We start from the raw sequence: 219525 nt of genomic DNA on the forward strand, positions 1-219525 counted from the left end.
CTGAGCAATCAAGGCTTTGGCACTCACAGACCAGAAAGATGGGCCAAAGTTAATACATTTTTGAAAAGAAAATAACTGGAGACACATGCAATACTGTAAGACCAAGACCTTTCAAATTAAACAACGAAGAGTTATTTTATTTGTTAGATCGTTTAACAAATTTCAATATAGTTAATGAATTATAAAACCAGATATATGTTCTTCACAAAGGGAGTAATTCTACTTATCTTATCTCCTTCTCTTTAAAGTTGTCCTCAGCTTGTGTGTAGCTATACCCACAGATATTTGACTGAATCTAATGTATGAGATGGTGGATGTGAACTTATGTTTTAACATTGCACACGATAAAGCCGTCAGAGACTTTCCTTTATAAGTTATGTTATTTTTGAAATTTACAAATCTCTTCAAATTACGTACAATTCGGAGATGACTTGCTGTCAGAATGCTCCTAGATCTTTATTGATCCAGCTGTTAAGAGATGTATGAGGCAAGCCCAGGGAAACTTATTCGATTTTCTTCTGAGGAAGTGATTAGTTTCCACTGACCTCTCCTCACAAGAGCCAGGCTGACACCTGGATTTTTTAAATATATAAATATTAAGTGATTATTTTAAATCACTTTAACCCACTCATAATACCCCCTAGTTGGGCAATAGACTTTCACATGCACAGACTTGAGCCCTCACTAGGTAGAGCAAAGGCACCAGGAACTCCTTGCGAGCCACACAACTCAGTATGAGATGTGTGAAAGCTTTGCCGTTATCCCTCTGCCCACAGCGTCGACATATATCCCTACCCATCAAGCGATGGTTCCACCAGTTGGAAATGTGGAGGTCGAACAAAAGCTGATTACCTTTCTGCATAGCAATCAAGGTGGATCCTAAGGTCTAAATCTATGACCTGGACTATTTTTACAGTTACCACAGAGTTATGAGAATGTTAGTCTTCGGATGTGTTGAACCGATGGAAAATCTGAATAATCATGCAAACTAAATAGCTTGACTGCTGGAAATGGACCACTTGACCTTGCTAACAAGGCTGGCTTAGTTTCCACTGGCATTAAGTCAAGAAAAACAGTACGCAAAATCTAATGTATTTGAAAACTGTATTTCAAAGAAAATGAATTTTAGACATTAGTAATTTATTTTTAAAAATAAGGTCCTTCACAAATCATTGGCTGACCATAGCCTTGTCTAAGAAACACCACAGAAATTAACAAGTACCAAAATTAACAAGAAGTTAAAGAATGTAAAAAATGTCTCTAACACCTTAAGCCAGTCTACAGAAAAGTCTCTGTAAAGAAAAGCTAAGAGTCGAAATTTACCAATGAAATGGTTAAGTGGTGAAGTAGAAAGCAGTTCATGTTCATGAGATCACCACTGTCCAAATACTTTTGTAACATTATAAGTTAAATCACAATTTTAATCACATGCGATGTAGGTTAACATAAAATGGATAGTAATATCGCTTTACTGTATACAGCGTATTGCAAAATATTCATCTTGTGTACAATTCTGAATATTTTAAAACCTAGAGTTTGGAGTGTCATTCTTCAGTGTTACAAATATTTTCTTCACATGAGGTAAAGTTCAAATGTATTTAATTTCTATATTCCTTTCTATATTTTGGAGATTTACTCATATCTTAAACTTAGTTGCGCCTTTGCACATTTGTTGTGTCTTAAAAAGAGGAAGCTAGCTCAGAAAGTATGGGGGCAGTTGGGATGAATCCTGCAGGCATCAAATTTCTGACGTTGATGGATAAACAAAACAAGAAAAAAATGAGTTTGTCATTTTAATCGCTCGATACTCCCAAGGCAGCCTTGGCAAGGCCACTTCAGAAAAACATTGAGAACATCTCACAACATCAATCAAACCAAATGGGACACAACGGTCATTGAGTCATAAATTGTTCTCTCAACACTCTTCCCACACCAGACTTTGGGACAGCATGATAAAAACATTGCTCTAAGACTTCGGGGACAGTATAACTGCTTGGATGCTGTTCATTACTTGAATAATAGCATTAAATCCTTGTTTAAGAAAGTAATACTTGGCTGGGCACAGTTAGCTAAACAGATTGTTTCTGACATCATTTATCTGATGATCTACAACACAATACCCCCTTACTAATGTCTCAAATCATAGCTACTTTAATAGTTATCATACCACGTCACTTAGTTTCTGTCTTCCCATATTTTACAACAAAGCATTTCTAAAGTTTTAAACTATTTTGATGTTTTTATTCTGTAAGAAAAGCCATTTTTTTAAAAAAAGAAGTATTGTATAGAGTGCTTTTCATCGCTTCTAAACCAAATCACTTTTCCCACAAATCTGGAAAATTAGTCCCTATTTTAATACAAACTCTAAAAACGTTGAGGCCTGCAGCTTAGTGAAACAATATAATTCTTGTACTGTCCTATTGTTGGGTTCTATTGAACACCTACTTACTTGAAAAGAAAATTGAGTTTCTCACGCTGCTCTTGGCCAACAATTCCTTACATAAAAATTGGTCTCTCACTTCATGCCTGTTCATGGAAATTAGCTGCTGCATTTGCCTCCAAATAGTCATTACACTCTACAGTAAAATCATGGAAAACCCTTTGAGACGTCCTCCCAATGTGAAAAGCATTCTATCAAATGGGAGGATTATTGTAGGTTTTCCCGTTACAACTGCACAGCATTGCTGTTCCAACCAACTGAATAGTATTCTAAATATGGAATTCAGGTTACAAGGGTGACTGAGAAATTGTAGCACACTGGCCATACATAAGGACTTGGACAAGTTTATGGTTCCAATGTATTACCAAGATGATTAAGAACGTAAAGCTGGATAGCTTATCGTGCAGCACTAATATGAATTTCAGATGAATCTGACTTGCCTTTGTTACCACAAATGAAGTTCATGTTATCATGTCCAGTGAAGCTTCTGGTTGTGAATTCATGGGTGATTTCGACTTTTGGTAGATAGAAGCATAATACGTGCTCTTTTGGTAAAAGTAACATATTTCTGGAGAATCTGGGAACCTCTGTGAGAGTAAGACTGAAGTTTGGATGCAGTTCTGGAGCACACTTTGTCCTTTCATGCCCCTTCAGTTCAGGTCGGGATGACCCAAACTAAATGTAATTTGTTTAGGGTTTATAATCAGTTCATGCACTGAGAGCGATTAAATTACCTGCCCAATATATTTGCTGACTTTTGAGTTTCACTTTAAATCTCCAGGAGATTCTCATCAGACGTTTATACTAGCCTAAGGCAACTCTCCTGCTTTGCAGCCACAAACTAATCCACAGGAAAGAAGTGGTAGTATTAACTCTGAAATCTAATAACAGTGAATACGTTTCCAACCTTTATACTAGGTTAGATGTAAATTTGCAATAAATGAAAATTCGTCTTACGGTATGAATGAATATAGCAGCAATGTGAAATTTGTTTTACATTTGACTTGGTTCAAAGACAGGACAATGTGAAATATTATGAACTTCTGCTTCTTTGAGAGCTTCGGAATAGTCAACCAGGCGGCAACCTTTGGTCACTCACTACGTGGCTGTTTATGAGTCATTTCTGTATGCAAATTGACTGCTGCGTTCCTCTGCGAAATAATAATAATATAATCCTTGCATTTGATATAGTGCCTTATCACGTCTTCGAGACGTCTCAAAACGCTTCACAGAATATACTGGAAAGTGAATTGACTGTATATTTTGTGAGCGAAACACGGCAGCAAATTGCGCACAGCAGTGTCCCACAAACAGTCGTGGATCGAGTGACCAATTTATTATTATTATTTTTTTTTGAAGGAATTATTACTCCCGGAAAAGCGATCCGACAATCGACTAACAACCGGGTTCCTACTTACTGCTTGGTAAACAGAGGCGTGTAGAATAAGGAAACTTGCTCAATGTTTCGCTCTGCCTGGGAATCAAATCCAAGTCTCATGCTTGCGAGGCGAGTGCTCTGACCGCTGAGCTACAGGACTCCATGAACACACAATCACTGCAATACCCTGTGAAGTGCTTTGAGATACCTTCCCGACATGAAAGGCGCCAGATCAAACGCAACGATTATCATTATTTATTATAATAATCCGGCAACCCTTTGAATCATAAACTGCACTACTGTAGTATGAGACATTATCTTCAAGAGAGGAGGGGAAAAATTGGGGAAAATATAATATTCAAAAATAAGAAATCATCTCACCTCACATAATTTGCTTCTTGGACCATATTGGGGTTATTTTGCATGGATTGGTACTTGCTATTTTTAGCAATCACTAAAATCAACCCCACTACCCCTTGCAGGACTCCCACAACTCTTACCCACCAGTAATACTACAGAATCTCTGCACAAGACATATCCAGAAACATAGCATTTGTTGGTATTACATTTTATGTAAAGAAATTGCATATTAGAAAAGCAGCTTCATATTTGCTTAAATATTGTGCCACTAACATAGAATTAGAGCCAACAAGGGCACGAATTATTACAGAAAAGGCATTATTAACCCATTCTAAGAAATTGAGTCACTGCACACAGGAACAAATCCCAAGTGAATCATATCTAATAGCATTTCATTTCCTGTACCCAAGGATCCAATTTTCAAGACTGAATTGGTCGAGCAACCAGGGAGACTGTGCATTTGATGTACCGTGTTGCAATCTTTCAAGGCGTATCTGCTTCTACAAATGAAAGAAGTGCATCCAAAGCCATTCAGCAATAGCACACAGCGATAAACTGGAATCACAGATTCTTACAATTTTATATGCAGAGGGAGGCAATTAGGCCCATCTCGCCTGTGCTGGCACTCTGATTCTCTCTCGCTATCTGTTTAGTTCCATTCCTCTGCCTCTCTCCGTCCACCCCAACCCCCCACTTACCATTTTATGTTTGTATTTTTACATATTTGTCGAAGTCTTTTTTAAAAGCCGTCATGGATTCTGTTTTAATCACCATTTTCGGTTGGGCATTCCATGTTCTACTAACTCTCTGCGCAAAGAAAATTCTCCTAATCTCTCGCTTTGTTTTTCTGCCAAACACCTTACATACATGGCCCTCTCATTACTAACACACAAATCAGTTAAATATTTCTCCAGCAGGGACATTGGTCCAAATAGCCTCTTTTCTTCATTAATGAAATACTATGATTTTATCCTATTTAGTCCTTAGTTTAGGACTGATCTTGGAAGGATAAAATGGGGAGTGGTGCATATTGTTGTATGTAGGCAAGGTCTTAAGGAATATTTAGCACCTACTCCAGCCACATTGCCTTTACACTTATGTATTAACATATTTGCAAGCTTAACCATTTAACTCCAAATAAAATTCTGCAGTATGTAATGAATCTTAGCGTTAATCGCTTGTTAACCTCTAAAAAATTGAAATATTTTTCATGCAGCTTTATTATAATAATGTATCTGTGACACAAATCTGATCAAAGTTTTTTTTCCAATACCAGTGCTCTGTACTTTAGTCATATCTCTTAAAACCTAAATGAAAATCAACTTACTCTAATCAACTTTCTACTGGCTGGTTGCACTCACCGCAGAGTGTAGACATTAGGGAAGATATGAGATTGCAACCCAACATGATTCTTACCCCAGTCAAATAATCTGCTGTCATTTATTGTTAGTTTCATAAGTGAAAGAAATAATGATTTGAATGACGTCCAATTTTCCTCAACAGATTATATCTTTGAGTAATGCCCAGCCAATAGAAGGAAGTACTTTAGTAAACTCAGAGTTCTTCTCACTTGAGTACCTCCAATTTATGTTGGATTGATTGAAGTGGGACTACCGTCCTTTTCTTATTCATCCTTCTAACATTGCCATTAATTGGTGATTCATTCATGTTATGTTGGCCAGGCAATTTGTAGTTGATCTCTTGTTTCGTTAAACACATTTAACCAGAGAATCTTATGCCATGGATTTTCTTCCGATGTCCTGACATCAGTACTCTAATTTATCTTGTCTGTTCCTATTTCTAAATGCGCGTGGAATATTTTGAACCTAGTCACAGCAATGGGCTATTTTATTCAGTCTGGAGCAATAATAGCAATGTTTATAGAGTCAGAAGTTGTGGAAATTGCACTTATACTGTACCATTGACTTTTGGTGTGACTGGTGAATGGGACTCTCATTATACGACACCACTTGTGGTAATGTGCTATTTGGCTGGTTTCCAAGTAGTGCATTACAACAAGGTTCCACTGTATCTGATGTATTTGTATAACCAATTCTCTCCATGTGCATGGTGGAGACTTTTAATTCCAGAGGTGTCAGTTTTTCAATAAGTCTAAAGATGGTAATGCCAGAAAATACCAAAAATTCCTCATGATTTGCAACTTGATTTCTTTATATAAAAGAAGTTTGCTTCAGTAACAACCACAGGATTGTAACTTGTCTATTTACATTTTCCTTCTTGTTTGCTGTGATTATTTTTAGCTTGCTAGATTTCACTGACAAGTGTAGGCATTGTGTTCCTCTGTTAAAAACTCTCTGTGGTTGTTCAGTGGAGCCCATTAGAACCATCAATATGAAGTGCCATAGAGTGGTGAGACATTAGGTCAATTACTCATTCCTCTAAGTTGCCAATCTTAGCGTCGAACAGAGAGGCCAATGAGCCCAAGCACAGAGAGAGGCAAAAATAAGATATTCATAAGCAGCTTTTGTGCATCTCTCAGCGACTGGCTTATAATAAGAATTTGGTAGAGTGTCTTTCATGTTGGGAGGACATCTCAAAGCACTTTGCAAGGTAAACTGTGAAGTGGAGGGCCTGTGTGTTTTATGGGTTACAGTGAAATTGACAGTCTTTTGGGAGCTCTCTCAGCGACAGGGAATGCGGTGCAGAGCGCTGCCTAGGTACAGCTGTCCCACCACCATTCACGTCGGCAATGACAAACGTTGCGACAAAAAGGATTGAGGCAGGGATATTAAGCGAGCAGACACGTTCGTTCTCAACATTGTTTCTTAAAAGTTGCCGCCACCCACTTTTCCACTTGTGGGCATTGACGAGCATCAGCAAAGTCTTTTATTTTATTTTCAAAAAATCTCCTTTCTTCTTCATTCCTCCCTTGAAAGTGCTGCTCCAAGCGTCCGTGATTCATGAGGACTAACAGCCCTCCAGTATCTTGTACCAAGTGGCTAATCTTGATGTACATTGTAAAGCTTAGACAGTGAGTGTCAGCAGTTTATTTGGCTTTGGACAGCAACACAACCGAGCTCGATGTGAGCTTGATCCGAGCTTGAAGACATACAGATGCAATTTACCAGCGGGTGTCAGAACAGCCATCTGGACTGGGATCCCTGCATGATATTTCCCCCTTTCAGTCCTAAGGAATGGCAGATGGATTTTCCTGTGGAAAATGTAAGGTTTATACACATTGGAATAGACAAACTAACCACGTGAACCTGATACCCAGTAAAGATCGAAAAGAATAGTATTTGTGGATGATAATTGACAATTCACTGAAAACTTAAACAGCTAATTGTGGAGCTATTATCAAGTCTCAATGATGAACCAGATAACCTGGATTATTTCAACCTTGCCTGGCTTTATCGGCTCTTTCCTCAGAGCTAGTTCAGCCCCAGGGATATCTCCATTGCTTCCCTCACCCCAAGGATATTTTTGACCATGATATTCATTTTATTGACCTTAAAAGGGTGAAGGGTTAAGTGAACCCACTGGGAATCAAACTCAGAACTTCTGGTTCTAAATCCAGTGCTTAACTGACTCAACTGCCTCTAACATTTGGGTATTACTGTAATTGTGAATGCAGAACTAAAGGTCATAAGTATAAAATTAACAAACTTCAAACCAGACCCCAAATTAGAAAAAACTTTCAGATAATGCAGTTAAAACGGTAGTGATTCATACCATTGAATAAAAAGAGCCGAATAAATGTCTGGTTAGAAATTAAACTGAGGGTTATAGGAAGTTCAGAGAGAAAAAACTAAATACTTTCCTAGATATGACGATTCCTAAGCTGATGGCACCATACAGATGCCATTGCAAGGAAAGCACGACAATTTTATGGTCTAAAATATAACATATGTTACTGTATTAGATTGGTATTCTGGGGGTTTGTTGGAGGAGAAATGGATTGGTATTTCGAGTTGTTTTTAGGAGTTTACAGTAAGCCTTCACATAAGTCATATCAGTTGGGACCATACATTTAATTTGACTTATGCAAAGTATGAGTTATGCCAAACTTGCGTATAAACTGCTGAATGGGACCTGGGCAGATGTATGACTTAGATGATTACACAATTTATACAGTAATATATCTGAGTGTTTTACTGTACTGCGATACCTAATTTGATCCTAGAATCATTTTGCATAAACCATCTCAAAGGAAGTGATACAGCTACTCACGGTCTTTTTGTGTTAGTGAAGTGTAGCACTCGTAAGAATATCATTTAGTTACGAAGAACCCAAAATGATAGAGATACTGTATTACTATCATCTGCTTTATTTAAATAAGGCAAGCAAGCATGATCCAATGGCCTATAATTACCATAAAAAAACAACAGTGCAATTGTATGGCATTAACTGGGTTCTATGTAATTTCATGTAGATCAGTTTCAACATTACAATTGCAGAACATTAAGTTAGTATAAATTCAACTTAGTATGGTAAACTGCATCTTCAAGATTACAGTACATGTTTGACAAAGTTGCCATTTGCAATCTCTTGAGCAAGATAGTAATCGTAAGCAGATTGTATATAATTAGTGCAAAACATACAGTTCAACTTGTTTGATGGCAAATGAATCTGAGTGAAGAAATGAGCTGGTTTTTCATTTTCTCTACGGAGACTGATTCAAGTAAACAAATCCTTCTTCAGAAAGTTATCCATTGTCTTCTTTTTTCCTAGTTCTTTAGGATTTTTCTTTCCCTAATTGTTGATAAACCTTTCGAAATACTTGTACTGCTGTTTCATACAAATTTATAATAATAATATTCCTTTTATTATAGCAACTTATTACGATGACAAGGCTTCTCAAAGCTTCTCACAGGATTTTACTGGGAAGTGTAGTGACTGTGTATTTGTAACTTTATTTAAGCTCTAGCTTAAACAATGAAGAAACTGACAAAACTGCCAGATTCTTTCAATAAATTGATTTAACTTTATGAACTTTACAAAAGACGCAGAGTTTCAAACAAATTGAAAATTTGTTGAATTGAAAGTTAACTAACTTTAATCTACCAAAGTAAAAAATTCTGGTATTTGAACAAAATGCTACAACTCAAGGTTTTAGTCATTTAAAAAATCACTTGAGAGAAAATCTTCACTGATCAATCACTCTTCATCAAGTTTCCAATTAAGACTGTGCAAACATACCTACCCTTTCGCCACTGATTAGGTTTATCTCTGTAAGGTTCTTCACATGTGCTTTCAATTAAATTGCAATGAACTGCGTGGTAGTGTTGTGCTAAAAACTGTGCTAAACCCAGGTATCCCTTCCTAATTAATGATTGGTGGAGCATAAACAAAGTGTTCTTGTCTGGTTTGAATCCTATCACTTATCACTTTCTCTCAGGTCAGCACAGTGTCAGTCAATTCTGAGTGCCAATGTCTGAGAGAGACATTAACCCTATATAGTGTTAGATTTGCTGTGTCTTTCACTGAAGCTGCTCCTGATACTTCAATGGAGCACTTGGATGCCACCCAGAATGTGTCACCCACTAACATGCAACAATTTTAATCTTATCGCTGGTACCTCCTGATAAATCAAGACACTTCATTCTGGAACACTTTGACTGTGGTATCAAAGAGGTGACGGTAGCTGGAAAGCATGATATGGAAAGGTCATGTGTGTAATTCCAGTCTTTGATGTGGTATAAATCTAACTTAATTATGTCAGAACAATGTGGAAGGAAGGCTAGGGATGGTGAATGTTGGAACCTGATAAGATATTCCTCCCTCCAACAAGTTAAACTTTGCTAAGAATGAGGTTTCAACTAACAAAACAACAGCTCTAAGAAAATTATGTTCTAATGCTATTGAATTTTGTTGAATCCATTGAATATCACAGAATCTTTAAGCCATAAATTATACACTAAATATTACCAGTGCAGAATCTTATTTTAATAAATTCATATTAATATGTTTAAAAAATAGCTACATTCCCACACTGTAAAGGCACAAAAGCTGCAAACTTTAAACAAAAACTTGGCTACTCCACATAGAGTTGGCAAATAACATGGAATATTTCCTAATACCATAAACAACTGGTTCCCATTACTCTGATAAACTCTGTGGAAAAAATCAAAGCCAACAAAAGCAAAAGGAAATCTTTTTGCAGTAAAACAAAGCATAAATTAACTTTACTCTGGGTGACCACATGTCTATTACAATCTTGTTATATTAAAAGGTAGTAGCAGCAGTAAATCTTTATTTAAGTACATAGTATTTTTGCACAGTAATCACGGCTCCATGAAAACAGATTTCTATACTTTACTTTAAGTGACAACTATTCCCCAACCTATTTACTTCAAGTGAACATTAATCCAGGGGTCAGTGCTAAATGAGAATTGTATGTTACAAGTGAACTAACCGAACCCTTGATTATTAATATTATTATTAAAATGATCATTATTAAAACTCTTGTTTCTTCCTAAAGTTCTTCCCAAATCACCAGCAAAGATAAGATCACTAATATAATTGAAAAGTCGACAGTGATAATCTTTACGAGTGATGTTAAAACTTGGGGATTCTTGGTAGGTTTTAATCAAAAAGAATACATTTCAAGTGAAGTCAAATTATACATACCATATCACGTCGACGATATTATGATTATTATTAAGAACATGTAACACTATGAAACATGTTTTACAGTAGATCTTTACCAGTGCCTGAGCAAGGTATTCTAGTGAAGGTTCGATGAACAATCTCTTTGAGCCCCGGTCTCTGATGAGTTTTAATCACTTGCCAGGTGAATTAATTGGGCTTGGCTACAATGCCACAAAGTTGGAAATCTGCTATCACTTACTCTCAGACTCTCAGACATGAATAATGTCTACTCGGGAGAAACTTCCTTCTCTTTTTGAATGGAATCACGGGATATTTAACACGCGCTTGAACATGCAGATGGGACCTCGGTTTAACGTCTCGACTGAAGGATGGATATAGCTTCATAGAAACAATATTTCTCAGAAATGGTCTCAGAGAATTTGATCTAAAATGGGTTTGAAGGTATTTAATTATTAAAAATATGAACCATATAGACCTGGAACATAACCAGTGCTTTTAGTAGTAAGAAGGGGAGAGGGAGAGTGGAAAATAAAAACATTTTAATTTCACGTTAGCTTTACTAATGAATTATTTATCTAACATAGTATAAACAGAATAGTTAGTAGGGAACTGTGGATATGATTTATGTCCTGCACATAGGAATTTACTGGAGCGTTTTAGAAATGATTTATCATGCATGGGATATAAATTGATTGAATTGAATCCCAAATTGTCCTCCACTTCACTGGTCTAGAAATTAGTCATAAACCAGTCCAAAAATTGTCATTTATCAAGATCTACGTTTTTCCTCACAAATAAACAACTCCAATGGCTCAAATAGTAAAGTGTTGGTCATAAATGTCAAGGGTGTGAGTTTAAATCCTGGTCTTGATTGACTGTCAAGTTTCATTTTTCCCAGTGGGTGAGTTTAACCATTCTACCAGGCTTCTAAATGGACTAGGTCAAAATAACAGAGACCCCTATCTCGTGGGAAGAAAAATATGTAGAGATAATCTATCCTGCCCTGTACACTGGGCCCCTTGCCAGTCATTATAAATAGTATTGAAAGTAGCCATGGATAAATCCATGACCTAGAGTCTTGTGCCCTCTTAGCTCCAAAGGAAAGTCTGTAGATAAATACATGCTTGCTTCACTGCTAATATATATTCTTCATATGTTTCATTCCAATACAGTCTTAAGATATATTTACAACAGTATAAAGAGCGTTTGTAAGCAGCACTAATCAGCAAAACTGGTTCATGCTTTTAATAATTAGATACCATCAACCTGAGAGACCTGAGTTCAATTCCAGGCAGGGCGAAACCTTGGGCAAGTTTCCTTACTCCACACGCCTAATAATAATCCCTCCAAAAAACCAAAAACAATAATTAAATTGGTCATTTTCAATCTACGACTGTTTGTGGGACATTGCTGTGCGCAATTGGCTGCCGCGTTCACCCACAAATATACAGTCAATTCACTTTACAGTGTGTTCTGTGAAGCGCTTTGGGACGTCCTCCTGACGTGAAAAGCGCTATATCAAATGCAAGGATTATTATTATTATTATTATTATTATCAAACCATCAAACCCATTTTGAAACAAATTCCCTGATAAGTTCCAATTTCTGAGACTCCGAGACCATTTTTGAGAAATATTGTTTCCGTGAAGCTGTACTTATCCTTCAATTAAGAGTTAAACCGAGGTCCCATCTACCTTTTCAGCTGCAGGTTAAATATCCATGACACCATTCCAAAAGAGAAAGAAGTTTCTCTCATCTTCTCAGCCAACAAACCCCCAAATAAAATTGGTTAATCACTTTACTGCTTTTGGGAGTCTGCTGTGCACAAACTGGCTGGCACATTTGCCTACAAATGTTCACTACACCTTACAATATATCCTGTGAAGCGCTTTGAGACATCCTCCATCTCACAAGGTGCTATATCAAATGTAAGGATATCAAACGTGTAAGAATTATTGCTCTGTTGTACTTTAAGCAGTTGAAATAGGTCCAACAACCATTTTTTTTAACATAGTGTACAGTTTTAACAGCATTATACAATAGGTTAATTTTTTCTTGAAATTTTGACGTTCTGTTGTCAGACAGATGCTGAAAACAGGTGCACAAAATAGAACCATTTGTTATTCTCTGAACTGACATCTCTTGTCTTGGTGATACCAATTATAACAAATGTAAGTGGATAACAAACATATGTGAGGTGTACCATGGTAGGGGATTCTGATTAGCGAGTGAGCCACACGCCTGTGTAATCATTCACAAAGAATACGAGGCAGTAGAGAAGCTAAGAGTGGCTCAGTTTGGTTCACTTCACTTCACCTTTCCATACTGTCTTTCCAACATACCATCAAGGTGCTTTTAAATGAGTTGAAACATGCACGATTGTATAAATGCAACATAATGAAGTTTTAGAAACGTACAAAATGTTGCAGATCTGCAAAGCAATCATTTAATGCTCCATTAGATGAATTTTCTGCTATTTTATTTTTTCAGTAGATTGCAAAATATCCTGCTGTCCAAGCCAAAACAAGCAAAAGATAATTGTTATAGAAAAGCTAACTTGTAATATCAGCTAATTTAATGGCTCAATTATTCTGAATTGGTCATAGGGTTTCTAGAAATTGCTATATATTATCCACTGCAATCTCTCAATTACTTACACATTGATGCGTAGAATAGGTGCAATACAGTATGAGTCATCAACTGTGAAAAAGTACCAATCTTGCAACGAGAGAGATAGTACCCAATCCAATGAAATACTTCAGATTTAATTTGAAATTGCGGAAACATTGACACAGTGGCAGAAATAATCCTTATTATCCCATGTTTTGAATACAGATAACTGGATATTTTTCAAAAATTAGCTTAATTTTCTTAAGCTAAACTAGAGGTACATCATTGGGCATATTTGCCCTTATTATTTTCCACTCTTTAGTGCAATAGTAATCCAGTATTGCAGACAGATCATTTTCCAATTCATAAACTAAGGAGCATAAATTTCTGAGAGTATAAATTCCTATCTAGTTTCTGCTGTCTAATGATGTTTTCAGTGAAGTTTATTCAGTGCCTACATTTGCTAACCCAAATGGTACATGTTAGCTCATGTAGAAATATTTGGACTGTTCAGCAGAACTATTTGAAGATTTTCTTCATTTAAAAATATCTTTAGCAAACCTTAAAAAGGCTGATTTCTGCTTGCTTGCAGAACATTGTTAGGAACATTACTAAATGGCTAGCAAATTTATCATGAGTTGTCCACAAATGGACTTAAACGATAAAACGTAAATCAAGAACTTATATTTTATTTAAATTTACGTTGGCATCATTAGCAAAGATCATATTAATCGGTTCATTGCTGAATGTCCTTTGCAAATTTCAATGTTGTGAAATAGCTCTGAATTAAAGAAGCACATGAAACTGCAAAATGATTCTTAATGCAAAGTCCCTTTTTGAACTGGACAAAAAGTGGATTCGCTGGAATCTTTATTTTGAGTTAGAACTACTACATGTCCCTTGAATGTAGACATTTACTCGACAAAACAGGTAACACATTATACACAATCCAACACCATGGTAAATTTCCTCTCCAGCATATTGTTTTTATTGACTACTTTCCATTCAATTTAGGTTTTGCTACTCCAAACTAATTACCGCTTGACAATACAGAATTAAAGTCAGTGTTCATTTATTAGTAGCTCAGTTGTTTCTAAAGCTTACCAGCTGTGCTTACTGAACCCTATAAAAAACAATTAAGAAAAAATCCTGGATATTTCTATAGCCAACTAAATCTAGTAGACAAAGGAGGTTAAAAATGCTAAAAGTCTTTTTGCAGTACCAACTGTGCTATTGTGTTTTTGACATTGTGTGGTCCAATTAAAGAAAATCACTTGACTAAATGTTAATTGTTCTGTTGTCTTTTTGCCTTAAATGATAAATGTCTTACTAAATGTCCCCCATTATGTGAGCAGCGGTTAAATCACTTGCCTTGCTCAAGACACCACAAAAGAATATGTTGCAAGGCAATATTTGCCTGTTCCCTTGGGCGTTATACTTCACAAATTCCTATTTACTTTTATTCTTGGTTCACAGTTGTTCATTTTCAGCATGTGTTATTCTTAGATCCAATTCCAATGAATAATTGAAATGAATGAGAAGTGATTTGTTACTTTGGAATTTCATGGTTGGTTCAGAATTATGCTTGGAACAGATATATGTTGATGAGGCAGACTGTGGTTGAAAACTGCATTGCATCACCACATTTTAACCTTAAAACGAACAGTTAAATATTTAGTGCCAGTTTTTCTAAAGTAAACCAGAGACTTAGTCTGTAACACTAAAGGCCTTCAGACTAGACAGCTGCAACCATTTAGTTTCCATCTCACCAAACACTTTGCAATCTGATGGGCAGTGGACTTAAGGATAGCACATTATTCAGGTACTTTCAGATATTGTATATTTAATGCCAGACTGTAATACTTATGGGGTGAGCAGGAATATCTAATTTTAAATTGATTGTTGGATCACACATTTATAATAATCCTTGCATTTGATAAGGCTCCTTATAATGTCGTCAATATGACTCAAAGTGTTTTGCAGGATTTACTGTAACGTTTAGTGACTGTGTATTTGTAGGCAAACCAGCAGCCTCCCACAAAGAGCAATGAAGTGAAAGATCATTCTCATAACAAATCAAATATGCTTCCCATCTTCAGTTTCGTAAAATACTTAAAGAAGTTTAATTCTTCTGTTTTGATGTTCTAATAATGTCCAAGAAATTTACAATAATATAAGTGTTGGGGATCTGCGGAGTAGCATTGATCATAGTATATTCTTAACTCAAAAGAATACAAGACGCTATAGGGGTTAAAGAACCTTGGTTTCATTGGAATAATCGTCTTTAACTACAGCCTCAGACTATTTTCAGATCGGATATGATCCAAGACCAACTCGGTTTCTTTTGATTACAATCTGCAAAACAGCACAGAACACTTCTTAACCTTCCCAGGACCTACGACTTAACTTTAAACAGCCACAAACAATCTGATTAACAAGAAGATGTGCAGAATTGCCCAGTGGGACACTTTACAATGGCAAGTATTTAAAGTTGCAGTATATCCATAAAGGAGCATGGTTAAAAAATCCATTTATGGATAAACACTTAGATTTAATCATTGTGTTGGCCCGAAGAGANTTTTTTTTAGGTGGGTTTGGAAATAGAGGAGAGAGCGAGACAGGAGGGAATTCAGAAGTCAAGGCAAAGTGGCTGCAAGGTTGTCTGCTATTGGTGGGGAGGAGAGAACACTGGGGCGGGGGTGTGGAGTGCAGGAGATGGACACTGGGGCGGGGGTGTGGAGTGCAAGAGATGGCCAGTATACAGTGGGGCAAAGCTATGAAGACATTTGAGGATATGAATCTTAGCGACGTAAGGTCGTTTTGTCTCCAAGTGGACTGTCTCAGCCTCGAGAAAGATTTTTATACATATATATATATATATATACTGCAGTTCACATGCTGTGGGTATTTGAGATTTCAGAGATTTTAAAAATGATTCATGACAGTTTCTTTGTGTATTCGTGAAGGGGAGGGAATAGAGGGGTATAGGTGAGGGGAATAGGAGGGAGGAGGCTGTTGTGGGGTATAAACACTGCCAAGGACTAGTGGGGCCAAATGGCCTGTTTTCTTGCCTTATCATTCCATGTAACTCTCTGACAAGTTATTTTTAATGTATATTAGGACCTAAAAATGGGTGGGATTGTGATGATATTGTGACATCCTTAAAATGGTATCAAGGCTTCTCCTTGCCAAAAAAAGGAGTTAAAAGGCGTTAACAAGAATGGTGAGGATGTCTTGAATAGAGAAGGATTCATGATTATGTATTATTTTACTTACACAAACCTTTTTCTTACAGTAATCGCCTTTACATCCAACCTTCCAATTAATAGGAATCTGGGATGAAATGCTTCTAAATACAAGGCTGAAACTTCCACTGATGGAATTTAAACTTCATCTGAACTACTTACTGCTCATTGTTGCATAAATGAAATTGTCGGATTGAGCTCCAACATTTTGAAAATGCAGTTTCCAAAATAATTTTGCAGCCAAGGTTAATCATTATAAACAACTTGATTAAATAATTACAGAAGAAAAATGATCACAGATGGTTTACGGAGTCCAGCTTACTTTCCCAAAGAACTGGTCGTTGAATCATTTATATGTGAGGAGAGCAAGCAGTCATGATACAGTGTCAAACAATAAGCACAAAAAGGCTTGTGTTACAGTAGTTTCAAAGTAATCTCTTACAGCCACAGTACGCACTTTCATTCAAACCCAATGTATGGTACTTTCCTCCTGTTTAGTGTACTTATATAAGGTCGAAGCTGACTTCACAGATATTTTCACTATGCAAAACACTTTACAATAAGTACTAAAGTTCATTGTGGTGTTTCAAAGTTTTTTTCTAAGTTAGTAGTTTTCTGCAAATATTTAGTACCGAAATTCCAACGTGTCCTAAAGTACATAAAAGTACGAGAGGACCAGAAAGGTACATAAGCAATTTATACTGATGAAATGGTCTCTGTTACTTCTTAACTAAGACTCTTTTTAGAGGAGAAAAGAAAAGGTCCAAAAAAAACAGGGCTGAGATGGTGTAACCAGCCCAGCAGAGTCAGTCATGCAAGTCAAATACTACCTGGGCTAATAGATCCAGTGATTGGATAATAAGTAGAGTCCGATGAGATTAGGATAACTTTTTTCACACGCAGAGTTGTTAGGATGTGGGTTGAGCAATGGTTGAGGCGGGATCCATTTGAGTAATCTACAGGGGTAAGGGGTAAAGTTAGATAGATTGGTCTGAAAATATTGCTCTTTAAAAAAAGCCAGCCCAGGCAAGGTGCGCCATATGGCCTTCTTCTGTGCTGTACATCTCTATGGTTCTGTGCTACCACTATGTACAACATGCTGCTGAATGGATCAGAGAAGACATTTGATTTGCTTTCTTCACCATCTAACTACACCTTGGGGTAGGCTCACATTCCTGTGAAGTACTTGGAAAATGCTGTTTTGGGTGTTTATATTGTATTCTATGTCCCTTCCTCAGTCATCTTAATAGACCAGCCTTATAACTGTTCATTTTTAATTGTGATGTGAGCTAATTCAATAAGCAGTCACCTTGTTAGGTCACCTCATTCATTCAGATTCCCAGCTCTTATGTAAAGCTCACTTTATACTTTCCTTTTTTTTGGTGAATGTTTTTGTGCATTTGGCTGCAACGTGTTTTAAAATGGCTTTAAATAGCTCCTGCTTTAATTTTTTAATCCGCATTTTTTAAGCATCTTCAAATGCTTTTAAGCATTCAACATTTTTTCAGCATGAATAAAATGTATTTATTCAAATTTTGGACAAATTTTGCATCCGAGAACGGATTTTTATTGAAATGATCCCTTTTGCAAATCAGACCGTTTAAAGTATTAAAAAAAAGCCACACCGCATCAGTTCATTTCATTTGTTCAACTTCAATGAGTTAACACTCATAGTGAAGTTAAATGATACCACTGAGTGATACTTTTCTGTTGACCGTATACAAATTCAGCGAAACGGTCCCAAAAGAATGTGAAAAGTTCAAGTTCAACAGAAGTTCACAGAAAAGTACCAGAATTTAATTAAAGGATACTTATTAGTGATGTTATTGACTCTGCCAGCTCCCCTGTTTTCTTACAAAATAAATGATATATAAAATAATATCTGCTCCCATTGAATCGCACATCTAAAATATTGAGCTCAAAATTATGTTGCATGACATGCAAGTGATTAGAAGTTACACTGGCAGTAACTAGCTTGATGCTCATTTTGAATAGGGCACATTAGTAACAGAATATTTATAGTATTTTTTAATTATTTGAAATTTGTAAAATCAGCTTCAAATACTCCTTTCCCTACAAAATAAGTCACTCCCAGTTTTGAGTAAATTCTGTGAAACAATTTGAGACATCCTCTTGGTGGAAAGGGCCTATGCAAAATACCAGCTTTATTCTTATTAAAATCGTCCAATTTGTCATCTTATAGTCTTTCAGAAAATACTGTAAAAGTTGCAAGTGCGTAGCACTGAATTAAAGACCCTATTTGTGTGTTTCACAAAATGCAACACGACCATTGAAGTAATTACTGAATGCTGTAAAATAAACTTTATACTGTATTGAGATGGTTTCTCCTTCACATTGTACATTCTGGTGTAGTGGTTGCACTCTTGCCTCTGAGCCAGAAGGTTTGAGATGACTCAATGACATGAGAAGGCGCTATATCAAACGCAAGGATTATAATTGCTATTTGAATCCGATATAACTTTTTAACTGAATCTAAACCGTATGAATTTACATTGTTAGAATCCAATATCTATTGCCTTTAAAATATCGCTGAATCAATTGTTTCTCTAGTCGCAGGAAAGTCTACCCATTTTAAAGCACGAACAAAGCTGTACTGCCATCTGCTGGTCTACTCTATTCTCAAACTAATCTATACACCAGAACAGGGTTCAACTGAGGTAACAATCAAGAACAGATGTCTCAGAAAGTTGACCCTGGTGTGAGCGAGGCTTAGAAAAATTAGGTATCTATGGTCAATTCTCAGCTTCCCTATAGGCTAATGCACACACACTCCACTAAAAATGCTGGTTAGTTCTGCGTCCCTCGATCTTTATGTAATACGCGTATAGACAGATCGACAGGTAATGGCAGTGTCTGGAAGAGAAGTGTATAAAGGCTTCAGTGTGTGTGAAACTTTGCTACCAATATTTCGTGCCAACTTTGAGGTTACAGCTGTCGAGTTTCTGTGTTCTTAGCACAAGTACTAGAAGTACTCTTGTAACAAGTTTTATAGTCTTACAGAGGACTGACAGCCTGATCGACCACGTCCGTGAAATTGTGAGAGGTTGTCGTGATAAGGCCATCTCATCACATTACGTTGCTATCAATTTGACCGTAGAGTCTGCTGCCTGCTGTTCCTACCACTAGACAGACAACCAATCCTCCCATAAATCTGCAGAGATTACCGAACCAAAGAACTCAATCTTAATTGGAGAGAAGGTTGAAATGGTGCGTATCACCATTTGTCCCTGCCCTTTCTCTTCTAGGTTTATCTGCTTGAAGTAATCTACAATCCTATCAGATGAGGTACTTTATTTTCCACTCTATAGAGGGTTGGGATCCCAGCTGGGATCCTGGATGAGAATGAACACATATGAACCCATTCACCAGCTTTAGATATCGAAAACACGACAGTCTACAAGCAAACAAAAAGTAAAACACGCCACACAACTAAGTACAATAACAAAATTACACTTATAGAGCGCCTTTCACGTCAGGAGGACGTCCCAAAGCGCTGAACAGTCAGGTGTCGGGGCCCGAGCATGGGGGAGGGGTGGTGTTGGGGTGAGGGAAGGCAGAGAGGTGGGAGGGAGACCAAAGGCACGGTCGAAGAGAAGGGTCTTGAGACCGGCCTAACTAACTAACTGACTAAATAAATAAATAGTTCTACCACAAAGCACATTCAATTAAATTGGACCATCATTTCAAGGGAGAGATGCGTGGAAAGGGAAATCCTGTGATTATTCATCTTTGCCCCAACATTGTCATTCAAAAGGAGCAGCATCTACAGATATCCTCTTGGGCAATTGGTTTCCTCCTACAACATGTGGAAGTTAAGGAAATAACAGCATTTTATCAGTTTGGATTTCAATTGACGTTTTTATTAAATTGCAACAGCTGGAGGAACCATTTCTAAAACCACAATTGCTATGTCAAATATAGTAAAAGCAGTTTGTTTTGTTCTGTTTGAACAGGTGGCAGTAAGAGAGTAAAAGGAGTGTTTGCTTTACGCAAAATAAAATTGTCACTGGAGTGACTGTTTGGACAACATTTTGCCCTTTGTAGCATTACTATTACATGAAAGACCAGCAAAACATCCACGAAGATTTAAAAGTTCAGGAAATTTTATTGCAATGTTTTAGACATTGATAAACATATTGGGTAAAAACCTTAAGAAACAGGGTTTAGGAAAGGTAAGCTATGAAACAAAAGGGCTATTCTTGCTCCATTTTATTATGACCAGTATCCATAACAGAAATTTGGACTAAGAAGGCATTTCATTCCAATTTGGTATCATCCTTTGATGCTCACCCTTCCCTCCTCCTATTGCAGCATTAAGGTTTTAGTCTCAAAGAAGCAGTGGCTTATTCCTGAAGTACAACTACAAAACAAATGCTGAATATTCTTCTTTAACTGCCTTTGCCATTAGTGCCTGAAAAAGGCTGACCAACTTGATTCTGAAGGTTGCAAGTGTACTAATGGACCCATTTCTCTAGCAGATATTACACAATTCAAGTTACTGCATAAACACCAAAGGGAATTGACAGTAAGAAGAATTTCCTGCACAGCAAGAGAAATAAAAGGGTCAACATGAATAACTCTCCTTTGTTTCAGTTAGACATGCCTTAACAAAAACATTCCACAATGTCTATCGAATACTGCATTAGATTTTTGTAAAAGGCACAATTGCAGTGAAAGTATACATTGTACGAGATAATGAAATCTAAGGTCAAGTTACAAAATAACCGAATGGATTGAGGATATGAAGTAAAAAATAATACACTGGCGTCTAATTGGAGATATGCAAAAACATTCTTTTGCAAAAGACTAAATCCTGGATACACTGTGACTGAACCTCAGGAATTGATTTCAAATTCCTTTAGCTCAGCATCTGATCTCAGTTGGTATTTCTGTGAGGTTGCAGAATGTGGGGCATAACGCATTCACAATTCACTCTTTACAAATCCTCTGGCGAATTTTGTAAATTTGATCCTTCCGTTACAACATCTTGCACATCGATTCTTATCTAAATGCCTATGAAAAATAAATGCCCTCATTTCAATTTACTCTTACATTGTTTTTCCCAGTGGAAGTTACATTTTAAAAGTCTGTGCACTTTGTCAATTCAGAGAGGAGTGTCTACTCAAGTTTTCCTTAAGCTTTGAAATAAAACAGCATTCTACGCAAACATTAAATAAGGATAAACACACAAGAATAGAACATAATTTAACCCCACAACAAATTAAAGTCTGCAGCATATCAAACAATAAGGAAACTGGTACAAGTTGAATTGGCTTTCACCAGCACTTATACACTGATGTGTAGTGCTAAAACTGCCCCATTTTATTAAAGCATTATGTATAAACCTTCAAGCAATGTTTATTTGTCGAAAAACTCAGTTCTCTCTAGAATGCTAGATTATATATTCAGGAGACTGAACCTTGTCAATGGCTTCTGAAAATCAGAATCCATTGTTCTTTTCATTTGAATTCATGCAAAAGTAAAGATTCATTTTCCCAAACAGCAACATTTGTCACACATTAGTGCATAATGGTATCAGTCTCAACGTCCTGTAAACTTGCTGATTGAAAATGGAGACAAATGCTTCACATAAATTATGCTTTCACTTTAACTCTCTTGTTCAAGAAACACCATCATATTATGAACACAAATACAAAAACCTAATACAACACTTCTAAAAATAAACATTTGTTTAAACTGTAAAACATTGCTATTTCCCAGTGCACCTACCAAATAACTGATTGGAATGGTACAGTATTTACTATTTACAGTGAGAAGAATTTTAGGGTGCCATTATTTAACTAATTGAAAGAATCCTAATGAAATGGGTTCTGAAGATTTAATGTCTGCAAATATTAATTGCATTTTCAAAGTTTCACTGAAATTCGGTTACAGAGGGTGAATAAACAGCAGTCAAAAATGTTTGCAAAGGATGCTCAGGCCCACAAAGTGAAGCAGAAAATACATGACCTGATGATGTGCATTAAGGAATCTTTGAATGAATATTGACAAAGCAGCAAATTCTAACTGAGAGCTATATTTGACTGAACTTCTGTTTCACCAAGTTATCAGTTTGTCTGATTAAGATACAGCAAAATAGTGGCAAACAAAATATTCGAAAAGGGTTAGTTCCACAGTTCAAAGATTGTCCTGAATATATAATTAACAGATCAGTAATTATGTTTGGATTACCGGGCCAATAACATGTACGTGTTAGAAACATGTTTTTTCACCGACAAGGTGCCAAGATATGGACTGTACTTCACTAAGTCAGACAGTTTTATTCTGTTTTTGTGCACAGCTTTCTCCTTTATGCAAGGCTGAATACTCTGGCAGGAGTATTAAAACTCACAATTCATATTTCACATCTTATTTTTCATTAAAAATAGAATTCAGTCCACTGAAAAGATTCAGTCATAATCTGCATCATCCATTCCAGCATTCCTCTTCTTTTGGATTTGATGTTTCTGTCGCTGTAAGTTGTCATCTAGTGTTACCTCGAGAAAATGTCACTTTCCATTTTATAGTTCATCCTGAAATGAAAAAAAAGCTTATTAAACCCAAACAAATAATGCACCCAATTACTGAACATTTTTTTAAATTGCCCAGGACACCACCTTTTAATTTTTATATACCTAGTTAATGGGTTTCTCATTTGAACCCAATGCTTGATTGCTTTCTGTTCTCTCTCTGCAAGAGAGGTGGAGCTTACCAATGGCTTCTTAAACTTAGCAAAAGTGCTCAGAATGCGTTTTTACACTTTTATTGATTCTGACAATGACAGTTCAGCATTGTACACGGTGCAGTTGCAGCTTTATTCAGTCTATTCACAGGTTATATATAACAGTCATGGAAGCCAATATATGTATGAATTTCAAGCAACTTTGCTCCAGGCCTTTTTTACCCCCACTCGTGTTCAGTAACCGTATTAAGGTAGTGGCAATGGTGAAATGAATGGTCTCAAAAGATCTTTAAATGCATGAAATCAACACAATGTCATCACATCATTTCCTTAAGGGCACATTATATTCCTGTCGCCACCTCTGAGCATTCAAGCTAACAAGAGCGACAGCAGCAACAACTGTGGTCAAAGAGACAACCTTGACGTAAAAGGCTAGGAGCATTATAAATGTTCGAAAAATAGCTTAAGTCAGAGAGCAGAGAGAGTGAGAAGGAATACTTAGCATCAAGCTGCCATACATTTGGGAGAGTGGTGGAGAACACAAAATACATTTTCTAAAAAAAATGGCTATGATGATATCACAGTAGTTGATTCCAGATGAACATACCTAGATACAAGCTCAAGGTAATTATAGGGATAATTGAAAGGATAATATCAGTTTATTTTTCTATCATCAAGATAGCCATCTGTTTGCAATAAAGTATTTTTGCACACTTACAATAAATACCAATTATGCTTGCACCAAATCTCTTCATCTGGAACCAACTAGGATTTAGGATACAAAGACGTAAAATATCTCCAATGCCCAAAGGTCTCACCGATGCTCTTACACTCGTCAATTTAAAGTGATTGCATTGAATGTTTACAACTTTAGGCAAAGTTGTTGTAGTGGATTCATTAACTTTGTTTAGATGAGTCATTGGAAAAATGCAACAAAAAATACGTTGATCACTAACAAAACCATGTGCTTGTATTTTCTACAACCTATCCATGGCCTCATTTAGTTTATTTTAAGTTCATTTTCCACTGTCGCTGGTGCGCGGAACACAAGATTCTGTGAAACATTATGGATGAAATCCTCTTGGGATGAAGGGAATGTCATGTATGGAATTCAACAGTAATCGGTTTGAACTAATGTAGATTGCAATGTTAAGACTGATAGCCTTGAGTGTTCGTTCAATTTCTTCCAGAGGTAAGGGATCAAATTCATACAACTTTAACCTCTTGAAAGTAATACCTGCAATTTCCCAATTTTCCTCAGAATAATGAATAAATTATAGAGTCCACAAAGTTTAATATTTTGTTAGGTATATGGATCAATGTTTTTTTCTCCTGTCACTCTGTGTCTGTTTTAAAGCACTGTATAATCAGATTTCATGCATACCCGTTTGCAAAGTAATTTTCCCCCCTCACAGTCTGATCCATTACATGGATATCCTGGATCCTGATCTACCTATCAGTGCAGATTAATGCAACCAACAGCAAATTGCCAGGAAAATACAACACAGGCATGTTCAAAAATACTAAAATGTTCTAAAATATAATGGGGCACGGGGGAAGAGAAGACATTTTCCCCACAGGGAATATATAAGATTGCTTGTTTTGCTATCATATAATGTGCAACAGTGATCTGTTATCTAGGTTATATTATATTTATTTAATTCATTACCTTAGTTTTAGTTTTAAATGTGTTTCGTAACTTTGGTTCCACTTCTTCTAACCGCTTGTTCATCAGCTGAGATAATACTTTGGCTTCTTTGCTGTTGAGATTTTCTCCAATAGGATTTTTCTGCAAGAAAGGGGGAAAATATTGTTTGCAAGAATAGCAACATACCCTGTACTAGGGTCCAAACAAATAAAAGCTCGTTACAAGGAGGTGGGAGTTCTAGCAGAATCAAAATGCTTTAATTTATTTTTTCTCTCTCCACTTTCTTCTTCCCTGAAGGCAGGTTCCATTTTCTAGAGAATGGAGATTGGAGCAGAGTGAATGCAATACTGAGCGAGCATTTCTCTGATGACCATTTCTATCTAGTCTAAGGGTTCTAATGGGACTAAGTATTGGAAAATAATAATAATCCTTGCATTTGATATAGCGCTTTTCACGTCGGGAGGACGTCCCAAAGCGCTTCACAGAACATACTGTAAAGTAAATTGACTGCATATTTGTGGGCGAATGCAGCAGCCAATTGCGCACAGCAATGTCCCATAAACAGTCGTAGATTGAAAATGACCAATTTATTATTGTTTTTGGTTTTTGGAGGTATTATTATTAGGCTCTGTGTGGAGTAAGGAAACTTGCCCAAGGTTTCGCCCTCTGCCTGGAATTGAACTCAGGTCTCTCGCTTGCAAAGTGAGTGCTCTAACCACTGAGCTACAGGACTCCAAAATATCAAAATACTCAAGGAGCAAGAAAACTAAAGGGAAATTAAGAGTATTATTAAGACCTTACTTAGTCAATTATTGAAATTTGCTAGATTGATTTTTTTTTTACCTTCTTTTCTCCTTGAAATGGATAGAATTTAACCGTAGGATATGCCCTGATGCCAGCAGTTTGACAGGTCTGGGGATAGCTCTGACAGTCCACCTTTCCTGCTTTCACTTTGTCTTTGACCGACTGCAAGACAATGAGTTAGACTTAGATTAGAATAACTTATTTATTTCATATTTCTAGGAATAGTGCTCCGTGGTTTGATATACAGTAAAAATAGATTTAAACATGCAAACAATCCAAAGAAAACCTTCTCCCTTTGGGGTACACTTCTTCCATGGAAAGAATTTTTGAGTTTGCAATTGTGCTTATTATACAATTTTTAAGAAGTCACTGAACACTTTAATCTTGAAGCCAGATCGAAAGGTACAATGCAGACTTAAGTCGCACCAAACTCACCTTTTTTTAAAAAAAAAACAGTTTAACTACTGAAGTTCAGAACTCAAAGTTATGAGTAATTGTAAAATGGATTCTGGCAGTGAGCAACATAACATCTAAGTCTATTTACTAATACCAATTTGTTTTTCAGCAGAACTCACAAAAGTCATCCTACTGTCAAGGGGGATAAACAGTTTCCAAAATTGAAAACATCCACAAGAGAGGCAGATATGAATGGAATATGCAAATCAATTGCAAACAAAAATAGTACTGTAGACCATTGTTCTAATTACCCTCATATTTATAAGGTTTTCACACACAAAGAACAAGAGACATAATTAGTTTAAGTTGCTTTTGCTTCAAAAGCACCATTTGATAGTCTATGGGTGTAAAATTCAGAGACTTACACAGACATTGAGAGGAACAGATAAAACGACTCTTCAAATTGATGCTGGAATATTTTTCAGGAAAGGATACACAATCAAGTTTAGTACTTTACGTTGGGGTCACAAAAGCAAAAGTTCTATCCTGAGATAGTGTTGTTAAATTTATTTTAAGATTCATTTGCTAACTATTGGAATGTAATAAAGTGGCAGCCAGTCCTCTCCTCTCTCCGACGGTTTGGGCAAAGTGAACAATGAAAAAAAAATCACCATCTGCGTCCACAACTGAATGCCTCAATAATCTGCAGAAAGTTTGGTAGCATTCCACATTGCAAATTTCACTCATTAATCTTGAAGGGACTAAAAATTAACTTACGTTTACAGATGTCAGACTCTTATGCATAAACATGCCTGTTCACTCTCAGATCTCCACTGCCAATGGAAATATATTCAGAATTCAGTCTCTAGATGGCTGAGTGCTGTGAGCTTAACTGCTAGTACATGGTGATAGTGAGAAAAGAAAGTTCCCTTGTACTGTATGGCTAGCTATACCTGCTTACTTTTCAAATTTGTTGAACTGGGTAAAGAAAACAAAATAAAATAAACCTGACATAGAAAAATACTGTATGGAAAAGGGTCTAGACTATGTTTTATTCAGTGCAAGCATTTTAATAGTGCTGTAAAATAAAATAGGAATTGGGAGTTGAAAATTTTAAGTGTTTGTTCAAATTACTGATTTACAAGGTTCTCATAGAAAGAGCGATGCAGTGCGCTAAGCAAGTCTATTTAAATAACGAACAGCAACAAACAATATGAAGATACCATTGTTGGTCTATCAGTCTGTCATCTGAAGGTTCTAACTTAATATTTAAAATATAACACCAATTTGATAAAAGATACTTTAAAGTTTCCTGATAATTCTACAAAGCAATTGATAGTTTACTTAAGTCTAGAATTTAATTTTCAGAACAGCCCGTTTTGTGTCAATCACTGCTACTATTTCACAGAATTTTACAGTACAGAAGGAGGCCATTCGGACCATCGTGCCTATGCCAGCTCTTTGAAAGAGCTATCCAACTAGTCCCACTCCCCCTCTATAGAATCATAGAGAATGATCAATTTGATTAAACTGTAGTTAAGATTTCATAGAGGACACCCCATCATTGACAATCAAGATTTGGAAACAATGACAACTATAGCATGGAACAAAAAAAAATCATCTTTTTAAAGTATTTACCCTGGCTAGAATTTCAAACTCAGGAGCAAAGTTCTGGCAAGGGCCACACCATGGTGCGTAGAAGTCAATCACCCAGTGGTCTTTGCCTTTTAAAACATGGTTTGTGAAATCTTCAGGTGCAAGGTCCACAGCAACCGCAGGAAGAAATCTGGATGAAGATTAAAGAATTAAAAAAAAGGCAACTGTTTAATACTCACTTCATTTAATCCTTATAATAAAAATAACAATTCTTGTATTTGATACAGTGCCTTTCATGTCAGGAGGACGTCTCAAATCGCCTTACAAGATTTACTTGTACAATGACTGTGTTATATCTCTTTGGGAGTTGTCAACACATGCAATGCTATATTACTACAATTCCTGCATTATTTCAGTGTCACAGCTCAAAAGATGAAAACACACACAGAAGTCATCCCTAGATCCCCTTCGCCTTTTTACAAAAAACTAACTCAGTCATCTATGAATTGGAATGATATTACTGCCACTAACCAAATCCCAATCTGCTTCTGTGCTAAACTCTCACTGAGCAAACTGTAGATTAAAACTGAAATGTTATTTTTACTACACTCTTGGTGAGTGGTGCATTTACACTTTAGGAAATCACTGTACCTCTCTCTTAGCATTTAACCACAGTAAGTGCGGAGACTTACCCGAGCGCCCAGGACCTAAGTGATTGTGCATTTCTGAACCAACCATTGTAGCTACTGTGGAAGAGATAAAGAAATGTTAGAAACTGAATTAAATATGCAATGTGTTTACTTTGGTTTGCAGTCTTCCAATATTAGAAAAGTTGCATTTTTAAGATACTGGATAATTGGGATCCATGAAACTTGAAAATTCTTGGGTCATCTCTTGATGACCCATTGTAAAGGGATGGTTTAGGGGAGTGGAAGAAGAAGAATCATATCCACTGTACTTGTATTAAAAAGGAGCAAAACACCCAAATCAACTGAAACCACATTGAAATGACTATCACCATCAATGGTTACATGTATAGCAAAAGGTATGTTATACGATTAGACAGTCCCAAATTACTTATTTTGACTAAAGTCACAACAATTTAACGTTAAACACTTAGTCTGAATGAATACTTGCAAAAAAAATGATTTTGGAAATTATGGGTACAATGTAAAACAATGTATTATTCATTAATAAAGTTACCATTGGTGCTCTTTACATGGCTATTACACAAAGGTCTCCAGAATACATACTGGTATTTGTAAACATCCCTCGTGTTCTGTGGGTATAGGCGGATCTCTGGATAAGCCTGAACATTTTCTTTTTGACATTGAGAATAGTACTTCTGACAGTTCACACTACCGACTTTGATCGTTCCACTCAGCATCTAGAAGAAAAGCCGTTACTGCTGATAGCCGAAAGAGTTGGGAAAACTTTGTAGTATTTCACTTTGTTTTTAGTAATGTTATCAAATAGAATTACACTATAAAGTGTTGTTAATACGTGTGGTGTCGATCAACCAATTAATATTTTAATTGAATTATTCTAGTAGCTGGGTGGGATGGTAAAGAACAAATTGTATGTGTAACCATTCTCCAAATCAGTTCACTTCGTCAAATCCAGATGAAAATATATTTAAACAGGAAACATTTGGGTTCTATTATGAACCTGTATTTATACCATCCCACAAACGAATTAAATAATCAGGATGTCATTTAAATATTTCTAGAAAAAGAACCCGCAACCTCCTCTGTATGACAATCAACTTATTATGTTTTTTTGATTTACCTTTTTTTTTGGTATAGCATTATAGCGTTTCACCCACAAAATATACAGTCAATTCACTTTACGGTATATTCTGTGAAGCTCTTTGAAACGTCTCAAAGATGTGATAAGGTTCTATATCAAATGCAAAGATTATCATAAGAGCATCTACTGAAAATAGTGCTTTAAACAGTTTAGGTCAGAATAGGGAATTTAAAAAGTTTTTGTTTTACCCGGGCCAGCTTCTTCCATTCTGGCAGCAAAGCCTGACATGGACCACACCACGGAGCATAGAAATCCACCATCCAAATTTCATCTTGTTCTCTGCTGAACACCAAGTCTTCAAAGTTTGCCGCTGTCAGAGTGACTACTGAGGGATTCATGAGATCCTGCGCAAATAATGACAAACGTACCAAGTTAAATTAATGTCGAAACCGAAATAGTTAGTAAAAATAATTTCAATGTTTACATATGGCAAACCTGAATAAACTCCAAGAGCTCATCCGCAGTGTGAAGGCCTTCATATTCGTGGATGTTAGACTGGTTGAATATTAGTGTCGTTGGATAAGCTCGAACACCATGCTGAACAGAAATACAAAAATAAATCAACAATCTTGAATGTGAAAGCATTTTGAGCCTGTGGTTAACTGATGCGAAGATTTCATACTCACTGTGTTGCACAAATCGTCATGGATTGTACAATCCACTGTCCCAAACTTGAGCTGGCCAATCAATTGCTTCGAAGCTTTTCGCACTTCGGGCAACAGAGCTCGGCAAGGAGGACACCACTGAAAAGAATAAATATATTCTACGTTTTGATCACATGGAAAGGTCTTGTGTGCTTTCTAGACGTTGGCTATAGAGCCTCAGTCACAAGCTCAAGTATTGGGGGAGGGGAGAAGGAAAGAGTAGATTACCTGTGAAAAACAGGAATTATTATGTGGCATCAGTGCTAATTATATTAAATAGAAAGGAAAAATAAACCTAAGAACAATTGTCTGATCAGGAGAATATTGCTCCAAAGCGGACATTTTAAACATTTGTATTCATGCTCTTAATTATAATTTATTTCAATGGAGGTTTGCAGCAAAATTTGACTTGCAACACCAGCTCATTCTGATTTGCAATTATAAACACCCAATGTGTGCTGAGTTATCTGATCTCCAATGGGGTAGCATTACTTGACTTCAGTTGGGTTAGGGTAGAGAGAGGAAAAAAATACAGGGTTACCCATCCTGATTGCTTTCTCATGACCCCTGCTGGAGATGTGTACAGGGTTCTGCTGTCACAATGTCCCTTGCATCAAATGGCCTGCCACGACTAAATGTTAAGGCTCACACACGAGCAATGACCACATGGGCAAGGCACTGTAGGAACACCTGTGCCATGGAATATTACACCCAATAGGGGAAAAGAAGGACCAACATTTTCAGGAGAGGGTGGCATGCTGAGGAAAAAATAAATGCACGATTATGTAAAGGAAAACACAAGGGAGAACTCACAAAACCTTCTCTGTGAATCGTGTAACAGTCACCACTAAGTTCTTCAAAGTTCCCACTCTTCTTGCACCCAATGTATATTAAAATATTCTGCGCTATGCAGGCATTAGGTGTGTTAAAAGTATTAAGCCTTAGTATTAATTTTTAAAAAATGTGGTCGCTCAATCCGAGACTGTTTGTGGGACACTGCTGTGCACAATTGGTTGCCATGTTTCGCCCACAAAACATACAGTGAATTCACTTTATAGTATATTCTGTGACGCATTTTTAGACGTCTCGAAGACGTGATGGGGCGCTATATCAAATGTAAGGATTATTATTATTTATTATAAGCTTGGCATTACCAGAACACTAGTATATTTCAGTCAATTAAATCAATTGAGAGTTAAGCATCACCGAGGGAAGTTTATTTTCTACACTGAGACAAATTTTCAAAAAGCAGCTTACTGGTGCAAAAAAATCCACCAGCCAAGGTTCTTCCTCTTTCTTCGGAAAATTCTTCGGATTGAGTGTGATGACGTGCGAATTGATGCTCTCTCTGGCAAAAGCTACTATGTCATACAGAACCTTTTTGCCTTTTAAAATAAAACACAACGTGAAATGGTACTTAATATTTGTTTAAATATAGATAAATCCTAAAATAATTACAAGGAATTTTCATCTTTTCCCCAAAACAATTCTTGTAGCATTAACATAAAAAAGGGTATCATTTTGTGCGTTTCGCCCACAAAATATAGTTAATTTACTTTACAGTATATTCTGTGAAGTGCTTTGAGACGTGAAAAGGTGCTATATCAAATGCAAGGATTATTATTATTATTTTAAAGAGGCACTAATGGACTCTTCAATGGCTCAGTGAGGTTTCTTAGTGAATAGCTGAGCCATGAATATTGGAAACGTCCCAGGCTCAATTTCCTGGTCTTTGTTCAGCAGGTGGATCTCAGCCAATTGGCACTACATTCGACTTCAATACCTTGTGTTCCCCATTCCCGATTGCTTTCCAGCAACCTGGAGGTGCATTGGCTTCAGGGTCCAGTTTAAATGCCAGGATCCAGCTTGATGCAATGCCTTTTATGGTCAAATAGCCTGCTAACATCACACGATCTGTGCACACGCATAATAACGGCCATTTGGATGCAATTCCAAAGGATTACCAGCATCATTGAATTATACCTCGATGGGGTGTGGGAGTGGGGAGGAGAGAAAGAATTTAAATCCTTTTGCTAGACTTCTTGTTCTTGGTCAAGGTCACTTCATGAATAAATGAGGACGGAAGGGGAAAGAGAGAGAAACAAATCAAGTTTACATCAACCGCAAAGTATTTTTCACTGTCTAGCCAGGAAGGAGAAGTCAGGGAGCAGATGAAATGAAAATGCAAATGTTATTCCAATTAACGAGGCAAGATAAAAATGGAGTCCTACCATGATGTATTTCATAGGCACGGATTCCATTGCCTTTGAAGACTACAACACATGGCTGTTTGATATAAAGGCTTTTGCACACCTGTGCTCCCGACTCACAGTTAAATGTTCCAACCTATAAATAATTACCACAGCGGGGCTCAGAAAGGATTAATTTTTTTGAAAGATACATTTGTGAACATTCCAACAATCATTTATAAACTATAGCGAAAATGGATTAACATATATAGTTAAAATGGATTATAAGTAACATAAGATATATCTTTCATAGTTCAAATGTTTTGATGCTATTCAGAAGCGCATATAGACGATGAGGCAAGCCTCCACCGATAAGAAAGTATTAGGCGCATTTTAGAGTTAACAGTTGGATTAAGTGCGGTGCATCACTTTACAGGTGGAAAAAATTATTTACTATCAGATAAAGCAACAGTGTAACTAGGTCTGTGTAACAAATCAATTACAATATATATTGTGATGACAGGAAAGCAAAATTTTAACAGCAAAACAGAATATCCTGTCTGACTTCAAAATCATCTCCAAACTCACTTAAAATCAACAACAACAAAATTACATTTGTAGAGCGCCTTTCAAGTCGGGAGGATGTCCCAAGGCGCTGGACAGTCAGGGGTCAGGACCCGAGCATGGGTGAGGCCTGGGGTAGGGGTGAGGGAAGGCAGAGAGGTGGGAGGGCGACTAAAGGCATAATCGAAGAAGAGGGTCTTGAGACCGGCCTTGAAGGAGGAAACGAGGCGAAGGGACCGTGGGATGGAGTTCCTGAATGTGGGGGCAGAGAGGCTGAAAGCCCAGCCACTGATGGTAGGGTGGGTCAGACGGGAGATACGGAGCAGGCCAGAGCCCGCTGAACGGAGGGAACGGGCAAGCTGGTAGGGAGTCAGCAGGTCAGAGAGGTAGGAGGGGGCAAGGCCATGGATGGCCTTGAAAGTGAGGACGAGGATCTTCATTAATCCAAAATATTGGTTTAATGAATATTTAGCAGAACTAGACGTTAGCCATACCTGGACGTTATCACTTTTCAGAAGAACGTCTATCTTTTTGAACTCATAATCATCGGATTCCGTTCTCTTACCGAATGCAAAAAACACCAACCAGCGATGGTGGGCTAACTTGGTCTGGAAAGAGAAACGAGAAGGTGTTTCTTTCTTTGTTGGAACATATACCTTTCAAAATCTGTATTATTCCAATTTCCCTTTGGGAATCCATACCAGGATTGAGTGTTCAGACAGCTGCTCCAGGTCAGGCAAATGCTGCATTACTTCAATGTAAATTTCTCTGGCTTCAAGGCTACTCAGAAACTGGAGAAAAAAATAAACGTTTGCTCAATTATAAACAACTTGCTTAGGAGTTTTTTTTAGAAAAAAAGGGTTAACATGAATAGGAAATATGAAAAAGTATATTCAATTACACATAGAGGGAAAATAGACCAACTGAAATTTTAACAAAGTCAGATTTATAATATGACTTTAGTAGAATGAAACAAATGTTTGGATACAAAACAGTAAGTAAATTATTCAGCTGTATTTTTTGTATTGTCAGTTTTATATTATATTTAGATTTAGCTGTACTATCTTTGCAGAAGTTTCTATAACTATAAGAGGCTGCAGTTAAACCACACTTCAGCCCTAAAATAAATACATACCAAGACCCCATCTTTCTGTTTTATGGTCGAACCGGGTGGGAAATAAATTGTCGTACTAGAACTGATCTCAATATCGGCACAGAGTTGGCCCTGGGTTGTGCAATCTGTCCAGCCCACATTCACAAGTCCTTCCTAAATAGAAAATAAACTAAATCATCTTTAAAAACAAAATGTTATCGACAAACAGGTGACAGGAACAGCCATTCAAAGGATCCCACTTTATCCCTACTTTTGGATTGTTAGGTATCGTTAAATAAAATGGTAGCTTTTGGAGAAATCGTGATCAGTGTAAAACACAGGAAAGTAATACAATTGAAAGCCTTACAGATCCCACCACCCCCCATGCGATTCACAACTGCACAATATTGTAATCAGTCTCTGTAAATACAGCTTAAAGAGTTAGTCATATGCCACCATATGAAAAAGTATTGAAATATTGCAAAGTGGGAGTAAGCGTATTATCACATTTTAAACCTAATAGAGATTACAAACACTGCACTTACCAGCATTCCAGCCAATTTAAGTTGTGTGTGTGCAGTCAAGCAATCTGTGAAACAAAAAATAAGCCAATGACTTGTTTGCGTGTTTCAAGATAAGCATTCATGTCAAATACACTCATCCTAAGGTTTTGCTTGGAGGGAAAACAAAAGTAATGAAATGGCACTAAGTTTTCTAGTATTTTGTTTCCCACTACTCATTGTTGCATTTCTATCTGATACTGTAATTATACGCAACTTGCATTCATACAGCAACCTTCACGTGGGATAGCATCTCAGAGCGTTTAGTTATGGTTATTCCAATTTTGCTGCTCAGCTGCAGTACTTCCGATGATCTGACTTATTTTTTTGCTTCCTCTGCTCTCCTTTTCCCTCACCCAGAATGCTTTTCCATCCAGTTTCCACTTTCTATGCCTGACCAATCTTTTGTGTCAAATCAATCTCTCTCTTTAATAACACAGCCATCTCAATTAAGCTGGAATGGATTGTATTTTTTAATTGCATTAAAATAGTTCCCCTACATACTTCCTATTGTAATATTCGCTTTTAACAGATTGCTGCTTGTGCTTCAAAGCATTGTAAACATCTGGACTGTTCTCAACCCACTGTTTGTCAAAGGAGTGATACCACTTAACCTTGTTATCAGGAGTTGCTTTCCTAACAAAAAGGGAGCACAACAAGAAAGGAATAAAACAGAATGGCTATTATATATTAGCAATTCACATACTTGGGGTTAGCATATTCACTAAACAAACATATAAGAATAAAATTATTTATTTATTACCTCCAATTTCAGCACAGAAGGTGACCAACCATCCAGTTCCCAAGGAATGTGCTCGATTGAAAGCGCTCGCAAAATTTCCTACCAATAGAAAATCATGGTGAAGAGTTATGCAATGTGTAACTTTTCTATATAGTTACCCTACAAGGTTAGCATTATTTTAAAGTTATTCAATTAAATTAAGTTGTTCAGTTTCAAACATTGTGAATTATTCCATATAAAGAGGCACAATAATACCTGTCCACAGTTCAGTCACCTGGCTCGTGACATAACTCAGAGCAAAACTGACGAGTTGTTCCTTTGTTCGCTCGCCAACAAACTTCACTCCCTTCTACAAAACAAAGTTTTAAATAAGCATTTAATTTTTTTTCACTTCTTATCAATAATATAATCCTTGCATTCAATATTGTTCCTTACAATACAATGCTAAATAACATTTATATAGCGCCTTTCATGTCAGAAGGACATCCCAAGGCGCTGGACAGTCAGGGACTTGTACCTGAGCTGTGGGTCGGGATTGGGGAGGGTGGCTGACAGGGAGCGTAGGAGGGTGGCCAAAGGCTCAGTTGAAGAGGAGAGTTTTGAGACGTGTGCCTTGAAGATGCAAGGGAAGGAGTGAGGCGAAGGGAATGTGGGATGGAGTTCCATAGGGTGGGGGCAGAAAGGCTGAAATGGCTTATCATGTCATTGAAATGTCTAATATCGAGAGCAAGGATTTATTAGTAGAATGTGGCAAAGTGTGAATCCGTAAAAAAATACTAGAGCACACGCTAATGTGCTACAGAATATAAATGACTACTAATAATCATTTCTTGAAAGGTCACTAGTGCTACCGAAAAAGGTGAAATATTCTGAATGACATTAATTGTCAATCTAGTACAGTTTGTATGGGTCACCATTAGATTAATTGGGGAGAGGGAAAAGATGGTTCAATTATCATGGTGTTCACAAATACTGTTGAGGGCACGTTATCAAGGGTGTCTAGAACCCAAGTTCATCTTCTAAATTTGGTGCCTACCATTCCCATTTTATAGATGTAGAGACTTGGGTAACTGTTGATTCCTTTTGAACGGCACAACATCCTATTGTCTCCACAGTTAACAGCTCCAATACGGATTACTCCATCCATCTCTTTGGCAAATTCTCTCCACTGTGGAGCAAAAAGTCAAGGCAGACGTTAGTGGCAACACATTTATCCTCAAGCAGGTGCACTGGACTATGTTAAGATAACGTAAAAGTACTACGAGTCATGTAATGTTTTGCATTAAAACATACCGTGGGAGCCAGGTCATGGCAGTGTGAGCATCGAGGGAAGTAGAAGTTTACAAACCACAATTCCCCAGAGTTAATTGCAGCATCTATTAATGAAAATAAAGCAACGAACAGGTGCAATTAACCAGTAATGTTGACAGCAGATTTAACAGTTACTAAATGCATGTTCTTAAAAAATCTTAAAAGTATCAGAAAGGTGCAATCTTTACAGTGGTAAATATCCTCCTGGGAGGGGAGGGTGGGGTGAACGAGGGAGTAAGCGGCATCTCCTTGCGCCTGAAATGGCCCCAAGGTGACAGGTCTGGTAACGGAATACTGGAATTGACCCAGCCCTCTGTGGCGGTCTCGGTAGACCTGGTACCTGAGCCTGTTGGGTGCCCAGTACCCAAGGGCACTGTTGATGACAGCATAGCTATACTGGCCTCATCGTCGGGACTTGGGAGAGTCAGACCAGTTGCTAGGGGCAGGGAATGCTCCCGCACAGCTCCTTTAAACTCTGCAAGCCAAAGCCCTCATGGGTAGGGTGGCCCTCACTGGACACGTAGCAAAGAGATAACCTACAGTTAGTTGTGAAGCTCAATGTTTTACATTACCCTGACTCTTCATTTGGTTTCAGAAAGCAAAAATAAGAATCAATCTCTTCAGAAGAAATATCTCAAAAACACCACAGCTGTTTTTAAGAAGGGCACAAACTTCTATGCATCTGGGTATTGTTAGCCACACCACACACACACAAAAAAAGCGAGGCTGAACAATCTCAAAGTTCATTAAGGTGTGTAAAAAAAATCAAAACATTTGTGGGGTTTAAATAAAAAGCTTTAAATGAATAAGCTAGATGCTCCCTCACTTTGAGACTTTGTCATTCTGGCTGTCCAAGGGAACCGCCGAGTGAGTAGTCAAAGAATAGTAATAGCAGAGGAACTGGCAACACATTAGCTGCAGGTTGGTGCAGGGCACGGTGAAGAAGTTTAATGGGAGGACGTGGAGGCCACAAATATAACTATTTAGTGACAACTGTACAAAGAATGATTTCATGATAATTATTTGTTTTCATTATTACTTCTGCTTCAGACCAGTTGTACAACATTCTGCAAAACCACTCAGCCCCTGTTGTTTGGATTGGGATCAAGTTTGTGCATTGTGTTCAGTCTCTTGACAAGCTTCTAAACACATGATCAAATGCCTTATGTAGATTCACAAAAGAATGGCAAAGGTCTCAAAACTTACAATGGCTGGATACAAAATAAAGTGCACAATTTAGTGTCAAGTAGTTTGTCTTGGAAGCAATGTTTGCAGTGCGCTACACAAATTTAATGTAATTCACACCACAACCAGGCAGGAGAAGTTACCTGTGGTTATAGTAGATACTTAGAACAAACTTAATTCCGCCCATAGGTGGTTAATGTACTGTAATCTTATGCTTTGTATTTTCTATAAATCTAAAATGAAACTTACCAAAATCTGCTCTATCCAATGTTATTATTTCCGCATCGTCATCATAAATGCCTAAAAAATAAAAATATGAATTAAGAATGTAATCTCCCTCCTACAAAGTGATTCTGCAATAGCCATACTATTTACAGTTTACTCTGGCTGTAGTCAATTCAAGTAATATTTTCAAGTAAAATGAATCAGAAAGTTTGTTGGAAGATATGGGTTGAAAGATGCACAGGAAGGAAGATTAATATTACTTACTTGCAAATTACTTAATTGCATGAGTAGTGGCTAAAAAAACTCATTTAAAGAAAAACAAACTTGTGAAATGTTAAAAACATTTAAAAATGACAGTAGTTGAAAATCATAATTCTATAAATTGCACATTAAAAAAATCCCAGCTAATCTTAAACAGGAATTGTCAGGTTTTTTTTTAAGCATTTCATCCATCCAAAAGATTTTCACTTTGCCTCACTCACCACCCTGATCAGTGCTGAAATCTTAGGAAGCAGAGGAAAGGAAATTGGAAACTTTCCCCAATGAAGCCAACAGTCAATAACAATGGTTCAGTGCTGGGATGGAATTACCACAAGTAGGAAGAGAACAGGATACAACCTGAGCTCTTTCCTCAGTGCAAATGAGAGACATTTCAATAACTCCTTGTGATACCTTGACGTGTAGTATCACACTAAAAATGGACTATATCAGATTGTGGTGGTTATACAGCACGATACATGATTCAGCCTTATTTACAGTACTTTTACTGTTGTAGTCTTGACAAGAAACTATCATCATAAAATAAAGTTGCACTATAATGTTACCTAGTGCTTCTGTAGCATAAGATTATGAACAAAAAATAGCCCCTCTGAAATAAATAGTGTATAAAAACTTTCCAACAAAGATCCCCAACTGTCCTTCCAACTGCACATCCAGTCTCGATCCACCCCTCACCCTGGCTCAAGTGTCGAGCTCCCAGACACCCTTTCACCCAGAAAATACAGTCACTACACTTTGCAGTATATACAGTGAAGCACTTTGAGACGTCTCAATGACGTGATAAGGCTTTATATCAAATGCAAGGATTATATTATTACTGTTAAGTGCTCTAAGATGCTACAACGCGTGAAGGGCACTATATAAATACAATTTGTTGTTGTTGGATATGGGGGTGGGGGGAGGGAGGACAGGAAAAGATAAACATTTTGCAGTTGATACACCAGCTGCAAAATGACATCTGCAAATTTACAAATCTAAAGCTCTTATTTTATTATATTAAAATAAGTGCAACAAAGTACAGCAAAATAAGAATTTGGTGCCATCATGTGGTTAAAATTTGTACTTCTTACTTTTGGAAGGCAAAAGCGGATTAATTGAGTAGAGGAACAATACTGTACTTGCAACATCATCGAGATTGCTGTACCTGTTCTGTGTCTATCTGTATTCTTCATATATTGCATGAAGCCATGAATTATGCACAACATTTTCCAGTGCATCTAAAAAATGCACGTCAATGCTCATGAAATAAATATTGGGTCTAAGCTCGGAGGATGTTCGAGCCTCTGATTTTTATTTCAATCAAATACTACAGATGTCCTTGGTATTATTATACACTGCAAACTCAGGTTCAATTTCAGTTCACTGAAAGGCAAAAGTACAATATCTCTTTCCTTAATTTTTGAGCTCTAATTTTCATCAGAGTATGAGTAAATCACTCAATATAAGGGAATCCTGTAGGCACACGATATATTGCTATAACACACTGGACCGCTAATCATGAATTGAGTACTCTGTCACACGACACTGTGTGCATAATGAACGTGATAAATGTACATTTGACTTGAAATAAGTTCACAACGGCTTAGCAATGTGAGGCATAGCACAGGACTTACCAAAATCGTAACGATAGAAATTCCAGCTTTCATATTGCCCACCCTCCTGGTGATCCCGAAGGCCTTTTTCACCGTACTTATCATACTTTTTTCGAAGCTCCTCGTCTTTTAGAACTTCATAAGCTCTATTGATTTTCAGAAATCTGTCATGTGCGCTTGGATCATTCTAGGAAGACAAGACAGCAACAAAGTCTTAAAATATCCAACAATATTTGGTCACTTTTAAGTTTGACATCTAGATTACAGTAATCCTGGAAGAAATTGACCATTGCAATGCTTGTCAAATTTATTAATTTGGTGCATAAATACTACAACTGGGTGAGACGTCTAAATTAAAACTTGCAAGGATTAAAAGGAATGACAAAATGCTGCTGGAGTTCCATGAGCAATGTATGTTCGCAATATAGTCATTCATTAATATCTTTAGACCCACAGCATGCTATAATCCGAAGCATGCATAAGCAAAGAAATATCAGACTTCAGACAAGGGAGTACATTTTCAAGTTAAGAACATATTGGTAGCTAAACACAAAACATTTAAATTGGCATACAGTAGCATGCGGCTGAGCAGTAACCCAGGCCTCCTTTCATGTTGTCTGGCAGAAATACAATTACAAATGAAAGTTGTTAGCCTTGAGAGGTGTAACGTGTTTGAGCTGCTAGTTTTGTTTGCATTACGGAAATTAGCATTGTAATGAGATACTGGGTTGAAACACTTGTTGCTCAAGATTTCACCAATGACTCAGAGGATAAATGCACCACTGCTGGCTGCAACAACATGCCATACAACCCAGAAAGATGTAGTGTTGAATACCGTTCTGGGCAGAGTTAGCAGTTGGAGAGTCTTGTCCAGAAAACACTGCTGGATGTTGCAAGTGTATGGAGGGGGACAACAGGATCAAGCTCAGTTGTGAGGCCCCTCAATATATATCTACCAAACAGGCAATTTAAAAAAAAAAGGCATCTCATTATATTTCAGCACAAAGGCCACCTCAAGGTCTGATACAGTATAATAGATGCACGTCGGATCTTTTTGAATACTTACTGGATTTTTGTCAGGATGCATTTTGAGAGCAAGTTTCTTGAAGGCTTGCCTTATTTCCCGATTACTTGCACTTTTCAATAATCCAAGCAATTGATAATAGTCATCGTCAGTGTAAACTACAACTGATAAACAGATCAGCATAAAAAGACATAAAACTGTTTTGTTTGAAAAAAAATTACAGTTCTTTGAAGCAGGTAAGCTGGACGTTGAAGATTTCATTTTTGCAGAATGAACTCTCATATGCTGTACGTAAAGTCAATCACTGAATATCCAGTTAAATCATTCAGTTGGCTCTTGACCCTGGGTTTACAAAGTTAAACTTCATTCCAGAGATGAAATCCGCATTAGATTTTCATGTTGTATTTCCAAAAGCCAAATCCTATAGATAAAAGCAAAGTATAGTATCACGTATCTGTTTTACTCAATACAATTATAAATATATAGTTGCAACAATACAAATCTTGCCCCGAAAATCTATTTCTCCTTTCCCATCCTCTAAAGTCTGCAATCGAACACGTTAACCCGCTGTAATAAATGACTGATTAAGAAACATTTTGTTCAAAGAATGTTTCTTTTAATCTTTTACCAATGCCTTTCAAAAATTGTGCCCAGATTACTCTCAAAATGTGCAGAGTAGCTTTATGTATTACTGACGTGAAATAAAGGAATTGATGTAATTGACTTACTTGGTCAGTCTATAATTATGTGGTGGGGTTGAGGGGTGAAGAGAAATGGAGGAAGAATGGGGGGAGGAGGGATGTTGAAATAGTATAAGAGGTCTCACATCTTAATCCACTTAAAATGTAAAAAAGACAAAAGCACAATATAATCACCATCACTTCAAATTAATCTAATAATGTACCTGAATTGCTCAAAACTATGGGCATTTCGATAATAGCCCAGAGTGTATGTACATCTTTTTTTTTGCATCTTATATTGAGTAACAAATACAGTTGTGCTGTCATTATAAACCATGAAATCTATATTAAGAGTACAACACAAAGTATTTCAGAGCTCGTGAATTTTCAAATAGTGCATCTTATACATCCATCTAATAAGGAATTTACTGTGAGGCAAGTAAGACTCTTCACACAGGATTATTTGTAAAACAACATAAAAGATAACTGATAAACAAAAGACAATTCGGGACATGTAAAATGCATCAAGAGAGATTATTTACATAGATAAATTCAGTGCATTAGGAAACATATGTTAACGTCTTAACCACAATTACTGTTTCATCCCCCTAGCCATTATTCGTATCTATATCCTACCAACACTTCTGCTTTCAATAAATGTTCTGGGGGTGGGGAAGGGGGTCTCCTTGCGCTTGTCAACAGAATGTTAAAATTGAGTCAACTCTCAGACATGGTCTCAATAGTCTGAGCCGGGCAGATTTGTAGTACTAGTAATGACAGGCGAGCCAACCTGGATCATCAGCAAAGCTCAGAAGGGAACACCAATACATTGGGAGCAGGGATTCTTCCCACTTGGCCACTATTGTGGAATCTTGTTGTTGTTGTTGTTATTATATTAGCCAAAGTCTAAACAGGTAGGGCAGACCAGCTGGCCAAGAACAACAAATTACATTTGTATAACGCCTTTCACATCGGGGGGAGGACGTCCCAAGGCACTGAGCATTCAGGGTTTTGAGCCGAGCTGGGGGTTGGGATCAGGAGGGCCAGAGAGCAGGGAAGCTTGCCACACACTTATTTCAATAAGCTATGCATTTTTAGCTGGTTAACGTCCAACCGTACCCCAACATAGACTCTTGGGGGTCCTCAAGTTTTCATTCCTGGCAATCTGTATCTAATATAAGGCAAGCAGGGTGTGTTGCTCCAGGAAGTGAGTGTGCATTCCCTTTCAGGCCCAGGAATGTTTCCATGTGCAGGTGGCATACATACATGGAACTGGTTTGGGTAGTGTTAAGCATTGGGATAGGTTTCCATATGCGTCAGGCATCCAGCAGATAAAAGATTTTCAGTAAACTGTGTGCAGATAAACACAGAGTTATAATAAATCCAGGGAACATTGGTACCTGGAAACACTGATTGTCCAGCACCTTGGGACGTCCTCCTGATGTGAAAGGCGCTTTACAAATGTAGTTTTGCTGTTGTTGTTGGTGTGCAAGTGAGTGACCACCTACTGTACCGTTGAAATAATCGAGTGACCCGGCCTGCTCTGAGCAAGTCCAAAAAAACCTGATTGTCCAGTGCCCTGGAACGTCTTTCTGACGTGAAGGGCGCTATACAAGTGTAATTTGTTGTTGCTGTTGTGAGTGAGGAAAGGTGAGAGTGGGGTGGAGTGAGTGGGAGATGGTGTGCGTGAAGAAAAGGGAAGAGGGAGAGGTTGGTGAACAAGTAAGTGTGAGAGAGTGGAATGAGTCAGAAATGGAATGAGTGAAGAAGAGGGGAGAGGCAGGTGGGAGAGATGGTGTGAGTGAGGAAAAGGGCGGAGAGGTGGTGTGAGTGAGGAAATGGGGAGAGAGCGGTAGGAGAGATTGCGTGAGCGAGGCAAAGGGCAGAGAGAGTTGGGGAGAAATGGAGCGAGTGTGAGAGAGATGGAATGAATGAGGAAAAGGGGGGAGAAAGAGGTGGGAGAGATAGAGTGAGTGAGGAAAAGAGGAGAAAGAGAAGTGGTGATGAGAGATGGGTATGAGTAAAGAAAAGGGGAGAGAGAGGTGGCGAGTGATGGAATGAGTGAGAGATGGAGACGTGAGGAAAAGGGGATGCGGAGGTGGGAGTTCGGGCACCTCCACCTCTCTCTCTCCCGCCCTTTCTTCACTCACTCCATCACTCCCTTACTCACTTCAAACATCTCTCTCAACCCCACTCATTCACTCCTTCAAAACTCTCTCCCCTTTTCTCATTCACACCATCTCTCTCTCTCTCTCTCTCTGAGTCTCACTCATTCCATCTCTGCCGACCTCTCTCTCTCTCTCCCTCCCCTGTTCTTCACTCACTCCATCACTCAATCATCTCTCTCAACCCCACTCATTCACTCACTCATTCAAATCTCTCCGTTCTTCACTCACGCCATCTCTCTCTCTCTCTTCCTCTCTCTGTCTCACACTCACTCTCTGCCAAGCTTCTCTTTCTCTCTGTCCCCTCTTCTTCACTCACTCACGACATCACTCACTCACTCCTTCACTCACTTCAATCATCCCTCTCAGCTCCACTCCCTCCCTCCCTCCCTCAAATCTCTCTCCTTTCCTCACTCACACCATCTCTCTCTCTCTCTCTCTCTCTCTGGGTCTCTTTCTATCACTCCATCTCTGCCAACCTCCCTCTCTTCCCCTCCCCTTTTCTTCACTCACTCCCTCACTCAAAAATCTCTCTCCTTTCCTCACTCACACTCTCTCTCTCTCTCTCTCCCCTCTCACCCACTCACTCACTCCCTCTCTCTTTCCTCATTCACACCTTCTCTCTCTCTCTCTCTCCCTTCTCACTCACTCACTCTCTTTCCTCACTCACACACCTTCTCTCTCTCTCCCCTCTCACTCACTCACTCACTCACTCTCTCTTTCCTCACTCACACACCTTCTCTCTCTCTCCCCTCTCACTCACTCACTCACTCTCTCTTTCCTCATTCACACACCTTCTCTCTCTCTCTCTCTCCCCTCTCACTCACTCCCTTTCTCCCTCTTTCCTCATTCACACCTTCTCTCTCTCTCCCCTCTCACTCACTCCCTTTCTCCCTCTTTCCTCATTCACACCTTCTCTCTCCCCTCTCACTCACTCCCTCTCTCCCTCTCTTTCCTCATTCACACCATCTCTCTCTCTCTCCCCTCCCTCTCTCTCTCTCTCTCCCCTCTCATTTTCTCTCTCTGTCTGTCTGCCTGTCATACCTTCACTCACTCACTCAGTCCCATCCTCACCTGCGACGGGGGTGGGGGGGGGGGGAATCCTCTTCAAAAAACAACCGTCGCTCACCCGGCAACAGCCGACACTTCACTCCGGACACATCTGCAGGTTGCACCGCTTCCCCCCTCTCTCCCTCTCTCCGGCTCAGTCTCGGTCTGTCGCCGGCCCGGACGGGTTTCCGGGGGACACAGACAATGGGAGCGCTGACGTCAAGACGCGGAGCAGCGCCGGGCTGAGCGCCACGTGGCCACCTCTGGGGGTTAAGGGCGGGGGCGGGGCTCAGGGCCGGCGGGGGGCGGGGCTAAGGGCTGGCGGGGCTGCACGCGGATGGGGAGCAGGATCTGCTGCACTGGAGCTCCCAACCCGGACTGCAACCGCTGTTGTTGTTGTTGTTGTTGTTGGGGGCGGAGTCGGGGGAGGAGGGGGCGGGGTCGGGGGAGGAGGGGGCGGGGTCGGCGCCATTGGTCTTTTCTGGTCTCGATACTTTGTTTCAATGCGTTGTACCCAGGACTGGCCCTGAGTGGTCTGCTGGAGGGGGGGGGGGGTAGGGCGGCTGGTGGTTGGTTAGGCGGTTGGTGGTTGGGTACGGCTGGTGGTTGGGTTAGTTGGGTTAGGGCGGGTTGGTGGTTGGGTTAGGGCGGGCTGGTGGTTGGGTTAGGGCGGGTTGGTGGTTGGGTTAGGGCGGGTTGGTGGTTGGGTTAGGGCGGGCTGGTGGTTGGGTTAGGGCGGGTTGGTGGTTGGGTTAGGGCGGGTTGGTGGTTGGGTTAGGGCGGGCTGGTGGTTGGGTTAGTTGGGTTAGGGCGGGCTGGTGGTTGGGTTAGGGCGGGGGGCTGGTGGTTGGGTTAGGGCGGGCTGGTGGTTGGGTTAGGGCGGGCTGGTGGTTGGGTTAGGGCGGGCTGGTGGTTGGGTTAGGGCGGGTTGGTGGTTGGGTTAGGGCGGGCTGGTGGTTGGGTTAGGGCGGGTTGGTGGTTGGGTTAGTTGGGTTAGGGCGGGCTGGTGGTTGGGTTAGGGCGGGCTGGTGGTTGGGTTAGGGCGGGTTGGTGGTTGGGTTAGGGCGGGCTGGTGGTTGGGTTAGGGCGGGCTGGTGGTTGGGTTAGGGCGGGTTGGTGGTTGCACAGGTTCAGGGCTGGAGGAGGATTAGTACAATTGTTGCATATGCTATTAAAGTGCACAACACTTTTCAGACCCCCACCCCATCTCCCCTCCCCCCACATCACCCTTCACAACCAGCAGTTGGGTGTGTTCCCCCCCCCCCCCTTGTTAAGACATTCTGCATAATCTTCCCTGGTGGAAAGTTTCCTTTGCTGCTTCCCATTCACCCCCCCCCCCACTTCTCCCACACACACACATTACAACAAAACTTATTTACCACTACCATTAGTGGTGACGGCTTAAAAGACACAAGTCTCCCCTGACCTCTTCCACACGACACAACGCTTTCGCCCACAAAATACACACTCAACTCCACTTTACGTTACAGTATCTCTCTGTGAAGCCCTTTAAAACCTTTCAACGCTATGTCAAATGCTAGGATTATTATTACACTCCTGACCCCCAACAAGGGAGGGATTATCTGTATTCAGAATTGTACAGTATATTCTTTTATATACATTCATTGTGCGTGGATATTGTACACAGCAATTGTCGTAAGTCAAATATAACTTTGAATTTGACAGGCACTTAATAATAATAGTTTCATTTGCTATAGGCTTATCACATTGTAAAGTGTATAACTGTATATTTTGTGGGAAAACGTGGCAGCCAATTTGCAAATAACAATGCCTTACAAATAGCTATGAATTGAATGACCCAATTTTTATCTGGGGAATTGCTGGCCGCAATACTGGGAGAAACTCCCTTCTCTTTTTGATTAGTGCCATGGGATCTTTAATATCAATCTGAACAGGCAGACAAGACCTCAGGTTAACATCTCATCTGAAGGCTGGTACTCCCGACAATGCAGTAATACTCCAGCGCTGTATGGAACCTACGGCCTTCTGACTTGGAAGTGAGACTGTGACCAACTGAGCCAGTCTGACACATGCAATTAACAATCTTCAAAGAGCTTTAGATTACGGTGTAACTCACACAAACATTCAATTAACTATCTTACAACAAGGTTCCTATAATATTTGTATTTCAAACAGGTTTCCTTTTTACCAAGTTGCCCTCGCCTGATATAATGAGGAAGTTTGTACATTGAACAGAATACTATGAAGTTGGGTGTGAGACTCCTCAAAGGAGTCATAATTACTTTTCTTGTGATGTCAGGAGAAGTCAGCAAATTGTCACTTTTCAACTATTAAGGCCAATTCCATCATTTAAAAAAAAATACATCTGTTGCACCTCGAAGACATACATTGATAAAACGCTGCTACACCTTCTGATTCCTTTCATGGATCGACTATTCAATAATATTATGTTAGCATCCTGAATAATGGTTGATTTTGTAAAACAAAATAAACTGCATAAACACTTTTCAAAAGGAATCAATTCAATGAATAAACAAATAGAAAGTAGCATTTTTCAGTTTCTATACACCTAGTCTAATTCTAAAACAAATATTCATGTATTGGTTGCTGCAGTGCAATTTGTGTACTGAATCTTTTTAAGTAACAAGGTGGCAACTATTTAATATTATACTTGATTCAAAGCATCCTATTAAATTTGAAGCTAGGCTTCTCTATACTTCAGTCTTACTTTGGAATATTCAACACCAATTCATTTGCAGCAAATTATTTTCAAAGATCTGTGATGTAAAGGTTATATAATTATTTTAACACTTCAAAGGATTCCAAGGGATGGTGCTTTGAGCATAGTATTTCCACAGAATTTTAAAGGCTACCTCTTTACTTAATAGGCAAAGCCTTAAAAGAGCACCTAATTGTATGGTTGAAACTTAGTTTCCAAATTTTCCCAAATATCTTAAAACTAATATTTTTTCTTCTTTTATTTCATTTCCAACACCATACTTTTGGACTAGAGGTAGCAGGTGATGGGTCTAACTCAGGCCCCTCAGCAAATACTTTATTGTTATTGTCCACAGAGAGCTATATTTACCCCTCCTCCAGACTGCTTCATAAGATTCTTGCAGCGTCAAATATTTTTCAGTTTATTTATTTAAAAACTGCAACTGAAAAAAACCCACCAGTAAACTGACAACTCCTTGCCAGGCTTCTGTCAATACAACGACAACAACAAAGTTACATTTATAGAGCGCCTTTCACGTCGGGCGGATATCTCAAGGCGCTGAAATAACTCATAATAAATAGTATTTCACCGATATGAATTTAGGTGCTGTACATAAACTGTAAAAAAAAATGCGAGCTGCACAGTGGGACTTTCAGGAGACCTTGCGATGTGCTACTTCCTATCACTGAATGATAAGAGCAGAGAATAAATTATTCTTCACTCCCATCTAATCCTTTTACCTTATAGCATTATTTTAGCAGCCAAAAAAAATCAATCAATCAATCAATCAATCAATCAATCAATCAATCAATCAGTATGGATTATTTAGTTCATGGAATAAGAGAGGAGGGTTTGGTGTGATTTGATTTCTCAGTTTGCAGAGAGAGAGAGCGAGCACCGTGTGTTGGAGGAGATGGGTTGCAGCTGCCTTGGGCACACATGTTGCTGTGGAGGGCGAGAGAGAGCGAGAGAGAGAGGAGCTGGAGAGAGTCAAAGTCTCTGACTCCCTGCAGCTCCACATGGGCACCGGCTCGTCGGTCCAGTCCACGCGCAAGGTCCTCGTCCTTCCAGGGGAAGGGAAGCCCAGCTGGTGGAGGAACAGGAGACCCCACTTTCACCGGCTGCAGACTCGGGGTCCGGCGGCCAGCGGACAGGGCAGCCCAGGGAGCAGCCAGCGGTGCTGTGAGAGGGGCACCAGGAGTCAGCCTCCCAGCGGTGGTACTGCGGATGCTCAGGAGGCAGGTAGGGAAGTGGAGCAAAGGAAAGTGTTACTGTTTGAGGGATGGTTGTGTGTGTCTGGGAGGGGGGGTTCTCAAGAGCGATGGAGAAGGAAGGGCTTGAGGGTGGGGAGCTTGTCGTTTGCATGCATCCTCCTGGGGATAGACAGAGTGGACACGTTGAGCTTTTTTGGGGGGGGGCGTGGGTGGGGGAATTAATTGAATGGATGAAGCTGTTTGTCCACAGCAACAGATGCACCAGGTTGCTCATCCTGGATGCTGAACATGCACTGTCCCCTGACAAGTGCAGCACCAGAGTACACCCCCTAACATTGTTTGAGGCTTCTGTTATAAACCCCCATCGCATTTCTGTCACTTTTCCGTAAGCTGAATTTTATTTAAACCTATGGGTATTTTTTTTTAAAAAAAACATTTTTTTAAAAAAATGTAATTTAATTTTAATTTTTTTTTGGATTTGATGAACATCAGCCCTTTCAATTTTTCAGCCGCACTTTTCTTCCGAGAGGCTTTTGACGTTGTTGAAATATTGAATGTTGGCCACGCATCCCATCTCGTTCAATTTTGTGCATTCAATGAAATTGAGGAAATGAGGTGGAGGGGGGGGGAAGATCATTGACTCAAGAAATTGCAGTAATTACAAAGGCAAGACAAGACCGCAAGCACAACTCAAGATGAATTGACTCTCTTTTGCGATGGCTTATTAAGAGCATGTAAAATTCATGAAAGAAAATAAATTTTAGCCCCGTAGGTTCCAGCCAAATACATGAAAATAAGACCCAATGGCATTAATTATAGCTCGCAATGAGCTATAAATTGTCAGCTTAATAATGCCTATACTAGGGGTATGCACATTGAGGCTTGCGTTTTGGGATGTCTACTACTAGGTGAGCGCTTTGGGACGTCCTCCCGACGAGCCCGGACCCTCTGGAACTCCACCCCTCAGTCCCTCCGCCTTGCCCCCTGCCCTGCCTCCTTCAAGACCTATCTCAAGACCCTCCTCTTCGACTGTGCTTTCGGCCACCCTCCGATCCCTCTCCACCCTTCCTGATATCAACCACCAGCTTGGTTGCGGATCCCTGACTGTCCAACTCCTTGGGACGTCCTCCTGACGTGAAAGGCGCTTTGCAACTGGAATTTGTTATTGTTGTTATATGCGTTTAGAAGGACATTCTCTTAGTTTTTCTCCTTTTCTCTCTGATGTTACTGCTAGGGTAGGGGGTCCAAGTGCGTAGCTCACACTACGTCACTTAAGTGGCCATTCTCCTGAGTGAACCTGGAGAGTGAATGTAAGAGACTATTAACCGTCGCCTAAGCTTGTTACTGCTTTTTCTACATGCACGTACGTCCCAGTAGGGCTCACAGGACAGCGATAATGAGCGAAACCTCTTTGGCACATGTGAGGGGAGGGTGGGGAGGGGGAGTGAGGGGGGAGAGAGAGGGCTAAGTCCAATTGTAGGAACTCAACTCTGGTCTGAGTGAACAGTGCAACATCTGGCAGTACCTTTACTTACTAAGCAGTCAAGGCAAGTAAAGTTTTTGCCTCATTTACTTTGGCATCACATTTGACAGAAAGTTCAGTGATCTGTGAAATCACTTTTGGAAAATTGGACTGGACAAGCTGTCACTGTATTTTCTAAATGGCCAAAGGCAAAATCAAATCGAAAGCACAAAGGAATTCTGGTATCTACATTTACAAATGAAAAATCTAATTAGACCAGTATTTTCACGACTTACCTGTCCGTACCCTCCATTCCTCTGGCTCCGATCTGCTCCACATACCGCACCCTTACCGCCCTACCATTGGTGGCCGGGCTTTCAGCCTCTCAGCACCTAGGCTCTGGAACTCCATCAAGGCCGGTCTCAAGACCTTTCTCTTCAGCCATGCTTCAGCTCCCCTCTCGACTCTCTACCCCCTCCTCGCTCCCTCGCCTCACCCTGACCATTTCCCCCTGCTCGGGTCCTGATCCAACTGTCCACGCCTTGGGATGTCCTCCCGACGTGAAAGGCGCTCTATAAATACAATCTTGTTGTTGTTGTTCACACATCCTAGGAAAGTACCGATTTTAGTGCATTAATAACAAATTGCATTTATATAGACCTTTCATGGTGGGAGGACAACACAAGGTGCTGGACAGTCAAGGTTTGAACCCAAGCTGAGGGTTGGAATCTAGAGGGATGGAGGGAAAGCGGGGTCGGGGGTGGAAGGATCACCGAAGAAATGGAACATAAAATGGAAGGAGATTGATTTAAACATTTCTACCACTATTGTCTGATAATAGATTTTAAATCAATGCAGCACATGAACTTAATTGTAATGTTGCAAATCAAATTTTCATACATCAATGAATTTACATCTGAATTTCTCATTTTCTCATTCTATATTATATTAGGTTTTTATGTTCTTACTTCTTCAGGAAGTCTGTTCCAGACAACTACCATCCTTCTAGGGAAAACAATCTATTCTGTTTTAGTGAATTTTTTTAATGTATATATATGTTATCTGAGCTACCTTTTCTCAAGTTACATTTACATTGACCTTATCTATATTCTAAAATATTGAATCCTATCTCCAGTCTTTTCTCCAGTGAAATTATCCGGTTTGCCACAGCTTTCTTTAATAACTAGGTCACTAAAGGCCTTCAGTCATTTTCATTCCTCTGATTTGAACATTTTTGAAAGTTTCATATCCTTTGTGCATTAGGATAATCAGAACCAAAGGCAAATTGCTTTGGAACTTGGCTCCTGAGTTAAATGCAGGGGCTGCAAATCAATGTGGCTCCACTTAGAAATGGTCCCTTGAAATGGTCTATGCGCAGAAGATGTCATACCAACTTTAGGGGAGAAATTGCACCTGGATCTGGATTTAATCCTCAGTTCTATGCCATCCAGAATTGTCAGGCAATTTAAGTCGCCCTCCCGATGTGAAAGGCGTTATATAAGTGTAAATTGTATTGTAATCTATCTGTGTAATATTTCAGCACGTCTACAATTTAGCAAATTCTTAAATATAGTCTTAATTTTGTTTCTCAGAAATTTACTTTGAGCATTTGTGTTGCTTGATTTCTTCAAAAAAGTTATGGTATCTGAATTTAGAGCCAACAATATGATTTGTGACCATAAAACGTGAAAATAGTGAGATCTGATTTATTTATTTTAGAATAATTACTTGGAATTAACCTATCGTTTAAATATATTTTTTCAGGGAATACAGCTTACAAGCAACTAGAAAATGCTTCAATCAAATATTCTAAAAATAGTAAATATTGGTAGGATTTAAATTTGTACTTGTGATTGAGTCTCATTGTAAAAGAGAAAGATGAAAAGCATAGTACAAGTGGTAAGTGCTTCATCCCTCTTGCAATATTCATTAGCCTACTCATTAGATGAGCTGTTGCCATGTGCAATTGACAGTTCACCTGTAATTTACTGCTTTTGCATGCAAACCCTACAACTGGAACTCATTTTGAACTCTCAAGGAAACCATATACAGCACTTAATAAATTGGAATCTGATAGAAAAAAATGTGGGATACGGACAAAAATGGTAACACACTAAAATTAATGAATTACTATTCGCCCACAAATAAATGGTCGATTCACTTTACAGCATATTCCGCGAAGCGCTTTGAGATGTCTCAAGCACGTGACAAGGCGCTGTATCAAATGCAAAGATTATTATGATTATTATTAATTATTAAACAAGTTTCAGAGAACAAAACATAGATTGGATTTATTGACCGTTACCTTAACAGTGTTGCTAGTTTGCTGTCAGGCAGAAATGCCATAGCTTCTTTGACATTGGTATGATGCAAACTGATAGCCACAACACAACAGACAGAGGTCTGGGAGGAGGTGGCTGGTTCCAGTCAATGTGGAGATCACTTGAAGGACCTGGGTAAGTGGTCTGCAAGAAGTTCTATCCTGTATTTTGAAGAAAAATAGACAGGTTAATTTTACAGTTTATTTTATCACACGGGTCTGCGTGAATATTAAAGGCAGACAGCACATGTGACTTTTGCAGAATATGATCTGATGTGATAGTCACCATGAAATATTTAGATGAGCAAGTTGTGTCAGACAGTACAGAGCAGATGAAATGCTGGGTGTCTTCTTTTCCAATTCTCCTTGGCCTTGTGGGGGAGTATGCAGAGGTTTTCTATGATGTTCTAGTGCTGGAAAGACATCTAAGCCTTTGGTAGTTAACAGGAGAATATCAGTACCTGTACCCAGGTGGTCTGCTGGTGGGTGTGTATCTGAGTCACCAATCTCTTCATAATTCTCAGTCTGCAGCATGGATAATAATAATAATCCTTGCATTTGATATAGTGCTTTTCACGTCGGGAGGACGTCCCAAAGCGCTTCACAGAACACACTGTAAAGTGAATTGACTGTATGTTTGTGGGCGAACGCGGCAGCCAATTGCGCACAGCAATGTCCCACAAACAGTCGTAGATTGAAAACGACCAAGTTATTATTGTTTTTTGGTTTTGGAGGGATTATTATTAGGTGTGTGGAGTAAGGAAACTTGCCCAAGATTTCGCCCTCTGCCTGGAATTGAACTCCGATCTCTAGCTTGCAAAGCGAGTGCTCTAACCCCTGAGCTACAGGACTCCACAATATGTTGTGTTAGCAAGTTTCTTAACCATAGTAATTTGTCCCACTTCCAATGTTATTTTGCACTTCATGTCTTTATATGATGGGCTCTTTCTTAATTATGTTTTACTTCTTAAAGGGATGTCCAAAATCTTCCCGTCTGCAGTGTTTTTGCTTTTCTCTGGTTTTGTCCCACTACTATTTCTGGTTTGGTTTATTTCCATATTAATTTCATCTTCTTTAAACTCGTTCCGTTTCTCTTTTCATTTCAAGATCCATTGCTCTTTTCTGTTTTTTTCTTATTCCTTTTCTACATTGTTCCTTCTGATAATTTTCCCCCATTTTTTTCGAACTTGAATCTTTATTCTTCACTTGATAGACGCAATCCGTTTCAGCTTCATGAACTCTTCATACTGTGAACTCAGAACTTTAGGACTCTCATTGACCTCATCCTCACTCATATCCTGTCATTTTTGTTTCAAATTCTTGCTTTTACATTTCCAGCTTTTGTCCTCTTTCCTCTTCGGTCTACCTCTTCTTTTCTTCATCCTGCCTCCATTCCTTTTCCTTCAGCTTCTTCGGAACTTTCTTCTGCTGTTTGTTTCTCTCCTCCAGCTACTTCTTCCACTTATTGTCATGTTTCTTCCAGTCACTGATCTTGTTTTTTTTCCCATTGATGTTCCTTTCTACTGATCATATTGTCTTTCTTTGGTCAGCTGAGTATCTAATCCATACAGAAATTGTAGTCCTCTCCTCGGTCACCAGCTTTGTGCTTCCAGGCAGTTTCTTCGTAGACACGGAGTCTGATTATTCTCCTCCCCCTCTCCCCCCCACCTCTCCCTTAGAACTTGAACGCCCACAAAATCAGTCTCAGTCATCAATTCTATTATCACTCAAATTATTGGCATCTATACCAAGTTTATCTAGATTGAGTGTAGGTCATAGACAGTAATCAATACATAAAGTACCTATGAACTGAGTTATTGTTTTAAAAACATTCCATGTTTTCTTAGTGTTGCTAAACTACATCTGAAATACAGTCAAACCTGTTCAAGTGACACCACCTCCTCGAACAGCCCAGATGGACACAGATAGAAAACACACCATGAATCAGAGGCTATCTTTATATAAAGGCCACTTTGGTTCAGTCCTCTGAGTATATTTTGAAGATAGGTTTGACTGTAGTAAATTGCTAAAATTACATTGATTACGGTGTGTGAAGTTTTGTGAAATTAAGTGGCATCATTTGTGAATAGGCATGTTGGCTTGGTTTCATGCATTTCCAAGGTGGCAAAATAAAGCAGTACTGGGAGATGCAATACAAAATAACATTTGTAAAGCGCCTTTCACATTGGGAGGACATCCCAAGGTGCTGGACAGTCAGGGATTAAGACCCGGGTGGGGTGGAGGGCAGAGAGGGTGGAGGGCAGAGAGGGTGGAGGGCAGAGAGGGTTGGGGGGCAGAGAGGGTTGGGGGCAGAGAGGGTTGGGGGGCAGAGAGGGTTGGGGGGCAGAGAGGGTTGGGGGGCAGAGAGGGTTGGGGGGCAGAGAGGGTTGGGGGGCAGAGAGGGTTGGGGGGCAGAGAGGGTTGGGGGGCAGAGAGGGTTGGGGGGCAGAGAGGGTTGGGGGGCAGAGAGGGTTGGGGGGCAGAGAGGGTTGGGGGGCAGAGAGGGTTGGGGGGCAGAGAGGGTTGGGGGCAGAGAGGGTTGGGGGGCAGAGAGGGTTGGGGGGCAGAGAGGGTTGGGGGGCAGAGAGGGTTGGGGGGGCAGAGAGGGTTGGGGGGCAGAGAGGGTTGGGGGGCAGAGAGGGTTGGGGGCAGAGAGGGTTGGGGGGCAGAGAGGGTTGGGGGGCAGAGAGGGTTGGGGGGCAGAGAGGGTTGGGGGGCAGAGAGGGTTGGGGGGCAGAGAGGGTTGGGGGGCAGAGAGGGTTGGGGGGCAGAGAGGGTAGGAGGATGGCTGGTGGCACAGTCAAAGAGGAGGGTCTTGAGGCATGCCTTGAAGGAGGCAGGGGAGGGAACGAGGTGAAGGGAATGTGGGATGAATTTCCAGAGAGTGGAGGCAGAGAGGCTGAAGGCTCGATCGCCAATGGTGGGGTGGGCCGGGCGGGGACATGGAGCAGGCCAGAGCCTGATAAGCGGAGAGAGCGGTCAGGTTGATAAGGAGTTAACAGGTTGTAGAGGAAGGAGGGGGCAAGGCCATGGAGGGCCTTGAAGGTGTGGACGAGAATTTTGAACTCAGTCCTCTGAGGGATGGGGAGTCAGTGGAGCCGGGCGAGGGTGGGGTGATGGGGTCACGGAGCCTGGTGTGGGAGAGGACACGAGCTGCAGATATCCGGATGATCTGTAGCTTGTCGAGGGAAGAGATAGGAAGGCCGACAAACAGGACGTTGGCACAGTGGAGCCTGGTTGTAATGAAGGCATGTATGCGGATCTCGGCAGCCTGAGGGGTGAGGCAGTGGCGGAGTCGGCCAACGTTCCGGAAGTGGGGGAAGGCAGAACAGGTCATGGCATGTATTTGGGGGAGAAAGGACATTTGAGGGTCGAACAAGATGCCTAGGTTCCTGACTAGCTTGGTGGAGTGCGGAGCTGGAAGATATCTACATTTACTACACTAGGTGGCAGTTCATTCCATGTTTCAGCAGTGCTCTGTAATAGGAACGTTAGCTGAATCTCTCGTTCAGGCATAGAATCTTTTTCACTGCTATGAGATTCATGGAAATGCAAAGTTTTTATATATATATAAAAAAATTCTTCTACATTTGTCCCATATTTGGAAAGACTATATCTCCAGCGCCTTGGGACATCCTCCCAACTTGAAAGGCACTATACAAATGTAATTTTGTATTGTATTTATCTTGTTACAGTGGAACCTAGTTCTAACGCTTCCTGGTATTATGTGGCCTCGCTTATAGTGCTGGTCAAACTTCCTTCCCCGATGCTTTTCCCGACACTCCCCACTTTCGAACCCCAGCTCGGGACCGAAACACCGATTGTCCGGCGCATTGGGATGTCCTCCTGACGTGAAAGGCGCTATACCATTGTAATTTTTTGTTGTTGGTGCCTCATGATAATTGGAGTCGAGGTCCATTCAGCTGCCGGTGCCTGCTAGCTGGCTTCCTACTTTTAAATACGGACGACTTCCGGGACATCAGTTTGCTGCTTTCGTCACTTCAACCATGCTACGCGCAGAAAGTGTCACACGCTGATGTCATTTACTGTACACAGCACATGTATGACATGCACCGGAATTGTCACTTCTTGTCGTGTTTGTCACTACTACGCAGGAAGTGGTGTTACCAGCGATCACTGCGCAGAGAGCACAAGGTGGGCCACGCAGGAAGTGATTTCTATGGCAACTTTACAACCTGGAAGTTAGTCATCCTTGTAGCTGAAAGGTTTACTGGAAGAAAGAAAAGATCAACAGCAAAAAAAAATAATCCGAAGGTTGATATCCATCAAGATGGAAAAACAATTGAAATCACGCAAATCTACCGATATTACAATCTTTAGTGTAAAACCAAATAAAAAACCAAAGAAAGCTTGGATGTAATGCTTTGTTGTCAGACAGCTTGCTGACACTTGCTGGCTTTGCTCACACATAAATAATGGTTACTTAGGTGAGGTATTACAATTTTGCTGGCAACCGTGGAATAGAATCCATCAACAGAAGTCTTCTGGAAGAGCGATTTTAAAAAAAAAAAAATATATAGAGATCACGGCTGTATTTTCAACAGTAAAATGAGGTTAGGTATAGAATTTTGCATTTTCTCCTGTCCTGTTTGTGAAGAATGAGAGAATGTGGTTGTTAGCAACATGCAGCAAAAATGACCTGGCATTAAAATGACATTTGCAGACAGTTGACTCAATTCTCTCTGTAAATCCTTGATGTAAGCATATGGCTTCATCATGGTTTTCATTCTCCGCCAGTTAATTCATTCGAGGGGGGGGGGGGGTGGGGGTAATTACATTTTGTTTGGTTGTTGGGGCTGGGGCGGTGTTTAGCTACCATCAAATTCAGTATCTGCATTTCCACAAGTACATTGTCTAGAGCTGCTCACATTTGTAATCCAATAACTCAGGCCCCCAAAATCTACCTACAGTCCTGGAGCTCAGTGGCTAGAGCACTCGCCTCGCAAGTGAGAGGACCTGTGTTCGATTCCAGGCAGGGCGAAACGTTGAGCAAGTTTCCTCACTCCACTCGCCTCTGTTTACCTAGCTGTAAATAGGAACCCAGTTGTCAGTTGCTTGGCGGATCGCTTTTCTGGGGTTAATAATTCCTTCAAAATAATAATAATTATAATAATGCTTTGGTCACTTAATCCACGACTGTTGGTGGGACACCGCTGTGCGCAATTGTCTGCCTCAATTTGCCCACAAAACATACAGTCAATTCAATTTATAGTATATTCTGTGAAGCACTTTGGGACATCCAGAAGACGTGATAAGGCACTATATCAAATGCAAGGATGATTATTATTACAGCTCACCTATTTAAGGGGAGCTGGGAGAGGAAAGACCTGAACCCTGAGGAGGACCACAGCTAATCCTCTGAGCAGCCCCAACCTGTGGCACTCATGGGCCCCCTCTTGTCCTTCTCCCAACTTGTAGGTGGTGCCTTCCCACTGCTGGTCCTGTAAGTGTTCATCAGGGTATCTGTCCTCACCTCTGATTGTCCATTGGCTTGCCTGTTTTAAGGAGGCCGACCTTTTAACTAAGTTTTTCTTAGACCCCCCCCCTCCCTCCCCCCACAAAGAATATTTTCATCTGCCAGCTATGGTTGCACCAGATTGACTCTTCAGATCAACCAAGTAGACATTGAGGATGTAGGATTCTTGATACAGGACCGTTTTACAAAGGTTATAGGCGATTGGAAAGCAGCTGAGTTCATGGATGGCTCCCATGGGAATTGGGATATGTAACAGAAATAAGGCACGCTACTCAATTTCTTGCGCAAAGTGTTGTAAATGCACTGTTTCATTCTATTCTGCATAATCCCATCTCTGGTAGATTGAGGAATCCTTAACAAATTTTATTTAAGTATGTTGCTTAAATTTGATACACCTGTCATCCAGGTCAGGCGATATTTGCACTTCTTTTGTGACACAATATAGTAGTCTTATAATGCATTTAGGATACTGAGATAGATAGATCGCAAAAAAAATGAGTCAGTAATGAAAGCAGTACTTTTTCCTATCCTTGAGGGTTTATTTTTTGCCATGCAGCACAATGTTCATTGTTTAATCAGCAAAATTAAAATCTGGCTATTTATTCACGTGTGTGTGTGTCAAAAAAAGGACAAAAATTAAGGTGAGAAAATCGACATAAAATTAGGACTACAGCTTACGGTAAATCACCAACAAAAAAATTATATTTATATAGTGCCTTTCACGTCAGGAGGACATCCCAAAACGTTGCAATCATTTGAAGCCTTTGAGACACGTTGACAATGTGTGGTAAGGCATTACATCAAATGCAATGATTGCCATCCGTGCAATGTTAATACATTTGATAAAACGCTTCTAATTCAAAACGTGTCAAAGTAATTCACATAGAGTTGCTGTCAAATCTAGTGACTGTGTATTTGTATCAATCATTGACCTTTAACATCTTATCCGATATACCCCCCACAATGTAGTATTCCCCCAAGTCCTGTAATCGGGTATCAGTCTAAGCATTGAACTGCACCCCTTTGACCCAGAGACAAGAGTGCTATCCACTGCGTGAATTAACCCCTATTCATTGTAAATCAAAGTGGACTCACAAGCATATTTCATCTCGTGGATCTATATAAACTGAATGTTACAGGAAGGTCTTTTGTAGATTTTTTAAAAAAATCAATAAGTGGATGAAATCAATAGTTGCATTTTCAGCGCCACGTCATTCATTACAAGGACAATGGCTTGAAGCGTAGACCATTTTAACTCTTTCAGTCTAAACTGTGCTGCCAAATGAAACTAATGATACAATTGACAAAAATCATGACACATTCTGAGAGCAAAGCAGCCATGCTGCAATTGGTTGACAAGCTGTGAGATGCACGTCCTGTTATGTTAAATACGGAGTACAGGCAATGGTGCAGTATCCTAGCCAGAAGAACTGTGGTTAGGTTTGAAAGCTGTATTCCAGTACATCCGTATCGATACTGTACTTGTTGCCAAGCTTAAACCAGGATTACACAGGCATACGTTATCACAGGCATTGGGATGAAGAAGAGTGGATTCAGTAAATGTCCTGAGGCCAAATTTAACATCAAAGAATTAAAGAACACACTGGGTAAGGGAATTTCCTCTTTGTATCCATCTATTTCTTATTTGGAGTTGAACATTTGTTATCTAAGTACTGCTTGGTATTTATACTTGAAATGTATAATTAGGCAACCTAGTTTTGACCTGCAAAGAGTTGTACAAGAGATGCATTTATTATATCTATAGTGAAAATATGCTTCCATTCATTTTTGTTTTACTTTCTGAAATAAGCCTGTATTTGCCTCGTTGTAGAAAATAGAAATCATGGCAAAATTATTTTCCAAAGCGGTGATTAAAACAATGGGATGGATTTCCTTACCCTAATCTGGTAAACACATTATTGTACTGAAATGTATCGTCACCCTTGAAGAATAAAATTAGTTATGTTAGACTTGTGAACCAGCAATCTGTCTAGGATTCCTAATTGAATAATCTTATCAGTTTTAGGTCTGAAATATTTCAATTGAAATAATCTATTTTGTTTTTAGTAAAAAAAAGGCTTTTCGTTACAGTGGGGTGAACTGCTATGAACAGGTGGACACATTATATAAGCAATCTGGTTCAGTCTCTAACCATGGATGAGCATATGTTCTAGTTGTATCCTCAGGTCACACAAACAATCACTGCACATGTTACTGAACTATCTGGGTCATTTATAGCTCCAGTATTGTACATTAACATTTTATTTCATTGTGCTTTGTAAATATGTCTCCGAGAAACCCAAGTCTAGATGCATATGAAACTTTTTTTGTTTTGCCCTAGGTTAGTTATGGAGTGCTGTCATGGATGATAAAAAATAACTGTTATTATGGTAAATACATTCTATGAACTTGAGTTAAAAATAACCAGTTTGCAATTGTTTTTTACAATCCGGGAAGTTCTTCATTCAGTAATGTAATTCAAATAAGAACATTGGAAAACACTTTAGGAACTGATGAAATGTAAATTTGGTTGGCTTATAAAATGCCTGCAGACTCGAGCTGAAATTTAGCAATGTATAGGCTCTATGAAGGGTTATAAGCAATAACTTTAGAAGATACAGTTTTTCAATGTTTTCTTAAGAGCAAAAACTATACAATGGAAGTGAACAAAACAAGATTTGGTGCATTGAAAATCAATGCATAGATTACGTATAGATGGCAATGGCAAAAAACACTGTACTGGCAAAATAACAGTCTATCAATAAAACTATCTTTTACAAATAAGATTTAAAAATTGTTAAAACCCAATTTCTTAACATATAAATGAAAATGACACACAGACGCTCTTCAGACCCCTTTTTATCAACGGAGGGAAAGGTTACATTGTGCAGTGTGGAAATAAGCCTATAGACAGTTACATAATTTAATCTTTTAACCTAAATTTAGCATTTGCTGGATAAAACATCATTTGTATTTTTATAAAAGATCAGTTGCCAGGCAACAAAAGACAGGTGCTTTCCTGGGATTCAAATTGCTAACAATAGACTGTCATGTAGTGGGAGTTATTAGGAGAACCTAATAGTGTAATGTGGTTAGTCCTCATCAATGTGGTTCGTGCTGAAGTTTTGATCGAATACAATTATTTGTACACCGTGTTGCTGAGACTAACTTACAAAGAATTCTGAAGGTTTTTTCCATTGCTTTGATAAGTTTTTAACATTTTAAAGCTTTTGCTTCAAAAATGATAAAAACGTACTTGACTATTGTGATTCAATACAATCGTTTCTTTCAATAGTTTGACAGCAATTGTGTTTTTGAATTGTTGATTTTTAAAGTAGCTGTGGGATTCAGTGTATAGATCAAATAATCTTGAAGGTAGTGAGTTTTATTATGTTTTCAGATGGAAGTTGAAGATGTAATTGAAGGCTTATGGCAACACATTTGTCTTTAATATGTCTTCCCCAAAACAGTTTATAATGTAAGTGATGTTAGCTAGAATCTTCCATGTGTATATAGAAAAAGAAGAAATGAGAAAATATGAATCGGCTGATTGAATGCACTTCTTCTGCAGACCAACACAACCTATTGATTGTGATCTACCCACTCTTATCTCTTGTGGAAACTTATACGTAGTTACTACTTGATGCCCAAAGGATATCCGGAAACACTCGAGAATATTTATCCATCTCCACCATTACGTGATGATGTCTGAATTTTTTTTCAGGAACAGATCAAGATTCAAAAAAAAAACAGAATTTAGTTTAGAGTAGTTTCTCGATGCAGTCTGTACCTAACCGAGTAATCGTTTCCCTGCCGGATGCTGTAGTTTTCTAGTTATTGTATGTAGTTAATCCAAAACCATTTCTCTGTGGGGAGAGGAATTCTTCTGTTCTCTATTGCTTGGATAGCCAGCTCCATTGGCTCCCTATCATCGAATGGATCGATTTCAAGCTCATTACACTCGTCTTCAGATCCTTTCAATCTGTGGCATCTCCCTACCTCTCCGACCTGCTTATTCCCCAATCCACCACCCGTCGCCTCCGCTCAACTGGCCCCGGCCTCCTGCTTGTCCTTTGGGACCTCTCAGTATCAGCGGCCATGCTCTCAGCTACTACTTCCTGAAATCTGCAGCACCCTACCTCAATCCCTCTGCCTTGCTCCCTCTTTCCCCATCTTCAAGTTGTGCCTGAAGACCTTTCTCACCAACCGTGTTAACAGTCTCACACCCCACCCCCTGGCTCGGCGCCAGGCTCCGCCACTGTCAAGTGCTCTGAGTCACTACCTGAAGGGTGGGGAGGGGAGCGCTATATAAATGCATGTTACTGTTATTTGAACTTGGGGTAAAGAAATATTTCCTGGTGTCTGTCTTGAAATTGACCTTTGCAGCTCTAAACCTATGTCCTCTTTTCTATTCTCTTGGTGCATCCTTAAAGTATTATCCTGGATTTACTCTTTGAATTTGATTTTACGTCTATAATACAATTTTGTTGAGATGTCTGCTCTCGGGATTGAAGAGCCCGAGCCTGAATAACCATAGCTCGCTAATTTGTGCTCATGTAGACCTGTGTGTATGCTTTGCTGTGTGTATGATTGTTGGTTAGATTCATTAGTTGCCATAGAAACTGTAGCACAATGCAAGATTGTGTGCGGGAACTCATCAAGCGCTATTTTTTTGTTCTCGGCACAAGGATTTAGCCTTTGCTGTTGATGTGTTTTTCTGTGCTTTGTATGAGGAACGTTAGAATTGGACGGCTGGAAAATAAGCCATTGATGATAAAATATCCTCTGTTTGGGCTCGAAACAATTTAGCAAAAAACTTTTTTTGTCTTCGGTTTGGCTTAATCCTTTACCTTCTCCTCTATCACATATTTCCCAGGCATTTTTTGTTTATTTCCGCTTGTAACATAGAAAACATTAATTATTGAAATCCACGAAGTATGACTGCTCCTTTGATATTATGTACTTAGCCCAATGTTTGTTGTCAGCTAGGAGTCTGACACATGGGTCTCCAGTTCCAGCTGCTGAGAATTTACAAAAACAGATTCCGTTTGCCAATTTGGGAATAATTATAATAATAATCCTTGCATTTGATATGGCACCTTATCACCTCTTTGAGACGTCTCAAAGCGCTTCACAGAATATACTGTACAGTGAATTGACTGTATTTTGTGGGCAAAACGCGGCAGCCAATTGTGCGTTCAAATTCTCCCACTAGGATGGGGCCAAGAGAGAGAACTGCCCTTTTGTCTATACCCAGATAACGTAAATGCAGATTATAATAAAAATAATAATCTTTGCATTCAGTTCAGCCCATGTCATACTAAAACATCTTTGGCTAGTACCGTTCAGGTGGATGTTAAAGATCCCACAGCACAATTCCCCAAATAAAATCGGTCATTCACTTCATCCCTGTTTGTGGGACAATGTTGTGCGCAAATTGATTGCAGCGTTCATCCACAAAATATACAGTTTTGTGGATAAACACTTTACAGTATTAGTCTTTACTCTTCGCAGTATGTAATGCAAAGCGCATTGAGATGTCCTCCTGACATGAAAGGAATCATGTCAAATGTAAGGCTTATTATTATTAGTAGCATCTGTCTTACTCTACTGACCTGTGCTGTCGTGATCAGGTGATGCCAAATATCTAGTTCAAGTACAACTTTTGAAATATGATAAAAAAGCATTAGCTGACATCCTCGCTCTGCAGCATTTGAGATTTACCTGCCTTCAAACCCCCTGAAGTGATGTGCTGTGATAATTTTGCGAGGCTGCTAATGAGAGATTAGAATCTAATGCTGCACTGCAATACTTTCAGTCCAGTAGATCATGATTCCAATTTAATTTAATGAAGAGTGCAACGATAATGTGATGTGCATGGGAGGATTAATCAGTTGGTATTCATTATTTTACTTATTTACTTGATTTAATTAGGCAAACGTGGATATTAAAATGTGCGCACATTGGAAATTTTATGCACGTGAGGATTCTTTAGACACAAGGCAAAATCAAATGTTAAAACTGGTCCTGGCCATTAAAAGCTTCATATATGCAGATCTTGATGTTCATTGTTGTTATTAGATCCCAGGTTCATTGTGTGTTGCTGTGAAACATATTGCTGATTGCATTGAATTCGAAGAAATACTGAAAGAACAACACAGCTTGCAAGAATCACTAGAATCTAACCTTTGGTGTTTTGCATGCAAATATGTTTGTCATTTTAATGTTAATAAAAGCCAGCCATACGATAAGCTCCTTACTGACATTATAAATGCTCAAATCAGAATTTATAAGGGGTCTGAAAGGGGAAGGGTGTGGGGGGTAACTGTGCAATTCACGCCTGCTGTGGAGGTATGAATTGAATAGCTTCTGTAACTAACCCGTTTGATCAATTTGAGGCTCAACTTATAGTGCAAGTTAGCAGCAGATCACTATCATTCACTGCCAGCCACCCAGCTTAGACTCAACAAGAAGAACACCAATTTACATTTATATAGCATTTTTCAAGTCAGGAGGACATCTGAAAGCACTTCTCACAACTGATTGGGAGTCTGAAAGGTCAAGGAAAGCAGCAGAAGGTGTATGGAGTGAGGGGAAGTAGCAGAGGGGAGGGGAAGGGAAAGGTGGCCCAAAGTGGTAAGTTTTGAAAGTGGCGAGGGAGGAGTTAAGGCTGGGGGACTCCAGGATGGAGTTCCAGGAGTGGGGGAGAATGACTAATGGCTTGTCTACCATTGATGGCACAACCGGCTAGCGTTTGCTGAGCGCTGGGAACAGCTGGGTCAACAACAACAACAACAACAACAGCTTGAGGGTCAGTAGGAACACAGGAGGTCATCAAGGCAGGGTAGGCAAGATCATGTCCAAGTGAGGACAGGAATCTTGAATTTGATCTGCTAGAAAGAACCCTTCGAGAACTTAATGTCTTACAGGCAATTAGTCGGAATAGAAGCCATCATAGGATCGAAGGGTAGAGACAGAGCGATAGAATTGAAGCACAACAGCAACTCGCATCTATATAGCGCCCCAGAACGCTTAGTAAATGTGGAAATGGACCCCACGTCTAAAGATGAAGTCACCAAAGGGGAGCCTATAGATAGAGGAGAGGATCAAGCAACACTGCAAAAGGACCATTATACAGTTCTACTCTATCTTTTCATTAGTTGAGGTTGAATGTGCACCCATTCTTAAACAAATTGAATAGTTTAGGAAATTTAAACCAAATTGCTGTTTGTTGTCATACACTGAGTTTATTGCAAAATCAAGTAGATGGACACTTTCCACTTAGGCTTATGAGATAACGTTAAAGTTTAGTCATGCTCAAAATCCCAATGATTAATGTACCTTCAATTGAAGCACACGAATAACACTGAAACATTTTGATAGTGACACATTTTAAAAGCTTTCTTTGTTTGACTTTGCAATGATATTTGCACATCTGTGTGTGCTTTTTGTCTCATTGCTTTTTGAAAGAATTCTGAACCTTATGAAACAGCCAAAGGATGATAAGTACTACATTGGGCTAATGGCAGTGCTTAACAAAGCTGGTGGCAGCATTTTCAAAGCATCACATTTTGCACTCTGTTTCTTTGCACAGTTACAGACCAGTAAAAGAAAATGACATCAGTAAGCAGTGAGCAGAAGACTGCAGCAATAAATCAACATTAATGCTCCGATGGTACAGGTCTTGCAAAAGACTTATTGAGGAATCAAATGGCCATACAGTTTAAATTATAAAAACAAATATGAAATGAATGGCATTAATTCTCTCTGTGAAGCTGACCTTGTCATTTGATCCATTGATTTATTTGGATTATTAAAAAAAAAGAATACAACTTGCATTTATATAAGGGCCCACATGCAGGGCAGATTTCCAGAGCACCTGGACTACAAGAATGTGTTGGGAAGTGTGTGAAACAACATCAAGAATAGCAAACTGGATGCGGGATTGGGTTATATTGCCAGATCCCTGAGATTAAGATCCACTCTCAAACTGTACAGTAGGCATCCGGAGAAATTCTTCTCACACATGTTTTTTTTGGTGGCCTCAGTGTGTGTCCACCAACACTAACTGGGTGTCATAGTGATAATTTTTCCTAAAAATATTTAGTTAAATCAGATCAAAAAAGAAGATAATATAATAATAATCCTTGTATTTGATATACGCCTTATCTTGTCTTTGAGACATCTCAAAGCGCTTTACAAAATATACTGTAAAGTGAATTGACTGTATTTTCTGTGGGTGAAACACGGCAGACCTATGTACATCTCAAATGGTTTTCATTTACTTGAGAAAACAGACCTTAACAAGATTAGAACAGACCATAAATGAAAACCATTAAAAATATGCATAAAAATTGTTATTATTATTAGCGACCAGAATTCTGGTACAGTTTAAATTGTCTCAGTGGTTAAGAAAGATTACGTGAACAAACTTGCTCAGCAAACTTGTGGGGCCAGTGTTGGTAAGGTAATGATTTGGTCACTAGATTCAGTGACGTTTTAGGTTTGTTGGAAATTTTTTAAGCTTGGCAAAACTACGACTTTTAATGGAATCTGGTGACCTTCAGGCGACTATTCAAAATCTGTGTCACTCTCGCCCCCACTTCCCCCCCTCCCCCCCACCCACCCCACCCCTGCCCTTGAACCAGCTGGCGTGCGGGGAGAAGAGACGGAGAGAGAAAGAGACAGCACTGCCAACTGCCACTTAGTGAAAGTCACCAGATGGACCTTGAGAAGATGCTAGACGAAGCAAAAAATCACTGAGCTCCAGAGAGCTTGTATACTGTGTGTGTGTGTGTGGTGTGTGTGTGTGTGTGTGCGCGCGCGCGCGTCTCTGGGAAGCTACCCTGTGTGAGAGGCTCTATATAAATGCAAGTTGTTGTTGTTGGCAGCAGGGGGAGGGAAAGTGCTTGTCCTTGTGTGGAGGGCTGGTCTTTGTAATTTGAGCATACACCTCTCAGGCAGAGTCGCGAAGGCGGACGGCCAGGCAATCGGGTGCTCTTTGGTCACACAACATCACGAGGTGGCAGCTTGCGACCACGATGGCGCAGTTTAGAAACTCCGATCTAGAGTAACGCATACAGTTCCGGTCACCGTGACATACAGGGCTGTTCAGACCCCGAAGGCAGTGTAGAGAAGAGCAGCAAAGCTGATTTTCAGTGGCAGATTGGGACCAGCCAGATGGACTGTAACAATGTGGTCTTTTTTTGGTCTTTGCCACATTTCTACGTTACGACACACTGAAGAAAATGGGCCATAAAATGAAGCATTGCTGAACATATCGCAAATTGGGTGATCTTGGGTTGGAAACGCATTAGAAATAGACTTGATAAAGTTATCCTGTCATGGAATATTAATTGGTGTAAGAAAATCAGCCCCATTTGTTTGTGTCTACTGCGAACATTATGTAGAAATGTATATTTTATGTTTGGGTCCATTAACTGACAATAATTGTAACGGTCAAATTCGAATGTAAAACAGAAATTCCAAATATTATTATTATTATATCTTATTTTTAATATAACATTTATCAAGTATGTGGTTGAAATGACTCAAGTGCTTCACAGGATTAAATATAAAGTGCAGTGACTGCGAAGTGTGGTGAAGATGCATACAGCAATGTCACTTAAACAACTGTGAAATGAATGACCAATGTTATCTGGGGAACAACAACAACTATTACTTACATTTATATAGCTCCCTTCACGCAGGGTAGGGTCCCAAAACTTTTTCCCGGTTCCTCAGTCTAACATTTCATCCGAAGTACGGTACCTTCGACAATGCAGCATTACCGATTAACTATTTAAAAGCTTAAAAGTCCGATTTTAGCAATCCTAACCATTTCAATCTTTTCATGTGAGCAATGCACATAGCACAGAGAGAGAAACCCTGTGAACGATTGATGGGGGGATGCTTCTGAAGCAATCAAAGTGCACAATGTATAAAGCAACATTTTTCATGCAGTAATTATATTTAGGAATTCTTGTTAAGAATTCCTTAACAAGAATTCCTTGGGTCTACTGCAAACATTATGTAGAAATATATATTTTATGTTTGGGTCCATTAACTGACAATAATTGTTTAGATATGGATATTCGCCACTGTAGAATTCCTTTCTACATGTGCTACTAATGTGACATATTCCTTTGCTCCACATCTTTTGACAGATAACTATGTTCAAAGACAGAACCTTCGAGCCTTTGAGAAGTATCTTGGGAATGCTTGGATACATTTTGGATTTGCTTCATAAATTTTTTTCTATGTTGTGGGTTATTCATACTGAGCATTTGATCTTTAACACAGATGAAGGTTCTTTTAGTCATGAAAAATAACTTTAAAAATAACCTTAGGAGGCATTTCTTTTCCGTTTATGATTGATGTGGGTCAGACAACAATTTAACAACTCCCATTTTCATTTCCCTCACAATTGCTTGCAAATAATAACGTTTAAAGCTTGGCTTTGTATCGGCTTTATTCATTAGTAAGGATAAATTAAAATTACTGGATAGTGTTAGGAATTTCAGGTTTATTTTAGTACTTGCGTAAATGCTGGAAAATAGTGAATTGCCATATTGTTTTTCTGATCTTCTCCACCATTGGCAGCAACTGCTAACTGCCAAGTGCAAACACTGGTCAATTTCAGTTCACATATTTTAGAATCCAACAGTTCTTTCTGATAGGGCAGAATACTGTATTTCTCCTAGTTTAGTCATCTAATGCAGCGTGTAAAAAAACAGATATAATACCAATGATGGTTTTTCCCTGGTTCTTTAAAACTGAGGGATACTAATTGTAAGTCTTCTAAGTTCTGTCTCGCTGTCTGACTTGCTACGTAAGATGAAAACTTCTGTGCTTTTCTCTTAGGACAGAAGCAGGGGAAGGTGACCAAATAAAACTGCGAGAAGAAATAATAACATTTATATCCTTGGCTTGGTAAACACAGGCAATAGATACTGGGAGAAATGTGGTTTATGGTGGTAAGAGTTTGAATCCTGAAGAGAGCCCCTTTTGACATTTTTAATATTCTATCAAGCAGATATCTACCCAGTTATGAAATATTGTTTAGGTGGAATTCCCAGTACTAGTCTAGCTAGAACTGTCATACTTGTTAAGATATTTTGCTCCTAGGAATAAGGACATGTCTACATTAGCAAATCTCAAACGTACCCTCGTAACACAATAAAAAAAAAGATGGTGTTTTTTTAAATGTGTTAAGTAGTTTGCTAAGAAAAGGGACTTTCAATTGTTCCTTAATTTCGTGGTTAGACAAATTTTTGTTTTTACAAAAAAAAATCTAATGTACCATTGGTTATAGTTTTGGAGTTTATTATTCATTATTTTCAATTTCTGCTTAAGAATGTACTGTACTTGTGAATATCCTACCAAACATTCAGGCCCAAGAATTATTACACTTATTTACATTGCAAAATTACTGTTCCATTGTGAATTATCATTCAGTAATATAGTGATTGTCTTGTGGGAGGGTGATTCAAATGCAATTGAAAGTTCTTTTACAACTGACTTCCTGTATCTCTTACACAGACAAAATGTATTTTGCAACCACGATTAGTAATGTGTCACATATGCTCAGTCTTTAAGTAATTGCGACATCCTGACATGCATAATCCTTTTACTGAACGCTTTCCAAATCCAGTTTGTACCATTATTTTTAGAGTATAATTTCTCCTCCAACAATCACTGAACTGATCCGATAAGTGAACATGTATTTCCGTACAATGGAGACGGACCATTGTACAGTATCTTTATCCTGAGTTGCTGATTGCTTGTGACCCAGGTGAAACAAACCAGAAATATATGTACTTTCTATACCTGACACCAGCAGATGTCTCATAAGGAAGAGCTATCATAGCACATATTAGTAGATAGAATGAATATTGCAAAAAAAAAGTAAAGGCTGATTGAATATTGCAGCTCATATTAAAGTTTTCTAAACTCTTTACTCTTTTTTCATCTTTTACCATGGTATGAAATGGATAATTCAATTGGGATAAACTGTTTAGCAGCCAGTTCTTGAAGGTGCAAACCTCAAATCCAAACACATCCTGTCAGTAGGTTTCCTTGACTCTCATCTGTGTGATAAGCCATCAGATTTATCATGCTTGGTCATAGATCACAAGATTTACTCAACTTTGAGCCACTAAAATCAATTGCAACAAAGGTTCAAGCAGCTACCAAGAGGAGTTAGTTATATCATGTACTGCCTCTCCCTGAGGGCAGTTGTTAAAGACCATGACTTGCCAAAAGGCACAGATACAATCAATAGCAGTTACACTGTTGACGGCCACTCCATTGATTCACTGTTAGAAATAGTTCCATTGCGTGTCACTTAAACCAAGTGGGTTTTAATGGAAATGTAATCTAATGTTTCAGGGGTTTTAGCCTCTAGATTTCTTCATCTGATTGAATACGATTTGGTTATTTGTAAAGTTATCAAGCAACTTATTTACTTTAGACTTTTAGCTTTTCAGGTCCAGCTCCAGTAACTAACTCAAAGTCAGATGCTGTGAACGTCATTGGCAGGGGTTTAATAGAATGTATATAGTTTGAAATTAATAATAATAATCCTTGCATTTGATTATAGCATCTCAAAGTGCTTCCACAGAATATAATGTTAAGTGAATTGACTGTATTTTTGGGGGGCAAAACTCAGCAGCCAATTGCACACAGCAGTGTCCCACAAACAGTCGTAGATTGAAGTGACCAATTTATTATTTTTTTGAAGGAATTATTACCCTCGGAAAAGCGATCCACCAATCGACCAACAACCAGCTTCCTACTTACTGATAGGTAAACAGAGGCGCGTGGAGTAAGGAAACTTATACAACGTTTCGTCCTGCCGAGGAATCAAACACAGTTCTTTAGCTTCGGAGACGAGTGCTCCAATGCGAATGTGTCAAAAGCTACACAGCTGCTCATTTTTTTTTCTAATTTCAATGGATAAATGATGCGTAACTTTCATTTAGAGTGAAATTAACATCTAACCATTGAATTGATGTCACGTCTGCTTGACTTGAAGGTTAAGCAGACACAAATCTAGCTTATACAGTGCGGGTTTACTGTGTTTGGCAGGAAAGAAAGTCAAGATCTGAAATGGTTTTTTAAAAAAAACTTGCCAGGTCTAAAATCTCAAATCTTTAACATGTTTATTCTTTCAATCAGTTGTTTTTTGACACTTTCCATGTAATAGTCTTGCCCGGATTGGGGTGTTATGATCCATTGTCACTGGTGGACCTTATTTGACAGTGGGAGTGAATTATTTTCAATGGGATGCACAATGCCTATTAGTATAAGATTTGAGTTAGTTGTGGTTCTTGTGGCAGTAGATATTGGCTTTACTGGGTTCTTAGTTCTTTTCAGTTGTGGAGGCCTGAACAGGAATCTAGCATTGCGTGGGATTGAGGATGCACAAATTCTAATTGCAGCACAACTATAATAATAATCCTTGCATTTATATATACATACATATATATATAACATTTATATATTATATAAGCTATACATACAGAGTTAGATTGTGATATTGCAATCACCTGCCATTTGATTAAAAGAACCAAACCTATTAACAGATTGCATTTTAAATATTAATAAACATGAAATGATCTCCGCCTGAGGGCGTTGTAGAAATATTGTCGGTAAGTTTCTATTTGGATATACGGTACAGTAGTATGTCTTCAATTTAGGCCAGTTCCCCCTTGTTTTTATCTTTCCTGGATGTGTGTTATACATCAGGGATGATCCCACCTGCCTTTGTACAAGTTGCAGCTGGAATCGAGCTGCAATTAGAGTGGGAATGTACAGCTGGAGCTCTCATGTATGCAGCTACGTCAACGGCAAACCTGGAAGAAATCCAGGACCAGCTACATTAAGTTTACTTTTTATTATAATATGTAATATTTAAAGTTATTAATAATAATAATCCTTGCATTTGATATAGCGCCTTATCACGTCGTTGTGATGTCTCAAAGCGCGTCACAGAATATACTGTAAAGCTAATTGACTGTATTTTATGGACAAAACGCAGCAGCCAATTGCGCATAGCAGCGTCCCACAAACAGTCATGGGTTGAGTGATCATATTATTATTATTATTTCATTTATTTATTTTTGGAAACTATTATTACCACCAGAAGTTGATACGCCATTTGTCTAACAACCAGGTCCCCACTTACTGCTAGGAAAACAGAGGTATGTTTGCATAAGAAAATTTGCCTAAGGTTTCGCCCCGCCCAGGAATTGAGCTTGGGTCCTTTTTGCTTTCAAGGTTAACTTGCTAACCACTACACTAAGGACTCCAAGTTCTAGATATTAGCAACAGAATTAGCTTGATGTACTTGTAAATCACACCTACGTATTTTTACTGTAAGTGCAGGTAGATAAAATACAAAGAAAAAAAAATGTCTATTCGGTGTTATTTCACTCTCGATTTATTTCTAAAGAGCTTGAAAATTGATAGTCCCAATACTTATGGAACAGGGAAAGATGGCCCTGGTCTGCACAAATGTATACATCAAGCACTCTTTTGATTTAAACTGTGAAGTAGCATTTATTTGGTATCACAGCAAACTCGTCTGCAGTGTTTCTCATCTTGCTCTCGTTTGTGTGAATTGCTATTCCATTATGGTTGCGTGTTTGAATGGTGCTCAGCAACTCGAAACAACTCTTGATTTCTCTGGGAAATTTCTTGCAAATTTCTCAAAATGTTATTCCCCCTCTCAGTCATTTGGAGTGTCAGTTTATACTGCGTGATTCCAAGTCCCAACATGGGGCTTGAACCCACAACCTTCTGACTCAGAGGCAAGAGAGCTACCTCTACGCCCAGCTAACACAGGTAACTATTTTCCTTAAGGAGGAGGTAGGCAGAGGGCCTCTCTGGCAACTAGCTGGTTTCATGGTGACCTGGTAATGGGAAGAAGGAACTGACTTTAATCTTGGTGATGGATTTGGAGATTCACTAGTTAAACCAGGTAGGTTCACAGTACTCTTTAAAAAGGCTGATGATTAACCAGCCTGCCTGGTTCATGAAAGGAACTTGGAACAATAGACAAATTCATCCCAGTCATCTCCTGATCACCCGCGAAGGTCAGTTTCTTAGACTGTAGGATGACCCTAACTGACAAGCAATGGAGCGTGGCAGGCACTAGTAATGGTTAGCTGCCTCATTTTTTGCTGGTTAAATTCCAGACAAATTGGAATCCCAAATGTTTTGACTCCTGCGGAGCAATGCTTGTGCTCTCCAGGGAGGATTGTGTACTCTAGAATTGTCAAACAAAAACCATGCTTCTATGAATTCTCAGTAGCTGGAACTGGAAACCACGTGGTCATAGGTTTCTAAGAGTGCCACGAGCCTGACTGACAAGACCTTTATTACCGACAGGTGCATTACTTTGTCTATTGTGATGAAAAAGCATTGTTTTATGAAGATGTTGCACCCTGTGTCTGATACCCATCCATCTAGAAATTTTACTTCTTGATTGGCTCCAACACAAAGAATATCTATTTGGCAATATCTAGTGTCTAGATGTTGTGACAGCGATAAAAGCCTTAGAAGATTATCGCTCACTTCCTCACACGTAGGACTGACTGAAGGGATATTGCACTGTGGTTGGTGTCAAAATAATACGATTTTCAACTTCGACAATGTGAACATTTCTCTCTCTCTCGCCCTGTCTGGTTTGCAACTGCTTGAGATGGAGTGCTGAACTCTCTTTATTCCAATTATTTTTTCACTTCGATTTTATTAAAGCAAAAATTCCCACCCTGCTAAAGTTCTGTTATGACGAATGGAGCAGCTGAAACATTGATAAGATGAGAACTAATTTGCTGGCTCCATATGTTTTAATCATATGGTAAGTACTGTATTTTGTAGATGACTGCTTTTTAAATTTGAGTAGCTTTTCTACCAACTCCTGCATTATTTAGCAGTGTAGAAAATTGGAAGAAATATTTATTTTGAAAATAAACAGGTTTGTATTTGCAATTTCAATCAATGAATGGTTAGTCTAAGTTGATAGCTAATAGCCTGCAGAATGAAAGACTGCCATGTTAGCCCTTCTACATCTCACTGAAGCATGTTTACACCAGCTCTTGACAGCCAGAAGTCAACCCTGGTCTTAAAGCAGGGTAAACAACGTAATTCAGAGGAAACAAACACTAGCCTTTCTCCGTGTGAAAAGTACTTTATTAAGTATAGATATGTATTTTATTGCAGCTGATCTGTTAATGATTGCAAATATTACAAAGCATGAGGTCCAATTAAAGTTTTTCAAAGGGGCTAATGTGAAATGTTGACCTATCTGGAATTTTTCCCTCCCATGTTGTGTTCTGCTTGATTTTCCTCTTTAAACTTTTTATATCTGCCTCATTTTCTTTCTCAGGTTCCGACTCCCATGCAGCATTTGCTGCGCACTGCAAGCTCAACAAAGAGAAACAACATGGGCTGCTGGACGAGAACAGTAATCTGGGTGGAAGATTTTCCAAGGCCTTTGGAACTAGGGTTAAAAATAACACAGCTGGACAATCCGCAGTCAGGTTAGGAATGTGATACGAAAGATATATTTAAAAAGAAACACTTTTTATCATGGCTTGTGGATGATGTTTTCTTAAATGCAGTAGGTAGCTTTGTGTTACTTAGCTAAACTTTGCTTGGTTATATAGTAATATTCCTTGCATTTGATATAGCGCCTTATCACATCGTCAAGACATCTCAAAGCACTTCACAGGTTATACTGTAAAGTGAATTGTCCGTATATTTTGTGGGCGAAACCCGGCAGCCAATTGCGCACAGCAGTTGTGGATTGAGTGACCAAATTATTACTTTTTAAAAAAAATTGGATTGTTCCTTGTTGCCAATAAAGAAGGCAACGGGGCTAGAATATTGTCACAACATATTGGTTGTGTTCGTATTCCCAGAAATCGTAATCAAGCGATAGAGTGCTCTAGTAAAACCACACAATAGAGTACTGCCTAGAGCTCTGCTTGCTGTGACATAAGGTGGGCGCCCAGGCCAATGAAGCAGTGCAGAGGAGAGCAACTAATGAATGAACGAAAGAAATATAACCTCAGTCTACTGAGCCGCTCATAATAGTTAAGACCCTTCAGCCCAGGAATTAATAGAGTAAACCGTTGCAGAGCCCCTTCAAGGCTGGTGCATTCTTCTTAAGATTGAGTGCCAAAACTACACACATTATTCCAAATGAGGTCCAAATGAAGTCCAAATGTGTGATGTATAGCCGGAAAAGTAACTCTTTACTTTTATATTCCAGAGCTTTCATGATCAATGCCAACAGGCCATTTGCCGTCATGATTCCTTGCTGTACTTGCGAATTAGACTGTAATGATCTTTGAACATGAACTCTAGCTCTCTCTGCTAAACTATCTGGCGACCTTCAAAAGTAGATTTGAGCACATTACAAAAACCACCATTTATGACAAGCCTGCTTTGTTGAGCTCTCTTTTGTTGAAGCTCAACTTGTATAGTGGTGGCATGCGAATTATACATCTGTTCTCCTTGCTTTCTTTCACCTGAGTGCCTGAATACGCTAGCTTTTATTCAGTTTTTTTGGGTTTGAGCTCCACATTGACTCTTGCCAAGGTCAGACTTCACAGCAGCCAGATTGCATGAAAGAAACAGTGACATAAATTGCATTGAAATGAATAGAAGTGAGAATTTTTTTTCAGACAGAATGTTCCTTCGTTTACTGAATTAGCGAGGCAATAAAGGTAAGTGACAATTGAGTGTTCTGCACCTTTGTAAATACAGAGCTTCATTCATACTTGCATCAGGCCAAGGCTAGTGATGAATCTATTCCAAAGCCACATACACAGGCTGTTTCAATAAGGCTGCCCTCAAAAAAACATTACCACCCAGTCTGTTATTCCTCGAAATGTACCTTCAGAAGCAATGTGTTCTTCTCAGATACCCTGTGGAAAAATTTATCATTCTGCACTGTTCTGGTCAGTGTTACTTGCAATACAACCATCGTCAAACCTGAAATTGCACCCGGTCTTAGCCTGGAAGACAATTTTGTCTTAAACATTTAAGATTGCGCAGAATTATGGCAAATTCTTAAATTCAGTCTTAATTTGAAAGCTATTTCTTTCAAAGCCAGTTTTGAGATTAAAATAGAATTTAAGAACATGTCTGCACCACCTTAAACTTTTAAGGCAAGTTGATCTTAGAGGCTGAGATAAGATGGAATATCAGGCCTGTCATCTTTTAATAAAAGAAACCTCTGGCTTGCAACACCGGGAGAGTAGATGGATTAAGAGGATAAAAAGATTTGGGATTTTACTTTGTGCTTGGCTTAAATATCTCTATAGTAATATGATGGAAATATTTTTTATTTGTGCTGGAATGCAATGCAAGCTGTATTCGAATGTGACTTCTGGTGCATTGTTGTGTTGAAATCATTATTTTCCTGCAGAACATGTGCGGCAATCATCACCGTCTCTACAGTTTTATTAGCAAATGCAGCGAAAGGTCGTAACAGCACTTGTCAAGTCCATTTAACATTGGGAGAAAAGGCCTAGATTTTTTAAGACCACTGTGTTCTTTCACTCTCCCAGTTAATTGAGCTGGAATTTTTCTCTCCCGTGTTGTGGTTTACTTCATTTTCCTCTTTAATTGTTTTATATCTGTTTCATTTTCCCGCTTGGGTTCTGACTCCCATGTAACACTTGCTTCACATTCATCTTATTCTCAATTGAAAGTTGTAATAATTTTTTTTAACCGGCTTTTGTTTTACATTATTTGTTCTTCAGCTGATGGCAATTAACAATTCAAAGAGGAAAGCTTCTGGACTATCCATTCTGGAGGTTTAGATTTACATTCATTATTTGAACCAGTCCGGATAAGACAGACACATTTTGAATATAGGGCTGTCTGTTTCAAAAGATAGATTTCGTTCAATTCTCGTGATTAAAAACTTTACATCAGCAATGAATTATATTGAGTTTCATATCAGGTTGCGATGTCAGTGGGCTGATAACAGTGACCTCTGCATTAAACTGAAAAGTACAAGTACACTTTGTACCCAAAGGTTGATTTGGAGTCTGATTGTAATTTTCTTTTCTATCGACTCTCTTTGAAAGACAAATTGTTCTTTTACTTGTTTAAATCAAATGCAATTTGCAATACGATTTACGGTTATATAACACCAAATCACATCACTGAATGTCTGTCTCATAGAACTTCACAGAATTTACTAAAATGTACTGTATGCTGTAGGCAAATGCAGCAGCCAATTTGCTCACAGCAATTTCACACAAACGGCCAGAAAGTGAATAATCAATTTTATCTGGAGGACTGTTGGCTAGGTTAGCCCTTCTCTTTTCGAATAATACCATGGGAACTTTAATGTCCACCTGAACAAGTAAAGGGGATCTCAGTTTCCTTTTTTTCATCTGAAAGACAGCACCTCGGTGAGTCAGTGTCTAGAGGACATCAATTTAGGATAGCGAGCAAATGCGGGGATTATATATTTTTTCGTGCACAGAGGAATTATGATATGGAATGTCCTGCTGGGACAGAATCCATTTTAGCTTTCAAAAGGAAACTAGATGCAATACAAATTTACAGTTATAAATAAAGCCTTTCAGGTCGGGAGGATGTCCCATGGCTTTTGACAGTCCTGGCTTGGATAGATAGCTTTTTTTAAAAAAAGAGTAAACTACAGGGGTAATGTTAGGGCTTCTGATTTTTTATTTTAACCAAACATAGACCTGATAAAACACTCCCAACACAAAATAACTAAATCAATGTTTATTCAATAAACCGGAAAACACCGGAAATACTTGACGCTGATGTAACTCTGAGGTGAGGTTCCCTCTCTCTCTCTCTCGCTCGCTCTCGGTGGTTTCCTGGTGTACCAACTGTGTATGCATTGCTCTCCACCTCCCTCTCCTGGGTACGTGCCTGTGCACACGAAGGGGAGACAGGCTCCCTCACTCATCAGCAAAGCCTCCTTTTTCTTCAGTGTGTGCGCAGGTTCATCTTCGCCCCGGGACGTTACCCCTCGTGAAAAGCGCTATATAAATGCAAGTTGGTTGTCCTCTCAGTACACTAACGAAAGCTTCGAAAAGCCCTGGTTTCTGAACGCTCTAAAATCGCTGAAACTAAACACCGAAAAATCTAATGGAAAAAAAACCCCGAATATCAGAAGCCCCAGGAATGGGGAAATGACAGGTAAATGGAACTGAAAGGATTGCTCTTAAAAGAGCCAGCAAAGACACAATGAGCACGTGGCTGTCTACTGTGTTTTTAATTTCTACGGTTCTAAACAACGCAGCATTGTATTGGAGCGTCAGCCTAGATTGTAAGTTCAAAGTCCCAACGTGAGGCTTGAATCAACAAGCTGAGAGGCAAGAGTGCTACCAACTGAACCTTTATTAAATTCTGATATTGCCATATTCTGGTATTTGCCATTGACTTGTGCCTAACTTTTTCGCTCAGTGACTTTGGATTTCAAAGCCAATGTTAACAAGCTGAAAAGAGCCTCGTCATCATTCTTAACACATCTACTTGTGTGAAGGCGAGTGGAAAATGGTAATGAACATGTTAGAAATTCTGAAATACAATTCTGATGGTTGTTTAATCTTCGGATATCCCTCATTAACTTGATTGGTGACCCTAAAATCATTTCCCCAAGGAGAGTGCATTGCTCTGAATGCGCTATTGATGCTACTCTGGTAAAAATGCTGCATAATTATGACTAAAAGCGTATGAAAAGCTCAACTATTGAATCCTTTGCTTTAACAGTAGTCTGAAGTGGCATCCAGGAAAATTACTGATGTGTTGTGGCACTTAACTGTCCTGTCAATCAGGACTATGATTAAAGAAGCTGTCTGCTTCAATACAGGAGCTGCTAATGGGAAATGTAATGACGTTGAACATGTTTATGTTGCTGTTCAGTCAGCCCAACAGTTGCACAATTATATTAGGTCTTTTGCATCACAGTGTGGACAAGGCACCTGTTCAGACATCATCGATCTGATCACTTTATTGTTCTGCAACTATCTTTAATAATATACAACAATAATCCTTGCATTTGATATAGTACCTTATCATGTCTTTGAGATTTCTCAAAGCGCTTCACAGAATATACTGTGAAGTGAAATGACTGTATATTTTGTTGGCGAAAAAGAGGAATCTATGCTCTTCCTTACAGCTCCAGGGTATTGCCAGTAAGTCCTCTTGAAAGATGTCCAAAGCAATTTGGGAAAATACTGTGTATACCAGTCAGGCTAATGCGCAACTTCATTCAGCCAGTGATCCAATGAAATTATCTCTCATTAAAACCGATCATCCCGATCGTACATCTAGTACTGCTTCATTTATAAATTGGGGCTGATGTTAATAATGGCTTTTTACTGTATTTAAAACTAACAAAGCAATTTGTTTTAACTTTTATGTTTGATTTGTTCGGTAAAACTGACGATATCTGTCATTTTTCTCTGCAGTTTGATTTCCCTCAAAGTTGATTTGGGTTCCAGTATTTTCAGTCTATTAATTTTTTTAGCACATCTGACTCTTTACTTCAAAGCCTCTGCAATCTGAATTGCTTAATACGTAGGTGTAAAACATGAATTCACTTTTGACAATGAACTTGTTAAACCATAGCACAGCATGACGTTTCAAGAGCTCTTAAAATTGATAATGCCTGTGGTTTGGTAATATTAGCTTATAACATCATTATTACCTTGTGCAACTTGTGTCACGGTTTCTATTGAAGGTTAATGAGTTGCAAAAGTTTTGATAGATTTCTATTCAATGATAAAAATGTGGAATTTTATTAAGAATTGAGGTAACAGAGTGAGAAGTATCAATCACTGTATCAGTCACTGTCACTGCATTAAAGCTGTCTTGCTTCTTATTCACTCAAACATACACAGGGGATACATCTGTATTATCTTAAGTAGATCGACCCCTAATTCATGGCTAAATTGGAATGATAACTGGCTATGTGTTCCAATATAGTTTGATCAAATATTATGTCAAATTCAAGATAATGGTAATTGCAACAAAGGTTGGATTATGATCAGCGATAATACTGTACAGTCACAATTAGGAGTAAATGTGCTGTCCCATCGCAAGAGTAGTTGGATATAAAGAAGCTCTGTATTCGTTCTTCCAAAATACCCACCCCTACGATTCCCCCCCATCACGATATCAAGCTGTTTTTTTAAATGAGTCCAGTTTCCTGGCCTTAACAACCCTTCCTGTCAATCTATTCCAGATGTTAATCACCCCCTGGGTAAATCTACAGAATATTTCTTGATTAAATAGTTAACAACTATTGTTGAGGGCTACATTGAATATACTACATTGTGTTATTTGGGAATTTGCTGGCTATTGCTTACCCTTAATTAGATAAAATAAATTGGTTGTCTCACAAAGGTTACAATATACATCCAGTATCCGCCTATAATTTCTCTGAAAACCTGCAGGTATTAATGAAATCACTTATTTTTTATTTCCTATTTGTGCAGTATATGGATATTGATCTATTTGTTTAATGCTTATTCAGTTGATAAATCGTGATTCATGATTTTTGAAGCTGTCATTCAAATGAGGCGTGGATAATTCCTAAAACACAGTCGAGGGTTTTACCATTATTTTGCAATGTAAAATATCTTTCAAAATGTCAACCGCCTAGTTAGTTTTGTTTGACTGTCCTTAAAATGTCTTTTCCAAGATTCTCAGAAAACATCATTTCGTTATCCGAGTGTTATAATAGAAAGGGCAAGGATTTTCAAATTGCCCTTGTCCTTCCTCTATCCCTACCTCCACCACCCGCCCTCAGGAACTTGATCAGATATTCCAAAACAAAACCTTATCACAAGGAAATTCTAGCTATCAGCCTGGCTCAGTTGGTCGCACTCTCACCTCTGAGTCAGAAGATTGTGGGTTTCAATCCCTCAGTGGGACTTTGAGATCATAGCCTAGGCTGACACTTCAATGCAGTGCTGTGGGTGAGCTGCGTGGTTAGAAGTGCTATCCTTAAACCGAGGGTGGTTGAGGTGAATGGTAAAGATCCTAAAGAGAACGGAGCTTCTCCTAGTGAATTTTAAAATAGACCCAGATACAATTAGCTGTTCACTTCATGGCCATATGTGAGGCAGTATGTGTGCAAATTTGCTGCCGAGTTTGCCTACAAAATAGTTATTGCTCTATTAAATCCTGTGAAGTACTTTGAAATGTCCTCGCAAGGTGAAAGGTGCTGTATCAAATACAAGGATTTTTATTACTGCAATTTACACTCCTCCAATGCCACTCTGGAAACAGAACTTTAGTTCCAGCAGTGATGCAATGTAATCCCCTCATAGATGGAACAATTGACTTCTCTGTCAATCATACTTATTTTATTGAATATTTTATGTTTTAAGAATAATGCACACTACATTTAACGACATCAGATCAAGCGTGTTATATATAATACAGCTAATTTTGTACTGCGTTTAATGAAGTTTTTTCTCCCGTCTTTTAAAATGCTTTTGTTCTGATGGTTAGACTTCATTGGAATTGTCCAATCATTTTTTTTTCTAAATATGAAAACAGTGTAATTACATGGTTTCTTGAATAGGTTAAGAATTTTAGAGTTCTGACAGCAAAAGTTTAAGGCAAAACGAGAGAGAAATACTGATGTATAGAAGACTTAAGTATCTCATTAATTTCACAGCTTGAGATTATGGTAGGCACAGTAGGGACTAGAAAGATTCTGAATAATTTTAGTCAAATACGATTGAACTGTGGAAGTAATAAGAATCCTATACTGTTTACTGCAATACAGAATAAATTGTAACTTAAAGCATCAGCTGACTTCTTATAAATAATGCCATATTTTACGCTGAGTTGCTTGATCCCCTATTGGTAATGAATATTATTCTGTGAGCTGAATAAATAGGCCGAGACGTTTAGCATAATTCTTTTACGAAAGACCCGAAGGAGTGGCTGATGAAAAGTTCTGGTGACTTGTTTTCTCTACTTTAAACTGGCGAACCTTGAAACTGCAGCCCTTACAGCTTGAGACTGCAGATGAAAGCGCTGACTGCAGATTGTCAGTAACCGCTGAATAAATTGTACAGTAACCTTGCAACTGTGATTATGTATTGTGATTTGATTTGAACGCTTTGGGAAAGAAGAAAAAATGTTGTACAGTATTTGTTAAACCTAACACTGAGAATTTAACATCATGCTCGAGCAATTGCAGTGCAGTGGGTAAACATGTGCCCTAAATGAAAATCTGAATAAGACAAGTTCACTGTTTGCTGATGTCTATGGTGACAAACCATGTAAACAAGGAAGCGCATAAGTCATGCACAACAGAGAGACCAAGGTACCGGATTCTCCCATCTCCTACATTGCTGTCACCTTTATTAATCCTTTCATCTATATTATCACTTACATCACACGTCGAGGCTAAATTGACTGGTGTATTATCAAGTGGTTACTAAGAGATGTTTTACCTGGGGAGCCTAAGTAGCACTTAGTAGCAATTGTATCACTTTTTACCATTGCACATGTGAGATCAATTCATTTTGCATGGATAATGGAGCAGTTCCAATAGTACCTTGAAGATTGAAGCTCCCTATAGCATTTCTGCAGCATAACTGCACGACTCGAGTTGCTGCGAATGGAGTTGCACCGTCTTTAATTTAATGATTAAAAAAAAAGTTTAACAATCAACAGATACCATACCTGCATTGATTGCCAATTAATATACCCACCTTTACAATAATGCTCACCAGATGCTAACTGTGTTTGACTTAATAGTTGAGTGCTTAACAATAAATATCGAGGCTTAATTCGGTGTTTTTTGACAAACACAGTTGCTTTACATACTCACCCGGCAATAAACTACTATCACTTAAGTACAGCACTTCAATAGGGTACCGATTTCCATCAGCGTTGCTCAAGAGCTGAGCAAAAAAGCTGTCATGGCAACAAATAGCACAGCAATCTAAGAAACCCAGGGGTTTTGTGCCCACAATCCCCTAAACACTGAGCTCCACACTGCAGTCATTTAAAGGGAATGAGGAGGCGAGATGCTTTAATCCAGGAATGGAGGGAAAACAATCTGAAGGTAGATAATTCACTTAATATCTTGCTTTTAAAGAATCTGCTTTGCAACTATAACTCGAAATTCAGTAGGAAGGTACTTGAAGTGAATCATTTAAGCAACTGAGTCTGTTTAATGTTTAATTTTGAATGGATAAATATTAAATTGCATATTGACTGAATCATTTAGGTAGCTGTTCCAAACTGAAATACAAGGACTGTAGAATACACAATACAAACATTTGATACACCAAGAACATAATGGGTAAAATACAAATGAGCAGCTTTCTGTGGCAACAGTCACTTTATAAGCTTAATGATGGGATTGAGCAACACTACACCGTCTATTTTTCTGAATGTTTTCTACAAAATAGAGGAAAAATAAAGGAATGCATGTCTATAAATATTAATTCACAAAAAAACATCACCAGTCATAGTTATCGCTGGCCCTATAGTTTTAAAAAAAACATCTTTTTTTTATTATACCTGTGTCAGATAAGGTATTGCATAGGAGGCTTGTTGGAAAAGTAAGTTGTATTTAGCGGAGGCCCACAGCCCAGAAACAGCCCTGGTCAAAGTGACAAATGCCATTCTGTCCATCTGCGACCAGGGCTCCCTCTGCCTCCTTGTCCTCCTTGACCTCTCTGCTGTCTTCGACACGGTTGACCACTGTATCCTCATCCACCGCCTCTCCTCTCACCTCAACCTTCACGGTTCTGTCCTTAACTGATTCAGATCGTACCTCTCACCCCGTCTCCACTTCATTTCTATTCTTACCTTTTAAATAACAGTGAAACAAATAATCTTACTATTTTATTCCTATCATGACAAGACCATAAAGACTATAACTGTAATGTCCTTGATTTACTCTAGGTGAGCGACTGACATATCTTGGATTAAGATTTTAATACTTAATGCTATTTGAACTCCCTTGAATTTTTTTTTCCATTTGCACACAGCTGAGGTGTGGGATTTACAAGACTATTCCCAGAGGATGTCGTGCACTGATGGTGTTTGCAGCTGCAAAATTTGTTGGTTAAATTGACAGTTACCTACCAGGCAGAGTTGCTAGGAGAGAGAGTGAATAATCGTGACTTCATGATCAGCTGATACGTGCATTTCTTAAATAACAACCTGTGGTGCACCGCAATTTCTACAATATCTAGATTTCTGTTACTCAAGGGTGATGTGGCTCTCTATTTATTGTGTCCGATCTATCTCCTTATTTGTTCTAATGTGTCGAGACAATTTGGTTCCTTTGTTGCTGCATGTTGTAGTAGGTATTTCTGTCTTAAGGGGGTAAAGGTAATGACTTCTATATATTTATAGAAATAATGACTTCTAGTCGCAACCTTCCAGTGAGTGGGTTAATTCAGAGAGTGGACTTTAGGGGAGTTTTTGAGACTTCCAGATTCATTCTGAGAGGACAGGATCTTTGATGGTGAATGGATAGTTTGAATGCTTTTCCAGCTTCCTGAGAGAGAGGTGCATGGATTCCACGTTTAACATCCAACTATTTTTGGTGATTGTATTCAGATTAACTTGTTAAACTCCAGCAGGGTCATACGTTAAACAAAATCTGCCTGGACCATTATTTGATGCAAGTGGCTCAGTGGAACAGCGTGAAAATTTAAAGAGTAGCACAGCCGAAAGCATTTTGATCCTTTTATTAAGCTTGAGTGTTTTGATAGCAGAATGCTGTGCAGTATGTCTGTCTGCTGAGATTTGTGGTTCAATGAAGAATGTTCAAAGATGCTGAAATGAGTCTGACTATAACTGTATTACCTTAGGTCTTTCACTATGGATTCCTCACCTACAGAGATGAAGGAATTTGACAGCAGTACTGTCAAGTACCTAAAACCGGACCATCCTGAGAAAATATGGATACGAGTGCAGGGATTGTAAGTATTTTCTTTATATTGTACTCTTGCACTTTGAATACATGACGTATTATTTAGCTCGATTCATTTGACTCTCAAACCTTGCAGTCATAAAGCTTTGCATTGTCCATAAAAAAAAGCTGTATGTGTGAGGTTCTCTTTTGGAACTAGTAAATCTGAAGCAATAATCTGCCGTGCTTTGTTATTTGTCTCCTGCAAGGCTTTCCTTCGTACTGTAGTTTTAAAACTATTTCATCAATATTGGAATATGTACTGGGTGTGCATTTATAGAACTATGGGCTTGTTTAAATGTTGAATTTGGAAAGAATGCTTGTGTTCGTATATCTGGTAACTTCCAAGCCTCTTGAGATTGACACACAATTTTTTGCCTCAAATAGTTCCATTATGTCTTATGACTTATCGCACGTCCCTTTTTTCAGGTAACGGTTCTGGTTGTTATTAATATTTATTTTTTGGTACAGACCAACGAATATGGTCTTACATTGCAAACTTACATACTTCCCCAGCATTTGCAGTCCTGGTTAGAGCGCTCGCATTGCAAGCGAGAGGACCTGGGTTCGATTCTCGGGCCGGTCGAAACCTTACTCCACTGTTTACCTAGCAGTTAGTAGGAACCTGGTTGTTAGTTGATTGACCGAGTGCTTTTCCAGAGGTAATAATTTGGTCACTCAATCCACGACTGTTTGTGGGACACTGCTGTGCACAATTGGCTGCCACGTTTCGCCCACAAAATATACAGTCACTACACTTTACAGTATATTCTGTGAAGTGCTTTGAGACGTCTCAAAGAAGTGCTAAATCAAATGCAATTATATACCTATATATATATTATTATTTGGTATATTAGATTTTCGTAACACATATGGACGATATTCCATTTAGCTAATCTTTCTCTCTGTCTCTCTCGCTTTCTGTCTCTCTGCTTTTTTCTTATTACACATTATAAGGTGGTGTCAATCCAGACAGTGGTGCCATCTAAGAGGAATTACTGTGGTGTCATTCAAGAGCGATTCTTTGAAAGCACAATGTATCTTTTTTGTTCTCCCTTTTTTTTCCTACGCCCCTCGGTATAATTTAAAGCTGTGATTGTTTTAATTAAAAATGTGATTTTGTTTAAATTATCCCTGGAGGAAAATGGATCTCTGTGAGGTTCATTTGAAGTTTGAAAAACAATCTTGTATCCCTCCTAATCAAATAAATTGTTTATCTTGTCAGAGCAAATGAGTCAACTGTCTCCTCAAATAATAAATCTTTAATGAATGACATTTAGGACTTAGAATTGTTACAATAGCTTCACTTTCTTTTCCAGCTGGGATAAACAGAAAAGCATTAGTGCTGGGGTAAACTGGACTGTCGGTTGCAAATTGAAATAAATAAAAAAAGCGAAATGAGTTTTGAAAAAAAAATAGGAATAAGGCATTTGGTTATTTCACTTCAGCTTTCAGTGAATCGTACATTAACACTGCGTCACAGTCCAAACCCAATTTGCAAGGACATCTGGACATCTCCACAGTAACCTTCAAGTTGAAAAGAACATATAACATTTAGATAAGATAGTTAATGGACAGTGGGCTTTATATTTAATTAATTTTTTTGTAATAATGGCGTTTGGTTAATAATGCTAAAGGTTAAGTGGCTGTTTTCTCACTCATGTCAACTTTCTAAGAAAAACGTTGCTATTTTGTGTTTGGTTTGCTTCTAACTTATAAAAACAATGAAAGTGTCATGATGTACTCTTTGATCAAAACAGACTTTGACAAAGATGCATTTTTACATATCTGATAAATTCCTTCAATTGCACTCATGTTCTTAGAGTATTTTAAAGTTATTTAGTCATGTTGTTCGAATTTGTTTTGAAACATTCAAATAACTATTTGTTGAGAGCAAAATGACAGCTAATCTAATATTTTTCTTTTGCAGACAGAAGTACAAAAACACGTCTCAAAGGTAAGGCTGCACTGCTGGAAGTTTTTGTTTAACAAAGTTAACATATTACTTATTTTAATTTGTAAAACCCATTCTAAATTGGGTCTTGTATGAACCATGTGGAAAAAGTAAAAGTATAATATGTTCATTGCAAGGCACAAAGGACATTGTAGAAATGCATTGTAGAAAGTGCTTTTGGAAAATATATCAAATGTGCTTAAGGTGGAAGACGTTATATTATAAGAGTCTCACATTGGCGAATTATGCAGTTAAAGATTTATTGAAGATATAAAGCCTTCCAGATGATCAAAAACTCTTTTCATTGTTTCATTTAATGGTATCGTACCCAGAATTTTAGGTTCCTTTTTGCAGTGTGCATCATTGCATATTGAACTGGGACAGCATTGCTCACCACATTGCAGACATTTAAGAAACAACTAGATTCTATGATAGAAAGATAGTAAGGTCATGATTCTGGGTGAATGAGATTGCACTGGCATTTTCAGCTGAACACCTCTTGTCATTTTGGGGTAATGAGTTGGAAGTAAAATAGAGGACAGTTTCAAATTTTGCGATGTTCTTCACATAAATGTAAAATTTAAATATATTAATAAATGTAAAATATATTAATAAATGTAAAAGAACATTGCTCAAGTCATTGTTGAAGTTGCAAAGAGTAGAAGCAATCAAGAGTGCAACTATGTAAGTTAAGTGTTCATCATCATTATTATTCAAAGAAATCTTAGAAGGTTTACCGGCAAATGTCCACCTTTTTCAAACTAATGTGAATGTGAGTTATTTTTAATTCTTAGCATCAATGAAATGCTGCTTTATCTATCTTAAGTTGTAGTCAGCAATTAACACTATTGATTTGAAGTGTCTTACTGCACAGCACAGCTGAGTGCTTGACAGATAATATAAAGTTCAGGTTTTAATTGTAGGTTGAATCACCTTTGAAACTCATAACCATTTTGTAAGGAATAATGAAATTATTTGTACAGCAAGAGCAGATGCATGGAATAAATGATTAAATGTACAAAGTGCTATTACAACACATGCTATTGTTGTAAGGAACACTTCAGATTTTGGCAATCTGTCCCCACAGAGCACAACATCTGTGCTTCTATACAGAGTTCATTGCTTTAATTAACTTCTCACTCTCAATGCCTGGAATGACACAAGTACAGTACTTGTGTATCTGTACTGCTGCAGAAAAATAACTTGCTGGACTGCAATCGCTGAATGTTCATTTCACTTAGAATGCATCTTACCCTAGTTTATGGAGGTAAAATAGTGCATTAATCTAATGGATAACCATTCGTTTTATCTATGTACAATATTATGTTTTTTTTACCACAATCACAGATTCCAGAGCAAAAGGAGTTCTGTATATAGTTTGCTTACACACGGGCAAAAAAAAAAGTATTATTGTAGCACTTTCAAGAGGACTTCACTATCACCTTAATGGCTTTACAATTTTCCTCTCATTAATATTCGGAGTTCAGTTCGTATCTAATCCCCTCTTTTTCCCTATTTTCGAAGCAGCAAATCGGGAAGTCCAACTTTGGGCAAGAGATTCTACATGATAGATTGTTAGACTGATAACTCGGTTGGAAAAATTCAGAGAGAGAATAATAGAATGCAGATGTACACGCGCTTCGGGGAAAACTAAATCTCTTATTGACTTTGCAGCTACAAGTTTGTAACTTAATCAAAATAATTGGCAAGGGATTGCCATATAGATTGTTAATTAAACCAAAACATATGTAACACGATTTCCGAATGATTGAAGTCGATCATTAACCCAAGGGTAATGTTTCATCCTTTCAACATATTATTCCTAGTTTAAGAACTTGGTTTCATACCCAGCCGTGCTGTTGCCAGGTTACCACGCTCATTCGTATTTCTCCAACAAAAGCATTGTTAACTCTGGAGCACTACCGTTCACCTAGAGCGGGAACCTCAGTTCTGATATTTTTCCCATCTGTTTCACTCAAGCGGTTTTCAATGCATCTTTCCATCTGATGTATCTGATGTATGTTTTTTTTATGGAAATGCTACAATTTTGAGTGCTAAAATCATAGGACGTAATGAAGCACACAATACACATCAAACAATAATAAATTGGTCATTTTCAATCCGCGACTGTTTGTGGGACATTGCTGTGCGCAATTGGCTGCCGCGTTCGCCCACAAATATACAGTCAGTTCACTTCACAGTGTGTTCTGTGAAGCGCTTTGGGACGTCCTCCCGACGTGAAAAGCGCTATATCAAATGCAAGGATTATTATTATTATTATTATTATCAACACACATCCTCCCAGCGTGAAAGGCTATACCAAATGTAAGACGTATTGTTAGTTAACTGGCTCTTTGCTAATGTTAAAACCCTACTTGCAGTTTTGGAGTTCTGGGCATAAATAAACTTCACATCAGGTGTCAGATCCTTTTAATAGTCACAATATGTTGTTGAATGGGAATTGTCAATAATTGCTTGAAGCAAAGTGACTTGACTTCCAGCACCATCAACACTCACCACATTTTCCAGATGACACCACTAGGTAGCACTCTAACTGCTGAGATAAGCATTTGTCAGATGTGCTCTGGGCAGACACATTGCCAAAATTTGGGAAAGTAATCCCAAATTATTTATACTCGTGTGGAGTCCTGTAGCTCAGTGGTTAGAGCACTTGCTTTGCAAGTGAGAGACCTGAGTTCAATTCCAGGCAGAGGGCGAAACCTTGGGCAAGTTTCCTTACTCCACACAGAGCCTAATAATAATCCCTCCAAAACCAAAAACAATAATAAATTGGTCATTTTCAATCTACAACTGCTTGTGGGACATTGCTGTGCGCAATTGGCTGCCGCGTTCGCCCACAAATATACAGTCAATTCACTTTACAGTGTGTGTTCTGTGAAGCGCTTTGGGACGTCCTCCCGACGTGAAAAGCGCTATATCAAATGCAAGGATTATTATTATTATTACTTAGCCCCCAGACTGTGTTAGGTTAATTATTCTACTGATTGTTTGCTATCATTAAAAGATGAGGACACAAAGTCAAACTTATTGTCAAATCAGGTGTCTGTCTTACACATACTACAAGATTGCTTTGACACCTTATTTTTCTGTTCGTTACTATGTTTGTACAAACCGGTCAGCTTCCTTTAGTGAAATTGATTTATCGTCACTTCATTAAAATACAGACCGTGTAACGATGTTCAATCAAACAATTAATGCTTCATTTGAGTTTAAGGGAAAGAAGGCTCCATCAAAATTGTTTTATTTGGTATTGACCTACGCATTGAGAGGCATAAAACCCATTGCTGCTTTCTGTTTATTTGGATCAATATTTTTATTTCCTTCTTCCTCTGTTGAGCAGCAGAAGATTTACAGTAAATAAAGATTCCTTTGAATCTTTCAATCTTTGGGACCTTTTTTGGTTTGCTCTATGCTTTGCCGTCTTGGTGAATTAACTTGTCAGTTAATGGTGACTACTGGCTTTGAAGAAATATTAAATTATAACAACTATTCCTAACTAGTTATTAACATTCCAAACTTTTTAACGTTCACTCTGTCAAATTTGTGATACTTTAAAGTTAGTGCTTTCTATTTTTAAGACAACTGGAGTCTAGATTATTGAATTTAGAGCCCTTTGGTTATTTTTGATAAGCTGCTGAACTGAGAATCATTGATCTAGATTTCATTTTACTACGTTGCATTTTTCAATTTCAAGACACTATTGGACACATTGCACATCAGATAAATCTGAGTTCTTAGATACCGTAGTGATTACTTTCCATAGACGTTTACTTTATGAGCAACACATAAATATTGAGTAACTGGATGTGTGCATAACCAAATCGTAAGGTTGTTCTGTCACTCTCGGTCGATCTGTGAATCTCTGATTTCTCTCACTTTGGAGATTGATGCTTTGTGAGCTAGTAGGTGTCTTTGGTCCATATTTTAACCTTAGTCAGTTCAACTGTTAAAGACTATCTGTCTTATGTAAAACTGAGCCGTACAGACATAGAAGCTTACTTGTTCGATCACTGCTGGTGTGCGCTTAATTAGCTGCGGTTGCTCAAAGGCATTATAATTGCCCTCGACGCCCTTGGACTGAGAAGAGGTGAAGTCAGATAAAAGGTGACTATTCCGCATTGATAGTCAGTGACCCCTTGCGAAAAATACAAACTCTGTGTGCGTCTGAGCATGGCTTAGCAAGTGCTACAACTACAACAACTAGCATTGATATAGCGCCCCTCACCCAGAGTGCTAGTCAGGGACACTTGAGCAGAAGCTTGCCGATCCACACTGTCTGGGTTCACACATCAACATCTTTGTGGTCTAGTAAACAAGTTGGCTTGCAGGCTGGCAATCTAATGGTGGGTTTGTGTGTGTTTGGCCTTCAGTGGCCCAGACTGTCTGGCGTGAGGATAGTAATTAGGCATCGGAACCTTGGCAATCCAGCTTGGAGGGAAATATCTATTTTCTGTGCACAATGTGGGTCTGTATTCCCAAGCAATTTAGTAAAAGGAATTTCCTCCTTATTTGCAGGAGACTTGTATATTTTATCATCTTTATTTTATTAGGATAGGTCCTATATTCCTTCAGCATTTCCGGGGATAATAATTTGGTTACTCAATCCACAACTGTTTGTAAGACACTGCTGTGCGCAATTCGCTGCTGCATTTCGCCCACAAAACATCCAGCCACTTCACAATGTATTCTGTGAAGCGCTTTCAGATGTCTCGAAGATGTGATAAGGCGCTATATCAAATGCAAGGATTATTATTATTAGTTCACACTTTCTTTTCTCACTTGGGGTAGGCTTCAATATAAAAAAGAATAAGAATAATTTATCCATTGCAACTAGTACAGGGAGTGCCATCACCATTTATTTTAGAATATTTGGAGAACTGAAGTAGCTTATAATCGGTGCAATANTTTTTTGATCAATGGGAGCGCCTGACATATTTGGAAGCCCAAGTTAACAGTTTCCAAACCAGACTGAGAGTTGCACATTTTATTTGCCACATGTATGCCCCTACACTCGGAAATTTGCGTGTCTGGAATGGAATGTGCACTCTCTCCCTGGAGGTGCATCCTACTTACCTAATTCCATAAAGTATTTAGAAGAAGGTTGGCAAGAGCTGAGGCTTGAGAGTGTGTTGGGAGTTACTGCAAGAGGTTAACTGGCTAAAACCACGTAGCTTGCCATTGAGAGGACTGCCTGACAAGTTTCCTGTAACTTAAAAATTGAGCTAAATGTCAAAGTTATTGTAGAAAGAGTTACTGTTCTTACCCATCTTAATATATGCTGTAGAACTGCATGGGCACAGAGTTGAAGATTTATCAATTATTTACCCTTTGCTGAGCATGCTTAATTTTCACAATTTTTTATGTTCAGCCTTTGCCTCATAAACATAATGGTATTCATTTTATGCTAAGAGTTTTTATATGGCCATTGAAAAAATTTACTGCCAAAGAGTTTTAGCATATGAATTGAGATATTATCATGTTAATGGTGACTTTTCATTTTACACTCGGATAGACCGAGCTCCTGCTTCCCTTTAGAAATACTGCTGTTCGCAGGAGCCTAGAGTAAATTTATCAGCACATTTTCTGGGTGATGACTGCCCAGTGAATATCATTTTCTTTGCTTTTCAGAAAGCATTGGAGATCACCAATCATTAGTTGGATTTTCAGAAAGCATTGCACAAATTAAAGGATATATAGCATTTGAGATGACCTGTATAATTCAACAACTAGAACTGAAAGAGAACTAGCCAGAGTTAGGTCCTTCCTCCTCTGTGTTTTACTTCCCGCTCTGTTAGTGTAGTGTCTATCTCCTTGTTATCTCTCCACAAGGCACAACTGAAGCCAAGAATTTATCAGACAACAATACAGTACAAATTTACATTTATATATTGCCTTTCATGTTGGGAGGACATACGAAGGCACCTAATAGTTATGGGCTGGCACCTGAGCTGGGAGTGGGAGCTGAGGGGATTGGATCATGTGGCAAACACGGACTGAATACCAGAGAATATGTTTCTTTTAAAGAAAACATAGATACCAAACCGGACAAAGGGTCCCATTTAATTGGCCTCACTGCCTCTTAAGAAAAATTGCAAACGAGGTGCCAGTTTGCTCATGAGATGAAATGCCACACTTTGTCACATTAAGAGAGGGGTCTACTCATCGCCCACGCATATTGCTCCTACGACCTTGGTCATAGAGTAGAATTACTAGTATTTGTGGCTGTGGAGATGTGTACAGCTCTGAGTGCCTAACCTTCCCAACGGATTAACGGAACATGTCAGAGGTAGATGATGTGTGGTGAAAGAAAGGGAGATAACGCAGATAAAGTTGTTTTTTCCCCTTGAATTTGTGTCTTTTTATTTCTATACTGTCGACAAATATACTGTTGATGGTTCGGGAAATATAATTTACGTTTTTTTTTAAAAGGGATGTTAAATATGAGCCAGAGAATTTATACTGCCTGACAAGTAAGAAATATAATGTTCCAATAAATCAAAATGATCAGAATATCAGCTAATCACTTCAGATCTCGTAACTGTTCCTCTGTTATTATAGTTGTTTGAAAAGAAGTGATGGAAAAAATAATCATTGCATTTGATATAGCACCTTATCATGTCAATGACTCAAAGCCCTTTGCAGTTTTCCATCCAGCATTGTAAATTCTATCGGCAATCTGCCTGTTTCGTGCTTTCAATTAAATGATTCTCGCTTGCTTTAATAATGTGCCCGACATAAAGGATATTATTGTATAATTGCCAAACTGTTCTTATCGAAAATGGTAATACATACAAATGAAGCTGACAGGGCAATAACAGAATCTTAACTGGAAATCTTTTATCTGCTCACATGACAGCTCGGTTTGATTAATGCATTGTATTCCAAGCCGCATTCGAAATCATCAGCATTTATGTGTGGGTCCCCAGATCAATTGTCCCGTGGGAATAACCCTTCGTTTTTTTGTGTGCTAATTCACCAGAGCAAAATAATTCTGATTTCCAAAAGATTGATATTAATAATTGCAATTTATTATCATTATCTCTACAGCTGATGTAGGGTCTAAGATGTGATAATGCCTCAAAACGCTTCACAAGTAATTGCCGTCATGTGTAATGACTGTGTGTTTGTGGGTGTAGAATAACTAAGACTGATTGTTACCTTAACTTTAGTTTTAATCTGTGTGTGTGTGTGTGTGTGTGACCTCCTTCAGTTCTCCACGTTTAGTACTTGCACCACAGCAGCATTATGTTTATTTTCTCCCTTTTCTGAAGGTGTTTGACTGTTTTTTTTTCCTTCCCTGGTGTATGACTCCAGGCACCCTCTTGCACTTTGTCTGAGTTCCCATTACTCATGAGTGATGCTTGACAGTGTTGACAGCCTATTCAACTGCAGAGAGGTCCTCCTAGCCCGATCTTAGCAGTGGTCTCACCCAATGTCTCCGCACATACACCTTCAGCAGGGGCCAATCGATTGCTATAAGGAGTAAGAACACTGTCTTATTTTCTCCTTTCTAACCCAGAGCATGAGGCAGTTGAGATCACCTAATTCAGCACTGTATGGGAAACCTGGAACTTTCCTGGACTGTTAAGCGCTCTGGGACACCACCCCGCATGAGGGGCATTATATAAACGCAAGTTATTGCTGCTTCTCACTAGAAAAATTGCAGACCCACTTTGTTCCATAATTAATGCATTTTTTGCATTTTGGCCACAAAATATAAAGTCAATTCACTTTACAGTATATTTCTTGAAGTGCTTTGAGACGTCTCGAAAACCTGATAAGGTGCTATATCAAATGCAAGGGGTTATTTTTGTTATTATAGCTATTATTTTTGTGGTTCAAAAAGGATTCTGGTCATATTGCAAATATTGCAAACATCTTGTATTTTACATCATAAGTCTGTAATGAAAACACTTGTCTGTGGGGATAGTGAGCTATATTTTAATTTTGTTTTTAGACCGCTCCGCAGTTCTTTTTTTTAACAGAAACTATGTTTAGTCTCTTTGTATGAACAGTGTGATTTACAACCCGCTGGATTTTTACTTTTGCTTTCATGTGTTTTTGCTAAGAGGTCAGTGTATTTCTACAACGTCTCTCTTTTTATTGTTTTGGTAGGATTTACTAATGTTGTTTGGACAGGTTTAGAGCAGTACAGTTTACATTCCTTTGTCCCATCCAGCAAGCTTTTAGATCCATTTTCCTGAGAGGAACAGCGCTTCTTCATTTATATTTAACAATCTGAATGTAATGGTGCTCTGCGCGTACTTGTATTTTTTGGTTTTGTTTTGATTGAAACTGTCTAATCCTCCAAGGGGGTCAGGATCAGTGATGAATGTGATAGGTAGTGAGCCTCTCACAAACTTCCTTGCTTCTCACAAGATCACAAGGGTTAGTTTGGTTGAAGAAGGCTATTTGGTTTATCCAAACTCCATCGCAGCATCAAGCTTATTTAAATGAGCCTTGTGTACTGGACTCAACCATCTTTCCTGGCAACCTGTTCCAGTTCTCAAAGGAATTGATACAGGTTTGTGCCTTTGGTGACCGTGAGCCGCAGCTATCCTTTCATGTGCGCGAGAGCACAAGAACCATAACTCACAAGTCCTTTGTTTGTGTGAAAGGATGCCTGAAGCTCACCATCAGTTTATTCCACTGTGTATAGTTGTTGCTCCTGGGGATATTGCAGTTGAGACTAATGCATGCATCCTGCACAAATTATCATTTTTAAAAAAATGTTTTACCTTACAAAATAGCACCGCAAAAATTACCGGTCACTGTAACAAAATAATCATGCGTTTGCTGCATTTTTTTTAAAAGAAAGTATAAAGGTGCTGGTGAATAGAAGTACTGCTGCAGCCTCAATGATTTATTGCCACAGTAACAGATTGCCACTCTCTTTTGTTAATCTGTATTAAACTACATGGGCAAGAAATTCCCCTTTGCTGTTAAGTGTAGCACCTTTCGCGATGCGCTTGTAACATGGACGTCTGAGTATAATTGCGCATTGAGCATTGTTAGTTTTTTTAAAAAAATATACCAGTCAGTGAATTACTAGCATTAGAAATTGTAGTGTTGATCATCACGAGGCAGGGTTCCAGCTGTAGGTTCCAGCTGTAGGTGCATGTGAGATGGAAAATGAAACAAAGAAATTGCCCCCATGGGATCCCTGTCCACATTTAAAGCTTGGTAATTTTTTTGTCCTTTACATCTCACCAGCAGTAATTGAATAAAATGTCTGCTTATTACCACCAGAATCACTGGGTGGTTGAATTTGGCAGATATATGCCAGAGCTGTGTAACATTTCCACCAGTAGAGAAGTTGATAGTTAAGACATTAGTGTTGGCCAAGAGAAATATCCGGACTGATAATAATAATAATATTTGCATTTGATATAAGAGCATTATATCGTTCAGATGTCTCAAAGCGCTTCACAAGATACACTGTAAAGTGGATTGACTGTATTTTGTGGGTGAAATGCAGCAGCCAATTGCGCACAGCAATGTCCCACAAACAGTTCTGGATTGACTGACCAAATTATTATTTGTTGGGAGGGTGGGGGGATTATTACCCCCGGAAAGCAATCTGCCAATCGACTAACAACTGGGTTCCTACTTACTGCTAGGTAAACGGAGGCGTGTGGAGTAAGGAAACTTACCTAAAGATTTCGCCCTGCACCGACTTGTATCTTTTTAACAGTGCTCAATATAGTACGTTGTGCAAGTATGCTCAGACGTCCACAAATACAACTTGCATTTGATATAGCGTCTTTCAAGATGGGAGGATATCTCAAAGCACTTCACAGGATTCACTGAAAAGTGTAGTGACTCTGTGTTTTTGAAGACGAACACGAGTGACAATGCAAATAAGAATGAGCCTCTGAAAATATCCCCAGTGATGTCTGTAAAATTGTTTTCATTTTGGCTAGTTGCAAACATTGGTAAATATAGTGTCTCAACAACTGCAGGAACAAGAAATATCGCACTACATAAGTTATTGGCTTTCTTCAAAACAACTGAGCACTGTAGTTAGAAAGAGTAATCTTGTCTTAGTTATATAGTCAGAAATAATGAAGTCTCATAAGGTCAGTAACTTCAAAGTTTTGATTATCAATGCACTTTTGTTTTAGCCACTGTAATTTAAAGTAAAGTATGGGAGGGGTGAAATTGTATGAAATGGAACGATCAATTGGTTTTTGTATGTCAAATCAATCTTCCATGAAAGAAATTTTTGTAATCCATGAATGTGAACAATAATTTTAACAACATTTGATTGCCAGAGCTACTTAAAAGTTCTAATTAAATCAGCCCTTAGTAAACCGAATATCCTGAATCGGCTTACAAAGATCTCCCATTACATTACATCAGTCTTGTCAGAATATAACCTAATTATAGAGGTTCCAGAGAGCTAAGGGGTTTGATTCCAAAATATTTCTGCAACATCTGCCAGCACAGCATTCCCTCCTTTTAGTTATAATAAAACAGGGATGGAATATCTCAGCATTTGTCAAGCACCTTCCAGTATTCTTAACAAAAAAAGAAATATTTTTGCACTTTGCCACTGTTGCTCCAGGTGTTTAGTTGTTGAGAATCAGTTTAAAACTGTATTTCCCAATTAGGCTTTTAATTGTACTCTTAGAAGGTGCTTCAGCTACATAACCTGTCTCCGAGCAGCTTTATAAAGAATCAAAGACGTTTTGCACCCTTTCCACTGTGTGCTCATTCAGTGCTCACTCTGTGCTCGTTTCCCAGCTCGCACATTTCCTGGTTAGTGTCCGGGTTTGTAAAGAAATTATCCATTGGCACTCAAGCGAGAGAGCTGGGTTCGATTCCCGGGCAGGGTGAAACATTGGGCAAGTTTCCTTACTCCACACACTTCTGTGTAGTTGGCAGTAATGAGGAACCCAGTTGTTAATTGATTGGCAGATTTCCAGGGGTAATAATTCCTTCAAAATAATAATAATAAATTGGTCACTCAATCCAGGACTGTTTGTGGGACACTGCTATGCACAATTGGTTGCCGTGTTTCACCCACAAAATATAGGAGTCAATTTACTACACTATATTCTGTGAAGCGCTTTGAGACATCTCGAAGATGTGACAAGGCACTGTATCAAATGCAAGGATTATTATTATTATTATCAGTATTATAATAATAATAATAATCTGAGGGTAAGCTGAGTGAACCTGAAAACCTCTTCTACTGTGGAGGAAAATTACTATACATTTAAACTTCCTACCACATACAATTTTTCCAAAGTATAATTTTTAATTCATCTGGATGCAAAGGATGCTTTCCAATACAAGCGCTTCCCCTAAATGTACACCAAACACCAGATGCGCAGCAATTAAAACAGTCAGGGTAACCCATAAGCAGTGCCTTCTGTGGATCACGTTTTCCTTTCCCTATAGATTGAGTAAACCAGAGCAATGTGTTCCTTCTCCAACTACAGAAAGCTTTGAGTGGTGGATGATAGGTGAAGCAGCTCTAGAGATCGTCAAATTTCTAAGACGGATCGTGAGAAGGATCTTGAGAATTGCTCTAGCTGCCCCTTGGTATTTTGTATCAGTCCAAAATTTCCAGACAGACTCCCAAGCGCTGAACATCACGCACTGCTTGTCCTGACAGACATTTTCACCAGGTGGTCTGCACCATGTAGACGTAAATTGAATAGAGATTTGCCCTGCTCAGCAAAGGTTGTTGGAGGCTGCGTAGAGCCAACAAAACAACAAGCTCTGTTTTACTCCTTGGCATTCGAGCACAAATTCTCTAGGTCTCCTTGTGGCTTTTGCAAGCACTTGTGTCAATTTCACAAACATCTGCCCTTATTACTGTTGTTTCCAGCTGCACTTTTTGGTTCTGTCATTTCGTGCACAGCACAAATAAAATGCAGCGTTTTGTTGCTTAACAATAACGAGCACAAAAGATCTCTATTGCAACTTGATGAAGATGTGGAAAAACATAGGCATTGTAGAGTTGTTAAGGAGAAACAAAATCTTTAGCTGAAACCATGGAGGAAACCAAATTTCCTGGAGGCTGCTTTGGCAATGGAGGTGATCTTTAGCTCGGAGGAAATAGTGACACCCAAGATGTTATCAGAATAACAAACATTTGTAGGTATGTATACAGACAGTGTCAGCAAAGGTCTATTGGGAGTGGTTGAGAGCCTGATAAGGGAAAGTGCTCCTTTTTAAGAGAGAGATTGTCTACTACCAGTTGAAAATCAAAGTAAGTTGATGGTTAAACTGACAAGATAGCTGAAGTTTTTAAACAACTGTTATTACCTCACCAAATGAGATGAATGGGATCGAGGTTTAATGATTATTCTAATAATAATAATCCTTCCATTTGGTATAGCATCTCATTAAGTTGTTGAGATGTCTGAAAACACTGCACAGAATATGCTGTTGAGTACTGCGAGCAATTTAAGCTGTGAGCATGCGATCGAAAGGAAGTTTGTGCAACTCCTTTGCTCAGTTAATGAATTAACGATGCCCATGTGTTTCTAGTTCCTATGCATTTAAAGACATAAATGTTATACCAAAACACTTACGTAGTATTTACTTAACAAGCAGCATGCTTGGTTATTTCTAAGAGCCTACTAATGGCTTTGGCATAAATATAGGTGGTTTAAAACCAATCTATATAAAATCACCTGTTGCAGTTATAAATTTTTCATTGCTATTTCGCCCGTGAATTGCATTATCGTTTCTAGCAAGTCATAATTCTCTTCACAATTTTATTCAAAACCTAAATTGAGACAAACTGTGCCAGGTTTAAAAATTGCTTGATTTTTAAAAGTAAAATGGAGAACAGAAGAGCGATGTGTATTTTTTAAAAAAAGTAAAATGTGGTAGTTGCTATTATTTTCAAATTTTACACAAGAAATGTGCACGTCTGATCCAAGAGAATTAAACTCTTATTCTGGTGTTTTATCAAAATGATTGCAGATGTGCCACAGATCCATAGAACTCTCCCTGTAATTTTCAAAAGCATACAGACAAACATATGGTAAAGCAATTACAATCCCATGCTGTTCAAATGTAGACGGCAGCAGATCCATCCACTGAGACATGACGCATGGGTAAAAATGGACCAAGAAAAATTCCACACGCTGAATAAAGAAAACTGAGGCATAACTATGACGTGACAACTTCTGAGAATTTTCTTCCCTTATCCTTAGTTGTCTGCCGTGGCTGTTATATTAAAACCTTGCTTTTAATCTGAATTTATAGAGACGATCTTTGTGGTTTGTGACATTGAAGCAAAACAATTTTACTTTGAAGATGGAACCGACTCAATAGTTCATAAGACGATTAATGGTTTTTAATAGGATTCTGTATTCAGGAAATCAGAAGTAGATATTGCTGGCTCTGGGAACTCCATTCCGACCTAATCTACTTTCAGAGCAGAGTTCCTTCAGGTCAACATGTCATTCTATTGGTTATAGAATGCAGTGTCCAACTTGATTACTAGTTAAAAAATACTGTTTAGAAATCCCTGCCTATTTTACACCACTATTAAACTGTGTGGTAAACCGATGACTATGATATTAAAAACTCCTCATTAATTTTAGTACTAAACTCCTCCATACTCTGTGTTAATGAGTCCCAGTGAAGGACAGAATGGTGGCAGATTGAGAGCTCCATGGGCAAATGGAGTAAATAACCAAAAGATTGGAGAACAGAATTAATTCACTGTAAGAAAAAGATTAGGGTAAATATAAAATATGCGCCAGTGTTTAAGGTTCTGCTAAATTGATCAAACTAGCTGAACTTTAGTCAAGTTCATGTTCTTAATGAGTGAGTTCATATAGTGTTTCACTGGTTTATATAGGAGAAGACACATTAGCTCAAGTCCGGTGACTTTACATGAGAAAGTCAAATCAGATCAAGAAATTTCATATGCACCAAGACAACAGAACAAGAAGACATGGGGTTAAGTTGCAAAGGCCAATTTCAGAACAGACCAGAAAGTATGACTTTATTTAGAAGGTAATTAATTACTGGAGCAGGAAGGCTGTTTGAGACCAGAATGCTGGACCCATTTCTTTAAAAAAAAAGCTTGATGGAAGAACAATGGATGGATGTTCTTGAAGGATGAAATGGGACAAAGGAACATTTTCACCCGAACTGATCTTGTAAAGGTTTAATTCAGTTCACAATGATAATTTTTGGAGGAATAGGTTAAAATGAATCAATTCTCAAGAGCTTGTTTTGCAGCTACTATTTTTGGGACAACAAAGGAAAGAAAATAGGTTTCCTTCTCGTTGTCATCTTTCTTCAAAAACTCTTGCAATCACCACAAGCTATGACTTTTGAATACGCTCCAGACACGATACAAGCCACAAATGTGAATAACTGTTGTGTTACTAAGAATATGCATGACTTTAAGCTAACCCTGTGCTCGGCTAACCATGTGGTTGTTGGTGATAGATTGCAATATACACCGTCAAAATGTTTAGCTCCGACTGGCAGCAGGAAGTTTTTAATACACTTGGAAATCTAGTTGCTTTGCGTCTATTTCTAATGGTTGAAGTTCAAGAACTTGCAAATTGTTGTCCATTTTTAAACTATGTGCTTGTAACAGCCTTTCATGTGTGTTTATATTACGCTGAATGTAATTCATCAAACTTTAAATATACCAGTTCCTGGAAATGCAGCTGTTTTTCCACCGTTGCCTGACTGATGTTCAATATGCGCTTATCCGACTTAATGCAAAATTGGGGTGAAGCTATTAAAGTGAAGTTTTTCCATTCTTCTGATGTGGAAACTAGGGACGAAAGACCAACGTGCCACGTATTTATTTGGGATTGACGTTGATTCCTGTTTACTTAACATCTGTAGCTTATGGCAAGAATGTGATTTTAAGCTATTACAGAAATCTGTGTTGAGAGCGGCACCGTGATTGATTTTAAGTCAAAGTAAAGTAGTCGGGAAGGAAAATTAGGGTAACAGCATTTATCAAAAGAGTTTCCATGAAAGAAAGTGCTGCTCCAGTTATATGGAGTCCTGATCAGACCTCATTTGATCAAAAAGTATTTCTTCACAAAGTATTCAGGAATATGGCAAAAAAGGTGAGGCATTGGGAATAAAAGATCTTCCACTACCTAATAAACTGATGGAACAGGCTCAATGGATTGAATAGATTCTTCCTATTCCTACCTTCCTATGTTCTTTCGAGACATGCTAATGTGATGGCTACATGAAACTACAATCATTTGATAGAAACAGAGCCCTGACTGCCTGTTCAAGTGGACCTCAGAGGTCTTGGGGCACTATTCCACAAAGAGACGAACATTTTCCTTGGTCCCCTGGCTGGATAAGCAAACCCCCAGATAAAATTCTTCATTGACTTCATGGCTCAAATTAAATGCCAAACTAAATTGGCTGCTGCGTTTCACTCTCAAATACAATTACCAAATGTCGTCGTAATTCCTGTAAAGCGCATTCCGAGGTGAAAGGTGCTTGATCAACTGTAAGGATCATTATTATTTTATTAGATTCTCGTGTAGGAATAGCTATGGTGCTCTTTAATTCTCTCTCCACCCAACCTCATCCCCTCAACAACCAGTGCCAAGGATAAACTCGAATGAATGACAGCTGCAGTGTAGAATACCGCCAAACCCAGCCCATTCTTCAAACACTGGTTCGTTGGAGGTGGTGGTTAGGAGCTGAAAGGGGAAATTAATGTCGGAGGCTAAATTAAATAGATTCAGCTTCCACACCCAATGCACTTCATAATGGCAAAACAATTGTAACAATTTCTGCCTTGTTGCGTTCCACTTAACATAATACAGTATAACTCCAAATCTCTTTCAGGGGTATACTTAGTATATTTCAAATCAGTTTCTGGCAAGTTTTAGTTGGCCAAAGGATTGTACTGTATGTGCTTTTAATTTGGAGTGTTACATCTACATATCATCTGTGATGAATAAGAGCCAGATTGCAAAATAATTGCATCTCCTAAATTGCTGTTCTTGTCGGGAAGTCAGCCAGACAGCCGTGGAGAACTTTTCATCTTCATCAGGCTGTATATAGTCCTTGGGTTTTATAAGATAAACTTCCTTACAGTCACAGCACGCATTATTAAAACATTCCATTGAGCACTAATTTAGCACAAAAAAAAAGAAGTTATCCAGACCAGTTTTGCAAAAAAATTTATGCCGCTTCAAATACTTTTCTCAATGATTCTGGGATTAATTTGGTCCTACAGTTGAGCTAAAATATGCAGGAAAGTGTTTGTATGGTTGCGATAATCTGTTACATCTTGTACCTGGATGACACTTGGCAAAATGACAGACTTTGCTTATATTTTACTTGCAAGCCCTTTCTCTTGCCTCAACATGCCTCCTCCTGCTTTGTAGAGACTGCGCAATTTGGTAGTGCACAGACTTGCCTGTGTGATGTGGCCTCTATGGCCTTTTTGCTCAGCTGTCAGAGAGGGAGGCTTCCCCAGCACAAAAGACCAATCTCTGTACTCTCTACAGTGGGTTAGTTGAGAACAACTCTCCAGATTCTTCCCGAGCTGTTCCGGAGCTACTTCCTGTGAGGAGTATAATTTTCTCCTTTAAATGGATGATTGTATTACCATCAAGAAAAAGCACCTACAAAAACCCATATTTAGGTAAGAAATAGCATTTGTTTCGCCCACCTTGGGTTGCAAAAAAGAATGCTTTCTGTTTAGAAGTTTTCTGGCAGAGAAGTTGTGCAAGTATTTTTTATTGCACTTATGCAATGTTAATCTTTTGACTGTCAACATCCTGACAAATAATGTAATGCCCCTGCAATGAAACTGCTTTCTACTTTTAAGATTGTTACATATCGTTATATTAAGTGACATTTTGTACTTTGATCACGTTTTTAAAAACACAATTCCTGGACTCTTATACAATATTGTTCATGTGTTTACCATGCCCTTTGGTATTAAAACCATTAGTTGCAGAACGTTACATCTGAATTCACTAGACCAGCTGTTTTTTAATCAAGAAGTGTTAAACTTCTCTTTTTTAAAAAAATAAGAGCCGTCTTTGCTTCTTACCTTTAAACGCAGTTATCAAAGTAACTTTTTTTATACGTTATATAGACAACTTCTCCAGTGATGACCTTTCTAGCAGACCTTTCATATAACTTTTGGAAATAAGAAGTGTTTTGAATAAGCATAGTCGCAGTACAGAATTGTTTTAGTTCAGCAACACATTTGTTCCAAATACAAAATGTGTGGGGGTAGTAGGGGAAGGCAGAAGGTTGGAAGGATGAAAACTTGTTTAAAAACAAGGGGGCCATTTTTCTCATATGTGTCTGTGTGTGTTTAAAAAAAAAGTTTGTTTTCCGTCTGTCCAAGTGCCTTAATCTTTCCCTGTCCCCAAGCTACCGACTGACTTTAAAGGCAGTCTGCTGGTAGCTCAGCATGGGAATGACTTTTCCTGGCAGTCGTAACGGAGCTCTGTGGTTGCAAAAGAAAATAGTGTCCGTAGTGTTTACAGCAAGTGACATCTCAAGACTCACTTATATATCTCCACCGGACTAAAGTTGCTGACATCTGCAGTATATCATCGCTGCGAACTTGATAGCATCAATAAACAGAATTTGTGTATAAAATATGAATGGCCAGACTCCTCCAAGTTTGATTTTCTAAGTTCAAATGGATATACAGTAAACCTCACATAAGTCCTATTAGTTGGGACCATACATTTAAAATGACTTATGCAAAGCATGAGTTATGTCAAACTTGGAGAGAATATAAACTCTTGAACAGGACTTTGGCAGATGTATGTCTTGGGCAATTATACAATTTATACAGAGCAGACGTGTGCGAGTTTTACTATAATGGTATATGGAAGATGTAAAAAAAAAATCTGAAGACATTTACACCGCTGATAAAGATATGAAGTGATATCAAGAGTTCTGAATCATGACAGAACTGTGCAGTGTGAGGTTACCTTAAATGTTACGGAAGCTCAATTGATGGCTCAGCAAGTTTGTCCAGTGAGCAAATCAGCCGCACCAACTAGGAAGGTCTCATGTTTAATCTCTGGTGTGTCCTGATTTAGTTCACTCCTGTTAGACTACCATAGAGGGCTGCAGCTGGTCACAGTGCACACTTCAGGGAGAGAAAAATTGGACAAGACGTCTGCCGACTGTACAGTAATTCCTGCTCGTGTTGCGAATGTGTGGATATTGTTAAGGGCAAGGTTGTCCTCTGCCTTCCTTTCCCCCGCTCTTCACCCCTGTGGTAAAATAGCCTGCAGACACACAGTATCAAGTCTCCCAGATGAACGGTCGTTTGATCGAAGTACCAGAGAGTAACCATCACTCAAAGAACCATACCCTGGTAGGAGTGAACATGAGTGAAATGCCTTTAGGAGAAACCTACCAAGGGAAAAACAAACTGGAATCGAGCTACATTGTCTTTGAAGTTGTTAATAATGCAACAGTTGTAAACTGCCTGTCATAAACATTGTAAAGAAAGGGAGCATAATTCAAAACAATATCTCAATAGTTCCTTTTGTTCTATGCATGTTTCAAATTTAGTAGCGAGTCACGCAAATCTGTTATTTACACATGGAAGATTGTTATTCCCAGTCTTGCTCTCCACCCCCCACACTGCTCATGTGAATATTTTGTGTAGCACAATCCAGCACCATGATAGTCTGTCATGGTAGGCTCACGTGGAGCATAAATCCCGGCATAGATCAGTTGGGCCGAATGGGCTGTTTCTGTGCAGTATATTCTATGTAATTCTACCTAATTCTGTGCATCCAATACTCCAAATAGGAGGATTACACCTTGTGGTCAATCAGTTTTCTGATGCATCTGCGTGTCCAGGTACTGAACACCACAACATCTATTTATTTATTTATTTATTTATTTATTTTCGAAACACCACAATGATTGGACGAGTTCCAGTGGGCTTTTTTTTACAAAAAAATCAGGTTCGAAAAGAGTCCTGTATCGAGGTGAGATCTGCTTTAACTAGGAATTTATCTGCGTTAAATTAATATAAATTAAATCAGCATTAACTTAAAAAAGAGGATGCCATAATACTACATTTGAAGCAACCAAAAGTTCAGAACAATTCCAGCTTCTTTACTGTGTTAAGGCCTGGAGTTAATCTATGGATTATATGTGCTGGGGATACATGATAACTCAACACATGTAAATATTGGTATGGTGTAATGCTTATACTTATCAGTGCAGTATTCTATTATAGCATTAGACAGTTATAATAATTATTGGCAGACTATGCAGCCTGTGTCATTGATGAGTGATGGCATTTACTCTACAAGATTAGTGGCTGTGATATAATTGTAGCAAAACTCCTGAATGATAATGCTAGTTATTGAGAAATGATATGGGCAGCATGTATAACGTGATATATAAATTGTGAAACCATTTCCACCAGTAATCAATTCTTCATTGGATAACTGTTAATGCACATAAATCTTCTATGAGATCATCCATTCTGCCAGATCTGCTCTCAACTGTGTTTAGATTGAATGATTTTTCTCAACATATATTAAAGATACTGGAATGAGCTGTGGGCAATGTATCATTGCTAAGTGGTCAACAATTACAAATGCTTAGCTTTCAAAATAATTACTTTTGCAATTTTGTAGTTATGCTTAACGATGCATATGCATTTTTTTATTGGTACATTATTACTTTCTTGCTGTATGTGTGTTTTGTGCATTTGTGAGATTTATGTCTTACGATTTGTATCTGTAAATAATGTAACTTAGTTTTCAATTTCTGTGTGCCCTGGGTTATAATTGCTTACAAATGTGTGAGTAATTCAGGCCCAATGGATTTTGAAGTGGTGAAAATTCTTACACTCCACATTCCTACACCCTTACTGCTGCACCAACTCAACACAATAACAACAACAACTTGCATTTATATAGCGCCCTTTACACCGGATGGCGTCTCGGAACGCTTGGGTTTGTTCCCAATAACATGGGTTGAAGTCAAAGCCCAAACCGCGCAGGAAGGAGTTGAACATTGTTCCTTTATCCTCCTCTGTTCCTGACTCCTCCCAATTGTGTATCACACACGACTGTTTGATGCCGCAACCTTGATTTTACGACAACAAAATGTGACAATACTGATGCATTCTAGTAAGAAAATTAATTCCGTATTCCAGTTGCTGTGTACACATAAAGATAATCATCCTTGCATTATGTAGTGCCTTAATCGTGTCTTTGAAGTGTTTCGAAGTGGTTCACGGGTTTTATAGCAAAGTGCAGTGACTGTTCATTTGTGACTGAATGCACCAGTCAATTTTCACACAGCAAAGTCTCATAAACAGCTGTGAAATGAGTGACCAACTTTAGTTGTGGGTTTGTTTGCCAGGACACCAGGAGAAACTCCCTACTCGTTTCAAATAGTGTCATATGGGATCTTTAATGTCCAGTTGACCAGGACGAAGGAACCTCAGTTTAAGGTCTCATCCTCTGAAATAATTTATTGGTGGATCTAATACAATGTATTACTAAGTACTCCTTCAAAGATTTCGGAGGCTTTTGCATATTTTTCCTGTACCAAATGCAAATGTAATAACATTTATAGAGCTCCTCCTGAAGGTTTAAATCCCATGCTACATTTGGCCTCTGTGTTGGCTGGGTTTGGAAGAAACATTAACCAAAGTTCCCACTTTTAGTTGTCCAATATCCCCCATTTGAGCATGCGTGTGTGGATTTCAAGGGGAGATGGCTTGAGCTCAGCTGTGGAACTATAAGTGGCCAATAACCTGTTGAGTCTCCTTTTCTAGACTTGCATAACAAAGCAACATTAATGAACTAAAACAGGTTAAAGCAGTGAATTTGTGTTAAGGTGGAGAGAGGGAGCAGGTTCAAATATCTAGTCGGGGTGATTAAATTTATAACCGAGTGAAGGACTAAATACTTTAAGGCAAATAGTTTCTATCAGCAGCCGTTACCCTCCTCTCAGATGAGAAATTCTAGGCAGTGATCAAAAGATGAGATATAATTGACCTGGATTGTGTTTAGATAACGTCAGCCTCAGAAACGCTGGGTGGAGAGCAAATAAAGGAAATGGACTATTATACAATTTAAGGATCTAATATCATGTACCATTCTACATGTTTGCTGTTAATATGTTCTTTTTAATATTTATTTTACTGTACTGACAATACCAAAAATACCAAATAATGTTGCCAAATTGTCAGAGTTGTACATGTGGAAGAGTATAACTGACTTTAAAGCTTTATAACTGATGGACAAAAGCAGCTCCCCTTCGATTGATAACGATTTTTGCTTCAATCAGTTCACACGCTGTGCAGTACTACATTGTTTGCAAAATCCACTGAAAGGTTTGCATTCGGAGTTTAAACCAGCCTAATCTGGATTGCATGCCTCACTACACAGACATCGCCAAGGTTAAATGTTTTTCACTCTAAAATCTGTTAACTGTTTGTACTTGACCAGTTTAATGTCAGTGTTTTTAGTTAAAACCACAACTCTGCCCCTTGTTGGCCATCAATCTAATGCCTGCAAGGGTTACTTTATATTGGGAGTTTACTAGTGTGCAAATCTTCAAAGGAGATAAAGTTTCAAGTGCAAGTTCTTTATTAACGTCATCGAAAAAAAAAATGACAACCTGAGTATATGTAAATGAGCTACTTCTTAGAGAAGGAATCTTTTACTATTAGTTCATAAACTGGATGTCTAGAGTTTAGTTTATCGCAATTGTACATTTTTCCTGCCAAATTTCTTCCATTACTCCTCAGCCTCTTGCTCTGATTTCCTAACAAAGTTAATTAACTTGCGTTGCCATGGTTCCCGGAAACTAAGAGCTAAATACTAGCACATTTACAACAGCCATATATAACATAATGGCCCTCTACACTCAAGGACAATGTTTAATATACTGTTAGCATCCCAGTGTTATAAATTGTGAACTTTTAAATATTTTCTTCTTTGTTATTGCACTATTCTGAGACATATTCTGCGGCCTGCATAACTTTTTGAAAACTTCATAACACAGGTATTGAGTATCTAAAATGCACATAATTGGCATTTTGCTTTAAAAAGAAACACTACAAAAATATCCAAGCACTTTACGGATTTAACAGCTATGTCAGGAAATCATAATAAACAGATTTAAAACTGAAATAGAACTGGAATGGCAGATTAAATGTGGCTGCACATCTAAACAAAAATGGCAATTGTGGTCACAAACGAAAGTTTGTATGCATTAAATCTTTTTTTTAAATGATTTAGATCAATGCCTTTCAACTAATGCCATTGCTGGTCCAGGTTTCATCACCCAAAGTAAGAAGTTAGCTTCACCATCAGAAAACAAAAGCAATGAACGGAAACAGGCACATGAATTTAACTCGTTTGTTTAACTTGCTTTTCTGCTGAGAGTAGAAGGAAAATTTATAGCATAGATTGAATAGTTGAATGCTCAAACACTCCTTGTTCTTTCACTTTCAATCAGAATGTACCATCTTATCCCATTATGTATATACAGTATATTCATAGCCAACTTGATTTCTTAACTGCAGAATTCAGTATTGTGCAATCTTGGAATGCGACAAACAGCTGCCTGCATGTATTGATGGGGCTTTTCAGCCTTGTGATTGAATTTCTGACCATATTTCTCTGGAAAACAAATGGGGAAAATTCCTCACAAAGTAGAGACCGCCCCCTCTCCCCCAGGAACATCTCGTATGATTCTCTTGTGGGGTGATTCAGAGTAGCATTGCTCCAGCGCTGGGATAATACTGATAACTTCCTTCATGGCTGTAATTGGTACATGAATGAAAGTCAGAGGAAAATCAGAGGAGTTGTATTCAAACCAAAAATAAGGGTTCAGGATTTGCAATAGCTTGGTTCAAAAGCTAGTTGCAGAGTTTTCTCATTTTTTTTCTGGGTTTAGCTCTGGAGGTAGCGCATTTGAAAGTAAATGTGTAGATACTGTTCTCGCTGCTTTTCAGTTCATAAGGCATTGGATGTAGTTCTACAAGTGAGACTTTTAAAGGAAGGTAAAGCTCATTTAGAATTAATAACAAATTTGTTCGTGTTTCACTTGTGTTTCGCCTATCTTTCCAGTATTGAGAGAAGACAAGTCAGAGAAAACCTCATAGAGGTGTACAACATTTTAAATGGGATTGAAAACGTAAGCCCAGATCAATACTTTAGGATGTATCATGATAGTAGAACAAGAGGACATAGGTTTATGCCTGTAAAGGACAATTTCAGGACACGCATCATAACGTTTTCCTTTACGCAGCATGTAATCAATGACTGGAACAGGTTGTCAGGAGAGTTGGTTGAGGGAAGTACACTAGACTCATTTAAAAAGCAGCTTGATGGAGTAAAAGAGGGACGATAGGATGGGTGTTCTGGAAGGATGAGATCTGATGAACCGATGAGACTTCTTCATCCCGACCAATCTTGTAAACTTGTCTTCCAACTCCTTCTGTCCATTTTGGAAGGTGAGAGAATCTTTCTTTGTGATGAGCAAGTTTAGCTGTGAAAAAAAAGTTAAAGCACTGGAATATGACAGGCCACTTAATCAATGCATTTTTCAAGTTGTAATCAGAAGCAGAACAACTCACGGGTGTGTATATATAATGTATATGTGCATCAGTTGGTCATTAAAGAGGTCAGGCCCTGACATGTGTATAAAATTATTTCACTATTTTCTAGAACGCTTCCAAACTTTAAAATCTATCACTAACCTTTCTTCTTCTGTTTCCTATCTTACCTTCTTTTTATAGAAGTGGGTGAAAAACTGGTTTTGCACGTGGGTTAACAATGTAAAGTTGTCAGCGCTACTTCATAGTTGTGACTAAGTCAATCTCTTGACTTGAACATTTTGCTCATGGCCTACTGAGGGCTAACAGAGAAACCATAGAATTAAATATAACAGTTTCCTTAATAGAACATGATATGTGTATGGTTCCCAAAGCCAGTTTGATGGGAAGCTGCACTGTACCATATGTTTTTGTAGGTAGGTTAGCATTGAATTTATCCTGTGCCCACATCAATTTTTTTTTAAAAATCCCTTAACGCTGACACAACTGACTGTAGGTGCAATGTATTTTATGTTAAGAAGATACAATATATTCATTTTTTGTGAAGTGGCATTCATTTTAAAATATAGAAATGCGCAGTTCACTGCCAAAGAGAAAACCACCCACTTATCTCTGTGAAATCTTAAATCAATAAAGGAGAGTAGTTTAAGGAAATAAGCTATGCATTTAATTTTGCCTCAAAAAGAAAGCAAGCAGAACAAAATTTTCTTTTCAAAAAGATTTCCATATAGGTTTATAAAAGCTTTTTGGCTCACAAAACTTTACATTACTTTAATGACGGAATGAAAGGCAGGCGATCTCTATTGCATTTGTTTCCTTTTCCATTGACTCCAACTCTCGGTAATGAAACTGAATAAATCATATTGTCAGTTGCCAAGTTGTTTTTGGAAATGCTCTTTAAGCTGCAAGTAAGTCTGTAAAGACGATGAGGATTAAAAACATGTCTGACTGACCTAAAGATATATGTTTGATTTAAAAAAAATGGAGTAAAGTTTGAGGCAAAACATATGGTGTCCAAATATCTTTGCTCAACTCTTTGCAGCAGTTATAAAATGCATTAGATACTGTGTCTAAACCTACAAGAAAAAACCTAGCAAATTTCTGGTTCTCAAACTTTGTCTTCTTCACATAACTCGCACCAAGTTGAATGATGTAGTGTTCTTTGCCCCCATCTCTCTCTCCCCCACCCCTGCCCCCCACATCCTATTTGTGCTTTGCAGTTTAATTATGAGTCATGAGCTACGACCAAAACACTTCAAGCATAAACAGCGTACATTGATGTCTGTACAGGAAATCAGGGCCTGTGGGTTAGAAACCCTAAACAGAGGGACAAGACAGACTCACAATACCAAATGTAAATCAGTCCTGTGTGGAGCTATAAATCTCGCAGTGAAAAGCAGCAGTTTCTGAAAGGTGTAAATGTGATATTTGAAGAGGGCAGAATACATAAGTGACCAAACTGCACCTTCCTGATGAGGGAAAATGACTGAATTTTAACACATAGACATTTTTTAATTAAGGGCAATTTGCAGCTTTGCCAAAAAAAATCTTTATGCCCACATTCCTCCTCGTTTATCATAGCAATGTTGGTCCATTTTTTTTTAGTTTTATGCATGTTCCCACACTATATTTGCTATTATAGTACTCTCTTTAGCTGATAGGATGATACTGACCTGAGTATTGGATTACAAAATCTCTCTTAATTGTCAGCAAGTGTAGTTGGAGAGAGAGGCAACCATATCGGTTCTTCTCCTCTGTGATCATGGAGATCTTGAGAGAAGCTCAATGATGGGCAGTGTCAGATAATTCAAGGAGGAAACCCTGTGATTCAAATGTGTTGGGTAGCTGCTGAACTTACTGTGCCATCTTATTGTGCCTGAGTTTACACTTGGCCGTAGCCTTAAGACTATTGCCTTAACACGTAATTCCTCTTGTTTTAAGTAAGTTTGAAGGCCCAATTCTCACAAGTCTTTGATAGAGCATTGCTACACAAACATGTTTTGCCAACAGACTATTGATTGTGCAGTTATAAGCAAATCTTTTATTTGGTCGCTTCTTGTTCTCAAAAAAAGCCTCTATTTGAACTTTCAGCTTTCAGGCCTTGGGATGTCCTCCCAACGTGAAAGGCGCTATACAAATGTAATTTGTTGTTGAACTTAGCAATTTACAATGTCACCAAATGATAATATGCCAATGTGACAACTGACATTAAGTCTTAGCTTACCTTTACGAAGAGGATGGTGGCAGCTTAGCTTAGTTATCCAGAGCAAAAACTGGCTCAGTAAGACAATCAATGAGTCAGGAGTTTTTCCATCTGAATGTTCATCATTCTGCATATTTGCTTTGAAAAATTGCATCCAATGATTTTCTATACTTTTGCTTCTGTTGTCAAGCCCTTGCCCTCTGATAAAGATGGTGACCGAAAAACTGTAGCACTAAAATGTAAGATTGAATCCTATGAATACTCAGTTGAAAAACTATCTTGACTGTTTGCATTCAGCTTTTCTCAAGGAATGGTCACCATTGTTTGAATTATCTTCGGATGAAGGGAAAACTAATGGGAAGGGGAAACATATCCCAACACCTAAGCACACTGACTCAGATCAGCCTGAACTTCATTGAAGGAGCAATTTGTGGGCACTTTCCTAATCAAGAAGGATAACATTGATCCACAGAGCTCACTCACAGAAGAAGGAAAGTTGGGGCAAAGTTCTAAAATTCCGAGCCACATCTCTGGGTAATTGTATGCTAATCATGAAATAACGATCTTCACTTAACTCAAAATATTTTCCTAAACTGCTAAACAAATAAACCTCAGGAGAACAAATCTACACCGTGTTCAAGTTGTGTATAAATTGGAATTACAGGAGTTTGTAGCCAGGGACATGCAGTACAGTGTTTGATGTGTTTAAGTTGAGTAGCCAAATCGCCTCTAATTTTAATTGATGTAACTGTTAAATTAAATCAGATAAGGTAGTCTTACTGAGTCTTATCGTTGTGCAGCCACTTTTAAAGTGCTACGAAATCTCAAACTTTTGGAATAACTTACTTTATGTTCATTAAGAATGCTAGGCAGCTACCTCCATCAATACCAATAGATTGAAAATGTTTTTAGAAGCAAACTTTATTAATGTCCACTCAATTAATTACATTTTTATCTTTGTGTATTGGGTCAGAGTTACAAATACAGTACAGAGTACTGCATTACGCTCCTGATACCTATAAAGTTCTTGTACTCATTTCTACATGAATAATCCAGGATGTTAGTATCAGCATTTCACGAGGGCATTGTACAATTCACATGAGTAACAATCAGCTTGAGATATTTATTGCTAAATCAAGATTTTTTAAAAAATAAATAACATATCCAGTATGCTTTGAAAATTAATAGTGCACTTATTAGATTATTTATAATGCAGGTAAGTACCCAATTGTTTTGATTAGATTTACGAATATATTTCTAACACTTTAATTTTTTTTAATAAAAAGAATTGCTAAAACCATGTTATTGAATTTGTAGACACTGGCAAATTATTTATCCAGGGTAACATTATTGAAGGTTAAATAACTTCTCAAGTATAATAGTTTTGCTGACACCAGGGGCAATGCTTGTTGCAATAAGAAGCTTGCAGTAATTGATTGAGGTTGTGAGGTTATATCAAATGCAAGAATTCGTATTGTTATTATGCATGATCTTTCAAGACTCATAATTTTTGGATAGTGGAGTATGATGTATTCCAAGCTAATATTCCAACGAGGCAGTGAGGGAGAGCTACATTTGTTGGGATTGCTGTCCTACCTGTGAGATGTTGTATCGGTCGGATTGTCTCACATGGATGTTAAACATCCCATAACATTATTTGAAGAACAGGCAATTTTTTCTAATTTCCCGACCAAATTCATATATAACAACACTTGGCATTGCTTTTTGCAGGAGGCTTGATACAGATCAGCTCCCGCCTTCACCTGCTGAAAAATCACCCAACTTCAAAAAATTACCCATTGGAATCTCTCATGTGCAAATCACTAAAAGTATCCCTCGTTACTCATTAACAGTCGGATCCCGATAGACCCCATTGTGTTGAAGCAGCCGGAGGTGTTTCAATGCGAGAGGGAATTTCAAAATTACATTAATTGGATTAACCCGGAATTCTACTGTTTTCATCAAATGCGAAGAAATGCGGGACTGTTTCTTTCTGTAAATCATTTGTACTACTTTCTGCACATTGAAGAATTGCATTAAAAAATCCAACATATTACAAAATGTTAACTTCAGGTCTGATAATAAGGAATAACCTTCAGGCTGCTTGTGGGCTATCACTGCGAGCACATTGGCAGCATTGTTTGCCTCAATCCGATATGCTACCCCACGTGAAGGGTGCTATATAAATGCAAGTTGTTGTTGTTGCCAACAAATGCTATATCAAACGCAAGGTTCTTCTTACATTCAAATGAGATGTTAAAGTGAGGTTCCATCTCCCTGAACTTAACATCCAGTGACACTATCCAAAAGGAGAATAGAGTTTTTTCCCGGAGGCAATTGATCCTCCAGATTAATTAATCATTTGTCTCGTGGCTGTTTGCCTGTATTTACTGCAGGCAATAACTGCTGTGTTTGCTACAGAAACAGTTGTTACACGTGTCGTCAATTACCTTTGAAGCGCTTAAGAACTTTCTGCATGAAAAGCTACCAAAAAGTTCTTCCTTAATTGAATCAGAAAGGATGCTGCTTGCTGGGACAAGATGTGATCTTATCTGAAATATTCAAATTGCCGTTTTTTTCCTCAAGCCTTTGACATCTGGAACCTGTTGTGTTAAATTAGATTGAAATTCAGCTGTTTAAATCCGAAACTAATTTGCCACAATTATTTTTTCCAAAAACGCAAATTGAATTCACCTGCTCTTGTTAACTTGGATTAGAAAAAAAATCCTAATTTTTTTTAGTGGCAAACAATTGATATAAGTAAAGACCGGGGAACATTGAATGTGTGCTGTGGTTGAAAGTACAGCTACAGGATATTTAGAGGGTAAGATGATCTATGAGTAACTGGACTGGATACAGTGTAGTTTGATGCAGAGCAGAATCTCCTGTGTTGTTTATTTACGCTGTGTAGAACTGAAATATTATTTCCTTATTAAATTAAGATAAACAAAGTTCTTTTCTGCCCTGGTTAGATTTATTCTCTTTAACGTCACTGTATTGTAATAACTACGGCAGTTTATTTTAATAATCATGAAGCTAGACGAGAATTATTCTTCTTGTGCTAGAAGTAGACGCTGCTATTCTACTGTACCATGGAAATATTTGCTGAGATTGTCACAGGGGCAACAAAAATATTAATGCCATATAAATGAAAACAAATAAGCTCATTAACAGAACCGTGGCAGGAAAGAGAACTATTCCAACCTCTATTATAGAAAGGATAAATCTGTCGAACTTTACCATTATTAAAATAAACCTCTCTAGTTATTAAAATATTATTATTGAAAAGGAAACTCAATATAGTTCAGATCCAAACTAATTTTGCTCATATAGGTTTAACACAGCGGGAAAGCTGAGGAAATTCTGTGCGTGCAGAATTTTGGGTCTAAGACCTTGACTGTCCAGCATCTTGGGACGTCATCCTGACGTGAAAGGCGCTATACAATTATAATTTGTTGCTGTGTGAGATGGAAAACTGGCTCTCAGAGCTGCACAAGCTGTGATATTGTTCATCTGGGTAAGCCGCCACCCGCCAGGGCAAAGCTGTCTGATGGCATTTTAAACCCGAAAGTAACATTCCACTTTTCAGCATGATTTATGTCACGTGATCCAAATCACTGGCATAGTCCCACTGTGATTTGCTCTTGACAGAAACAGTGTGTTCCTTTCAAGGTTAAAATATATCTTTATTATAAATAGGGTGGAGTAAAATTAAAATATCAATGTGCTTTAGTTGAAATGGTACACGTTACTGAATTGCAATCATGACTGCTTTCAATTTATTATTTTGCTGCCGACTGCTTCAAATTCTCGGTGTGTCAACTGTGTTGATTTTATTTGAAGAATCCATTGAGTGGAAATACCACTTGGATTTATATTAATTTGTCAAATTCTTATAGTCTCTCTAAAGTCTTTTTTTTGTAATATTTTTAAAGAAATTTACTGAAATTGGGCTTCCAAGTCGAAAGTGAATTTACTGCTTTGCCAAACTCCGCACATTCTGAAATGATGTGTTAATATAATGAATCTAAATCCAGGTCAAAGACTTTTTCACCCACATATTGCTACAGAAACCTTACTTTCGTGAACAGAGATATACAAAGTTGCCGTGAATTGTATTTTTAAGATTTGATTTCAAAACTGATCTGTGGCCACTTGGATCTGTTTAGTTGAAGTATTGCTGCCTGTGGTATTGGGGTTATTTACTAGATGTTGCATTCTTTAATCCTTTCGCAATGTCATGCTGTAATTCTTCAAAACCTCGTGACAAGCTTGGAAAGATGGACAAAATAATTCTGTTTATCAGGGGTTCAAGGTTACATCTCCTCCACAAGTACATAGAGGCTATTAGTGAATTACATGCCAACACATTCATTGAATTTAGTTGGAGAAGATTATTGTTCCAAATCTGCTGACAGGCATTCAATATTATTTATTACATGAGAGGATAATCTTAGTCCAACAGCACTGATGGTCTTTCATTTCTTTGATGTTTCCGAGGCACTCACTATAGTAGTTCCGCTTCATGTAATGGTATTTGATCTCACAACATACTGTACCAGTTTATTTTCACGGGGAGAAGCACAAAAGAATTGCAGTCACATAAACTTTACAGAATGAACCTGACAGAAATCAAGTTGTTGTGATGAGATCCTCTTAGTCATAGAAACTGATTATAACATAATGATCTGGATTTCTATCCTGATGTCTGATGCTTGGTATATAACTTGCTATTGAGGAACACAATTTATATTTACGACTCCTAACTATTCTTTCTCATACCTGAGGTTATCTCTGTACATACACACCTAACTGCATGATGCTCTGCTAACTAATAATATTTGGTATAGCGCCTTTCATGAAGATGTCTCAAAGTAACTCACAGATTCACTGTAAAACGTAGTGACTGTGTATTTGAGGTGAAGCCCTGCCCACAACACAGAGGCAGCGCTTGTCAAAGTAACAAACGAGGTCCTTTCTATCTGTGACCAGGGCTCCCTCTGTCCCCTCGTCCTCCTAGATCCCTCTGCCGCGTTTGACACAGTCGACCACCTCCTCCACTGCCTCTCCTATCTCATCTACCTTAGTGGGACCGCACTCACATGGTTCAAGTGCTACTTAACCAACCGCCTCCACTTCATCTCAGCAAATGATTTCTCCTTCCGCCCCCGCCCGGTCACCTGAGGGGTACTCCAGGGCTCCATCTTTGGCCCTCTTCTTTTCCTTATCTATATGCTCCCTCTGGGTGATGTCATCTGCTGACACAGGGTAAACTTCCACATGTATGCGGATGACACACAAATCTACTTTGCCTCCTCCCGCACCAACTCCAGATCCACCAATGTTCTATCAGTTTGTCTGGCAGACATCAGAGCCTGGTGAGAAAGCAAACTTCCTGCTGAATGTGGACAAGATTCAAGCCATGCTCCTTGGCTCGCATCAACGTCTTCACTCCTGTGGACCTGAACTCCTCAACCTCCCTGGGTTCTCCCTCAGACTCACCAAACCAGTGCGCAATCTAGACGTGTGGTTCGACCCCCCGCTGTCCTTCCGCCCCCGCATCTTAGAATATGCAGGTTTAAATACACAACAAAGCTGCTCCTTAAATGTCCCTGACCAAGACTGCCTTCTTCTACCTCCGCCACACTGCCAGCCTCCGACCGTACCTTACCCCAAATGCAGGCAAAACCCTCGTGCATGCATTTGTCACCTCCCACTTGGATTACTCGAACACACTCCTCGCCGGTCTCCCCAGCTCCACTATTCAAAACATCCAGCTCATTCAGAACTCTGCCGCATGCGTACTTACTCGGACCAAACTCCGTACCAACATCTCACCAGTTCTGGCCAGGCTCCACTGGCTCCCCATCACCGAACAGATTGACTTGAAGATCCTCACACTCGTGTTCAAATCCCTTCACTCTCTGCGGATCTAAGCTCCTCAACCTCCCTGGCCTCTCTGACTTCCTTACTCCCCACCCAGCTCCTCCGCTCGACTGGCACCGGCCTCCTGCTCATCACTCGCAACCTCCGCCCCACTATCGGAGGTCTCACTTTCAGCGACTGCTCCCTGAATCTCTGGAATACTCTCCCTCAATCCCTCCACCTTGCCCCCTCTCTCCTCTTTTTCAAGTCCCGCCAGAAAACCTTCCTCTTCCACCGTGCTTATGGACACCAACCCCCTTTCCCTGGCTCTGAATCAGGCTCCGCCACTGTTAAACGCTCTGAGACCCTGAGTGGAGGGCGCTATATAAGTGCAAGTTGTTGTTGTTGAACACAGAAGCCAATTTGAACAAAGCAATGTGCTACAAACAGCCATGAAATGCACGACCAATTTGGGGGATTGTTGGGCAGGACTTATTAACTGTTTATTAAAGAACCATCTGTATAACAGTACAATTGGATTGAATGGATTAACTGTGTATTTTGGGGGCGAAATGCGGCAGCCAAATGTGCACAGCAGTGTCCCAGAAGCAGTCGTGGATTGAGTGACCGCATTTTTTTGGAAGGGACTACCACCCCCGGAAAGCAATCCGCCAATCGACAAACCATGTCTAGTATCACTATGCATCGAACATCTGGAACTCAATGCCTCAATCCCTGTGCCTTGCCCTCTCTTTGCTCGTCTTCAGATCACACCTGAAGACTTTCCTCTTTGGCTTTGACTGTGGTCGCTTGCCCTGTCTCTGTGGCTCAGAGTCAAACTATGCTATTGTTCATTGTGCTGAGATTCTAATCCGCAAGTTTGTGTTGGGAGCCAGATTCCAGCATAGATTGGGTGATTCAGCCCAAGTTATGCCAACCAGCAGGATTGGCAATAACTGTGATTATTAACTGGGATAAATCAACGTTCAATATTCAGTGTGGGCTAGAATCGAATCATACTATACTGCTTTTATTGCCTGCAATGTCGTCCCTATATAAAAAAAAGTGAATGACGTAATCTGCTTTCATAAAGTTATTTGTGATCTGAACAGCACTGACTGGCATGCATACACATCAAATTGGGTCATTATAGTATTATTATAACCACATGTGAAAACAAAGTTGGTTCTGAGAAAAAATGTAAGTGTTTAAGATGTACTGAAAACAGATTTGAGTTTTTCTTGAGATGCTTTGTGATTGCAGTTACCCAGAGGAACAGTGAGATTCTTATAAGGAAGGAAATGTGTCAAAATGTTTGCACGGGTTCCCTGAATGGCTCGGGGTGTAAATAAGACAACGGGGTCTGGCACTTGACCGTAAAGCCCGGTAGTTAGTCTGATTCCAGCTGCAGTGCCAGTGGGATGGTACCCTTCAGCTCCCAGTGATTGTTTTGATCAGTGACCCCAGCAGGTCGGGTGCAGACATTGGGTGAGAATACGATTGTGCCCAGCTGTAATATTATCCTCACTCGCTGACATTTGCTGTGTGTGGGTTCAGAAGGATGAGGTGCCAATCTATTTGGAAATGTACCCGAGCAGGAATCACAAGCTCCCAGATCAGAGCGGATGGAGAAGCAGAAATCTAGAAACTTGGATTGTGCGGTCATAATGAGCACGTCTGTCTTATGACAGATTCTTGAAGAGAGTCACTGAAGTACGTGATGATACCTTAATGATGTCAAGACTGCAAACCCTAAGTTTTCAACAGCAACAACAAATTACATTTGTAAAGCATCTTGAATGTCAGGAGGACATCCCATAGCATTGGGTTTCAATTGCTGTTCAATTGAAGTTGATGAACTCGGAAACCATTTTTGTATTTCTGTAAGAAAAGTAATCATATGACTATTTGTGAATTTTTTTTTCGATTATTGGAAATGGAACAGAATAGAAAATTAAAAGCTGCAGTACCCATGACAAGAACATTAAATTCAAATGCAGTTAAATTGAATAATGATCATTTATTTGATTTACAACCTCTTAGTAACATTTCCTGACCTATCTATATCCTGACAAGTAATGCATATTTCAAATAGATGCTTTTCTGTTACAGCCGGGCAGAGATTTTTCTCTACAATTGCTTTGACATAAAAGAGAATTGATTAAGAATCAAAATGAAGTATTAATAGAAAATTTCACAAAGTCACATGAGAACATAATGAATATCAACAGCACAAACAATTAAGAGTTTCCCATTCATTCTTTCCTTCATGTATTGATGGTATGAATGATTCAAATAAGCTTTTATCAAAGAATCTTAAAGATCAGAATGATCCTTTAAGAGATGATATGCTTGGGTGAATCTAGTACAGGGAGCGCAAAGATGTCAGATCAATCTTCATGAATGATTCAAACTACCATGGGAATCTATGAACACACGTACAGGTCAGTAAGATTTGCTTTGTGAGAGCAAATCAAGCAATTAAGGAGTAATTTCTTCCCTGACAGTATTATTTTCAACAGTACCAATTTACTAACCGAAAGTGTCAATCCAGATGTCAAACTTATTTTGAACAGTGATTGCCATCAATATTACAGCACTGAAGAAAATGCACAAAGAGGGAGACATCTCAGTATAGTTAACTGATAATTGACGGTGGAAAGTTTTTTTTTCTATCTGATGAACTGTTTGACATTGCCAGAGAAAAGCATAAATTGTTATTTGCAATCGCTTTAACATGGAGAGGAATTGATTAGGAGTCACAAATAAGTATTGATTGAACGTTTTACACAGAGGGCAGCTTCCTTGCATGTTTGTGTGCCATTATTTAAATCCACTGGGAGACTAAGTAAAGTGTGCAGCCTATGAAAATTGTACTGTAATAAAGGAGCCCAGCTTGATCAGCCAGATGGCCTTTGCCCATTTTCTACTTTGTTTTCATGCCTTTCAAAGAAAGACTATTATCTCGTCAAAATTGCAGTAGACTCTTTGATGTCTAATGCGCAGCATTATTTAATGGCAGGAATGTTTTATTTATACGTCAGAAAAAAGGAATTGTGGCAACGAAGGAGCATTACAGCTTTTTTCCTCCAAATTTTCCCCTCCACTTTTCTTCTCTCTTGAAGGCATTTTAAATCGAGCTGAGTCTGTGTGCTCATACATGTGGCATAAATCAGACAAGTGGTGTCTTAGAATACACAAGTTTAAATCCATAGCAAATCTGCTCCTTAAATGTCCAGTTATTTAGCTGTGACGTGCTATAGGCATCACCTCCGTTTGGTACCATTTTGAAGAGACATTGCTTGTGTTCAGCACTGTTTTATTCTTTTCGTATCGCACTATTAGTAAGAGCTGGTAATGTTCTTGGGAGGATGTGGCTATTTGAGATTTCTCAGATGAGAAACTAGATCGTCATGCGAGGGTAAAGGGCTCCAGAAACCCCTGGGAAAATACTTCTCATAACCTTTGCTTGATATCTTTTCAGGCTGTTTGGAGTCTGTTGCTTTACTGCACGTTGCATCAATTCAAAAAGAGAAAAAAAAATGACGTCCTTATAATTTTACGAATGTGGGTTTTATTTGTGCCAGAATGCAGTGATTAAGCAGATTAATACTTTATTTATACTGCAAATGGGAACCCAATGACCCTCAAAAAGGGGTGACTTTTGGTTTTGAATCCAACTAGAAGCATTCCATGGGTAACTAACAAAACTGCGTTTTCCCTTTATTTCTAATACTGAGCTCCCACTCGTACAAAAAGGTCTCAAAAAAACATTACAGCACTCCCGTCTCCTGTAGTCCCAATTCTGCTACAGACGTTTTGGAAGCTTCAATGGGATTTGCCCTCATTCTGACTTTATTTTGCATTGTTGCGGAATGGGCTTGATTGTAGCAGCAAAATGTTTGTATGTGTGTATTCAAGGTGCTGCCACACAATATGGTTCATCCACCTCCCTCTTACACACTCCCTCACCCACAAATATACGGTCAATTCACTTTACAGTCTATTCTGTGAAGCTCTTTGAGACGTCGAGAAGACGTGAAAAGCGCTATATCAAATGCATGGATTATTATTATATTATAATATGGGCTGTAACCCTTTGCAGGTCAATTGTATTTTGTCCTGTTGGTGAAACTAATAATAATGATCTCTACATTTGATAACGGTGCCTCAAAGCACTTTACTAGGTTTTACTGGTGTTCTGACTGTGTTAGTAGACAAATGTGGCTGGCAGTTTGGGCACTGCAATGTCGTGAAGTGAATGGCTAATTTTATTTGAAGGATTGTTTATTGTATTTGAGGGATTGTTAGTTATTGGGTTCATTCTGGATATTCAGCTGCATTTTGCTTTGGCTATTAGAATAAGTAAAATACAGTATATCAAAAGGCAGCTTTGAAAAATAAAATCTAAATTGTGCACTGTTATTACTATTTTATTGCTGTGTTTATTTGTGGACAATGAATATTATTTTAAACGTCAATATTATCACTTGGAAATCGTGAGCTGTGCAGTGTCCCAGCACGTCAAGGCTTGTTGCTCCCGCAACATGCAGTGCGTTGGATAAACAGAATGCGTCCATTGGCTGTGTGCGTTCCAGGAGTTCTTTTATTCATGACCTGCTTTGGAATTTCAGAAGTGACAAGGATATTACAGGGTTGATGGGAAACTTGGAAATTTATAAGAACAGATCCTCATTTGTATTTTGACTATTAACAAGCTGTTTTTTAAGAGGCAAAGTTAAGGATTTAAGAGGACATTCGTATCTCAAATCACCACGGTTTAAAAAATATTATCTCAAAATGTTTGACTTTGAATCCAGTGCCTTACAGACCAGTAAAACATAAAATTTAGTTTATTCTTCTCTTTCTTCCTTTGCTGAACGAGCCTGTAACATGGCAGTGAAAAGTGTATATCTGCATAAAACCTGTGGAGTCCTGTAGCTCAGTGGTTTGAGCACTCGCTTGGCAAGCGGGAGACCTGAGTTCAATTCCAGGCACAGTGCGAAACCTTGGGCAAGATTCCTTACTCCACACGCCTAATAATAATCCAACCAAAAACAATAATAAATTGGTCATTTTCAATCTACGACTGTTTGTGGGACATTCCTGTGTGCAATTGGCTGCTACATTGATTTAATTCCTACAACAATAACTGGTTAAGTAACTGCTCGGAAACAACATTGTTATGTTCTATTGATTACCTCTTGTTCTATGATTCAGTGCACATGCCTGGTATTTAGAAAAAGGTTAGTAATCTGTTATATATTCTGGATGGTACACAATGTTTTGCTTCATTGATCCACACATAGACTTTTCCCTGCGTTCTATGAACCTGAAATTCGATTGTGTTGGCAAAGAATTTTAATGGGATTAATGGCATCTGAGAACAGAATGTTTTGACATCTTAAGTGTAAACTTGGCTTCTTCCAGTTCGACTTTTATCTGTACCTACCAGATTATTATTTTTGCCACACAAGGTAGTGCACATTTACATAGACACTCTGCAACCCCTGTGAAATTACTGCTTCTCGTATTAAATTGCAAGTCAAATTAAACTGACATGAAATATTTATTCAATGTGGTCAGATGCTCTAAAAACAGATGTTCAAAAAGAAACAGGATAGATGTGTGCAGGACACATAGACATGTCTCATGATGGCTGGGCAACAGATATGGTCTTCATGTTTATGATTGTCATTTAATGGTTCGATGATGACAATGTGGTTTGCTCTTTAGTGTACTGTATTCCATGTGTTTTAAAGGCAATGTGGAGCAATTTATAATGTTTTGACCACTCACTGTGCCAGCAATTAGCTTGGCAAATGTACTGTTCAAATAAGTCCCTTTTAACCCTTGCCTTGGCTTGTAGTTTAATTTTATTCTAAATACACACTGCGTTTAAAGAGACCTCGCTAGCACCTTGTAAATTCTTAGAGATTTGAAAATTGTTCATTTCTAATTTAAGGTAGTTTGCGTTTGGTATGCCTCCTCGTCTGCTCCGCAATTTAAACGCTGGTGGTAGGGGTGGCTTGGAAAAGATGAAAGCAATTGGAGCTGTGGGATTTCACAGACTCAGAATTCGTAGCGGTCAAATTGTATGAACAATAAGCAGCAACTGAATCGTATCATTGCAGTTTTAATACAAAGTAATTGTGTTCACAACAACAATGTTCTTAATATTGGTGATGTAACTGATGTAGCTCAACAAAAACAAATCATACTCAACTGTAATAGTCATAATAATATAAATAATTATCCCTTGCATTTATTGTAACATCTTTCATGCTGGGTAGGCATCTCACAGCACTTCTGGAATTCACTCTAAAGTGTAGAGATCACGTATTTTGTAGTGAATGTGGCAACAGATTTGCGTACATCAGTGTCCCACAAAGAGCCATGAAGTGGATGACTAATTTTATCCAGGTAATGGTGGCTGAGAAACCGGATAAACTCCCTTTTCTGTTTGAATTAGTGCCATGGGATCTATAGCAATAGTGAACAGGCAAGTGGGACCTCACCTCCAAAGAGTGGCATCTCCAACAATACATTGCACCCCCAGCACTGGATTGGAGTAACTGTCTAGAGTTCAAAGTCCTTGAATCCACAATGTTCTGGCTCAAAGGCAAGCCGAGACCGCTACCAACTGAGCCAGGCTAACATCTATAAAGTATGCAAGCCCATGGATGAATGTTTCCATTCTATCAGTTTGGATGGATTAGAATTCGCACCATTAAGATTAATTGAATTCAGACTTGGAATGACACATGCTGGCTAATTTCAGCAACTGCAGTTATAGATTGTATTAGGTAAGAACTCGAGAACAAATTTAAATGAGGATTGATAATTTGGCCCATCTACTGAACTTCCACAGACCAATGCTTAATGTTCCCTTTTGTAGACTTAGCTCTATTGATATTTGTGAGTAAGTTCTTTATCATTTCTCCTTGACACCCTCCATTTTCCCCACCCTCCCTGGCAATCAAGTAAAATCTTTCAATACTTTTCGCTCTAAACTTTTCAGACCAGTCAGTTGCTTTCAATGGTTGATATTTCCACTGTTGTGTTCCATGTTTCCCATTCCCAACTGGATATATATTCAGTTAATTCTGGAAAATTAAGTTAACTACTTCTTCTAGGAGTCTGTTCCGTGTGTGTTAATTAATTGCTATTGTTTCTTGAGAACTCTTAGTTTTGTATTTCTGACCTTTTTGGATCCATAGCCCAAGCCAAATAAACCTGCTTACATTTTGTTTTACACAGAGAGTTGTTACAGTCTGGAATGCACTGCCTGAAAGGGTGGTGGAAATAACGATTTTCAAAATGGAATTGGATCGGTACTTGAAGAGGAAAAATTTGCAAGGATATGAGGAAAGAGTGGAGGAGTGGGACTGATTGGTTAGCTCTTCCAAAGACCTGGCACAGGCACAGTGGGCCGAATGGCCTCCTTCTGTGCTGCAATATTCTATGAATCTACATCATGTATATATTTCATGGTGCCCAGCTATTTAAAGCATTGCTATAATGCCCCCAAATAATAACTCATGTGTGTAGCATCGCTGGTTCTTTTGTACCATATTCTGGAGCTATGAAAAATTGTAAGCAACAGAGATCTTGCATTTCCCATGTCCTTCAGCAGACTTTCCTTTGAATCAATTATAGTTCTCTGTTTCCCTTGGGGTAAATCGAATGGATGTTGACAACAACAACAAAATTATATTTGTGTAACGCCTTTCACATCAGGAGGATGTCTCAAGGTGCTGGACAATCAGTGTTTCAGACTCAAGCTGGGGGTCAGGATCGGGGAGGGTGGAGGGCAGGGGGGGGAGGAAGGTGACCGAAGGCATGGTTGAAGAGGAGGATCTTGAGATGGGTCTTCCAGGAGGCAAGGGAGGGGGCGATAAGGCACATGGCATTGACAGACTATCGTTCTGCATATTTTTCCATATTAAAAAGCAAATGGGCTGTGAGCAGACTCTGCGATGCCAATAACCACTCACTCCAATGCAGTTTATGCTCACAGGCAATTTAAAAAAAGCTTTGCCATCTCACAAGCAGTTGCCGATGGTTATTGTCAAAACAAATCAGACGGGAATGCAAATCTACATCAGCATTAGTCATTTTAGTGTTTATGTTGAACACAAAGACCAGGTGCACACCTTTAATGCCTCATGTTAAGGTTTGGGAGGCTGTGTACAGGACAATAATTGGGACGATTGAGATGCTGGTAGAGTTGCAGTTGTGGTGTAACTTGACTCCATGAAACTTCACTCCAATCTGCAAAAGCTTCTCTGGAAACCAAGATATTACATTATGAGGCAGTTCAGTTTGCCATTTACGTTGAGCTAGATTTCTTTTTGAACACATTGTCTTCGGAGTTAGCAGTGATCTCGCTGAAATCTTTCCTCCTCAATAGTAACAATAGGCAACAGTCAAAATAGTACCCATGATCAAAGTAAGTGTGATGATGGAACAGCATAGACAGCAATGTGGCAAACTCAGGGTCTACAAGACAATCGCTTGTTTCCAGAAGCCACGTATAATATATACCATATATAATGATAGTCCTTGCGTTTGATATAGTGCATTATCACGTCTTCGAGACGTCTCAAAGCGCTTCACAGAATATACTGCAAAGTGAATTGACTGTATATTTTGTGGGCGAAACTACAGAAGATGCCTGTTAAAACACACCTTGTTACAGTGCACGTTCAGTTATAATATTGATACTGTGGACCACTCAATCCTCCACCACCGTCTCTCTTCCCACCTCAACCTTCAAGGTTCTGTCCTTGACTGGTTCAGATCCTACCTTTCACAGCGCCTCCACTTCATCTCTGCAAACGGCTTCTCCTCCAGCCCCCGCACCGTCTCGTGAGGCATTCCTCAGGGCTCTGTCCTCAGTCCCCTCCTCTTCACCCAATACATGCTCCCCCTTGGTGACATCATCCGCAGACGTGGGATAAATTTCCACATGTATGCGGATGACGCCCAACTCTATCTCTCTGCCTCCACCCTCAACTCCAGGATTCCTGGCGTCCTGACTGATTGCCTGTCCGACATCAAGTCCTGGATGAGGGATAACTTTCTCCAACTGAACGTCAACAAGACCGAGGCCTCCTAATTGGCTCGCGCCAGTGCCTCCGCACCTCGGGGCTGGCAGCATCAGCCTCCACGGCTGCACAGTCAACCTCCCTAAGCCAGTCAGGAACCTGGGTGTCTTGTTTGACCCCTCAGCTGTCCTCTCTCCCCCACATTCGCACCATGACCGGCACTGCCTACCACCACCTCCGCAATATTGCCAGACTCCGCCACTGCCTCATCCCTCAGGCTGCCGAAACCCTCACTCACGCGTTCGTCACATCAAGGCTCAATTATGGAAACTCCCTCCTCATCGGCCTTCCCAACTCTTCCTTTCACAAGCTGCAGATCATCTAACTCCCTGCAGCTCATGTGCTCTCACGCAGCAGGCTCCGTGACCCCATCACTCCCACCCTCGCCCGACTCCACTGGCTCCCCATCCCTCAGAGAATCGAATTCCATCCATGGCCTTGCCCCCTCCTACCTCTCTGACCTGCTGACTCCCTACCAACCTGCCCGTACCCTCCATTCAGCGGGCTCTGGCCTGCTCCATGTCTCCCACCCGACCCGCCCTACCATCGGTGGCCGGGCTTTCAGCCTCTCTGCCCTCACAATCAGGAACTCCATCCCACGGTCCCTTCGCCTCGCTTCCTCCCTTGCCTCCTTCAAGGCCGGTCTTAAGACCCTCCTCTTCGATCGTACCTTCAGTCGCCCTTCCACCTCCCTGCCTTCCCTCCCCCCTACCCCACCCCTCCCCCATGCTCGGGTCCTGACCCCTCACTGTCCAGCGCCTTGGGACGTCCTCCCGACATGAAAGGTGCTCTACAAATGTAATTTTGCTGTTGCTGTAATACGATAGGGATGTGGACTCCGATGTTTACAACATGATTAAATATTTGGTAGCAAAACTGGAAGCTCCAAACTCGCATTACTCCCTTTCCATTGTGAAATAACACATCTGCCTGACATCTGGATGAACTTACATTGCTCCACTGAGTGCAACAGCTGCAACTGTCCTGTGTGCTCTTTGGTACACATCTTTAGTTTGTATCTGAACCTGGTTATTTGGCGCACACGTTTTGATTTTGCTTTGAAGCTGTTTGTTTTCACAGGTATTCGTGCAAGGGGAGCTCAACAAGCAACTTGCTTAGCTTCTTCAAGGCAGGGTTGGAAAATTGTTCATGATCATTGTCACCCAGTTGTTAATGATCATCGTCTATAAAATCCCAAGCAGTGCTATAATGGGGCGCAATCACTGGTCAGCACATTCACAAGCAGTAAAATTGATGGATACATAATAATAATATTCCTTGCATTTGGTATAGCGCCTTATCACGTCTTTGTGACGTCACAAAGCGCTTCACTGAATATGTAGAAGGGTGTAGGAGATGCGGAATAGAAGGTTGGAGTCAGTGTGGTGTATAAACACCGGTACAGACCAGTTGGTCCGAATGGCCTGTTTCCATACTGTACTACAACAACTGCTTGTATTTATATAGTGCTTTTCACCCGGGATAGCGTCTCAGAGCACTTAAACCTGATGACCTGGAAATCAGCCATTTTGGCTTCTATTGCAAGCCGATGGAGCCAATACACACACTTTGGATTTTATGAGTCAGTAAACGTCAGGGTCAAATCACCCCATTCGTGCTACAACTGAACCCCCATTATAACATAGTGTGTTATAATGGAGTTCTACATATATCCAGTTGTGTGTGTGTATATTTTTTATATTATATATATATATATACGCTTCTGAAAACAGAAAATTGTTCTTGTACATCCGAGTTTGGCATCTTTTTAAAGACTTCCTGCCTCTCTCTAAAGTGCTTTTACTGCTGTGAATGTGAAGCTGTGCTGCCAAATCTTATGTCTTCAGCTTGCTCCCAGTTCGCACACAATGTTAAATTGTGATCACATTAAAGCTGTTGTGAAATTGTAATTATTATAATTTACTGGTAATTATGTTGTGCCTTTTTGGAAATATTTACTCAATTATCAAAGTTTCCAAATACTCCATAATATACACATTGATACACATTGCTGAGGAATAACTGTTAGATTAAATCTTTTTGCTGGGTATTTAATGCATGGTAACTTTCTGCAGTTTAATGTAATCTGGGGATATATGATGCTATTATTTAGATAGTTAGCCTGGCTCTGTTGGTAACACTCTCACCTTTGAGTCAGAAAGATACGGGTTCAAGTCTTACAAATGAGGACTTTGAGCTCATTGTCTAAACTGAGACTTCAGGGGTGTGTTTGACTGTCAGAATTGCTGTCCTTTGGATGAGAAATTCTCAGCAGGAGTCTTTTTCTGTATTGTATTTGGTTCGTCGTATTAGATTTTGTTGAAAGTTAATGAAAAAATGCAACATAATAATAATAATCCTTGCATTTGATATAGTGCCTAATCACGTCTTCGAGACATCTCAAAGCATTTCACAGAATTCACTGTAAAGTGAATTGACTGTATATTTTGTGGGTGAAACGTGGCAGCCAATTGCGCACAGCAGTGTCTGTCCCACAAACAGTCATGGATTAAGTGACCAAATTATTTTTTTTGGAGGGATTGTTACCCTTGGAAAAGCGATCAGCCAATCGACTAACAACGTCCTACTTAACCCTAGGTAAACAGTGGCGTGTGGAATAAGGAAACTTGCTTAATGTTTCGCCCTGCTATATACAAAATATACTATACATACAAAAGCTTCTGAGTTTGAATTTGATGAATGAAAACATTTGGATCAGCCAATAATGTACTTAATTTTCTAGAGATATGCCAGACTGCGACTGAGCATTGTAAATGCTCGATGAAGTAGCTTTTCTGTATGTTCAGCATTGCAACGACTGTGTCCTTGTACTGGTGCAGGTTGAAGCTTTAGTCTTGAGACAAATGGATGGCCCGCAAAACAATCAGATCCTGATGTGGAGTAGCCCAGTCCTCATAGTCTGTCTCTTTTTACAATGAAAAGAATTGTAAAAATGAGCATATGGTTTCACTGAGGAACATTCAAAGTGAAACCCTTTGGAGCACAGTCTAAATTGGAAGTACTTACAGCAGGTTTAATGGTAACTGATTTACTGCAGTCTCGTTAAGCAGGGCTGCTCCAACTGTCAGAGAATATAGCAGGACACTCACACGACAAAAACCATGGAAAAGTTCACGACCCAGAAACGGGGGGTGCAAGGACATGCCACATCAACCTCCTTCTGCACTGGAATCGTACGGGAACTAAATACATTTGATTTGGCTCAGCTACTTGCAGTGTATCTTTCTTTACTTTGCCTAAACTAAAAGGTCAATCTTGCAAACCGCAGCTTCGAATTAGGGAGCAAAGAGTATAAACTTAGAAATATTTTAGTTACAGGAGGAGGGTGTCCTGGTCAGCCAGATGTCACATACAGAAACCCATCACCTTGCTTAAGAGTAATCAAACCACTGAAAGTTCCACATACGTATGCCAACTATACATCGATATTTCCCTATGTCTGGAATGGAATTTCTCACACTGCACAGGTTGGCAAGAACCAAGGCTTGAAGATCCGAGTTGGATGAAACTGCTGCAGTTTAACCAACTAAAACCACATAGCTTGACATTGAGAGCACTGTCTGGCAAGCTTCTTGCTGTTTGTCCGACTTCGACCTCCCTGTCCGTTAGGGCCTTGGCTTGGTGTGTTAACGGGAGTTGAATGGGAAGAATCCATGTTCCCAGTGCCCTGATTACTGTGGATCCACCTCGTTCAGGAACCTAACTACTGAGCCCGCAACAGAGGATTGACTCGATTCCAAAGTTCCCTTGCCAAGCATATTACCTTAGAGGTCATTCAGTCCATCATGATTGATGTGCCAGCTCCCCAGTACTGTAGTCTTATTCACTGCTCTTTTTCCCAAGAATCTCCAAGACCTCTATCGTTGCTATTTTATGCAACATGCAGCTAATTGCAATAATTTTAGCCACAAGGCTGCACAGTTGAGCACAAAGTACCTCTTATGGATTAGATATGTCTCTGCCACATATAAATATTTTTAGTGAGGTAGGGAGAATAACTCGAAACCGTGACCAAACTTCAATGAGACCATCTTTGTCCGTGCTACAGCGAAGGTCTTGGCAGAACTGTGAACAAATCTAATGTTATTTAATGCTATGTTAAGTGCAATTGCTCATACATTCACTCATTCATTCGTTGGTCATCTGTGCTAATATTTTCATAGCACAATAAGAATTATTATTATTGAGTGAGAAGCACAGTACCCATAAGCTTTTGCAGGANTTTTTTGAATGTTAGATAGAAGCTAAACTTTGAGATAAAATGATCCTAAAAGGAGTCAGCTACAGGGGTTATGGGGAAAGGACAGGCATATGGGACTGGATAGGATTGCTCTTGACGGAACTGGAACAGATACGATGGGCCGAATGGCCTTCTTCCGTGCTGTAAATTTTTATGGTCCTATATTTCTTAAAAGATAACTCTGTATAAAGCGGACTTTTCTATACCAGATATAAATGGCTTCAAAAATAACTGGTTAATAATTGTGTCCCACCGAGATCGTTTATATCTAATTGCTTTGGAACAATAACAAATTATGTTGGCAGCAGCAGAGTAAACTAATTTGAATGACAAACCAGAAGTGTGTATATATTTGAAAATGCAGTCAATAATAACCCCCAAAGCAGTTGCATGATTGATTTTTATTTTTATGGGTTATTCATTCCTTGTTTTAACATGAAACGTTATATTTTGGAATGTTTTATCTTTGTTAAACAGAAAAAATCCCCTCTCTTCCCTATGAGATTCATTGTTTATTCTTCATGGGCACACACACACTCCAAGGCTATTGCCATGATTTTAATTGATTATTTCGTTGTGTGTGTGATGTCTTTCGGATGCCGTCTGAGGTCAAGGGGAGGAAAATGTCTTTTCGGAGTTACCCAGAGCTTCAGTTAGAGTCCCTTAATAAGCCATGGTAAAATAATACCTCAGAAAATTGACAGTGTATTCTGGTGCTGATAATTTCAGAACAGTATAGGCTTGAGAGCAAGCTGGATGCAAGCCATCTGTAGCAATTGTGTCTCTCTTGCCAAAAGCTTAAAGGAGCTATTTATAATTAAATTTTACATTTTCAAAATAGTCTTTTCTCAAAAGAACAGTCTGCCCGAAATTATGTATTATTAAATGCTAAAGGATTAATTTTCTTCCTGTTTAATGTTAGTTATAGGTTAAATCTAACTTATTGCAGGCGAGCAGTGATGTTGGCTGGATGTAAGTCAACAGTGGAGAGCTTATTCTAAACACTGTTGTACCAGGAAGACTTATTTTTTTAAAAAAAAGTTAGACAAAGAACAGCATAGAGTACGTGGAAGGACTGAGTTCTATCTGCACTGAGTAACCGGTGCAAAGTTGGACCATTTATATGTAAGCATCAGGTACTCAATCTCAATGGTGAATAACAAGCAAAAATTCACTAAAGATAAGGAAGTCGAGGACAAGGCCTAAAAGAACTGTGAAGAAAACTGTCTCTGAGATGATGATAATATGATAACAATAATGCTCACATTTGTAGCACCTTTTATGTTGGGAGGACATCTCAAAGAACTTCACAGTATTTCATGTAAAATGTAGTGACTGTGTATTTTATAAGAGTAGCGTACAGCAAGTAGCACTCATGAAATTGAATCCCAGAAAGACAAGGCTAGACCAAGAGCAGAGGGGAGGAAATTATAAAAGCAATTTGACCTGCTAAACTTTAAAAGAAAGAAACAGAATACATCACAAGATTCAAGATATACAGAACAAAAGAAGCGCAAAAAGTAGTTGTATAAACAGCAAAGCTTCTCTCTCGCCTCTTGTACGAACATTTTTAAATACTGAGCTCAGATTGGCAGATAAACACAGGACAAATATATTTTATGGGAGAGATCAACACGAAATTTCAACCCCAACATGACCCTAATCTACAAAGGAGCTTGCAAAAGCTCAGCTACTGAAGCACTGCAAGGTTCACCGGATTTAATTTGTTTTGGTGACCACAAATAGGACTGTGATGTTTCTTACATTGCAGAAAAGCGTCTTCTCATCTCAGGTTATGTTAACCTCAGTGTGAGCCAGAGCTTCGCCAATTAATCTTTGGATGGCAGAGTTCCAAGGAAACGCGGAGTTAAGAATGGTATGGCTTGGCTGACAATGAGATGTTTACACATGAGGAATCCTCACGTTTTGCAGGTTATCTGTACGTTGGTACAATTGAATGAACAATAACGTTAGACGGTATGACCATTTAATAAATATTTTTGATTCGGAAAAATATCATTTCTACAAGCCAAAGCTCTAACGGTTAGCATGGCCCGAGCTGGACAAACAGCAGGAAGCTTTGTCAGACAGTACTTTCACGGCAAACTCCGAGCTGGCAGGAGAGGGGAGATGGCCATAGGCATGGTCGAAGAGGAAAGCTTTCAGGCGGGACTTGAAAGAGGGGGCAAGGCGAAGGGTTTGAGGGAGAGTGTTCCAGAGTTTGGGAGCATGGTGTCTGAAACCACGACCTCCGATATTGGGGCGGAGGGTACGAGGGACAAGCAGGAGGCCGGTGCAGGGAGAGAGTGAACATTTCATCCCAGACACGGGTGTACGTGTTTCTATGTGTGGTCCGGTTTGGATTCTACAGTATTTAGCTTGGTGATGGGTTTCCGCATGCCTCAGACAACTGACTGAGCAAATAACATATCATTCACATGAGTTACAATTAAGTCTGTGGTACATCTGTCTATTGTTCATCTATAGCTATATTGCCCTGTTCAAATGCTTATTTTAAGCTAAAACATTATTGATTTAATCTAGTGTTTTAAGTGCTTAATCGCACAAGCTCCAATATGAGTTTGTATATTACTCATATTACTTTACAGAAGAAGAAATTTGCTTCCCAAAACAATCCAATGCAATTCACAGATATAGTGTCTTTCACTTTCTGACAATGCTTCAAAGAGATTAACACAGATGGCCGGCCACCCAAGGCAGGTGGGTTGGTGAAGGGGAAGGAGGAGAAATACGCAAAGCACGAGTTCAATGACAAGTAAAAGTAGCAGTTAACAATAGGACTAATTTCTAGCAGAACAAATGGCCTTGTCGGTCTTGCATTTATCATTTCTGAACCGTGTTCTCATGAATTAAGCACGTAATACGGTACTGTAGTATGCCATAATGGAATCATTTTGACATTAATTTCAGCAACTTTTCTATTAATTGTGTCCTCTTTATTCTGCACGATTATAACATAATTGAAGACCAAAGAAAACGATGGATAATAATGTGGCTAAAAATGATGTATCCTAATTGAGTCCAGCCTGCAAATAATATCTGGGAGCAGAGCTAAGTTACACAGCAATAGAGTTCTGTAGCTCAGTGGTTAGAGCACTCGCCTAGCAAGAAACAGACCCAGGTTTGATTCCCGGCAGGGCGAAAGATTGGGCAAGTTTCCTTACTCCACACGCCTCAGTTTACTTAGCAGTAAGTAGATTGGCGATCGCATTTCCGTGGGTAATAATGCCTTTAAAAAGTAATAATAAATTGGTCACTCATTCCACGACTGTGAGGGGGTACACGCTGTGCGCAATTGCCTGCCATATTTGGCACCACAAAAATATACAGTCTATTCACTTTAGATTATATTCTGTGAAGCACTTTGAGGCGCCTCGAAGACGTGATAATGCGCTATATCAAATGCAAGGATTATTATTATTATTATTATGTTATTGATCCCCCTCCCCTTAATTTTAATCAAACTTGAAGATCTGCAGTTGCTGAGACAGAATGGAGCGATACTAGATTATGTCAATGTTGTACACTCCAGCTCCGGCGATGCCTTCACATTACTGCACACACAAAAAAAACTGCTAATCAAATCTTGGCCCAGCCACTTGTTGTGATGTACGCACGGCTCAATTGTCTTTCCAGCAGCCTCCCAGGATTTTAAGATTAATTACGGAGACTAAAACTAATCCAACTGTCACCTCTTTCATTTGCTGTGGTCTAGCCAGCGAGAGGTCACATTTACAAGGTGAAACCTCCAATTGGTGGTTAATTGGTGGTTTAGGGTAAAGCCTTCCTTGACTAGCAGTTCATTATTTTCATGACTGCCAGGCTCCAGACTTGTCAGCATTGCCAGTGCTGTTGCTACACACGGAAGATATGAAAGGCTATCTGTGTGACTGAACTTAATCGCATTCAAGCTTTCAGGCCATTCAATGGGATGCAAAGTACCCACCTGTGCAAATTGTTATGCAGGGGATTTATACAGATCCATGTTGGGAGAGATGAAGTTGTTTGAAATAAGTGAACTGTGACTTAATATTTTCATTATAAATAAGGTCCATTAAGCACAACCCACTTAGCACAATCAATTTAATTTCCTGGTGATACATCAAGCTTATGCTATAAATAAATGGGGTTCATTCATAGCATCGGGCTTCATGTGATTGAAGAGTTCACAGGGGATCATCTTTTCAGATCACTTCTTGCTTTGTTCTGCTGCACTAATGGGTGATGGCTTTATCCGTCTCTCTCCCCCTCCCTGCCCTCCACGCCCCCTCCCCAACTTTCCTCCGAATCTGCGAGGAAACAAATCAGAGGAGTGGCAAGCTTTGAAAACCTTATAATGTCATTCTTCAGCAACATTGCCACAAGATCACACGATTGGTCTATTTAATAATCCCTGCATTTGATATAGTGTCGTTATCACGTCTTCGAGATGCCTCAAAGTGCTTCACAGAATATACTGTAAAATGAATTCACTGTATATTTTGTGGGCGAAACACAGCAGTCAATTGGGCACAGCAGCATCCCACAAACAGTATTGAAGTGATCATTTTTAAAAAAATGTTTGGTCTGGCTGAAGAGTTCTTTGGCTCATCCAATCTCATCCTTCAAAAGAAACCGACCCTAAATATCCCAGCATCACAGCATCAAGCTGCTATTTGAAAACACAGTCAAAAAGCCATGTGATATTCATCCTCGCAGACAATTCAACATCAAAGTTGTTTGACATTTGCTTTGGTTTGATTTCAACCAAATCAGCCTGGGATGACTCCAGCACTGGTCCTCTTCTGGAAGATAACCTGAAACAAAAAGGAAAAAGAAACACCAAACTGTAGTTGCAACTGACACAACAAAACCAGCAGCTCCAGCAATACCAAATAACTCAACTTAAGGTTTTTCTCTAGGAGTTAAAACAATAATAATAATAATCCTTGCATTTGATATAGCGCTTTTCACGTCTTCTCGACGTCTCAAAGCGCTTCACAGAATATACTGTAAAGTGAATTGACTGTATATTTGTGGGCTAAACGCGGCAGCCAATTGCGCACAGCAGCGTCCCACAAACAGTCGTGGATTGAAGTGACCAATTCATTATTTTTTTCTTGAGGGATTAGTATCAGGCGCGTGGAGTAAGGAAATTTGCCCAAGGTTTTGTCCCACAATGACTTAAATGGGGTTATCTATACAGTGCATGAGAGTCATATTTACTGCTCTGTGGGAAAAGAAAGCTTATCTCTTAATTGCTCTTGAAGCTTGGTAACTGGCCTGATATTGTGTGTTCTTATCATTACAGCAATTAAATAACCAGCTCACATTCATATTATTAGCATTCTGATTCACAGGAAATGACCATTTCTCCCACAAAAGGCACCAAACTTCAAAAAGCTTCAGTCTTTCATCTGCACTGGAGGTCATGATGAGAGCAGAGAAGCTTAATACTGCATTTGCACACACATTATTGAAGAGCGATGACAAATCGCTTTTGGAGGTTTAATCAACTTTTTTCATCAATAATGATAGATCTTACAAATTACTTTTTTTAAATATCAGATTCGGATTTTTGTTTTGTGTGACCATTTTATACACTGCAGACAAAGGGAGAGATTTAAGGTTAGAATTGAAGGGTGTGTGCCTCTGGCTGTCCATTAATTAAAAACCGGGAAAACAAAATCCTGCCTGTATCAGCTACATTACATGAATAATTGGACTTTGTTGAATCATTAACCAATTTGAAAGGCTGCACGTTTCGCATTGCTGAGTGCTGTGTTTGTTACATTTACTTCAGTGAAGTTGAAACTTTTAGTTTTAATTTTGATGTTGAACTTGACTAGTTATTCCAGGTAAATATACAATTGCCCTCAAAGAGTTGCAAGATGCTAGGCATATACATATATTGTAATGAGTTTGCAATGCCGAGGCCAGGACATATGGACTGATTTATTATTTTATTATTAAGGATTGTTATTAAAAAGCAATGTGATGCTTTGATGGGAGGACAGTCGAGTGGGTATTCTGGTGGGGTGATATTCAAACTAATCTTGTGATCTTCTGACATGTTAAGTAAGGTAAGGTCACAACACAGCTCCTGGGTTGTTTTGCCTGTGTTTTTTTTAAAGTTTTTTTTTTACAAAACAAATGATAAATCCTTGTTTTAAATATACTGTAATTGAATAGTTCTTCAGTGTCTTTGTACAGCTGAAAATCCTACAGTGGGTAGTCATTACCATCATGTGCTGAAGTAAGCAGTATAAGATATAATTATAGATGGTACTTCAGGCATTGTTATGAAGAAGGTTAAAATCAATATAAGGCTATACTAATAGTAATAGGTTCTTCAAGGTTCATAGACTTGCAGCGTTAATGTACAGAGTTTAATGGAGAAGAATCGAGTCGGAGACTGTAGGAATTGGATTGTGTTTTCTTTCTGAACCAAGAAAAACTGAGCTGTGAGCCTTAAATAGTGCGTTTCACTTATTGCTTCTTCTGTTGCTTTTATTATTTCTTCTAACTCAACCTGAATCTGGCTCCAGGGTTGAGATTGTAAACTATGATAGAGATGAAACCGTTTGATGCATTGCCTTATTCTTATTACTTGAAAAGGAAACTGTTTCCAGTACTCAAGGCTGAGTTTTCATTCATTAATTTAGTCTGCATCCTGACTATAGACAGTGGTTAGATAATAATACACTACTTGCATTTGATATAATGCTTTAGCACAACATCAAAACATCACAAAGTGCTTCATAGACTTTTATTGTGAAGTGGAGTGACTGTGTATTTCTAGGTGAGAGAGGCAGAAAATTTAAAATCAAACAATCACCCAGTTAAAATTGTCACAAAAACAGAAGTCGCTGGGAACACTCAGCAGGTCAGGCAGCATCTATGGAGACAAGAAAGTGAGTCAACGTTTCGGGTCCATGGCTCATCGCTGTTCTGTTGTGTACAAGTTGGCTACCGCATTTGCCTACAAATACAGTCACTGCACGTTACAGTCATTTCTGTGAAAATGCAAGGATTATTCTTATTCTGAAGAGACTGACCAATTCTGGGAGGAGATTCTTTGCCAGAGTCACCAGGAGAATATCCCTTCTGTTTTTGAATAGTGCCATAGGATCTTTAACATCCATCTAAAAAGGCTGATGGGACTGAATGTCTAACAGTGCTGTACCCCCATCATCGCAGTTCACTCCACTATGTGCCCAAAAGTGAGGCAGGCTGAATCCCTAAATTGTCCAGAAAATGGGTATTGGAATAAATACGTTAAAAAAATCGATAGCTTTTTAAGCTTATTTTTACTATAAGCATGGATCAGGGGGTGACATGAATGTCCACGTAAGAATAAAGAAATGTGCACTTCTGGATGGAATACAGGTTATAGTAAGGACCTCTGCAGTTATTCTTTTAGAACTCTATAACGAGTAAGAAAACTGCAGCTCAGCACCTACTGAATAAAGCCTTTATTCTTTGGGACCTCAAACGTGTTATACTGTTCCTGTAGTAACTAAAGTAGTTAGTGCTTTTCTTCCCCCTTCCCCATAATCTTCATTTGTGTCCAAAATCCGTTCTCCACTGTTAGTTTGTCCACCAGGATGAGAGAAAAGGCGTTCTCCACCCAAGTCATCAAATGTCATCCTTATAACTTGATTTATTTTGTCTTCATTTGCTATTTCTTACTCCATTTTTTGCTTATGTTCACTTTTTGCAATCTTTGCACTTCTGTCTATCTCAGAAGGGCAGATTGCTCAGTTTTGCTCAATTTTCCACGATTTATCTACCCAGTAAATCTCTTCTCTAGTTCAGTAATTGCAACCAGAATATTTGCTTAAGTAAAGGTCTGTCTATGTTTCTTATTCTCTCCTCTCCTTTGGAATTTGCAATTTAATTCATACAGTTGTTCATTGCAGCTGCCACAACATCCAGTTGAACTGACTAATACACTTCGGATATTGCAGAACAGACTGATTCAGTTAAGAACCAGAATTGTCATTTCCAGATTGTACATGTTCTATATATTTTTATAAGGTTGTAAAATTGGTCTCAGATTGAAAACCATAAAATAACCTGCAGCTGCTGCGTGCAAATTGGCTGCTGTGTTTGCCTCCAAAATACACTTTACAATGTAATCCTGTGAAAGACTTTGAGATGTTCTCCTGACATGAAAGGTACTATATCAAATGCAATGACTAGTTATTTATTCTCAAACCTGTTTACTGACCTTCTCACAACACAACTCACTCTAATGTAACTCTGCTTACATTTGATACATAATGTAATAATTCTGTCAACTATCGTATCAACTGACCGCAATCTCATGCCAGTGAACTATTATGATACAATCAACTCGTAGTGATTGTTTTATAACCATTAATTTCACTGTAAATGGCTTCACCTATTAACCAGATGAAGTACACTTGCATTATTGATAGCTGCCATGACATCAACCAAAAACTGCCAGCCGCAGAACATCATACCTCTGCCTACACTTCCACAAAACATATTAGAATAATCATTTATTATGGAGTGATTTATTGGGTTCCCAAAGGTAATCTGACTGTACTTGAATTTCACCCTTGTGTTGCAGGATAGTGTTTACCCCTTGAGGAGATTATTACCCAGTAATAATTCGAAAGGTATCCACTGTTAATGTAAATCAGTCCTTTGCAGCAATTTTCTATATGTATTGTCACCGTGAATCCTGCAGCAATCCTCCAAAGGGTTAAAAATCAATTTATTCTCCACAATTCTGCACCCACTTGAAATGCAGAGTGGACTCACTTGACGATAAGTGTTCTATGATGAGAAAAATGGCTGTAATTAAGTTTTTCTAAGAGGCTGGTCCTCATTGATAAAGATCTCTCACTGCTATTACTTTTTTTCCAAAACAACAGAACAATGATTTACCCTTTGCTCTGTTCGGAAACTGCAACGATTATAAGTGTCTAGCCAACATGTTAAGAACTCACAGATGTCTCCCCCAGCATTGATATAAATTACGGCCCCAATTTTTCCGACAAAGGTTAAAAAAAAAGGCCATTACTACACAATTACTAGGTTCTATCAAAAATACCAAATGTGTTGAAAATGACCATTCCTGGTGGTTAGGTTGTAACATAATGTCATCCTGGAAGTACTATAATAGAAGGTTTGCAGCTGGGTTTCTTTGTTATGTCTTTACTTAAGTAATTTTTCAGGTGGTTTTACGAGCGTGATTTTTCCAATAAACGTTTCTATGGATCCAAACCAAAAACCAGAGACACTACAAGAGATGGTTGCACTTTTACAGCTGTTGCAACATCATTAATCGTCTGATTTATCTGAGACTGAGAGACTCCAGTGGATCCATTCCTCGTGCTATAGATTTCTGCATATTGGGCAGAAAAGTGTTGATCTGTTTCAAAGCCTGTTTCACACTTAAACATAAATAATCCTACATGGCTTGATGGTCTGCACCTAAATTCTGCTAACAATGATTGAGAACGAAAGAAATGACACCTTAAAAGTTTTTGGGCAGTCTATGAGGAAGCTTAAGGGAGCATCATGAGAAGAAGCCAAATTGATTTGCAGCACCTACATTTATTTACACTCCGTCTGTGCCAATGTCCTGTTGAACCACCTTCAGTGTTAATAGCTTCTTAATGATAATAATAATCATCCTTGGATTTGATATAGAGTCTTAACACGTCGATGAGATAGCACACAGCAATGTCCCACAGAGGTGTGTGGAGTAAGCAAACTTGTCTAAGGTTTCGCCCTGCCCGGGAATCAAACCCAGGTCCTCTCTCTTGCGAGGCGAGTCTCTAACCAATACGCTAACAGGACGCCACAATTCTTGATCTTGCAATTCACACCCACTGTAGAAAGGCAACTTCACCTTGAGACTTGATGTAAAAACTTGTTTAAAAGTGTTCTGCAAATCAGTTTTGAAGTGAATTTAAATCTCCTTCAATGTGATGCTTGGTAAACCTCACACTACAGTTGTCTTTGGCTGAGTCAGTAGAGTTTCGAGTTGCTCTAATCCTCAGAGGGTCATTGCATGCACTTGGCATAGTGCAGTGAGGAATCCAGATCACCCAATGTTTGCAGCCCGTCACATATGAGTGGACGTATTTGACCTTTATTTACCAGCACGTCTGGGGAGACCTCTATCTCCATGGTCAAGTCTGTTCTGCACATTTTCAACACTGTGCTGCTATAAAATACCATTTCGGGAAAAATGGGCTCAAATACAAGAATAGCTTTATTATTGCAATAACACGGAACCTAAGTTATGAACCCACATTTGTTAGTTTCACAGTTTAATCATTGGCAGTAATGATGATTGTTTCAGCAATGCATTACAGATGGAGGAAAGAGGTATGGAGAGCGAACATAAGAGTGTGGTAATTGAGGGAAGGCAACAATGGGGTCTGGGTTGAGCAAGAATTATATTTAAAATGTTAATGGCTAAGAAAGCCTCAGTAAACATCTGTAAAAGGGTCCCCTGGTCGATAAGGAGCATTAATTTAAGATCATTACCAAAAATACTAAGGGAGCGGTTCAGGGAATGTTTTGCACTAAAGGTTATTAGCGCAAGAAAAAACTGTGGTTGAAGTGCAAATCATAATAGCTTTTAAAAGGGAATTAGAAAAAAGAAAAAAAATATAAGGCTATGGGGAAAGTGGAGGGAACTGGTATTAAGTGGATAGTTCTTTCAGAAAACCAGCACAGACATTATGGCCTAAATTACCTCCTCTGCTATCCTATAATTTTATGACTAATGGATCACATTTCTTTTAACATTATATATTATACTCTATTAACTCTGTACCTAATAATTTATGGCTTTCATTTTGCTGAAGTTTAAACTTTTGGCTGCTGTCACCTTCTCAGAGATTGAAATAGTTACATTCAAAAGGGAACATTTGGTTAATCTGGGATCTCTCAAAGAATATAAAATGTAATAAAAGATCAAAGAATTAAAAAGGTTTAGTGTTTACAGGAACCTGGCACTGTTCAAGATGACTTTTATGCTTTTTGTCAAAGAAGGCTTAGTCCATGTGCTTTAATTTCTTCATCTTTTCGACGAGAGCAAGACAGAATATGAGCCAACCTCCATAACTTAAACCATTTTGAACAGGCTAATATTCCATTTTAGGTATTGTAACTAGATGCACTGTAGACCATGATGAATGACCAACATTGACACATTTCACATTGTGAGGACCCTTTGTCTTCACAGACTACTGCAGTTTAGTCAAATGCGTTATTTGGGTTTCCGTTAAATGCTAAGACTTACATTTCAGCTGTTGTGCAATAATGATAGCTTTTCTCAAACATTCAGCATTGAGGAAGGAAACGGACATTATATCAAGTCTGAGAACTTGCTAGAGATGCGTGCTAGTTAGACGGGCGCAAGTATTTGGCAGACCACAGAATATTGCAGTAAATATTTTAATTTGAAGTTCTATTTATCTTTCAAAATATAATTTCAGTGTGGTACGATTGGAACATGTAACACTTGAAAGTACAGAATAAAAGGAAATCATTTTTTTCCCCCGCAAGAAACACTTCAGCACACTTTGGGTTCAGACGCGTAATTGCAATACAATTTGCAATACAAATTTGCATTTATATAGCGCCTTTCACATCAGGAAGACATTTCACAGCGCTTAAATTTAATTCTATTGGTATCAAAACTCTGTCGTAGGTCTATTGTGTCATGTTTTCTAAGATTTATTTTAACCATTGACTAGTCTTGTGGGTAACACTTGCCTGTTGTAGGAATAGCACAAATGAGTATTGCTTGCAAGCTAAATTCTAGTCCTCTGTTGAAAAAAAACAAGAATCTATGTTTCATTGCTTGCGACGATCACAGCTAACATTGAACCTATTTAGCATGTACTATCCAGTGTAGAATGGTATGTCACCTATCGTAACACTTTAATTTCCGGAAGAATAAATTCTCCTTGCTGGTAAATGCAGCTGCCTTAACAATGCAGACTTCCAATGCGATTTTCCTGTCAGTCGCTACACTAAACGGCAAAATAAAGTTCACCTCATGCTCTTACTGCAATGCAAGCCCCAAATAGTAGGCCAGTCAGCACTTTCACACAAGATAATTACATTTAGCGATTGATGTATTTTTAAAAGAAATAAAATGCACCTCTACGTTTTGGGTACTTAATCTTTTCCATTGCCAGCACGGAAAAAGTGATGTGGAACAGTGATATGGAACACTGAATGAATCATACAGTTAACGATTCAGCCACATATTCAACAACAACAACTTGCATTTATATGGAGCCCTTCACGTGGGGTAAGGTCCCAGATCGCTTCACAGTGGTGGAGTCTGACAACGAGCCAGGGGGAGAGGGAGGGCGGGAGGTCACCGTAAGCACAATCAAAAAGGACGATCTTTAGGTGGGATTTGAAGGTGCGGAGGGAGTGGCCAAGGCGAAGGGATTGGGGGAGAGAGTTCCAGAGTTTAGGGGAGCAGTGGCTGAAGGCACGGCCACCGATGGTGGAACTAGGGCCTGAGGGACAAACTGGAGACCAGAGCTAACATAACCTCAACAAAGCCTTCTCTGATCTGGTAGCATCAGGCTCCTCGTACGATGATCTAGTTGGTCAATTTCGCCAATCGCAATAACAAGACTAGAAATGCCCAGTTGCTGGGCAGTCTCTATCGGTTCGATCTGACAGCTCATCACATCCACAGGCAGAAAACCTGGGGGCAGAAGCATGCACCATTCCCCCTGGTTTCCAGGTGGTGTGTTCATTTAGAGTTGATGGTAACTGCCTCCAAGGCAACAGCACGCTTCATTTACACTGCAACATTGCAATTTAAACACACCATTAGTTACATGCTAAGTTTGTTGCGATTTCGGATGGCCAATTCAAATGGTGTGTGTAGTGTATGACTTAAGGAATTGGAAAAAACTACTAATTGTCATGTTTACTCCACAGTGCCGTCAGCATGCTAAGACTTTAAATTTCCATTAATTTCCTCTGACGCAGCTTTAATATATAATTGCAAACAGTCGGTAGAAACAAATCTTCCTATATTTAATGCTGCATCTTAACTATAGGCACACAACTGACTTATCTTAGAGACAGGAGCTGTGATGTCAGAAGGGGATCTTATAGAGGTACATACAATTTTAAATAGAATTGGAAAAGTAACCCAGAACAAAACTTCAGGAAGCACAATACAGTTGACCAAGAGGAAATAGGTTTAGAGTTGCAGGGGGGCAATTTCAAGAGACACTGGGAAGTTTTTCTTTATCCAAAGAAAACTAATGACTGGAACAGTTTGCCAGGAAGGCTGATCGAGGCCAGGACGCTAGATTCATTTAAAGCAAAACAGCTGAATCTGTGATGGGCGGGTGTCCTGGAAGAATGAGGTCAAATGGGTGGAAGGTCCTTCTTCATCCAAACCGAGCTTTTGATCTTGAGAGCAATTGTTAAAATTATTGAAGTGGATGCTTGTTCTTTTATGAACGTCTTGAATATTACTGCATTGTATTCACAGCCAATGTGATCCCTGTTCATAATGGATGCGATTGCAGAAATTGTCACTTCTAAAGATACGGCACAGAGCAGTGAGAATGTGGGATTCAAAGCATTTTTAGTCAGCTACAGTTTGCACGTAGAAACTCTTAGTGACAGGAGGAGGGAGACAAACAGTCTCTTCACAATTATCCCATTTGGGATCACGGTGCACAAACTAAACCAAGTGATTTCATCTACAGCAGGAGTTTAGGGAACAAGCAGGTCAATGAGACTGACTGCACAGGTAAAATGGGCTAAATACCCTTCTTTTGTGCTGTCTATACTTCTATGGCAAGGAGCATGAGTCACACCTCTACTATCCCTGGACCTTATGTATTCTGTTCTCATCCACTAAACACCAGGGACTGAGACAATACAAATAATGTCAAATTAAATTGCTGATTCTAAGTGCAAGAAATTATGCTGCACGAGCCTTATATATGTCTCGCTCCTCTAAGGCAACTTGTTTTTCTTTATTCCCAGGCAAAGAGGAACAATATAAATGGACCATTAAGAAGCAATCCACAATAGGCTTGCTTTGGGTAATATAATCACAAAGATACATGTTGCTAAGGTTACCTTCATCCTGCCATTTTGCGTTTTATTACCATCACGCTGAGAAAGAAATGGGAAAAGGGGAAAAGCTTGCCAGACAGTGATATCAATGGCAAGCTAGGCGGTTTCAGCTGGTAAGACTCCAGCATTTACCCCAAAGCAAAGTCTGTGGTCCCCAAGCCTTGGCTCTTGCCAACCTGCGCCTAGTAATTTCTGGAATTAGATAAGCAGGATGCATCCCTCCAGGGAGAGAGTGTGCATTCCATTCCAACAATCCATCTCTGAGATTTCCATTTGTAGAAATCTCAGCTTGGTTTGGCTACTCTTGAGCGTAGTGATGGGTTTCCGCATGTGTCCGACACCCGGCCTCCATAAAATTGTCAAAACGTCTCAACGGGATTTGCTGTAAAATGTATTGACTATTTATTTGTAGGCAAACACGACAATTTGTGCACAACAATGTTCCCGCAAACAAGTGAATGACCAATTTGATCTGGGGGATTGTTGGCCAAGACACTGGGAGAAACAACCTTCATTTTTTGAATAGAGCCATTGGATCTTTAATGTCCAACTGAACAAACTGATGGGATCTTGGTTTACATCTCATCCAAAGAACGGCATTTCTGACAATGCAGCACTCCCCTTGCTATGCAGTGGAATGTCATCTTAGTCCAGACTCCCAGCATAGGACGTGGGTTAGTTCAAACCCACAACCTTCTATCTAAGAGGTGAGAGTGCTGCTAACAGAGTCAGGCTGACACGAATGTCACGTTGGAAAAGCAGAGTGCTGTTGTACTGCATTAAAATCTTCTTTAAGACCACATACAAATAAACTCACAGACCTCTGACCCGAGCAGCACAGGAAATCTGAACAAGCCCTTGAGCCACTTTCATCAAGTTTGTATTTTTTATGTCCACATGTGGGAGAGGGAGGCTTAACTCTTAATGATGTTTCAGGCCTTTACTTGCACGAGTTTCAGCCAAACCACTACTATTTCATGGAGATAGCTGCAAATGCCATTGATGGTTAGTGGTACAATTTGGCAGATTTGCTTGTTTCCCATTTTCATATCAGTACAGTTTGCTGACTGTTATTCGGTGACCTCTGTGCCTGTCTGGGATGTTGGGTGAGATCTATAACAACAATAATAATTCGATGTAGCGCATTATTAAGTCTCAAAGCGCTTCGCAGAGTTTTCCTGTAAAGTGTAGTGACTGTGTAACTGTCGGAGAACGTGGAACCAATTTGTAAACAACAGTATCCTACAAAGCGATTGACCAATTTTTTTTTATATGTGGGATTGTTGGCCAGGATAACTGGAGAAACTTATGGGAGAAAAAAAATAATAATAGTAATAATTTGGTCACTCAATCCACGACTGTTTGACAATTAGTTGCTGCATTTCACCCACAATAAATACACAGTCAATTCACTTTTCAGTGTATTCTGTGAAGCGCTTTGAGACATCCCAAAGACGTAATAAAGAGTTATATCAAATGCAAGGATTATTATTATTAAACTCGTCTTCGTATAATGCCAAGTGATCTTTAACGTCCACTTGGAGAGGTAGATGGGATCTCTGTTTGATATCATTAGCTGGGAGTTTATTAAATTGCTTTTTTCTCCAAGAGGAATTGTTTCTGTTAAAACGCAAGCAACTTAAATTGTGCCAAGGAACAGATAATTTCTTTAATTAAGATTGTGAAGTGACTACAGGGAAATTCAAAACATACAGATTGATAAGCAGGCAAAGCGAGTGTGATTTTATAACCCATTCAGAGGAGCTTAACAAATACTATAATAATATAATAATAATCCGAATATCTGTCTCTACAGTGAAATGTGTAGAGTTCAGGTACGGATCTTTATGCTGTCAGCAATGCATTGGCTCAGTTGTTAGCGCTCCTGTTTCTGAGCCAGAAGGTTGTGGGTCCAAGCACTGCATCAGGATTTTGAGTTTGTGGTTTGGGCTGACAGCAATACAGGGGGAATGCTGCGTTGTCAGGAGTGCTGTCCTTTGCATGAGAAGTTAAACCAAGGTCCTCACTACTTGTTCAATTGGACATTAAAGATACCGTGACAGTACGTTTGCCTAAAATGCGGTCATTAAATTTTACAGTACAAGCCAGTAAAGCACTCAAATGTAAAGATTACTATCACTACACAGAATGTATCAGATTTGACTGGTGTTGGCAAAGTGCGTTCCTTTTAAAATCTCGCTAAAGCTTTCAGTCGTGACCTTCATTTTATGAGCAGGGATTCATTTTGTTGAAGCTTAATCACTTAAGTTTGATGAAGATGCCCTTAAATCATTTTTTTCTAATATCGGTAATACTTGTGCGCACAAAGATTAGTATTGAAACAATCATAATTTCTCATGCTTCCATATCTGACCATGGTCTTATTAATTTTGTTATTGCCTTCCTCACTATGTGAGATTCACTGTCTACTGATCTAATGGCAGGTTGGAATTCTACTCCCAGCTTCAATTTATTGCAGTTGAGGTTTTGACAAGAGCAGCTTGTAAGTTTTCTGAAGGTCAGAAGAGATGTCATTCATACTAATGTGTGGGCTCAAACATGTCCGCCCCAAAATGTCTTATGGAAAACAGGTCGTATAAAATATAGATTAGCAGTCTGAGGGGTTTGCTCAATAATCTAAGAGCTCCAGGAAGCTATATATATATGGTTATATCACTGCACTATTACATGTTTATCATTGTCACAGAACATGAACTGAAAGTGTACAGAATCAGTCGATCTCAATCGGCTTTCCAGCAACCCACTGATTGTCATTCAATTGAAGTCTGTTGATTAAAATTAAAATTGTCCGGATGCATCAAAACAAGTATTTAACCACATTGTATCATTAATAATGTTGAATTTTATGGATAAATGCTTATTTCATGAAATCACCCGATCTTTTGACTGTTCAATTACTGAATAGAACTTTTAAATGTTCCAAAATTCACCACAAGGTGGCTGATCTCCAAATTGGGATTATTGTGGGTCCTTTTATTTCATAGACTCACACAGAAATAAAATACCCTTTTGTTACAGCTCCAGGAGAATTTTTTCAATGGATAAGCGCATTTCAGAGCCTTATACTGGTGAATACCCCCTACCTACCTGCCCGTACCCTCCGTTCCTCTGGCTCTGGTCTGCTCCACGTCCCCGCCCCAACCGCCCTACCATCGGTGGTCGGGCCTTCAGCCTCTCAGCCCCCAGGCTCTGGAACTCCATCCCCCAGTGCCTTCGCCGCCTCCTCCCTTTCCTCCTTCAAGGCCGGTCTCAAAACCTTTCTCTTTGACCGTGCCTTCAGCTCCCCTCTCGACTCTCTTCCCCCTCCTCGCTCCCTCCCTTCCCTCCCCTCACCCTGACCATTTCCCCGCTCCTCGCTCCCTCCCTTCCCTCCTCTCACCCTGACCATTTCCCCCCTCCTCGCTCCCTCCCTTCCCTCCCCCTGACCATTTCCCCCCTGCTCGGGTCATGACCCAACTGTGCAGCGCCTTGGGACGTCCTCCTGACGTGAAAGGCGCTTTATAAATGGAATCTTGTTGTTGTTGTTGTTGTTGTTGAATACAGTACGTTTAAATGATTTATGAATAATGCAACATCCTTGGATGGCATTCATCCAATACGATAACTAAATCAATCAATCCACACATGACATTTGAAATGCAGTAAGTGAGGGGAATAAATGCAGGGTGTGTGAGGGAAGTACGTGAATGCTGCACCTTTGATTTATCAAATGATGATGTGCCACTGTGCGACTCTCTGTTGAAAGTGTTGAGAAATCCAGAAAAAAAGTCAACAATAACTTCTGTTAAGTTAATTTGAAGAGGGCCACAATACAGCAGTATTTTGTTTTTAAATTGAACTTGGCTGTTTGTATTTAACGTAGTAATCATATGTTAAGGGATTCAGAGTGAGCAGGAGACTGGGGTTAGATCAGTGGAGAAAACACACCAGCATAGACTTGATGGGCCAAATGGCCTATTTCTGAACTGTATTATTCCAAATCGTAAACTCCATGTCAGGGACTGCTTTCATTTGATACCTTGAGCCAACAGCAAAAACCCAAATCAATATTTTTTTAATATTTATTATTACTTAAAATGAATAAATAAAAATGTTCTGATTCAACTTTTGTTCATAAAAGGAAACTTATTTCGATCTTTAATGGGAAAGATAAACATCTTTCCTTTTAGCACAGCAACATCAAAACATCAAAACTGGAAAGCCAATGAGTTTCTCCTGGAGTCGGAAAGTATGCTTTTAAACTGTTTAGTGTTTATAAATGCAATGAGCAGTTAATTGCTCCAGTATGAGGAATTCATCAATGTTAGTTTTCAAGTCTAGCAACGATATTGTTTTTCAAATGTGTAAAGCATTATGTTTGTGCTCATAATTTCTTGTCCAATGGTGCAGAAGCAACGATTCCCTTGCTGCCTGTTGCCAGATCTGTATTCTTCACTGAATCTTTTCTTTCAACCCGTCTGCCTATAGTTTGCCTTCAAAATACACATTCACTACACTTTACAGGAAAATCCTGTGCAGCATTTTGAGATCACCTCCTGACATGAATGTCTTTATATCAAATGCAAGAATGTTTGAAAATTATAATTTCAAAAGTACACTTACACAAGGCTGGCAACCCAGAACTGTTATGGTTCAGTATCATTCTGTTTCGACCAAGTGCCGATATTGCGAATGTTTAAATCACTGACTCGACATGCTCTTGTGCTGTTAATTACCTTGAGAGCAGCCGTGAAGCAATTAGTTTTTTTTGCTGGTCAATGTTTATTGATTTATTGTAAACCTTATTGAACCGTGTTATACATCGGGTTAAGATGCAAATACTTATCATGGCAATAGTCCTCATATTTTCAATGAAACAAATTACGGTTGTTGTAGAGTGTTGAAATGTTTTATTCGAACAAGGATATATTTCTACAGTGTTTGTTGCCAATTCTTGTTGTTAGGGTCAGACTCTAATCACAAACTGATCTGTTTTGGCAATTTTTCGCTGTGCAAAGGGAACACAGTAAGTAAGCATCTGTACAGACAAGAGACGATAAAGACTGAATCAGCATGTCAGCACATCATGTCAGTCTAACTCAATTGAATTTTCGCCCACAAAACATGCAGTCACTACACTTTACAGTATATTCTGTAAAGCGCTTTGAGGCATCTCAAAGGTGCTATACCAAATGCAAGGATTATTATTAGTATTATTTTGTCAGAACAGAATGATACTGAACCATAACAGTCTGAGTTTCCTGCCTTTCATAAGAGTGATGGGTATTTTAATCTGTTCTACATATAATATATCTATATTATACCTGTCAACTCAGCTTCATTTACACTCATCATAATTGTCAATATCTCTAAGTTAAATTCATAGTCTTTCCCCTCGACAAAATATTACAGGAGGAAAATGCTTTCAACTGAGGCCTAAAATGTAAGCATTTTGAAAAACATTTCTGAAATCCCTGAAAATGTGTTCTTGTATTTTTCCAGAAGCCATTCATTGTTCACAGAAGATTATCTGTGACAGATAAATCATTCCACTTTCCAGGCTTGAGATTCAAAATTAAATATTAATTTTATTTTAAATGAACCTTCTAAAAATATAAGAATAGCATCCATAGGCATTCGCCTATAAAATACACAGTCACTACACTTTACAATAGTTCCTATAAAGCACTTTCAGACACCCTCCCAATGAGAAAGGCAGTATACCAAATACAAAGACCGTAATTATTATAATTAATTCAATTTCGTTAATCAAATATCTGTAATGTAATTTAACAGTACCAGCTGACAATCCAGCATTTGCCAGCACTTTGAGACATCCTCCCGATGTGAAAGAAGCTACGTAAGTGTAAATTGTATTGTGATTTTCCATTTTAGATTAAGATGCCTTGTGAAGCAGCTGGAGAAAGGTGAGGTGAATGTGATCGAGTTAAGGAAGAATATTGAATATGCAGCATCCGTGCTGGAAGCAGTTTACATTGATGAGACGAGGTGAGTAATATTACCATTGCATTTTGATCTAGAGGAATCGCAGTATATAATGTTGACTGTGGCTCCACCACTATTGCCTTTCGATAGGTTCCATAAACCATTTGCAATGAAACTTGAAGGCTAAGCATCGTGAGTTAAGAGAAGTGGTCCCTGGACATGTATTTACACTAAATTGAATAGCTTTGCCTCGTTTCGTCAGAAGAAATAGATGACTTTGTTAATATGTGTGTTTGCAATGGCTGTCTCTGGTCTAGATTGTGTTCTGCCACACTTATTTTTGTAATGAGCAAACCACTTATTCTTCTAGGTCTAACATTTCGCTTTGTCCTCTCTGTTTTTTTGAAATCTCCCACCAGACGTCTCTTGGACACAGAAGATGAGCTCAGCGACATCCAAGCAGGTTCAGTTCCGTCAGAAGTGCGAGACTGGCTGGCATCAACCTTCTCGCGGAAAATGGGGGTGATGAGGAGAAGGCCGGAAGAAAAGCCCAGATTTCGCAGCATTGTCCACGCCGTTCAAGCCGGAATTTTTGTAGAGAGGTAAGTTGGAAACGTACCTGTAAGGGTTCTTTTTAACCCACTGTTTGTAACTCTTATAAATGTGAAGTTGCTCAGATTTTCTCTGGGCGATTTTTTTTAAGTAATGAAACTATCGACTCTTGCATTAATCCTTAAAAACTCAATGTCCTTCATAAAATGGAAAAATGTGTGGTTCTGGGGAAGTAAGAGAAATAGCATGGGTTCGGTGAAAAATGTCAAAACAATGATTTGTAACTCATCCAGGAGGTGAGCATTGGGAAGAGGTTTCAGTAGATCGGTTGATGAGTGGAGGAGGCAGGGGGTTAAGGGTTAGGGTGGAGGAAGACAGCATAAAAGCTGAGACTGCTATTATCCTATTATGTTAACTGATGCCTGCTTTAAACATTATGCTTATTTTAAATTCAAGGATGTACCGAAGAACGTCAAACATGATTGGACTAAATTACCCGTCAGGAGTGATATCCACTTTAAAGGTACAGACCAGACAAAAATTTCAATGAATGATGAAAATATGAAAAGGAAATTAAGCAAAAGTCTAATTGTGTTGTCTCTTCTCTCCGCAGGACGTGGATACTTGGTCATTTAATGTTTTTGCGCTTAATGAAGCTAGCGGAGAACACGCTCTGAAATTCATGGTGCATGAATTGTTCACCCGATACGACCTTATCAATCGCTTCAGGGTCAGGACATTTTAATTAAGGTCGAATTGTGAACTGAGACAAGTCGAATGTTCTTCGAATTACAAAATCTAACAATCGATTTCATACACACTTGTGCATGTGGCTGCAGAGCAAAAAATAAACATTTTATTGTGATTTATTTCATGTGAATCTCTGGCAAATAGTCATAATATCTATTTAAAAAATTGTGTGTCCTTCCCAACACTTAGTTATGGAAACGTATGACAGTGCAAAAACCCTTGTGCATCAATACATCGAATTCTCTCCATGGAATTCTCCCAATGAAACCTTTTCCAAATCACACAGTGTAAATTGCACAAAGTGAGATCCTGCAGAAAACTAGATTATGAGCAGCATTGCTTCTTTCAGGCATTCCTTCTTCCCCCAATTGTTCAATTGTTCCACTGAAGGATTCTCATTTACATCACAAACATAACAAGGGAATCTTCTGACATGGATGAGTCTGAATATACCTGTGTATATCCACCATAATCTGTCCCTTAAGTGAGAATAGTAACCAGCAGACAAGTTTACTAGCAGATTTAGTTGAGATCCACTGTAATCTGTCATCTTAAACGAGCAGACACTCTACAGGAGATACCGGAGGAGGGAAATCTATGTAAAAGGAAACAATGGGCTTCCAATTTGGAGTTTAATTTTCATTTATCTTTATAGCTATCAAATTACTTTCTGTGTATATTTTTCATGGGTTTCAATCGCAAAATGGGACAATATGCCCACCTTGCCAGGATAGTTTAAGACGAGTGAAAATATTATGATCATTCATCAGAGATGTAATTAGTCGGAGGGTTTATGATGAATTGATGATTAATAAAATAAAATGTTTATGCTGCCTCGGAATGCCTATGTTGTTCTCCTTATGAAGACCTTCATAACTCAAAAGATTATAAGAGTGCATGGATGATGAAAGGCTCTTTGGTGCATTTTACTGTCATCATTCCTGAATGCCTGCTCTACCATCTTCCCATTGCTAAACGAATCCAGCATTCTAGCCTCTGACACTTTTCCTGATAACTTGTTCCAGCTACTGAGGACTCATCGCTTTGCTGAGCCAGAGTTATCAATTCTTCTTAATAATAATCATAATAATAACAATCCTTGCATTTGATATTCATAGCGTTTTATAGAACAAATCAAATACTCAGCTCTTCCCCATTGCTTGAATTCTTTATGAAGCCTTTTTTTCATAAATAATAATAATCTTGCATTTGCTGTAGTGTTTTTCACATCTTCTAGGGGTCTCTTTTGGTTTCTTATTGTCGCCACTTGCTGTTGCACCTCACTGCACAGTCATTTAAATGTGTCCTGATAAATACAAGCGCTTAACAACATCCACAGATCACATTTATATAGCGCCTTTCACATCAGAAGGATGTCCCAAGGTGCTGGGAAACTTAGAATCGTGAAATCAAAAAGAGAAAACATTTGTTTGTCAGATGCATGCCCCCCAGCAGTAAAATTCATATTTGTATCCCATAACTGGTGTAATATAACCAAATTAAACAGAAACATTACAATACAATCTATTATGCAGTTTGGAGCAAATGCCTAAAACTGCTTAACCCCTTGTCAAGCAATATTGCTAATAAAAATGAAGCCACTGCTAATCATTTTTAAATTATGCACGATTCTACCGCGAATGGAATCAAAAAAAAATATTTTTTAACCCTTAGAGCAACATTCAATGGTCTGCAGACGATCAGATGTTTTTGTGATGTTAATTCTTTCTTTTCCAGAAAACCGCTTATAAATTGACAAACATTAGTGAATTCAAAAGTTCATATTAGCATGCTAATTATTACTGCATTTTAATTAACAATTGTTATGGCATTTGCATGAAATTCGTTAAATAAATGTGCAGTCAAGGTACAGCGATATGCATGTTAATAAGGTTTTAATGTTTATATAGAATAGACCACTTTCTCTAATGGAAAATAAATGATGTATTAGTTGGCCAAATTGATATTTCAATAAATGTGATAATGAATCTTCAAAAGACTTTGGTTTATGAGCAAATCTATTGTTCTTTAAGGGATTGCAAACAGCCCATGGCTCTTGTTGTCACTGTTGTGACAAATATCAAGAAAAAAACTAAAATTATTAATGTTGTTGTATGGTTTGTTACATTTTACTTTACCCATTGCTCTAATTTAAAATGTTCTCTCTCATAGATCCCTGTGTCGTCTCTAATATCTTTTGTTGAGGCCCTGGAGGCTGGTTATACCAAGCATAAAAATCCTTATCATAACTTAAACCATGCAGCAGATGTGGCCCAAACTGTGCATTACTTAATGCTCCACACTGGCATTATGGTAAGATTTATTATTATTATGACTATTATAGATTTGGTCCTGTCATAACGGTAGCAGAGTGAGCACTCAGGTCTGTACTTGGTATTTTGGGACTTTGAGACAATTCTGACCAGTTCTTGGGAGATTGCCAAGAAGAACTCGACACAAAGGCTTTCACATCACATGCTATTTTTGGCGTGGCTTTGAATATCAACCACTCAAAAACAACTGAAGCAAAATGGAAAACATATGTTTCTTAGTATTTTTTTTATCCAGATAGCATACTCTGGATTTGTGTATTGGTGAGAAGGTAAATTGTTTAAATGGTTATACAGTGTTGCTTCTAACCAATAAGAAATAACCAACTTGTATATAAGATAAAAAAAACGTTAATAGGCAACTATCCTGTCTCACTTTTCATCCCCAGCCAGGCAGGGGGACAGATTGTACCATCATGGCGGCGTTAGTAAGCTCTTACATTAAATAAATATTTTATCCCATAGTTAGCTCTGACTATTTCTATATAGCATTAATTTCAAAGAACTCCTGCCTTAACAATCTCTCGTTAAATGAATAATTTAACAGGAGGAAATGTAGAGCGTTTCCTAGCACTTTTGACATGATAATTGGTGCCAGTGACATTGATACATTATGAAGCTCCACAACTTTCATCCCAATATTCATTAACATCATTCTCAGATTTTAACTATTTAATTGTAATGACAGTAGTAGTTTCAATGTCTGAGAGCACATTGTACATTATTGTATTTTACCTTATGCTGTTCACCATCAGAATCCGGAAACAAAAATCACAGACTGAGACAAAAACAAAAAAAATTCTACTATATATATTAAGATATGAGGACATTCTGTGTTGGAACAGACTCCAATGGGCTGAATGGATTTTGGTTTCTATATTGCTATTTATTTTAAGATTTTTAAATGTAACAAAAGTCAAAAGAACTTACAACTTCAACTTAGTTCAACTTACAACTGACTCTAAACAGAGCCTTCAGATCCAGTCACAAGAAAACTACGACGACAGCAAAATGGAACTGCAACTGATGAAAAGGGAATCACAAAAGCCTTGTGAATAGAGATAGAGAAACACAGCTGCAAAAGGATACAGGGTATTTCAAAGTACATCATCGAAATGAGAGATTGTTCAAACAGGACTCAATAAATTTTAATTGGTATATACCTAATAGGAAAGAGCACCAAATCCTCCCATGGGGTAGAAAACCTACGTTTCAAAGACAGAGGCTTGTTTTTCACGGAACAGTAACATCCTTCTGTATCAGAAGAATGTTGTGCTCTGCTGTCATCAATAAGCTTTGTAAGGATTTCCAAGATACACTGAAGTGGGAGTATGAAGCGATGTTCACACTGATAAAACATTCACATACAGCAGACAAAATGAAACATGAAGATGTTTTAAAAGATCTGTAAGAAAATCCCTTTACTATTCAAGCAACAACAGCACTGCCCATCTAACTCAACACTCATTCTGGAAGGTTTAGCAGCAAGAGGTCAAATAGGGCCAATTAGGATTTTAAGTAGAAACACCTTAAAGCCTAGACAGAGAAACCATGTAAAGTACTGAGATGCTTTGCCACGGAGGTGAACATCTTCTTCTAGTGACTTTCACAGTGTGTTTTTATAATGGGGGAAATCATAGCCAGTGCACATTATCGTCTTGAAGCTCTTCATCAAATATACTGTAAAGTGTAGTGACTGTGTACTTGTAGGGAAACACGGCAGCCAATATGCTCACAGTAATGTCCGACGAGCAACCATGAAGTGAATGACCAATTTTATGGGGGAGGAATACTGTTGAATAAGATACCAGGGGAAACTTTTCTTGTAGTCTAGGTGCATCTGAATGAAACACCTTCCCCATTTTGACCTAGCTCCTCCAACAAAGGGAATTCAGGTAATTTTGAAGCTTAGTCACACTGTAATCATTGATACTCATAGAGATTGGGTAATGAGGTACAGGAATTGATTCTGGAAGTTTTGTTTGCTGGACTATAAATTTGTTCATTCGTTCACTCTTAGTTACATTAGAGATTTTTTTTACCTTCATTAAATATATCTGACTGCCAAATGATTTGAGGACTATTTGGTCAAAAAATGTAATTGCTTCAAATGAATTGTTTGTTCTCATATTGTTAAAAGGCTGTTAAAAGGCAGACTTTTATTTTACATAATTAGCCACTGTAGGTTTCGTACACAAAGTCATCGTGGGTTTTATATACAGAACCATTGTGGGCTTCATAAATAGAGTAAGTAATGAATCTTTATAAGGCATTGGTTAGGCCACATCTGGACAATTGCATGAAGTTTTTGGTGGTGCACTATAGAGAGAATATTGGAGCTACAGTGAGGGTACAGTGTAGATTCATAAAGATAATATCAGAGATGAAGGAGTTTAATAATGAGAAGCAGTCCAACGCTCATATTCTATCCCTTAATCAACCCATTACAACAGGGACCAAGGTGAGGATGCATCAATTCATTTAACCAAACTATGATTACCACTTTTTGTTTAAAATAATTAAAATTTGATCTGATATAAGGCAGGGCGTATTGAATGATATTAATTAAAAATATGTTTCATGCACTCCTTAAACACTTTCTAAAGCCAAGAATTATTGTTTTTCCATATGAAATGAGGGTAAATTTTAAGCATTATTCTTCGCAGACTGTTTACTGTGACGTTGTGTTTCTGCAGCACTGGTTTACAGAACTGGAAATCCTAGCAATGCTCTTTGCGGCTGCTATTCATGACTATGAGCACACGGGAACCACTAATAACTTCCATCTTCAGACTAGGTAGGTAACACACGAGTGAAGCATGAGGAAAGTCACATTTCTGAAGAGTGCTTGTCATTATACATCCCTGAAAGCAGGATTTACAATAGGTTTTGTAATCCAAATTGATAGCCAGAGCCCTTTGAATTCTCTCTGTGGGAATCATATCCTAAGTGTTGTAGAGACATTGCCTTAGCATTGTAAATGTGATAAAATACTATATCAAACACAAGTATTATTGTTTCAAATGGACCAAACGTAACCCCCTGCATATTTTGGTGGATTTGCTTTCATGGTTTCAATTATTCTGAATTTCAAATGTACCAAAATAAACATTTGGCTATTTTACAATATGGTCGTTTTTTTATTTAAATAAACAATTTTGCTCTGAACTGCAATGTCGTTCAGATTTTACTGTCATCAGAATCAGAATCTTGAAGCATCAGCCAAGAAATCCACGTGGCTTTAATTTTCCAATGAAGGAAGGATATTTTGAATTGAGTCTCTTGGATCTGGAATGTTTGTTCAAATAGACATGCTGTCTTTGGAGACGCAAGTACAATTTGCCCTTGGAACAATGACAAATTAATCTCTCACTCAAGATAGTGGATGAATGAGCTGTACACAAGCTCAGAGCTGAGCCTATAGCATGTATTGTAGTTGCCCTATTTTGACAGTGTTAGCCTTCAAAGACCCAATGAACTTTGGACTCTATGGTGAAGATTTCCTGTCACATTCATGGTTGTTTGGTAGCAGATAAACTACCTATGTGAACTCTTATAATCAATTGAAAAGTCCCTACTGGAAGAATGGGCTATGGATTTTTCCAACCCATTTAACACGAGTGTTGCTCTGTGCCTTAGCCAACACAGAATATATTTATATGAAGTGACATAGACACATGAAGAATGTCTCCTTAGCAATGGGGGAAGGAGTGGGGTTGGGGGGGTGATCTTAATGTCCCATGTCAAGAATGATGCATTCATAGTCCCTTTGAGAAATTTCCGTATTTACCAATAGACAAATGGAAGTCATGGAAAATTGAACATTTTCCAAGCTTTATTATTTGTTGTGCTTATCATTTACTCTCATTTACTCTCTCTTATTCAACACATATGCCATAACACTGAGCAGACTTCTTTCTGTAGTCTGTAAGTGAAAGTTCTATTTCTCAACTCTAGCCGTCCTTACAGGCTCTCTGTGTGATATAACAAGGGCCATTGTGGACTGACAGCCCAGGATATCATTGTACTCTCCTTTTTACGACCAAATTTGGAAAAAAGCTGCTTGAAGCAAAAGAGGTTCATTGAATTGCAGGCAGGCAGTATAACATGCTGCACCACATTCAAAAAACATTAGGCATAGTTAGGCCCATTAAGCAAATTGAGCTTTAATCCATCTATGCTTTATACTAAAAAGGCTGAGTTATGTAGTTTATTCTTAAATAATCTTTTAAGAAATTTGATGTATATATATACATATAATGGGTGGGGAGGGAATAGTGGGGTGGGTATAATAAAAATAATAATTTCTTTTTTCTTTTTAAACTGCTTTTATTGCATTTAATTTATCGTGTATTCAAACATTCAATAGTCAACACTATTTTTATATTCATTTGATACCAGGTCAGATGTAGCCATTTTATATAACGATCGCTCTGTACTTGAAAACCACCACGTGAGTGCTGCCTACCGCTTAATGCAAGATGAAGAAATGAACATCTTGAGCAACTTGTCTAAAGATGACTGGCGGTAAGTTAAGAGCTTTTGCCAAATAATACTACAGGAACTACTATCCTGCCCATTTGTACACATTGTTGTGGTCTTTTTAATATTCAATCAAACGTCATCTGATAGGACCTTTCAAAAAAAAAACACAGGCTTAACAAAATAGTACAGTTACAGCTCGTAACTGTAATCAGGCATCTATTACAAGTCAGAGCTAAAAATAAAATTCCATTTGCAATAATACCATTAAAACACTATTAGTTCATACAAAGTATAATTACCTTAAAAAAAATCAATGAACACTCATGGAATGGATGATAGATTAAACAAATGGATTGAAAATTGGCTTTTTAATAAGAAGAGGATGATGATAAATGACATATTCTGCATTGGAGGCAGTAACCATTGGAACTCCACAGGGATCTGTTTATGAGCTGAAGGAGAACACCAAAGTTATGTGGCCAGCTAGACTAGAGATCAGAAGATTTTGATAATATGAACAGCATTCCTAATAAAGAAATTAATTCCAGGTCAATTGGTGCATTTAAAAGAAGGCTAGATCAGTATCTACGATGGGAAGGGATTAAGAACATAAGAATTTGCTGGGCGATAAAAGTCCAAGGTCCTTCCACCATCCTGGCAGTTCCGCCATCCCGTGATATTATTTCCTAGCAGGGGCAACAGCTCAAGTGCTCATACATGAGCTGTGGAGAATTGGCTTGATGTGGAGAGAATAGTCTTTTTCTCATTCCAGGTTTCACGTTCTAATAAAGATCCTGTTATTCTTAGAATAAGCTCTACAAAAAACTCCAGTATTTTCATTCCGTTTCTGCTGCAGAAATGCTACTGCATTTTGTGATACTATTTTGTTTAACATCATCGCAATTGATTGCATTTGATCAAAATGCCACAGTACAAAATGTCACATTGCAACAAGAAATAGGCACCAATGCATTTGGCTTGGAGAGTATTTAAAGAAGATTATTCTGCCAAGCTGCTCGATTTGCTAGTAAGTGAAACATAACTTTGGGATTGAAATTCCTTCAGTCGTGGGAACATTGGAAGTTCAGCACCTTTTTATGTATTTTCCATTCTTTTATTGTAGGCATGGAAAGAGACTAACTGCCAGATCTATTCCTGTGTTTGACATTGCAAATCAGTTAATCATAGTACCATGCCATGTTTTATAAATCAACAGGGAACTGCGTGCTTTGGTGATAGAGATGGTTTTATCGACCGACATGTCTTGTCATTTTCAACAAATCAAAACCATGAGAAATACTTTGCAGCAGCCTGAAGGGTGAGGCAATCTCCTGTCTTTGACCATTTCGTTTATAAATAAACAGGACAATTGGTAATTGTTGTAGTGCACAGTTCCTTGATTGCAATAAGTCAGAGTGTGCCCTTGAATTTTCAGGACTGACAAGGCTAAAGTCATGTCTTTAATGCTGCACGCAGCAGATATAAGTCATCCTGCAAAAACCTGGCATCTGCACTATCGTTGGACAATGTCATTGATGGAGGAATTCTTTAGACAGGTAGACTTCTCATTTACTGCAAACTCCCACATGGCAATAGGTGTATACATTAGGGATAGTTCAGTGGATTTGGTGGTATAGAAACTATCTTGTGCAATATTATTAAAAAAGCTGGTTTATTTTTTAACGTTAAATTTTTCATACTTTGTTAATTATGGCTTGCCATGCAAATTAACTAATTATATTTAAACAACTGAACATTAACAGTATTATATTTTATATACGGTTCATGGAACCCTCAGAATGTCTGAAATAGTGATGTGGCAATGTGGGGGATCCCTATAAAGGATTCAGTTTTAGAAAGTGGAAAATGATTTGTGCCAGAACACATCCAGGAGCTTTTATAAGGATTCAATTTACTAATCTGTTGAAATTAAATCACTAATCATTTATTCTTACTGATGGTGGGTACATGACCTGCTGGATCAATGGCAACTTCATTGACCATTTCACAGTATAAAACCACTGCTTAATATTCAGTCATTTCATTAGCAAATGCACATTATTTAAATGAACGTCTTAGTTTCCTCGATCACAGCATTTTCTCCCTAATATAAATGTGCAGCCAAAAGATTATGAGAATTTTCAGTGGCTCCACCCAAATCCTTTTGTTTTCCAACAATGACGAATTGGCATTGCTTCAATTTTCTTCACTGTTTGTAGTTCAGATGAGCATTCCTGTGCCTTTATCCACACAAGATCTAATCTGCTGAATGGTCCAGATTGTCTGAATGCTGCTTATTCTGCTCATTAATATTATTTTTATTTACCTGCCCACATAACCTGATATAATCAGCAACTTTAGAATATCACAAAGTAGAACTTTGCTTCATGTCCTTTATGCAAAGTACAAACAACAGGGGTCCCTGAACCTTCTCAACTCCTCCGTTCCCCCTCCTTCCCTGTGGATCTGTACTAATTATTCCCACCCACACAGAGCTTTATCATTTATTATCACATCTGCTTCTTATTGCTAAAACTGCTTCTTAATCCAGCCGGCCGCAATTGGCGATTAATCTCATGAACTTTAACCTTCTTTAAAACCTTCTCACAAATAAAACATTGTCGAACTTTTTTTTTACAGAAATCTAGGTCAGTGTACCGAACAGTCGTCATCAGCTAGTTTAGTTACGTCCTTAAATCCAGAGTATTTGTGCGCTATGATCTATTCTAATACTGCCTTCCCTGCCCTTTATAGATTCTGTACCTCTTTCAGTGATCTTTTGCTTTGTCTTGCAAATCTGCTGTTTTCTATTTCTATACAGGGTGACAATGAGGCAGATCTAGGGCTACCATTTTCCCCACTGTGTGATCGTCAGTCCACAATGGTGGCGCGATCACAGATTGGTAAGTATTTGTATACGTGAAAATGCATTCAACGTGCGTTTGCACGTGGTTGAAAGAGATATTTTTCTTGTCTTCCAATCTGAAAGTAAACTCCCCAGAGATGGCTGAAGTTTTATTCTATGCCCATGGCAGGTATCAAAATCTGATTCAGTCTGATGATTAAGACTGTTGTGCTAACCATCTGTGGCTCAGTGTGAATAGGCTGACAGCCCTGACGCTGTGCTTCTTTGTTGTTATGTTGTGTTTTAAAACTCCTGACATCAGAGCTGTCCATCATGAATTAACACCTCTTCACTTTGAGAAACACACTTAGAATCAGGGCCTTAAACTCAGTGCTGCATCAGAGAGGATGATTTGATTGAAATGCAGCAGGTCTCTTGTGAGCAAACAGATTTGCCTATTATCTGGTAGCTGACAGTGACAAGCTATAATTTTAGTGACCTTGCAAAAGACAAGTTGTTTTCTAAAATAGGCTTCACGAGGAAGTACAGTCTAGGGGGAGTATTCATCAAAGTATTCCTCCTAGCTGGGGAGTTGAACTCAACTGATTTGCAACGTAACCCAGCATCTTGCCTATCTTATTGCCTCACTTTGTTAAGACATGGTGAATGATGAGTCAACTAACACCTCCAGGTCTCTTTCAACTTTGAGTTACAGAACTGACTGTCTTTAAAGACTATACCTAGTTAGAGTCAACTGTGGCTTTAAAAAGTGGGCCAGATAGATGCTTGGACTGTAAGTATATTAAAGGACATGGATAAAAAGTACCGAAGAGAAAAGAGTTAGTGTAAAGTAACACATTTTAGCATTCTAAAATTCTCACATTTACTGTGTTACTTATGCTGTTCGCAACTGTTCGCAACTGGAGATTTCAAGTTTTGGGGAATTAATTGTAATTTCCATTGAGAGTTTCATTGAGAGACAGATTCAGTATTTGGATTAAATGTGCACGGATACGGATTTCTGCTATGCAATAGAGATATTTAGAAGATTCCATGAAATCGCAATAACGTTAAAAATGTAACTCCATGTTGCAAACTCTCTTATCAGCTGCTGCATAACAAAACGTAAAGTTTCCACAAGTTTTGATTATGGAATAGTAGTGCGTGTCAACTTTTAAAGATCGCAATTCTAGTTTAGTTTACTTTGTGCATATCTTGAAATGTGACATTAAACAGCACGGAGGGTTATTTCATTCTGAATTAAGGAAATCTGTTTATCCGTGACCTGTTAGTAATACTGAACATTTTTTTTGACAGGCTTTATTGATTTCATTGTGGAGCCAACCTTCTCTGTTCTGACAGATCTAGCGGAGAAGATAATTGCTCCTCTTACAGAGGAAGCTTCTAAACCGGGTGCCTCGGGGTTAAGACGGCAAAGGTTCGTTGCAACTTTTTGAAATGTAATTCAGATGTTTGTATGGGTTCAGATGATTAAATCAGCTGCAAAGATTTATTAAAAAAAACCTGCTATTGTAGTAAACCTCATAAAAATCGTATCAGTTGGGACTGATGTTTAATATGACTTATGCAAAGTATCAGTTATGTCAAATTTGCATAGAATATAAACTCTTGAATGGGATTTGGGCAGATGTACAACTTAGTTGATTGTATGATTTATACAGATCAGATTTATGTGAGTTTTACTGTATAATCTAGACAGTTCTGTGCATGCCTTTATGTTAATGTTAGTAATGAGAAAGCTGAACTCCTCCCCCCTCCCATCATTATTTTTGATAGGATTAATAATAGCACTCACCAAAATAGTTAGCTTCACCAAGAATTGGTTTCATTTTAAAATGATAAATTTGGGAGGTTTACCAAATTTACCTGGAATAAATGTATTTTTATATTCTGCACCTTGTGGCAATATATTAGAATCTGCATTGTTAGGAGACAGCCTTACTACAGGATATCTAGGGGATTATTTGTTAAATTTCTTTACATGTGGAAAATGCACCAGGATACAGTAATGATATCTTCAAACAGCTTATAACAAGCCGTTGACCATGGGCACAGTGCATTCTGAACATGTATCTCACAACCTATTAACTTGTTTGACTACCGTTTGGAAATGAAAATGCTTCACCCAACATGGCGTCTAAATGAACATTTATATTGCCATTATTATATTTTGTCAGGAGTTGTGAGTTATTGCTAATGGCTGCAGAATCAATACAGGATGCTGCTCCAGCAATATTGTGTTACTGGATTTATTTCACAACTGGAAAGATTCATAATTTATAAACATCAAAGCAATGAATTAACTAATTCCTGGTAGAATCTACTATTTGTTATAATCCATAACTGTCCAATGTGAAATAGGATAAAAAGCTATAATAATAATCCTGACATTAGGTAAAGCGCCTTTAACACCAGGGGGACGTCTCATTGTGCTCCACAGGATTTGCTGCAAAGTGTAGTGACTGTGTATTTTTGAGAGTGAATGTGGCAGCCTATTTGCACACAACAATGTCCCACAAACAGCCATGAAGTGAACAGCTCTGCCTTTCCATTGTGTGCACAAAATTCATCAATGACGTTAGGTTTACTGTTAAGTTGTTACACTGTCAGTTTGTCTGTTGTCTGTATTATTTAACTATTTTAATGTTTGGACATGTTGGTGTTTATTGAGTTGTGTTGAAGCAGCTGTCTTTACGTTATGATATATTACCACCTAGTGGTGTGCTCATGTAATCACCTCGTTTCAGTTTTGCAAGTTACTTATTAACTTTAACATTTCTTCATCAGTCATTATATCAACAAAAGTAATTTAAAACGCCTATGTTTTATTTACTGTCTTACACCCTCCGTGTCTGCCTTCAAAGCCCTTCCTAAACATGTTTTGATTGGGCCTTCAGTCATCTCCCTCTAGATTAACGACAAAGAAAATAAAAGGATGAACAAAGCAATAAGCAAATGGCCTGAAATGAAGAAGAATAAGGGAAAATAATTTTCAATTTTTTTTTGCATTGAAATCTTTAACTAAATTACATTTTTGACTGAAAGAACATTGATAAATGGGGACTCTCCTTGCCTGACTCACTGTAGACAGGAGTGAGTAATGTTTGTTAAATATTTAAGTGAGGTTTAAAGGTTTCTGTGTCATTGAGGGATAAGCCACCAATTATAGCTTCTGTAATTGAAAGGGATGTGTCGTATGTGTCAGTCTGGCTCACACCTTTGAGTCTGAAGCTTGAGGGTTCAAGCAAGGCCACGTCAGGGCTTTGAGTTCATAGTCCAGGGCTGACACTCCATCCAATACAGTGCTGGGAAATCCCTGAGTTGTCAGAGTTACCATCCTTCGAATGAGCCGCCATGCTTATCTGTCTGTTCAGGCAGACGTTAAAGATCCCATGGCAGCAATTTGAAAACAGAAGGGAATTTCTCCCAGTGTCCTGGCCAACAATCCCTCACAAATAAAATTGTTTGCATGCTTCATGGTTGTTTGTGGAACATTGGTGTGTGCACATTGGCAGCCGCATTCGCCCCTAAGTACAGTCACTACACTTTGCACTTTGAATCCTATGAAGCGCTTCGAGACGTCTCGATGATGTGGTAAGGCGCTATATCAAACTATTATTCTATTATTACTGCCACAGTGAAGCACTCCGGGATTCTACCCCACGTGAAGGGCGTTATATAAATGCAAGCTGTTGTTGTTGTTGTTATTCTCTGGGTGTTATTTGTGTCATTAGTCTTAACAGCATCGGAGTGGGAGGTGCTACAGAATCATCACGCCGTCACAGTGTGAGGAGTGTGCCATCAGATGGAAGCTCTTCCACGGAATATTCTGTAGCTACCGTCGACCTAAAAAGCTTTAAGTTGAACTGGATGGAAGTTATACAGCAAAACAAAGGGAAGTGGAAAGAGCTGGCGATTGAAGGTGTGCAAGGGTTATTTTATAATAATTGCTAATAATTTCATGTTTGACTCTAACCATTTCTAAAGATTTCTATCCGGATGAGTAGAGACATAGGATGTATGTCAACCCATTTAATTGCTCTAATTCTCCCGCAGGTCAATTGGCTGCCACGTTTCACCCACAAAATATACAGTCAATTCACTTTACAGTATATTCTGTGAAGCTCTTTGAAACGTCGTGATAAGGCGTTGTATCAAATGCAAGGATTATTATTAGTATTAATATTACTATATTGATGGTTACCGTAGGGAGTTCCTCACTCAGTTTCCTCTTTAAGTATTCCTGTTACAAATTGCCGCATCTATATTAAGTTTTTAGAATATTGGCTTGTTCTTATATATTAAGTTTTCTTTTAAATATCAGCTCGCTCTTCTCACAAATATGCCCCGCAGATGTGTTGGGAGATGTTAGTCCATAGTGCACCCCCAAAATAATCTGCAATTACATTGTGGTTGCTGTTACGTTCTGGCTTTTGCGTTTATGTTCAAGTACATTCATTAAATAAAAAACACATAAATCGTACAGCATTCAAAAGTCCATTCAAAAACTCCCACAGACCACCTTAATCAGACTGCCTTAAGTGTTTCACAGACTTGTTTCTCAACCTTTATAAAGTTAAAGTGGTTCCAGTAAGAACTGGCTCAGACTCTGGTGGGCAGAAGTTCTCAATACTACTGGGCTTACTGTCAAAGTATTAATTCTGTGGTCTTAAATGTAATGCTACATAAAATACTAATGTACTAGTTGGAATTTAATTTCCTTGGCCCTGTTTATGTAAAGCCACCAGACTGTGAATAATTCTCCAGCGACTACTTATTTCCTACTTCTCTTGTAATAGTGCCCGAATGGTAAACTTCTGTGATGTAATGACGCAAGTAAGATTATTCTATAACTAGATGAAGGTCTGAGAAAACTATTAATGATAGTTAAAGCGTAAACTTGTAACATGATCAGTTAACCACAAACATATGTGTGTGCGTGTGTGTGTAATATAATATATATTATACATTTGTTTTGAGAGAATAAATAGTGAATAGTAATAGTTGAATTAATTGATCTTATTTTCCCTTTGAAAACAAATCTGCGCGAGGTGCAGAAGAAACAGCACGGAAGGATGCATTGCTGAAAGAGAAAGCTGAACAGCAGATTGCTAGCACAAACAATGAAGACAAATATGAGGAGAGACAGGAGAACCTGGTGAAAGCAGATGGTGACAAGAATAAGGGGCACGATGATGATTTCTCGGAGAAACACACTTCCTCCTATCCACTAGAAGCATTTGACAAGCAGTATTCAGTGTGCCCGCCACCTGTCAATCCTCCAGCTCTGCAGAAAACCCTGCATTCAATCAGCTGCATTTCACCTATATGTGAAAATGATTCCACCCTGACTGACAGACTGATTCAACATGCACCACCGTGGAATGGTAACTCACATTCTCTAGCTAGATTGCCGTGGCTTAGGAAAAATACCTGAACTGTGATTTAGAGAGGAACAGATATCAGTGCTTTTCAAAGGCAGCCATCCATGTCTTCTGATTGTCTTACATTATGCCAGGCAAGACATGTAAAGTAGTGAAGGACACATTAAGAATGCTTGCCAGACAGATAATAATTACACTGTTGGTTAATCTTTCTTTCGTCCGCTGAGTTTCCAGTGTTTCTGTCTGTATTTAGACTGCATCTAATTTACCCCCCTCTATCCAGTCTGTGATTCAAGTCATTATTTTGTCGTCTGAATTTATTCTATAAACATCTAGCACCCGTTTGCTTAAAGAACCTGGCAATTATTCCTTTAACCTCTAATTTCCATACTACTAGCATCAGAGGAAAGAACAATTAAATAGCAATCAACCATGCATACAGTAGGCAACTATTCCCAGATGCTCACATATAGTTGAATAAGATACAGAAGGCAGGGAGAGGCACACAATATGATTTGTGTTGTTTGCTATTGGTTATGATTCTGGCAGCCAGAAGTAATTCATTGGGGGACCGAAATGTGAGAAAGAATCTTAATTTTGTATATTGTGTAAGGGTTCAAAAAAATAGCATTGGATTGCAAATCGGAACCTGCTCTTAGGGCCTAACAAGTGAAAGGATACACATAAAGAGAGAATATGAGTACTATAATTATTTCTTCTCAAGTCAATTCCTCTTTATTTTCCCATCCTCGGTACACACATCAGAATTCCCGAACAATGGGTTCACTTGCTTGTGAAATTTTAAAAAAATCACGAGTGGTGTTTTGGTCGGTTTTGGTTATTACACCGTCTCTAATGAGGATAGACAGGCGTTTTCTCATGTTTTCTTCTGTCATAGATCACCCCTCTCCCCAGGCCCTACAACTTTGCTTACACTAGGCTATTATTGTACATTACAAAATGCTGACCTTGTGCTAAAATGGCAGGGTGGCCAATCTGTTCCGATATTGGTTTCCAATACTGGCTCCTCTGATCTGCTATGATACAGCGAACATTTATTATTTACTTGATTTGACCAGAAGCATTGCACAGATTCATTCTGGGAATACCTCATCAAGATGGTTAGCTTTACAGTGGCTGGATGTTGAGCTAAGGACCACAGTACGAATAAATGGAACAGATCTTAAAATAACAAAGTCCTGAACCATTGCACAAAGAGAAAGTTAGGGAGACGGAGTAAAACTGCATGTGTTTTTTGGCTTTCTGGCTTTATTTCAAAATATTTTGGGTGGCCTGGGCGTATGTGGAAATGTCTAAGGTTAAAGTCAGCACCAGTACACTTGTCATTCACATGGTGCCCATTACAATGTAAGTACTGCACAGTTACAGATTCATAAATATTTTATAGGCCACTTTACTGTAGAGTTTGGGGTTGATTTGGAACTAAGTGCAGAGAATGCGTCAGAAACCCACGTCCTACCATTTCATGGCAATCAGGTGAGGTCCCAATGTGTTTTTCTGCCATGCCTCGCCTGCAGTTGCTAGAATGTTCTATACCATACTTCCGAGACACTTTATCAGGAGTGCAAAATTTGCAATAAGTGATGTCCTTTTTAAATGTTGCGCTGAGTACAGTACAAGTCAGGATATGGAATCATATAGTCTAAGATGACACTCCAGTGCAGTCCCAGGTGGGGGGTTGCATTGTTGGAGATGCTGTCTGCCCGTTCAAATTGGCGTTAATGACACTATTCGAAAAAGAAGGGATTTTCTCCCGGGATGCTGGCCAACAATCCCTGATATAAAATTGGTCACTTACTCCATGGCTCTTTGTGGGACATTGCTTTGCGCAGAAACTGGCTCTGACATTGGCTCACAAAATACGCAGTCAATCCACTTCACAGTATATCTTGTGAAGCGCTTTGAGATATCTCGACGACGTGATAAGGCTCTCTCTGTTGGGAATTACATAGCAAAATTTAGGGGTAGGGAGGGAAAAGTTTCCAAGTTTCTTTCTGCTTCTTAGTTTTTGGTTTAATTAATAGATCTGAAAATATTGAACTAATGATCTCTAGGAAGTGGCATCTTCTCTTGCAGCAAAATGTTGCCTTCTTTTATTTTCACAGTATTCAGGCAGCAGCATTTCCACAAGCCACCGACTGTTAAAGCATAAAATAATAAATACTTTGATCCGGTGCAAAGTAATTTTAGCACCATGTTCCTTCCAGTCAGATTCAGATTTTGATGCACTCTGATCGTTTCTGAAATTTATTTTATTTATTTATTTATTTAAAATTAATACCGATGACAAAGTCGAAGGACTGAAAAAATACTTCCAGTCAGACAGGAATTCCGGTCTCCCATGTGAAAAAGGCTCAATTGAATCTTTCATCTAATTTACCACCTCTGTCCTGTCTGTGATCTAAGTGATTATTTTATTGTCTGCAGTTATTCTATATATACTCAAGGACCAGGTTCCTTAAAGAAGTGGGGAATTAAACTCAATCTCCGCTGAACTATGTAAATAAAAGATGAAACTATTTGCATCAATTAAATTTGTTGGAAAAACAATAATTATAGTGGTTTGGGGTGAAACTGGAGAAATAATCTTGCACTTCCTGGCATTGAGAAATAAATATCCTGGGCTCCAGGTCATGAAAAATTTAAACAGTATTTTAATGTCAATGTGTTGGTGTTTGAAACGTGCCATCTACTTGTTATTGCAGAACTGTGCATTGTCACATTACCATTGTGAAACTAAATCGAGCATCTTTAAGTAGGACTAACCACTTGGCAGGTGTCAATCAAGCTGTCAACCTGGCAGGATTCTTAACAAAAAATTTTTCAGAAAACCTACAGTATCTACAATCTTTTTTCTCCTAAATTCATTGAATTTAAGATTGTGCAGAATTGTGGAAAATCCTTAAATTCAGGCTTACTTTAAAACCAGTTCTTCTAAAACATTTTGCAAAATCATTTTCTAGATTAAGATTTCTAGAATTATTTCTGTGCAATATTAAGTTTTAAGATAAAACACTCTCACAAAGCTCAGACCAGGTGGAATTTAAGGCCACAGGTCTATTTTGGTGTGTGTGTGTGTGAGGAGGAAGCTAAGATATTGAGGTATCAAGAAACATGAAAATAATTGTTAGAACTTATTCCCGGCTCTAACCAGAAACAATCTTAAGCAGTTGGAAGCATTCTGTTTCCCTGGTGTCTGGCTGCCAACTTCAAAAGAATAACCAACTTTGAATCACAGCCTTTCAAGAAGTTCAAAGTTTCGTGTGAAAAAGGGATAGACAAAATGAACACTGACAGTGGGAGGAAGACCTCTGTTATTAAGTATTCTTTTTGAAACAAAAAAAAGCCCATATTGCGTGCATAACATACCACAATGATTCTATTGGTTGGCTAAGCATAAGATACATTGGGGCTTGTTTTATTATTCTCTCTATATAATTCATTCTTGCTGTCCCCATTTCATGCATCATTACTCTGAGTTAACACTGGCACTTAGACAGGAGACAGTGATATTCTAGTAGAAAATGCGACTTCACTTTGCAACTGTTTATTTGGTTCAGTCATTATATCTGGTTAGGATGTAGTAACCGATGTAGTGTTTTTTACTCATATTTCGCCATTTACTAAAGATATTGTTAACTCCATTCGTCGAATACTTTCATTGCATTTTTAAATCTATTGCTAGAGATTTGGACGTAAGAACTAAATAATACCTCTGTATTATTTGCTGCATTACTCATTACTGTGTTGCTACGTGCTGCTAAAGTCATTGAGCTCTCGAATGGATTCTGACCCTCAAAAGAGGAATTTGGGGAACTTTTTTTTCAGACTGCAGACCAACTAGGAAATCTTAAGACGACAGCTGGGTTCTTACAGATTGAGACCCACAGGAAAGAAAGTTGGTATTTTGGAAGCAAAACTAGCCATTTCCTTTTTTTGTAAGTGTTTATTATTCATGTGGTAAAATCAGTAAATAGTTTGAACCGATAGGAAGGTGGGAGGAATGTTTTTAGGCCTGCTTGGATGCAGAGATTCCTTAAGGAGCGGAATGATTGGCATATCACTGTTTTTGTTGGATAAGACTGTAATGTCTCTGTCCTATTGGGAGGATATCTTGGATGGCCTGGATGATACTATTAATAAATTCAATGTATTCTTGAGGAAAATCTTTATCACATGCTCCTGTGTGCTGCAAATGTCTGGGTTGATTCATGGGCAATTTCTCCCAGGAGCAGAGAGATTTGGACATAAGAAGTATGGAAGCTCCACTAGTTGTTGAGTGCTTTGCTATTTATGTAGCCTGTAATAGCTTGAGAGTGGGGCTGAGACTACTTCTATTTGCGTCTCCTCAAGTGACATTTTACCTGTCATTGAATCACTTCTCGTAGGATTCTGAGAACAAATTATGTTTGTAGCCTGGACAGTTCAGATTGGTTTGATGGGAGCAAAGTACTTTTCCCCATTTTAGTCTCCATTAACCTGTATCCTTGCTCTGAACGCCAGTCTGTAAACCAACAATCATTCTGCGTCACCAATTTTCGAAAGAGACCTTTTCAAGCACAGAGGGTTGATTCCAACTGTGCTTCAGTTGTTGACATTCATGATCATAGGAACTCTGTGAAGCACTTTGAGACATCTAGAAGATGTGAAAAGCACTATATCAAATGCAAGGATTATTATTATTATAACATAAGAACAGGAGTAGGACATTCAGCCCCTTGAGCCTGTTCTGCCATTCTATTAGATCATGGCTGATCTGTACCTCAGCTCCAAATAAGACCAGGTTTAGATAAGAAACACTTAGAAAAGGCTTTGCTGTTGTTGCTCCCATGGGACAAGGAACAAATGCGCAACTCTAGGGGTGGGGAAAAAATCCACATTAATATTAGAGGACGTATTTTTTATTTTACGCAAGAGTGTGACTATTTGTAGCCAATTTTGGTATCAAATTTTGTGTGTGTCCTGCACTGTTAACTGTTGTTGTTACTTCCAGGAGAAGCTGAGCATTATAAGGATTCAGAAGATTCAATGTATAATAGCGAAGATGTACTTGAACAAAGGAATGCGATTGTACACAACTAGTTTAGTAAAACTTTCAAGAATTCTGTCCTGAATGGAAATCAAGGTAATGATCAGAGAGCTGCATTCATTTTCTCTTGTAAATTTGGCCAAAAAGCTCAGGATGCAACATACCCAATTCAGTTAGCATGCAACAAGTCTTATAATGCATTTAATTACACGTCAGATTGCTGCATTGCATAAGGTGGCAGAGACAGAGATTGGGGCAGAATAATAATGGTGTCACTGCCATCTTTCCCCAGTCTTTCTTGCTGACATCCTCTTCCTTTGCCCATTTGGTCATTTCCTCCTGACACATACCCTACAGTCCTCACTGTCTTTCCCTATTGACACCCATTCCAGTATTGCAACGTCAGCCTTGTTGGGTTCAGTTTAGCCCACCTAAAATCCTTTGCCCATTATTGACCCAGTCACTCTCACGCCTCTCATTCTCTTCCTCTGACCATCACACTTCCTTTCCCTGCTCTTTACACCCACACTTATATCCACCTTCCTCAGGTCTCCCTGTCCCTCACCTTCTGAAATTTGTCTCTCCCTTCGTCTCCCTACATCCTGCCTGGGGCTAATATTCTCCGCGACATCATAACCTCAGGAGATCAGGTATCCCACCTGCCAATCAGGCTTCAACAATCCAACTCCTCTCCTCTCCCCCCTCTCTGCTTAACACCTTCTCTCAGTGAACTGACGGACCTCAGTGTGTCAGAACTGTAAGAGGATTTGGCATATCCATAGTATTGCAACCGCTTGGACTGCAGTATTCAGAGCTTGAGAAAAGGAATGGAGGTCAAAAGGACCTCTTCATTTGTCACTGAAATATACATTCAGGCTGATTTCTGAGAGAGCTTTTTGTTTTGCAGATTAATAATCTTTCAAAATAGACATTTATTTTGCGCGCAAGTTATAAGAAGTGTGCCTGTTTATTTCTTTACAGTACCAGACAATGGCATGGTGCTCGACTTATTAGGAAAGAGCTGACTGCATCTTCACCGAGCACCCTCTAATGCTGCCGGCATTTTGCTTCATTTAACTTGAATTTAATGTGATGACACTGGTCTTCTCAAAAACCAAGCAGCTGAACAGGTGGTTCGAGTGACTTGGTTCATCGTTTAGTGAAATGATCAATTTATAGCAGTTTCTATTACCTTATATTGACAGTTCTTTTGACTGTTGCTTACACTGTATTGCTGGTAAATGTACAGGGAACTTTGAAGTCAGTTTTTATCTATTATGTCTGTAAATACCTCGATTTTTTGGGGTGAAAGCTGAATGATAAAAAAAAGTAATTCCTGATCTACCAGGTTAATGTGCCGTGTGTAACCACTGGTGTATTTTGCACCTTGTGTAAAGAGAGAATTACAGGTTACCTTTATTCTGTCATTAACAATCTAGGACAAGGATTGCATTATCGTGTAAATAACTAACGATCCTTTTCGCTGATTGTCAATTCCATCATTTAGGACACCTTTAATTAAGTTTTTTGCACATGGTTTGCACATAATATGACTGTGTACACAAGGTTTATGTATGTTATATAATGGATCCCACATTCAGTACAATGTGATATCAAGGCTACTTTTTTTTTACCTATGTTACTTATTTCTGGGCTGTGTTAAAATGATACACTGCATTGATCTCCACCCTATGCATCTGCAGGCTGGCTTCTAACTTCTAAGACCAACATTGCTGTACTGTTAATACCACAAAAACCCACACCTTATCTCATCGGTACCTGGAATGATCTGCCCTGGACTCACTTAAAGCACATGGTAAATTAAGTTTACGCATTTCATAGATTTGTAAATACACTACGTTTTTGATGTTAAACACAATGATCCACACTGGGTCAGACAATAAAATGATTAATAAAAGTCAGATGAAGCAAATTCATATTGTTGACACAATTTATTATTGGTATATGTGCTGGAATGTTGGGCAAGTTTATTATTCTATCCTTTCCAAACATGGATTGTGTCCTGTGTATGATAATAATAATAATAATAATAATAATAATAGCTGATCATTGCAGACAGACATTGTGCTAATTCAGTAGGAATACTATAACACTGAAAGAGCCACTTTGTGACATAATAGCATGCACGATAGATCATTTTTGCATTAAAATTACAGAATGATATTTCATGTAAAGGAAGCATATTTAAAGTTAGTTCACCCTTGGAGCAATGAACGTAAGTTTCAAATTGCATCCACAAAAATATGTTTAGCTGTACTATCTAATATTATGAAGGTTGTACAAGTAAAACGTATGAAACCATAAGTTATTCTTCATCCACAATATTCTTGATAAACTAAAAATTGTTCAATTGTAGACTTCAAAGGATGTAGTAATATTTAAGATAGCTTTGTAAATGCATTAAACATTTGCACTTACACAAGGATTTTATTCTAACTTATTGAGAAATACTATAAATATTTGCTTTCAAAGCAAATCGATATAACGTAGATTTACAAAAAAGGTCACAATGTGGGATAAACATTTTCCTAATAACAGTAACATTTCTATTGGTGATATATGTGTAGCTTCAAGGAGTGATGGTTGCTTTATACAGAATACAATTTTCAATAAACTGACCTTAATCATGATCCTATATCACACTATGTGAATCTTTAAAACAATGTGTTGCTCTCGTGATTCTGTCCTTGTGATGGATTTTCTTTGATACTGTACTGAAGATGGTTTTATCTTTAATACAATATAAACATGTTGATTTTTGCATCTGATACCCAAAGAAACACCAGATTCTAAAATGGAAATGAATATGTCTTTGATTAGTTTAAGGTGCGACGATAATGAAAAGCAAACGGAATCACATTAAAAAGCAGCACAGAACAAAGCCCTCTTTACGTTTCACATATGCAGTACTTTTTTTCAATTGCGGATAACTCATTCTGTATTTTGTTATCCAGTTCCAGTAAATGCAAACGGAGTCATTTAAGCACCAACTACAAACCAAACACTTTCCAAAGTGAAAACCTACCACTATCTTTGTGAAAGTGAAGTGAAAGATTTTAGTTGTTGAGGAAACTATTCAGCTCCATTCGAAAGAATGATTCATTCTATGTCATTTGAATTTTTTTTGTATATATTTAGTGTTTTTGTTTGAATACTGACATCATTTCCAAGTGCACCAAATTGCTTTATCTCTTCACATTAGAGTATCAGAATTTGACCATAGGGACTTTATATATTTCAAATCAAAGCATTTAAATTCTCTTTGGTTAGATGCCAAGACAACACTTTAGCTGAGTTGGAGTGGTTTTTGAAGCCATAATAACAGCAGGTAAAATTGTTTTAAATTCCTGGGAGTAGGTTTGTGAGAAATTATGATGCCTAGATTTATGTTCTGTTTAGCAAATGTGTTTCAGTCATCAATAAAGTGGAACTATACTGTGTAGCATTGGTTAGTTTGTGAGTGAGCTTTAAGCATGTAAAATATTGTAAAAGAGAAATGCAATGAAAGGATGAAGTAAAATTGCTTTTGCACCTGGACTTTGTGATCAACGTTCTCTTCTGTTGGTTCGATATTCTCTGCAGGCTTCGTGTTTTGTTTCCTGGGCTGCAGTCACTGTATAGAATATACATAATTATAACTGAAGAAATAAATGGAAATCTCAGATATTTTGTACTATTCATTATTTGTATGCAAACTGAATGAAAATACTCCTTTATGGAAACGAATGATGCGTCCAATGGAAAAATTGAAATAAAATGATAATTCTTACCATTATTATTGGTTTGCACAGTGAGAAAGTATTTGTTTGAAACGTCTCCAATAACACAGAGTAAATGTAGCTTCATTTAAGTAACATTTTGTTTCTGGTTACAGGACTTGAAATATTATTGTAAAATCTGGGACGCCAATTGCTTGTGTGTGGGTGTGTGTGTGTGTGTGTGAGTTGTTTTCTTCCTTTATTGATGTCACTGTAGTAAAGTTCTGAGTTTCAGCTGCATATTATACTTGTGATTCATAAATATTTCATTCTTATTCACTTCCTTAGAGTTACATCCCATCCCCTTGCCCTCCAACCCTTTAATTCAAAAGGGCATTATTCGAAAATAAAAGTGTCTCCTGGCCAACAATGCCCCAAATAAAATAAATAAAAAATAATAATTTTTGTGGAGTCCTGTAGCTCAGTGGTTAGAGCACTCGCTTTGCAAGCCAGAGACCTGAGTTCAATTCCAGGCAGAGGGCGAAACCTTGGGCAAGTTTCCTTACTCCACACAGAGCCTAATAATAATCCCTCCAAAACCAAAAACAATAATAAATTGGTCATTTTCAATCCACGACTGATTGTGGGACATTGCTGTGCGCAATTGGCTGCCGCGTTCGCTCACAAATATACAGTCAATTCACTTTACAGTATATTCTGTGAAGTGCTTTGGGACGTCCTCCCGACATGAAAAGCGCTATATCAAATGCAAGGATTATTATTATTATTAATAATAAATTGTTACTCAATCCACGACTGTTTGTGGGACACTGCTGTGCGCGATTGGCTGCCGCGTTTCGCTCACTTTACAGTATATTCTGTGAAGCGCTTTGAAACGTCTAAAAGACGTGATAAGGTGCTATATCAAATGCAAGGATGATCATTAAATACATGAATTTGTTTTGTACGACATGCGAAACTCATGTGAGATTTCATTGCTGAAATCTAGTGAAGAGAATTGTGTAAGGAACACAGGTCCTCAGAATCTCTGTGATATGTGAAGAAACTAACAAATTTGGCCATTTTTACTCCACGTGTTTGGGGTTTTACGTGTAATATGCTTTCATGATCATAAAGGGTGTCTGTCTTCTTTTCTGTAGACAAATATAATACAAGTAGACATCAAAGGGATAGTGATTACGTGAGATCAAAGGAATTGTAGTTCACTTGTTTTTCTAATATGTCATAAATGTTTCTCTGGAGAACGCTCAACAAAATAGAAAACCTTTTCCGCGATCATCCTGCCGCTGCTATGAACTTCATTCTTACCAATTAGATACACAAACAATTCACAGACCGATCATTCTGCAGTCTGGTCTTCAGGATTCTAAATCAAAATAATATAATTGCACATACACTCAAAATTCCTCTGGTTTTGATCAAGATTATTTAGGGAATTCACAAGTCAGGTGTGAAAATGTGCAACTCAAGTCAAAATTGAATGCAATTAATTTCATACTTTTTACTGGCTATTTTGGCGGTAAACAGCGAGTCGTATTTGCTTACAAATGCACAGTCACTACACTTCACAAGTAAAATTGTCTCAATTTAAGTTGATAAAGTGCTGTGTTGAATCAAGGATTATTATTACTTTAAGAAATGCTGGTACAGAGCAGAGACCCTCCCGGGCATGATTCTAACCATGCAGTCAGAAATTAGAGTAGGGAGGGCAGCTAAATGTGAAACGGATCTATTTTACACAGCTGTAGCCATTTAAATAAACCCTCACTGTTTGAATGCACACAGTTTTAAAACAGTCAGTGTTTGTTCATAAAATAATTTTGCAGAAACAGCGATAATTCAGAATTATAATTAAAATTCTATCAATAAAATCTTAATTGTGAATTCACGTCGTCACTGGTTAAACAAGTCTTGGTCTGCAACTCACTCACTTGTGAGCTCAACTATTATTTTCAAGTGGTGTGCTGATAGTTAGGGCAAAAAAGTAAAACTTTAAAGGGGAAAAAAAAGTTTGTGTTTTTTAAGCATAACCACTATCTTTCTCAATATAAATGCTATATACCTGGCTCAATGTATTTGCATATGATACTTCAGTGAAATAAACTAGTAACTTAGTCAAAACTCGTATGTAATTTGCATCTGCAAGAATGCAAACACATCTCCAGACAGATGCCAGACAAACACAAGGTCTTTTATTTCACTGTATTTATAGCTTTTGGATTAACTTTTATTTACAGTTGGTTAAAGATTCACATCACACAAAGACTGGTTTAAGTACAATTGTTGAATAATAAAGAAGAATCATTTTACAATACTAATAATATTTCTAATTGGCAAAGATACTACAAAGTGAACATTACTTGTGAGACAGAGGTTTGGTCTTTGGTTCTACACCATCATATTACGTGTGTATCCCTCAGATTCTTTGAGACTTTAAAGAAATGCTTCCTGGACTGAAGCTTAACATGATTCTTAGTACTGAAAGTAGATTTGTAAGGACTCAGCACCACTCAAGTGATAAACTGAAAGGTGGGAAAACATTCATCAGATCTTAAGTACTGAAAGGTTTTTCAGTTCAGATTCACTCAACCCTCCTTTCAGCTGATCCCGAGACCCTTTAAGGTGACCAGTCTTCTCTTTCGTTCGCTCCCTCTTCTTCCTCAGGAAATGATGTTTCATTTTGGCTTCTTAGAAGTTTCACCCCTGCAATATCAGAAAGATCATGTTTACAGATAGACACATCGCGTTCAAGCTGCCCTCTCTCCGTATGAACACGATCGATACATATTTTCTTCTTTACTGGACTAAATCAATAATACTTCAAGTAAAGCTCTTGATCTCATTAACATAAGCTATTTATCAGCCCAGGTTCCATTAGAAGGGCAGTGAACAAATGCATTAACCCTCTCCATTCACTCTTGGCGATCTACCCACATGGTATTCAGATGCCCTTCAACCTCATCGGGACTACCTGAATACAAATTGTTGCTGTTATAAAGTAGCTGCCTGAATATCAATCAATCAATCTATCTGACTTCACTCCTGAGCTATCTAGTATTTTTAAATCGACAATATGTTGAACAGTTACTTGTTGAAATAATTCATCAGTTTTAAGAAATGCTACAATACCACACAGAAAGGTAGTGTGCGGTTTCACACTTGCAATGCTGCTCACAGTGAATTTGCAAATTCACACTCACCTGTCTCATCAGGAGGACACTGAAAATGACTTCCCCAAAGTGCAGAAACAGAGCAACGCATAAATCACATTTTAGCAATTTTCTTTAAGAAATAATTTCTAGTAACCTGTTTGTTTATTGTGACCAATTTCTGATCTGATACGTTTCGGAGCTAGCAGTACTTTACAAAATCAGATTCCGATCCATCAACTATCCCTGACTTCGGTTCAACATAATACTTAATAATATTGAAGGAACTTTGGGATATTTGGTTATATTCAAAATATATTTACACTGAAAGAACATCAAGGAATCCACATTCTTTTTAACTTCTCAATTGTGCAGAAACAAAATGCAATGCTCTTAACTCAGTTCCCTTTTTACAAGCAATGACAAAGTTTGGCTTTATACACTCTGTTTGCTTGTGAAGGAAACAATCTCTGAGATGGACATTTCTGAATGCTCAGGAGCGCAATAGAGGAATCAGCGCCAATGTTGCCCTCCTCATAGATCCACAGTGTTGCCAAGGAAGATTAAAATATGACATCAAACTATGACTAATGTGAAGATTTGCTTGACATCTTGTTTATTATTTTACATTATGTTTAATTGCAGTCAAGTTAACTGTGTTTGACATTGCTTAAATTGCAGCTGTTTGCAACTGAGCCTCATTTTTAAAGCTGGCTTTACAACATCACATGCACACATCACAAAGATAATGGTATTGACTTAAATTCACATCAGTGTCATTCTGGAATTAGACTATTTGCAACCTCTGCACCCATTTATGTCAGTGGTTGGAATAAGTGCAGAGAATTACTCAGAAATAAATCATCTGCACAGTCAATACACCCATCAACTGGATTTGAAAACTAATCACCAAATATCCCTTTTGGTTCCTGCCAAGTCAATTTAGCTGAACTGAAGGCAAACTTTCCAGGTAATATACTGACCATCAATCACATCAAAATCTCCGCGCACCCACGCCATTAGTGTTTGTAAGTAGATTTGTTGTGCTCAAACAATATCACTGAGATCTGATGAATTAGACCACAATAATTCAGGCTTAGTATTGTTTCACAATAGCCCAATAACAAAGCCACCTCCCCCTATAATGTCTTCTTTTAATTCAGAATCAACTTGATCATACTGTCTTTCCTACATCTGGCTCATGCAGACTTGGATAATCTGCCTTTCGGTTGGCCACATGGATCACATATTTTCATAAAGCAAATGTTTCTCACTGAATTTATGAATGTTTGTCGGTAATTACTCAATATCAGGATGTCAGTACTAAAGTAGAAGATTTTTTCATCCCATTCAGGAAGCATATACAGAAGTTGAGTAAGACTTGTCTACAGAACAAGGGTTAACACTGGTGTCAGAATCACATGCCCTATTGCACTAGTGTTCAGTGGTCATTTCCATCCTTATGGCTTGAGTCAGATTGTCAGTTCAGTGCCTACTTATGAAATACAATTGTTTTTCGAACAGTTCCGTTCAGCTGTTCTTTTCTCTCTCTTGATGTCCCAAACAATATTCAGGATATACATAAATTAGGAACCTGTACTCAGCAGAGAAGTAAAGTCTCCTGGACTGAGCATAAACAAATACAGTAGTTACTAATGGGTCTGTTTCAATTACACACTTGCTACTATCCTGAATATTTGCAATAAATTGATAACATCAAAAACTCTACCATCTAATCAATTACAGTGATCACTGTTATAATCAAGTCTCACAGGACAACAATAATAATTTGCTTTCATATAGTGGCCATCACATAGAATAATGTCTTGGAATGCATTACAGTGGCGGGCACAGATGCCAAGCAGGGGAGAGGAGGGCAAGGAGGAGGTGATCATTGGCAAGTCTTGAACAATATATACAATATGATATGTCAGATCTGATCTCTTGATCTCTTTTTGTTGTCAGTCCAATGTTAAAAATGCTTTATTAAAGCAACAATTCATTCACAGTCCTGGAATACGTTTAGTTTCTAAATGTCACATCAAATTTGGGTGTTGTTCTAATTGTTCTTGTTTGTGTCAAAGGAGAACTTTGTGCACTTATTGTGCAACAGGTTATTGGCAATGGCGATAAACTGCTCCATTTACCTTACCACCACAACTTACATTTATATAGCGTCCGTCGTGCAGTGCAGTGTCCCAGAGCATCCCTTACAGTAGACGTACCAGATTGTCAGCAGAATTTCTGCAGCTTTTTCCAACAACTATATTTAACATTTCTATACCTGCTCATCTTAACTCTCCCACAATGTCACTTGCCACCACCATCCATTTCTGCATGGGCCAGCTCTGTGCTACCCCCTTTTCGCCTTCCCTCTTAGGGTAAGTTGTTCTGTTTCCGTGGCATCCTCTGTCCGGTGAACAGTTGCATCTCACCCAATGAAGGCGCAGAATGTCAAGAGAAAGTGAAATTCAAACAGAAGTATTTCTGTTTGGGAGTCGAGCAGTCCACTGCTATTGCTGACAGTCTATTAATATCTGGAGTTTGACAAAGGTAAAATCACATCGTATGGAAAATAATAGTCCAGTTATCAAGGCCTATTTGAAAAAATGGCTTCATTGGAAATGTATAAATGAGCTTGAGGTGTTCAGTTACAAATCACAGGCTGAATTATCAGAAGAGGGAGCAGCAGAGATTTACTGGAGAAGTAAACCAATACAATAATCAATATCTAAAGAGTGAGAGTTTCAGATCCACTCTGTCTGACCAATGAGCAATTTATGTGTTGAGGAAGCTTAGAATCTTTACCTGCGTATTGACCTGAACCCTTTCAACATAAAACATCCTTCAGTTGTTTCTAACCTTTGCTACTTGCTTTTTTTTTGCGGTTTCATTGTTTGGATAACGACTTTTTAATGTATTTGTTTCCCAATTAGCCCTTTCGTAGCTTGTGAGTATATTTGGTAGACATTAGGGGGAGATGTTGGCAAATTTTACAGTCAATTTGGACTCAACAACGACTCACAAATATCTATGAAGTAAAATGACGAATTTTATCCATAGGATTATTGGCTAAAACACAGCGAGAAACAACCTTCTCTTTAAAAATCGTGCCTCATCCAATATCTCATTAAATGCAGGACACTTCCAGCAATGCAGTTCGCCTCGTTTCAACCTTTTCAAACTTGACACCCCTGAGGTTGAATGTATTATGTTCAAATTGAATAGTAAGTTGACACTCTCTGGGAGAAAGTGAAGCACTACAAAACAATGTCTAATTATAACTGAGTGTCAGATCCATGAGGTTTGGCTGGAGCCTGAAGCAGTTGAAGGAGAATATCAGTAATTAAAGGAGTGGAGCAGTGAGCTCTGTGTTAAACCAAAGGTCTGATTCAGGTCAGTTTAATGTAATCATGTTCTACATATTTTGTACATTTCAAACAGTTCATTTGTACAATAGAATCAATAATATCTTGTTTCAAATACCTACCCGCTATGAATGCTGTGAAACCACAGTTAGTGGGTTGACTCTGGGAAAATCCTGTGAATTTATGAATTCCACAGTCAGTTTGCTCTTTTTATTTTCTTGGGTGAGCTGGGTTTCTGACACATTCAGAAATCCAACACGATGCTTCAAGAATACAATAATAATCCTCACATTTGATCTAGCGCCTTTCATGTTGGGAGGACATCTTTAAGAGCTTCACGGGATATACTGTAAGGTCGAGTGGAAGTGTATTTTATGGGCAAAGATGGCAGCCAATTTGTGCAAAACAATGTCCCAACCAGACTGAGATTTCCAATGCATGCCACCTACGTATGGAAATGTTCTTGTCTGGAAGGGACAAAGGAAAGATTTGCATGAACAAGGGGGTTATCTCTGGGGAAAGTTGGGTATTTATCAATTCTGCAGTTAATTTTCTCCTGCTTTGTTGTGTTCAGTTAACAGTAATCCCTGTCCAGTTGAACAGCCTGTAAGATTGAATGTCTTTATTACCTTGAGAATTGAATACATTTGCCATTTATTGCTGGAATGAAAGGTTAATTGAATGCAGCTTGTAAAACTGTATTTATATAACTGATTGCTTACCTTGATACACTATCACTGCTACAAATTCTTCAAAGCCTGCAATTTCCTAAAGTTAAGTAGCAAACAGTCTATTGGCAGTGTCCGAATAGACTTCCTTCCTCATTTTCAAATGAGAACTGGTTTAATTAAAAAAAGACATGATTTCTGTTTTCACACAGTATTGACAAAGTTAATAAAACAAAAGAACTCTTCTGTATCTGGCTGTGAGTCAGAAGTTTATAAAATAGACGGTGATTGCGTTCCTCGCGTGGTACAAAATGAAATGGTTTGAAGGTAAAAATGTGAGGATTCGTCATTTTTTGCTTAACATGATGTATGCAAAGGAAAGTCTACCTGGCACAAGTGGTGGCTGGTGCTGAAAGGGGGTGTCTTTCCTCCGAGGTTTCATGCATTGGTCATCTGTTTCTGTCTGTTGTTGCTGTGAACCTCTTGAGGACTGGTGAGGTCCATCATCATTACATTTAAGGGGAACTGCCTGTTCAGTTCCTGCAACTGTGATAGAAATTGGTGTTCAACGCCAAGTGATGTAGCAGTTACTCCTAACACTACGATTTACAACCAAAGCTATGAAATATCCTCAATGCTGACTTACAAGTACAGGTAATAGTATGTTTCACTACTGGTAGGAAAAAAAACTGGACAGCACTTACCTTTAGAGGTATTAAATCATATTTTTGAATAAACGTTATTTATCATATGTTTACAAATATTTTAATATGCAACTGGGAAATTCAATTTGTTGTCCCCTAGAGGAGACTTCTCTGTGGAAACCAGCTGATCTTCCTTTACTACATCCATCAGCCCATCCTTTCAAGCACTATATTCAGCTCTATTGACACAATATAAGGGTAATTAAAGGGACTGTTAGCATTCACTTTCTTATAGCCTCTAGAAGGGAAACAAAACATTTGTTAACACTAGAACAAAATGAATGAACAAAACATATTAATAATTCTTTTTATATGAACTAATAAATCATAAACTCTCAGAAACAGGAGATATAAATATTAGCATAAATTATAATAAACAAAACAATGTGAAGCATATAAAAACTGTGTAAAATAATATTCAATAACAACTTGAGCATTCGTTTAAGCAAACCTGATGAAATATGCTGGCCACTCCTAGACTAGTCAATCTGTGGAGGGAAGTGACTTAAGTATTCAAGTAAAAACTGTTGTAAAATGACATTATCTAATAAGTAATTCAGCCTTCTTCATTCGAGTGCAGCATATACACTACAATACTGCTCCCACCTCATAATGTGAACCACTTGGGGAGATCAAAAACAACATGATGAGAGGTAGGTAGCAGTTAGACGTGCAAGAACAATTCCCCTCTGGGGTGATGTAGGCAACTGGGAAAAGTAACCTAAGGCCCTAAGGCAGGATGAAGATAGTCACTTTTCCTATTCCTCTTTCACAAAATGATCAATTATGTCTCTAAGAATCCCCAGCCATGTGGATGTGTATATAAGTAGTCCGCTTTGAGTGAGCTCACTGTAGGATCCACTAAGTGGGTACTGGATGTGGTTTGTTCCTATTTGTGCCTGATCATGTCTACATTGTGATACTGATACCACAACGCAAGCATTTTCTACCAAGGCTCAGTGGATTCTGAGTAAAGCGGTTTGCACAAAGTACATTGATGCCTTGACCGGGAATCTCCTGTGAGATTAATTTCAGTGTAATAGATGTACTTGTCTAGGGTTTTCTGTTGAGTCTGGTAGAATTCCACGGGTTGCTGAGTTTCTGGAAACATTGATAGATCTGAAAACTAAATGGATCTAGCCACAACAAGGTAATGAGGATTGTTCTACATCTTGCGATTGCCATTCGCCTCTAATTATCACTTCCCCATGAAAACACTGACCACTTTTCACTCAAGTCTCCAGTGTCTTTTTTTCCTCCTCTAAACCAGCCCTGCAAACCCAGTTTATATTACAGGGAGGCCAGACCCTTCCTTCAGCAAAGTGTCTCTCTCCCTTTCTTGGTAGAATTGAAATGGTTTCAGTATTCTTGGGGGTGGTGTGGGGGTGCTGGTGATTCATGTGTGGAAACTGCCAGCTTTATGGAAGCTGAGAATTACATTTTCCGTGTTAATGTTGGATGCATTTCCATTCATTAAGTATACAGAAAGTAGATCATAAGATCAATAGTGTTAAAATATCTCAAAACGTGTCACGGATGATTTCTGTCAATTGTTGTGACTGTGTACTTGTAGCAGCCAGTTTGCATAACAGTGATACTCAGCAAACAGAGATGAAGTGATTTTGGCCAATTTATCTGAAGGATTGTTGGCCAGGACATCCACCCACCCGGAGAGGCTCTCTTCTCTTTTCGAGTCAAATTATTAGTTCTTAACAACAGTCCTTAATAAAAAAAATCCTTTTAGAATTTCAGTGAATGCTGCTTTCATATCCAAGGAGACTGCAGTACACAGAGTTACTATAGAGGGCATCCTAGACCTTAGAGCCTTCAAGCCTTGTGTTTTCTGGGCTCCCAATGTTCAAAGGAAATTAGAGGGGGGTAATTTCCTCAGGATAATTGGCCTTTTACGTTTCCAACTTGGCCTATTCTGTTAGCCCTGGTTCTCTCGTGCAGTGAAATTGCTCAATTTGTGACTTGTGCAAGTAACAGGAGAGAAATAATTGGAAGGAAATGTTTGATAATTATGAAAAATGAGCTTTGCTGAAAGGACGAGGTGATCATTCGTTGGGTTCACTCGTTGTAAATCCTGTTAATCCAGTGGTTTGCAAGCACATACAATTATGTACTGAGTTACTGACATGGCTATGAGGCCTATGAGTAGGTGGGAACATTATGCAATTAGCAAGGTCACCTCTGGACATCTGGCAGATTGTGGAGTCGGCGGCTGTGCACATGAAGGTCAATAATAATAATAATAATAATCCTTGCATTTGATATAGCGCTTTTCACATCGGGAGGACGTCCCAAAGCGCTTCACAGAACATACTGCAAAGTGAATTGACTGTATATTTGTGGGCGAACGCGGCAGCCAATTGCGCACAGCAATGTCCCACAAACAGTCGTAGATTGAAAATGACCAATTAATTATTGTTTTTGGTTTTTGAAGGGATTATTATTAGGCTCTGTGTGGAGTAAGGAAACTTGCCCAAGGTTTCGCCCTCTGCCTGGAATTGAACTCAGGTCTCTCACTTGCAAAGCGAGTGCTCTAACCACTGAGCTACAGGACTCCACGATGCGTGCAGAGATGAGTAATTGGGAGGAAGCACAATAATGATGAACTTACTAGTCGTCACCTCTATTTTTTGACTGGATATTGACCAAATTTTGTCTATTGTAAACTTGCTCCTAAGGAGGCAAAAAATAAAACATCAGGATCTTTAGCTCCCCACAAAGAGAGAAGATTGAGGCTTCTCACCATTAAAATATCACCACGGGATACAGCATTCCCTCAAAATTCACATCTGGAAACAGAATTTGATACCTATTCCATCCTCATGCAGTGTTTGGCTTCAATTGAATCCAGATACCACTAATTGGGGTCGAAAAGCATCTCATACTGCAGCCTGGAGGCAATGATAGGATATGTCTCCTTTATTAATAGTAAACTCCAAGCAGTCCCAGTATTAACTGCGTTCAAACCTTGACATGAAAAGGGCAGGACACAATTTGGCCAATTGATACACACGGACTCACTAAAGCTTCTTTAAATTCTAGGTGGCAAATCATCAGCTCAGCCGAGAAGATGTGCTGCAGATGTTAAATCAACCACAAACTCAAATGGAAACTAACCCATGGGATTTTGCCTCTCCCCCCACACACACATACAGACACATGCTCAGCACTCATTCACTCTTAAGAACTCGGTAAGTGAAGATCATTTGGGTTCCATCGAACAGTCTTTTAACAGGGACAGGCTTCCTTTGATTTTCACAGTTATGTAGATCTATATATACATCTTACCTTAGACACGGTCATGGCAGTGTAAGCCATTAAATAATTCAAATGTTTCAAATTAAATTCGGTTACAATATAACTCATTCTGATATGACACTTGTGCCCAAGAGGTTCTTTTAAAAGCAAAAATATTTCTGCATCAATATACAGTAGTTTACTCCAATTTTGTTCATTGTGTGTGCTTTGGAACAATACTTACTCGTGAATAGCAATTTCCAACATTAAAAGGTTCAACGAAGCTAATTTTCTCACGGATTACAAACACTGAGATTCCAATTTGATTGAAAAGGGTGTTTTGAAAACATTTTACGTGTACATCAAAAGATAAAATACTGCACAGAAGAGTTCTGACAACTAATTTGACACAAGGCTTTTCTGATGAAAGAGTCTGATGGATGAACGAATGAGTGTGATGTTTACAGTCTCAGAGAAATCATTATAAAATCCTACCTGAATCAGCACACACAGAATCTTGTTTGAAAACCTATATCTGTATTTGTCTCCTTGCTGCATAAGCAGCAGATCGTATTCTGTACTTAAGGAGGTTACTGGAATACAGAGACTATATGACTAAAAATCTGGACAAAAGGATTTTATGAACAATATGCACTACTGAAATGTTGTAGTTCGATAGAAAGTGTGATAGCAAATATTCTTGTTAACGTAAAGCCAATGATTAGTTGCACACATGGTTAAAATATGCAGATTACATCTGCAATGATCAATAGTTAGTATTTTCTGCAGATAAATGCGCATACATTAGTTATAAAGAATTATTGCCTGAAGATAAAACTGAATTATTATTACTCAATTCCTGTTGAAGAATATTAACTAAAACCATGAACTAGTCCTATCCATGATAACCTGGCTGAACTGCAGGTTTGAACAATAGCTATTGATGCCTGTGACTACAAACAGCTGTAGCATGTAGAATGATTTCATATGATGTCCTAAAATTATTGATCTGTATCAAAAGATCAATGACCAGTCGAAATAGTGGGGTAATCCTGCCACTGTATAAATAATTGGTGAGACCATACTTAGAGTACTGTGTACAGTTCTGGTTGCTGCAGCACAAAAAGGATATTGGAGAAATCGAGAAGATACAGAGGAGGGCAACCAAAATGCTTGAGGGAGTGGAGGGACTGGACTATGAGGAGTGACTAAGTAAATTGGGCATGTTCACGCTGGAAAAAAAAGATTGAGAGGCGACATGATTGCTCTTTTTAAGATTCTGAAGGGACAAGACAATATAGATCATAACAGGCTGTTTTAATTGTCCAGAGTAGTAAAGCCAGAGGACACGGCCTGCGATTGAAGGGGGGTAAATTCAGAATGAATCTAGCGAGCAAATAGTGAACCTGTGGAACAGACTCCTGAGGGAGACGGTTGAAGCAGAAAGTATTGATTCATTCAAACACAGATTAGACAGTTTTCTTTTAGGAAATAACATTATGGGAATATAGTACATAGGTAGTTTGGGACATATGTGCATGTGATCGCCAGGAAGGTAGGAGGCGAACTAGATAGACCTTAGTTTGTTTTTCGTCTAGTATTTCTTATGTTCTTATGACACACTAAGTATATTCCATTCCAATGCTAACAAAAATCCTGTAATGCTCTCAGATTTGGCAAGAGGCTTCTGTAGCATCCAAAGCAAAGAGTGCTTTTAAAGCATATTCCAGTAAGAATACCTTAAAGGCAGCAGTACAAATTCCCATAAAACTCTCATGATAGGAATTGATGGGAATCTTCAGCATTGCGATGCAGTTACCTGATAATTTGACGTGAATTGTAAATGAATACGCTTCACAATCATAACACCTATAATTCTAAAGCTTCAGTGAAATAGATGCATTGTTATTAATTGCACCTTTTCCCTACACTGATATTACATTACATACTACTTAATAAATAGTAGTGGCCCATTATCACCATTATTTAATCACATTTACATTCAGATACTTGTCTTTACTGCTTTTTGACATAAAAATACAGTACTATCTAAGCCTTGATACCGTTTATGGTGGATGCCATTAGAAATGCCATAAACGTAGATAGTTAGTTTTAGTTATTTTAATTAAAAAATATAATACACGTTTTTGCAATAATATCTACAGCATCACACATCAGATCAGTGAAAGATGAAATGTGAATCCACATATTTTAAATCAAAAATGTATGCCACAGAACGTAATGAATGCAACATCTCTCATACGTGCTCCACAAAAGCTTTTCATAAATAGTATTTTATTCGTAATAAATAAGATGCATGACCTATTTTACAATAGAATTGTTTAAACCTTTAGCTTGTAGCATTGGATTCGTAAAATGATCTTTGTGTGCTGTTAATTCCTAAAAAACCTATGCGTCTTTGTCATTGCATGATTTCCCTCAAAACATGCACGTGGTAAACATGTCATTGACTGAGCAAACACAAAAGGTTGCACTGTCAGCATACCACAGGGTGTTGCTGTTCAAGTACATTTTGTTCAGATTTCAAATAGGATATGTACTGATGGAGGCCGGAAGAAATGTGAGCTTCACAAAATAATAAGAATCTGATGGCTTCACAGCTACAAATGTTGATGAATAAATCAAGGAGAAATCATGGGTCAATGGATCAATGACCGTCATGGCTCAGCCTCTCATGAAGACATCACAAGACTCGCGTGGCATTTACATGCAGTGATGCATAGGGCAATAATCCTAGAATTGCCATCAACTTACCACCAATAGAGCTGGTGTCTGGGTGGTCCTCAGCACTGAGTAGCAGTTTGATGCCCGTTTGGCTGCTGATGTGTTCACAGCAGTTGAGAGTACCCCAGTCTGTGTCTGCCAAGAAAGCAGGGTCTCCATTGCTGTGACAGCACTCAGTCATCATTGGGCTCAGTTCGTCTAGACAGCTGGGGTCACTTTCAGAGTAATCCTGATCCGGTTCGTCCTGCTTCTGAAGATGCTGCTCCACCAGCAGCTGAAGTTCTGCTTCAACAAGAGCACTCGGTTTAATAATTAGTTCATACCTGCTAGAATGCAACCGTGCTTTCACCTGCGTAATAAAATTTTATTTACCAGTGAAGGTCAAAGGCAAGTCGGGTCGCTGGCAATCTGACAAAAGCAGATGAGGAATCTACCCAAACGAAAGCCATTTGTGGTGTAATACAATCTGGATGTCCACAGCCGGCCAACAATTTCTAAGAACTAGCTCACGTTACAGAAACGGGTTTTATCTTATCCTTTAGGAACCCAGAACCATTTCATATTTCGATAAAACGGGCACCTTCTGATTTGAGTTTGTCCCTTGTCAGTTTATCTTGAACTATGAATCCGTTCAGTTTGTTGCGTCGTTGTTCCCTCATAGCTGCTGCCAGACACCTCAAAATAGGTATGAATGTATTTATCACATCCTTAAAGCGATGTGTGCTAAATCTCAGCAGCCAAGTCAATGAAAAATGCAGAGCTCACGAACAAATCTCCAGAAATTATACTTAGATGGCAACTTATCTTTGTAAGTACAGCTATTTCATTCTGTTCAAAACTGTAAAAATCTGTTGGAATTTAGCAAACATGCATGAAAAACAGACTCCATAAAGCTCCTGGATGTACTCATCATACACAGATTCCACACACAAGACAACACAAAAGTGTTGTCCTAATCCTCGGCTTTGTTCCAGAAGATGGTTCCAAAGCACTGTGTGAAACAATACGGTGAGAGATTTTGCATGTCTGGCTGCATTAGTCCTAGCTCCCAGGCTCAGAAATAGTTTGACTACTGCATGCAACCAGTAAACACTACAAATTCAGCATTGAAAACCTTTTTTTAAAAAATATACAGCCGAAAGCTTTGCTTTTCCACAATAGTCAAGCATCTCAGCTTTCAGAATGCAAAACAGACTCTAGTATGCCTCCAGAACATCTGAAACAAATTTTAAAATGTTATTTTTAATATGGTCAATGAGGCTCTTTCAAACTCAACTGCTGCATGTGTCAAATTCCAATAATGTCAATCAATCTATCGATCAATCAATAATCAATCAATCTTTAACATCCCTTCGTGAGCAAAAAAAAGGTCTAACCTCTCCAGTATATCCTGACAGCAATAACCTACCAGCCTTGGATATCATTCATTTTAGTCAACCAAATCTGTACTCTTTCAGTTATATAGTAAGTAATTCAAGGAAGCAGGAATTAAATTCATTAAAATCTTCTGTAATATTAGGGTTGATTATTTTGAGGCAATGCAATCATTCCCTGTGAACCCTTCAGCATGGGGAGCTGATATATGGCAACAACAGGCGATTATTGAACATCTCCTCATTTACGGGGATCACTGAAAATTCTGCCATCAAATTAATTTGTTGTGTTTCTTAAAGCAATTCTGAGTTGTGTAGCTGGAGGTGGCTTCTGGTGTGTATCACAGCATCGCATAGAAATTTTGATCTGATATGATCTTTTCAGCAGAATTTGAGCAGAAAGTCAATGGGAATTCCATTAGAAACTGAAGCATTTTAGACCCTTATCATCCATTTGGAAGAGTGGGTTAGGAAAAAGCAACTGCTTGAGTTAAATCCCCTTGAAATAGCCATTTCCATTAACATCGAATGCCTCCTGAAGAGCAGGTATCTATTCATTAGAAGAAGTTCAGGCTAATTTGTAATTCCATTACTTTCAATTTTAATTTTGATTTGACTTTTAGGTTTATTCATTGCAGTGTATAATGGCTGGCTTTGCAGATCTCAAGCTTATAACATGCAAATTATCCTTCCATAAGTCAGGAGGATAAATTACTCATCATTGCATTTCCCAGATCTAAATAATTCAAGCCTTCTCATTCCTCAAGGTGCATGCTCCAAATGCTTAAACCCCAGCCACACAGGTTTTATTTTGATTAATTTTTACAAAGTAATAAAAGGTCATTTTCAGGCCAGATTCCAAAAAGTAATGAACATAAAATAATGTCTAAGTTCTCTGTTTCTTTAGATTTCTTTTTTCAGTGAAAAAAATGACTTTGCCGGGCAGATGACGTTTATTGCAGGTAAGTCTGTCGTTGGAGGTATAGAACCTTAAATCTTCAAAAACCTTTTTTTAAAACAGCTGTCAGATAATGTATCAACACCTTGCAATAATTACCTCAACAGTCAGAATTACGCAAATACAATACTTCTAAAAGTCAAAAGAATTGAGGTTGGTCGCTGTGTCACTTTTACATACCGCAGAAGTGAAAGTTAATTACAAGACCTGCCCCAGTATACAGAGCATACACGAAGAATGCTAATTAAATTACTCTACCATCTTTGTCAACTGTTTTTAAATTGCAAATTGTCTCACATGGCACTTGATGATTGAATACATTATTTGTTTATGCAAACAGATCAGAGGAGTTATTCATCTTGTAGTCATCCAACTACAATAGTGCACTCGGCTGCTGGTTTGACAGAATTACCACAATTACTCCTCAATCATGGTGAGACATTGCCTTGGAGGAACAATCAATTTATTGTAACGGTTTACATTTCAGACTGTAAACTGAAATTTGTTACAGAATCACCTCATCAAGTGACATTTTAAATTCCACTTTAATAACATCACAAATGATTGAAAGCTCTGCCCTATTGGTGGCTGGTCTCCGACTTCAGCTGCCAGCCTCAACTTTATTATAATATTAATAATAATAATAATCCTTGCGTTTGATATAGCGCTTTTCACATCTTCTAGACATCTCAAAGCGCTTCACAGAATAGACTGTAAAGTGAATTGACTGTATATCTGTGGGCAAAATGCAGCAGCCAATTGCACACAGCAATGTCCCACAAACAGTCGTGGATTGAAGTGACCAATTGTATTATTGTTTTGTTTTGGAGGGATTATTATTAGGCGTGTGGAGTAAGGAAACTTGCCCAAGGTTTTGCCCTGCCGGGAATTGAACCCATGTCTCTCACTTGCGAGGCGAGTGCTCTAACCACTGAGCTACAGGACTCCTAGTTTGCACTTCAGCGTTTTTCTAAGATGATACAGCATTGAGTCAAGAGTCCGCTCCTACTCTGCAGCTCAGCATTTCCACAGAGCGAAATGTTTGAGACGTCTCAAAGCGCTTTCATAGAATACACTGTAAAGTGTAGTGACTGTGTATTTTGTGGGAGAAACACAGTAGCCCATTGCGCACAGTAGTGTCACACAAACGGTCGTGGATTGAGTGACTGCATTATTATTATTTTGGAGGGATTATTATCCCCGGAAAGCGATCCGCCTATCGTCAAGTGGGTTCGTACTTACTACTAGATAAACAGTGGGTGTGTGTGGAGTAAGTAAACTTGCATAAGCTTTCGCTTCGCCCAGGAATTGGACCCGGATCCTCTCGCTTTCGAGGTGAGAGCTCTAACCACTAAGCTACAGGACTCTACGATCCCACTGCTCCAACTGCACATTACAAAAGACCATAAAAAAAATCCAGCAACATTCTGTTTGTTCAGTGACTTCAATGATGGTAAGCGGCTGAAAATGCCAAGCAATTTTCAGTGAGTCATGTGCCATCCAAATACATCCGTTAAACTTTGCTGCCCTCCTTTCCCAATTTACGTGAAAGTCAAATGACTCCGTTCTGCTTCTATTCACACAAAGAACTCGATCAGGTCAGTGTTACCATCTTGGTAACGCGTTACATTCATCTGATTATCACTAGGCATTTCCCACTATGGCATAAATAAAAGATTTTTTAAGCCCTTCTGGACACAAAGCTATCAAAGACTACAAATGGATCCTATCTCTGGAATGCAGCGAAGAAATTATTATTCCATTGGTCTGCCCGCCTCATATTTTATCAATAATGTGTAACTGCTGTTTTGTGGACCTTTGTACTTTTGTAGTAATCACTTTGGATCATATCTTTAGTTTCACCTTAACAACAACTTGCACTTCTGAACAGCGTCTCAGAGCATTTACAGCAGCAAATGGAGCTCAAACACTGTGAGCTATTTTCTTCAGTGAAACACACAATGAGCAGATTGTTGTGCAGAAATCCAGAGCGCTTTGTAGGATTCTGTTTTTGCATTCTGATTCTTAAAGCGGTCTAAAGCATAAAGAATCAATGGCCGCAATATAAGTATACGACTGCAATTCTCATAAACTGTTGGTACATAAACCTTATCTAACTGCATTGTTAAAGCTTACAACTAGATCCACAACAGATAAAACAACCAACACAACTCAGTCACACAAGATATTCAAATCATGACTTCTCACTGCCCAGATCCTCTGACAGAATTAGCAAACAAAGTCCATACAATACACCACTGTTTTCGCATCTGTTTTCTAGATTTCCTTACACTCAATAGCATTAATAGATTGTAAAATATTTGTCATTCCTCATATCACTAAACGACAAAGCACACAAGTGTTTGCATACATATGTTAGATTGTTAGGTGCAACAGTTAGTTTGCTGTGTGCATATTTATTACCAAGTGAGTAAGAATAAGTAGAGATTGCTGAATTCTTCTGCTTTCCCTCCCAATGACCTTGAGACCTCGGATCCTACACTGTCAACAAAATGAATCTGTTATTTGAACTTGAATGGCCTCTCGGTGTGCAAAATTAGCAAGCTCTTCGCTGGTCAACACACAGAATGTGATCCAACAGCAGAGTGCTTCATATCAAGGGGCAGTAAAACTTTATAAAGTCTGTGTAATCCATAAACTCTACTGGTCCATCAATCACAGAGAGCCATTTAAGGTTACTTATACAGAAGATCATTGGCCTGAACAATATTAGGCTCTCAGTTGAGGTAGAGGGGAATCTGGATCGACAGCAGATAAATCTGATGAAGTCAAATAACAGTTGGGGTAATTTGGGGTCTATCATTCTGACGTGGGCGCTATCTGCTGTCACGGAACAGCTTGTAAAGTTCTTCAGAGTAATTTCACGAACATGACATGTACCTTCTCATGTAATTGGTCCATAATTAGGCCACCAGCCTGAAGGGGTAGTTCCTGCTGGTACAATATGTACCCGTCTTTATGATTCTGTGATTCACAATGAATTTTGGTCATCGTGTGACCTGCAGCTACTCAAGTGGAGCTAAAATAGCATTACACAGCTCCTTGACTACCATCTTAGGTAATTCTGGGCACAGCAGCTGTAATAGTGTGCCTGGATTGGCAGCTGCACCCTATTACTTTTATTGTTCGAGCATAATTTGACATGAAATTATAGTATAACAAAGGCCCTGGAGTGATATAGTGGGGGCCAAATAAGGCCCAGAAGGTCAGCCCAGAATATAATGTCTCCAAAAGCCCCATCTACAGACAAGGTCAACCATGATATTATCTCACCAGCACCAGACATTACATCACAACTGAATGCAACTAATGCTTATACAAATATAGCCCCGATCATTAAAAATCCTGAAGGAACTGTATGTATTGAATATGGTACTAGATTTGATGCATTTCGCAGACGGAGCTTATCGAGAGCACTTCATATGAATTCTGACGAAGGGGTTACACCAGAAACATTAACCTGTGTTTCCCTTTTAGATACTGCTTGACTTGTCCATTTCCAGCAAGTCTGTTGTTTTTTTTGAAAGAGTAATAATTGAGCCAATGAAAATGAATCGATTGCATTAGTTCAATTACCCTTTTGTTTCTAGTGCAAACCGTTAGTCATTAGTCACCATGACATCACAGGCATTACAGTGGAACCTCATTTTAAGGTCATCCCACTAATGGGTTGTGTGGTTAACTCGCGAATGTGGTCAGTTTGTCCTGCAGATTTTCATTTACCCATTACATTATTACAGTGCAGTTAATATGCACTGCATGGTGAGGTCAACTCACCAGTGTGTGGTCAAGATGCCTCAGTAAAATTGTTGACCTTATGAGTGAGATTCCATTGTATTTTGAGATTTACTTCATCTTAAAAGAACTACGGAGCCCATGTTCGATTCTTCAAAGCTGCCGTGTTCACTTCTTGGATGAGAAGTTAATTCGTTATTGGTCCAGTTCAGTACCGAGTTGTTTGGGAATGTAAACTGTGTCAGGATGTCCTAAGGCCAAGGAAAGGAGACATGCACAAGCAGAACTTGGAACAGTACCTGAACAGTACCTTTCATAGTTGGAGGTGTGTATACACTCTTCTTTCGCTGTTGAGGTGACATCTCGGCATTCTAGGAAACAACCAAAAGAACAATTAACAGCAACAAGAACAAAATTACATTTGTAAAGCGCCTTTCACGTCGAGAGGACGCTATTAATTCTTTCAAAGAGTTACTTTCAGAGATTGTTCTTTAAAATGCAGAAATGTGAACAATCCTACTGACCTAAACCTGGTCTAAAATGTACATAATTATCCCTTGGAATTTCAGATACAGTAGTTTGATATTGGACCATACAGAACATTTGCTCACTACAGCATTCTGTATAATTCAATGTAATACTCAAGTTATTGACAAATTCCTCAAGTTCTCAGGATTAATACAGCTCAAAACAACAGCATTTAGATAATGTTGCGTAGAATATTGCAGTGTTGTAACACAATTCTATTGGGGAGAACGTTTGCAGCATTTCATAACAGATATCACATTAAATTAGTTATAAGATGTCATACAATTCTGCCCTATATACAGTATTCCTAAACTTAGATTTGAAATGTATTTCCAATTTCCATTTTACTGTAAACGTTCACTCAACAAGAACTTAGATGTGACCTTATTCTGAAAAATGATTGCAAAGATGTTCAAGTCCTTTGCTCGTAAAAATCATCTTTTGGAATAACAGAAGGACTATGAAAACTGTCCAGATTTGCTCAGGCAATGCCATAATATGTAAAAGTACTACTAAAGTGCGTGTGTCTCCAAGGGGTTTATTAAATACTATACTCGTAATCATAGTAAAATAATACAGACAGAGTAGTCAACCTATCTTTAGAATTGCATGACAGAGATAATGAACGTACTGATTAACTTACCTTTCCTTGTGGATTGTTCTCCCTCTTTTCATCTACTTCTAAATGAAAGAGTAGAAAATAACCTTTTTAAAATGCAAACTCACACATGGTTTCAATAAAAAAAATTGACATCAGGAGTTTTAGTAATAAGATATTTAATAAGACTTCTGCAGCAAACATGTGGCTTACATAAGCATACACCCTGAACAAATAAAAAGGATAAGGGAATGGATTGAATTATTAGGAGCAATGCCAAAGAATGATGATTGCATGAATTCTGTTCTGGTTACTCATCACAGATGGCATTTATTTGTTTTCGTAACAAAACGAGATTTAGGTTAATGCCATTCTATAGACATATTAATACAGATTAACACAGACTTCTCCTGAGTGAATGAAGGGGGCAATTTTGAAAGGCTAATCTGACAACGACAGTGAGGAAGAAGAAGCTTCTGATCTACGATAATGTTATTTACTCATTTCACAGCAAATGAAATTGTCAAGTCAAATGAAATTGCATTTGGGAACAGAAGGCTGGGTGTTTTGTATTTGCTGCGTGCTCCCACTGTCGTCTTTGCTAGAACAAAAACCGAGTGTTCAAGCGTAGAACCATTAGTGGATTGAGGGCTTGGAATGTGCTGCTGATATGAATTTTACATGGACTCTTGGAATCAGTTAGCTACTGCCTCTCAGCATCTTCTTAGAGTGAACCATACGGCTAGAACTGGTGCCTGCCAGGCCGACAAGCTTATCATTTGGTTTGAAAGGAACATTCTCTCTTGCTTTGCTATAAAAGAACACATAAAATAACTTCCATTACATGTTCATCTCCCTTTGATGGATTATTCATGCTGTATAGGTTTGCACTTGCAAACAAAGCACTGAGCACTGAATAGTCAGAAGATTTAGAAATGAACAAGGTCGAAATTAAGGATTCAATCCAGATCAAGGCAGCCAAATGTGCAAGTTTCTTCACACGTTGAACATGAATGCTTTGTTCACCCATCATTATGCCACTTGGAAATGTTGTTGCTCACAGGCTGATTAACCTGACAAGAACTCACAAGGTGAATGAATGAATAGCCTTCACTACCGTAAATGTCCATTCACTTTGATCAAACCTTCCTTTAGCCTTGATCTGTGTGAATGATTCACTTGGAGGCTTATCCCGAGCACAGAGTTGCGGATTTCAGTACTAGCATTAGTAAACACAGGTTCATCACCAATCCAGACATCTGGATCTCACTCACTTAAACATTATAGTGGAGAATGAGTTATAGATCTCTTAAAATACACTCCATGCTCCCACAAGTACCTGGAAGACAATAGTCATTAAAACACCAATGTTACTAAATAATTAGGGTTTTCGCATATTTGCTTTAACTATTTCACCCACAAAATATGTGAATACGCTTTACCATACAGTTTGTGATGTCCTTTGAGACGTCTTAACAATGTGATAAGGTGCTATATCAAATGCAAGGATTATAATTATTATACAACTGTAAACTCTGTACACTGGACCCGTTCAAAAACAGCTTGAAGCTGTGATGGAGAAGAATGATAGGATGGACATTCTGGAAGGATGAGATGAAATGGGCTGAAGGGCTCTCAATATCCAAACCGATCTTATGATTTTGTGAGTTGAAATCATCTGTACAATTTATTGAGCTCCCAGAGCAAAGTGCTGGGCTTGTACAAACCAAAACCTTTGGATTCAACAGCTAATATCAAACAAAACATCAAATACATTTTTAAAAGCTTAACACTGAATCCAGTACTGCTAAGCAGTAAAAAAACATACAATGAAAACCAAATGAGATAGAAGACCTTTCTTAAATTGGTGCCCTGTTCTGCCTGTTAATGATTGAATACAACCACAAATCAATGTCTTTGTTGTGTTTCTCTTTCTGATGTTCCTCTTGTCTGTTGTTGCTCATTGTCACGATTTTGTAAATAATAACAATAATGATGATTCCATTTCATAAAGCATTTTATCACCTCGTTGAAAGACTTCATAGGATTTGCTATAAAGTGTAGTGAAGAGTGCAGTGTCGAGTGTACTGTGTATTTGTGGGCCATCATTGATAGAACAGTATATTATTTGTCAATTACATGTGGGAGAGGTAACTCAGGCCATCCTAGGAGATGTCTACAGCAGTTACCAACCATGCACAATCGATCGAAAGCTCATAGTTCATCTGATCACCAAGCACATCATGTTTTATTTTTGGCAAAAGTGCAGAGGGTAGGTTGAAGATCTGATTTCTGGCATCAGAGAAGTGATTAATGTTTGTCTATGTTCTTTCTGACTGAAAAAGTAATGGATGTTGAAATTGCCCTCTGCATCACCTTAACCCGTAACCTGTAACCATTCTTTTAGATCCACCAGTGACAAGTTACTAATAAGGCTGAGCATGGCTGAAACACAATTCTATTCTCAATCACTTCAAGGGAGATGAGTTGATTATCTCATTGGCAAGTAGCAGACTATAGCCTCTGTTAATTGACTGTGGTAACTGTACCTTCTACACCTGTAGCATCTTGACCTATCATTTCTTTCTTCACTTCCACTTCTTAATGATTTTTCCACATATACTAAAAGCATTGGAAAATGAAGTGAAGTGTGCTTCAATTATTACTAATGGATGTCACCATTAGCAGTAAAATTGAGTTCCTCTGTCTACTCCTGAACATGTCATTTTTGGGCTGTTTCCAGTAACACTTCCATGATTTTCATTAAGCATCTATTTCCCATTTACTGCATTAATATTTTTATAAACCTGCAGACAAGGAATCTTGTTCAGATCAACACGGAGATTAACTTTGTTTTCAAATAGTCATATATGATAATGTTCCACCTGCTCGACAAGCCACTGGCCTGCTTCACGTACCCCACCCTGTCCACTCCACCATTGGCGGTCGGGCTTTCAGCTTTTCTGCCCTTACTCTATCCCAGAGTCCCTTCGGCTCACCCCTTTCCTTGGCTCCTTCAAGGTCTGACTCGAGACTTCCCTCTTTGGCCGGGGCCTTTGGTCATCTCGTCACCTCCACCCCTCCCAACTCCAAATCCCAGCTCAGGTGCAAAGACCTCAACTGTCCAGCGCATTGAGATGTCCTCCCAAGGTGAAAGGAGCTATATAAATGCAATTTGTTGTTGTTAATGGCTACTAATTGTCTCAGGAGTCTTTGGTCATTTCTTACGTTATCATGTTCGTTCAATTCACTTGTTGGCAAGCCTTAAGATTCATTTTCACGTCAGCCTTCTCCATCGTTTCTGCTGTGGAGTGTTAGAGAACTCCCATATTATGATTTCAATGTAATGCAGTCTCGCTGCACTGTTCATAAATCTATTATTGCTTTTGACAGTGATAGCATTGTAGACTGAAAAATATTGAATATTGATCGTAGCAAATTACTGCTGTACAGGGACTGGGGAAGCATTATAAGTCCAGGACTTTGCTTCTTTCAACTCTTGATATTCTATCGAAACTCATAAAAATACTGTTATTAAGTATATAATAATACTTTTACAAGATTTCAGAAACAATTTTTGACACAAAATGAGTATGTTCTGTTTTGTGTACAAGGAATGTACTGTATGTACTCCACACTGAAAAGAAACAACTATTTTGTCCTCAAGGTTATCTGAAGGACACTGCTTTGGTATTTTCTTTTACCATTAAAATAATTGGTATAGCATCTTATCACGTCAGAAGGACATCTTAAAGTGCTCGGCAGGCATTACTGTGAAGTGGAATGACTCGATATTTGTAGGCAAATGTGGCAGCAATGTCCATTGAAGCCACATTTCGTCCACAAAATATTCAATCAATTTACTTTACATTATATTCTGTAAAACGCTTTGAGATATCTAGAAGACGTGATAATGTCATAATAATAATAATCCTTGCATCTCCTATAGTGCTTTTCACGTCTTCTAGACGTCTCAAAGCATTTGACAGAATATATTGTCAAGTGAACTGACTGTACATTTTGTGCGCACAGCAGTGTCCCACAAACAGTCGTGGATTGAGTGACCAAATTATTAGATAGATTTTTTATCTTGAGGGATTATTATCAGGGGGGTGGAGTAAGGAAAACTTGCCCAAGGTTTCGCCCTGCCGAGAATTGAATCCAGGTCTCTCGCTTGCGAGGCGAGTGCTTTAACCACTGAGCTACCTACCACTGAGAAATACTGCAATTTTAGCACCACTTTTTTATCACTCTGTTGCAATACAATCTCAATGCGTTATTGCTTTCAGTTAGCAATGCTATTATTTATCAATGCAAAGGGTAAAAAAGTAAATCTTTTGCTGCGCATTATTATTGTTAATAATAATCTTTCCATGTTATATGGCATTTTATTGGTCCGTCAAGAAGCTCAAAGCTTTCCACTCTATTTACTGTGAAGTGTAAGGACTTAGTGTATGTATTTGTGGGCAAACAAGGGTGCCAATTTTTGCACACAGCAAATACAATACAAGGATGCTTTGCATATTCTAAGATTACATGAAGAACTTCTGAAGCATCCCCTGAAATTTATATCAAGTTAAAGAAAAAAAATTATTTAAATGCTATACAGGGAGTTTTTCTTCGCAGATATACAATTGAACATAAAGGCCCCACTTAAATTTCTTCCTGTGGTTTGTTTCACATGACAATGATATTCGAGTGACCTTGTAGAATTCCTTTTAGTCTTGCCTAAAAACAAGCTCCACCAATTTTCCTTCTTTCCCATGGTATTAGATATTTGGCTGCAAACTAGGTGGCAAACACAATCTAAACTGATAAGAATTGTAGGACTACAGGTCCCTATCACAGCATCAGGCAGATGTAGCAAGATTTACCGTATCAGTCTATAGAATAAGCTGTGTACGTCTGCTCAGGTCAATAAATATAACGATGAGCAGAGAATCAACCCTCTTTAGAAACCTTGCTTAGGATTTCTTTTACGATAGTGTAACACCTAATAACAAAGGCGAGATCCCGGGTTACTTCAGAGTAGGTTTCACTGTTTATATTGTTCTCTATTTGTAACCTCATCCCTCACTGCACTGATCTCATCCTCATCTCACGCTTGGTAGGATTCTTGTGTTGTTAGCAGTGTTTTTTTTCCTCCTGTACGCTGATTCCACTTTGGCAGCAACATGCTCTGCCAGCTGTTTCCTCCCTCGCCACTGGAATCTGTTTAAAAATCCTGTGCACGTTGCAAGTTTGAGCTGAGAGATGGCATTCCATGCATTCTGTTGCAAACGTCTTAAAGATACTTTCAGCCAATAAACCCAGTGTGGCACAGCGTATCCAAGAAGCAATACGCAGCACTGCAGTATTCGCTTACACCCTTGAGTGCTCTCTACGAACAAGGCTGATCGTTTGACCCAATGCTTGCTCATGGGGATGGAAAGGGAATCACCTCCACGCCACTCTCACACACAGACCCTAAGCAGCTACTTAGAGCCACAATACCAGAATTCCCCAACGTCCTCAACGGCAGTCACTGTGTGACCAGGGGTAATGTTGTCAAAGGATGTAAGAGTGCTTGTTTTTTTTCATGGCAAGAGATTGGATTCAGATCTTATCATCTCTGAGGTGTCATCACACAGAGTGAAGGTGAGATACCGCTCTTAACACTGAACTGGACAAATCACCAAGCAATGTCATGGGTTTGGCAAACTTCCCACTCTCACCTACAGAAATACAGTCACTATATTTATATCCTGTGAAGTGTTTTGAGATGTCCTCCCCACATGAAAGACGCTACATCAAATGTAAGGTTCATTATTATCATTATTCCTAATATGAGTTATCTATTTTTGCTGTGTTTATTAATGTAATGTGAGAGTAAAGTTGGAAAATCTGCTAGAGGGATTTTAGTGCTTTACCCATGAACAGTGGAAATTCATGAACCACATTTATTGGGTCTTTACACTAGCTGTGGTGGTACTTTGCACAAAAACCAGGCTGGGAAATAGTTGTTGTTAACAGCCGTGAGATTCCAGGGATCATCTTAGTGCATCAGTAAAGCCTATTTTCAATGTTACATGGAAGGTAATTATTCTATGTATTGTGTCTCGGCATTCCACGGGGATATAGGGAAAATTACAATCTCTCGTTCATTTTCAATTCTAATTAAAACGTAATTCCTTCACCGAGGTCTTGTCTCTAAGGCAGTTTCAAGTTCACATAAGTTTCCAAAGAAAGAAAGAAAGAAAGAAAGAATTTGCATTATTAAAGGACATTATGAGGTCAAAATGCCTTAAAGCGTGACACAGGTAATTACTGCCAAGTCATCTGGAGGGTTGTTGAAAATCTCTTCTCTTTTTGAATAGTGTTGTGAGATCTTGAACATCTACCTGAACAAAACCTCGAGTAATGAGTTTAACATCCCATCTGAAGGACATCACCTCCAATGGTACAATGTTCCCCAAGCATTGCTCTGACTTTTCCTGCGATTTTCCCTGCCTAGACAATGAGTCGAAGCATTGATATGGACTTGAACCCACAATTTTCCCAGCCAGAAGTGAGAGTGCTGTCAGCTGAATCAAGTTGATCTACCAGGCCATTACTGACTACAGTTTAGAAATCTGGATTGGTTAAATGGGAATAAATATTTGGTAATGTTTATGCATCGAAAAATATTAAGTTAAATAGTTTTGTTAAATGGATTACCTAAGTCAAACATTGAAGTGTTAACGCTGTCTCAATGTTTACCTTAGTAAAGGACAATTTCCTTTTCTTATCACTGTCACCATTGTCTATAGAATACACAGTCATTATATTTTACAGTAAGCAGCTTCCTGATCAGCTCATAAATTCTTCATTTGCTAAAGCACCAAGCATTGCACTATAATTTAATTTAATCCTTGCATTTGATATAGCGCTTTTCACGTCGGGAGGACGTCCCAAAGCGCTTCACAGAACACACTGTAAAGTGAATTGACCGTATATTTGTGGGCGAACACGGCAGCCAATTGCACACAGAAAATGACCAATTTATTATTGTTTTTGGAGGGATTATTATTAGGTGTGTGGAGTAAGGAAAGTTGCCCAAGGTTTTGCCCTCTGCCTGGAATTGAACTCAGGTCTCTCGCTTGCAAAGCGAGTGCTCTAACCACTGAGCTACAGGACTCCACTAATTCATATCCTTTTAAACATATCTCTGGCAAGTAAACTGTGCCATGCTCAAATGTCATCTCTGAGACTTCTTAAGAGGTTTTTTTTCTACAACTTTTCAAATTCAATTACAGTAAATCCGTGTTAATGAAATCCTTTTGTCAGACTTAAAAACTAAAGGTTTCATAACAGATTCAAAGTGATAATTACTTGCTAGGAATGGCGTGTTTTATCACCCGCATTTCTTACGGCAGATAAAATCAAAGTATAAACGAAGGCAATGACTGTCCCAAATGTTTTCCTTCATGTTTCTTTGGAGAAATTTCAAATAGAAAGAAAAAGTGTCTGGACAATAATATTATCTACAGTGTTTCGAAAGGTTAACTTGACAAAGGAGGGAACAAAGTCCCACTGTCTGGCTAAATAATTGGATTTTAAAATATGTATCAGATCATCAGCTATGTCACCAAGAGCTGCTGAGCAGCACTCACACACACACACACACACAGTGGCCTTCACTGATGTCAGTGCTTTGGTATCAGGTTTAAAGGCTGCGAGATTCTGTCGCTGGTGTATCACACACTGCAATGTTTTAATGAGCTAATTAATAAGACAGCCTCGACCTTCTCTTGATCCAAGTTGAATCATGTTTTGATGTTCCTATCCCGTGAAGGCTCTGACTTTTTAACTGACTTTTCAGTGAAACCTCACAGCATCAACGACATTGACTGCACCAGGGTGATTCATTCAGTGAGTCATCAAGAAATCTGCAGAACCTCATGACAGCGCGAACGTTATTCGCAGGAATTGATGTAGAAGGAACTGCAGTACAATGAGTCAATTCATCCCAACGTGTAGAAAATGGACGTCTAATTCTAGTGCCAAATTTGTGCACGAAACGTATTCTGCTCTCAGGAGGATACGATTGATTTTTTTTTCCCCTGGTGGGGAGCTCAATTCCATTTCCTCAACAGTTTCAGATTCACCTGATTTAAAATACAATTTCTAAGGAAAGCAACCCCTCCTTTGGCTTTTGTCTTCGTCGCCCTGATTGATCTTGCACTGTACAAGGTGTCAGAGGTACATGTGGCAGGGAGCTATTTTTTCACCTCTGTGATTCAGCTCAGACAGATGGGTCTCTTCTCTCAGAATAGAAGTCAGGACACTCTCAGCCCAGTTCCCTGTGGACATTAAATGATATCACTGCCCATACTGTTCACAGATGGCAAAATAAATAAATAAATAAATAAATAAGTAAATAAAGGACACACAATTGCAGTATGATAAGCATAAGTTAACCAAGCTTCAGGGAAAAAAACATTCTGGTCATTGATTTGCCTTTTGGTACGGTTTCAGGTATGGATTAAAGGAAATGATGAACCAGAAAGTGTGTTGTCTAATGGCTTTCAGCCTGGAAAGATGAGCGCAGGCTGAATATATGAGAAACATGAGCTCCTGCATTATTTGCTGAATTTCAGAACCAGTATTGCATTACCAAATATTCCTGCAGGATTTAGAACATGTTCTCATCGGATTCCTGTTAGCTCCCGAAAAACAATTACAAAATTTCTGCAGGATTTGGAATTAGTTTCATTGTATCTTTTGCTTTTCTATGTATAAATATATATATATATATATATATATACATACACACATACAAGGATTATTCTTATACAAGGATTCTTATTATTATCATAATAAGAATTATTTGGAGTCCTGTAGTTCAGAGCTTAGAGCACTCATCTCGCAAGTGAAAAACCTGGGTCCGATTACCTTGGGCAGGTTTTCTTACTCCAGATGCCTGATAATAATCCCTCAAGAAAAAAAAATAATAAATTGGTCATTTTAATCCAAGACTGCTTGTGGGATACTGCTGTGCGCAATTGGCTGCCACATTTTGTCCACAAATGTACAGAATTCACTTTACAGTATATTCTGTGAAGCGCTTTGAGACGTCTAGAAGATGTGAAAAGCACGATGTCAAATGCAAGGATTATTATTATTAGCAGCATTATTATTATAGATTTTGAACATAACCAGTTCCCAAAATAAACTCTAAAAAGAAAACTTAGCTCATTACTTTGGAGTCGAATGTGAGAATGCAGATTGCAGGAGACAGATAAACCATTAGATGAGACAGGTAAACTATTCCATTGGACAAATGAAGTGGTCCAAAAAAAACAACAAAGTTCTGCACCCCTACAGATTTGATGTCTTGGACCTTAATTCGCCCACACCTCACAATTCTCTCTTTGAAGTAAAATGATGACCATTTGTTTTGAGAATTAAACTTAGCCTTAAAACGAGAGAAACATTTTCAAGTTTGATTCCTTTTTTTCCTCAAACAGTAACATGCCTCGCAAAATCCAATTGGATGCGAGGCCAAGATAAGTAACCTGAAAGAACAGCTGATGACTAAATGGCACCTAGAGGACCTTATGACATGTTTCTGAGTCACCCTTAAACCCTAGATACATTGCTGTTGTTCTGGATGAATGCTGTTGGCCAGAATTCAAAAAACATCCAAATTACAAGACACTTTTTAAAATTTATTTCAGGTGTGAGGCAAAGTAGCCTTATTGTTAAACAAGCAAAGATACTTATTCTCCAGCACCCAACATTTAACATGTATTTACGTCTACTGTGTCTAAAGTGTGAGAAAGCAATGAGGGCCAGACACTTTCTAAAAAAATACTGATTAACTCGACAACGGATTCAGACAAGCTTACGGTACCCAATTTTCGATCTCTTAAACAGAATAACAGAATCGTAAAATCATAGAAATTTACAGAGCACAGAAGGAGGCCATATAGCCCATTGAGTCTGCACCAGCTCTCAAAGCAAGCTGTCCATTCAATCCGACTTCCCTGCCTAACCCCAAACCATTTCAAGCCTTTATTTTTCATGTATCTATCTACTTACCCTTTGAAAGCCACAACCTACTCTACTTCTACCACTTTACCTACAATAATCCCCAAAACAACAACGGGAGGATGTCCCAAAGCGCTGAACAGTCAGGTGTCGGGGCCCGAACATGTGGGAGGGATGGTGTAGGGGTGAGGGAAGGCAGAGAGGTGGGAGGGAGACCAAAGGCACGGTCGAAGAGAAGGGTCGTGAGACCGGCCTTGAAGGAGGCAAGGGAAGAAGCGAGGTGAAGGGACTGTGGGAATGGAGTTCCAGAGTGTTTCCTAGAGAAAACATCCCCAAAACTCCTGTTTGAAATTTATATTTAAATGATCTTTCTCAAGAATTCTGCTTTGAGATTTTATAATAATAATAATCCTTGCGTTTGATATAGCGCTCTTCACGTTTTCTAGACGTCTCAAGCGCTTCACAGAATAGACTGTAAGGTGAATATTTGTGGGCGAAATGCAGCAGCCAATTGCGCACAGCAGTGTCCCACAAACAGTCGTGGATTGAAGTGACCAATTTTTTTTCTTGAGGGATTATTATCAGGCGTGTGGAGTAAGGAAACTTGCCCAAGGTTTCACCCTGGCAGGAATTGAAACCAGGTCTCTCGCTTGTAAAACGAGTACTCTAACCACTGAGCTACAGGAATAATCTCATCTCTGAATCACCCTTTCCCACCATTTATTGCATCAGATTGAGATTCTGGAATTATGGTGGTATCGGTAATCAAACTATATTTTTTACAGGCAATTGTAAGACTGATATAACTGCTTAAGTAGATTTTGTTTTCTGCCAACGCAATACTGATAGCTGCTGCGAGGTTGATGAGAGCTCTGCTGACTAACAAAGGACTATTCCAGAGCATTGAATGTCCCCAAATGATTGCAGCATTTTATTATCCTGGGGCCTTGTTACAAAAGCTCAGGAGAAAGATCTTAAAGAACTTCATAAAAGTATCAGCCTTGAAACTGAATTTCATTCTTTCTAAAATATGTCACATTCCATATTAATAATGTTACAGTTCATATTCATAAAGGGGAAATGAGACCACAGAAGAGAAAGTACTTCATAGCAAATACAGTAAAGTGTAGTGACTGTGTACTTTGTAGGTGAACGCAGCAGTCAACTTTGCACGGGGCAAAGTCCCACAAGCAGTCAGAAAGTGAATGACTAGATTTATTAAATAAGAAATGCTGGACGAGAAAAGACCAAGATCCATCTAGTTCGCTTCCACCTTCCTGGCGCTCGCATTGCACATATGTCCCAAACATTCCTATGTACTATATCCCATAATGTTATTTCCTAAAAGAAAACTATCTAATCTGTGTTTGAAAGAATCAACATTTCCTGCTTCAACCGTCTCCCTAGGGAGCCTGTTCCACAGGTTCACTATTCGCTCACTGAAACAGTATTTGCGTAGATTTGTTGTGAATTTACCCCCGTCGATCGCAGCCCGTGTTCTCTGGTTTTACTATTCTGGACAAAGTGAAACAGCCTGTCACGATCTACATTGTCTTGCCCATTTTGAATCTTAAAGATAGCAATCATGTCTCCTCTCAGTTCATTTCTACTTCAATCTTTTCTCAGTGCTCTAAAGGAAGGAAGTGTTAAAATGAAACCTGTTATCTGTAATCCGGAGTGCATCAAGGAGCTCTTTCAATAATTATAGATAAATGGATGTAGATTAATGAATATGTCAATTATTGCTTTTGTTATTCTGACGATTTTATAAAATCTCTAAGGGATAAGGGATTATGTCTGGATAATGGGTCTTGAGGAAGAGTTGGCTCACTGTAGGTTTTAATGTAGAAGGATTAGAATACCAAAAGAGATTCAACCTTTTAAAAAAGGTACTTCACCAAAAGACTGAATAAATCTCATCTCTATCATGGATAATTTTGCTTACAATGTGCATTCTGCTGCTGTTAGAAAGCTTCAAATGCAGAGTGCATTTTCCGGTTCTTAATATACTATAACTGCCCTTCAAAAACACTGGTTAGATTGACAGCAGGAAAAAATAGATGCATCTTGTCGTGCTCATGCTCACTGGGGAAAGAGAAGAGTTGGTGTGCTTCAGACTGGATCACATGTGGCATAAATTTGATTCACATGTGCATGTCTTTCATCGAATTTTAAGGGTAATTTAAAAGGCAACTTTAGAGATATCCTCCCCGAATAGCATTTCTAAAACAATTGCAGTCAACCAGGAAGCTATGATATTAGTCACAGTTGTCTTATTCAGGTTTAATCGTTTTTGAAGCTCTTCCAATAGCTCAGCAGGTAAAGGCATCACCTCACGCAGCACTAATGTGTACAGAGCAGATGAGCTGATAACTGGAGTGACAGAGACTTACACTGTCTGAGAAGTACAATACAAAATTACATTTGTATAGCGCCTTTCACATTGGGAGGACGTCCCAAGGCGCTGGACAGTCAGGGAAGTAAAAGGAACATTCAGAGAGTTATTTAATGTGTTTCAGACTATAAAAATACAAAAGACTAGCATTCATTCAGTAACTTGCTGATCTTTTAAATAATGTAATCAGGACATGCCTAACTTCATGGTTGCACACAAAGAGCCTTTAACAAAACAAGATATTTAAAGATTCGTAAAGCGCAAGAATCCTTCTGAGTGTTAAAGCAGAAATGAGGATAGAATTAAGGAATCGGTGGTGAAAAAACAGGGATGATAAAGGGGTGATGATACCACAGGAGTCTGGAGAATAGCTAACATAATTTCAAGTTTTCTTTTTGAAGGATTAGATACCTTATCTTGTAACTAGCAGAAATAACTTGCTGCAACTGTATAGGGCCCTGGTGAGACCACACCTGGAATATTGTGTGCAGTTTTGGTCTCCTTATTGAAGGAAGGATGTACTCGCCTTATATTCTCTAGAATATAGAAGAATTAGAGGGGATCTTATAGAAACCTATAAGATCATCAAAGGGCATGATAGAGTAGATAGTGGGAGATTGTTTCCCCTGGTTGGAGAAACTAAAACCAGGGGTCACAACCTTAAAATCAGAGGCGAACCCTTTCGTACTGAGTTGAGGAAGAACTTCTTCACTCAAAGGGCAGTGAATGTATGGAACTCGCTACCCCAAAGGGCTGTTGACGCTGAGTCCTTGAACATATTCAAGACTGAGGTAGATATATTTCTTATTTCAAAAGGGATTAAGGGATATGGGTATAAGGCAGGGTTATGCTATTAGCTGGAGTTGGATTAAAAGATCAGCCATGATTGAATGGCGGGGCAGGCTCGAAGGGCCGAATGGCCTACTACTGCTCCTACATGTTATGTTATGTTAAGTAAATGCAATAAACCCAGGCAAATTTGCTTATTACAGATAGTGCTAAAGAAATCCTGTTTTAAAATTCTTTGAGAATGCAGTGGAATTAATGGACGAGGATAATGTGATTTAATGTCCATAGCCTGACAATTTATGGCTCGAGAAAAGCTCAGTGGGTTACAAAGGGAAGTGTACTTTGAACATTGAATTCAAGTTGGGAGCACGATCCAAGTTGTTTAAAATTACAGGAAAGGTCAAGAGGTTGGGTACAGAGACATTCACTGCAGTGAAGGAGGGAACCAAATTAAATGACTCATGTCAGTGAATATATTTTCAAACATAATGGCTTTTGTATGATTTGAGTTAACAGACAAAATGGAACACAGCCTTCCAATCGCTCTCTCCTGCATCAACAGAGGAAGCAATACCATGACTGGAACGGAAACAACTATAACAATAATAATAATACCTTTGCATTTTATATAGTGCCTCCTCATGTTATTGACATGTCTCAAAGCGCTTCACAGGATATACTATAAAGTGAAATTGACTTTGGGTTTTGTGGGCGAAATGCAGCAGCCAGGTTTGTACACAGCAGTGTCCCACAAACAGCAATGAAGTGAGTGACCAATTGTATTTGAGGTACTTGTTGGTGAGGACACTCCTTCTCTTTTCGAATAGTATGGGATATTTAAGATCCATAGGATCTTTGACATCCACCTGAGCAGGCAGAAGGGACCTCATTTTAATGTCTCTTTCCAAAGGACAGCACCTCTGAAAATGCAACACCCCCCCAGCACTGCATTGGTGTGTCAGCTTACACTATGTAATTCCAAGTCCCAACTTGGGGCTTGAACCCTCAAGCTTCTGTCTCAGAGGCGAGAGCGCTACCACTGAGCCAGGCTGACATACAACTATGATCGCATCACATAGTCTATAGTTCCCACAGACCCTGAATAGAACCTAAAACAACAGGGCAAACTGTCAACCAGGTTATATATATTTTTCAAATTGCAAGAATTATTATTATTATCATCATTTTGTTATGCTCAACAATTTGAATGCACATGACTCTGACATCATAAAGAAATGCAAATAGCAATCAATTATTCAGGAAGTACTGAAAAAGCAATGAATTATTTAGGTTTTATTTCTTTGTTTTGAAGATTTATTTCCCGGGTGAAATGCAAATTGTGACTCACCGACACTTCCATTTCCATCATTGTGTTCTTTTTTTAATACTATTTGTACATATCTGTGCACAAAGTGAAGGACAGCATTGCTGAAGGGAAGATAATTCTTGTGATGCATACCAAGCTCTTAATGTCAAACACTCCCAGGTCATTTGCAATAAAGAACTCATTGTGCTGATAACTGTCTTAAACCACAAGCTCAGAAGAGCACCCTTTCAGTGACCCAGTATAACATTTGCAAATCTCAAACTGCTTCACTTGATGGACTAGAAAGACCTCACGTTGCCTGAAGAGAGATGCTGGTACCCATGAGAAGTGGGGAACAGGGGCAGAGATGTCATAGTGAAAGAAGATTTCTTACCAAAACTCACAACAGAGGTTTGGATGAAGAATGCCCATTGCCCCCAATTGATCTCAATCTTCCAGAACACCCATTTTCACAATTCAGGATCAAGTGATTTCTCAAATATAATAATAATCCTTGCATTTGGTATAGTGCTTTTCACATCTTCTAGACATCTCAAAGCGCTTCACAGAATATACTGTAAAGTGAATTGACTGTATATTTGTGGGCGAAACGTGGCAGCCAATTGCACACAGCAGTGTCACACAAACAGTTGTGGATTGAAAATGACCAATTTATTATTGTTTTGTTTTTTGGAGGGATTATTATCAGGCGTGTGGAGTAAGGAAACTTGCCCAAGGTTTCGCTCTGCCTGGAATTGAACTCAGGTATCTCACTTGCAAGGCGAGTGCTCTACAGGACTCCACAATATGTCCAGTGACCTGGGCTCAGTCACATTCTGTATTCATCTGTTCCAGCTGTTTGCTTTTGAATACATTTATACATAGATTGTACAGCACGGAAACAATTGTCCATTCAGCCCAGCTGTCCATGCCTGTGTTTGTACACCACATGAGTCTCCATCCATTTCTTACTGCCTCCCATATCTTTCTATTCCCTTTTCCCTCATGCGTATAGCTAGCTTTCTCTTAAATGCATCATAGTAAAGCACTCTGAGACGCTACCCCACGTGACAAGCGCTTTATGAATGCGAGTTGTTGTGGTTGTTGCTGTAGTACTGATCTCCGCTCTGCTCGTTTCATAGACCCGGGACAAAGCAGGCCAGAGTCCACTTGTAAACAGAACATGTGGGTTCCATTCTCAACCCCTGCTTTGGGAAATCAAATTAACTAAAAACGTGTTTGCTTTCAAAACGAGAACTTTGTTACTTGCGTCTCTCTCAGTCACCAGTTGGGATGAAACGCACGTCAGGCTTCCTGGCTAAGACTTGGAAACGGTGGAAAAACAGTGGCTCCATTGGGCTCCTCGCCATCTACTGATGGCTTTCAAAACTATGAGTCTGTATTCGTCAGTTATAATGCTTGAAAATAGACCCATTTTAGGACTTTGACCCAGAATATTCCTTTCATGAGGTTTCTCTAATAAAATTTCAGTCATGGGACATCACAGCTTGAGTTAATTTACACCACTGGGTTTGAACACAGGGACAGTGTGTTCGTGCATCAAACTTTTGTCTATTTGATCAGAAGCATAAAATCTTTGGCAGTAAAAAAAAAGTCTCATATAAAAAAAGCATGATTATCTGGAACCAAAGCAACCCATAGGTGAACAATAATAATAATCCTTACATTTGATATAACGCCTTATCATGTCGATGAGGTGTCTCAAAGCGCTTCACGGCATTTACTGTCAAGTAGAGTGACTGTGTATTTTATAACATAGCTGAGTTCAAGAAACACAAAATAATGCCATCTCTGTGACATCAGTCTGACAGCTGCAATACAATGCAAGATTTTTGCAAATGTTTTTAATCAAAATTCAGGGCAATAATTCGCTCTGGCCCTTTAAACTTCCTCTAAACTGTGAAACAAAACCAGGTTTTCATTCTCAAACCTCGGAGAATAACATACACTTACAGTACAGGAGCAGATAGTAAAGGAGATGCGGAACACTTCTCAACCACAGACAACATTCGTGAAACAAGTTGAAAACCATAAGAAATATATTATTTGCTTCGCTGGCTCATTATTCAGAACATTCATTTACACCTCTTCACTTTTAAGGTTCACAGACTTCTTACTTAATTTTTCTTATTTGGTTCTCATTGGGATGAATCTGTACTCCACATATTCATATAATTGCTCATCACTGTGTCAGATCCAAGTGTACAGAATACAACTGTGCTGCGGTTGACATTGAATACTCAGATCAAGGAGGAGCAGATTTCATATGCCTCAGCAAAATATTGCTTGCAAGTTGATTGAAATCTGGACACTGCAATAAAGTCATATATTTCACTAATAATATACCAACCTAATCTTATCAATAAATACTTCACATGATCCTAAAAGGTCTTTAATAATAATAATCCTTGCATTTGATACAGCGCCTTATCACATCTTCGAGAGCCTTCAAAGCACTTCACAGAATATGCTATCAAGTGAATTGACTGTATATTTGTGGGCGAAATGCGGCAGCCAATTGCGCACAGCAGTGTCCCACAAACAGTCGTGGATTGAAGCGACCAATTTATTGTTGATTTTTTTTCCTTGAGGTATTATTATCAGGTGTGTGGAGTTAGGAAACTTGCCCAAGGTTTCGCCCTGCGGGAGTCGAACCCAGGTTTCTCCCTTGCGAGGCGAGTGCTCTAACCACTGAGCTACAGGACTCCACACGTCTTGATGAGATCAAGATAGCAAACCGTAAGCTTCTCATGTGCATTTCTTGTGGCTAATGCATAGTGTTTCACTGCCTCATATGCTAGTCCCGTAGTACTTTAGCTGATGACTCATTTCCTTAGAGAGTGGTCACACCACTATACAGATGTGAAATCCTCCAGTTTACATTTGAGCAGCCCTCTCAAATTCATTGTATTCAATACAAAATGTGCTGAGTTCACTTTTCTCAGTGAACCAAGAAATTACACCTCCACGTACAATACACTGAAGCATAAGCTAATGGGTAACAATATTATTAATATTATTAATATGAAACAGACTCTCAGTACACTTTCCTGCAATAAAATTAAACTCCACTCCACAAACAAAATCCCTCAAGGTCAAATCATTAATAAGCATTGATATCTTTATCTTGTGCCTGTTTGCAGTTTACAAGGGCAGAACTCAGAGCTGCCCACATGTGGAAAGCAATTGCAGCTAAGTCGAGAGCATGCTGTTTTCTGCCCTCTGGTGAAATCATTTTTTATCTGTCTCCTTTTGAGTTTTCAAACCCTGTTCACGCTGACCGAGATTGCTTATAATGATTTGCATCAGGATCCCATGCAGTGATATGTTCGACGTTTGCTATTACGCTTCTTTTTTTAAAAAAACATTGTATCAGATCTCTCACCAAATAGAAAATAAAAGTATTTTCAAAGCTAGCAGATTTGATGCTTCGTTAGAGTTTCTTATATTACGGGTAACATATTTGGTGTTTGTTAACACCCCCTTTTGCCTTAATCAGCACAAGGAATGTGATAAACAACAGCTCAAATGTTACCTCTATATTTCGCAAAACAAATGAAGCAGTAGGTTTCGAATAAGTATGAATTTTGAAATGTATTTCAACCCATTTCTACCTGAGGTTTAATGGGAGCAACAATTCTTTGCGCTTCATTTTAGAAAATCAGCCGTCGGTGATTAATTCAATCGCATTCCCACAAATAAACTCATCATATAACTTATCATTGAACAGATACATTTGCTCGGATGATTTCTATCTATCTGTTACCTGGGGACGACTCGTTTAAAATAACCAACGATGCTGGAGTGGGTCTTCTCCTTCTGATCTGCGGAAAAGCAATAAAATCAGAACTGAGATATTAAAGCACAAACACTCAAAAGTTTAAGGTTATCTTAAGACACTGGAACTCCCTTTGATTTGTTTTCGGAAACAATTCCATGCAAACAAAAGAAAAGGAAGAGGCTTTTTTTTATATGAAAACAAAGGTATTACAATAAAAAAATACGATTAAAGACAGTTTCGAAAATCACTGGCTTATTCGGAAAGATCCCATAAAAGGTTTTCGGTTTGATTTCCTCTTACCTGTTCAGCTGCCTCTGGGTCAAGCTGACTTTGAAATAATGGCATTGCAAACTGAATCTTCTTTGGACTGTTTGGCTCCATACTATAGCAGAAGAGACTCTGACAACCCTGAGAGCTGATATGAGCTGCTGCTGCTGCTGTTATCCACAGTCTCGCTCCTTAAAGACACTGCAAATGCTCTGCACAAGCAGCTAGTCTGGAAATCTCCCAGTGAGCGAATAAAGGTCCTTTGCTGCAGCTGCCTGTACTGAGCAATTCCCTCGTTAAACATCCAGGGGTATGTTGGTCTTTGCTCCTACAATCCTACACTTGCCTCAGTGCGTACCATCAGAAACAATGAGATAACTGTAAACCAGCCCACCTCCACAGCAGCCAGACATTTATTCACAGGCTAATTTAAAATGCAATGCTGGACTTGTATGGCTTTGTGCCCTGGGATTTGAATGCACCAATCCATCTACTGTATATTATTAGCAGTCTACTCGGATGTGCAATATAAGCTCCCTTTGGACCTTGCTGATGCACTGTTAATTATTGATAAATACAATCCAGGAAGCTTTTTCTTCTCTTATGTTGAAAGGAATGGATTTCAGCGCATTTTGCTGGTTGGAGAAGAACCTTCACAGAAAAATAATATAATGTCCATTGCGCATTTGAACAGGGAAACAGCATACACATAGAATGATTCACAGTATAGACATGATCATAGGTGGAGCCCAGGATTAGGAACAGACTCAGTTGAATTCACTTTGGGCAATCCTGACCAAATCCATGCTGTATCACAGATTGTGTGAGATTTACTGTATTTGCAATTTACATTTAGAATTTGTTCAATTGCTACGAGTACAGCTTCATGGCTGCAAACTGATGCTGCATTTCAATAAATAATAGCAACAATAATATTTGGATTTGATGTAGCGACTTTTGTATCGGGAGGACGACTCAAAGTGCTTCACAGGATTTACGGTAAAGTATAGTGACTGTGCAGTGTGCTACATTTAGGTGAGCCTCAACAGGTTCAGTTAGAAGACAACTGAGTGTAAAAAAACTGTGATTGAATGGAACTGAATAAAACTGCAAAAGCCTTTCCTTCAATGAGAAACCTTAACGGTGTCGGATAGATTTTCCAAAAGTGGGTTAGATTTGAAAACAATAACATGATTGCACTGAGAAAATATGAATGCATTTGCGCAAAATAATAAAGTTGCATAAACTAATAATCTTTTTCCCTGTAAATTTCCCCACTCCCCACCAGCCCCTGCCCCTCCTTACCGTAGTGAGCCTAGATAGTAAGTATTAGACATTAGAGCATCACAGTCAAACCCAATCCTATCCTTATGTATCGTCCACACAAACTTTCCAGAAGTGGTCACTGAATAGCCACCAGGAGCAGGAAGTCTAGCTGATTGATTTTCTTCCCTCTACCCTGGAGATACAGTGGCTAACAGTCTTGCTTGCCATTGCTGAAACAAATAACTTAACACAGGCCAAAGATTAAACTTGGGATCTTGCTGGATCTTGTATGATTCCAGAAAATACCATTTGCGCATTTGTTTAAAATTTCAAACGCCTGTCTGAAAAATAAAATTGGCTTACGATCCTGGAGTCGGATAACTTGCGGGGATTTATACATTTGTGTTTATATCCCAGTATACGTAGAAGCCATCATGACTGTTCAGGAGGGTAGATCAGTGGAACAGCAGCTGATTCGAAGACTCCTGACTCAGACTATGAGATTTCCTGCCAACTTCAAATGGGAGGCCTACGCTCATGGGGTGAGGTTGGCAGTAGCTACTCGGACCTCTAGATGGAGCAGTGTGAACACACTACTGGAACGCAAGCAGCTAATGCACAGTGGGGTAGAAATTCTTCCTGGGTCTCGGCTTAACAAATCAATGCAGCATTTCATAGTGTGCGGAATTTGTCAAATTCTTAAACGCAATCGTAATTTGGAGAACCACAGAAAAACGGCTTTAAAAAGACTAAATTCAACAATTTGCCAAATTCGACCTGTTCTTAAGATGATACGTTAACAGATTAAATCGAGACCTAGGTAGAATTCCAGCCTATTTGTCAATTCACAAGTTTGACAGAAGTGGCAGAAGAGTTCAACGCAAAGGCTTAACATGAGGGGAAAGAAAAGCAAACAATATTTGTACTTTTAATAAAAAAAGGGGTTTAACACAGACTTGACTCACATTGTGGTGGTGGTGGTGTGAATGGTAAGGAATCACACAGAATAAATGGCATTCTGATGGTTAAAGAGGAAAATAAAAGATACACGTGCAGGTTTCAACTCGGAAACCTCTGACGACAACAACAACAACAACAACAACAACAACAAGATTCCATTTATAAAGCGCCTTTCACGTCAGGAGGACGTCCCAAGGCGCTGCACAGTTGGGTCATGACCCGAGCAGGGGGGAAATGGTCAGGGGAGGGGAGGGAGCGAGGAGGGGGGAATGGTCAGGGTGAGGGGAGGGAAGGGAGGGAGCGAGGAGGGGTAGAGAGTCGAGAGGGGAGCTGAAGGCACAGTCAAAGAGAAAGGTTTTGAGACCGGCCTTGAAGGAGGAAAGAGAGGAAGCGGCGAAGGCACTGGGGGAT

At 38.7% G+C, this 219525-nt stretch overlaps 3 protein-coding genes across 9 annotated transcripts; 1 reads left to right on the top strand and 2 right to left on the bottom strand.

The window, feature by feature from the left end:
- Positions 1-20709: 20709 nt before the first annotated feature.
- dnajc10 (DnaJ (Hsp40) homolog, subfamily C, member 10) lies at positions 20710-45015 on the bottom strand. Of its 3 annotated transcripts, none has more exons than XM_007890108.2 (23): positions 44945-45015; positions 41013-41391; positions 39968-40133; positions 38100-38150; positions 36648-36730; positions 36391-36522; positions 35610-35703; positions 35376-35453; positions 34598-34641; positions 34095-34226; positions 33661-33750; positions 33454-33567; positions 32438-32552; positions 31464-31591; positions 30189-30305; positions 29998-30099; positions 29751-29906; positions 29007-29140; positions 28446-28499; positions 27796-27943; positions 25801-25923; positions 24979-25098; positions 20710-23160 (listed from the first exon to the last, which is right to left on the bottom strand). In XM_007890108.2, exons 2-23 carry the CDS (start codon positions 41250-41252, stop codon positions 23149-23151), a joined length of 2433 nt encoding a protein of 810 aa, XP_007888299.1. In that variant the 5' UTR covers positions 41253-41391; positions 44945-45015; the 3' UTR covers positions 20710-23148. The 3 variants fall into 3 exon arrangements, with proteins under 3 accessions (XP_007888299.1, XP_042192417.1, XP_007888300.1); XM_042336483.1 differs by having other exon boundaries at positions 44890-44952; XM_007890109.2 differs by lacking the exon at positions 44945-45015 and adding an exon at positions 44860-44884.
- Positions 45016-59483: 14468 nt separating this feature from the next.
- pde1a (phosphodiesterase 1A, calmodulin-dependent) lies at positions 59484-174924 on the top strand. Its single transcript, XM_007890107.2, has 19 exons — positions 59484-59666; positions 74453-74606; positions 84924-85034; positions 86955-86981; positions 152015-152128; positions 152485-152667; positions 153074-153140; positions 153231-153347; positions 155540-155680; positions 158394-158494; positions 160099-160224; positions 161399-161500; positions 161618-161738; positions 163004-163085; positions 164345-164465; positions 166783-166970; positions 168106-168435; positions 173447-173578; positions 174464-174924. The coding sequence occupies exons 1-18, from the start codon at positions 59597-59599 to the stop codon at positions 173533-173535; spliced, it is 2244 nt and encodes a 747-aa protein (XP_007888298.2). The 5' UTR covers positions 59484-59596; the 3' UTR covers positions 173536-173578; positions 174464-174924.
- Positions 174925-179412: 4488 nt separating this feature from the next.
- Positions 179413-217344, bottom strand: ppp1r1c (protein phosphatase 1, regulatory (inhibitor) subunit 1C). Of its 5 annotated transcripts, XM_007890104.2 has the most exons (7): positions 216922-217325; positions 216607-216664; positions 198364-198401; positions 197503-197563; positions 191136-191387; positions 184795-184953; positions 179413-179925 (listed from the first exon to the last, which is right to left on the bottom strand). In XM_007890104.2, exons 1-7 carry the CDS (start codon positions 217000-217002, stop codon positions 179840-179842), a joined length of 735 nt encoding a protein of 244 aa, XP_007888295.1. In that variant the 5' UTR covers positions 217003-217325; the 3' UTR covers positions 179413-179839. The 5 variants fall into 5 exon arrangements, 4 of the variants coding, with proteins under 4 accessions (XP_007888295.1, XP_007888296.1, XP_007888297.1 ...); XM_007890105.2 differs by lacking the exon at positions 191136-191387 and having other exon boundaries at positions 216922-217318; XR_487608.2 differs by lacking the exon at positions 191136-191387 and having other exon boundaries at positions 179883-179925; positions 197492-197563; positions 216922-217319.
- Positions 217345-219525: the final 2181 nt, after the last annotated feature.

Source organism: Callorhinchus milii, unplaced genomic scaffold (genome assembly GCF_018977255.1).
Source record: "Callorhinchus milii isolate IMCB2004 unplaced genomic scaffold, IMCB_Cmil_1.0 Scaffold6, whole genome shotgun sequence".
NCBI classification, from domain to species: Eukaryota; Metazoa; Chordata; class Chondrichthyes; order Chimaeriformes; family Callorhinchidae; genus Callorhinchus; species Callorhinchus milii.

Bases quoted from the DNA above. Each gene is read 5' to 3' on its own strand.
- pde1a (XM_007890107.2), top strand. From the start codon at position 59,597: ATGAAGAAGAGTGGATTCAGTAAATGTCCTGAGGCCAAATTTAACATC. The intron at 85,035-86,954 runs GTAAGTATTTTC...TTTCTTTTGCAG, and splicing joins TGGATACGAGTGCAGGGATT to ACAGAAGTACAAAAACACGT. The intron at 153,348-155,539 runs GTCAGGACATTT...TCTCTCTCATAG, and splicing joins ACCTTATCAATCGCTTCAGG to ATCCCTGTGTCGTCTCTAAT.
- dnajc10 (XM_007890108.2), bottom strand. From the start codon at position 41,252: ATGAGAGTTCATTCTGCAAAAATGAAATCTTCAACGTCCAGCTTACCT. The intron at 29,907-29,997 runs GTTTGCCATATG...TTATTTGCGCAG, and splicing joins AGCTCTTGGAGTTTATTCAG to GATCTCATGAATCCCTCAGT. The intron at 28,500-29,006 runs GTATGTATTCTG...TCTCTTCCACAG, and splicing joins AGGGATGTTTACAAATACCA to TAGCTACAATGGTTGGTTCA.
- ppp1r1c (XM_007890104.2), bottom strand. From the start codon at position 217,002: ATGGAGCCAAACAGTCCAAAGAAGATTCAGTTTGCAATGCCATTATTT. The intron at 197,564-198,363 runs GTAAGTTAATCA...GTTGTTTCCTAG, and splicing joins AGAACAATCCACAAGGAAAG to AATGCCGAGATGTCACCTCA. The intron at 179,926-184,794 runs GTAGACTTTCCT...CTGATATTGCAG, and splicing joins CCAGCCACCACTTGTGCCAG to GGGTGAAACTTCTAAGAAGC.